The sequence below is a fragment of the Megascapheus bottae genome, chromosome 1 (genome assembly GCF_031878675.1).
Source record: "Megascapheus bottae isolate mThoBot1 chromosome 1, mThoBot2.hap1, whole genome shotgun sequence".
In the NCBI taxonomy this organism is placed as follows: domain Eukaryota; kingdom Metazoa; phylum Chordata; class Mammalia; order Rodentia; family Geomyidae; genus Megascapheus; species Megascapheus bottae.
The window spans coordinates 57,170,385-57,418,986 of NC_143509.1; the positions used below are offsets into that span (position 1 = coordinate 57,170,385).

At 40.1% G+C, this 248,602-nt stretch overlaps 5 protein-coding genes and 1 non-coding gene across 16 annotated transcripts; 1 reads left to right on the forward strand and 5 right to left on the reverse strand.

Moving 5' to 3' along the window:
• Positions 1-27,273: 27,273 nt before the first annotated feature.
• On the reverse strand, positions 27,274-87,341 carry Slc49a4 (solute carrier family 49 member 4). Its single transcript, XM_090345399.1, has 9 exons — positions 86,915-87,341; positions 75,121-75,214; positions 63,884-64,149; positions 59,312-59,441; positions 54,722-54,830; positions 49,104-49,171; positions 45,878-46,005; positions 34,140-34,322; positions 27,274-27,897 (listed from the first exon to the last, which is right to left on the reverse strand). The coding sequence occupies exons 1-9, from the start codon at positions 87,255-87,257 to the stop codon at positions 27,782-27,784; spliced, it is 1,437 nt and encodes a 478-aa protein (XP_090201525.1). The 5' UTR covers positions 87,258-87,341; the 3' UTR covers positions 27,274-27,781.
• A 131-nt stretch (positions 87,342-87,472) lies between these two features.
• Positions 87,473-114,517, forward strand: Hspbap1 (HSPB1 associated protein 1). Of its 6 annotated transcripts, XM_090345388.1 has the most exons (9): positions 88,685-88,737; positions 91,377-91,504; positions 98,108-98,293; positions 101,035-101,237; positions 107,006-107,142; positions 109,097-109,268; positions 112,208-112,291; positions 113,560-113,670; positions 113,929-114,517. In XM_090345388.1, the coding sequence occupies exons 3-9, from the start codon at positions 98,155-98,157 to the stop codon at positions 114,466-114,468; spliced, it is 1,386 nt and encodes a 461-aa protein (XP_090201514.1). In that variant the 5' UTR covers positions 88,685-88,737; positions 91,377-91,504; positions 98,108-98,154; the 3' UTR covers positions 114,469-114,517. The 6 variants fall into 6 exon arrangements, with proteins under 6 accessions (XP_090201503.1, XP_090201511.1, XP_090201506.1 ...); XM_090345377.1 differs by lacking the exon at positions 91,377-91,504 and having other exon boundaries at positions 87,473-88,737; XM_090345385.1 differs by lacking the exon at positions 91,377-91,504 and having other exon boundaries at positions 87,473-88,737; positions 109,151-109,268.
• Positions 114,518-117,785: 3,268 nt separating this feature from the next.
• On the reverse strand, positions 117,786-158,755 carry Parp14 (poly(ADP-ribose) polymerase family member 14). 6 transcript variants are annotated; one of them, XM_090345370.1, is made up of 17 exons: positions 158,554-158,755; positions 154,286-154,416; positions 152,813-152,846; positions 149,171-149,407; positions 146,250-146,486; positions 142,232-144,474; positions 139,163-139,399; positions 138,816-139,037; positions 135,571-135,646; positions 134,317-134,466; positions 133,915-133,977; positions 133,429-133,596; positions 130,932-131,138; positions 130,249-130,848; positions 127,586-127,719; positions 118,471-118,645; positions 117,786-118,163 (listed from the first exon to the last, which is right to left on the reverse strand). In XM_090345370.1, exons 1-17 carry the CDS (start codon positions 158,738-158,740, stop codon positions 117,874-117,876), a joined length of 5,391 nt encoding a protein of 1,796 aa, XP_090201496.1. In that variant the 5' UTR covers positions 158,741-158,755; the 3' UTR covers positions 117,786-117,873. The 6 variants fall into 6 exon arrangements, with proteins under 6 accessions (XP_090201496.1, XP_090201487.1, XP_090201485.1 ...); XM_090345361.1 differs by lacking the exons at positions 154,286-154,416; positions 158,554-158,755 and adding exons at positions 151,726-151,821; positions 153,061-153,099; XM_090345359.1 differs by lacking the exons at positions 154,286-154,416; positions 158,554-158,755 and adding an exon at positions 153,061-153,220.
• A 2,078-nt stretch (positions 158,756-160,833) lies between these two features.
• Positions 160,834-199,366, reverse strand: LOC150069240 (protein mono-ADP-ribosyltransferase PARP14-like). Its single transcript, XM_090345408.1, has 17 exons — positions 199,072-199,366; positions 195,666-195,796; positions 194,680-194,713; positions 190,054-190,296; positions 188,287-188,523; positions 183,664-185,963; positions 180,126-180,362; positions 179,411-179,632; positions 176,747-176,822; positions 171,324-171,473; positions 170,104-170,166; positions 168,572-168,739; positions 167,782-167,991; positions 167,103-167,702; positions 166,288-166,421; positions 163,884-164,058; positions 160,834-163,163 (listed from the first exon to the last, which is right to left on the reverse strand). Exons 1-17 carry the CDS (start codon positions 199,286-199,288, stop codon positions 162,877-162,879), a joined length of 5,484 nt encoding a protein of 1,827 aa, XP_090201534.1. The 5' UTR covers positions 199,289-199,366; the 3' UTR covers positions 160,834-162,876.
• A 5,375-nt stretch (positions 199,367-204,741) lies between these two features.
• On the reverse strand, positions 204,742-204,845 carry LOC150069241 (U6 spliceosomal RNA). Its single transcript, XR_016538385.1, has one exon. It is a non-coding gene; the product is annotated as a U6 spliceosomal RNA (small nuclear RNA).
• Positions 204,846-213,737: 8,892 nt separating this feature from the next.
• LOC150069242 (protein mono-ADP-ribosyltransferase PARP14-like) lies at positions 213,738-232,534 on the reverse strand. The gene is made up of 11 exons (XM_090330736.1): positions 232,424-232,534; positions 230,520-230,756; positions 229,867-230,088; positions 227,846-227,921; positions 224,801-224,950; positions 224,364-224,426; positions 223,880-224,047; positions 218,800-218,985; positions 218,136-218,269; positions 214,666-214,840; positions 213,738-214,029 (listed from the first exon to the last, which is right to left on the reverse strand). Exons 1-11 carry the CDS (start codon positions 232,532-232,534, stop codon positions 213,740-213,742), a joined length of 1,812 nt encoding a protein of 603 aa, XP_090186862.1. The 3' UTR covers positions 213,738-213,739.
• Positions 232,535-248,602: the final 16,068 nt, after the last annotated feature.

Here is a 248,602-nt window from a genome sequence, read left to right on the forward strand (position 1 = left end):
CAATTTTGTGAGATTCCCAGCAGAGTTTAATTGTAGGTAGGCTATAATGCCTATGTGATCCAGGGAGAGGAGGATCTTGGGGAATAGAAGAAGTACTTGGAACCTGAAGGTGCCTAGAAGGGAGGAGGAGAAGGAGGAACAGAACCTGCTCACCTGAGACAACTAAAATGCCAGTGTCCCTAGGCCAAAGTGGAGCCCAGTCCAGAGCTCATGCATGTGAATATTAGCAGTCTGTCTGGGATTCCTGATGGGTTCCCATCAGCTCCCTAAGTCTCAAGCTTATAGAGGCCTATGACATAGACATTCTAAATCCTGGAGTCTCAGAATCCCTTGATCCTGGTAAAGCCAATGAAGGTATGTTTCGAGACACAGTGTCTGCCTCAGCCTTTGATAGGTCATTGGCTATGTCTAAGTGGAAGGATTAGACAGGCCGAAGGCAAGTGGTCGTGGGGAATCCCAGGTAATGGTATCACCAGAAATGAGATCCTTGGGTTCTTAACGTGGCATGCACGCGCGCACACACATCTCCATTTCTAAAATGTGTGGCTTTGGAGGCACAAGCACCTCCAGAATGTATGGGAAATGTCACATGGCACACACAGGAGCAGGCATGGTTGCCAAGGGCTATTTATTGACTACCCCCAGCCCAGAGCTGCTCTTCTGACAAAGAGGGCATAGCGCTTCAGTGAGTGTGGGGAAACTGATGTATGAAAAGTGAGTGGGCTTCCTAACTGCAGCTGGCTTAGTGAGGGTAGGAAAGTTGTGGGAGTGGGAGTTTCAAGCCTCCTTAGACCCTTTTATACTTAATGTGTGTAGGGGGTGTGCACAAGTGGATGTACACATGCACACCAGTGGCCGGGAGTTTGGCCTAGTGGTAGAGTGCTTGCCTAGCATGCACGAAGACCCGGGTTCCATTCCTCGGTACCACATACATAGAAAAAAGCTGGAAGAGGTCCTGAGGCTCAAGTGGTAGCGTGCTAAGCCTTGAGAAAGTCCAAGGACAGTGCTCAGGCCCTGAACCCAAGCCCAGGACTGGCAAAAAAAAAAAAAAAAAAAGAGTAGCACATGCACACCAGTACTGAAACTTGAACTTGGGGCCTAGGCATCATTCTTTAGGTTTTTTTTCACTCAGGCTTGTTCTCTACCACTTGAACCACAGCTCTACTTCCAGTTGTTTGTTTGTTTGTTTGTTGCTGGTTTATTGGACGTAAGAGTCTCATGAATTTTTTCCTGCCTGGGATGGCATTGAACTACAGTCCTCAGAGCTCAGCCTTCTCAGCTAAGATTAAAGACATAAACCACGGGCTCCTGGCTGTGCTTTCTTCTTATTAAAATCATACATACACAGTGCAGAGAATTTAGAAGACAGAAGAAGTAAAACGTCTTATAATCTTACCATGCATTATAATCATGATTATAATGCCATGATTATAAGGCAGAGACCAGGATGGCAGTGTGAAGATAAATGGTCTCCTTTATCTTAAAATCACCCTAAAAGCAAAAGGAATAGAAAACAAAAGCTGTCACTATTTTCAATAAAGCTTCGGGATGTAGCTAAATCCCAGTTCATAGTACAGCTGTGCCTCAGTATTCTTGAGGAATTGGTTGTAGGACCCATTTGCTAACCCCACCTTGTGAATTCCACAGTCTGGATGTTCAAGTCCCTTATATAAAATGAAGTTATATTTGCATGTAAGTTAGGCACATTCTTCTGTTTGCTTTAAACAGTCTCTAAATGCCCTAAAATACTCCGTGAAATGTGGATGCTATGGGAATAGTTATAATGTGTTTTCAAGGGAATAATGACAAGGGGAAAAGTCTCTACATGTTCAGCAGAGATATAATTTTCCTCAAAATATTCTCCATCTCTGGTTGGTTGAGTCTGTAGAGGTGAAATCTACAGCTAGGAAGGACCACTTGTCCATGAAGACATAAAGAGATGAAGGAAAAACAGCCCTGCATGGGTTAAACTTCAACACCCAGGGGGTTTCACAAAGAACCAGAAACTGGAAAACCAGGTGTGCAAAAGGAGGGGCCTAAAAACCCTATGGGTGAGCTTCAGATAACCCTTTTTTGGATTTGTTGGACATTTATTCAGATTTTGTGTGTGTGTGTGTGTGTGTGAAATAAAGCACAGACACAGAGGAATATGCACCTAGGAGTCGGCTCATGCTCACAGCTTTCCTAGATGAGATAAGGTAGCTCCCAATCCCTGCGTACTTACACCTTCAACCTTGAGAACTGCCTTCCGTGGACAGAGGTTCGTAACTTCTGTCCAGTTTATGGTCTGCTAATCTTTTCAGTAAGCATAATGGCATTTAATCCTATAGGGGGCAGGGGACATATGAGAAAATGAGTATTTTACATGAATACATGCATGAGACTAAAACCCAAATAGTATATAATATACAGTAAAAGTAAAATGGAATTATAATATGTATAGATACATAATATAAATGGTAAAACAATTTTTCTCCATTTTTTTTTACAGTACTGGGAAATTGGAACTCAGTTTTGTGCTTGCTACTTGCTAGGCAGATGTTTTTCCACAAAGACACTTCCAGTGCTTTTTCACTGGCTATGTTTAGATTCAGATCTCACTTCCCTTTCGGAGAGCACCTAGACTACTATCTGCCAGTTTTAGGTTTCTTGTAGTTGCTGGATTCACAGATGGACATTCAGGTTCTTTTAGGGAGATGGAGTCTCGAGTGCTTTTCAGCCCTGGTTGGTCTGGAAATGTGATTTTTCCAATTCCAGCCTCCACGTAGCTTTGAATGACAGGGGCCCAGCAATGCATCTAGCTTTGAGTTGGGAAAGGGGTCTTGTGAACTTTTCTGCTCAGGCTGGCTTTGAACCATGATTGACCTAAACTCAGCCTCTCAAACAGCTATGACCCTCTGGTGTCTGGTTTGAGTCTTCTTTTTTTAAAAAATGATTTTTATTGATATGTACAAAGTGTCCATATTTTTGAGGTGCCATGTGGGTTTTTTGATACATGTATAAATCCTGGTAAACACTACAACCTTTTCAAATGTTTATTGTTTCTTTATGGTGACAGTACTCATAGATCCTTTCTTTGGCATATATAACAATCTATATATCACATTATTTTCTCCCATTCTGGATTCCTAACCCCAAGTTTCCATTCCTTGGGACAGCTGGAGTAGATAAGGGAACACTATGCCTACAGGCAAGGTTGCTTCTCCATATATGATGGAATAACAACCTCTAACCACAAGGAAAATTGAAAATATTGTAAGTGAAACATCCAGTTCATATTGCTACCTTACTGAATAGCATAGCTTAGCCTATTTACCTTAAGCATGCATGTAAAACCATCTTTCTAAAGAAGTACTGAGTATCTTACATGAATGGAAGTCTGGAGCTATGGCTTAGTGCCATTGCCAGTATCTTGAGAGTCTCATATTGGTTACTGTAGCCAGGGAAAAGAATCAAAATCCAAAGTATAGCATCTACTGAATCCATATTGCCTAATACCACTGTAAAACTAAAACACTGCCAGTCAAACCACTATTTATTGTGAGCCATCTGTATCTATGTAAATGTGTGCATAGGATTACACAGAGTTTCACTTTGACCTAGATATTTAGTCCCAAATCTGAAAATTGGTCTTTGTTCTCAGCTTTTGGAAGTCCAGATGGCTGAATGCCTACTTCAATGTCATTTATAATTCCCCAAGCTTGGGCCAATCTACAGTCACAGTTATAGAAAGTTACCTTGTATCTATTCAGCACATCAGCATTAGTAACAGGAGCAAGAACATGTTACCTAGATGTATTAATAGATAATGCTCATTATAAATGCCTTGGTAAATCTTGAAATGAAAAATCTTTTATGCTCCATATGTTAACATTCTACCTGTCAATCAAACTACAGATCTATGTTTAGTGTTGTCGTGAAAATACCACAATATGATGATTGTGAAACTAGCTACTTTTAATGCTAAAATGTAATTAAGGCAATAGGTGTCCATGGCACACATTTATAATCCTACCACTCAGAAGGATGAGAGGTCTGAAGATCAAGGTTTGAAACCAGCTGGAGCAGGAAAGTCTCAACTCCAGTTAACCACCAAAAAGCAGGAAGTGGAGCTGTGGCTCAAATGGTAGAGTGCTAGCCTTGAGCACAACACATCAGAGACAGTGCCCAACCCCTGAGTTTAAGCCCTACTACTGGCACAAAACAAAAGAAAAAAACCCCAACTAATTAAGCACTTTCAAATGGCAAGTGAGTTGAGGAAAATAATATTAAGAAAATGTTACCTAGATAACTTCAGAAAGAGCACTACAATCTTTGTGAGCCAATATGTTAAATAATTTTCAATTATCCAAGGCAGAACAATAGTGATTTGATTAAATTATAATTCTAATATTTGTCAACTGATCTGTTGTCTATCTTGCCTTCATTATGTCAAATAAGATAACTTCTAGGAATTACATTTAATTTGGAATGTTTAATTCCATTTAGGTTATGAATCTTTCCAGAATAAATCATATTGGAGAATTCATTTTATGAAAATGAATTTAAAACAGAATATCAGCATTTTTACTTCAACATTTCATAAGCAGAAAACATTAGCAAATCATGTTCAATATCCACGATTAAATCTCTTTTGATCCATCCATCATAAAGAATGTACAAAGAACACAGAACAGAAAGAAACATAGGAGAATGTAATATGCAAGGAACATGAGGCTTTTCCTCCATTCTCAGTGGAAGTGGGGATTTGTTTCTTATGCAGTTGATGGCCACAGAGCTATCTTGCAGCTGACCACACCATGAAATTATGCTGCTGTATAATCATGTCCAACTCAAACTTTCACCCTTAGCAATCTTAATAACAAAAGTATAAGAATAATATAAGAATCAATCAGAATCATTTACCAAATAGGGAAGGGAAGGGGGGGCAAACAAGATGATTGGGAGGGAAAGGAGGACAAAAACATGAGAACAGTAACAATGTATGAGAAGTAATGCACCATCTTCCTGACGAATATAACTGTAACCCCTCTATACATTACCCTGATAATAAAATTAAATAAATAAAAAGAATCATTTACCACTGGGATAAAATTTCAGATTCATTTTTACATTCCAGAACTTTTATTCTGAGATGGTGCTATTTGGCCTCAGCTTTAACCCCATAATGATCTGTGTGTGTGTGTGTGTGTGTGTGTGTGTGTGTGTGTGCATGTGCATCAGGATTGGGGCTTTTACTCAGAGCCTGGGCTGTCTCTTAGTTTTTGTTCAAGGCTGGTGCTCTACCACTTGAGCCACAGCTCTATTTCTAGCTTTTTGCTGGTTAATTGGAGATAAGAGTCTCACAGATTCTCCTGCCCAGGCTGGCTCTGAAACTTATCCTCAGATCTCAGCCTCTTGAGTAGCTAGGATTACAGGCGTGAGTCACTGGTGCCTGGCCATATTTCAAGTTTTGCTAAAGTTGCCCAACTTATTGTCATATCACATTGCATCTTGTAGCTTTACCTTCTTCTTTCAGAGTTTTATCTTTTTTTTTTAAGTGTCAGGGCTGCTCATTCTAGGAAAACAAAAGTAAGTGCCATAAGAAGTGACTTGGTTCCTTCCTATCTAGGAGATGCTTTTATTCCAATCACTATGATCCCAACATGGTTAAACATACCTTGAAGCTCCCATCATCCCTCTGCTTTTACAAACAAACAAACACAAACAAACAAACTTGTTTGTTTTTGGTCTTTGTTCTTTAAAGTACCAATTGGATAGCCTAGATTTTAGCTAAAGTGTGACTAACAAGATTAGGGTACAGACTTAAAGGATCTGACTTTAAGAAGTAAGGGATGCTGGGACTTCTGAGATTTGAGCCTGGGGGATGAGGCAGGTAATTAGGACATGATTCCCAGTTGGAATCCTGGGGTACACAGCCCTCTTTTCTTCCATCCTTTCCCTGTCTCAGGTGTTAGGAAAAGGCCCAGGACTCATGGAATTCCTTTATGATACCCCCTCTGGCTCTCTGCCACCAGCATCTGTGGTCCAAGCAAAGGCATGAGGTCTCTTCTCTTGCTTAAGGCATCTTTTTGGAAAAGGAAATGTCCTGTGCTCTCTTGATCTTCACTTGATATGGGAACATGATCCCTATATAGTGATCCAGAAGTTGCTGTTTCTACTTGATTCATGGGTGGTGTTTAAGATAAGCAAGCATAGGGGGAAGATCAGACTTCTACTCAACTCAGAAGACGGGGTGGGGGGGCGGGTAAGAGGGACTGCTCAGTCAGTTGTCTCATAGTTCCACTTTTCTGAAAGCCTTCCCTCCACCACTGCACGCTCAGCCTTCCTCCACCAAACTAAAATTACGACGTATAAATGAACAAATCTGCCCTGCCATGAATAATGGGACTTTACTCAAAACCCAGTACAAAATTAGCTTTTCTGTGAGATCAGGACTGAAAATGGACAAAGAGGAGAGGGAGAGAGAGAAAGCAACCTATGTTTCTCTTCCAACTTCTTCCTCCATGTAATATCCTGTTCAAGCATAGGGTGCAAGGTTGGCTTAAGCTAAGCTCTTTCCATTTCCTCCTAGGAAGGACTGTGACTCATTTGTGTCTGCCTACTTGAACCCCACGCAGAAAGAAGCAGTCCATGGAGCTAAGATAAAGCCAGCCCACTGCACATCCCGCCTCCTATGGAAGAGGCCTTCAGCTCTCAGCCAGCACCAAAAGTTATTTCTGCTCATTCTTTTATAGGAAGACTGTGCAGCAGAGCAGTGGCTTTTATTATTGTTATTATTATTACATGCTTTTTACCATACATTTTCTGAAAGGATTAAAGAAATCCTTTCAGATTTTGCAGTTATACCCTGCTTTTACGTTGACATCTGAAAATTTTCATCATCGTTTAAAGAGCTGCAAACGATGTAATTTTCGGCATATTGTAAATACTGACATTTAAAAAACAAAATTGTTCTCTTTAAATGCAGCCCATAGAATAGAAAAGGCATGGCACTGAAAAAAATACAGAAAGAGTTCTTTAAACAATTGTAAAAACTAATATTGTTTTGTTCCCTCTGAACTCGTGGATCTTTCTACTTCACCCTCCTGACACAATATGTCCTTAAGTTTCAAGTTCTTTTAGGAAGCAGTAGTAATTTTAATTTTTAGGATTTCCTTTGACTGGAATATTTTAGCTAAGAAATTCATTTGACATTGAGTTATCATGGTTATTACAGACATCAAACACTGTAGAGACGTTTGAACTCTGACAAGTATTAAATAGCAAACCAAATCTGAAAGAGTAGGGATTTAGGATAAATGTTAACTATAACTAGAATGAGAAAAATTAGCCAGAGGTGGAGTGCAGGTAGGAAGAGAGAGAGAGAGGGAGAGCGAACACAGAATTCAAGCGAATCTGAGCACCAATAAAGCTTAGGACTTACAAACCACATGTCAATGATTGTTGCCAAGCGAACTTTTATAGAAGAATTTCTATTGTTCTGCTAGAGCATCGATACTGAAATCTATGGTAGATGTTTTGGGAAGGAGAAACACAGAAGTTAGCAATGATAATTAGGAAAATTTGGCTGGAGGTATGGCTCAGTATAGATGGCTTAACTAAGAGGATTATCTATTATCTATCTTTCTATCAATTTATCATCTATATCAATATAATCTATATCACCTATATATCTATGTCTATCTACCATCTATATCTATGTATATCTACTATCAAGACAGAGACCGAGATACTTGAGAGTCTAAATACAAATATATTTTCATGTATAGTATTTAACCATCTTTGGATAAACTTAAAAATGATAAAATTTTTAGAAGAGAAACAGAGGCAAAAAAATCTTCAAGAGCTTAGTTTGTGGGGCTGGGAGTTTGGCCTAGTGGTAGAATGCTTGCCTAGCATGCATGAAGACCCAGGTTCAATTCCTTGGTAACCACATACATAGAAAAAAGCCAGAAATGGTGCTGTGGCTTAAGTGGTAGAGCTCTTGTCTTGAGAAAGACCAAGGACAGTGCTCAAACCCTGAGTTCAAGCTCCAGGACTGCTGAGCTGGGTGCTGGTGTCCCATGCCTGTAATCCTAGCTACTCAGGAGGCTGAGATCTGAGGATCGCAGTTCAAAGCCAGCTCAGGCACTAAAATGTCCATGAGACTTTTATCTCCAATTAATCACCAGAAAACCAGAAGTGGCGCTGTTGCTCAAGTGGTAGAGCACTAGTGCCCAGGACAGGAGGTCAAGCAAAAGAACTTGCATTTTATCAAAACTGAAAGCTTTTGTTCTTAAGACACTGATAAAAGAGCAAAAAGCCAAGTCATGGGCTAGGAGACATTTGTATATAAAGAACTATTAAAAACTCAAAGGAAAATAAACAAGCCTTTAAAAAAACGAGGGAAAGGTTTGAAGAGAAACTTTTACCAAGGAAGATTTATGATGGCAAATAAATATGTAGAAAGATGATCATCCATTAGTCATTAGGAAAATGCAAATTAAAACCAGAAGACACTACAGTGCACTGTAGTATAGAATTCAAAAGAAGGGCTGAGATTGTAGCTCAGCAGTACCACATAATGGACAGCTTGCATGCACAAGGCAGTAGGTTCAATCCCCAGCAAAACAAAACTAAACAAATAATCAAAACAATAAAAATCTGAATCATACCAATGTTAGTGAGGTTATAGAATCAATGAAATTCTCCTACATTGTGTGTAAAAAAAAAAGTAAAATTTTTATAGATGTTTTGGGCCCCTGGCCTGAACTCCAAAGTTTCATATTGCAAGTCTCCTCATTCCCTGCAAAAGGCAAACAAAAAGACAATGGTGAAGGTGAGACTAAGATTTACTTGATCCAGCACTGTGGGAAGAGGAAATACAGGCATGCATTTCAACTTATCTTCCTCATGCAGGCATTTGCTTTCAATTAAATATGGAGGCGAGAGGGAGAGCATAGGAAAATTGTGAAATGGTCTATATCACAGGGTATCTGATGGTCAGAGGTGGTGGTCTCAAGTGGTCATAGGTGGATTGTGGGGTGTGGTTGTTACAGTCATTACTGCCTTGTTGGGAATAGCTTTGTCTCAGCAAGTTCACCCATCAGTCCTAGATTCCAAGATGGCTGCCAGAGAGAATGGCTCAGAGCAAAGGGTACAGATACAAAATGGAGGAGGGTGGGCAGGGACAGGAAGAGGAGTACATTGCCCCCAAATGTACTTGTTACCTGTCTTATGAACTGGTAACCCTTCTGTCCAGCACTGTAATAATAATCAAAAATTTATATGTAAAAAAGTAGAGGATGAGGGGCCGGAAGCTTGGCCTAGTAGTAGAGTGCTTGCCTAGCATACACCAAGACCTGGGTTCCATTCCTCTGTAGCACTGACATAGAAAAAGCAGGAAGTGGTGCTGGGGCTCAAGTAGTAGAGTGCTAGCCTTGAGAAAGCCCAAGGACAGTGCCCAGGCCCTGAGTTCAAGCCCCCGGACTAGAAAAAAAAAAAAAAAGAAATAGAGGATGGAGTACCAAGCTTTCAATGTGCTTTCTGTTAATTCATAGACTCAAGGAGTCCATTTTTCAGCAAATGCTGTTTAAGTACCTGTCCAAAATTGTTACTAGGGCAAAGATCCAAACTTTAGAGGTCCATCCAAGATGCCAACGATGAAGAAGACGATGGAAAAAACAGGAAGGAAACTCTTTTCAACACAGTGATTCCAGGAAGACCAGAGAGCCAACATCCTCAGTGCTGTCCCTGATGGTCCAGCTTAACTAGAGGAAGAATTGGGGCAGAGACAAGAGGCAAATGTAATGACACAGTCTGGGTTACATTGAGGACTAGCTGATTATTATTAAAGTCTGCAAGGTGGTGGCACCAGAGAAATTGTCACCACTGTGGGGCGCTGACCTAGAGCTGCTGGAATCAGCTCCAGTTTTGGGGTAAGAGCTCCCATAGTGGCCAGTGGGTTTCATCACTGGGTGGTACCTGCAAGGCTTGTTGTCCTGGCAGGTTTTTAAGGCAGAGACTGGAGTGCTGCTCTGGGGTCATAGAGCAGAATACTGCAAAAGCTGGCAGATGGACTGCCTGTTGTTTTATGTTTGTGCACCTGTCGGAAATACCTTAGTTATCTTCTTTTGGCCCTCAGTCTTGAAGAAGGATGAGAGAAGTTAGGTAAATTTAGGACTAATCAACTTTGTATTACCAGTTTTTTGTTTCTTTTATTTTTTCTTATTGTAATTAATAGAAAGATTACAGTTATATTTGCCAAATAGAAGGTGCATTACTTCATACACATTGATACCCCTTCTCATGTTTTTGTCCCCATTTCCCTCCCCCTACTTCCTCCCCTCATTAGTTTTTTTTTGTGGGGGGGGGGTCACGGAGCTTGAACTCCTTTTGGGCACTGTCCCTGAGCTCTTCAGCCCAAGGCCACCATCCTACTCTTGAGACAAATCCCACTTCCCATTTTCTAGAGGTTAATTGGAGATAAAAGTTTCAGGTCCTTTTGTGCCAGGCTGGCTTTGAACCTTGATCCTCAGATCTCAGCCTCCTGAGTAGCTAGGATTACAGGTGTTAGCTGCTTCATCTGGCTTGTATTACCAGTTTTCTTAAACATACACTTCTTAAGTGACTAATATGCCAACATTCAAAACTGAGCAGGATTATGATCCAAAGTTTAAGGTAACCAAGGAGCCAGATAGAAACGAAGGCAGAGATGCTGAGCTCGGATCAGCTCTGAGTTACCTGTGCGCATCTCCACACCATGAGAAGAATTAGCACAGCCTTTGAGTTCCTATTGCAAAATGAAACAACCACTTTGGGAAAAAGCATGGCAATTTCTTGAATAGGTAAGCCTACTCTCCATATAATGGTCAGCCATTCCCCTTCTAGATCCTGTAGGGAAGCTTAAAATTTACTCTTTTTACTCACAAGCTTCATTGTTAAGTATGAAACATAATGGTCAATAGACTAACAAAGGAAAAATAACAAATTTATTAGTATGAAGAAACACAAGAATCAGGCACAAAGTAAAAGGCTGAAAGGAAGCGGGCATGGTGGCACATACTTATAATTCTAGCACTCAGGAGCCTGAGGCAGGAAGATCTTGAGCTGGAGAGTAAACCAGCTGTACACAGCAAGGCCCTGTCTACACACACACACACACACACACACACACACTCACACATGCGGAAAAAAAAACCCTCTAAGTACGAGGGTTATACAGTTGAAGCTTAGATAGAGCAAAGCAAAGGGATAGGTGCTTGGGCTTTTCAAGGGAAGGGAAGGTAAAGGGAAACTGGTGCACAGAGAGCAAGAACTATCATATTCTGACCAAGTCTCCAGGTAACAGCTACCTATGGTAACTTCTGTCTGAGCTAAGTGTCAGAGTCCCCAATATCCTTCTTCTGTGAAAAGATATTTCTTCTGCAGAAAGGAGATGACCAGAGGAAAAAGCTTTTGGAAATAACCTCTGGCTGTGTACTTCAGAAATAGTAGGTTTTCTTATAAAGGTGAATTTCTTCTCTCTCTCTCCCTCTCTCCCCTTCCCTTCTCTATACTGAGGCTTGAATTTAGGGCCTCATGCTCCTGCTTGGCTATTTTGCTCAAGAATGGCACTCTACCACTTGAGTCACACTTGTAGTTCTAGCATTTTGCTGGTTAACTGGAGCCAAGAATCTCATGAACTTGTCTGTTCAGGATGGCTTTGAACTTTGATCCTCAGGTCTCAGCCTCTTAAGTAGCTAGGATTACCTGTATAAGCCACCAGCACCCAGCAATAGGTGTAAATTTCTTATACACAAATGCAGTTTTTCAGAGCTAGGATTGTCTTTAGTTTCTTGAAAAGTGCTAAAGAAATATATGTTCTCAGTTGGAATCCCATAGTATCTAAGATGAAAGTCTGTGTCCACACAAAGACTGTTACACAAAGGTTCACAGCAGTTTTATTGGTAAGAGCCTAAAAATTTTATGTGGTGTAAATATCCATCAACAAGTGAGTGGATAAATAAATTGTGTTACATTCATACAAAGAAATAAACTAAGCAATAAAAAGGAACGAACTACTGATATATGCAGCATCATGAATGGATATAAACATATTTATGTTGAATGAAAGAAGCTAGACAAAAATAAGTAGTCTATACGGTTGGATCCATTTATATCCAATTTCAGAAAATGGGAAGCAATCTGTCGTGACAGAGAGCAAATTATGTTTGCCTGGGATGGAGGATGGAGGCAGGAGAGAAGGGAGAGAGGACCCTTAACAAGACCAATGGGTATGTCCACCATTTTGATGGTGGTGATGGTTTGTGGGTGTGTATGTGTTGTCAAAACTTATTTCACACTTTTAAGTATGTGAGGTTATCTGTATGTCATCTATATTTCACCTCAATAAAGCTGTTAAAAAGTGTGAATTAATGTCCAAGAAAATGCCAAATGCTACTGTACCTCTTACAATGTTTCTTTTATTGGAAAGGGTAGTATTCATTGGTCAGAAGCAAGTGGGAAACCGGGCATTTATGTCTTATACCTGGTATAACTGAGGATGGAGATTTAAAGCCAGCATGAGCAGGAGCGTGCATAAGATTCTTACCTACAATTAATCACCAAAAAGCAGGAAGTGGAGCTGTGACTTAAATGAAAATGCTAAGGGAAAGCACACCCAGGCCAGGAGTTCAAGCCCCAATATCTGTACACATACACATGTACACACATGTGTGCACGTGTGTGTGTGTGCGCGTGCACACACACACACACACAATCTACACAGAATAAATGGGGAAATTCCTGCTCTCCTCCCAGCAGTACCCTACATGACACAGTCCAATATAAAGGAGGAGAAAACTCTTGAAGCTCTTTTTCCCTGAGCATGGTAAAGAAGCACAGAGGATACATTCAAAATTGGCGTGCTTGATTCCAGCCTGGAATGTAGTTAGATACAGGATGCAGTGTGGGCATGGAATAAATGAGTTCCTGCCACCTCCCTTGCTTCTCCCAGTTGTTTTTGCTTAGTTCTTTTGCGACCTTCTCTGAAAGTGTCTGTCTTTCACAGAGGCTGGGGAAAGGGAAAGGGGAGGCTATTAAACAATAATTGCCATCATACCTGCTCCTCCATTCCATGATATGGTTGAATTCTGGACATTTTGACTGGAGTCAAAGAATCCATCCTAGTTTCACATCGCCCATCACAGAAATACTTGTGAGAAAGGAGTAAATAGATACAAAGCCCTATGTTGGACCCATGGGCATGCAGGATGATTTGTGTCAGAACTGGGGCTTGAACTTAGGACCTGGGCATTCTCCCTTAGCTTTTTCCAAAGTTGGTACTCTTCACTTAAGCCACACCTTCAATTCCAGATTTCATGGTGCTTAATTGGAGCTAAAAGCTTCTTGGACTTGCCTGCACAGGATGGCTTCAAACTGAGATAGATCCTCACATCTCAGCCTCCTGAGTAGCCAGGATTCCAGGTATGAACCACTGGTGCCCTTGAGGGTGCATATTTTTAATCATCATTTCCTACTGATTTAGACTGGAGGTTTTAACTAACATCCCAGGGCCTCTACAGTAGTGAGGCTAAGGGTGAGGGACGTGTCTGGTTTGTGAAGTGGGGAAGGGAATGAATGAAGAAGGAAAAGTGAGAAATATAACATTGAGGTCACAGGGACCTCCATGTTAGGAAAGACAATTCTCCATGTTCTCAGATTTCTAAGTCTGTGAACTTCATGTTTCCCCATACATCAACCTAGAAGCCTCAGAGCAGAGAGAGGGAAGGGAACTCCACCCTTACCACTTATTACAGCTGTGCCATGTAACGTGTGGCATGGGAATAGTTGCATTTCCTTCACTGGGCTTTTATGAAGTTGGTGACTCTATCTTCAGTTAACCACCAAAAAGCTGGAAGTGGAGCTATGTCTTAAGTGGTAGAGTGCCACTAGCTTTGGGTGGGGGGAGAAGCAATGTGAGAGCACAAAGCCCTGATTTTAAATACCAGTATTTGCACAAGAAAACAGACAGAGAGAGAGGAGAGAGAGAGAGAGAGAGAGAGAGAGAGAGAGAGAGAGAGAGAGAGAGAGAGAGAGAGAGAGAGAGAGAGGAAAAACAAAGAACAGGAGAAGAGGGAAGAAAAGGAAAGAAGGAAGAAAGGGAAGGAGGGAGGGAGAAAGGAAGAAAATAAGGAACATAAAATTTGTCCTGCCCTTGTTTGACCTACTGTTTTGTAGACTGAACCCTTGATTTCTGTGGCCACACAGCCTAGGCTCTAATCCAGCTCCAGGCCACCACTATTTGACCTTAGGCAGTTTGCTTCTCTTAAGCATAATGGGGTTATTAATAGACTATATCTTGGGTTTGCTGTGAGGACTGAAGCATAGAAAATGCTTAGAACAGTATCAAGCACAGAGCAAGAACCCCAAATGCTCCTCACTATTTCTGAGCTGAGCATCGGAGGCTAGAGCTTGTTTCAGCAATCTGACTCACCAGTATGTCAAATACAGAAAACAGGGTTTGGAGCTTCATAAAAATTGCTTTATTGACAAAATTCCAAAGATGCCCTAGCTTTCTTGGGAGTATGAGGTGGGGGAGGGAGGAAGGAGACAAATGATAGTCACCTAGTAAATTATGCATGCAACATGCAGTCCACGAGTCTCCCTCCCTAGAAGACCTTCCCATCTCTGTGAATTCAAATGAGAATTTTCCTCTTTCCCTGCCCTTTCTGCCTTTCATTGGGTAGAATTCAGAATTGACGAGATATTCAGGAGTGTCAGTTTTAGTGTTTTAATGTTAAAAGAACTAAAAGGTTGAGTTAGGGCCCATCCATGCTGAGGACATGTGGTTTATGAGAAGCAGAGAAAAGAAGAGAAGAGGGAGTGGGTCCCTGAGTTTTCTGTTCCCTGTTTTACCTTCCCCATTGGAGCAAATCTTTGATTTAGGCTTAACTCATTTGCTGGTTGAATCTAATTGGGGTGAACAAAAAAAAATCTGAGGACAGGAGACTGGGAGCGTGGTCTAGTGGTAGAGTACTTGCCTAGCATGGAAGGAGTCCTGGGGTCGATTCTTCAGTACCACATATACAGAAAATGGCTGGAAGTGGTGCTGTGGCTCAAGTGGTAGAGTGCTAGCCTTGATAAAGCCCAGGGATAGTGCCCAGGCCCTGAGTCCTAGCTCCAGGATTGGAAAAAAAAAAATCTGAGTATAGAAGTCAGGAGCTAAAAGCCTTTATATCTGAGCTAAATAACTCTCATTCTAAGTATTCTTTTGTAAGAAAATCTTCAGGAAGTAGGATATGAACAAATATATAATGATAACTTCTCCAGAATATATTTCCTCAGGGGCAATGGGATACCCAGCAATAGAATGTAATGTTTTAAATGAAAAATGTTTCCCTCTGTCTTGGAAAAATGTTTGGGATACAATGGTAAAGGTATTAAGGAAACACAGTATGGCCTATACTATAAAACAATTTACAGCAAGAAGTGATAGTATTTTCCTGTAGTTAAAAAGAAGTCATCAAAGGTTGTGTACTGTTGTAGAATGGAAAAGTTGCTCAGAAAAAATGGAGCAAAAATGTGCTTTATATATAACCTAGGAGAAATGCATTACGTGCTTGTCCAATCAGCACCCATTGAGTAGGTGCTTAACACTGGAGGACCATGGGAACTATGGAAAGGAAGGCCAATACAACCACCTGCCAGAATGTCAGAATTTTCAAGCTGATTTATGTTCGCCACTTTATATACTGTCATCATAGAATCACATGCCACCTACCAAAAACATAGATTGTCCAGAGATAAGGAATTTACTCAAGCGTTAACACCACAGTGGAGAAATGTATGTCATGGTAAAAAAAACTGATGAGTATACTTGAGAAAGCTGAGACAAGGATAAGTGTTCAAAGGCAAAATGAAGAGGATGACCTAAGCTGTTTTGAAACAATTCTTCTATGAGAAATCGACAGCAAAGACTGAACAATCCAATGTTGTACAAACATTCTTGCATCTGTTTTTTTGTGGGTTTTTTTTTTGCCTGTCCTGGCTTGAACTCAGGGCTTGAGTACTAGTTCCTTGGGCTTTCTCAAGGCTACATCACTTGAGCCACTGCACTACTTCTGGCTTTTTCTATGTACATGGTAACCAAGGAATTGAACCCAGGTCTTCATGCCTGCTGGGTAAGCACTCAACCACTAGGCCAAACTCCCGGCCCTGGCAACTGTATTTTTTGTGTTAAGGGCTGGAAGCTTTTGGGAAAAGCTGGTTGTTTTTTTCCCCCCTCATGCTGGGGCTGGAACCCAGGACCTCATACATGCTAGGTGTTACATCACTGACCGAAACTGTCTATCCCCTGGCAGAGACTTCTGCGTTAGCGTGTATTATAAGGCAATAGATGGGAAAGCAGCCCCTTCGTGACCTTCTCTATTCCATTTGTCCGGGTTTGACACAAGTGAGGTCATTTTGATTCTGACAACAGGTGAGGTAACTACAATTATTCCGTGGCTTGATTTTCATTATATATATTTATTTGTATGTAAATATTTATATGAGCATATATACATCCAAAGAATTTCCAAAGAGATACAAGGATTCTGAAGTGTCTGGGTTTGCCAGTGGAGGAGCTAGGCTTGGCCCAGCCTTCTCTGCCTCTTAGCTCATGCTTTTTCCCACCACGTCTTGCTGCTTGAATGCTCAGGGAATGTTGGCTCCACTTCTCCTGCCATTTGGAGTTTGATTAAAAACAAAATGCGGACCACGTTATCACAAGTACTTTCAGTACACATTTATTGCAAAACCACAAGCATGACAACTGTAATGTCAACACGACCATATTTCTTAACCAAATAGGAGATGGTTGTTCTGAAGTGCCACAGAGACCTGTCTGGAAAGTTCTCTCTGTGAGTGATGACTAGAACCCTTATTTTGAACTAGGAGTTCTAAACCATTAAACATTTAATTACCACTTTGGCAAAGCAATGCACATTACCATTCCCACAATGTAACAGCACAGAGATTTTAAATGCATTTTTATTTTTCAGAATCTTCAGTATTCACGATGTGTAAAATGAAGCAGCGTTTTAAATAAAACACGCTGCCAAAACACGGTTTCTTAAAAAGTTGCGATTGAAAGGAAGATTGCACATGAACAATATTTACCAGTGTTTACACTTGATGTCAACTAGCGTTTTCCAAAAGGATAAAAATACTCAAGACTTCAACATTTTCTTACAAAAGTATACTTGGCCATAAAATAAAAATCTATAAAAACCCCAAATATTACAAAAGTAAAATGCAAAAGAAGGATTTTTATTAAAATGTAATACAATCTTTACAAGGTTAGAAATATTTGAAAACTTAGAGAACACTTCCTAAGTTGTGACGCGATATACACACCTATGCTCGATGCCACACAGACCTCCCATGCAGAGCCCGTGCTCACAGGCGCACATTGGTCTCCTGGCATTGAGTCTCTGAGGGGGCAGGGCTTGTGCACCCTCCTTGCACCATTATATTGCACCATGTCTCATGCTTGAAGTCTGCTCAGACAATTGTCACAGCCCCTACCTTCCAGGGTCTTGCACAGAACCCATATCTTGGTGATACCATTGTGACTCTCTGGGACAGTCTTGACCCTCTCTTCCTTACATCATGGAGCTAGGGACTCTATTTACAGCCTGCTGATGTACTGTTTCACAAAAGCAGCAGACTCAGAACCCCAGGACAGGAGGGATCAGGGGAGGGCTGCAGCAGGGTGAGAGACTCAAGGTTCAAGGCAGGCCTCAGACTGGGGGGTAGGATTGGGAAGCCCTTAGGCTTTCTAGTAGAGAATGGCAGTTGCAAGACTGTCACAGGCTCCTTGCCAGCTGGAGCCTCTACTCTGTTTCTGCAGTCATCCTACTCCTATCTGCAGCCTTCGCCTTACCTGCCTCCCCGCCCTGTGTAGTGCAGTGCCATCAAATCCAGAAAAGTAATGGTGTAAGATTACATTAAATACGTTGTGATTTGAGGGCAGGGAAGAAGAACAAATTGACTGAGCTTTGGAGAAGTTTTCAAGGGATGGGGCTTTTGTTGGCTTGTTTCTTGTGATTGAAAGGATGGAGAAAGATGGAAAAGTCAGATGGAGTAAAAGACAAAAAACTTTATTTGGATCTAATCTAACCCTATTACACACCCAATAACTGCACCCGAGAATTGGCACAGAAAGTATATATGGAAGACATGCCTTCAATTATAGAGCATTTCTTTGGAGGGAACTGGAGGGTTACAGACTTTTGAATAAAACAGCCTTTTTCAGGCAAAAGAATGTGCATTGCCACTCAGGGATGGATAACTGGATTCAAACTGTCTTCTCAGAACAGGAGACTCTCCAGTGTCAGGGCATCTGCAGGGACAGGGACCCCAGAAAACTCGTTCCGTCTTCTAGAGTCCCTATGAGACTTGGAGCCAGCTGTTGCCATGTAATTGAAGAAAGTATAAGAGGTGGAGGCGGTTCCCATCTCTGACTCCTCTGACTTCTAGGTTCCTTTACCTCTGATATGTTCCATTTGTCGTCTCTGCCATGGTTTCTTGACCCCTTTCACCCACTCCCATTCTTGGAAAGCAAACATTTCCAAGTGCAAAGGGGAGTGGTTCTGGAATGAATGACAGAGGGAAGCTGTACAATCTCCTTCCCTGGAGAGTTGAAAAAAGCACTTGGCCAGACATGCTGCAGGCAGTTTGTGCTTGGAGGCAGGAGGCTGGGCCAGATGACTCAATGAGAAAGAGCCAATTTCTGGCTCTGTTTCCACTACAACAGTATGTCTCCAAACTTCCTCCTCCACTTTGGCTCAGCAGCCACATGAATGAACAGACCTATCTACAGGACTGGCTTGTGGTTTATATTATTAAGGTAGTGTTGGGGACTGAGCTCAAGAGCTTTGTGTATGCTAAGCATATGCTCTACCACTAAGCTATATGTCCTGCTTTGAGGATGGATAGTTCAATAATTCTTCCATTGGGCGCTCAGGGTGCCCGTCTTGCCCTTGCTAGAAGGCTCTTCTCCTGGCCTTCGTCCCATGCCTGAATGAACACTGGCAGACCTTAAATCTTTGGAAACTTGTTAGTATTCCCTAAAAACCTTTCCACTTATTTTCAAGCCGTCAAAACGATTTCTTTGACTTTCCATTCAAAAATTGTCAAAGGTATTTCTTTTTTTAATTCTAGAAAGGTCACAGAGAGCTATACATTGGTTGGGGAAAAGCTCAAGTTTTTAATGGCTCAAGGAAACAGGATTTTCCCAAGAGATTACAATTCCATACTGAATCCAAGCCTGCTACAGAGATGAGCTGAAAGCTTCCAATAGCTCTTTGTGGGGTGGCCAATGGCTTTGAATTACACTTTTTTTTTCTTTTATTTTTATGAGCAGGCTCACTGGAATGCAAATCCCTGTGAGGACCAGAATACCTGCTTATTGCTGCTTGCATCCTAAGTGTCTAGACCACTGGCCAGCTTATAGAGAATGTCAAACATACTGGCTGAATAACTGGATACAGATTTTTCTATCTAGTTTCTTGCTATTTAAAAAATTCATATAATCTGTTTTCCCAGCATTTAATATTGCTGTGATGAAATCCATGCCTGCCTTTTTTTTTTAGAGTGTTCTATTCTATTTCAATCGTGTTATTGAAGTAGAGGAGAAATAATGACGGTCTGACTTAAGATGAAAGGAGCTGCTTGTGCAAGAACAATGTTTTCTTTTTAAACATCAATTTCAAGACCTATTTAACAAACATTTACTAGTACAGGCTCACAGTGAGTAGGTAAGGATATCTTCATCTAGTTCATTAGCAAGTAACTTTTTCTCCAATTAGATGGAAGGACAATTTCAGATACAGGATACAGGAGTTCCACTGCTTCATGCACGAATCAAGCTTGAATTGAAAGGACAAATACAGAGGAGCTTCACTATTATTAGACAGAAGATGAAACAGAAGGGCTACGATACCATTTTTTTTCTTGGCAAGGATAAGTACTATTACAAAAGGGGAGGGGAAGACTGAGAGTAGGGGTCCTTTGGGTCGGGGAGCAAGGATTCTGGAGTCTGAACTGTAAGGGACAGTGGAGATATGAAGGAGAGGGCCAGCTTCCCTGGAGACATGGGCATTATTTATAGTTTTCCAAGCAACAGCTTCCCGGCCAGGAGGGGGTGCAGTGTAGATTCAGGGAAGGCTTCACTCAGCCTCGAGCGGGTGAAGTGGCCACTCCTCTCACAAGGTTTCTGGCAGGCATGTTCTCTGAGTCACAGACAGAAACCAAACTAGGTAGCTGCATGTGTACCCCAAGGAAGTGAGTTGGTTTGGGACTTGAGGATGTAATTTAGGAGGAGGATGACAGAATTTTCATTTTCACAAGCCTCCAGAAAGTTGTATTTCTAGTGGGTGGGAAATAAATGTACAATTGGGGGCATCCTAGTAAATACAGTCTTCCATGAGAACTAAAACATGCTCTTTAAAAAAAGTTATGTGGATTTGGGCAAAAGGCTCAGGAGGCAGGGCTTCTATCGTCTCTGGCCTCCCAAGCAGTCCTCCTTTGCTGGCATTCTCCATTTCATCATTAGAAATTCTTCTTTTCATTGTTGAGTCTTTGTTCTTTGTTTAACATCCATATTCCCATTAGAAAAAGAAAAAGACTTACAAAGCCTTAACTGTGTATCTGTTTGTTAAACTCTGTCTCAAAGAAATAGGAAAACAACTCAATTCCCCAATCATGGAATGATGGAAAGATTTGGCATTCCTCGAGCCCAAATTAAATCTACCCCCCCAAACAGAGCCAAAGTCTCATCGAAATTAGCTATGGATACATTTCATAATACAAGAAAATATTTGGCTCTTGCTATCTATTATTAAGTATCCAGGAAACTGTCATTGTTTCTTTGTAATTATCATCTCAGTATTTTTTTAAAGCTTCTCTAAAAGGTGGAACCTCTTTTGTTTTCCTGAGTTTCTTCACAGGTATATAGACAAAATTACTCTGTACACCCTTTGTACACAAATAAATAGGAATGAATGGAGTGACAGGAATCTGAATAAGTTTCCATAATTGCCTGACACCTCCAATATACAATAAACAGGGCCTTACAAAAGATTCTGGTTTGGGGCTGGGAGTTTGGCCTAGTGAGAGTGCTTGCCTAGCATGCATGAAGACCGGGTTGAATTCCTCAGTATCGCATACATAGAAAAAGCTGAAAGTGGTGCTGTGACTCAAGTGGTAGAGCTCTAGCCTTGAAAAAGCACAAGGATAGTGAGTTCAAGCCCCAGGACTGACAAAAAAAAAAGTTTCTGGTTTGTTTGAAAAGACAATGTGTACATGGAGTACTGGAAGACAGCTACTGCACCCAGAGGCTATCACCTTCTGTGGTGTGTGATCAACAGGTACTATGTTGACCTAGAATACTACAGCTGAAACAACTACTGCAATGGTGCCTCACATCTTGGAGGCAAGTAAGCATTAGTTCAGAGAGAAAATGCCACTTGCTCCAAGCACCTAAGGTGCCAGGCAGCTGTGCTTAAGGTTAAAGATTTTAACCTATGGGTCTGGATTTCATTTCTCTTGGACAAGTTGAGCGCCTGTAATAGTTACAATGGAGCTGTGTTCACTAATACAGATCCAGATGGTGCTTTGACAGGCCGCCCCTCTGTTATCTCTTGGTAAGATATCTGCACAGCTCTGTTGGAGGTCTCGGCTATGTAGAGACAACATTATTGCCAAGCAACTCAGGGAGCTTTGGTGCCATAACTGTAGATTTAGGTTTAAGAATGAGTTTTACTATCTGATGTGATGGTTTGATTTTAATATCTGCAGGCCCAGACTGCCTCAGGACCAATCAAACCAAACCAAAAGGAAGGTATTGGGCTTGGTCTGACTGCAGTATGTAAATGTAGTTAATTCCCACCAGGCTTCCAGAATGCTATCTCAACATCAGGTGACAGATATTTTTTCTTATTACATTTGATAAATTTAATAAATCTTGCATTTCATATAGAAAATCCTTTGGGAAAGTAAACAGTACCTGTAGCTTATCTCCTACCACAGACACTGAGGGAGTGATTTCTCCTTGCTGAGCTATGCCGCATATTTCATGTGCTCATAGACAGGTGTCATGGATGGGGGATGGGAAGGGTGGAGGGTACTGCCAAACAAACACAAAAGTGCTGGGAACCCCCCAGGCTACAGACTGCAGGTGTTCCGGTCATTTCCTAACATGGAAATAAGCAAGGACTGGAAGTCTGACCAGAAAGAAACCTAAGGGAACATCATTGTGCACTCCTCATTTTAGAGATGTGCGTGAGAAATGAAGGAACCCACTCAAATGTCACATGCTTATGTCACCAGCCTGGGGTGGACCAGGATCTCCGCAGAGTACTTGTTCCCTGTGCCCTCTCTTGTCTAGGCAGTAAGGAAGCCAAGTGTCTGGCTCTCTTTCTACTGCTGGAGGCGTTGGCCTGGATTCATACCTGATTGCTTTTAAGCATGGTCAAAAAGAAGCTGGATGGGTAAGAGGGTAGGAAAGGAAATGAATAAATGAAATTGAATTCTTATTTTGCTATGGTTCATTAAAACTGCTGGTTAGGTGAAAGCTGAACAGAATAAGGACAATATTAAGATTTACTAGAATCTAGATGGGCTATTATTTTTGAAATGTGAAATGGCACAGGTTTCTTCTGTCAGCCTTCTATGTCTCTGCAGAGAGATGGGAGCTAAGCCCACCCTGGTAAGAAAGTCAATGGATTGGGGGGAGGTGTCATTCCCTTTTTCTTTCATAGCTGAGGGACCTTAGGTAATGGTATAATAACAGAAACTATTTCGAACAACAAAACAGAGAAGTGAACATTGGTACTCTCAACCTTCAGAATAGGATAGAACTTGGTTGTGATTAAGCAGCTCTTTGGAAATACCTCATTAACTATTGCTTCTTTTGATGGAGAGAAATAAGGTATCAGGAACTTCTGTATCTGCTAGGTTTATGCCAACATGGTCTGAGAAACAGTTTCCTAGAATTAGATTTAAAATGCCCTGTAAGTTTCTCTGCCTATGGAAATGCACAGGCAACAGGAGAGGAGAAAGGCTCAGGCAGCACATGTTAATCTGAAGTGAACTTCATTCTACATTCCCATCCTGTTTTGGGATAGCTAGGTCCTCACGTACTTCTTGAGTAATTTTCAAAACTTTCAATAAGTGAGTATATTTATGTAAGAGAATTACTTTGGACTAATACACCGATCCTTCATGGAAAGAATGTTGACTCAAGAGTCAAGACATCGGCTAAAACCCAGCTACATCCTTTAATGTAAAAGGATCTGTCTATAAAATGAGATGGCTAGATTAGGGACTAGATTAGAAGGTACTGAAATCATTCCTATGCTGCCATTTTTAGCTACATTTAAAAGTTATAAAATGAATAGACCAGTTGGGGATGGGGTGACACCCGTTCTCTCTTTTGAGAACAGGCTGGGATGGAAAGCTACAGTTTGAGGCCTACCAAGTACACTTAAAGGTGGAACTGTATTTTTCCTGTTTATAAAAACATCTGCTCAAGTTTCTTCATTTAAGTTTTAAGGTGATCACACGTCCCCCTTTTTTTTTTTTGGCCAGTCCTGGGCTTGAGCACTGTCCTTGGACTTTCTCAAAGCTAGCACTCTACCACTTGAGCCTCAGCACCACTTCCGGCTTTTTGCTATGTATGTCGGGTACCGAGGAATCGAACCCGGGTCTTCGTGCATGCTAGGCAAGCACTCTACCACTAGGCCAAACTCCCGGCCCTTTCCCTTCTTTTATCTTTCTTTCTCTTACTTTCCTTCTCGCTCCTTCCCTCCTTTCCTCTCCCACTTCCTTCCAGAGCTGGGGACTGAACCCAGGGCCTCATACACACTAGGAAAGTGCTCTACCATGGAGCTACATCCTAGCCCCATACCACTGCCTTTTGCACTTATTTGGCAATATGGTATTATCATGGTAATTCCTGTAGTTATTTCAGAAACAAATGTGAAATTTTTTAATATTAATTGAAAGCAAATTAGCTATGCATTTTTTTATCGTGAGTTAAAAAAGACTGTATTAAGGGCAGAATGAAATATGAATGCTTGGATTTTGGTAAAAATAAGAGCAAAAAAAAACTAATTAAAAGATAAGTAGATGGGGATTTAATTTCTTCAACTTAAAATCCCTTAGCTTGGATCCCTCATTAGAAGAGCTTCATGAAAACAAGCTGTAAACAAACACTTGCAATAATTAAACATAAATAAATGATCCGTGATATAACTTGGCCCTTAGGCCATACATGTTGAAATATATAAAATTTCATGTGTACTCGATTCCCTCTTGTTCTGTTAGTCCCATCTTTCAGTGAAATGCATTTGTGTAAGTATCTTGTTCCTATTCCTCCGCCATGGATCATATTAAAAAATGCCTCTTCTCATAAACTATGAAGTGTTAATTGATAAGCCACAGGGACATTACACTATTACATGCTCTTACCAATTAATAATGCTGTTGGCTGGGTTTATGAGGACTGAATTATTCATCAGTATCTTTATATAATGTCAATGTAAGCTAAGACTTAAATGGATACTAAAACCATCTACAAGATAACCATTTACTTATACATTTTACTTACAAATCAAACAATCACCTGAGTTTAACACTGTACATCTAATACTCAATAGTGGCAGTTTACTCATATGCCTCATTCATTCTGGCTATGAAGAGTATTGGTGAACATAGCAAGTAGCTAATAAATTAAGCTGCAACTTGGAAGAAGAGGGGAAAAATTAGTTTAGAAGTCGGTGTGGTTCCTGTTCCTACTTTGGGCACTGCAGTTGCCTCCATCCATATCTATACATCCATGGATTCAAGCCACTGATCAAAAATACTTGGGAAAAATTGCATGCAGACTGAACATATTTTTCTTTCTTATTCTTTAAGCAATTATAGTACAACCATTTATACAGCATTTACATTGTACTGGCTATAAGTAATCCACAGATGATTTGAAGTACACCGGAGAATGTGCACTAGCTAATGCAAGTACTAATCCATCTTAAACTAAAGGACCTGAGTGGCTGAGGATTTTTGCATCTATAGTGAGGTTTTGGAACTAATCCCTGTATGTCCTTTCTAGGATTGTTTCTAATAGTTCTGCAATAAGGGCTTGGATTACTGGAGGGTTAACATTTCTTACAGTTGCAAAATTTCTTTTGGGTTCTATAATGTTTCCAAACTATAAACATAAGAGCTATTCTATTTTGCTTCCTGCAAGGAAAAAAACCAAAAATATGATGTTGCAATATTGAAATAAATAATGCATATTCTTTCACCTACTCCTAACTCTTTTGGTTTCCTGCCTATCAAGTTTGGCAATGTAATTCTTTCCATGTAACAGTTGCACATTTGTGATTAGGAGAATTATCTGCTGGAGGGTAACCTGGCACAACTGAGATAGGTGGACTAGTCTCAGGTCTTGTATGCTAAGAGAGTTGGTGCCTGGTATAACATAAGAACTGTTGTTAATTACTACCCACTAGGGATATCTTTGAACTAATTATCTATTTATATACTATTTTTAAGTGTTATTATGTATTTTGTATTTAAAGTAGATTAAACTATTAACATGTTCTCTATCAGAAGTCTTATTACAGCAGGATTTTATTTTTACTGCAATTCCCTGAAATCCAACAGTTGTGACATACAAATAAATTCAGACTTCCCTGTCCTTTCTGTCCCCTCACTGGACAGGAAGGTTCGGTGGCATCTGGGTCATGGCCTACTGGTATCTGCAATGGTTAGCTTTTCAATCATCTTCAAGAAGGTCTTCTTTCTATTTAAGAAGGATGGGAGTTAAATGGCACTAAAATTTTGGCTTTAAAAGATTTCTTCTCTCCTTTCGTAAATTCTTCATTCCATTCTTGTTTGTTTTGTCTTTCCTCTTTTGGTCTAGGAATTGAACCCAGGGCCTGGCACTTGCAACACTCTGCTACACCTTAGCCCTAGTTCTGTTTCTGCTTCTAGGGAAACAATGTGGTTAGAATGGGAGATCATTCAAAGGGGACTAAAGACGCTGGTTTAATTTGAGCACTTTTTCACTTTCCTAGCTTAGAAGAATGTAGGCAGTCCTAGAATCCTTCTTCAGAACTGTGGTAAGTAAATAGCAGCCTTGAGCATGCTAAGACAGAAGACAGTTGCTTGCGTGTAGTGTAGTGGTGTACTAATATAGGCTGCCTGCTCTTCCTAAACATGCTTTGCAGTCTGGGCTGACAGAAATGGAGGCAGTGTATCTAGAAAAAGACAAAGAGAATGGATACTTAGCTGATATAAGTTCCAGTAGGGGGAAAAAGGGTGCCAGGTTGAAAAAAGTAGAAAACACTTAAGTATTACTCTTCATTTTGGGGGAAGGTCTGGTGTCTGAATGAGGTGTATTATATAAATATGAGCAACATATTGTATGTCTTAATGAAACAGAGCTGTCCCATAGGAAGCTGTTACTTTAAAAAAGGGAGGGGGAGGCACTGGTGGGATCACACCTGTAATCCTAGCTACTCAGAAGGCTGAGATCTGAGGATCATGGTTCAAAGCCAGCCCAGGATAATAAAGTCCATGAAATTCTTATCTCCAATAAAGTACAAAAAAAAAAAAAGTTAGACGTGGTGCTGTGCCTAAGTGGTGAAGTGGGAGCCTTCAGCAAAAGCAGCTCAGGCACAGCATCCAGATCCATAGTTCAAGCCCCTAAACCAATGAAGAAGAAGAGGAGGAGGAGGAGGAGGAGGAGGAAGAGGAAGAAGGGAAAAAAGAAAACTAACAGAGAAAGAAAATAGTTACTGGTAAAATGCAACCTTCTTAAACACACTGACTTTATAAAAAAAAATCAAATATTTAACAACCTAAACTCAAGTACAAGGGCACAATTCAGCAGGTTTAAAGGTCTAAATGTGATAAATTATTTTTCAAACAAAGATCATTGAATAATTAAAGCTATCTGCAGTTGGGTTACAGCTGCCACTGGACTTACAGCTCGGGCTAGAACACATGCTGTGTGTGGCTGGTTACCTCACTTTTAACCAAGTGCTGAATCACACTTCCTTCACAGTTTCACATGCATAAGTCAAACACTTAGTCATCCCTGCTGTCTTGACTAAGGTCCAGCAGGTCACAGGGTATTCTCAGTAACAAGGGTGAGTCAGGATCAGACTGGGGCTGTTCTCTGACACCTTGGAAAGCACCTGATCACCATGACAAGAATGGCCAAAGGCTTCCCACCTGGCTCAAAAGAAGGAGTCATATAAGAAATGGCTTTATTAGAAAAACATGTAGTGTGCATGTGGCTAATTTCTATCATCGACACACCATTTGGCTACTTTGGAATTAATCTGATACAGGGTTCAAACTTCTTTAGAAGTTAGTGGCATTTCTTTCTATCCTGTCATGTGACTTTGGGAGGAGTTATCTTCATGTGATGGAGGCTTTTTATTTCCTCCTGTAATTACAGTTAATCAGTAATAGCACTGGCACAGAACAGACAGGACAACTTAGGTAGTGCTTCACCTCCACCCCAGAGTCAGGCACAGGGATGCCCCTTGTAGAGTTTTAAAATCCCCCATAACCTCAAGTCCCACATTATTACCTAGTAGTCATTAAATTAATGTGACAAAAGTAACCTAACAAAACCTCAGAATGAAGTTTCTTTCTTCTTTTTTTTTTCCTGTTAGCAGTGCAATTCCAAGCGAATGTGCAGTGTGCAGTATTGATTTCCAGTCTCCTTTTAAACTCCTTCAAGTCTGTACTATTAAACTGAGACAACCACATCAAGATAGAGTCTGTCATAGGATTCCCTGAAGCACAGAATGAGGAGGAGACTGAGCAAACACGACCCAGGAAGGCACCAGTTGAACCAAGACAACTCTGTAAGACAAAAACATTCAGTTTAAGCATTCACATAGCACCAGCAGAAAACCACCTGTATGCAGGGAGGAGGCTGCTCTGCATTCCCAAGCACTGACAATGAATGTGCCCAGAAGGCTTGGCCTTTTCTCTAAGCAGTAACAGTCTGGACAGCAGGTCATGTGTGTAGTTCATTATGGGGCTTTCCTGAGGAATGCTTTCATACTTTGTTGTAAATCATCTTTTGTCAATTTAATTCACATTGACATTGGCTGCACAATCAATCTACTACGTCAAAGGAAAAAAAAGTCATCATTAAGTGTTGGTTTGTCAATTGGGTTTTCAGTGTCTTCTATCATTATCACTCTCATCTCTGTTTAGAAATGTCTGACAGATACAAAGAGGAATACAAATAGAAATACAAAGAGGAAAACCACTAGAATATCCAGATATCACTTTCTTATTGTCTTTTTAGGCAGAACTATGAATTTACCAGCAAAAATACTAAGAAGCAACAATTACAAAAATCATATTAGCAAATACCTGGGCATATAAAGTGAAACATAAAAATAATCATAATTCTATTTGTAGAGAGAACCCTGTATAGTTCCTTTTAGTCTGTTTTTATACTAGTATGAATGATTACATGACGCCTATTATTGGAAAGCCTATAAAAATCTGCTAAACACAGGCAATTCTGTATCGATGATTTAATGGTACTGAAAATCTACTTCTTTGAAAAGGCTTCCTCATGAATCCGGGGCTCTCTAGTAGGGCATTTGTGGGCCAACTGCTGGCATCCCACCCTACCCAGCCATGACTGCTGCCTGGGGCTCCAGGGACCTGGTGGTGGGCATCTGAACCTGGTCAGCCTCCCTCTGCATAAGCCTACCTGTCAATCCCAAGTTGCTTCTTGGTGCAAAGACATGGTTGTTGCTGTTTCGAGACAGCCTATTCAGTCTCATATTCATTTATCAGTTCCAGTGAAAACAAACAAATGAACAGGGAAACGCATTTCATTTTTCTTGGTTCCACTTCTATAGGCTTCTATCTTCCCTTTGTCCTTCTATAAAATGCTAATACTGTCTTAATCTTCAAAAATCATCCTAAAGATTCCTACACTGCTGCTTTAGTTTAATCCATAATTCATATGGCCTGAAAGAGCAATTTCTGCCTAGGAATGGAAATCAGAAAACCAACCAGCAAGCAAGGCACTGCAGTGCCTTTCTAGAATATGCTCACAAATGCTACCACCTCATTTCTCAATTACTACATTTAAAAAGTCTTATTATTCTGTAAGGTGAAAAAAGATGTATATTTCCAAGACATCTGTATGTAAAGGCCTTTTCTCTCCCTTCCTTGGGTTGTATATAATCTAAATACTCTGGAAAGCAGTGACCTGTGGGCTTTGTCTTCACTCTCATAGTCCCTGAAAAGACACACCAGGTATTTTCTGCTATTATTAACCAGCAAGCCCGGATTTTTTTTTATTATAATATTGCTAAGCAATTTTTTTAAAGTATAAAGATATAGACAAGCATACTGTTTGTACTAAAAAGGATCATTCTATCTTAGCAACATTTATTTATGAGGAGCTGGAGAACACATGTGCTGCAGCCATCAACTTGTCCTTGCTGAGGCATTTGTCAAATGTTGCCAAAGCAGATTGATCACTCCATCTGAGTTGTACAATTATTCCTTCCACCGCCTTATAATTGCTCTGTGGTGTCATAGTTTGCTGATTGTTTTTTTACTATCATCTCTCTGAAAAGCCAAAAATCTCACTTGGCTCAATCAACTGCCTGTGTTCTTTGAAATGACTTGCCTTTTCAGAAAGCAAAAGGTCAATACAGAAAAATGGCAATTCACGTCCACAGCAATCACAGCTTAGGTGCGTTAATAAGCAGGAAGTGGCTTGCTTAAGCATCACTTTGACTTAGAAGTTATAAACTCAAATCACTGACTTTCTGAGCTCTTTGTTACATGACATAACAAACTAACGATCCTGATTCAGTGAAATGTTAGTATTTTGTCTTTTAGACCGAGCAGCTTCCAAGCATTCCTTTCCTTTTGTCTCTCACTAGAAGAAATATAAATCTGTACTTGAAGGCAGGCCTACACACAATTTGTCCCATCCTGCAGCTGGTTCTCTGCAGCCTATGAGACCACAGTCACACAGTGCTGCATTTCCTCAGTGCAGATGGCTCTGTTGCTAGTGTTGATCTGTTTAAGCACCTCTTAACTAACCAAGATTTTTTTTTTGGCTAGTCCTGGGGCTTGAACTCAGGGCTTGAGCATTGTCCTTGGGCTTTCTCAAGGCTAGCACTCTACCACTTGAGTCACAGCACTACTTTCAGCTTTTTCTATGCATGTGGTTCTAAGGAATCAAACCTACGGCTTCCTGTGTGCTAGGCAATCACTCTACAGCTAGGCCATACTCCTGGCCCATGTTGTTCATTTTTTACCTTTTCCTTTTTCTTCCAGAAGCACTGGAAGACTCTGCATCTTGTCTTTCCCTTCAATGATACCATGTTTGCTTGTGTGTGTGTGTGTGTGTGTGTGTGTGTGTGTGTGTGTGTGTGTGTGTGTGTGTGTTGGTCCTGGGGATTGAACTCAGTGCTCAAGGGTAGCACTCTACTACTACTTGAGCCACACCTCCACTTCTAGCTTTTTGGTAGTTTTAGTAGAGATAAGAGTTTCACAGGGGCCGGGAGTTTGGCCTAGTGGTTAAAGTGTTTGCCTAGCATGCATGAAGACCCGGGTTCAATTCCTCGGTACCATATACATAGAAAAAAAAAAAAGCTGGAAGTGGTGCTGAGGCTCAAGTGGTAGAGCTCTAGCCTTGAGAAAGTCCAAGGACAGTGCTCAGGCCCTGAGCTCAAGCCCACGACTGGCAAAAAAAAAAAAAAAAAGTTTCACAGACTTTCCTGCCCAGGCTGACTTAGAACTGAAATCCTCAGAACTCAACCTCTTGATTAGCTAGGATTACAGGTATGGGCCACTGGTCTCTGGCTATGCTACTGGTTTTGACCACCTACATACAAGTGCTTATCTGTTTCCAGCTCTCACCCTACCTATTTTCCTTTACAGTGATCTAAAAAAATCCTCTCATCTTCAAGGTGATAAGCCCAGTTCAATGCCACGTACCCTTCATTCTATATTAATTACCCAGAAGATCTTACTATCACGTTACATTGTTTTACTTTTTAGATATAAAATGACCTTTCTCTAGTCCACATCTTTTGAACCCGCTCTGAATCTCCTGGTAGCCATTAATCAGTGATGTCCACCACAGTAACCCTACATATTTTGAGTAATAGGGTGGTGTCAAGTTCATGGTCAGCCAAATCAAAATCTTTATGGATAAATCCTGCTGCAAAAGTTCATGAACCAAAAACTCAAATACTGCAAACTTCAGAATATGAAACAGAAGACATTTTGAAGAATACCAAGGACATAACACCATTCACAAATTGATTTTGTATGTGAAGTTATTAGAATACATCATCATGGTGCTATCACAACTCATCACTGAGTTGAGTTGTTCAAACACTGAAGAGAGCAACTCATTTTTATAAATATGATTATATTAAGGAATAAGTATCTTTTCCTGTGTTCAAAGCGACCTTAAAAAATTCAAGTCAGAAAACATGCTAAGAAACTTACGACTTGGTTGCAAGTGCCTGAAGTGGAATAGAAACAACTCTATGACCCAGAGCTTCAAATAAGCTTGCCTAGTACTAATGTCCAAGAAAACTATCAGTGGAACCAATATTGTTAGGCAAGGTCTTCTAATGTGTTCATTTTGGATATGGCCCTTGAGAAATGATCTGTTGCAGTTACCTGCCACATGATACGCTGTGCCTGGGAAGCTGAGCATTGTCCTGAGAGGTACCTAAAATGTCACTGATCTTCATGGTGATTATAAATCAAGGTTTCTTCTTGGGGGCAGTGGTGTGTTCACAATTCCAGGCGGAGGCAGGAATATCATTTGAACCACAGTTTGAGACCAGCCTTGATAACAGAATAAGGACCCTATCTCTTAAAAACCAAAACACTAACTGTAAATATGGCTCAAATAGTTGAGTTGTGGATGCAAAAAGCCAAGTAAGAGAGCAAGGATCTGAATTCAAGTCCCAGTACTGACACAAGCAAAACAAACAAAATAAAGGAATGTAAGAAACCTTTTTCTCTTGAAAAAGAGAAATCAAGATTCTAATTATGGGTGAGTTCTTCAAAATTTTATGTTACTGAATTGTAACATTTGAACACTGTATTACTGGAAGAAAATTTATTATACAAATGGCAGAGGGTACTAGTCTGCATAAATACAAGTTATTTTCAGGACATAGTCTCACAAAACTTTCAGGTTTGAAATTTGTGGATCACGTCTCAGTCCATCAAGAATATGGATTTTTAGGGCAGGATCATTTAGTCCTATGTGAAAAATAATTTCAACACAGGTTTCATATTCCTGGTAACCTGAGCCTTGGAGAGATGGAGGGTGTGTTTGTATGTATTCATATTCTCACAAATAGAGAAAAACACTTTTTAAAAAAAATTTTTTTTTGCCAGTCCTGGGCTTGAGCTCAGGGTCTGAGCACTATCCTTGGACTTTCTCAAGGCTAGAACTCTACCACTTGAGCCACAGAACCACTTTCAGCTTTTTTCTATGTATGTGGTACCAAGGAATTGAACCCCGGCCTTCGTGCATGCTAGGCAAGCAATCTACCACTAGGCCAAACTCCCGGCCCCAGAAAAACATTTCTTTAAAACAGAGGTGTATGTATCTCAGCTGGATGTCTAGAAGGAAATGCTCCACTAGTGTGTGCTAGCGATGCCTTGCAACATACACTCTTTCTCATGCCATTTTTACATCAATGATCTAAGGTGCTAAAAGTCACCGAGACCTCTGAAAACCATCTTGATGGGTTAAAATGAATGATTACTTCAGGTTTCATTTAGTTAGAGTGGTCACAGTGTTTAGGAAGAAACCTTTTAACATTACGTACTCATGTGCAGGGACAGGTGATCAAAAACCAACCAAAAAGAGCAAAGCTTTCCTCTCCTACTCAAATAAATCCTTGATTAGATCAGCAGAGTAGGAATTAGCAGAAACAGTGCAGTTTCTTCCACTGCCTTTGCCAAAGAAAACAAAAATATCTGCTACCTTAAGCTGTTCAGTAAGAATGTGTCTGTTATGTTAGAGAGCACAGTGAGAGATTTATTGGAGGATAACATTATCAAGCATTTACTATTATTTTTTAATACCATGAAACCAAAGCTGCTTCTATTTAACAGCCCTCGGGTGGAAAAAGAAACACATTCTGCTGGGCTGCACAGACCATTTAGCAAACCTGTGCTCATCAATTAGAAAACTCTTACGATGCTAGAGGAGTCAGTGCCATCTCTGATGTTTTTTTGAGGCAAAGAGACAATAGCCTTTTAATTTCCATTGGATACACTGAAGTACATTGAGGTCGACATGGAAGAGTCTTAAAATTCTGTTTAGAAAAGTAAATTGAAGGACTTCCTTTTTGGAAACATGCTTCTGGCAAGAGAGTACAGTGAACTTCTGACTACACCAGAATCACTCTTCTTCAGGAAAAACAAGCTCCTCTCAGGTTTATCAGACCTAGAGTCTACTTTACTTCCCTTTCTATTGGGCATAGACAATCTAGTTTGTTGTAAATTACGTTAAGAATTTCATCTATCTTTTGAACACTTTTTGTGGTTAGGAGAGAGTGCTCTTTCTCAAGTTGTTCAACACCCAGGGATGATTCTGTTTCACTGCTTTGGACATTTAAAAATTTTAGTTTCCCAGTCAAAGAGGTTAGCATAGTTATTATTTCAATTATAAGCCTGTCAGAAAGTTCCCCATAAACAATGTGGCCTACTGGAGTACACTTTACAGCTCATACCTGACATTAATTTACCCTCTGTGCTAAGACAATACAGTATATTGAAAAATAATATACCAGTGGTTTTTCAGTGGAAACATGACCAGTAGAATCACTTGGCTAGGTGGTAGGCTAGGGTGACCCTGAAAACTACAAATAATGCACGTCAACCTGGGACAAGGAAGAAATTGTAGAGGGGACACATGGACTAGAATACATCTGAAGAAAAGCAACAGTGGGTACTGTCTTTATTGACATCTAAGTGCTAAATAAATTTGCTAGAGTCAGAATTCTCCAACTAAATTGTCTGAATATCAGTGCCACAACATTCTCTCTTAACACTTAGTAAATAAAAGTTCTTACCTGTATGATAAAATGTGAGAAAAAATAAAAGCACTCCCATGAACATATTACTCAAAAAAGTAACAACTCCACAGGTAATTCCTTCTGGAACTGGGTAGACAGTTTCCACAAAGAGCTCAAAAAATATAGGTACACTGCTATTCAAGAACACTCCCAGGAGAATGCAGGAGGCGTACAATGTCACTGGAAGAAAAACACCAACATTTTAGTTGCACAGGAGCAGCCATGAGTCACATCAGATAGGTCTTTCGGGTGTTCTGTTTCCTAAGTACCAACTCTGGATTCTCATTTTTTCCAGTGGGAGTGACAAACCTTGAAAAAGCATCATATGTTTGTTAGGTCTTTACTCAGATTTTCTGCAATAAGTAATAAAAGGTTTTGTTGCTGGAGGATTACCAGTTTATTAACTTTTTTTTTCTAGTAGACTGTTTCAAGGCACAAAATCAATTTGTCAGTATAATTAAAAAGGGATTCTCCCCTTAGCAGGTAGAAATATTTAAAAAACAGGAATTTAATTCAAAATCTTGTTTCCTTTTTAAATTTTAATAGAGCTTAAAGTCCAAGGACAGTAAGAAATACCAAATGCTATGGAAAATTATATAGAGAGACTGATTAATAATGGCTTTCAAGCACAAATAAACATTTACTATGTACTTCCTAGAAAAATATTTAGAATTAGCTCTGAATTTTGGAATGAGTTTTGTGTCAAGTTTTTTTCCCTCTCTCCCTCCCCCTCTCTCTCTTTCTTTCTGCCTTCTTTTTTTCTTTCCTTCTTTTTTTTTTTTTTTTTTGATGTCCTAGGGCTTGAATTCAGGAACTGGGCTATCTCTGAGCTTTTGAACTGAAGGCTCTACTTCCCATTTTCTGGTAGTTAGTTGGAAAGACTTTCAGGGACTTTCCTGCACAGGCTGGCTTTGAAGTGGGACCCGTAGAGCTCAGCCTCCTGAGCTAGGATTACAGGCTAAGTGTGGTGGTGCATGCCTACAATTTCAGCATAAGGAAAGCAGAGGCAGAAAAATTGAGAGTTGTAAGCTACCTTGGGACCACACATGGAGAGCATGCCTAGGGAAATGAAACACATCCTAAGTAATTTTTATCATTACTACTGTCTGCCAACAAATTTTCACTAATTTTCATTTGAAGGTTAAAAACAGAACCAGTAAGGGAATAATAATCTATTTAGAAATCTAGAATAACTACCTATATCCTAATAAATACATCATATCCCCTGATGAGTAGAATTTATTTATTCTAAGAAAAGTAATTATAATAAAAACATATTGATTCTTTTTTTCTGAGCAGGAACTGCAGAAAGTCAGGAAGTTACACTAAATTTCTTATGTATTATTCATAGGACTTCACCAGAATTTACCGTAACTGATTATGATCATTAACAGACCCTGACATTATCAAAGGAGTGGGAAAAAAATAGTTCTTCTGATTCCTAATAGACTTTCTCTAATCTCACTACTGCTTCCCTCAACAATTACTCTGGCCTCCCAGGATTATCAAGTGGTTAGTATATTCTAGTAATGCAAAGCACTGGTAATTGACTTCCTTTAATTTCCTAGAGTAGTCACAGATAGAAAAGTACAGAACAAAAGAATAACTGCTTGGGGCCAGGAGTTTGGCCTAGTGGTAGAGTGCTTGCCTAGCATGCATGAAGACCCGGGTTCGATTCCTCGGTACCACATACATAGCAAAAAGCTGGGAGTGGTGCTGAGGCTCAAGTGGTAGAGTGCTAGCCTTGAGAAAGTCCAAGGACAGTGCTCAAGCCCTGAGCCCAAGCCCAGGACTGGCAAAAAAAAAAAAAAAAAAAAAAAAAAAAGAATAACTGCTTGTGTAACAGTGACTTAAGTATTTACAGAATTACAGGGAAAGCATTGGATGTTTAGTAAATACCAAGGCACTCATGCACGACATCAAACCAAATATAGCCTGACACCTCACACAATTTTTTTTGGTGGGTCATTGGGGCTTGAACTCTGGGCCTGGGCGCTGTCCCTGAGCTCTTCAGCTCAAGGCTACCATCCTACCCCCTTGAGCCAGAGCTCCACTTCCTGTTTTCTAGTGATTAATTGGAGATAAGAGTCTCTCAAGTCTTTAGTGCCTGGGCTGGCTTTGAACCGTGATCCTCAGATCTTAGTTTCCTGAGTAGCTAGGATTACAGGCGTGAGCCACCTCGCCCAGCAAGTATTATTTCTGAGTAGTCTCACAAACTACTGATACAATTAGCTGTATTTTAGGAACATGGTTAGGGATAGTATTTCTTACATATTTATTTTTGGTGCAGTTTTACATCATCAGGCAACTTAAAATGAAATGACTAAGAGATAAGCACAATGTATATATGCTGGAACTGTGTGAGGCAAAATGATGATGAGTACATATTGAATGAGGACTACTGACAAAGGTTCTTGAACAGAGATTTGATTTTACTGATTTTATTAAGCTTGATACAATAGGAGATAGCTGGGAGTAACTCTATTGAATCTAGGGTTTAAAAAAAAAATCTGTAAATAGTTGTCCAAAGGGCTTCCTTTAACATGTTCATTTATGTGTACAGTGCAATGTCATCCCTGCCTTCATTTCCCTCCTATCTCAAGTTTCTTCTTCCAATTTGACTTATGTGCATTGAGTATTAAGACTGTATTCACCCATTATTCTTCTTTCTATTTGTCTGTTTCCCTCCTTTTGGTCTCTCAGCCAGCCAAAATGTTATATATTCCTGATACTCATTTTGTCAAATTGTTAAATTGGTTTTCTGAGCCAGGTTTACTTAGTTCAATATGATTTTTTCTAGATACATCCATTTTTCCATAAATAACAATTTATTCTTCCTGATGGATAAAATTCTACTGTATGTATGTATGTATGTATGTATGCATGCATGTATGTATGTACGTACGTGTGTATGTTTGTATGTATGTATCTATACATCCACACATCAAATTTTAAAAATTTTAAAATTTTATCAGCTGTAGGGTATCAGGGATATTCCATAACTTGGCTACTGTAAACAGGGCTGTAATGAACACTGTATACTAAAGGTAGGTATGTTTATTGTGTCTGAACTTAGTCTTTTGAATATTCATTTATCTTTTGGAGAAATGCCCACGTCCATTATTGATAGGCCATAAGGTAGTTCTACTTTTAGTTTTTGAGCAATCTCCATACTGGATGTGCCGATTAAATTTGCACTAACAGTGTCCTGCCTTCACCAAATCCTTACTAGTATCTGTTGTTAATCATGTTCTTGATGACTGCCTTTCTGATCGGAATGGTATAGAATCTCAGTGTTGTTTTGATTTGTATTTCATTTACAGCCAGGGATTGTTGAGCATTTTGTTACACATTTATTGGCCATTTATGCTTTTCTTTTTCACTCCCTTGCCTATTAATTGGGTTATAGGTTCTGTAAAAGTTTAGGTTTTCAGGCTCCCTGATATTAAGCCCTGGATATTAAGCCTTTGTCAAATGTTTAGCTGGCAAAGAGCTTTTTAGTGAGGGACTGTTTTGCAAACCCTCAAGACTATGCAGCTTTCCTGGCCCTTATCTCATGCTCCTGAAGAATCTTTGAAATTTGGTTTCCAAGCTATCTGAATCCTGAGAGCAACTTGGAGGGAGGCATTAAATAGTTATCTTTGGAAAGGTAAAAGTTCTCCTGTCAAACGTTACTGGTGAAACTATAAATAGTTTATCTCTTAGTGGTCAATTATGGAATGCTAATCAAAATAAACATATTTTCTGATTCAACAATTCCACTTCTAGGAATTCATCCTATGTAGGCATAGGCATCTAAAGAGCAATCACTGAAATAGTGTGTATAGTAAAAGATTAAAAATAAGCTACTTGTCCACTAACAAAGTGTTGGCTGATTAAAAACTTATGAAACACTGAAAACGGAAGTATACTGTACAACCATTAGACACAATGTATCTCTATCAATACTAATATTAATATCTCATGTATGTAAAAGAAAAAGGTACTGAAAAGAGTGCTATGTTTTAAAGAAAGGCTGTAACACTTGTTTGTAGATGTATAGAATTCTCTGGGAAAATGAAGAAGAAACTGGAAATCAGATTGTTTCTAGAGAGGGAAATAGTGACAGAAGAATAGTAATTTCTTCTGTATATGTTTTCTGCCATTTAGATTTGAGTACTTTTACTACGTGTATGTCTTAGCAAATGCACTGACAGTTGAACTCTACTTCATGTGAGTTTGTTAGCTTACCAACTCAGAAAGAGCTATCATCGAATGAGCTGACCCCAAGGAGCTATCCACATTCAGCAGTTATATAACAGTGCAGAATCCTTGACCTAAATATTCCCACTTCATTCATTAAAATTTCTATAATATGTAGCATAAGTGAATTATTATATATGAGATATATTATATGTAGAATAAATGGAAGATCTAACTTGAGAGGCCCAGTATTGAAAAACCAGGCATTTCTGTTTAGTTGTCTTAGTGTTTGTTTCTTTATTACTATAAAAATGACCAAGAAGGTTCTTTTAAATTTAAAAAACACTGGATAGATAACACTAAAATCACTTATTACACAAGCTAATGAAACAAAATGCTTTCTGTAGGTAGATGGTATACGAGCTCCTTCACAATCAGAATGAAGGAAAGGCAGCCGTGTCAGGATGGATTTAATGTATTTCCCAGTGTTCTGGGGCATGCATAAAGTAGAGGTTGGTTGTTACAAGTCTGAATTTGACTTTCATTCGAATTTTTAGTTTCGAGTCTGATATACCCAGTGGGTGAATGTCATCTATTGAAAATCAGGCAGACAAGATAATTTCTTGCTTGTCAAAGAGGTTCAAGCTTACATGATCATTAAATATTTCTATGACTTTCTGTAATACTGATACTAAAATTATAATAAGCTGCATTTCAATTAAAAACTCAAGGCAATTTAGCAGAACAAACACAACTGAAGTGCTGATGCAGATTTTTTTCAAAGTAATAGAATTGTACACCCATACAATTTAAATCACAAAAACTAAAGTCCTCTTTGTACTATTACAAACCACAGCTATAATGGATGTATTTCAGTCGCTTTATTCTGAAAGTATTTGTCTCTTTAACAAACCAGATTACTAAACTGTAGAGAAGGAAAACTGTGTCTAAATATATTTATTTTTATTTTTATTTTTATTTTTTTGCTAGTCCTAGGCTTCAGCTCAGGGTCTGAGCACTGTCCTTGGACTTTCTCGAGGCTAGAGCTCTACCACTTGAGCCTCAGCACCACTTCTGCCTTTTTTTTTTCTATGTATGTGGTACCAAAGAATCGAACCATTAGGCCAAACTCGCAGCCCTATTTTTTAAAATTTTTATTTATTTATTTTTGTGGGCAATGGGCCTTGAACTCAGCCTGGGTGCTGTTTCTGATCTCTTCACCTTACCCTTGGGCCTGGGCATTGTCCCTGAGCTCTTCAGCTCAAATGAGCCAAGCCTCACTTCCCATTTTCTATAGGTTAATTGGAGATCAGAGTTTCAGGTTCTTTTGTGCCCCGGCTGGCTTTAAACCTTGATCCTCAGATCTCAGCCTCCTGAGTAGCCAGGATTACAGATATGAGCCACCACGCCCGGCTTAAATACATTTTTACAAATAAAAACATTCAAACTCTTAGATAATCAGTAATTAGGAAACAAATCACAAAATTTCAGCTAAAAATAACTATTCTATTCAATCTTGAGATTTTTCAAGTTATTACCAATAATAATAACTATAATTCACATATTTTTTAAAATATTCAAAGCTTCTTTTACATACATTATATATTATCACCATTTGATCATTCTACCAACTCTTAGAGACAGGTAAATTAAGTATTTAATACTTGGAATGACTGTTTTGAAAAAAAATATTCAGTTATCAAGGAAATTCACAGTAAAGGCCTGAAGACTTCAGCATGTTATCTATTAGATTAAAAAACCAAAAGCAACACTGAGTGTATTTTTACTTATTAGTCCTGACACAAATGGAATGCTCACCAAATCTGTATTCAATACAAAAGCTGAAAGTGGCTGTACATGAGACAGATGAGATCCAAAAATAGAGCATCAAAAAGGAACAAAAAGATGAATTTTAATCACGATAAATGCAAAATGGGTATAAAGTTCACTACCTAAGTATACAAGAAAACTTAGCCTAAGCCTTTCTTTGAAACCATTTGTCAGATGCCCATGACATGTAAGCTGCTAAAGGAATGAGACGCAGGCATCTCCTGGCTTAGAAGTCAGGTAATGGGCAGTGTTAAGAAGAACACTACATTCTACTCTTTTAAAAAAACAAAAAAAGCCACATCTAATCATGAGCAGCCACAACCTTCCTGGCTCAGAGTGCTTGATCCAGGAATGCTTACACTCAGGTTGGTTAGTGGTCCAGAATCCACATCTAATGAGGAATTAGACTAAAGGCCAAGGTGAGCTATCACAGACGCCTTCAAATAGTTCAAGGAAGAGGGAGGGAGATGATGTACTCTCTGGAGCTTGCTGCTCTTAATCAGTTAAAACTCACTGAGAAAGACTTTCTAGGACTCAGAGCTTACCAACAAGATAGATAATCTTCCTTTGTAGGATATCTAAGTGGCAGTCAGGTGAACATTTATCTGAGGTGTTATAGAAGAGCCTACTATATCAAATAATGAGTGAAATTCATTTAAGTAGATCAGTAACAAATTTAAAATTACATCACAAGAGTTTAGCCAGACCATAACAACCAAATATGATATTTCTAGAGAAACAAATTTTTTACAATGTTATTAAAAAATAGAAAATAACTGATAGACTTTTATTATGAATTATTTTAAATATTAAAAGAAATTTTCCTAAATGGTAGGCTTAGGACATTAATATACTTTACAGAGAAACTTTTATTATTCATAGTCACTAAACTTTTATTTCATAATAAAGTTAACTGGGAATTATTAGGTTATATATTTTTATTAGAACTATTTCATTTTCTTTTTTTTGGTGCCAGTCCTGGGCTTTAGCTCAGGGCCTGAGCACTGTCCTTAGACTTTCTCTACCACTTGAGCCTCAGCACCGCTTACGGCTTTTTTGCTATGTATGTGGTACTGAGGAATCGAACCCGGGTCTTCATGCATGCTAGGCAAGCACTCTACCACTAGGCCAAACTCCCGGCCCCTAGAACTATTTCATAATCTAAACTTCATATTACAAATGAAATATTTCTTTTTGAAACAGATCTGTAAAGCAAATAAAGAGAAATATTCATGTGAGCTCCATTTTTCCCACAAATCTTCAGCATGTTGGGTGAATATGGAATACATACATGTGCATGCACAAATACACCTGTGCTTCTCTTCCTTGCATCATTTTCTTACCTTCATAATCTACCACTAATTAGTGCATGGAAATAGCTGGTATATTTTAGTCCTATAAAAGCTGACCATTACATTTATAGTGCCTTATGGAGAAAAGATAAAGTAATTATCTTAGAGAAATGAAACACAAACTAATAATCCTTTGTAAGGGAGAGGCCTCTATAGAGCGCAGTCTATGAAATCAGATACTATTGACGAAGGTTTACCAGGAACTTTCCAGCTTCCAAAGAATTACGTATGGTTCTGAAGCGGGCAGTATGCCACTGAATCACTGAACATGGATTGATCAACTAGTCAAGTGCTGTACCTATAGGAAACTCAGCCTTTGCCTGAAGACTGACTTTTCCTCTTGAAAACCTCCATGGATCAACCATTACATGATCTTCCTCAGTAGATCCTTTGAGCATTTCATGATTCTTACATTGAGAGTTTTCACATACTCATTCATCGCTCCTTTTAATCTCTATTTTAATTTCTATTCTCTAACCAACCATGCACACGAATAAGCTACTTTTAATCCATAATACTGTAAAGAGTAATTCAGTCACAATTTAGTTTTCTTTCTTGAAAGCTTAAAACCCGAGACCTCTTCACAAACATGCATGTCTTTAAATGTGTGTGTGTGTGTGTGTGTGTGTGTGTGTGTGTGTGTTTCAGTTGTGGGGACTGAATTCTGGGCCTGGGTGTTATCCCTGAGTTCTTCAACTCAAGGCTATCACTCTACCACTTGAGCCACAGCACCACTTCCAGTTTTCTGGTGGTTAATTGGAGATAAATCTCACGGACTTTCATGCCCAGGCTGACTTTGAACCTCGGTCCTCAGATTTCAGCCTACCGAGCAGCTAGAATTACAGGCATGAGCCACCAGTGCCTGGCTCTAATTATATTTTGTATTCTTACCTTGAATTTTCTAATTTTCTCCACATTTTAATGTATGTGTGTTTATTTCTTTATATGCTGTTAAGTGGAATACAGTTATCTTAATAAAGGCAAAACATGTAAGAAATCAGGAGACTTACTCTCTAGCCTATACATATCACATGCCTTTAAATCCAGTGGAGTACACCAGAAGTCACCTGTGGTCTACTCTCACATCACTCCTAAAAATCTGTTTAATTAGACATCCTTCCTTACTTCTACCCTGTATTTGTTTGATAACATATCTCGCATGGCATTCTAGTAACTTTAGATGAAACAAGATGAATCATCTCTCTTGAGGCAACTTCCATCAAACAGTCAAATTATATTGCTTCAGGAAACTCAACAGCAAAGTGCTACCGTTTTTCAAAATGCCATTTTCCATTTCAGTAAAAAATGACTGTGCATTATGACCAAACAAGGTTAGACATCTCATTCTCAGATAAGGTGAATAATGCGTTTTCATAATTTTGTTTGTAGCATAAGCCTCGTGTTATCTAGTTATGAGGTTATTTATTTACTCTATTGTAAAAACTTCAATTAATGAATGCAACTGTAAATACTGAGTTTCCCCAAAGAAGAGGAAAAGGCATCAAGCTGATACTCTCTAGGAAGGTGTATGTATAGAAGCCAGCACACCTATCAACAGAGTATGCCTCAGCAGAGAATGCAATGACCCAGTTTTTCTTTTGCAGAAATGGCTACAATAGTAATAAGATCAGTGGACTACCAAAAGATAGGAGGATTTGGCACTTATAAACTATATGTAATCAAAATGAACTAACTTTATTATGTCCACATTATTATTGTACATAGTCTCACATTGCTTAATGACATGAACACATTCTGAGAAGCGTGTCATTGGATGATTCTGTACTGGGAACACCAGAGAGTGCATTTATACAAAGCAAGACAGCTAAGAGGACCACTACCATTATAAAGGGTTTTTTTTCTCCCTGAAACATCATTATATGACACATGGCTTCATTTCATATACTTTTCATGGAGATTCTACTGACATAAAAACCTATAAGAGAAATACTAAGAGAAAAAAGACTAGCCACTCTCCTGATAATGATCATTATAAAAGAAACACGAATTGGCCACCATTGACTTTAAATATCAACCCCAAGTGTAGATTTGTGAATAATTAAATTTTGGAGTAAGCTCTTTCATAAAACCTCTTAAAAGGAACTAGGCTCCATTTTTGCAAAGGCAATAAGGATATCTGTGACTATATTTATCCAGATTCTCTATTGTTCCATTAAGATGTACCCTTTTGGGGCCAGGAATTTAGCCTAGCATGCATGAAGACCAGAGTTTGACTCCTTGGTACCACATACATAGAAAAAAACAAGAAGTGGTGCTGTGGCTCCAGTGCTAGCCTTGAGAAAGCTCAAGGACAGTGCTCAGGCCCTGAGTTCAAGGCCAAGGACTGGCGCGCATATATATATATATATATATATATATATATATATATATATATGCCCTTTTCATTGCTATAGCTATTGCTATTTTACTCTGTGTCTAATTATTATCTTGGACAACTGGGCTTCTTAAATAATGCACACACTGAAGAGAGAGAGGACTGCCAGCAGGACAGATAAGGTTTCCAAACTTAGTACCTCAGTCCGTTTTTCATGGTGTTTCCCCCAAGATCAAACGATAGCCAAGCAATTTAATAAATAAATATGCTCTGATGACTTAGTAGCCATTTAAAAGGCCACACCCATAAATGCAAAGAAATATAGTTCTATTTAATTCTTTTTTTTTTTTTTTTTGCCAGTCCTGGGCTTGAGCTTAGGGCCTGAGCACTGTCCTTGGACTTTCTCAAGGCTAGAGCTCTACCACTTGAGCCTCAGCACCACTTCCGGCTTTTTTTCTATGTATGTGGTACCGAGGAATGGAACCCGGGTCTTCATGCATGCTAGGCAAACACTTTAACCACTAGGACAAACTCCCGGCCCTTCTATTTAATTCTTAAATAGCCACAATTTCTTACTAAGACAATATGTACAACTTCTTATATTTGGAATCAGAGTAATTTCCTATTCTGCACTGATTTTTGTATGGTGTTTGCTTTATAACACACCAAACTACTGAGAAACAAACTTTGCAAAGAAAAAGATGATCAAAAGGTGTGTTGACTCTCCTCATAAACTTTACATGTTATTGCAAGAAGCCCCACGGGATCTCTTCAGATTCTTATTTGCTCCTACTCATACATGTTTGCTATGACAAATTAGCACTAAATCTACTTTCATAACAAGTAATCCTATAATTAAGCTCATAATCCAAAAGGTAAATAGACAGTACATGCAAATGGAGTAAGAAATATGAATCTTTAAGCAACTGTTTGTTAAGGAAAGGAAGAAGTAATATCAGTGTTTCCTAGTGTGCACAACAACCTAGCACAGTTATTTAAAAAAAGATCCAGTAGTAGACAGAATATCCTTTCCCCTCAAAGATTCTTATCTTAGTTTCTGAAAATTGTAAATATATTACCTCAGATGGCAAAGGAGATTAAGACTGAAATACAATTAAATTTGCTGATCAGCTGAGTTCAAAATTGAGAGATCAGTCTCGATTATCTCAGAGGGTCCAATGTGGGCATACAATCCTTAAAAAGAAAAGGAAGGCAGAGGAGGAGAGTGCAGAGTGAGACAGGACTGCAGGAGAGAGCTGCAGATGCTGCAGCAGGAAGGAACTGGCCTGCTGTTGATAGCAGTGGACAATGAGCCACAAGCCAAGGAATGGGGGCAGCCCCTGGAAGCAAGAAAAGGTGAGAAAACAGATTCTTCCTTACAGTCTGCCCACAGTTTGATTTTGGACCAGTGACACCCATAGTGGTTCTCAATCTAACTCATAAAAGTACACCATAATCAATTTGTGTTGTTTTATAAGCCACAAAGTTTCTAACTTATTACAAAAGTAACGAATCAATCAGGTACTGAACTGATTAACAATAAAAAGAATAGCAACTATACATGTTTCAGATCACATAGATAGCTAAGTATTCTGTATATATTATAACTGTAAAAGGCATTTTCAATAAATTTCAGTTTTGTATTGATATAATAAAACTAAATATAAAATAAAGCTATAGGTGAAGATTCAAAGAATTTTACTAAAGTCCACTAAGTATAGCCTTACCTTTATCTTCTTTACTGTTTAATAGTGAGTTAATGATTGTAAATAAAATCTTTGTACTATGTTCTGGTATAAATTTTAAATGAATACAAGCATTTCAATCTTAGAAGTTTAAGCCAAAGAACACACTTCTTTTCCATAGGCAAAGTATCAGTTAAAATACTTTTAGTTAATTCCTTGGGGTGGTGATTTGATGATTGGACAGGGAGACTTAACAATTACTGAAGAACAGCACAAATAAGTTCTACTGTCAGAGTATGTATATTTCTATGAACTGAAAATATTTATTCAGAGCTCAAAAGCAGTGCTCACCTGTAGTCAAAGGCAGGTGGGTGACACTGTTCAAACAGGTTAGGGTAAACCATGTGGATGACAGTGTGGCCCCAGAAAACAGAAGGAGAAGAATCAGCTTCAGCATGCCCCGGATAAAATCTGCAAACCTGAGCGGAAACCATTTTCTGTTAATCCTAGCTGCAATGTTAGTTTTTTTTTTTAATTTAGTGACATATTTTCTTTAAACACAATTATTTAAAGGATTCTTCCCCACTTTGATCTGAGAAATTTTCTTGTGTATGTGATAGTACTTTGTAATCTTTTTTAAATCTTACAAAGCACACAAAAGGTCATTTCTGTTTGATGTCTATAATTCACAGGATGAAATTTTACATATTTCTTTTGAATTTTTATACTTTTTAAACATTCTATAATGAATATACATTTTTAGGAAATAGGTTAAACTCGATATCAGCCTGGACTCCTAATTCACCCAGGGAATGCTTTTCAAAGGCTCCCCTGTCTCTGAGGCCTTTGTGCTGTCCTTTCTCTACTCTCCCTATGCCTTGTTCTGCTCCTATTAGACAGAACTGTATTTGTTTCTCATATGGGCCAAGGTTGCTTACCAGCTTTGTAACTGTCTGTGTGCAAAGCTGGTAGCTCCAGACATTTTACATTCCATTCAGAAGTACATATGCCTCAGCTCATTCCCATTCCAGTTCAACATAATCTCCACATTCACTGAAAAAGCCCTATATATGGCTTCTCATTTATGCTGTTTTTCTTTCTTCATAACATTTTTCTCCAATGAAAACTGTCTTGTCTTGTACTTGTTTAATTTTTTGTCTTACTATCATAGCTACTCAGAAGGGTGAAATCTGAGGAACATGGTTCAAAGCCAGCTCAGGTAGAAAAATCCAACTGGACTCTTACGTCCAATTAACCATTAACAAGCAGTAAGTGTGGCTCTGGCTCAAGTGGTACAGGGCCAGCCTTGAGTGACAGAGGCCAGGCCCAGTAACTGGCACAGAAAAAGCAATCAATCAATCAAATAAATGAGACACGTACACAAAGCAAGACAAAACAAACAAAAAAAAAGCCACTAGTGTCTAGAATTCTAAATACCATTCTATAGAGGTTTTTTTTTTTTAGGTTTTACAGTATTTTAAATACTGAAATTACTATTATTTTCCTGAACAGACATGAAACTAAAATGCATGTGGTCCCCCCTTCCCCCACCCCTACCCACTATTTCCAACTGCTTTTATTCGCATGCTGATTGTTGATTGCACACAGGCATAATCCTTTGGAAGTTATCTATATACAATTCACTTCATTCTTTAGAATTATTCCTATTATAGAAAAATCGACCCTATCCCCAATGCAACATTTACTATGTCTTCTCCACTTCGAATTTTTAAAAACATTGTATTCCTATGATAATTCACGTCCTTAAACAGTACTGGAATCCCATCAACACCGTCCTTTGTTCTGTACTTACTAGACATGAACATGTTTTCTAGACAAAAGCAACTTCCTATGAGAGCTGTGCCATCTTTTGGTGGGAGAAATAGATGCACTTTTGTTTACTGACAGATTCGGTCTCCTCTATGAAAGTTTATAATCAGATGTCTATGAACTCTGAGAAAGATTCCACAGATTGATAGAAATGTCTCTCAAGAAAATATAAAACATGCTATTTAATTTCAAGCTTACTAGCTCCTTTCCTGATTTACATTTCTGGTAGGCTGCATATATTTCCTACATCAGTTAGGTACATGAAAAGGTAGGATAGACTAAAATAGCTGTCTGGTTCAAGTAAAAATTGAACTGTAGTAACATTTCAGTTTGCTCACACAAGAACAAAGTGTCCACTGTCTACTGCTCTTGAGGACCCAGTGCTTTTCAAACAGCTTGACACCATCAAGGAATATTATAGAACCAAAGACCTTCAGTAATAGCCTTTAGCAAATCTATGTACAGAAGAAGGCTGTGGGGACAGGAGAGTGGCTTAGTGGTAGAGTACTTACCTAGCATGCCTGACAGTGCCCAGGACCTGAGTTCAAGCCTCAGGACAGGAGGAGGAGGAGGAGGAGGAGGAGGAAGAGGAGGGAGAGGCTGAGACAGGAGGATTACAAGTTGGAGGCCACCCTAGGTTATATTGTGATATCTTGTCTTGAAGTAAGTACAAATGCCCTAACTTTTCCTTTACTTGTATCAATCTACAGTTAAGAACTGAGACATTGTGAAAAGATAAAGGAAAAGAAACATGTGAGATATCATTTCTGATGCACAACAATTCTCTTCAGTCTATTTTAGTGAGCAGAATTGGTTTTGATCAGTGATGACTCACTTTAATTGGCTTGGATGTTTAATTAGAAAACTTTAGTATGCTTCTTATCAAAATGTGGCAGGTCAATCTATTTTGGAATCAGTGATTTGCTATAAAGGGTATTTTTCCATTCTACTTCTTCAGCTTTTAGATTTTTATTCTAATATTTATCTAACTTACAAAAAATCTCAAGTAAAGTGATTTAGAAGTTTCAGTGCCAAATTATCCTTCCATTATTCCAGAAACACTATGCAAACTGTAAGGTCTAGATATAACATTACTCTATGCCAACTGTTTAAGTATTTAGACATTGAGGTGATTTATATATCTTACTTGATCTTCTCAAAGAAGAATTTGATTCTCCCCTTCTTGGTTAATCTGATTTCCTAATTTTGATTTTGATTAGAGTAAAATGACTTAGCAAGTCATAATATGACTTAGCAAGGAATATTACCAGATTGATTTCATATTCATTGACTAAAGAGTATTATTTTCATTCTTTCCCTTTTTAGAAAAAAAAGAATCCATTCTAAAAATATGTTGTCACAATGGGTTAAAATCAAAGAGAGTTTGAAGAAAATGAGAACCTTTTCCCCCCATGAAAATGGGAATCCTAGGAACCTATCTGTGTGTGTGTGTGACAACTCAAAAATAAACACAGGATAATTGGGGAAACAATTCTTCATGGAAACTTCTAGAGATGCTCTGATAATTGATTCTTTCAAACTCTTTCCTATTCTCGTTAATCACTGACTTGCTTTTACTATCACACTACCTTCCTTTGGGTTCTTAGAGATGTTTCTCTAATAAGATGCCATTATTTCTGACATGTGAACATTGTGTGATTTTTGCCTATTTCACTTTTTTCTAAACTTTAATGTTTACCTAGGGAGCCTTGTTACACTCATATGTTTAATTAAAAAAAATTCTCACCTTGCCATAGCTATTCCAACAACACAGCCTCCAACTATGGACCAAAATCCAATCCAGCCAGCATCTACCTGTTAACAAAGTAGCACACACATTTAATGCAGGACTGTCATGTTGCAACTGAGAAGAAATAAAAAAGAAATTCTTTATAATCAACACCTTGACAGTTAAATGGCAACAAATCTAGGGAAATTTATATATGGAAGAGTGTAAAATGATGGGATATATAATAAATACAAAACTATGTTTTGACAATGCTTTACTGGAATATTTACATTAACAAGATCATTGTTTTGTTTTATCTTTTTGTGGGTCATGGGGCTTGAACTCTGCCTGGGTACTGTCCCTCAGCTCTTCAGCTCAAGGCTACCGTCCTACCCTTGAGCCAAGTCCCACTTCCTGTTTTCTAGAAATTAATTGGAGATAAGAGTCTCAGCTCCTTTTGTTCCTGGGCTGGTTTTGAACCTTGATCCTCAGACCTTAGCCTCCTGAGTAGCCAGGATTACAGGTGTGAGCCACCGTGCCCGGCTACGATCATTGTCATTTCACAAATATTTTTAGGTATATGCTACATGCTAGGAATACATAGACAATGGGGACAGCAGAGGGTCACTAACCTCTAAAAGTTTGTTAAATATAACTGATATACACCCAACTGCTAGGAAAAAACAGGTACTTAAACATCAGGCTATATCTAAAAATGAACTGGGAGAAGAGACAGAAGGAGACGAAGGAAAGGAAAAAAATGTAAGGCCAAGTAGAGAAAGAAAGGCTGAGCTAGGTTTTAAATGTACAGGCTATTCCTCTAATTAGAAAATGCTTTTCATCTTGCCATTTACCAGCTTTGTGACCTTGGGCAAATTACATATTTTTCTGTGTAAAATGGATGGAATGTCATAATCTATCATAGGACTTAGGTCAATGGCCACACACAGGAAATGCTCAGCTGACTGAGTTCCCTCTAGTTTATCTTCTTTTTCCTACCTTCACACCCACACTCTTGCAAACAGACTATGTTTCCTCATCACTGACGGACTTTTATCTCTTACTTGCTATCTATCCCAAACACATTGTCTCATTTTCTGCAATAGTAGCATGAAGGTAATAGAGTTTTTTTTAGAGGTTCAATAAGTTAATAAATGTAAAAAATAAGGGTAAAGTGTTCAATATATATTAGTTGGCTGTTGTCATTGAAATTCTATGTGTACCTTTTGATACTGGTATATTTTTCCTCCTTTTTATTCTCACTATAACTATCGTACCAATTTATTAGTTTCTTACTTCTAGACTCCTACAAAAGTTTTTGAAATGATCCTTAGAACCTAGTTTGTCCATTATTGTCAGAACTATTATCCTAATCATTATATTTCTATGCTCAGAAATAGTAAATTGGGTAAAGTCCAGTCTTGACCTGGCAGTGAAGAGTTATCCAAACTAACTGGGGCTTCAATTCAAGGCCCTGTACTTCATTTTTTATTGAAGGCTAGTGCTTTTCCACTTGAGCCACAGCACCACTTCTGGCTTTTTCTGAGTAGTTTATTGGAGGTAAAAATTTCATGGACTTTCCTGTCTGGACTGGCTTCAAACTGTAGTCCTCAGATCTCAGCCTCCTGAGTAGGTGGGATTATAGGCACGAGTCACTGGTATCCAGCTTTTTTAAAATTATTTTTTGATGTATTTTTCATTATACTTGTGACAGGGATTGCCAGCTGTGTGGTACTGAGCAAGATTACATGTCCCCATCTCTGTCTGTACAAGTGACCATGTGACTTAAGTTCTTATTAGAAAAGTGGGCAGAAATAAAGTGTGCTACTTCTGGGAGACAGAGCCTAAGAAATAGCTGCCTGCCTCTTCCACATTCTCTTTTCCCTTTCGATGACCTGTGCTCTAGATGTGGTCACCTACTTGTTACCCATGCATACACTCACAAGATCCTTGGGGGACTGAAGGCCTCCAAAGTAGAAGAAACTTAAGGCTCTAAGTCAGAATGAGGAAAAGAGTTGTTTAAACTATGACCAATGGACCTGGATCATCATGATTATGAACAAGTTCTTCTGAACTCTCAGCAGTTGAGAAGTTAAACTTCTCATTACAGCTTAGTCTAAGTAATCCAGCGACTCTATGCAAGATTTTTGCTCTTACAGTATCTGCTGCCATTTTGGAAAACATAAATGCTGTCTGGGGAAGGGAAATACCCGGAAGTTTGTATTATCTGTAGTTTTTGCATGCCACTGACATTTGGGCTCCGAGGACTCTCTTTTCTGAAAGACTACTCTCACAGCAAGGCACTTACTATCACTAAGACTGCCTGGATGCCAACACCAGGCTTGAGCTCAGGGCCTGAGCCCTATCCTTGGACTTTCTCAAGGCTAGAGCTCTACCTCTTGAGCCTCAGCACCATTTCCGGCTTTTTTTCTATGTATGTGGTACCGAGGAATCGAACCCGGGTCTTCGTGCATGCTAGGCAAGCACTCTACCACTAGGCCAAACTCCCGGCCCCAACTTTCATTTTAAACTTTGTTTTAGTAGCTGGTATGATCCATGGACTCCATATTGCCCAATTTGTTCAGAGAAAGTCCTGGAAGGGCTTGTTAGGGTTTACAGAATAAAGCTCAGACTTGCAAAATCAGCATAATATAAATAGGTAGTGCATTTTTCCTTATCAGAACTGAGCAGATGTGGAATACTTGCTATATAGAAAAGTAGGTCAGAAAAGTAAAGCGAGATTTTCTTCTTAGGTAGCAGTCATGTCTGTGGTCTAATACCAGTGTCCTCTCCAGATTTGTATATTGGAACCTAATCCTCAATGTCATAGTATGGAGATATTTAAGTCATGAGAGCTCTGCCTCCTCAAGAGATTAGTGCCCTTTAAACAAAAGGCTGAGAGAACTACCTTGTTTTTCCTGCCACTGAGGCCAGGTGCTGGTGGCTCACACCTGTAACCTTAGCTACTCAGAGATCAAAGATCTGAGGACTGCAGTTCAAAGCCAGCTCAGGCACAAAAGTTCATGTGACTCTTATCTCCAATTAACCACCCGAAAACCGGAATTGGTGGGTCAAGGGGTAGAGCACTAACTAGCCTTGAACTGAAGAGCTCAGGGACACCACCCAGGCCCTGAGTTCATGTCCCACATCCACCACCACTACCGCCACTACAACCATACCACCAACAACAAAGTAACCAAGAGAAGATGCAAGTAACCATCATCTAAAATGATTTGTCCTTGGAGATGTAATAAAACTACAAGATGATACATACTATTAAATACTTCTCAAAAACCAATTTAAAAAAAAAACTGAGATGAACAAATTTCATACAGGTGTAACTTACCAGAATTAACATAAGAATAAGTTAGAAACATGAATTATTTTGGAACTAATAAAGAAACTGGACCCATATTTAAAAAACACTAGATAGCTTAATCAGAAAATTCTACTCAACATTTAGGGGAAAACAACACTAAAATGACAAATCTTACATTAATTCTTCCAAAATAGAAAAAATTCCCATTACTTTTAAAGATCCTGCTACTTTTTAAACCTTGACACTAAAATTGCGAAAGATAGGACTTGAAAGAAAAATTGGAGTCTACTCTCATTCATAAATTTAAGTGCCAAAAAAGAGACAACTAAAAACAGTGACATGTAGTGTAATGTATCACACTGACAGATGGGATTGGTCCAGGAATGCAAGGTGGCTTAAATAGCCCTTGAAAAGTGGTAATATGAAGAAGTACAACTTTAATTTTATTTCACTGATTTAAATAGTGACAGATAACCAATAGCTGAACAATGTAGTTGTACAACATAATCGGGAAATGTGCTTTTGCACATTTTGATTATTTAGGTAGTTTTTAATTCAGTGCTTTCTTTTTTAAAATAATGTGTCACATTTTCTCATTTGTTCCTTTTTCCCCAAACCAGCATTTGAACCCAGGGCTTTGTGCTTGCTTGAGTGGTACTCTACCACTTGAAGCATTCAGCCCAGCTTTTTGCCGATTACTTAGAGATTGAATCTCATGGACTTTTCTGCCTGGGCTGGCTCTGACCTTTGATGCTTCGGACTCCTGAGTAGCTATGAGTACAGATGTGAGCCACCAGTGCCTGAATCCTGGTTTTGTTTTTCACATGTCTAATGTGTTTTTCAATAATATTATTTGGTACATTATGATGAATTTAAGGATTCTGGGTTTTCTTATTTCTCTAAAATGATTTTTGTTGTTGTTCTAGTTGACAGATTATTTGGCTCTTCATGTTGAATCTGTGTAGGCTTGCTTGGCTCTATTAGGGTAGAATAAAAACAAAGCCTCTCTTACTTGGTAGGGCTCACTCTCCAAACTGCCTCCTCTGCAGACTTCTGTCAGGGCTTGGTGCTTGGTGGTGTGGCTTTGTTTTTGATGGATCTAACTACAGTAGGTCAGGGGGGCAGTCCTGCTTATTGTCTGACCTGTCTGGTGTCTCATCAGTATCCCACAGCATTAATTGCTAATGAGGTGTCAGGACATCGGCTGTGCCAGAGCCTCAAGGCATTGCTTGTCCTCTAATGTCTCTGTTTTGCTTTTAACCCCAGAGCATCTCCCTGTTCAACCTCTAAGCATCTTTGCCCTTTCCATGGCTGCCCCTCTCTCAGCCAAAGACTTACTGGTGTGGGGAACCTCAGGTAGTCCGCTGGGAGCCTCCTTCTGCAGCTCTCTTCTTTACAGATCAGTAAGAAAAAGGCAGCCCAACAGTGAGCTTGAACAGATGTGTCCCCAAAATGATATTCAAATATCCAATTAAGACTTGAAAAGATTCGTGGATGTCACTACAATGGCATACAAGTGCACAACTATCAGCATGTCTAAAATGCACATAATCAAGTGCTGGCGATGGTATAGGACAAATGAGGAATGTCATGCACTGCTGGCAAGATTATAAATGGAGACAACCACTTGGACAAGCTTGGCATTATCTATCAAAGGAGGCATACATTAATAACCATCAATTCAATTTGTAAAAATGTATCCAGTTGCACCATGTAAGAAAGGCCTTAAAAGCCATGTATGACAACATTCATGTGGCACTGTTTATGATATGGTGAAAATGGCAAGAATCCAATGGTTCATCCAAAGCAGAATGGACAAAATTATTATATAACAGAGTATCATACCACACCAGTGTGTTGAATTTCTTCCATTTGACTCTCTAAATTTCTCTCTACCTTTTCTACCATGCTTTCTGAAAGCAAAGAGAAGGAAGCAATGACATCAAGCAGGGTGAAATGGTTATTTTAAAAGAAGTTAGATACCCTTATTCTGAGACCAGAGAGAAACAAATTGATATATGAATAGCAATATATTTGACAATGGGCTCACAAACTCCTTTATAAAAAAGGACAAATGATGAAGTCAAAAAAACTAAGATTTTACTCTCTTGTCTGACAGCCTCATTAACAACACCCAAAGAAACATGAGGTTCATGACTGTCCACAAAAATCAAGCTTTCAGTTGTCTCATAGAATCTTGCTTTTGCAACATTAATGTAGGACATAGTTCTTACAGTTAATGCCAAGAACATATAATAAGTACTCATAAATCAAAAAACTAAAATACTTATAACATATACACATATAAAATACTTACTTGGCTGACATGAACTGGTGTTAAAATTAAGTCGAGAACTCCAGACCAGCCCGCAAATACACCAAGTGGTATAGCATACGCTAATGCAATCATCAAAAACCTCAAATTGCTGTAAAAGAGAAGTAAAAGAAAATAAAAATCTAGAATTAAAATTCATGGTTTTAAAAATTTTAAGTCATTTGGAAACTGTATCCCTACAATCAGAAGTAGAAAAAGTGTCCATTTTTTAATAAATTCAAGCCTCTTTTATTTTTATAAGAATAAGCTTTCTTTTTGTTCATAATACTTAAAATTACCAGAAATCCTGTTTATCTTAAATGTTTATTGAATTACCAATATTATTTCATATAATGAGTGGGCAGTAAAATCAAGTAAAAAAACATTCACTTATCTCAAAGAAAAAAAATTACTATTTCTCTTTACAGCTAATACAAAAGATAAGCAAAGGCAATTAGCTAGTTAGAGAAAATTTAGATTTCTTATGTTAGTTTATATTAATTATGCAAAGGAAGGAGTCATATATATAGTAGCTTTTTAAGTCTGAAACTAGAAACAACAAAATATTGCTCAATAAGTGAATGGCTAAATGAAGAATGGCATGTCCATACTATGGAATACTACTCAACAATACAAAGGCATGAACTACTGATAACATCCAATAACTTAGATGACGACTATCAGAGAATCATATTGAGAATAAAACAACTGAAATATTTTGTACTATAGGATATCATTTACGTAACTTTCTTAAAATGACAAAAACAAAGGCGCAGAGAACAGAGTAGGTTTGAAGAGAATTAAGGGCCATGTGGGAGAGAAGCAGCAAGTGCACCTATTAAAGGGCAAAAAGAAGAATGATTGCAATGACGAAAATGTTGCATATCTTCATCATCAGTGGCCATTTTCTGGTTGTGATAGTCTACTTCTTTTATAATACTCTCATCATGGGTGAAAACTGGTCATTATTTCTCACACTGAATGTATATCTATAATTATCTCAAGATGAAAAGTTTAGTTTTAAAAATAAATTTAATGAAATTAATATCATTCAAAAGCTGAATGAAAAACTACAAAATAACCTAGAAAGATCAGAGACCTCTATGTGGAAAAAGCAATTTTAACATAATTAAAGGCACAGAGACTATCTATGATATTAATTTAACCCAAATTAGGTTAATCTACAAACTCAATGCAATCATAACTTAAGTTTCAGCTGTATTTTTCCTAGAAACTCATGAAATAAGCTCCAAAAATTATATGGAGGGATAAAAGAACTTAAAAAGGCTAAGTTACCCTTAAAGAAAAAAAACAACAACAGTAAAAGCCCTTGCCTTTATGATATTAAGAAAAATGGCATTGCCAAAATAATAATAAGTGTGGCACTAGCTGAAGAACAAAAAGAATGGCTGAGTACCAGTGGCTCATGCATATAATCTTACTCAGGGGGCTGAGATCTGAGGATCATAGTTCAAATCCAGCTCAGTGAGAAAAGCACATGAGACTCATATAGCCAGAATTGGAGCTGTGGTTCAGTGGTAGAGTGCTATCCTTGAGCAAAAGAAGCTCAGGGACTGTACCAGGCCCTGAGGTCAAGCCCCAGACCTGGTGCTTGAGCATGTGCGTGAGCATGTGTGCGTGTACACACACACACACACACACACACACACACACACACACACACACACACACAGGACAATGAAGATGATTAGATAACTAGGACACAGAAATTTAATCTATGAAAAAGAAAACACTACAAATAAAAGTGCTAAGGATGTTTAGTAAATGGTACCAATTCATGTTTTGGAGGGGAAAAAAAACCCGTATCATTAGCATATTTTAAGATAGCTTCTCAGTAGGATGATAATCTAAATATGAAAGATAAAACCAAAAATTAATGTTGAAGCTAGGCACAATGGCTCATGCCTATAATCCTAGCTACTCAGGAGGCTGAGATCTGAGGATCACGGTTCAAAGTCAGCCTGTGCATAAGACTCTTATCTCCAATTAACCACTAAAAAATGAGAAGTGAGACTGTGGCTCATGAGATAGAGTAGTAGCCTTGAGATGAAGAGCTCAGGGACAGTGCCCAGGTCCAGAGTTCAAGCCCCAGGACCCACAAAAAAAAAATTAATGCTTAAGGAAAACACAGACAAAACGGCTAGGCAGTTGATAGATTGAGAGTAAATATTTACATTAAAAAATTTAAAAAGTGGCTAGGAGTTTAGCCTAGTAGTAGAGTGCTTGCCTACCATGCACAAAGACCCAGGTTCGATTCCTTGGTACTACATACATAGAAAAAGCTGGAAGTGGTGCTGTGGCTCAAGTGGTAGAGCTCTAGTCTTGAGAAAGTCTAAGGACAGTGCTCAGGCCCTGAACGCAAGGCCTAGGACTGGCAATAGAGAAGAAGAAGAAGGAGGAGGAGGAGGAGGAGGAGGAGGAGGAAGAGCAGGAGGAAGAGCAGGAGCAGGAGCAGGAGCAGCAGCAGCAGGAATTGGCTCTTCAACAATAACAATGATAAAAGAAAGGAAATGGAAAGAGGATTATTAGACATTTGAGCAAATGTGCAAACTGGAGCCAGATTAAAACACAAAATATTCTGAAAAGAATCTGTGAGACAACAGAAATTGAAATACTTATGTGAAATAAATAATTAAGAAGCTGGAAGGTGGGGCCGGGAGTTTGGCCTAGTGGTTAAAGTGCTTGCCTAGCATGCATGAAGACCCGGGTTCAATTCCTTGGTACCACATACATAGAAAAAAGCCGGAAGTGGTGCTGAGGCTCAAGGGGTAGAGCTCTAGCCTTGAGAAAGTCCAAGGACAGTGCTCAGGCCCTGAGCTCAAGCTCAGGACTGGCAAAAAAAAAACAAAAAAGAAGCTGGAAGGTAAGACACTGACAATATGTTTATGTCTAAAAGAGTTTCTAAGTACACAGAAGATGCACATGAATTTGAGCTGAAAGTAAGACTCTTATGGGGAGAGAGAGAGAGAGAGAGAGAGAGAAAGAGAAATAGCCATTTTTCTTTTTTTTTTCCTTTTCTTTTCTTGGGCACTGTCCCTGAACTCTTCTGCTCAAGGCTAGTATGCTACCCCTAGAGCAACAGTGCCACCTCTGGTTTTCTGGTGGTTAACTGGAGATAATATGCTATACTGAAATATTCCTGGATTAAGATAAAATGCATTTTCCTTTAAAGTCAAAGGACTCTCCATTCAAAATTTGAAAATGCGTTATTTTTCATTTTAAATAGTACAATGTAAAAAGTATCATCCAATGAATACTTTTCAACTTTAACTTTAATGAGAATTAAATATGCTCCAACGATTTCCAGGGAAAATTTAGTGTTCAAATTGAAATGTGCTACAAAGGTATAAGACATTGGTTATCAAACATTTATACAAATATAAGAATGTAAGATACTTGATCACTCATTTTAATACAGACTACATGTTAAGATGTTTTAGGTGTACTATACTGAATAAAATATACCAATAAATGTAATTTGTTTCTTTTCATCTTTCTTAATGAGGCTACTAAAAAGGATTGATTATACACGTAGCTTGAATTTTATTCCTACTGGACAAGATTACCAGAGAATACAAAGACAAAGTACTTTATTATAAGGAATCTGACATCTGGAAGGAAGATAAGAAAATACCAATTAGAAGGAATAATACATAATAACTAAAAGTAATAAAAACATTGCAATTAAGTTGGGAAAAATTCAAAAGATAAGTTCAAGTGATCCAAATGGAAAATATAATCACAGTGATGATTTTATCTATCTCCAAAGAATTAAGTTTAGTACCGGCACTGGAGCTTTTAAAGGTAGAAATTTATCTAATTACACATATATTAAACCAAAAATAATTAAATTTCTCAAAATATGACCCTACTGGAGGTACATGAGGTGATTTCATGCAATATATATTTTACTCAGCTTGTACTGAGTGGCTGTTGTTTATCTTCATGTTCATTAACAAATACACACTAATAAAATAATCTGCATAAACACATGAAACTCCAAATTTTCCAGACACTGTTGTGTGGAAGGTTTCTATATAAAAGAAAATTCTGAAAGGAAAATAGGAGATTCAGTTTTAAAAATATTAAGTAAGGGTCTGGGAGTTTGGCCTGGTGGTAGAGTGCTTGCCTAGCATGCACGGAAACCTGGGTTCGATTCCTTTAGTGCCACATACAAAGAAAAAAAAAGCCAGAAGTGGTGCTGAGGTCAAGTGGTAAAGCTCTAGCCTTGAGAAAGTCCAAAGACAGTGCTCAGGTGCTGAGCTCAAGCCCAGGACTGGCAAAAAAAAAAAGACATTAAGTAAATAATAGTTCAGGTGGCATGTGGATAATACTCTATTTGTGGAAGCTTTAGTTTGGGGTGATTTTTGAAGATAGTTTTCTCATTAGAAGATAGTTTTCTCATTAGAAGATAGTTTTTATCATTAGAACATCAAAATACTTAATTGGTATTTTATCAATTGGATACAGCTTGATTAATGATTAATGAAAATTACTATGTCAAGCTCTTTTAAAAAATGTGAATTATTTTGATTCAAGTCACAACTTTCTAACAAACATATATGTATTTACCTTAATAATCGACAAAAGCTGCGTGGGTAACTCAGCCGCTGGCTTGCTGCAGCAACGCTGGGAGGAAGAGGAGGCCGGGGTGGGAAATAAGCCAGTGTTGCAGAGAATATTAAGCAAACAACTCCAAATTCTGAAATCAAAAGTAACATGTTAACTACTGATAGCAAAAGTTAGTAAAGACACGCTCACTGACATCAGCTAAATCTTACAGTATAAACATATGTATAAACATACAGTATAAACATATAAACATATGCCAGGAGTGTGGCATAGTGGTAGTGTGCTCGCCTAGCATGCAGGAAGCCCCGGGTTCGAGTCCCCAGAGACACATACATCCACAGAAAAAGCTGGAAGTGGCACTGTGGCTCAAGTGACAGAATACTAGCCTTGAGCAAAAAGTGTCCAAAGACAGTGCCCTTGCCCTGATTTCAAGCCCCAGGACTGGCAAAAAAAAACAAAAAACAAAACAACCCCAAACCATATGTAGAAACACTGTACTGAGCCACAGTAGCTTAATCCAGTGAGAAAGGAGGATATGAAGAGGAAGTCAGAGATAGAAGTCATGCTATAGGCAAGGCACAACAAAGACAGAATGAATGAGGAGCCGACAATCATTATTCAGTGTAGAAAACATTAAAATCCAACAGTGCTTTACTGTAAAGGAGACTTTTGAAACAGAGCTAGGAAATAAAGAATAGTACTTAGGAAGAAAGGCTATGAGAGAAAATTGGGTAGAATTTATTTGATCAAGGATAAGATTTCTGAAGCATGGGTAGGATAGATCCAATACAAAAAGCATTATCCAATTTAGAGAGCATTACAGGAAAGTTCAGCAGGACAAGACAATATCCAAAAATTAGCAACCAAGAGACTAGCTAATGTAGAATATTAAACAACCAAAAGAATATGCATGAAGCCCTGCGCTTGATTCCTCAGTACCACATACATAGAAAATGCCAAAAGTAATGTTGTGTTTTAGTGCAAGAACTCTAGCCTTGAGAATAGAGAGGCTCAGGAACAGTGCCCAGGTCCCCAAGACTGGCATAAAAAGAAAAGAAAAAAAGAAAAAAGAGTGTCACAGACATTCTGTACAGGCTGGCTTCAAACTGTGATCCTCAGATCTCAGCCTCCTGAGGAGCTAGGATTACAAGCAGAGCTACCAGTCAGTACCTGGCTTGGTAGATAATTTTATTTACTTCAACTACAAAGTTACAGATTTCTAACTCTGACAGACAAGATTGTTACCTGATAGAATAAGCATTTTTCCCACATGCATACTGGTCATTTACATGTCTTCTGTTTTGCCTTGGTCATGTTCACTAACTACCTTTCTAAAGGCATCTCTGTGAGCAGCTCTATGAAATATGAAAAATAGAAAACGCAATCCTAAGGAATAGCACCGAAATGGTGGGATAAAAATTTTTTAAAAATGCAGCAGAGGTACTCACTAGACATGTTGAAAATGAGCTCTATAACTTGTGGGTAGGGAAAGGATGGAAAGAATGGGCGAGGACAAGGGAGGGCTGACACTGTGCAAAAAGAAAGGTACTTACTACCTGATTTATGTCAGTGTGATCCCTCTGTAAATCACTTTTATAATAAGAATAAAAAATAAAAAATGTAAAAAGCCTCTTAGGCTCCTTTGATAGGTAGCTCTGGATATGATTTCCAATGCTCTCCAATTACAGTATACCACTGTGTATACCTCTCTCTTGGAAGGGGCACTGCACATTTTCTTTCTCTAATGTATTCTGAGTAAGGGGTTGTTATTTTGTCACTCTCATAGTTAAACTAACTTCCATCTTACTAGCAACAAAAAAAAAAGGATGATCTAAATAGTCTGTAACATTTACACCCTTGTGAAACCATTGCCATAATTTTCTGGTCATTTCAAAACAGAAATCAATTACTCTCAAATTTCTCAGTCCTAGACAATCATTATGCAACTTTCAGTCTTCATGGATTGGAATATTAGAACATTTCCAAAAAAATTTTTTTTCTTGCCAGTCTTGGGGCTTGAACTCAAAGCCTGGGTACTGTCCTTGAGCACTTCTGCTTAAGGATAGCACTCTGCCACTTGAGCCACAGCACCACATCTGGCTTTTTCTGCATATGTGGTACCAAGGAATCGAACCCAGTGCTTCATACATGCTAGGCAAGCACTCTATCACCAGGTCACAGTCCTGGCTGAACATTTCAAATTTTATGGAACATCTGGTCTTTCCTGACTGATTTCTTTCACTTACCATAATGTTTGCCCAGGGTCTTCCAGCTGGAGCATGTATCAGTATGCTATTTACTGTTAGTACCATGCTTTGATGTAAGTTTGGAAACTAAAACGCTTTTAAAAAATTATTCTTTTGCAAGACTGTTGCTGTTCTTCCTAACTACAGGGAAGCCATGGTCAGGTGGGTGCAGAGGACCCGTACAGGCCTATTACTACCTTGAAGGGACACAGTTGTCATTTAGATTTTCAATAAGATGACTGATGTGACCAAAATAAAGTTTAAAAGTTAAGCTCTACCTACGTTACTTATTTTTATGTTTCAACTACTTTCTTTAAAAGAACTGAGAGCTGGACACCAGTGGCTCATGCCTGGATTCCTAGCTACTCAGGAGGCTGAGATCTAGGGATCACAGTTCAAAGCCAGCCCAGGCACCAAAGTCCATGAGACTCTCCAACTAACCGGAAGTTGCACTGTGGTTCAAGTGACAGAGTACTAGCCTTGAGCTGAAGAGCTCAGGGACAATGTCCCTGTCCCAGAGCTCAAGCCCCATGACCAACTCCTCCCACCCCCCCAAAAAAAGAACTGAGTTGTCTATATATTTCAAGGGAGTAAGTGCTGCCCCCCTCTTGCTTTGTTTTGTTTCCTCTATACCACTTCTTGAAATACAACTTTCTAACCTTTTCATCTTCTCCAGAGTGGCGAACTTCAGCCCCTCATCCCTGCTCAGGAGATCCACATGGCCTAGCTTCCACTCTGGCTCTACCCATCACTATTCTCACCATATCTAAGACACTCTGAGCTTCAGCTACTTGGATTACCAGGTTCTATCTCTTTATTGAGCTTTTTCTCTGTGTTTCTATTTTATTCTTCTGCCATCTGTTCTTGGCTAAGTTTCCCATCCTCGGGTGTTAAGATGCTTTGTCTCCAAGGAGTTTTGCTTCATAACAAAATCCAGACAAGGTGGTCCGCTAAGGAGCTTTCAGAGCAACCTGAAACTATTAGTATGGCACCTCCGCTTTCTGTGTTAGCACTGTTTTCTTTTTTATAAATCTGTCAGCATACTTCAGGACAGTGTAAGTTGTGTTGGAGCATCTCCATGTCAAGTACAGAAAGCTGAGTATGTTTGTAAGTGAACCAATAACTACTAACATGCAAACACACACATTTACACTACCAGACACATAGGAAATTACAGGTGCTAGACATATTGAGTTCCCTTATACCTTCCTCCTTTTGTACTGACTATTCTCTCAATCCCATGAACATCTGGTGAACTACTGGTAAACTTCTTAGCTTTATTGTTATTACAGTCATGGTGAAGCTTCCTGGTTTGAAGTCAGCCCAGACAGAAAAGTCCATGAGATGCCATCTCCAATTAACCAGCAAAAAGCCAGGAAGGGGGGTTCAAGTGGCAGAGTACCAGTCATGCAAGCTGAACAACTGTGAGGCTCTCAGATCAAACTCTGGTACCAGCAAAAAAAAAAACAAACTCCAAGAAACTGAACAACAACAACCCAAAGTATTCTGTATGAAGATGAAAACAATAAACAGACATACAGGGAGAGGAAGCACACTAAAGAAGATCTGTAGGAAATTGAATATAAGAGCAGACTAGTATCTGACTTCAGAAATTAAAAGAAAAAAGATCCAGGAGAATGTGGAGGGGAAAAAATGTAGACAAAACTGTAGTGATCACTGTTAGGTGAATATGACTAATAATGAGGACATGCCAAGGGAGAAACAATTTTATATAGATATTTCATTTTATGTAATCAGAGTACATTTCAAGAAGATAGAAGAATATGTATTATATACAGTGCTTCATGGAAAAGAGATAGGGCAAAATTAAGAAAGACTGCTATCTGGTAAGATATATTTTAATTTAGTAACTCCCTAGGAAGGATATGTTTTAAATAATTACCTCCATAAAATTTTCAGCTTGATCAAAAAAAAATAATTACCTCCATGTTATACAATAAGAAACTCATGCCAGGTGCTGGTAGCTCATGCTTGTAATCCTAGCTACTCAGGAGGCTTAGATCTGAGGATTGTGGTTCAAAGCCAGCCCAGGCAATTAAGTCTATGAGACTCTTATCTCCAATTAACAACCAGAAAACTGGAAGCAGTGCTATGGCTCAAGTGTTAGAGTGTTAGCCTTGAGCTGAAGAGCTCAGGAACAGCACTAAGGCCCAGAGTTCAAGCCCCACAACTGACGTAAAAAAAGAAAAGAAAGTCATGTTATATGTGCCTGTGTATCTACCTGCTCCCTTAGTGTCTCTGGTGGCAAGATTGTGATAGGAATAAGAAATAATGTATGCCAGGAAAAGAAAAAGCTTCAGATTACCTGTATATAACACAGTCTCGATGCGATCTTTAATATGAGCTCTGCTACTCTCGGCAGCAAGGAGAGGTGCTGTCCCATTGGGTGCTGGGACAACAAGGGGTCCTACTAGAAACGCGCATGCTCCACCAAGGTAACTGAGCATTGATGCAATCGCAGTGGCAGTGGCCCGTTCATCTGCAGAAAACCATGTCGTGGAGAGGAAGGGCGCCGCGTTCATTACAGTTGGACCTGCCAGTCCATTTAACAATTGTCCTGCGTGGATTAATCTGCAATTAGAAAGGTTACAAGGTGGTGAAATATTTGACGTAGTCATTTCCTAAGACAAAAAAAAAAAAAAAGGCTGGGGCCTTTCCTGCCTAAGCTGGCTTTGGACCAGGACCCTCATATCTCAGTCTTCTCAGTAGCTAGGGGTGAGCCACTGGCAAACAGCAGATCTGGATACTTTTTTTTTTTGGCCAGTTTTGAGGCTTGAACTCAGGGCCTGAGCCCAGTCCTTGGGCTTGTTCCTCAAGGCTAGCACTCTGCCACCTGAGCCACAACACCACTTCCAGCTGTTTTTCTATGTATGTGGTACCAAGGAATGGATCTGGGTACTTTTTGAAGAGGAAGACTCAGGCCAGTTGTCCTCTGTGTCTAAGAAAAACAAACCCTACAAATAAAAGGGGTAATGATGTGGCAAACTTCCAAGAAGCCTGTGCCTTCTCAGGTGAATCACTGCAGGGGCTTAGGTGGCTGAAAATACATACATACATACACAAATATATATGCACACATTTATGCATATATGCCTGTGCATATTTAGTTTTTATTGTTCTTATTAAGGAGTTATACAAAAGGGTTGTAGTGTCACTTTTCCTTTCCATTCCTATCTACAAGGTGCATAATTAATTTTTTCACGTAGTATATATTGAATACAATAACTGTATGAAAATTTATATTTTTAAAGAACATGATACACTTAAAAGGCAAGCTGACTTCCCTTCTAAAAGGTCTGGTGACTCTTTGTAAGGGGGATCAAATACACAGTTACCATTTTTTTTCATTTCATAAATATTTACGAAAGCCTCTAGTTATGCTACATACCAAAATATTTCCTATAACCTTTGTTGTATTTAATTTTATAATAGTACCACATTATCCTCATTTACTGAAATTTTATTGAACGATAAAAGGTGAGGCCTGCAAAGATTAAGAAATCTACTGAAGTACTAATAGCAAGTAAAGCTGAAATTTAGACCAATTCTGACTTCAAGTCACATACTATGCAATCACTGTACCATTTGAGCCACATCCTCAGCCCTTTTCCTTTTATTTTATTTTTGAGGTAGAGTCTTCCTAACTTTGCCTTAACTGGCTTCAAACTCATGAACCTCCTGCTTCAGACTCCTAAATTCTAAAATTACTGGTATGCATTACCAAGCCTTGCTAAATTACCCCTATTTATGAAATGAAATCTGAAAATAACATTTTAAAATAAAGTTTTGTTTAACATAAAAAGCCTTATTTTCTTATGTCAAGACAAAATCTGAGATAAGTTTTTCCAGAAAAATGCTGACTCTAAGACATAATAAAATCATATAGCTACTACCAAAAACTCTCTAAAATAGCAATATAAGATGATAAAGTAATCAATATAAGCCTCATTCATTATCTGAATCAACACCACGTGTTAAGTACTCACTGTGTGTTGTTGCAAAGGCACTGTAATAGGCATACATGGAAATGTAAAAATAGGTTAAAGCCCTTGACCTTAAGAGTTAGGGTATAGTTCTAGTGGAAAGGACCTAGCTAGCACTAGGTCCAGTACCACTATCAAAAAATAAAACAAGCCTGAGAATTTCTAAGCATGGATGGAAGGTTACCTATCATCACTTACAGAAACACAGGAACACAATGTGCTTGTTTGTGAGGCCTGGACATGAGGAGTTTCTGCAACTCCTTCTCTTGTAGCTATGCCTGTGACCTGGGAACACAACAGGGATGTAGAGTCCACCCTTAGAAGAACAGATGTTGCAAAGAGGCCTGGTACAGGGATTCCATGGGGTCCAGTGGATACACAAAGAGATGAGCAAAGTGGCACACTTGTGGGCTCTGTGTATTCCTCTGTCTGAAGGAGAGCTAGAGTGGGACATAGGGGGCATGGAGTCCAGGACAGACACCCTGCGGCATCCAGGCAACAATAGTGGTAGAGGAAGGAAGGTGTGGTGTGGTGTGGAGAACTGTTAAGGAAATATAACAAAGTGAGGAGTTGTGCCAAGATAATGCCCCAAAAGTGACTGAATAAATAGTTCTAAGTTGAGATGTAAATGGTAATGATAAACACTGGAGGATGTCAATATTTTAAAAATAGTTACAAGTCTAAAATGATGACGGGACCATTATAGAGGCAGGAAAGAAATTAAAGGTAAAAGAATGGTGTCTTGGGGCCGGGAGTTTGGCCTAGTGGTAGAGTGCTTGCCTAGCATGCACAAAGACACGGGTTCGATTCCTCGGTACAACATACATAGAAAAAAGCCAGAAGTGGTGCTGAGGCTCAAGTGGTAGAGCTCTAGCCTTGAGAAAGTCCAAGGACAGTGCTCAGGCCCTGAGCTCAAGCCCAGGACTGGCACAAAAAAAAAAAAAAAAAAAAAAAAAAAAAAGGTGTCTTTTTAACTAAAAAGGGTTTCAATAACAAAAAGATAGTTGAGAACAATAGAAATTTAAGGGACATGAAGCAGGTTTGTCTTCTGAGTAGCTATCTGGAAGCACAAGGGGTAATGTGAGGGACCTAAACTTGCTTCCGTACCTGAAATCCACATCTGACGACAGGCATGCGTGTGCAGTTAGGGGGCTGCATGTCTCTTGCTTGCAGCCTTTAAGTCTCTCAAGCAGAAGGCTCCCATTTTTCTCACATTCTCCTCTACAAACTTCACTTTCTTCCCTCCTTCTTCATGCCTATCCTTTCCTCTCTTTTCCTCTCCTTACCTAACTTCTATGAGCTTAGTTTACACTACCCCTGCAAGCCAGGTAGAAAAATGGATGAGGGAGGAATTTCCCTAGCAGGGAGAGACACACAGTAGAAGTGTCTAGCAACAACAGAACTGAGATGGTACAATTACTTAACATAACAGTACTGCTGAGGTTGCTAGCTACGCTTCACTTATCGAAGTACTGACCAGGCCGGCTACTGCCATGGGCACTTTTTGCCCTCAACTGGTGCCCTTGCCCACGGGGAAGACAAGGCCTGTGTGGAGAAGAGGGGTGGCATCCTCACATATTATTCAAAGCACTGTAGCTTTTCAAACAAATGCCAATAGCTGAAGTTCAGACTGAAGATCAATTGTTCACATTGTCTGATGTACTTGACGTTTTAGCTAGTATTTAATGCTCTTCTGGTGCCCTTGTCTTTTTGCTCCCTAACATCCTGAAAAAAATACCTGTAATTCCTAAATTATGTCTACTTAGAATAACATGATGTCATCTAATTTGAATTTCTATGGCCACAAGGGCCTTCATAGCCAAACTTTTTCATAGAAACTAATAACACATTTAAAGTCACATTTCTAATTATAACTTTCCATTCTCTAAAATGAACTAGGTGGAGCACCAATCATGTTACTAACTAATGGCTAAGCCAGGACTAAAACTCAAAGTTAGAACTGATGTCACTGGCCCACAAATCTCTCTGCTCTCTCATATGCCTATTAAGCAGGAATAGCCAAAATCAGACTGCTAAGATAACCCAAAGTTTTCGACGCAGAGGCAGATAGTACCTGACACAGTTTTATACTGTGCACAGACCTACTTAATAAGCCTCCAGGGTATCAAAACTAGGATTGAGGCAACATGACAGACATTTTAGAACCTTAGCAGTTACTTCCTCAATGTAAACCTGATGTTCTTAAATTCTGTGCTTTAAGTTATAAAATAATTTAGAATTATGTACAAAACTTAACATACCAACAATTCAGAATTTTCTCCTGTTCATGTCATATCAAAATAGAATTCTTAGATATATGAAATGGCAACAGTGTTAGAAATAGTTTTGCTTCCATTAGCCAAAAAAGACAGGGCAGGATCCCCTAATGTATGAATGACTGAGGCTTTGTAAATTAAGGGACGTTTGTGTGAATAAAGTTATTTGATGGGGTCAAAGAAGCCATATGTGATTGGAAAAAAAAAAAAGACAGGGCAGTAAGCCCTGGGTGCCAGTGGCTCATGCCTATAACCCCAGCTACTCAGGAGACTGCGATTTGAGGATGGTAGTTCAAAGCTAGCCCGGGCCCCGCGTGAGACTCTTATCTCCAATTAACTGCCAGAAAACCAGAAGTGGCACTGTGGCTCAAGTGGCAGAGTGTTAGCCATGAGCTGAAAAAAAGACAGGGCAGCAAAGAGTCACAAATGTTATGGATTCACTATAGGAAAAAGAAGTTAGAAAAAGAGAAATTAAGTGGGCTGGGAGTTTGGCCTAGTGGTAGAGTGCTTGCCTAGCACGCACAAAGACCAAGGTTCGATTCCTCGGTACCACATACATAGAAAAAGCTGAAAATGGTGCTGTGGCTCAAGTGGTGGAGCTCTAGTTTTGAGAAAGCCCAAGGACAGCATTCAGGCCCTGAGTTCAAGCCCTAGGACTGGTGAAAGACAGAAAGAAAGAAAGAAAGAAAGAAAGAAAGAAAGAAAGAAAGAAAGAAAGAAAGAAAGAAAGAAAGAAAGACAGACAGACAGACGATCATGGAAAACTTATGAGCCTTTTATAGATTGTTATGGCTTCAATGTTGTTGTTTGGAAATGTATTATATGTTTTTATATCCTTTAATAATTTTGGCCAATCATAATTCAATTAAAAATATCTTGAGTATCTCTTATATAGTCTCAAGGTACCTGTTGCTAGACACTAAAAGAAATAGAAAGGAGGGCAATTCAGTCCTGGCTCTAAAAAGACATAGTAACTTATCAAGTACAGAAACTTATCAAGAAAGAGCAGAAGAACAGTGAAAGGAATACTGGATTGGGTGATAAGAGAAGAATCAGTGAGTCACTTCACTAACTTGAAAGTGGTAAAATCTTTGGTGAATCCCTTTGATATTTTGGGGGCACTAGAGATGAAACGCAAGGTACTGTTTTGCTACGTAGGCACTCCCACACTGGGTCATGCTCCCAGGCCTTTTCCTCTTCCCTTTGTTTTAATTACTGTGAAGATGTTTGTTTCAATGGATGTTTTACAAGGGCAAATACACGAGTCACTAGCAAGGCACAGGAAGAAAAATGGATTCAGCCTGGCCTGAAAGATATCCAGCTCCTCACCATCTGTCTCACATTTTTTTAGTTTTTCCTTTTATTCGGCCTATTAAAAGAATGTTTAGACAATTTCACACAGAAAATAAATCATCTATACATTTAGCACCTCAACTCAGACCATCATCACTACTACTTTGAGTCTTTACTTCTTTACTTGTTTTCTCTTTCAGTTTTCTTCCCCAGTCCATGTACTAAATCATTTTAGTTTATACCATGAACACTTTAATTTTCCTAATTATAATCATTAATGGTTTGTGACATTGTAGTATAGATATACAAAATATATTAAAAGATTTTCCTAATGTTAGATATTTATTGCCAACAATTTGTTTACTAATATTTTCGGATAGATTAGTACTACTACTAATTTAGCATATTAGTATTTGTTTAGCATATTAGTATTTATTTGCATATTCTATGCAAACAATATTAGCCACTGTCCAAATTACTTATGTAAGTACATGTTCTTAAACTTTGTAAGAATATAATAATATTCTTACAAATATAGAATATGGAATATATTATAGTAATTTGTATTATTATCAGTACTGGTCAACAGTGCCTGTTTAACCAGTTTTCACTACTATTACATGTATCTTGGTGTATTAATTTTCTATTGCTCATATTACAAATTTCAATGAAAGAAAAGTGGCAAAATCTTTTTCCTGGGTTTTCATTGATGCTCTTCAGATAATATATTATAATTAATATACTAAAACTGACAAGAGACAGAACCCCCATTGAAAAGAACTCATCAAAAAAGCTGCTGTTCTCTTCTTGCTTTGAAACTCTAGGAACCGAGATTTAAGAAAACAAGGCTATGGGGCCACTAATCCAGAAGGCTGGGTGGGAAAGAAGCTCAAAAACTTCCAAATGAAATGGACACAAAAAGTTGGCTGAATTCTTGTCCTGAGTGCTATTCAAAAACATACTGTATGTCTATCATTTTCTCTGTGTGTAAGAAGAAGCCTGAGAAAAGTGAACTCTCAAATTTATTGGTTGAAAATATTTATTAGTTGAAATATTTTAACACTTGCATAGATGCTTAAGCCAGGCACTGGTGGTTCAAACTACTCAAGAGGCTGAGATCTGGGGATGAAGTTCAAAATCAGCCTGGGCAGAAAAACACACGAAATATTTATCTCCAAGTGACTACCAAAAAAGCAGCGGAGCTTTGGCTCTAGTAGTAGAGCACTAGCCCTGAATACAAAAGTTATGAGTCAGTGCCCAGGCACTGAGTTGTAGCCCCAGAACTAGCATTCGAGTGCACGCACATGTAAGTATTAAGAATAAAATTGCCTGGGCACAAAATGAAGTGCTATTTCTAGGGGAAATTCAGTTTTGTTTTTGAGGGTTTTTTTTTTCTCTTTTTTTTTGGTGTGTCATGGGGCTTGAACTTACTGTGCCTCAGCTCTTCAGCTCAAGACTACAACCCTAACCTTGAACTAAGCCCCACTTCCACTTTTCTAGAGGTTAACTGGAGATAAGAGACTCAGGTCTTTTTGTGCCTGGGCTGGCTTTGAATCTTGATCCTCAGATCTCAGCCTCCTGAGTGGCTTAGATTACAGGCGTGAGCCACTGAGCACAGCTGGAAATTCTTTTTCCTTTTTTGCCAGTCTTGGGGCTTGAACTCGGCACTGGGCACTGGCCCCTAAGCTTCTTTTGTTCAAGACTAGCGCTTTACCATTTGAGCCACAGTGCCATTTCTGACTTTTTCTGCTTATGTGGTACTGAGGAATTGAACCCAGGGCTTCATGCATGCTAGGCAAGCATTCTATACTACTAAGCCACATTCCCAGCCTGGGGAAATTCTTCTGCATTCTTCACAGGTGAACAAATTAAATATTTATATCATATTTCTACAAAGGATTTCTTGTTCTTTGTTTATATGTCTTTATGAGCTTTATTTCTTTTGCTTACCACCTTCTCCACCACAATGGAGAGTCAACTCCATTCCTAGTGCATTGTTATAACTGAAGAGGATCTAAAGGGATACACAATGGGAGAGAAATAATAGCACAGATGGCTCAAAATAGAATAAAAGCTAATAAAAGCATTAATAGGCATCTTTAAAAGAATGCTTGTTGAATTTAAACTTACATTGAAATTTTTACGTAAAAACAATGTTTTTTTTAAAAGCCCATGGTTTTTTTGAAAATCAAGACTATCTCAAATACAATTATAAAACTCAGAAGGATGAGAAATAACTCTTTCCACAGGAAACATGTGCTATTTTTTACACTTTAAAATGGGAAATACTTAAAACCATAGATTTTCTGGAAAGAACATATTTTGAAATACAAAAGTGAACATTTATTTTGAAACTAGAGAGTTCTGTTCAAAAGGAAAGTCAGCATCCTGTCCTATGCCCACTTCCCCTTCGGGTTGTGTTCCCCATCTCTGCTAAAAGGAATCAATAGTTTTGAAGGTGCCAGAGAGCTGTCTCAATTATCCCACCACCAATCTCTTCTCATATTCTTGCTCCCATCTTCCCGCAGGTAGAGTCATTCTGGATTCCTCTTCCTCCACATTTGGTGCATAGCAAATCCTCCAAAATACCATCGGAATTTCACTACTTCTTACCATCACAGTTACCATGACACCCAAGCCCCCATCATGTCTTCCCCAACTATGACTGTTTTTTTCAACTGGTTTCTTTATTATGTCCGTGACTTCCAGCTTTAGTCTATTCTCAGTGCAGCAGCCTAAAGTCTGGACACTCCTCTGTGAACTTCAGTGGTTGGTTTCCTAAATTTAAAAAATGTTGAAATCTTTATGGAAGCTGTGATGGTCTTGGATCCAGCCCTACACTCCAGTCACCATCTGTAACTGCTCTGACTTCAAGCCCTCTCACATTTCCCACTAAGTCACTCACTTGGTTCTAGCTATCTGGCTTCCCTTACAGCTGTGCTCTTCTCCCTCATACATTTTATCCCTGTGGTTCTCTTTGCTTGTTTGTGCTATCCATTACTTTCTTCAAGTTTCTATAACAAAAGATGGTCTTCCTTCAGCAACTGAAGTTTTTCCTTTCTAGTTCATTCTTTCTCCTATAATATATATTATGTGTTTTTACTTATCCAGTTTATTGCTTAGTTTCCTCAACTGGAATATAAACTCCATGCATGGCAAGGAGTATGGATAGGCTCAGGGTGGGGATGTGCTTGCCTTGCATGCATAAGGACTTAGTTTCTATATCCTGCATTGAAGGTAAGGGAGTGTGGTAATAGTTGGAGTGCAATGATTTTTTTTTGGGGGGGGGTCAGGATAACGTATAGAGGAGTTAGTTACATTCGTCAGGTAGTAGGTTGATTACTTCTCACACACAATAACCCTTCTCATATTTTTGTCCCTATTTCCCTCCTTCCACCCCCTCCCAATTATCTTGTTTCCCCCTTCCCTTTCCTATTCAAATAAACAAATAAACATACCAGGTAACAAAGTCAGACACAGTAACAATATGAAATTAACCATAAGGGCAAAAAAAAAAAGGAGAAGAGAAATAACATAGCATATTGATCTAATACATGAGTAAACAAAAAAGCAAAAGAATGACTCTAGTTTGAGCTCTCAGTCTTGTCTGTTCTGCTACTGTCTACCCCTAAAATCAAGCCTGTACATTCAATCCGTCATTTATCTAACACTGCCTGGATACCACTGCTTTTTTAATTAGGAACCTATGAAGTTCCAAACTGTCCAGTGAGAAAAATATAATTCTTTTTTTTTTTTTTTGCCAGTCCTGGGCTTGAGCTCAGGGCCTGAGCACTGTCCTTGGACTTTCTCAAGGCTAGAGCTCTACCACTTGAGTCACAGCACCACTTCCGGCTTTTTTCTATGTATGTGGTACCAAGGAATCGAACCCGGGTCTTCATGCATGCTAGGCAAGCACTTTAACTACTAGGTCAAACTCCCGGCCCCGAAAAATATAATTCTATAGGATGTATCAAGATCTTCATAATTAGAATACTCCTTTCTATCCATTCTTACACTGTAAACTGCAGTCTAGTACTATCTACACTTTTGTGATTTATGAGGTCCTCTTGAAAAGAAAAAGATTTGTCTGAAGGTTATATCCAAAGATCCCAGTCTGAGAAACATCAATTTAAGAAATTTAAATCCTAGTTAAATCAAAATGCTTTTTTATTGCAGATAATTCTTGGCAAAATAATATCCAGTCTAACCTGAGTGAGAAGTTATACTTTGTGACCTCAGATGATAAATCCACAGGCTGCAGGTATGGAACTCTTGTACACAAATCAAATTAGCTTCTCACTTCAGAAGAGGCCTCAGCTTACCTATCTCCCTTTAGGCCTTCACTCCTGCTTGGAATATTCTTCCCTTGGGGACAGTCCTCAAAATTCAACATAGAATTTGACTATTACAACTATTATGAACTTTTATGAATGCATGTATATGAAGAGATCATGCATTTGCTTTATAATAGCAGTTTTCTGGACACTACTGAGGTCTCCAAGATCTTGTGATCTTGTGATCCATGTGGTCAAAAGTATTTTTATAACAATGCTAAAATGTCAAGAGTCCTTTCCATTCTTTCTCACAATATTGTACAGGATGCCCCCAGATTGAATGTAGAAGCGGGGGGGGGGGAATGGGGAGTATATACTGTCTTCTATGTACCTAGGCCTTAAACAGATTTAAACACTGACGATTCACCAATTTTTGAGGGGTGGTGATAGTAGAAAATCAGGTAGTTTATGCTTATAAGTATTTATGCTAACATAGAATAGTTTATTTTTATGTTTAAACAGTAAATTCGATTGGATTACTTAATGTTAGTTGTTCAATGGTGGTAAATAGCCATATTTAAGAGCATTGTGGTATTTAAATAAAACAGTTCATGTGTACATATGGTACACATCACTGTTAATACATTACTATTCATTATTCCCCTTTGACAAAGGGAAATTTATAAATCTTCCTGCTCCAATGACTCTAGCTTGGTAGTTTGAGTGTGCCTGAGAATGTTAGTAGATATGCCCCACATATCTGAGAAGTTTTAAATTTCATTAGGTGGCTCTGCTCAGCCTCCTGTTCTCCTATTCTAACTTCACAAACAGCTTATCCCAGACAGGAGAATATACTTTAATCTACATAAGCAATTTAACTGAAAGTCCTGACATAGAGTACATAAATCAGAAAGAAATCATTGTTTATTCTCTTTAAGTTAGTAGAATTTTGTTTGCTTGACTGTTACCTTCCAGAATAAACACTAAGGTGTTCACTTTGTTTCAATTTTTTTGCAAATGGAATGCAAAACTCTTCCAATTTGTCCCAGGATTTTTTTCCCCCTGAGTGCTACAGATTTCAACTAATGTACTTCCTTAACACTTGAAGATTCCCACCAGGGGGTCAAAAGTTCTGCCACTCTCAAATGGGTAATTTGGCATCTCTTCAATGGCATGTGCTCTAGTGCATAGTTGCATGAACATTAAAATGTGTGTATATTTATATATATATAGTTATAGTTATATATAGTTATACTTCCACAAGTGTTTTCCAATGGTTATTACCTTTCTTAGATAGAGAAATTAACAACTGATACGGCATCTTTCACATGACAATAAACTGAAGCACTGTGTGCACCAGTAGCTCATGTTCAAAGCCAGCCAGGGCAGAAAAGTCCATGAGACCCTTATCTTCAATATACTACTCAGAAAAAGTTTGTGAGACTCTTATTTCCAATAAACTATTCAGAAAAAGCTGCAAATGGTGCTGTGGCTCAAGTGGTAGAGCGCTAGCCTTGAGTATACAGAGGCTCAGGGACAGAGCCCAGGCCCCAAGTGTAAGCCCCAGCCCCAGCAATCAATCAATTAATCAATCAATGCTTCAATAAATAGAACTCTCTACTGGTCATAAAGATGGATCTGGTTATTAAAAACTTATAATGGAACATATATATTGATAACAAAAGAGAAAACTATGAAGTTAGTTATATGACTTACCTTCTTTTAATCATTAAGTCTGATACAGGTATGCATCTTAGACCAGTTCCCAAAACCATAAGGAAGGATGTCAGAAGCACTGTTACCCGAAGACCTAAAGAACAGAAACAACAACAAAATGTTAATTTCTATGTTCTTTTATTTCTTTTTTTCTTTTTTTTTTGTCAGTCGTGGGACTTGAACTCTGGGCCTGGGCGCTGTCCCTGAGTTCTTCAGCTCAAGGCTACCACCCTATCCCTCTATGTCCTTTAAAATAAATCTGATATTAATTTAAGAATAAACATTTTATTAATCTGCAAAACTGGTATTATATTCTAATATTACACTTTTCTCTGTAATCAACAACATAAAAAATGCTGAAAATGAAATGACTTTAACTTTAATAGAAACTGCAGTGAAAGAATCAAGAATAGAGAAATTCTATTCCATTCTTTAAGCTGAATGTTCAGAATGTTTTGTTCAATTCAGGTATATTAAGATATAGAAAACCGGGCCGGGAGTTTGGCCTAGTGGTTAAAGTGCTTGCCTAGCATGCATGAAGATCGGAGTTCGATTCCTCGGTACCACATACATAGAAAAAAGCCGGAAGTGGTGCTGAGGCTCAAGTGGTAGAGCTCTGGCCTTGAGAAAGTCCAAGGACAGTGCTCAGGCCCTGAGGTCAAGCCCAGGACTGGCAAAAAAAAAAAAAAAATATATAGAAAACTATTTTTGGCAGTACTGAATTTTAAGCTCATAGTCTCATGCTAGCTGGGCAGGCACTCTAGCACTTGAGCCATTCCTGGTTTCTTTTTTGCTTTATTTTTAGGTAGGGTTTTATACACTGAGATAGTCATACTTAAACTTCTGGGTAGCTGGGAAGACAGCTGGAAGACAGATACCAATCAATGGTGGTATACAAATACCACATGCCCAGATTTTTTTGTAAGATGCACATTAACTTTTGCTTGGTTTGGCACAGAAAATAATTTTATAAGCCTAGCTATTATTTTTTTGTTGATTGTGAGGTATCATCTCAGGGCCTTGGCTGTGTCCCTGAGCTCTTTTGCTCAGGACTATCGTTTTACCACTTTGAGCCACGGCCACTTCTGGTTTTTGAGTGGTTAACTGGAGTTAAGAGTCTCAGGGGGACTTTTTCTGCCCAGGCTGATATCAAACCATGATCCTTGGAACTCAACCTCCTGAGTAGCTGAGATTACAGGCATAAGCCACCAGTGCCCAGCATGATTTGCTATTTTTAATCTTATGTAAACAATACAAATAGTTTTAAAATGCAAACTGTCAGTTTTGAAAACCTTTCTGTTGTCCCTAGAAAGCATTTTAAGAAAATAAATTACTATTTTTAAGTTTTCTCAAAAGTAACAACTTACTATCTGTATATTTTCTTATTATGAGGGCAAACTAATTGTTTCAGAGTATTAAGAGTGATATTAAGGACTCTCTGAATCTCAATTCTATAATAATGGTCTATTTTTCTTAGTTTACCAGGGGCCTTTTCAGGTACTGGGATCTGAACTCGGGACCTTGTACTTGGTAGAGGAGAGTGTTTTCTCAACTCTCCCACTAAGTCATCTTTTACACTGATTATTCTTTTGCGATACAGGTCTCACTTCCTGCCTAGGCATGGGCCTGGACTGTGTGATCTTCCTTCCCAACCCCTGCTCCCCCAATATCAGGGATAACAACTGGCTTGTTTTATTGAGATAAAAATCTTTCAGACTTAGCCAGGTGCAGTGGCTCACACCTGTAATCCTACCTACTCAGGAAGCTGAGATCTGAGGATCAAGGTTCAAAGCCAGCCAGGCCACAAAAGGTCCGGAGACTCTTATCTCCAATTAATCTCTAGAAAAAAGGAAGTGGGGCTTGGCCCAAGGGTAGGGTGGTAGCCTTGAGCTGAGGAGCTCTGGGACAACGACCAGGCTGAATTCAAGCCCCATGACCCACCACACACACACACACACACACACAAAAAAAAAAATCTTTCAGACTTTTCTGCCCAGGCTGGCGTGGAATTACAATCCTCCTGTTTTCATCCTCCCATGTAGCTAGGATAACAGGCATGTGCCTTATAGAAGACATTGCTCAAATATGCACACAAGGATCAGTATGTAGTTCACCCCCTGCTTCTCCTTGCTACATGGGAGGACAAGGCCAGCCTAGATAAAAAATGAGACTATATCTGAAAAATAAACTAAAACATAAAGGGTGGGGTCAGGAGTTTGGCCTAGTGGTATAGTGCTTGCCTAGCATGTACAAAGACCCAGGTTCGATTCCTCAGTACTACATACATAGAAAAGCCAGAAGTGGTGCTGTGGCTAAAGAGGTAGAGTACTGGCCTTGAGGAAAAAGCCCAAGGACAGTGCTCAGACCCAGAGTGCAAGCCCCAGGACTGGGGGAAAAAAAAACAAACATAAAGGGTTGAAATAATGGCTCAATGAGTAGAGTGCTTGCCTAGCAAGTACGAAGTCCTGAGTTCAAACTCCAGTACTGCCAAAAAGAGAAAAGCATGGCATCAAATTTCAGAAGACAATGTAGCTCAGGTAAGTTTTTTCTCTGAATTCTAAATATCAGTTATGTTGAAAATGTATGCCAATGGTCATGTTGATAGAATGACAAAATATAAAAATAAAAAATATTCATAAAAATATAAACATACACAATATTAGAACTACATGTTCCAGTACCACAATAAGAGAACTACATGTTTCTATTGTTGGGATGCTGTATCTTTGTTGAAACAGAATAAACCCCTCACTATTTGTGGCAGCCACATCACACATGTGGCTTATACAAACCTTGGACACAGGTGGTCACAATCCTTGATATTTCTTCCAAATACATATTTCCTTGATACCATTTCACAGACAGAACAGACTTGAGTGATTATGCGATGTTTCTTAGTAAAACTTTTTGTTGGTTGGGTCTTGATCCCTGAACTGTCCGTAAGTTTTTTTGCTCAAGGCTAGTTCCCTATCTCTCAGAGCCACAGTTCCACTTCTGGTTTTCAGGTGGTTAACTGGAGATAAGAGGCTCATGAACTTTCCTGCCCAGGCTGGTTTGGAACCACAATCTTCATACCTTAACTTTCTGAGTGGCTAGGATTATAGGCACAAGTCACTGGCACCTGTCTAGAAAAATGTTTTTGGACAGCAGGTAGATAGTTAAATGTTTGGTTTTGCCTTCTCTGCTCAAAGGAAATTGAAAGTCAACAAAACCATAATAATATAGATCAAATAAATATAGCAAGGGAAATATATCTGAGATCTAGATCAGGCACATACATTCTATACTGAGAATACTTTGTGAAATGAACTGAGCTAACTTTATAATATGCTTTTATAATCTGAGTATGATTAATACAATTTGGCAGAAGGAATACCATAGAGAATTGCACTTCTTGGTAACAAGCAATGCATATATACTGCTCATTTATTGCTTCTACTTTAAAACTACATTATACTACATGAGATAGAGTGTAATTAATGAAAAATATACAAAAGATCATAAATATCTTAAAACTGCAAAACTGTTCTTATAAAGTCACTTTGGGTATATCCAATGAGATGCTGAATACAGTATTATAGATTTGGACCTATAGGGTTTACATTGTACATGACACTCCGCTGTTTCCTAAAGATTTTTGTTTATTATTAATGTAAGAGCTAGCAAGGAACCGTGGGGCATTGATTATGGCCATATAGTCAAAGAACCATGTTTCCTATTGCTGCTACCAAAGACTAACATATTTATCTACTTCATTATGCTTTTAATTAAATGTATGGTCATATTACAGCTAATATAGACATTTTTTTATTTTTTATTGTAATTAGTAAAAGGGTTACATGATATTTGCCAGATAGAAGGTGCATTAATTCACATACATTGATACTCTTTCACATGTCTTGGTATCCGTTTCCCTCCCCCCCCCACACCCCCATAATATAGACATTTAAGAATGAGGAAATCCTGAAAAGCTGATCATTAAAGCAATCTTGCTAAGATACATCATGATGGGTACTGTATTTATGAAATGGACTTTTTAATTGTTGCCAAGTGTTGCTTAATCTGTTACAGTTAGATACTCATCTTGAATAAAATGGTTTCTTTACATAATTTATAACTTGACAAGACATATCTCTCTTAATTTATAGAGAAAAAAGCTCTTAACTCCCTCAGGGAGGCAAAGTAATAACAACCCTGGCAAGGATGAACAAATGCAAACATATCACTCAGTAGACACTATGTGGAAAATGAACTATGCAACTTGTGGGCAAGGACAGGAGGGAGAAAATGGGGGAAAGCAAAAGAAGGGGTGACACTGCCCAAAAAGAAACGTACTCATTACCTGACTTAAGAAATGGTGACTCCTCTATACCATACCTTAATCATAACAATAAAACTATGTTAAAACAAAAAAGATCCCAGCAAAACAGATTTAAGAGACATGTAAAAATCTCTCTAGAAATAGACCTCAAAGCTGGGGCATGGTAGCTCATGTGTAATCCTAGCTACTCAGGAGGCTGAGATTTGAGGATCAAGCCTGCCCAGGAACAAGAGGACCTGAGACTCTTATCTCCAATTAACCTCTAGAAAAAGGGAAGTGGGGCTTGGCTCAAGGGTAGGGTGATAGCCTGGAGCTGAAGAGCTCAAGGACAACACCCAGTCCAAAGGGGTAGGGCGGTAGCCTTGAACTGAAGAGCTCTATGACCCACCACAAAAAGAAAGAAAGAAAGAGAGAGAGAGAGGGAGGGAGGGAAGTGAACACAGTAGTAGGATATGAGTATAAAAACCAGTTGATCAAATTTTTAGAATAATTTCAAAAACCAAGAATGACTGGAAAGAAAAATCCACTCCCTTTAAAATTCTAGATACTGTATTATTTTTTCAATTATCTATTGAAAACTTCCTTTCAATGGTTTATTCCTTTAGCTGAGGCCACACAGGGTGTTTAAGGAAATCCACAGCAAGTCTCTAAAGAATCAGAATGCAAAGGCAATTGAGGGACCCATACCAACACACACATACAGTGCAGGAAGGGAAATCAGACGTCAGGATTAACTCTCTGGCAAAACAGTTCTTTTGCAGGGTCTGCTTTCTTTAGCTAGAATAAAGACAAGCTCTGCTTACTCTTTGTAAGACTCCCTTCTTTGCCACAGTAGTCACACCCTTGTCATGCCAACTCACTATCAGGACTATTGACAGTGGGCCTGTCTATTTGCTTTACATTAGACATAGGAGATCTGAAAATCACATGAATTGCATCCCTCAATCTGACTTTGTTTCTGCTACCTCTCCAACTCCAGAAACCTTTTTTTTTCTGCATTTTGTAGAGTGGCATCCTTCCATTCTCAAGTTCTTCTTCAAACAGTCTGTTCTCTAAGGACACACTGCCTCCACTGACAAGTTCTAGGAAGCAGTACTACTCTCTCTGTCTCATTGCTCCCCAGATGGTTTTCTCAAGGTTTTAAGATTTTATTGTTATTGGCATAAACAATATAATTATAAAATCCTTACGTGCCTGCTGTTGGTATTCCTAGATACATGGATCATGGTTACCAAGTTTGGTAATTTTTCTGCTAGTATTTCTTTTTTCAAAGAATGTGAACTTTAGCCAGGTGCAGTGGCTCACACCTGCAATCCTAGCTACTCAAGAGGCTGAGATCTGAGGATCTCGGTTCAAAGACAGCCAGGGCACTAATATCCAAAAGACTCTTACCTCCAGTTAACCACTAGAAAATCAGAAGTGGGGCTGGGCTCAAGGGGTAGGGCGGTAGTCTTGAGCTGAAGAGCTTAGGGACAGCTCCCAGGCCCAGACTTCACGCCCCACAACTGACAAAGAAAAAAAAAAGTGAACTTTTCTGTTATCTAATCTGTTTCTCCCCTTATCTCTTTCTACTTACATGTATAAGAGGTCACTTAAAAATGTCTCACAAGTCACTGATCCTCATGTATTTTATTTATATCTTTTTAATCTCTACTTTCCTGTGCTCCATTCTGGATAGTTTCTATCACTAAATATGCAAATTCACAATGATCTTTTCTTTTTAAGTTCTGTACAAGTTCTTCTTTTCCCCCATCTCTGACACTGATTAAAATTCTCAACTCTAGAAGCTGAGTGTTGGTCTTTTCATGTTTTCTATGTTTCTCCTCAACATATTCAAGCTTGTGTCAAGCTTCTTAAACATATATAGTATACTTATAGAGGGTACTCCATCCTGGCAGGTGAACTATTCTAGTTATATGTGAACTATTCTAGTTATATGTGAATGTTAGAAACTTCCTTCTGATGTTAGAGGCATCCCTTTTTGGTCTTTTCTTTTTTTGGTACTGGGGTTCAAACCCAGGGCATTGCACGAGCTAGGCAAGCACTTTGCCACTGAGCCACAGTCCACCCCTTAGAGGCATCCCTTATAGATTCAGAACTTTGTATGATGGTTCTTCCCCTATGGTACTCTTCTCTGAGTACCATAGGGTCATTTGGATCTGCTTCTTCAACTTAGCTGTCTGGGCTCCCCATCTTTGTGTCTCTGAAGAAATCACAGAGGATCACTGTCTTGTCCTGCCAGATGTCCAAAGTCTGAGAACCATTGTTTCATACATATTTTCTATTTTATATGTTCATACATACCTTGTTCCTTCCCCCTTCACTCCCCACTATTCTGCCTTCTTCCCATTCTTTTTCCTTCTTTCTCCTTTCACTTCTTTCAACTCAGCCCTTTCTGACACTTGCCCAACAAAACAGGCTAAAGGAAAACACAACCACTCTGATGGGTCTCACTTATAGTTAAAAATGAATCACATAGCCAGGCACCCATGGCTCACACCTGTAATCCTACTCAGGATTCTGAGATCTGAGGATCTTGGTTCAAAGCCAGTCCCGACACAAAAGCCCATGAGACTCTTAGTCTCTAATAAACTACTTAAAAATGCTGAAAATGGCATTGTGGCTCAAGTGATAGGGCACTAGCCTTAAGCAAAAGCAGCTCAGGGACAGTACCCAGGACCAGCAAATAATAATAATAATAATAATAATAAATAGATAAAAACAATAATCATAGAAAGCAGGACCCCAGTGCTGCCCAAAGTCCAACTATAAATTTCTAATCCTTGTATTCTTTAGTTTCCTAGAAAATTGCTCCATAAGTTATTTTCTCTCCAAAAAATACTCTCCTGTTCTCATTAAGCAGGTAATAATTTTATTTTCCATTTTCTGAGACTTAGTAACATCTACAAGTTCCCACCAACAACAACCAAATGCATCCCTATCTATACACTCTATCTCCTTTTCTTTAAATCTAAGGTTCTATCCTAAGTCATCCTTAGCTAGTTATTCCTTATCTCTCCAATCTCTAAAGACTAGAATACCCTAGGGCTCAATCTTTTTTATTTTTTACCAGTCCTGAGGCTTGAGCACTGTCCTTGAGCTTTCTCAAGGCTAGAGTTCTACTATTTGAGTCAGGGCACCACTTCTGGCTTTTTCTACACATGTGGTACCAAGGAATCGAACCCTGGTCTTCACCCTGGTCTTCATGCATGCTAGGTAAGCACTCTTACCACTAGGCTAGCCTCGCAGCCCAAGGGCTTGCTCTTTTTCTCTTCTGAAACTACTCTTCCCTCCATCCAGCCCTAAGACCTTAAACACCACAACTGACAACCCCACATTTCTTCAATGGCCTCTGTTGTGAACTTGATTTGAATACCCAACTGACAGTCCTCATGAATTTCCAACAGCCGTTTCAGACCACTGATTACAATGCCATCTATTTCCAACTGCTCTTTCCATAATCTTGAATGCTTTAGCAAAACTCTCTATTCTCTTATTAATACTTAAAAGTTGAGAAACATATTGGAGTTCTCTCTTTATTCAAATCCTACATCTGACCCAAACAACAATACTGAGCCTACTTTCAAGTTATACTTGCAACCTAATCATTCCTTAAATTCTCCACCATTACCAATGGAAGCCACTATGAAAGCTACCATCAGCTCTCATCTAACCTAACAGGTCTTCCAGCGCTGATCCTTTTTCTCAAGACAACAGAAGAGTCATCCCTTACATTCAAAGCCTTTCAATGAAGAACCTTTCCACCTCCATGTTAATAGCCAATGTCCTTACAATGGCTTAGGTGGCCCTACAGAAGCTTGCTCCATCTACCTCTCTGATCTCATTTCCTATCACCGTTTCCCTCACTAGGCTCTACTCTAGCTACACAAACCTTAGGGCTCTTTCTATGATATGTGCAACAAGTTGGGGACCTTTGTCTTTGCCATTCCTTTCTTCAGTCTTGTTCACAATTGTTATGTTAGCCTTCAGGTATGTACTCAAATATAACTTGCAACTGAGGCCTTCTCTTACATGAAGTAATATCTACCTGTACACCTTCCTTTATTTTCTTGCTTATTTTTCTCGAAGGCACTTACTACTTTCTGACCCACTAAACACAGAATTTAAATTTCCCTGTCTTGATCTTTTCATTAGATGTAGATTCTAAGGACTTTATTTTCAGCCCTTATCATTTGGATGCTGTCTTCTTGAGAATTTTTTACCTGGTTTCCAAGGCATTCTTGCCTCTGGTCTTCCTATTATCCTCACTAGCAAGTTCTTTGTTTCCTTATTGTTTAAAGAAAAAGGATGAGAAGTTAACCCACATTAGGAAGATAACAAGTCTTCTAAAACAGGTCTTCTACACTAATCTGGGTAAGATCAGGTTAACTACCTGAAAAGAAAAAGAGTATTTTCTAAAATAATTTCAAATTAATTTTTTTATTCCTGAAATGAATGGAATTGAATACTTCTTCATAAAACCGAGTACTTCTTCATAGGAACTATGAAATAGCTCCCCAAGTAACTGGCATAGGTAGATAGTTTCTGATTTATCTGGCCATATATATAAAATCATAAGAAGGGTGAACATTAACATTCCCCTACCATAAAATAAGGTTTGTGAAATTTCAAGATTTTATACACATACATACATTCATACATACATACATACATACATACATACATACATACATACATACATAGTGGGGTCTGGGCGCTGTCCCTGTGCTCTCCAGCAGGTTATCACCCTATCTCTGGACCTGGTGCTATCCCTGAGGTCTTCAGCTCACGGCTACCGCCCGCCTTACCCCTGAGCTACAGCACCACTTCTGGTTTTCTAGTGGTTAATTGGAGATAAAAGTCTCAGGTCATTTTGTGCCCAAGCTAGTTTTGACCCTTGATCCTCAGATCTTAGCCTCTTGAGTAGCTAGGATTACAGCCGGCTTCAAGAATAATATTTAAAATGCTCCTGATAAAAATAAAAAAACAACTTCTGTAAAAACAAAATAAAACAAAAAAAACAATGATGAAAGGATACTGTTTTGGACTTGGTTCCAGACAGACCTTGCCAAACCAAAATAAAGTTATTCATGCATGCTAAAATCATCTAATTAAAACCTTAATGAGGTAGATGGACACAAAAACAGACTTGTTTTTTTTCTCCCTGAAAAAAGGAAGATTTCAGTCTACTATGTTATATAATAAGGAAATCCCATTTTACTACAAAGTGCTATTAACCAGTCAAGTTTTGTTTTGTTTTTCCAAGAATGCTGTTTTTGTATCTACTTGCAAACCTCACTGCCCTGCTTTGAGAGCTTTCTTTTTATTTTATAGAATGGAGACTGGCAATTTGAAGTATAGTTAAATTGCTTTAACTTTTTGACACTTGTAAATTTGGCCAATTTTTACAGTTTTATCCAGGAATTATCAGATTGGAGGAAACTAAGAAGAAATAATTACTTAATGTCATGCTAAGTTTTAGACTGAATATAAAAATTTTAAAGACCTGGGAAACTGACAAAAATCCAAGTAAAATGTACAGTACAGTTAAGTTTAAAGGCAAACAAAACCTCAAAGAAAATCTCCATTCAGTGTGAGACGTCCTTTTTTGGCATGCTTAGCTTAAGTCCCTGCTGTACTTTGGAGGTTCAACACTGGTCAAAAAAACGCCCTTCCAAGGCTGAACATCTTGTTAGAAGCTTCCTCCTTATATTGCTTGGAACTCCAATCAGTTTTGTTCTTCCTTCTGGAACTACACATATGAAGACTAATTTCTCTTTTTCTGTATGCTGCCTCCTAGTTTCCTTTCAAAGTTCAACACAGGCAATTCCTTTCATCTTACACAGCATGATTTTTGTTACACAACTTTAAAAGTTCTCTAGTTTGGGGCCAAAAGTTTAGCCTAGTGGTAGAGTGCTTGCCTAGCATGCACAAAGACAGGGGTTTGATTCTTTGGTACCATATACATAGAAAAAAGCCAGAAATGGTGCTGTGACTCAAGTGGTAGAGTGCTAGCCTTGAGAAAGCCCAAGGACAGTGCCCTGAGTTCAAGGCCCAGGACTGGCAAAAAAAAAAAAAAAAAAAAAAAGAGTTCTCCAGTTTGTCAAATGACTTACTAACAAAAAAAAATCAATGTTCAGAATGAAATGTTAGTATAGAGTATATCAAAAGACTTCTCTCCTTTTTTGGACACTATGCTCTGTGCCTAAAATTGTTCTCCATTCTATTGTTTTTAGCAACTACATAACACTGTTGATTATAAATGAACTCACAACTAAGAATTCTGTAGTCTTTCCCATATGGACTGCTGAGAAGAAATTGTCAAAATGTGGGAACAGCTGCTAACATCACACAACTACTCTATACTCTCAACAACAAAGTATAAACTACACACCAGACAATTGCAACTGTAGATCAACCAGTGCTAATGTCTGAACGCCTGTGCTTCCCTCAAATCCATATATTAAATCATAATCCACAAAACAATGGAATTAGTAGGTGGGTCCCTTGGGAGATGATTGTTACAGGTCAGAATACTCATGAACAGAGTTAAAGCTCTTTTAAAAGAAACCCCAGAGAGATATCTCACAATTTCTGGTATGAAGGGTGGGAAGAAAATGGCATTGGCTGATGGTAGTAGACCCAGTGGACGGCTTTCCAAATACAACCCAACAATCCAATTCATCAAATAATTCACTTCAACCAAGTCTATAACTGACAAAAACCATACAAAGTAATTCCCAATCCACATCCAATCAATAAATCTAGCCTTGTATAAATCCTCTTGAGGTTAGATTATCAATCTACTGCCAATCAATTCTGTGCCTTGATTCTCAACCCTGCTCAGAGAATCCCCCTGGCAAATGGTAGACCCCTTCTAAAAAAGACAGCCTTCCTTCATCTATTCATAAGCCTCAACCGAGAAAGCCACCTGGACATATACACACATCTTATGCTGCCCATCACCAACCTCCTGGAGATCCAAGCGTCGGAGCAGAGTTTCCCAATAGTTCTTCCATGACTGGAGCCATCTATTACACAAGGCCAACTAATTACTTCCTCACATCTGGACACCGTCGGGCTCTTTCTTGACCTTTCACCCTGAATATCCCCGATGCTTTCAAGTCAAAAAAGGGTTTTTATCAGGTACATGAGAAATAAAATAAAACAACCCCATCAAGTGCGCTGGAAAGCTCCGATGCCCACAATAGGCAAATCTCGAACATGGAAAGACACCTTAACCCAATAGGGCTGTAGAAAGGGGCTACACACACGCCAAGCAGCCTCCCCGCGTTGGGGACAGAGGGTTCCTAAGTTAGGATGGGATGCCAGGGCCACTCGGTCACCTCACACAACCCCCGAGACCCAGCCGAGAAGGGAGCTGCTTTCCGGGGACAGCTCCGGGCGGCGCCCCCTTCCTCCGCCACCGCCTGGCCCTCCGGTCCCCGACCCCTCCGGTCCCCGACCCCTCACCTCTCTTGTCCAGGAGCCACATGAAGGCGAAGCAGGGAAGGAAGCCGATGGGCCCCCACAGCACGAGCAGCGCGATGTCCCAGCTGGAGAAGCCATAGGCCTGGCGCGCCGAGTTCTGGATGGGGCCCCAGCTGTTCCAGACCAGGCCCTGCGCGAACGCCAGCAGCGAGAAGAGCAGCAGCACCAGCCAGCGCCGCCCGTACACCCGCCCGGGGCCCGGCCCCGCCGCGGGCACCGCCGCGGCCGCCGCCTCCCGGCCCCGCCGCGCGCCTCCCGGCGCAGGCCCCGGCCCGGGCCCCAGCAGCGGCTGCCGCTCCTCTTCGCTGCTCCAGCCCGAGCCCATGGCGACGCTGCCCGCCGGTAGTGTCCCGCGCTGCCCGGTGGCTGCCGACCAGCCGCAGCAGACGCGGCCGGAGGAGCCGGAGCTCGAGCCGCGCAGGCCGCCCTCCGCCTCCCGGCCGCGCCTAGTGCGCCTGCGTCACCGAGCCGGCCCGCGAGAGGGGGTTGAAGGCGGGGCGGGGCGGGGCGGGGCGGGGTCCGAGCGCGGGGGCTCTGGGGTCCTCCCGGCCCTCGAGGGGTTAGGGGACAAGACAGCAGCCCGCGGGCCAGAACCCGGGTGTCCTAGTGAGGACCCGGAAGAAAAGAGAGAGGGAGAGAGAGACACACACACACACACGGAGAAATCCTGCGAGGTTCGCGGCTAGGTCTGGGCGGGAGGCGCCCCCGGAGGCTGTAGCCGCGGGGTGGAGCAGGCCACCGGGATTGCTGGAAGAAGTGCCCGGGGTCACACCACGTGGCCAGCTGGCAGCTCGCTGACCTCAGGACTCTTCACCTAAGGCTTGCTTCTATTTTAAGCTTGCCTTTATGTTTATTGGGGCTCTGCCTTCAGGGATTATAGGCCCTACAAGACTGAAGTGTAGGAGGGGCGCCGGGCGTGTGTCGTGAAACTCACTTCTTCTCAGTGTACCCATTCGGTATTTTATTCATTTATCCTTCTGTGTTTTCGATATCCAGTGAGATGACAATGAAGTAGCCATGGTGTATGTGTGAGAGAGACAGACCGACAGAGAGACTCTTTCTGCTCACTTTGCCCACCACTTAGCCGGTAAACTCCCAGACAGTCTTGATGACGGTTAGAAGATGAAGCGACCCAGGCCCATTCTTGTGAGTTCGATAAGACCGAGAGTGACCGGCGAGGGTCTGAGGTCTCCCTGAACCCTGAAACCTGACAGCTGTCAATGACCTTGAAAACCCAAGCCAAACAATTTGGCGTGTTTGGAATGAGGGGTGAGTCACAGGAACGCAGCCGAAGGACACTCGGGTTTGTCTACCCCGGCATCCACAAAAGCAAGACGCCTGCTGCCGGGGGGTGGAAGGATCCCCGGCCGCCCCGGCAGACCCAGGGCGCTGTCCCTGGGATCCCCACAGAAGAGCACAGCATTCGCCCAAAGGCCAACGCAAGTGGGCGGGAGAAGGGCCAGAGAAGCAAGCAGAGGAGACGTGAAGCCAAGAAAAGACTGCGTGGAGGAGGATAAGGTCTGCGCCGGCTGAAGAGCCAAAACCACACCACGTGCTCGGAGCCTTTCAACCACCCCAGACCAAAACAAACGGGCGTGGCCCCGCCCAGCGCCGTCACGTGACCCGAGGGCGGGAGTTCCGGCGTACTGGCTGGGGGAGGCGGGGAGCGGTAGGAACCGCGTAGCTACTTCCGGTCGCTGGCTTCCAATTTACCTGCAGCTCCAACCGCCTCACTGTAGCCATGGCAGCTTGCTCCGAAGCTTGCACTCAGCCAGCCCAAGCCGCTGGAGCTTCAGGCGAGGAAGGTAAGTGTCAGGCCGCCATCAGAACCTAGATACGAACCCAATGCATGTCTGTCCCTCTGGTGTGGCCTTCTCATCATAGGTCTCTCCTGACCTTGCATTTGGCCAGGGATAAAGTGACTTAACTAAGGAAAGAGATATCCCCCCCCCCCACCTCAGTTTATGACTTGTATGTTTTGATGATCCTCCCACCAGGGCACGTAGTCCCACTTTCTGTGATAGGCTGTAGCATGCATCAGGATGTTTTGAATGTGCAAGGGATTAAAATGGAGACATTTGGAGCTTATCCTTGAGATAAATGGAGGTGAGCAGGAATTTCTTTCCTTTGGAAACGGGATTTAACAAATGAGAGAGTTGGAGACCCCTAAGGAGAGATTGTTGTTGCTTGGTGCCTCTGATGCAGTTCCGAATCCTGCCACAGGGATCCGGAAACGTTGTGGAGGGTTATGCTTTGTGCTCTCAGGCTACGTTAACCAGACACGGTGGGTGAGTCATTTCCTGGTTACACTTACACACAGGTTTACGATCTATGCCAGTCAACCTCACCAGGAGGGGGGGTCCAGAGGGGTCCCCATGGAGAAAACAAATACTTCCAAAAAGGGAATCGTTTGAGATGGGTGAGGATGAGATAGTGACAAAGTGACAAGTCTCGTAGTGGTGCTAGGGCCTCTAGGAGACAGGGATAAGGAAAGCACCAGAGGAGGCGGGCGCGGTGGCTCACACCTGTAACCCTAGCCACTGAGGAAGCTGAGACCTGAGGATCAAGGTTCAAAGCCAGCCCAGGCAATACAAAGTTATAAAGCCGAGAGACTCTTATGTCCAGTTAACCTCTAGAAAACGGAAAGTGGGGCTTGGCTCAAGGGTAGGGTGGTAGCCTTGAGCTGAAGAGCTCAGGGACATCGCCCAGGCCGAGTTCAAGCCTCATGAACCAAAAAGAAAGAAAGAAAGAAATGCACCACATGGGTGCATTTGGAGATCGAGGAGGTTGCCTAGAAGGGGAGCTCCCCCTTTCCAGCCACAGAAGCACATTATAAACGTCTGTACTCTGACTACTTTCTACTGCCTTTATTGCTCACTTTTATCTGGCTGCAAGGAGAAACAACACCTCCAGTTCACTAATCTTTGCAGTCTACTGTCGGTCATGCCCCATTACCCAGGTTTGAGTGCATGCCATAGTTTATTATTATACTCCGTCCCTTGAAAAACATTGTTTCCAAAACACGAGAAGGGGTATTAATGTGTGAGAAATAATGCACCTACTACCTGGCTAATGTAACTATAACCCCTCTATACATTATCCCTACAATTAAAAAAATACCTTGTTTCCTTTCTTGCATTTTACTATGGGGGAGGGAAGGAAAGAAAGAGAAAAAACGAACACTTACCTAAGATGAAACCAGTTTTTAGTCTCTTTGTACCTACTGATCTTTGCTGGGGGAAAAAAAAATCCTGGCTAACCCTTGGGTATTTATGCAATAAGAGCCTGAGATCCTTCTGCCAATGTCCTAACGTTCTTCATCGCAAATTCCCTCAAACTTTTGTCGCCTTTCTTCATTTCTCATAAAGTCGATGTCAACTTTGCATCCTGGTTTCAAGCCTCTCAGAAGAACAGAACAAGGCATCATATAAGTGAAGATGTGAGAAAACGATGAGGATGTGGACTTGAGAGTTAAGAGCATTTGGAATGGTTACTGTAGGGCTGTGATAATTAGGAGCCAGTGATGATATCTCAGTGCAGGAAATGGAACTATGGAGCATGAAATTGTGCGATGGATCCTTCTTTGAAGCTTTCCAGATATGCTTATTATGTAAGAGTAGAGAAAACATAGAGTAGAGAAAACATAGATCCATCAGTGGACATTTTGGCTTGCTTTCATTGCTGTGCTATTATGATAGTACTTCTTTTTTTTTCTTTTTAATTTTATTTTTTAATATCGAGTAATGTATAGAGGGGTTACAGTTACATTTGCCAAATAGTGGGTGCATTACTTCTCACACATTGATACCCCTTCTCATGTTTTGGGCCTATTTTCCTACTCTCAAACCCTCCCAATCATCTTGTTTTTCCCCCCTTCCCTTTCCTATTTCATATAAGTAAATAAATGTATATACAATATACCAGATAACAAGGTAAGATACTGTAACAATATGAGACTAACCAAAGGACAAAAAAAGAGAAGAGAAATAACATAGTACATTAAGGACAACAATAAGGACAACAATCATTCAAGTTAAAGCTCTTGTTTCGATATCCTAGAGATCCTTTCATTTAGTCTCATCTTTTTTTTAATATTTTTTATTGTAATTAATAAAAGGGTTACATGATATTTGCCAGATAGAAGGTGCATTAATTCACATATATTGATACCCTTTCACATGTTTGGTACCCTTACCCACCCCCCTTGGGTTTCCCCCCTTCCCTATCAAATTTCAAATAACCAAATAGTACTTCTTGAGACATAGGGGTGCCAGGTACCCATTTGATCACCTACTGTTAGATATTTTAAATGAAAGTAAGACGAAATAATCAGTTTGTTTTGAATTATAGAAAACATAAGAAGCTTAAGTTAGAATATTTTGACAGAAATTTTGAATATAAATTAGCCAGAATATTAGCATTTAAGACACCATTTTTTTTCTAGTGTTACCCTCTGTCGCAACCCACAGTGACCTGGAACAGTAACAGACACCAGACCATGGAATTGAGGTCTGTGGCACCAGGGACCTGTAGTCTTTTCCAGCTTCAGGTGTCCTAGGTCCATCTTACAAGGTATTTATTGAGTAGAGTACAGGTACATACACAGAAAGTGAAGTCACAATTTCCTTCAGGCCACAAGCACCAATAATGTGATACAATCTTAATCTTTGAAGTCACAAGCGCCAATCATGTGGTATAATTTTACTAAAGTGACAAACAACTTTTTTTTTTAATCTTAAGAAGCAGTAGATGACTATCTACTTTCAGGTTCCCAGAAAGTTTGGTGTGGAAATAACCTACACCCAGGAGATAAAACTGATTTTCCTTCAAGCCAGGACTGATTGACGATTCTGGGAAACTTTCAGAGTTCTGGAAGGAGGCATTCCACACCACCAGTCCTTTCCGATCTCACAGCTCAGCTTTTGAGGGATCTCAAAATCCTCATTTAAAAAATAACAACAGATTTCTGGGCCGGGAGTTTGGCTTAGTGGTAGAGTGCTTGACTAGCATGCAGGACGCTCTGGGTTCAGTTCTTTGGTAAAACAGTCGGAAGTGGTGCTGTGGCGCAAGTGATAGAGCGCTGGCCTTGAGGAAAGCCCAAGGACAATGAGCAGGGCCTGAGTTCACCCAGGACTGGCAAAAAAAACAAGTGGATAGGAGGAATCCCAACAGCCTATGGACCCTTGGTAAATATTCAGCCTGTACCTAACCCATGTGCCCAGCCTCAGGATGGGGGTGTTCATGGTACATCAAGCTTGGCAATAATAATTATGTCCCAGCAGCCTTGACATTGACGCTGTGTTTTCTCAGTGGCAGAGGATCACCTTCCAGACCATTCATCATGTTACCTAAGCATTATGCCACTTTCAGAAGAATTTTATAAGTTTGTACTTACAAAACAATGGATGCAAAATGGAAAATTGTATTTGGTATAAATTTATGTTAAACCTTAAGTACAAATAATGTTAGATACGATTCCACCAGTCTTCTGACATCATCACATCATAGCTACTACTCCACTGGTTTTAATATTTTACATACACATGTATATGTGAATATGTAGACATAATAATTTCCATACTAATAAATCATATATTTTCATACACATATATATGTATGTGTGTATATATACATATGTATATATATATGTATATGTGTATTGGAGATAAACTACCTTACCTTGTCAGGACTTAGATTTTTTTTACACTGTATTCCTGTGACATTTCATTGAATTATAATTCATTTCATACCATCTTCTACAAGATTTTGATTTTTTTTTTTTTTTTTGGTTAATCATGGGAATTGAATTCTGGGCCAGGGTACTATCCCTGAACTCTTCAGTTCAAGGATAGCGTTCTACCACTTGAGTCACAGTGCCACTTCCAGTTTTCTGGTGGCAAATTAGAGATAAAGAGTCTCACGGACATTCGAGCCCCGGCAGATCCTCAGATCTCAGCCACCTGAGTAGCTAGGATTACAGGTGTGAGCCATCAGGGCCCATGATTTCCTTTTTTTTTTTTTTTAATTTTGAGCTGGGGCTTGAATTTAAGGGCCTGGACACTGTCTCAGAGCTTTTGTTCTCAAAACAAGCACTCTGTAACAGGAGCTCTAACACCTCTTCTGGGTTTTTGCGGTTAATTAGAGATAAGAGTCTCGTGGATTTTATTGTCTGGGCTGGATTTTAACAGCAATCCTCAAATCTCTGTCTCCTGAGTAGCTAGGAGTACAGATATGAACCACTGGTGTCCAGCTTTCTCTTCCTTCCTTCCTTCCTTCCTACCTTCCCTCCCTCCCTCCCTCCCTCCTTCCCTCCCTCCCTCCCTTCCTTCCTTCCTTCCTTCCTTCCCTCCCTCCCTCCCTCCCTTCCCTTCTTTGATAGAACCTTTGGTTTTTGCCAGTGTAGCCTTCCCTATGGTTCCTGTGTACCTGCAGTGACTGGCATATGACCATCACTGCCCAGCCTATTGGTTTTTCCTTTGTTTTTTTCTTTTTTTTCTTTCTTTTTTTTATTTTTTGGTTGGTTATGGAGCTATGAACTCTGGGCCTGGGTGTTGTCCCTGAGCCCTTCAGCTCAAGGCTAGTTAATACTCTACCACTGGAGCCACAGCGCCATTATAAGCCTATTTGTTGAGATAATGTCTCATCAACTTTTTACCTATGGTTGCCTTCAAACTGTGTTTGACCATCTATAAATTTTCCATTAGTATTATTTCTAACATGAAAGACAATTTGCATTTCAAGATCTTTGTCTTTGATACATTCTATCAGGGTTTTTTGGAAACTTGGTGACTTTCATATTCTTTTATTCTAAATCTCATATATAAATCCATGGTAGGTATTTATTGGCTGAAGCAAGATTGATGGAAAATTCAGAGAAATTATGTTTTCATTTGTGATTTGCATTAATTTTTTGAAAGTCTCTGAGAATCGGGCAATTTGTCTTTGATGTTTTCTTATCTCCAAAGAATAATTATAACCTAGGCTGTAACAAATGGACTGAATGTGCTATATTTGAAGGGAGAAAAAGATTGTGGTGCAACACCTGGATAGTTAATCTTTTTTATAACAATTTCTAAGTCATCTGGTTAGAAATTGCTGCTTGCTGCAGTCTGAGACCTAAACCTACGTATCCTTTAAAGACCATTGAAATTACTTTAGAATTTTTATAGCTCTTTGCAAATATTCTTGGCATGTAATGACTGAATGCATCCCTAGGCTATTTAATTAATCCAGTGTAGCCTTGCATTCTTCTTCAAGGAAAATTATAAGATTTAAACTAGTTAATTTAATGGCCAACTTCATTGTTGATTAAACTATCAGAAACCAAATTAGTTTTATCTCCCAACCAGCTGATTGTTTTATTTCACTGATGGGCTTGAAATTCTGCAATGTATGCTAATTTCCTCTTATGGAGAACATCCTGCTTGCTTTTACACACACTTTATAGCACTTTCCATTTATTTAGCAAATGTTTGGCACTTAATGTGTATCCATTATTAGGCTAGGTGCATTCTCAGCAAATTTTAGTTTTGGAGGCCTCTTGATGTCTGGGATTTTTAGATCAGATCATTAAATACCTTGTTAAATTGATGCATTTTGCTGGAGAAAAAAATTAATTTCCATGAAACTTTTGTTAAAACAATATTCCCATTGGGTATAAGGTGGCTCATACCTGTAATCCTAGCTACTCAGGTGGCTGAGATCTTGAGGCTCAAGATCCAAAATCAACCTGGCCAAGAAAGTCTGTGATATTCTTCAGCTAACCACCAAGAATCTGTGATTCAAGTGGTAGAGTTGCAGCTGTAGGGGGAATACCCAAAGCCATGTGATCTAAGATAAAAATTAGAATAAATAAATGTCTACCCATATTTTAACTAAATGACTTAGAAAATGCTTCTGTCGTTCTCTGCTCTTTAAATTTTTAGAATCAAAATGTTCAAAGGTTGACTATTTTGCTATATTGAAAACTGAAAGAAATGTTACAAGTGTCAGACCAGCCGTGATTCATCCAACCTAAGTAGTTTATAGAGTGACAATGGTTGTTCTTCAAATGCTCTTGCTGGAGTAAGTGTGGTGCTTCTCTAATTATGAAAAATAATAGATTCTTGAACATAGTATGTTTTTAATGCAAAGAATTCAGGAGGTAAATGTTGGTGATGTTAGTTTGCTGCCACAAAGATGAACATCTTTGCATTCTTCTGACAACCTTTGCAGTATCTTAGGCTTTCCTTGTATTTTCCAAAATGGCTACTTTCTAAGGCAAAAGGTTGACTCAACAATTTCTAGGTGGATATTTCTGTCCACTCTTGTCCATAAAGAAATCTCAGAAATACAATTTTTCAGCCATTCTTCCCCCAGAGTTCTGCTGATAAGGAAGAACAGGCTAGGTATTAAGTAGGCAGACAACTACCAGTATCTCCTGCAGGCAAAACAGGCTCCCTCATCCCTCAAATTTAATCTCTCTCGCCAGACCACACATGGATTGTTATCTATGAATTGACTTAGATTTCCTGACCATAGTGATCTTTTCAGGTCATACTCTTTCCAGAATGTTCAACCCTCAGTAGGATTGTACAATAGGAAGAGCAGTGGACTTGGAATCTGGAAACCTGATGTCTAGTTCCCGTTTATCTAACCTCAGAGCTTCCGTTTTATCCTATGGATAATGGAAATAAAATATTTTCTCAGTCAGCATTTTATAAGCTTTTTAAAGGAAAAGATGAGCACAGTAAATAGATATTAGTATGATGATCATGTTCAAAATCAAATAAGGCATATTCTAATGAGAACAAACTGTTGCACTTGACTTATGTCATTTAGCAAATTACGGTCTTGAAACTTCTGGTTTTGTTTTGACTGTATCTACCACTCACCCACGTCTCTGGTTGAAATAGTCTTTGATATTATTCTCTTGGTATTTCTTCATCTGTGTTTTCTGTTTTTCCTGACTTCCTCAATGACAGCCTTGATATTTTTTTAAGGACCTTATTATCCCACTTCTCTCATTGCTATTGCAATAACACTTTAAATCAATTTCAGCCCCTACTCTCTCTTCTCATCCACTCTGTACACTTCTACAATAGCTGCCATGTACAATGTATCATTATTTAGTAAATATATTCATAGCATTAGGTTTTTTACATTTGTTGTTATAATATGATAGTAGATATTTTGTTTCTACTTGTATACTATAATTAATATATATGCATGCTCATAATATGAGTAACTGGGATAATGGATGGGTTTTTGAGGCTTTTGCTTCATTTGGGGGGGGATGATTCAAATTTATGTGTCATGAGCAACAGGGTTTGAATGTATCTCCTGTCCATCTATGCCCCCACATCTTCTTCTTTCCATCCCTCCTTTCTTCCTTCCCAGTGCTGGGACTGGGGATTAAATCTAGGTCCTTGATCATGCTAGGCAAGTACTCTATAGCAAAGTACACTCGCAACTCTATCAAATCTTTACATAGCAGGAGGAATTAAAATATGGCATTTTGATATGTTGATTACTTGAGGTTAAAGGCACTTGGAAAACAGGAATGCCAGAAACCATTTTGACTTCCTTTGAGATAAAACTGGCAAAGGTACTTTCCTGTAACAGGAGGAAGTTACTCTTCTAACCAGAGCTGCTTAGAAGAGTGAAAAATCTGCATAAACCTTGTTAACTAGCTATTGACTTCTGGTCATGTTTCTTTCATTTCTTGCCCTAGCCCAAGTCTCTTTGTCTTACCATATTTTCAGAGTTTACTGTGGTGTGTAAATATTATGTTGTCACTGTTTGCATTCTTCATTTTTCTTAGGAGGACTCTTATGGACTTCTAAAAAGTTACTAAATAAAGTCTGTATGCTTTTCTCTTGCTATCTTGTCTTATGTCAGTTTTAGTCAGAGACTTTACCTTTCATGTAGCAGACTCACAAACCTTTTAAAAGTATGAAAAATATGACTTGTCCATTTTTATACACATAGAATCCAGGTACTCCATGTCCAGGAAGGCATGTGTATTGCAATCTAGATAACTTGAACTAAGTGCTGGATAAAGCGTTGTACCTTAACACAGCTGGTTGAGGGTCCTTTTACTCTTTGCAGCTAGCAAGCCTAAGAGTGAGCAGCTTCCTAAGTGCTGGATTCCAGAGGCTTATGGGCTGGGTATTCAAACCAGAAGCTTTTTGGCAGCCTACAATCACAGATTCCACATTTTCAGAGTGAGAGACTTAATTGATCTGAACTTCCAAATGTGCAATCTTATTGCTCTAGACCTTGAGAACGAGAGGCTTATGGCTCTAAGGTTTTCGAAGCCAGGGATTTAGGCCGTAGGTGCTCAGGTAGAGGCTAACTGGTATGTGATCCAGCAATGTGTTTCAGTGCCATCTGTCTGGTGTTTGGCTCCTTAGCTTACATCATTTGGAAGATTTCTAGAACTCCATAAAAATAATATTTCTTCTGTAGAGTAGTATTTCCTCTGTTCAAGAAGTATTTTATCACAAATTCATCTTTTTAGATTTAAAGAATTTATCAGGGGGCTTGGAGTTTGGCCTCGTGGTAGGTCTTTGCCTAGCCTGTACAAAGACCTGGGTTGTATTCCTCAGTAGGACATACATAGAAAAAGCCAGAAGTGATGATGTGGCTCAAGTGGTAGAGCAGTAGCCTTGAGAAAGCCCAAGGATGGTGCTCAGCCCCAGGACTGGCACACACACACACACACACACACACACACACACACACACACACACAAAATCAACATTTAAACATTTAGCATTTAATATGAAAGAAATCACTTAAGAATTAATGTTTCTTCTAAAAAAACGGATTAATAGTTCTTTCTGAGGCCAAATATATCTTTTTTTTTTTTTTTTTTGCCAGTCCTGGGCTTGCTCAGGGCCTGAGCACGGTCCTTGGACTTTCTCAAGGCTAGAGCTCTACCACTTGAGCCTCAGCACCACTTTTTTCTATGTATGTGGTACCGAGGAATCCAACCCAGGTCTTCGTACATACTAGGCAAGCACTCTACCGCCAAACTCCAGCCCCATGAGGCCAAATATTTCTATAAACAATAAGAAATGAGTGTAAATGAGGTGTAATTACACTGAATTGCCAAACAGAAACAATATTAACTATTTTTCTTCGTATTAAATGGAATAAATTCTTAGTTACCTATTGTATTTTTCTCCCTAGGTAAACATGTCAAACCTTTTACACCAGAGAAAGCAAAAGAAATTATAATGTCATTACGACAACCTGCAGTTTTCTTTAACATGACTTCTGATTGGCCAGCACAACATTGGACTGCCAATCATGTCTCAAAGCTCCTTCCTAGCAAGCAAATACGGTTCAGAATGGGACTGAAAAGCAAAGATACAGGTAGGGCTAAAAGTCATTATCATCACAATGTCTGTTGACTCACATTCCTTCCCAGCAGGGATTTCTTATTTCTGCAATTTTTTTTAACTTTACTATTCTTTTTCAACATCTACTGAATAGATAGATTTATTTATTTATTTTTCTGTCCCTGTAGCTTGAACTCTGGGCTTTGGGCTGTCCCTGAGCTCCTTCTGCCCAAGGTTAGCACTCTAACCACAGCAACACTTCCTGCTTTTTGTGAACCAAGATAGGAGTGTAGTGGACTTTCCTGCTTCCAGGCTTCCAATTGAGATCCTTAAATCTCAGCCTCCTGAGTAGTAGGATTACATGTGTGAGCCACTGGCAACTCCCCCCGACCCCTTAGGTATGAAAATTTTATTAGAAACTCTGGAAAATAGTTTGGCCTAATATAGCATTCCTTTCTTCCTTCTCTTTCTTTCTTTCCTTCCTTCCTTCTTTCCTTCCTTCCTTCCCTCCCTCCCTCCCCCACCCCCCCGTCTCTCTGTCTCTCTCTCTGTCTCCCTCTCTCTCTCTCTCTCTCTCTCTGTGCCAGTCCTGGAACTAGAACTCAGGGCCTGGGCACTATTCTTGGGCTTTCTCAAGGTTAGCACTCTACCACTTGAGCCACAGTACCATGTCTGGCTTTTTCTGTGTATGGAATCAAACCCAGGGCTTCATACATGTTAGGCAAGCACCCTACTGCTGGGCCACATACCCATCCCACCTTTTTTTTTTTTAAGACAAAAAAAATGAGTTTAATTTCTCATACAAAATGAAAATGTATTTGTTCATGTAGTATGCATGTTGCTAGACATATCATGCTTCAGTGAACATGGAAGACATTTAAGAAATACTTGTTAACATGCTATTATTTATGTTCCCATCTGACTGAAAATTCAATACTACAATACTATAATGATACGTTAATATATAACCTAATAATAATACATGAAATAATCATACTTTTTAAAATTCATTTTCTATGTTTTTTATTACTATTATAAAGGTGAGGTACAAAGGAATTACAGTTACATAAGCTACTTTAAAAATACATTCCCATGAGACTCTTTAACCACTGGAAAACTGGAAGTTTGGCTCAAATGGTAGTGTTAGCCGTGAGCTGAAGAGCTTAGGGACAGCCCCAGGCCCCACAGTTCAAGCCCCACAACTGACCAGAAAACCCCACAAAGTTCAGCTCACTCTGCCTGGTACTCTCATTCATTTTTATTTTATATATTTAAATTCTTAATTGACATAGCATATATATATGTATTATGTATATATATATGTATTTATGTAGCAGGTCTTGTTTTACTGCATGTAATCATCTTATCTAAATCAAATTATCTTTCTCCTTAAACTTCCATCATTTCATTGTGGAGAGAGAATATTTTTAACAACCCACATCCATCTAGTCACTGGAAATTAATCTCCTGTGTATAACTTAGTTTCCACTGACTAGCTTTATCCCATCTCTCCAACCTCTTGAAAACACTCTTCTCCTTAGCTTACATTAATTATTCTTTTTCTTAGATATCATTGATTTCTATTCATCCAAACCAATTTTGAAATGCTGATGGGATTTAAAATGAAAACTCATTAAGCTCTGAAAATGAATTTGAAGAAAATCACACTGTTTTCCTGGTGGGCAAATAATATTTTAGGATCTTTTTATTATGAGAGCTTAAACTGAGCTCAGTTTGTACCAAATCCTGAACTTAGATACACTTTGCAGTAAGTGGGATGAAAGTCCCAGATGCTGAAGTAACTTCAACAGTAAATAAAAGAACATTAATAATAAAAGTAGACAGGAGTAATTCCATTACATAAACTAACCTAAGAAAAACAAGTATGCTACCCAGAGAGAAACTGTCCCGATAATGAAGTCAGACAGCACTTTTGTACTCTTCCTTCGGGTAGACTGTGAAAAGATTCTATTTCGAGATCATTATGTAAATCCAAAAGGTCATTTCTGTCATTTTAATTTCTTATGACAGTAACAATTCTCATGTGTAATTTTTAGATTTTTAGATTTTCATTTTTAACATGTAGATCTTGCTATGATAGAAAATGAAGTCCTATAATGAATCCAGGATCTGGGGGCTTCAGTGTAGACTTGTTTGTGAAAGTGCACCCACACCAAGGGAAGTGGCTTCAGTTAAGGGACTTTCTGTTCAATTGGATGGGTTGGATTGAATTCTGTAGTAATAAACTTACAAAAAAAAGCCTAGACTGGCTTCAAATCATCGTCTTCCTTGCCTCTCCCACATGAGTGGCAGAATTACAGACGTTCACTACCAGACTCAGCTTAGAGTAAAAGAGATTTTTACTTTTATGTTTTACTGTGAATTATGTAAATGGTTCTAATTATATAGCTAGTATAAAATTAATTTTAATTACTGTTAATATAATATTTTGGGGTTTTTGGTGGGGGTTTGAAGTTACTTTTGAGGGGCCACATCTTTATGGTGGCCCACATCTGTAATCCAGCTACGTGGAAGGTAGAGATGAGAGATTCAGGATCTGACATCGGCTCCTAGATAAAAGGCTTGAGACCTATCAGAAAAATAAGTAAAGGCAGAAGGACTGTCTTAAATGGTAGAGAGTATTTCTCAGGCAAGTGCTAGGGCCAACTTCAAACCCCTGTAATCATCAACAACAAAAAATAAGTAAAAAGAAATTACCTTTGTTTAAAAAGTTATCAATATGATTTGAAACTGCTCCTTATAATACCTTTAAAGTTATGTTTTCTTGCATTGTAGTTCCTCAGTTTGAAACAGCATGTAGTTACGTGGAGGCTACACTTGAAGAGTTTCTGATCTGGAATGCTTACCAACCTGATATTTCTGGACCATTTAGAGATTATGATCATTCCAAATTCTGGGCTTATGCTGACTATAAATATTTTATTAGTCTGTTTGAAGACAGGGCAGATGTATTCCAGGTAAGTAATGAATTCCTTTCAGTCTTGGTGAGGATTGACTCACAAGGAAAGATGGTAAATCTACATCTTCCTGGTATCTTATTTCTTTGCTGCTGTTTTCTGCCATCGGTAGTCACTGTATTTGGAAGTTAACCCAATGGAGTGGAAAGGTCTGCCCAGAGACATGACATTTGGTTCACATAGATGAGCAGCCATGTCAGTTTTTTCTGCTGATCTTTTCCTCCACACCCCTCCTTTGCCTTTGAAATGTGCTAGAAACATAGGTGGAATATAAGACTATTTCCTCCTAAACTATACAGAAGTTTCTGTTCCGTGTATAGGTACAAAGCTGATTCTCTGAGATGCATTGTTTGGGCTATTACCAGGCTGTCTCTGCCCCCCTATATGTTGAAGTACAGCTCTTTTTCTTAGATGGTTTATGGCCTGAGGCAGAGAATTCTAGTATTCAATAGTAGATAGACTTCAGAAATATGGGAATGAATTATCTGTAGAAGTGAGAATATGAACATTATTGCCCTGTGTTGACACTGACCACGATTTGTAGTCTGCTATATCCACTTTTCTTTGAAGTCTAGTCTACCTTAAATATCCTGTTTGCCCTCTGGGTGATTTTGAAGACAACCTGTTCTGGTTTTTGCATTGTCCTAAGTATAGGTGAGAAGTGGGAGTAGGAGCTCATTCCCACTGGAATCTGACAGCACTCCAGAGTCCTTCCCCTCCCCTGGTCCTCTGGGGGAGAATACCTTCCACCCCAGCTCCTTTCACTTATCACCACTTCCTTGCCTCTTTCTGCTCACAGTTTCTTTTCTCTATGAGTTAACATGGATTACAGGTGAGACATGTAACATAGTAGTATATATCAAGTGCTTGTCCTGGGTCCTTTTCTAAGTGCCTTATATTTAGAATCCTCCTAGTAACTCAGTGATTTAATACTTATCCCCATTTTAAGAAAAATGAGGGACAAAGATTCTGCAACCAAGAATGAGTTCTTCCTCCAGAGCTGACACTATGCCTTCAGAGCATTCGAGCACATGCCGCTTCCCGGGGCTCTCCCAGCTCAACTGGGTCCCTGCTGCCTCCAGTGCTGTTCCTTTGACCCCATGGGGCAGGCATGTGACCTGGCCATTAAGTGTGGATGTAAAAGACAGCCTTTTTGTATATGTACTGGGATTCCAGTTAAGCCCTTATGAAATCTGGTATTTATAGTCAAATGAGGTTTCTGTCAGCTCCTATTATAGTGATATATTCTGCTACAAACAACAAAGTCCATTGAATTTTATCTTTTATCTTGAAGTTTTCTGGGCACCAACTCTTCTTACATCATAGTTACATAAGTTCTTGTTTTGTTTTCTTTATTATAATTTAGTCAGTTCCCAAATCTAATTTGTTGTTGTGCATATATTGGTATAAAATTGATTAATAAACATTAGACCTTAAAAATGAATTCATGTGGGGCTGAGAGTGTGGCCTAGTGATGGAGTGCTTGCCTAGCATGCATGAAGTCCTGGGTTCAGTACCATATACACAGAAAAAGCTGGAAGTGTTGCTGTGGCACAAGTGGTAGGGCTCTAGCCGTAAGCTGAAGAGCTCAGGGACAGTGCCCAGGCCCAGAGTTCAAGCTCCATGACTGACTAAAAAATAAAAAAATAATAATTAATTTATGTATAATCACATAATAAGCCCATTAAATGTTAAATATAAATGACATAATTTAAAGAATGTAAATATATTTAAAACCTTTTAATGTCATTAAAAGAGTATACTTTTTCATTTTTATGTCTCTTTAAATCTGGTTATTGAAGACAGCCAGATTGTCATATCTGCTTCTCCAGTTAGGCTGTTGAATTTGCTGGTGTGTGTGAGGGATATGAAGAAAACCTTGCCTCACATATATATGCAGCTGAGAAAAGGAGGAACATTTTAATAGACTTTTCAGAATTTTTGCATATCATGTCAAACCTGATATGGGATAGTTTCTTCAAAATTCAGTTGTCACAGTATACAGCCAAGGAGCCCTTTTTACTCTTGTAATAAAATAATAAAATCTTGAATATAATGGATCTTTTTTTTTCTTTTCCCAGTCCTGGGCCTTGAACTTTGGACTTAGGTGTTGTCCCTAAGCTCCTTTTGCTCAAGGCGAGCACTCTACCACTTAAGCTACAGCACTACTTCCAGCTTTTTCTGTGATTAATTGGAGATACGAGTCTCATAGACTTTCCTGCCCTGACTGCCTTCAAACATTTTAATAAATACTATGAAAATAGTTTTGAGCTCTCAGGTCCTTTGAGTCTCCAAAAGTCTCTGGTATGTAATAGCACTTCCACAATAATTCTATCTTAATTCCTCTTCTAATTCAACAACAGTTCCTTATGAAATTAAATATTAAAATATATTAATTATTTTCATTACTTAAAGATTGTGTATGACAGCATTTAGGTACCTCTCTGGTGTCTGAGCCTACCTGTAAGCCCCTATGCAGTCTCCTCACTCATGGCTGGACATTCCACACTACTTGTCACCTCTGGCCTTTGGTCATGCCCTTCTTGGTTTCTGCTTGATAGATTCCACTTTCTAGCACCTAACTCAGACTCAGCCCAGGCTGTTGAACCTCATCCACTTCACATCCATCTCCCTTTGCCTTCTATATGATATCCTCATATGTTTTATTTGAATTGTTACTTAAATAGTTCATCGCATAGAATAGCATGTCTTGTTCCTATATTTTAAGCTCTTGAGGTTGTCTCTAATGCCTTTTTTTTTGGCCAGTCATGGGGCCTGGACACCATCCTTGGGCTTTCTCAAGGCTAGCACTCTACCACTTGAGCACCAGTACCATTTTTGGCTTTTTCTGTGTATGTGGTACTGAAGAATTGAACCCAGGGCTTCATGCATGCTAGGCAAGCATTCTACCACTAGGCAATACTCCTGGTCCCCATCTAATACTTTTTCATTCCCCCAAACTACTAATAATATGCTAAATGTATGACAGATCTGTGGCATGTGTATTTTTCTTCTATTCTTATCATTTATTGCTTTGATATTTCTTTAGTCTTTGATTAATACTTCTGACCTTATTCTTTCCAAATCTAGTTAATCAAGCATAGCACTTGTCAATCTCAATAAGACATTCTTTTTTCTCTGTATTCTTCTACTGGTTTAATGTTTTTACTTACTAATTTTCCTTGCTGTTCCCATCTAACAATAGCTCTTTTGCTCTGTAAATTAATCTATTGTATAACATTAAAATTTAAATATATGAATACATATACTGAAAAATGTATTGATATGGTTGGAAAGTGATGTGGTAATCTCGGCAGCTTAAAATTATGATTTTGACATGTAAGTGATTTTTGTATATCAAAGTAGTTTCATTATTGTTCAGTTATACACCATATCATTGCCTTATCTAAGTAAACCATTTTTGAACACTTTGTCCTCTTTTTCTGGAAGGCACATAATGAGTTTGTGACAGGAACAGTAAGGTTTTTTTTCTTAAACTCTAATTCATTACTCAAGAATGACAAGTTTTACCTTTTTCAGTTATCAATGAATATCCTGTTATTGAGGTAATTAAGAATTAACATATGCAGTGTAGCATGTACAAGACCCAGCAGCAGAAGGGAATTTTCTCCCAAGAATATTTTTCAGGTAGTTTCCATTTTATGTTATTCGGATTGGCTTCAGAGAGTTAGAAATCTTTATTAAAGTTCCACCCGATGCATAATCCTCACATGCAATAAATAGAACAGTAGTTGTAACCTGCTTTGGACTTTATTACATACCTCTGAGGGAATGTTGAATTTAAGCAGGTGGTTTCGTAATGATTAAAAGTCTGATGACCAATAGTGTGTGTGTATGTGTACATATGAGCTTGCACACTACTACTAGGACTTGAACTCAGTTTCTTGCACCCTTTTTTGTTTTGTATTCCTGCTCATAGAGCAGGAGCCTTGTCTCTACTCTGTCATTTTGCTAGTTCTTTGGAGACAGGATCTCATAGACTTCTGCTCAGCCTGGCTTGGAACTTGAAGCTCCCTCAGTAGGTAGGATGACAGGGATGAACCACAGATACTGGCTTCGTGATGATACTGACTTTCTGACAAGTAAATTGCATGTTAGAATTTTGCTTTGTAGCTGGTCTATTGGTGAGTAGAGAATTATTTCTGTTTATATACCCGAAGGGTTTTTTTTGTAAATTTAAAAGACAGCTGGTTACCCGTGGCTCACACTGTAATCCTAGCTACTCAGGAGGCTAAGATCTGAAGATCATGGCTCAAAGGCAGCCAGGGTAGGAAAGTCCATAAGACTCTTTATCTCCAGTTAACTACCAGAAAACTGGAAGTGGTACTGTAGTTTAAGATAGTAGAGCACTAGCCTTGAGCAAACATATTCAGGGACAATGTCCAGGCTCTTAATTAAAGCCCTACCACCAACCAAAAAAAGAGAGAGAGACAAGTATTTGCTAATGTATAATGTCCTTTGAAGGGTTCAAATTTAACCTGAAGTATTTGTCCATATAAGGGACATGGTATAGCAGTGGTTCTTGTATCAAACCTTGTGTGTGGTCTTTATGGACCTGAAATGTAATTTTGCTGTATCTATAATTACCTTCATGTGTAATTTAAAAAAAAAAAAACTACTAGAATGCCCATACCCTAAAGCAAAGGGGATTTAAACAGCTGTGTATTTAATGTGTCACTCATCACTATACTGGAAGATACAGTAAACTTATGAGTACTTACACTCACCTAGGAGGAAAAGATTCTTTCTATATGAAAGCATATTCTACCAAATCCAATATTTTACACTTAACATTTAGAAATAAAGACTTAATACTACACACATATACCTATATATATATAGTATATGTAAATATATATATGAATCATGATAAATCATGAGTTTATGCTCAAAGTAACTCAGTTTTTCAAAACAACTCTTTATAAAACTGCAAAGCACAAAGCATGATCCATTCTTAAGTTATTTAGTACTTTTCTGAAAATTTTAATATATATTAAAACTATACAAAAAATTTTTAATGATATGTGGCATAGCATATGAGCTGTAGCTCATACCTACGAATGCAGAATCTCCAACTGCCATATAGCTTTTGTTGTTGGTTGTGGGGCTTGAACTCTGGACCTGGGCACTGTCTCTGAGCTCTTCAGTTCAAGACTACTGCCCTACCTCGAGCCACAGAGTTCTCGGCTGAGTCTCGTAGGTATGAGCTACTGCTTTGGCAGTAAAGTTTTAAAAGATTGCTAGTCTTTCGGAAAGAAGGCTTTTTTTATGTGGTCCTAAAAATACAGAAGTAATAAGTTGCTTATGCCCACAAATAATGGAACTGCTTCAAGGACCCATGGGCTTCCTGAGGTGAGCTTCGGTCATATTTCCACTGCACTCACTGCCTGAGCCACTATTCCCCATGTGGCTGCAGAACTGTACCTGTTGTTTAGTGTCTACAACAGATGTAAGCTTCATCTGGATTTCTTTTTAATTTTTTTTTTTTGGTCTATTTTGGTCACTGATCAGAAGCCTTCAGAAAAGTTCTTGGCATGAAGTTAAGTAGTTATTGTTTGTTGAGTGACTTCTAATAGTGAGGTTACTTTTTTTTTAATAAAATTTATGGCTTGCCCTGGAAACTTTACCTCCTCTATATGTAGAAGAGGTACCAAATGCCATAGTAGATATACAAGAGAAAATGGTCATCTCTGGCATAACAGAGGACTGGTTGGTTCATGATGGATTGTAATTTTAATTCAAAACAGGACGTGAGATGGTCCGACTTCGGGTTCCCTGGAAGGAATGGACAAGAGAGTACCTTGTGGATTGGCTCCATGGGAGCCCATACCCCTTGTCATCTGGACTCATATGGTTGCAACTTAGTATTCCAGGTACAGGGAAGGTAATGAGTCTGTGTGCAAGTACATGCCTGAGTGTGATGTGAGTAATCAGAGGAAAAATGACAGGACCCTGAGCCCTAGTCACAGCTTCATACTGTACATCTGATGTGGGGCCGAGCATAGCTCTTCCCCCATGTTCTCTTTCGCCCATGTGAACTAAGAAACAGAAGTTTCTTAGCCATGACCAGAATTTCCATGACCAGTTCAGCTGGCCCTAGCTTTCTTGCTTAAGCGTATTTATGTGTGTGCATTGCAAACTTTCCTTCAAAAGCAGGAATGCTCGTAAATAAGAGTTGCATAATATGTTCATGGGAGGCTTTACCATGTTCCTGGGCTCTCAAAGGAATGCCTGGTCCTTCTCAACTCTAAACTGTAGTTTGGGCCCACCAGTAGACCAATGTCATATGTATTGCCATAGACGAGTTTTGGGTGTTTTTGTTTTTTTTTTAATCTTCATCTGTCTATTGTCCCTATGAAATTAAAGGGCTAAAATGTCTGGCAGTATATTGTGTGTGTGCTGGTCCTGGGGCTTGAACTCAGGACCTCACACTCTTACTTGGGTTTTTTTTCCTCCTCACAGCTGGTGTTCTATGTCTTGAACCACTCCCCGCACACCCCCCACCCACTCACTCAGTTCAGCATTTGTGAGTTTTCCTCAACAAGGATCCCTTGAAACCATATTCCTATACACTGTAGAGTTTTTTGGTTGATATTGTCCTGGTTACTTGATTTTTCTTTGAGACATCCTCTTGCTATATAGCTAAGGCTAACCTAGAACTCTCTACATAGCATAGCTCAGATGAGCTTTCAACTCCCAATTCTCATGCCTCAGCCTTCTGATGGCTGTGATTAGAGCACACCCAATGTTAACTAGAAGTTAAAGTTAAACATGGTCAAGTTAATGTCTTCTGAGGCATTGTCAGCAGTACATGGACTTCCTCACATTTAGTTTCATGTTTTTAACAGTTGCTACAAATACATTTTCATGCTTTGATAAGATGAGTTGTTGAAAACCATAGTAAAAAAAAATGTAAACTTGGGGCTGGGAGTTTGGCCTAGTGGTAGAGTGCTTGGCTAGCATACACGAGGACCGGGTTCAATTCCTCGGTACCATATACATAGGGGAAAAAAAAAGCCAGAAGTGGTGCCGAGGCTCAAGTGGTAGAGCTCTATCTTTGAGAAAGTCCAAGGAGAGTGTTCAGACCCTGAGCTCAAGGCCAGGACTGGCAAAATAAATTAATTAAATTAAAAAAATAAATGTATATATACATATATATATATATATAAACTTGGTAAAAAATAATTTTACTCTGTATTATTACAATTGCTATAAGTATTGTCATTGTCATTATTAATCTCTATAGTTCTTGATTATGGACTCAGAGCTTTCATTCTATCGTTTGAGCCATATTTTAGGCCTTTTGGGGCTCCTGTATATTTCTGGGCTGACCTACATTATGATCCTGAGTACATGGGGTGATTTTTAATCTTTAGATAGAAAATTACAACCTGATTTTTTGATTATTTGTTTTGGAACTGAATCAGGAACTTGTACATGCTAGGCAAGCACTTTACCACTGACCTACATCCCTAAGCCACGATTGTCTGATAGACAGACAGACATTTATTACATTCAGAGAAAGAGCAAAACTCAAACCAAAGAGAGAAAACACCTGAAAAGGAAGACTTTGATTTGAGATAGGAATGAGAATTCCCAGCAAAGAAAGAGGCTGGCTCAGAGTCATGAGATACCCATTCGCAGTGAGCCACTTTCAGCTGATGAGTTAGAGGGCATTTCAGCTCTGAACAAGAGGCCCAGGAGACCACTGACCTGGCGCCTGTGTTCCTTGGTTTTGAACTTAAAGGAGTAAAAATGAACATGGATTTGCTACTTTCTTACCTAATTGTTTTAAATGGAGAACACTAGTATCTTTTTTTTTTTTTTTTTGGTATTAGGAAAAAATGGCATCTCTTTCCTCCTGAAGATACACCTTTCCTTTATCCAACCAGAATCCCATATGAAGAATCTAGTGTGTTCAGTAAAGTCAATGTGGTCAATCCTGACTTACAGCATTTCCCTGGATTCCAGCAAGCTCGGAGACATGTGGTCACGCTGAGCCCAGGACAGGTAATGAGTTGTCTGGCACAGGACACCATTGCTATACCCCTGGTGCCTTGTGCTTGCCCCCAGTGCAGACAAGAATGGTTTCCTCCTGCAGTTCTGCTGCTGAAAGAGCTGTCTCAGCAGTGATGGGTGATGGCAACACAGTGCCTCCTGTTGGTGAGGAGAGTAGACACAATTTTCACTCAGGTTAAGAGAAGGTTTCAAAGCACAGGTACTGGAACATTTTTCAAAGTTTGGGAACCCAGACACATAAATGCAGATTGGAATGCTTTTGGATAGTCAGAAAACACAGGCAAAATAAATTGTGAAAAGTTTGCTTTTGATCAAGAATGGATATCTTTCTGAAACATTTCTAAAGATAGTATATGTAAGCCGGGAACAGTGGCTCACAGCGGTAATCCTAGCTACTCAGGAGGCTGAGACCTGAGGATTGCAGTTCAAAGCTAGCCCTGGCAGTAAAGCCTGTGAGCTAAAGAGCTCAGGACCAGTGTCCAGGCCTAGAGTTCATGTCCCACAAGTGACCATTTCATTTATCCATTTCATTCATTCACCAGTTAATCACATTGGGTGCTTTCTATCCTTCATCTGTTATAAATAATGCTGCTATGAATTTTAATGTGTAAACTGTTGGAACAATCATTCATTTCCAGGTAAATAAATATTTAGGAGTGGAATTAATGCCTCATATAGTTTGTGTTTTTCACAGTGACTCTACCATTTTACATTCTTACAAGTAATAGATGAAGGTTCCATTTATTCACATCTTCTCCAATACTTGCTGCTTTTTATTACTATAATTCTTACAGTAATTCTTTCTAGTGGGTATAAACTGGTTTCCAGTACATTTTTTTATTTCATCTTTTTTTGTTTGGCTAGTACTGGGGCTTGAACACAGGGCCTAGGTAATGTCCTTGAGCTTTCTCAAGGCTAGTGCTCTGCCACTTGAGCCACAGCCCTGGCTTTTTCTGTGTATGTGGTACTGAGGAATTGCTAGGCAAGCACTCTAGCACTAGGCCATGATCCTGGTCCCTTTAATAGCCAAATTTAAATGACTGTTTTTTTTTTCTTTAATTTCGTCTTTAATCCACCATACGATGGCTCTTTCTCACCATTTTACTACAGCTGTAGCATATGCTAGGATATTTGTGACTTCTTCATTAATCAGCTGTCACTGTCAGAACAGGAAAAAAAATTACCTCAGAAAATCAATGTAATAAAAAAGAAGTGTCCTTGTGGCTTATGCCTGTAATCCTAGCTACTCAGTAGGCTGCTGTCTAAGAGTCCTAATTTGAAGCCAACTTGGGCAGAGAAGTCTGTAAAGAGTCTTATCTCCAATTAACCAGCAAGAAGTTGGAAGTAAAGGTATGGCTGAAATGGTAGAGCTCCACTTTTTGAGAATACAAGGCCCTGTACTTTTTCACACATACACAAAATACCTACATGATTTTAAAAAGATTTATTTTGGCTCATAGTGTTCAAAAGTTTTGGTGCATGGCCTGTTGCTTTGGGCCCTGGCAGCAGTACATGTGGTGGGAATAGGCCATGTTCCTGAGTGCTCACCTCGTGTTAGCAGGCAACAGAAGAGGTGGGCGTTAGGTCACTGAGGGCTTCTCAGGGAAGAATACTGGAACACAGCCCCTTACTTCCTCCCTCTTCTGTTCCCTGCTGACATGCGACCAAACCTTCAACTCCAGACGAAAACAACATCTTCATCATTAAGTCCATGTCCTTAATGCTCAGCTCTCCATCTCTTACCTCTGTGCCACTAAGTTTCTCATTCCAAAACCTAAAAGCTGCCCATTACCTCCAATGCTTTTCTGTCTAGTGACCCTGTCTATCTAAATCCAAAGCAGTCACTAATTGGACCGAATATTCTTCTGAGACTGTCCTAATGTCACAATTTCAATCACCCTTCTATTCAGAATTTCTTAGCAGAACTTCTGACACGTATAGTTTAAAACCCACCACCCTTCTCTGGATTCAGGGTCCTTCACTGGCCCTCACTTGTTCTCCACTCTTATTGCCAGTTCCTCCTGGGCACGTGTGACACTGACCTTCCTGCTCTCCCTCAGCAATGCCAACTTCTCTGCTGTGTCACTTCTCCTTCCTAACTTGTCCTCATTCTTTTCTTTGTTCAATTTCTGCCCCTGCTCTGATTCAAGTCTCCCTTTATCTGGACCTCCTACTGTAGACCTCCCTAGTTGAGGCCTCCTTTTCTACTTGGCAAGTCTCAAGTTTATTGTTGCTATAATGCCACACACCCATCGTTATCTTCTCACCAGCTGAATCTTTTTAAAATTTCTTTCTTTTCCTTTTTATTGTTGGGATAATGTATCTGGGGGTTACAGTTACATTCGTCAGGTAGTATGTGCATTATTTCTCACACATTGATACCCCTGCTCATGTTTTTGTCCCAGCCAAATCTTGAACTGTGAAAGAACAGAAACAAAGTCCTCTACTTGCACATTTCTCAGAAATTTCTGTCTTTTCTCAGGATTTGGACAACTGTTTTGCAATGAGGAAGACAATTAGAATCTCAAAAGCCTTCACTAAAATGTAAATGTAGACAGAAAGGATTAAGAGGAGCAGAAAAGCTGGCATGTGAACTTGTCAATTACAAAAAAAAAGTGACAAGGGGCTGGGAGTTTGGCCTAGTGGTACAGTGCTTGCCTAGCATGCATGAAGACCAGTGTTCTATTCCTCAGTACCACATACATAGAAAAAAGCTGGAAATAGTGCTGAGGCTCAAAGCTCCAGCCTTGAGAGTCCGAGGACAGTGCTCAGGCCTTGAACTCAAGCCCAGGACTGCCCTCCCCCACCCAAAAAAAAAAATAACCAGGAAGAACAGATTCCCTAGCAACCTCATCAGATCTGACTCTGACATAAAAATGAAATGCCCTGTACTTGTGCTATTTTTGTTGTTGTTGTTGTTTGATTTTCAGGTTCTGTTTGTTCCCAGACACTGGTGGCATTATGTAGAATCCATCGATCCAGTCAGCGTCAGTATAAACTCATGGATTGAGCTGGTACGTTTTTTTGTTGTTCTTTTAAAAATGAAGTCCCTGCTCATAAGATATGAAATTTGGTAATGAATTTGCTGGCCTCTACACCAGGATGAGTTCGTTCCGATTGTTGTGTTTCTGTCCCTGACCCCAAATTTCCTGAGCTATTGTTCCTTGTTTCAAAGCCTCAGAAACTTCTTCCTCCCCTCTTCCCTTCCTCCCTCCCCCAAGATATAACTCTCCAAGATAATGGAAGAGGGGTTGACAAAATGGCTTTTTTCTTAAATATTAGCCTGCCATGCAAAAGAGGAGCAATAGATTCCCTGCACTGGATTTAAGCCTTGAAATCGCTGTGGGCTTATCCATTCACTAGTCATTCCAGTCTATTCTCCAGTCACCTGGCTTACCTGAGGGTCTAGCCCAGGCTTGCCATGTCCACATGGGAGCTTTGGACTGTTTCCTATTTTTTTTTCTGTGTCATCTTTCTATTTTTCTGTAGCTTTTCAGCTGTCTAGTTACCTCTTTTGTGATTTCCTAGGCTTTCTCTTTTTCTCTTTGGGTCATAGTCTCTCCTGACAGTTACTCTGATCCTTCGCATTCATGTAGTCGAATGGAAGGAGCTTTATTCTACCACCTAATCCTGTCCATTCTCTCACTTTATCCGTAGCTATATATCTATATTAATTGTGGATATTACAGGTGTCTGATTGTAGTTCCCTGCTTAGGTGTTTCTGATGAATAAAAGTTGGTGCTTTTGATGTCATTTATCATGAATGCTCCAGTGTATATGTGTAGTGTCTTGGGAAAGTGACATCTGAATGGATTTCCACTTCTTCCTCATATCCCCAGTCATAGGCATCTAACGCAGAGCAAACTCTGCAGTCCTAATCTGCACACCCAACCTGTTCACCTCATTCTTATAGCTTTTCTCTAACCCTCAAATAACTTGCTTTTTTAATTCCATAGGAGGGTGTCTTCTGTGTGATACTTCTTTGAAAATGTTAAACATGTCAAAGAAAGGGGTGGGTGAAGCACACAGGTGGCATATATGACTTAGCAATATACACACTTAAATATGCCTATTGGCCTATTCTGTATCTGTTCCAGATAACATTTGTGAAGACACAAATGTCATGGTTCTCCCATTAGCATACTCTTTCTTTCTGTCACTGAGCTTGAGTTAATGAGAACAGAACACACTGTTAAAAGAGGTTATATTCTCTTTTAGACAAAGAGGTGAGAAGATGAATGCTAACAAGGTCTGTTGTTGTGTTTTTTTTAATCTAACTTAGGAAGAAGACCATCTAGCCCGAGTGGAAGAGGCAATCACCAGGATGCTTGTGTGTGCACTGAAAACTGCAGAGAACCCACACAATACCAGAGCCTGGCTAAACCCCACTGAGGTAGGCGATTCTGGATTTCACTGCGGCTTTGGATTCCTATTGTGAATTAGCCTAGATAATACATTCATTTTTACTTTTCCCATGTGACTTTTGTTGTTGTTGTTAGTCGTGAGGCTTGGACTCTGGTCCTGGGTGCTGTCCCTGAGCTCTCTAGCTCAAGGCTATCACTCTACTACTCTACTACATTGAGCCACTGCACCACTTCCTACTTTTCCTAAGTGTATGCAAACATCCTGAAGGGTTTGTCTCTATCACCAGGTGGAAGAAACATCCCATGAAGTCAATTGCCACTATTTAAATGGAGCTGTTTCTGCCTTTCTTGATCATTATAGAACATCTAAAGTGGGAGAAATTCAAGAACTAGGAACACAGGGGGAGAGCACCAAAAAGGAAGAATTAAAGGTGAGCAGCCCCCTGGAGGTAAAGGACACATACAGCCAGAGTGCAGCCATAACTATGGGACCCACAAAGCGGGAGAGAGCCAGCCCCTTTGGTCCTCATCTAGTGCCTGTGATGCCAAGCTCTGAAGAACTCCCTTCAGAAAGAAGAGGTGCATTTGAAAGGAATGGTGGAGGACTTGTCTACAAAGATGATGAACTCTTTGTAAAACTGTCCTGTGCCACGAGGCAACTGGTGATGAAAAAATGTGAAAATGCTCTGGCAGAGCCAGCTGCCTCCATCAGCACCACAGCTCCTCCCCGAGCACTTGTCTCCACCGACGACTTGCTGGACTGTGTGGTGAACCCACAAGTAACCAAGTTGGTGGCACAACTTTTGATACAAGGGAAAAAATTGTGATTCTACTAGAGGATAACTTTTCTAAATAACAAGAAAAAGCATTTTTTAAGCTCTGGGTGTTCTTTTTGTGGTTTTTATTTTTATTTATTTATTTTTTTAGCAGAATCTTTCTATATGAGACGATGAATTCAAAGGCTGACTTCAAACTCAAAATCTTCCTGTCTCTGGCTCCTGAGGATTAGGATTCTAAGTCTATAATTAAATTTCAGTTTGTAGACAGGCACATCGCTCTTTGAACAGACTGGATTGCTTTCTTAGTAAACTTGCTGTCCTAGGTTCCTTTGCCTTTCATCCTCCATCCCATCCTTCCAGACTACCTTAACTACGAGCTCCCAGTGCTCCTGACAGGAAGCGGCCTCCATCAGCTTCATCCGGGGCCCAGTCTGCTGCTTATTTTCATGAAGTTTTATTAGAAGACCTACTCCATGCTATGCATTTCAGACTGTCTGAAGCAGTTTTAGGAGAGCAGTGGAAGAGCTAAATCATCACAGAGACCACATAGTCTAGAAAACCAAATACACTCACAATCTGTCCCTTTGCAGAAAGTATAAAGCTTTGAGGTACACAGTTTCTAGGACAGAATTTGAATAGAACCCTGTCAGTCTATCTCTAACTCAGGATATTACATCCCCAGTACATTGTATAGTTATTCTTTTTTTTAAAGTATTGTTGTTATAAAGGTAATGTAAAATCAGGTAAAGAATACATTTCTTTTTGGATCATGTCACCCCCTCCCTCATTCTTTCCCAGTTTTTCCCTCCCATTCCCACTTGCAAGTTGTGTAGTTCATTTTCAACATAGTGTCTAGTATCATTTGTTGCATTTGTTCACCTTTTTGTCACTCCATTTTTTGCCTCCTCTTACCCTCCTGGGGCTTGGACTCTGAGCCTGGGCACTGTCCCTGAGCTCTTCAGCTCAAGGCTACTGCCCTTGAGCCAGAGTACCATTAACTGGGGATAAGAGTCTCATAGACTTTAGTGCCTGGGCTGGCTTTGAACCACAATTCTCAAATCTCAGCCTCCTGAGTACCTAGGATTACAGGAGCGAGCCACCGCACCTGGCTGTATAGTTATTCTTAAGAACTAAGTTGGTCCAAGGTCAACCAGAGAACTATACTAGATTGACCACCTGTTTATTTGATGATTGTCTGTATTTCCCAGTCAAAATGTAATAACTGCATAAGGGTTTTTGGTGATACATGTTCACTATTAGACTGAGAAGGTATAATAGAAATCTTTTTTTCAGTACTCCATCAAATGCACTGTGGCAGAGTATGCTGTGGCCAAAGGTAAGAAGAGTACAGAAACCTTTATTACACATGTTCCTATTGTAGAAATGTATCTGTCTTTCCATATAAAGTCTGTTTGCTATGTATGGCCTATAAGTCAAAATCAGTTTAAAAAAAGATAGAACTTCCAAATTATCTGTACATAACTTCAGTGAATTGTAATAGTTATTACAGTGAACTGTAATAAGTTCAGTGAATCTGTACATAAATTCAGTGAATTGAGAGTCGTATTTCCTGAAACTTTTCAGAAAAGTATTCTGTTGTGATAAGTACATGTCATACGGCTTTTTAAAATTATTCTGCATACATACTGGGCCTGATACAAAATGTACTTGGGATAGATGGAAGTAAGAAAAATGCAAGTTCCTCTGAAATAAATCCTTTCATTCCAGTTAGTTTTTGTTTTGTTTTGTTTTGTTTTTGTCAGTTGTGGGCCTTGCCCTCTGGGTCTGGGCGTTATCTCTGAGCTCTTCGGCTCAAGGCTATCACCCTACCCCTTGAGCGACAGTGCCACTTCCAGTTTTCTGGTGGTTAATTGAAGATAAAACTTTAGTGCTGGGGCTGGCTTTGAACTGTGATCCTCAGATCTCAGCCTCCTGAATGGCTAGGATTACAGGCGTGAGCCACCATACCCAGTTTCCACTTAGTTTTTGACCTTCAGAAACCTCCGGAGAAAGTTAGGGCCTTGGTATAAAAGGATTTCTGGTGGGAATAGGTAATGAGAGAGAAATTCCTGATATTGTAGAATTAGAGATTGGAGATACAATAGGCCCTGGCTGTGGGCCACAGGCCTGGTAAGTGTGAGAACAGGACAATGAAAGCCCCAGGACTGGCAAAAAAAAATCCCAACAACAACAAAAACAAAAAAGAGAAGCAAAGGAGTTAAAGAACTCAAGCTCAGCCAAATACATACTACAACTGTCCAATAGTCAACACAATGGCTAGGGCCCATGAAGCTTTTAGGGAGTCTCTAAAAATAATTCTTTTAATATGAGAAAAATTATATGAGCTGACCTAATGAACTTAATGTCCATGTTCATAATAGTGCAGTTACATAGTTTTGTTTTTGTGTCTTGTGTGGTTTGAACACAGAGCCTGCACTGTCCCTTAGCTTTTTTTGGTCAAGGCTAGTGCTATACCACCTGAGACACAGCTCCACGTGTGGCTTTTTTTGTGGTTATTTGGAGGATAAGAGTCTCCACAAACTTTTTGTACCATAATCCTCAGATCTCAACTTCCCAAGTAGCTAAAATTACAGACATGAGCTGATGGCACTGAGCACAAAGTATTCCTTTAACATTATTTATGCACTAAGGTGTCATAAAGGCAGAAGTGTCTGGCAGCCATGAACATCCTGATGAAGGCCTGGGTTTCAAGATCATTAGAATTATATGAGACACTACTGTGGTGCAGATTCTGCATTTGAGACGGGCCAGAACTTGCACTTTGAGCAAATACCTCAGGCAATTTAAATGCTGAAAAAAGAGTCAAGTCATGGGCTCCTAGCAGACGTATTTAAAAGGGGCTGTTCACTGGGGCCAGTCTTCTCCTGGGTCCTCCCCTGTACCTCTTGTACTCTAAGAGACTCTGAGGCTGTTAGGTTTAGTTGTAGCTTTTTAGCAGCAAATGGCCACTGTTTTTCATAAATAGATATATAAAAGCACCTATTCTGTCATTTGCACAATTGAGGTGTTCGGTGAGCGATATCCAAATCTGAAGTTTACCCGAGGAATTAGGTAAAAGAACAGTTTTGCCATTCCATAGATATTGAATTGGCAAAATAGCAGTCTTAACTGCTCAATTCCTGAATTTCTATTCAAGGCTTTAAAATCAAAGCGAGGCTGCCAAGGGAAATAAGTCACTTAAAAACCTTAAAGTTGATTAATCTTAGCAAAGGAGTTCACCTTCCCTGAAGATGTAGCAGGCGTCGTGCACTGGGAAGTGCAGAGGCAGGTAAACTGTGGACATACAATTTTAACTTTTTCTCTCAATATGATTCATTTCCTTTATGAAGAGAAGCTCAGGTAACTGCAGCAACAAAAAGTGATGTTTTAATCTTAGAAAAAGTTCACAGAAAAATGCTCTCTTGAGTTCTTTTGGAAACATACTCCAAAATATTATCGTCTAAAAGTAATAAGGTACTCTGGGTATGCTTGGTAGTCATAAAATACCACAAATAAGTTTGGATCGTGAACATTGTCTACGACCGTGTCGTACAGGTCAGTAGGATTTTGAGGGTTCTTTTCAGGAGGCACAATGTATGACTGTTGTCCACGGGTATAGTCTCCAACAAGTACACGAACATAGTACATGTGCTTTCTCCCGTTTACATCTGGCCTAGAGTATGTGTCCTGGGCAGAATAATTGGCATTGACAGCAAAATAGGTTCCTTTTCCATAGCACACAGCTGTGAAGAGAAAAAAGTATTTTATGATTTCAGTATAGTACACAATTTGCCATGTTGACGTAATATATCAAACAATGTAAAAAGTGTTTAAGCGTTTTATAGGAGTGTTTTTTGGGTTTTTTTGGAATCAAATATTCCACATCTCAGAACCAGACAGGTCCTTTGGGAGGAAACAAAGACCTACATTGAAACTTGGACCAAGAACCGGCCAAGTTTGGGGGAACATAGTGAAAATTCCTAGCCAGCTTGAGTCCCCATGGCTGAAACCCTAATTGGGAGCAGCCAGAGCCCTTAGAGGTTTCCTTACCGTTCTTCCCAGCATAGCTGCGGTTAAAGCCATTTTCATTGACATGTGGCACAGAGTTAATATCTGTCCCATGGAAAAGCAGCCTTTCATTCTTTTGGTGGCCATTCTTGGCATCTATGCTTTTTTTCTTTGCCAGGTAGCTATTCCAAAGACCTAGATTCTGGATTCTTTCAATCTACAAATGAATAAAAAAAAATCCCTAGCGTTTATGATATTACCAAAGTATAGGAAACAAAACACATTCAATAACACTCAACAAATTCAATGCCAGTTGATACAGTTTCCTCTTTTAGAAAGCTTAGATTCAGTAATTTCAAATGAACATTTTTTAAGATATTTTATGCACCACACAAGAATAAGTCCAATATCTTAAGTAGTTGTTATTTGAACTCTGCTGACTCTTCCTCTTCTATCTGTACTTTCTTTTTCCTAGCCCTGGGGCTTGAACTCAGGGCTTGGATGCTGTCCCTGAACTTCTTTTACTTAATGGTAGTACTACTCTACCACTTGAGCCACAGCTCCACTTTTTGCTTTTTTTGGCAGTTTATTGGAGATAAAAGACTTTCCTGCTGGGATGGCTTTGAATCATGATCCTCAGAAATCAGCATCCTGAGTAGCTAGGATTACAGGCATGAACCACTGGCTCCTGGCAAATCTCTACTTTTTCTGTGCATTCCAGTAACTGCTGCTGGTGCTGTCTACCTTTCCGTCACTTTACCTCTTGCCAGTTTCAAAAAGCTGTCCTAGAAAGTATGAAGAGTAGTTAAATGTGGATAGAGTCCTTCATGGAAAAGCAGATGTAAAAGGTTCCAAGCTTTAGAATCTTTCCACTACAGAACTGTCAGGCCTAAGATTATTAGTCAGCCTTCATCTGGTTCTTTCTTCAATTGCTGCATACTTTCCAGGGTTTGGGTTTTTAATTTGATGTTCCCTCTAGTTAAAAGGCCCAACTTTATCATACATTTTGTTGAGCTTCTTTATGATTTAAACATTATTTCCTCTTCACTTTTTACAGCTAAATTTCTAGTTATCCTATGTCCATTTTGTTTCCTGTTAATTTTCTGTATTTAACTTAACTTTTTATACCTTTTCTTTTCTTTAGTAAGTTGTGGGGCCTGAACTCTGAGCCTGGGCCCTGTCCCTGAGCTCTTCAGCTCAAGGCTACCACTCTACCTTTCTAATTTCAGAAATATTTCTTAATTCCTTTGTCTTTCAGTTCTAAACTTTTAAATCTTTTCGTGTGTGTGTGTGTGTGTGTGTGTGTGTGTGTGTGTGTGTATTTTTTTTTTTTACCAGTCCTGGGCTTGAGCTCACTTGGACTTTCTCAAGGCTAGAGCTCGACCACTTGAGTCTCAGCACCACTTCAGGCTTTTTTTTCTTCCTATGTATGTGGTACCAAGGAATCGAACCCGGGTCTTCATGTATGCTAAGCAAGCACTCTATCACTAGGCCAAACTCCTGGCCCCTCATATATGTTTTTAAACTTTACTTACCACATACTTTTTTCAAAGTCTGAGGTGTTATCAGACCAAGTCTAACCAACAAGTATTAGAAGAACTTGGGAGGAAAAGGTCTGTTTGAAAGAAAACAGGAATTTGATGATTCAAGCTCAGAGAAGAAAAGTACAAGATGGAATGCTAAAGTCAGAAGGTAATAGAAAGACTCTTCCAAATGCCTAAAGAAAATAACTGTCAATGAGAATTCTATACCCAGAAAAACTATCCTTCAAAAATTAAAGATTCAAGGGAAGCAAGATGGCAACGAAACAATAGGAACCCAGCCCAGCTCTCTCCCACAAAAAGAGAGAATCAGGGAATCCCATGAGCCAACTATCTTAAGAAATCAACAACTACAAATTCAAGAAGCAATGGAGAAGTACACAAACTGGAAAAGAAATACAGATAAAGCTTATATCCGATATTCTCAAAGAATCCAAAATGCGAGGAGCCCTCCCCCACCCCTGGCCGCTAGTTCCAAGCCAGAAAAACAGCAGTGGAGGGCAATGCAATGCAAGCAAGCAGCGGGATCCAGACACAGGAACCCACACAGACCGAGCGTGGGCAGCACAGATGGCAGCAGAGACCAGAGGGGAGGCGAACCACCCTCCAACACCACGGAGCAACTCATATCAAACTCCAATGAGTAAGTAGTCCAGCGGGTCCCCAAACTCATCAGGAAAGCAGAGCTGAAGGCGAGCTACAGAACTTACCCCAGAACCCTCCAGCCCGCCCAAGAAAGACTGGCAAGTGCAGGGGGGCAAGGAATTCACAATCCTGTCCCTTCCCCCAACAGCCTCCTCCCCAGGCCATTGACTGCAGACTGACAGGCGGGCAGGCGCTAAGACGCAGCACCCCACCAAAGGGGGCAGAGGTGTCCATCTCTGCTGTTCCCACCTGCCCAACAGCCTCCTCTCCCAGGCCACTGAAACTGAAGACTGAGGGGCGCCCGAGACCCTGCCTTCCAACAGCGGGTGGGGCTGTTGGTGAATCTGTTTGCTAGCATCTGACTGAACCAAAACTAAGTGAGGCTCCCTCTTACTGGGAGCCTCTGGCAAGCCAGCACCAGGGGGCCCCCATAGGAGTCACAGAAGACTCTCAGGCAAAACAGCATGGTACTTCCCTGAAACACAAATGGGATCTGAAGGGCAGACCAGCAGGGGCCAAGTTCATACTAGGAGAGCCAGAAAGGCTGGGCCCCACCCTTGGGAACAGGGTAGGAAAACTAGTCATTCCCCAGGCCATCCTATGGCCCACTGTGGAGCCACTGGTTGGGCTGAGAGCTAGCTGTGCAGTGGCCCACAGCCTCTGAGATCAGGCTGACACCCCTGAAAAAGCTGCAAACTCTGAACTAATTTGGCTGAGAACCACAAAGGAACGTATGGGACACAGCAAAGGCAGTACTAAGGGGCAAATTTATCGCACTGGGAGCCCATATTAAAAAGACAGAAGAAGAGCATGTAAATAATCTAAAGAAGAAATTGAATCACCTAGAGAAACAAAAAAAGTTAATTCTAAAACAACTAGAAGGACAGAAATAACAAAAATAAAAATGGAAATATCAGAGATTGAAATAAGACCTACTATACATAAAATTAACAAATCAAAAAGTTGGTTCTTTGAAAGAGTCAACAAAATTGACAGACCCCTGGCAAGATTAATCAAAAAGAAGAGAGGGGAGATGCAAATAAACAAGATTAGAGACCCCATGGGGACAATCATGACCGATATCCAAGAAATTCAGTCTATTATGAATAAGTACTACCAGGACCTATATTCAAAGAAACAGGAAAATCTAGTAGAAATGGATGATTTCTTAAATAAATATGGGTTACCCACATTGAATCAAGAAGAGAGAAGCCAGCTGAACAAACCAATTTCATATAATGAAATTGCGGAAGCAATCAGGGAAATCCAATCCAAAAGAGCCCAGGTCCAGATGGTTTCACTGCGTAATTCTACAAGACTTTTACAGATTGAATAATACCTATACTCTTGAAACTCTTCCGAGAAATAGAAACAGAAGGCGCAATACTAAATTCATTTTATGAAGCTAATATTACACTCATCCCCAAACCAGGGAAAGACCCAACAAAAAAGAACTACAAACCTATCTCTCTAAAGAACACAGACACAAAACTCAATAAAATGCTAGCCAACAGAATCCAGACACAGATTTAAAAAAATTATACACTTCGATCAAGTAGGCTTCATCCCACAGATGCAAGGCTGGTTTAACATTCGCAAATCAATTAATGTAATACATCAATAGAGCTAAGAATAAGAATCATATGATAATTTTTCCAGACACAGAGAAGGCATTTGGCAAAACACAACATCCATTCATGTTGAAAGCACTAAAAAAAAAAAATAGGAATAAGAGGTACATTCCTTAAAATAATTAAAGCCACATATGACAAACTTACAAGTATTACACTAAATGGAGAAAGACTGGAACCATTTACCTTAAAATCAGGAACTAGACAGGGAGCCCACTCTCTCCACTTCTCTTCAGTATAGTACTGGAACGCTTAGCCAAAGCAATAAGGCAAGAGAAAGACATCAAAGGGATCCACATAGGGAAAAAAGAAATTAAACTATCCCTATTCGCAGATGACCTAAGTGACCCAATAAGCTCAACTCCCAAACTCCTAGAATTAATAAACCACTTTAGTAAAGTGGCAGGATACAAAATAAACCTGCAAAAGTCAGTAGCCTTCTTGTATGCCAACAATACACAAACAGAGGCCAAATCAAGAAAATGATTGCAACAGCCCCCAAAAGAATAAAATACTTAGGAATTAACTTAACCAAATATGTAAAGGAATTATTTAATGAAAACTATAAAAGCTTAATGAAAGAAATTAAAGAGGACACCAGGAAATGGAAAGACATGCCATGTTCATGGGTAGGGATAACCAATATAGTGAAAATGGCCATACTGCCAAAATTGATATACAAATTCAATGCAATCCCCATCAAAAGCCCAAAGACATTCTTTACTGAAATAGAAATTGTAATCCAAAGGTTCATATGGAACAACAAAAGACATAGAATAGCCAAAACAATTCTAGGCAAAAAGACCAATGTAGGTGGTATTACAATACCAGACTTCAAACTCTACTATAGAGCCATAATAACAAAAACAACATGGTATTGGCACAAAAATAGACCAAATCAATAAAACAGAATAGAAGATCCAGAAATAAAACCACATACCTATAGTCAGCTTGTATTTGACAAAGGAGCCAAAGACATACAGTGGAACAAACATAGCCTATTCAATTATTGGTGCTGGCAAAACTGGACAGCCACATGCAGAAAACTAAAAATTGACCTAGCACAAGCATTAACTCAAAATGGACCAAAGACCTCAATGTCAGACCGTAAATTTTGAAACTGCTACACGATAGAGTTGGAGAGACACTGGAACTCATAGGCATAGGCAAAAAATTCCTGAACAGAATCCCAGGGTCACAACAGATTGGAGAGAGACTCGATAAATGGGACTACCTAAAATTAAACAGTTTCTGCACAGATAAAAGCATAGCTACTAAAGTAGAAAGACAACCAACCAACTGGGAAAAGATATTTACCAATAATACATCAGACAAATGCTTAATATCCACTATCTACAGGGAACTCAAGAAACTAATCCCCCCAAAACCCAACAAACTAATCACTAAATGGGCAAGGGAACTAAAGAGAGACTTATCAAAAGAAGAGGTTAAAATGGCAGAAAAGCATATGAGAAAATGTTCATCATCCATGGTCATAAAGGAAATGCAAATAAAAGCAAGCCTAAGATACCACCTTACCCCAATAATGGCCAAGATTTTAAACTCAGACAATGACAGATGCTAGCAGGGTTGTGGAGATAAAGGAACTGCTTGTGGGATTGTAAGCAAGTTCAGCCACTCTGGAAAGCAGTGTGGAGATTTCTTAAAGAACTGAAAATTGACCTTACATGTGATCCTGCCATACCACTCCTGGGCATCTATCCTGAATATTATAACCCAGGATATGATAAGGACACCTGCTCAGCTATGTTCATCTCTGCACTATTCACAATAGCCAGGCAATGGAAACAATCCAGATGCCCTACTGCAGATGAATGGATACAGAAAATATGGTATATATATATATATATATATATATATATATATATATACACATATACACACACACAATGGAATTCTACATAGCCAACAGACAAGATAAAATAATGGCATTTGCAGGGAAGTGGATGAATCTAGAGCAAATCATCTTAAGTGAGACAAGACCAAAGGAACAAAAGGTGCATGGTATCCTTAACATGTGGCTATTAGATCCAAACAGTACAAGAGCGAGGACTCATTATTCACTTGGAAATATAAACACAACTACATAGACATAAAAATTTATGACTCTATAGACATAATGTTTTATTACATAGATTAATATGCATCTATGACATACAAACCCTCAGCCTAATTTCAATTATGTACTAAAATCTAAGTGCCAATGATTATATAGAGAGATTTCCTTCTTGAATACTTCTCTGTTAAATATGTCATTTGAAATATGATGTAAAAATCAATGTTAATAAATTCTTTTAATAAACCCCACCCCCAAAAAAAGAAGGGATGAGGGAGAGAGATGTTGTGGTGAATTTGATGGGGACATGTGGGGCACGTCACATCAAGGAAATGAAATGCTGTAAAAGGCCTACCTTGTGGTCCAGTGCTCACTTCCTGGTTTTGGGGCCCAACCTGCCTGTCACCTGGTTAGAAGGCTTGGCTGTGGTTTGTGATGTCTACCTCTGGGATTGGCCCCATACACTTCCACCCTTTCTGATGGCACACGCATTCTACCTGCCCTTCCCACCTTTGTGCTGATTGGCTCCTGCATCCTATTTTAGCCCAATGTAACGAGTTTCTGCCGTGATGGATCTCCCTGGCATGCCTGTTTGTCCTCCTCGTCTTGGTCGGGGCGAGTTCTCTCTGTCCCTTCAGGTCAAGAGGCAAGAAGGACTAAAAACCCTGACATTCTGGCGCCCAAACGTGGTACACGAAAAGAATGCTCATCAGAAGTGGGATTGTCGGTGAGTCGAGCCAAGTGGGTTACGAGGTAAGGGTCTCCCTGAAAAGATGGGGCAAACTCACACCAAGAATGAGAACCCGGCGCTCAAAGCATCTAGAATTAAAAGCAGAGGTTTGGAGAATGCGGATCCTGCGCTCACAGCGTCTAGATTTAAAAGCAGAGGTTTGGAGATCTCAGATCCCCAGGCTGAGAAGGTCTGGGACGCCTTAACACACGCTGCCCGTTAATGGTGGCCAAGCTTTTCAATTGGGCTGCATGGGACTGCGTAGAGTGCCTGGTGAAGAGGAAGATTAACTTGGGAAAAGACCCTCCCCTCAGGGTCTATCCGACTTTGTCTGCCCTTAAGGCCTGCTTCTATCCTGACTCAGTTACATCTAGGGCCAAATTCTGATAACTAGAGCTTTAAGGACTCAAAGGTAATTAGCATATTACCTTTACGTATTAGCATTACATATTAGCGTATTGATTTATATTAGTGTTTCATAAGTCAGGATAAACACAGTTTCTAGAGTAGCCAAAGAATGATTATATAGACCACAATCTATTGGAACAAAATATAGAATAGTAAAATGCTTGACACAAATGACAGCAGGAAATGGAGTAATAGACATTTGTGTTCAATATAAAATAAGGATTAATGTGCAAATTTAAAATCTAAACATCAGTAAACATAGTAAGCCAATCAGGAACTTTAATGAAAAGAAAAACATGTCAAGCGTATGTTATTGTTATGAATCACATCTTAAGAGACTTAGGCATGCAACAGTGGCTCATGCCAGTAATTCTAGCTGCTCAGGAGTCTGAGATTTGAAGATCAAGGTTCAAAGCCAGCCCGCTAGGAAAGCCCACATGTCTAATTAACCCCTAACAAGTTGGAAGTGAAGCTGTGGCTCAAGTGGTAAAGCACTATCTGTTGGGAGCCACAGTGTGGAGTCAGACTGTCCCTTGAATCTGCATCACTGAGTAAGATAACCACACAAAGAAGTGAGCTGTCATGTGTGATGCCATGCCTATACATTTTGAGCTATACTGTCAGTATTGTGAACTTCCTGACTTTATTGAGTTATTGCTTTATCTTTCTGTTGAGACTTGATTTCCATTTGGTACAAATGTGTTACTGCTTTATCACCTTCTGCTTAATTGATCTGAGAGCTGATTACCATTTGGTGCTAACGTAACCCCTGAAAGTTCCCTGGTTTCAAGAAAGTATATAAGACTGAATCTAAAAATAAATGGGGCTTCAGTCTTAAGCTCACAGCCTTCTTGGGCTGCTGACTTGGGCTGTGGCCCTCCTGAACCCCACCTGTTTGTCTCTCTTTTATTTTTTCCTAGTCCCTGCCCCCTATTTCAGGAATCCTGGTTTGCTGCCGGCTGGCCCTGGCAACTATCCATGAGTAAAAAAGCTAAAGTATAGCACCTAGACCCTGAGCTTAAGCCTCAGTTGTAGTGCACACACATCTTAACTCTATAGCCGTAACACCATGAGCTCAGAAGCTAAACAGAATGAGGCCTGCTGAGTACTTGGATGGGAAACAGAACACATACATCTTAAGTATGTAGAGTATGTAGTTAAGATTAAGCTGGTGATTCATGCCTGTTATTCTAACTACACAGGAGATGGAGATTTGAGGATCTCAGTTTAAAATCAGACTGGGAAGGAAAGTCTGAATCTCATCTTCAATTAATCACTAGAAAACTGGAAGTGGAGAGCTCAAATTGGTAGAGCACTAGCTTTGAACAGAAGAGCTTAGTGCCCAGGCCCTAAGTTTAAGCACCATGATCACCCCCCCCAAAAAAAAGATGAAAAGAAATAGCCATAGAGCCAGGTGCTGTCACGCCTATAATCCTAGCTACTCAGGAGGCTGAGATCTGAGGATCGGGGTTCAAGCCAGCCCAGGCATTAAAGTCATTGAGACTCTTATCTCCAACTAACCACCGGAAGTGGAGCTGTGGCTCCAGGGGTAGGCAGAGTTCAAGCCCTAAAAACCAACCAAAAGTGAGAAAGAAAAAGCCATAGGAAAGAAAGTTTCTTCTTTGATATTAATAATAATTTTATGTGTAGCACAGGATAAAATAGGTATCTATTGTTACTTAAGAGCCAAATATCAAATATAGGAAATTAATAAAAATGTCTATGATTTTAGTTGAAAATTTGAACATGAGGTCATGAACTTGTCCTTTGCAGCACACAATTCTTGATTGTATGAGCCCTGGCTTGGGAAGATTAGGCACAAACTTAGAACTTAGAACTTAGAAGACATAGTATTAAATTTTTATTAGTGTGCTTTGCGAAGTAAATATGGCATATTATCTTTTGACATTATAATATCACATGGCCATCTGTTATATTAGAAAACTGACACAAACATCTTCATGTTTCAATAATTCTGGTGACTTGAGTAGAATTTAAAACCTAATTCCCACCAAAGTTGTACTTTTAAATAATGATCACACTAGGAAGGGATTGAACATGTTTATACAGGACTGTGATAACCTTTATTATATCTATCAGAAAATTATGACAGCAGCAGGCTTACCTTTTCTATGAAGAACTTGGAGCAGGTCTCATTAAACTTGTTTGCCACAGTATTGTATTCTGGATCACTAGGCTTCAGCTGGACAACACACAAATTCTGCTGCTTCATATTGCTCCAGTGTGCAGGGATGACAACTGCAAAGTCAGCATTTGAGGATCAGCCCTCACCCAGTCCCCAGCGTACTCCCCACCCTTCACGAAACTGAATCCCACCTGCATTCTAGTGTTATAATCTCCTAATTCTATGTGTTCAAGAAGTTCTTTTTCTTTCTAGGAGAAGGTGTTTCATAATATGGACCATGGTCAACCCAGATAAGCAACTGGAATGCTTTATTTAATAAAAAAAAATTAAAAAAGGCTGGGCCCGTGGCTCACACCTGTAATCCTAGCTACTCAGGAGGCTGAGATCTGAGGATCTCAGTTCTAAGCCAGCCAAGGCACAAAAGGACCTGAGACTCTTATCTCCAATTAACCTCTAGAAAACGAAGTGGGCCTGGGCTCAAGGGTAGGGTGATAGCCTTGAGCTGAAGAGCCTCAGGGATAGTACCCAGAGTACCCAGGCCCAGGGGTAGGGCGGTAGCCTTGAGCTGAAGAGCTCAGGGACATCACCCAGGCCCTGTTCAAGCCCCATGACCCACTAAAAAACAAAAGAGAGGGCAGGAAGTATGGCTAGTGATAGAGCACTTGCCTAGCAGGCAAGAAGCCCTGGCTTTGATTCCTGGGTACCACATATACAGAAAAGCTAGAAGTGAGGCTGTGGCTCAAGTGGTAGATCTCTAGCCTTGAGAAAGCCCAAAGACAGTGCCCAGGCCCTGAGTTCAAGCCCCAGGATTGACAACAAAAGAAAGGATGAGGGGCAGGGAACTGGAGTGTTGCATAGTGGTAGATGGATTGCCTAAGCATGTATAAGAGTCTGTGTCCAGGGCTGAGAATTTGTCCTCGTGGTGAAGTGCTTGCCTAGCATGCACGAAGACCCAGGTTCCATTGCTCGGTACCACAAACATAGGAAAAGCCAGAAGTGGTGCTGCTGTGGCTCAAGTGGTAGAGCTCTAGCCTTGAGAAAGTCCCAGGACAGTGCTCAGGCACCAAGTTCAAGCTCCAGGACTGGCAAAAAAATATATATTTTTTAAAGAGTCTGTATCCAGTTTCCATTAACCCTCCCTCCCTTACCCCCTAAAATAAAGGAAAGCCACAGATGTATTGGATCTAAATTTCAAAAGGTGGAAGTTGTATGTGTGTATTTTGATTGTGTTAAAATGTGGGAACTGCTGGATCAGTACTTACCACATGTTTTTCCATGACAGCCACTACTCTGCCACAATGAAGCAAAAACATTATTTCCTAATCTGATTTAAATATAGTCACTATTTTTGCCTATGCATGGATTTTTGACACAACACCTTACTACCTTACTACCACCATCAGCACAGGATACTCTACATTATCTTTGTCACGCTTTATAACTTTCTTAAGAAGTAGGTTATGGTAACATCTGTCTCCTATTAGATAAGCTGAACACTACACATGACTATCATTGCTCAGAATCTGAGGACTTCATTCATGCTTATCTCACAAGAGATAAACCTATTGTACAGGAAACCAAGTTACATATTGTCAATGTTGTCAATGGTTGGCAGGCAGGAGTGGCTGTCTATACACAACTGGCCTGGAGACCTGATACAAGAAGAGATGTGCAGGCTGTTGGCTCTTCCAAGTACCTGCTGTTCAGGGCAGTGGTGACTTCTGGGAACAGAATCAGGCTCATCCCTGTGTATGTCCTGTGAGGGCCTACTCTTTGGCCAGGCTCTCCTCTCCATTTCTGACCTTTTGGTGCCTTTTGTTCTTAGAAGCCTTGGGCCACTTTTGTTTTTAAGCTTACTGTTTTTCTTTCTCTGAATGAAGCAGCCAGTACTTCCCAGGCAGAATGGCATCAGGAAATATTCTAACTCTAGAGACTGAGAGAAATGCAAGGTCTGGACAAGTAATTCTATTAAGTGTGTCCTCCTAAAGCTATTGGATGCATCCATGCTATGCTTTCTTGACTGTATGTTGATTACTATTATTAATTATTATTATTATTTTGCCAGTCCTTGGTATTGTCCCTGAGCCTCTTTGTGCTCAAGGCACATCACTACTTCTGGCTCTTTCTGAGTGGTTTATTGGAGATTAGAGTCTCAGGGACTTTGCTCTCTGCTCTGGCTTTGAATTGTGATACTCAGCCTCCTGAGTAGCTAGGATTACAGGCATGAATGTATGTTAATTTATTTAAACTCAGAGACCAAGTTTTCTAGTTTTCTATTCCATTAGGGATACATTAATTTTATCTAACTTTAAATCTGATGTATGTATAAAACAAAAGGTATAAAAATTGGCACATGAGGAGGCGGGAGTTTGGTCTAGTGGTAGAGTGCTTGCCTAGCATGCACAAAGATCCGGGTTCGATTCTTTGGTACCACATACATAGAAAAAAAAAGTCAGAAGTGGTGCTGAGGCTCAAGTGGTAGAGCTCTAGCTTTGAGAAAGTCCAAGGACAGTGCTCAGGCCCTGAGCTCAAGCCCAGAACTGGTAAAAAAAAATTGGCACATGAATAAAGGAAAATATGTATAAAAATAATCCCAACAAAGGTATAAAATACTGTATGCAAAGGATGAAACTTGGACTCACCTTCAGGTTTTGTGAAGCGCTGAACTGTTAAGCTATGTCCATTAGGGCCTGTGGCAATGCATGTGCTCAAGTTCACTTTGTAGTCCTGATTATTAATTTTGACAACAGTACTTGCGTCCTTTGCTTTCCTTGCATGCTCCAGTTGCAGATTTGTTATCTTGTCAAAATTATGAAAAGTACTATTATAATTATATTGCCATTGTATAAATTCACTAATAGAGTCTGCCTGCATTTCCTTTTCTTTGGCCAGTCTAAACCTCTTGATTATTTCCTCAATTTCATCTCTAGCCTTCATCACATCTCTGCTAAGTCCTAAAACCTTAATCAGAGGTCTTGTCTGGTCCAGTGAAATGGTGATATTTAACCTTCTCTGCAGCTCATTCAGGTTCTGACCTTCCGTCATACCAAAGTCTCTGATACACTCATCTTCACTGGTGTAATGACACTGCTCATCTTCAATCAGCTTCTGTATCCAGGAGATGGTGTTATCCACACAGCTGGCATCTTTGCCACACACCCGGAAAGTTGTCACTTCTATTTTCCTTTCCAAAATCAGTGGGTTCTGATTTTTGGAAGACTGCTTTGAAAAACCTAAAAGGGCTAAAAGAAAAACAGAAGATTAGGTATTTCCCCTGCAACAGGCAATTTCAAGAATACGCTCTTCATAAATTCCAATAACTCACAGGCAAATTTGGACATCACAGATGGGTGAGGAGGAGCCTGAGACCCTTCTCTGTTTTTCATGTTGTTATAAAATACAACCAATAATTGGGGCAGAAAAATAACAACTTTAACTTTTTTCACAGATTGAACCAATCCTTTCTGGACAAATGCCTCAATGGCATCAATTATGGCTTCAGCAACCGTATCTGGTTTTTGTTTAGCACTTCCTGGAAAAGCAAACAATAAAAATAACATGAGAAAGAAAAGGCCCAACTGATAAAGGCTTAGGAATAAATTATTCTCACTGAATAAATGCCTGCTTCACAGCTTTTCTATCAATGGTAAACTGTTTAACAGTGTGTCCATCACCCAACAGTTTTAAAGTCCTAGCTGCAATGGAAATTTTAGTTTCAAGATATCCATAAACCATCACCCCAGCACAGGACCTAAAATCTAAGTTCTTATTTTGGTATTCATATTGCCTTATTTAGCTGATCCTAGCTTACTACATTCCTCCCTTCCTGTTACAGAATACAGGGAGCCTCTCTTTTTGCCAGACAAGTCTCAAAAGAGCCAAAAAATCTGAAAATGCTAATATACGTGGAAACACTGTCTTCTAGAGAAAAGCATAATTTTTTGGCTCTGTCATCACTTGAATTTATGCATTCTCCAAATATCTGTTGGGACCTGATTTGAACTAAGGTAATTTGGTAAGACACTCAATATAATCTACAGTTCTATGCACATAGGGGCTCCACAGGCTTTTTCTCTCATACTCAGTGAATGTTTAGCTGATCATCAGTGCTCAAGAGAGCTACTAAGCAGATCCACTCCCTTTTTGAACTATTCAAGATTGCATATTTCAGTGAAGTCTACTGCCCAGGTAAGATAATGAAGAGTCTTTTTCCAGTGTCAGAAGTTTTCACACGTGGATGGCAGTTCACAAAGTCACATGAAAAGCAATGTAAAAGACCTCTGAAGCTAGGCACTAGTGGCTCATACCTGTAATCCTAGCTACTCATGAGTCTGAGATCTGAGGATTGAGATTCAAAGCCAGCCTGGGCACTTAAGTCTGTGAGACTCTTATCTCCAATTAACAACCAAATAATCGGAAGTGGTGCTGTGGCTCAAGTGGTAGAGCACTAGCCTTGAGCTTGAAGAGCTCAGGGACAGTGCCCAGGACCAGAGTTCAAGCCCCACAACCACCACCAACAACAACAAAAAATCCACTTGAATTATCCCTTTTGATGGTGTTCACTTCCATTGCAGAAAAATGAGCACAAAATATCCTTAACTTGGCTAGGTAGAAAATTGTGGGAATGTAGATAACCACTGGAAAACATAAACCAAAAAGGTTTATTAAGTTATTCTGTTGTGATGGTTGTTGTTGTTACTCTTTGACCAGGGAAAGAAGGACATTTATTTCAAGGATGGGGTTTCCCCATATTAGGAAGAGTTTAAATGAAAACATTCAGATACTCAGTCTCAATAAACACAAACTGTGTCTCACCATAATCTAGGTAACTAGTCCAGATGGAGATAGACTGGAGAGCTATTGATGGAGGAAGTCCACCAAAATAGTTAAGTAGATGGATAGAAAAATAAATAGATGAAATGTAGGCTCATCTGCTAAAAATAGATAATATAAGAGCAATAAGAATGAGAAGGATTACAAAATATACTTTGGAGACAAGTGTAAGAATTCCATGTAAAGTATTAAATCAGACATAATGTAGAATCATATGGATTTTCAGAAAACAGCAAGTATGCGGCAGAAAACTGAAGGCCCAGAGAGTGACAAGGGAGGCTGAGTATATTGAAACTAAACTTCTGGAGAGGTGGGATGTCAGTTTGAGCAACAGAATGAGGGCATAGTACTACTGGACAGTCTCCTACTTGGCCAGTCTGATCCCTTCCATTAATCATGAGAATGTACATCTCTCTTGACTCATTGTTTTCTGGAAGACCATGCAGAAATTTGCCATCAACATAAGTGACCCTCATTCCTGGGGCAGTGTAAGAAGGGCATTCCTTAGCCCATGACAAACCCAAAGTACTCCATGTAGTACACAATCAAGACAGAGTTAGAGAAAAATAAGAAACTCAAAATTAACAAGTGGACCGGAAAGTTGAGTTTCTGATCCACTCAGCTCTAGAGACTTGATGGCCTTTCTATCTATTCCATCTTTCTCCCTCTCTTATATCTAATATCCCAATATTCTCTTCAGTCTCCTCTTTTTTTTTCCTAAACAATTTGCAGTCTATTGGGCGGGCTGTCATTGAAAGCCTGTGCTCAAGCTACTCCTCCTGCCTTAGCCTTCTGCTCCCTTTCATTTTTTTTTTTACTTAAACTGCCTAAAGATATTGCCCATCCCTTTCAGAGGTGCCCTGGAATGAGGAAACTTTCTGCTCCTATATTGATGTTGTTGTCATCACCACAGTAACACTCAACAAAATCCATGGGGAAGTAAACTCCTTGTGATTGGAATTTAGTTATGACAGTCAGAGGCTACACACCTGTCCCAATGGCTGGGAGGCAAATGGAGGAGTAATTGCATTTCTCACACTCTTTCAACACAAAGGTAACAGATTTCTGGACATCATTTCCACCAATAACATGAATAATTTTCTTGCAGTTCAATAATCCACCTTCTGTAACTATATATCTATTGTTCCCCTGTTGAGCTGGGAATCACAAAAAGATACAAAAATCAAATGTAGAAATTTCTCTTTGCTTAAAGTAAGAAATGTCTGATATAGCAAGAAGCATCTTGTTAACACAAAACTGAAATGCTCTGATGAAATTTTATGCCTTCAATTTTCTCCCTTAAAAGTAAGATTATTTTTGAATTTACTATAATTGAAATTCTTTAGTAAAATGTGTGATTGTAAGATCAATACACTGTTTTCTTGACCCCAATACTTGTTTTTTTCCAAGATTGACATGTTTAGTCTTCTACTTACAATTACAATTTAGGCCCAAATATTAGTATTTTGCCTTACCTAGGCGAGAGCATTCCATTTGCACATCTGGTCCTGCACTTTCTAAAATGGCTTTGGAGACCCCTGTGTGAGAAAATCAAGATGGATGCAAACACAAAAAGAAATATACAGTATGTTTAGATGAGAAAGCTGGTCTTGTAATATTCAAGGAATTCTATACCTGGGTATTGCTGATAACAGAGGAAACAACTCAAAAAACAGCTTTCCATCTCTAGAAAACTGTCAAAATATTCTAAAGTTATTAACTAGGATGATAATTAAATGATTCATATTATTTAATAAAGAAGTAAGTCAACCAATAACTATTCATTAAAATGCATTAACAGTTCAGCTTGAAGATCTTCTTCATAGGACTGACCATGGTGATTTTTTTGCTAGGTCAGAGTCATATAAGAGAAATACCTGCTCGGAGGTTAAATGTATTTGATGTTGAATTTACAATCACATCTGCCACTTCTTTGGTGATGTCCCCAGAGGCTACCTGGAAGAGGATGGGTCCAAGTTTCATTTCATACACTCCCAAATTAGGGCTGGAGACAGCCCCATAGAAACCTGCCAAAAGAAAATAGCAGAGTCAGTCACTAAGACAGCAAGAACAAGAATGAGTGTGACTGCTTCCTGTGTCCCCCACACAGAGCTCTCTTCTCTGGAGGTGGCCTCCAGCTGTTATCCTCTCACTGTCACTGAGCCCCTATAATGGTGTGCTCCCAGAAAAGAAGTAGGAGTATAATATATATCAAACATGATAGCCAGTGGGGCTAGATACAGTTAGTCTGATAGATCCTGCGTGTCCCACAAATAAAACCTTGGGCTAAACCTAAAATTCCTCCACCTAGGAACTCTGAAAAGGTAGCAGATGTAGGTATTTTAGAAACAAAATCGAAGCTTGAAGAAACAACTGGTACAAAGTTTCTCACTTTTTAAAAATGTCTCCTCTTTTCTCCCCTAGTTTTGCCCAATTTGGAGAAGACAGACCTTGTCCCTTCCAAAGCTTCTGTGATCCCCAAATAAGGTAAGAAAAAACAAAAACAAAAAAAAAACAGCACTCTTGACAGGAAAAAACCATCATTAAGTTAACAACAGGATCAAAGTGTGTATTTTGAAAATCTGTAAGATTATTCTTTGAACCAATTCTTGTCATTAATTAAAAATCCATTGTATGTGCCAGTGGCTCATGCCTATTATCCTACGCTACCCAGGAGGCTGAGATTAGAGGATCACAGTTTGAAGCTAGCCCAGGCAGAAAAGTCATTAAGACTCTTCTCTCCAATAAACCACTCAGAAAAATCTGGAAGTGGCACTGGCTCAAGTGGTAGAGTGCTAACCTTGAGCAGAGTCTCTGGGATAGTGCTCAGGCACTCAGTTCAAGCCCCAGAACCAGAAATGTGGGGGAGGGGAGAGGAAGAGAGGAAGGAAGAAAGGAAGGAAGGAAGGAAGGCTCACTGTATGGATTACATAGTTTGGCTCACCTTCTCTTTTGCCCTAGATCACATAAACATGACCAGTATCTTATCTGTTTCGGCCTGTAGAGCATGCTCAAGTATGTTATTTATCACTTAGTCTTCCAGAAACAAACATCACAATCATCCTTTAAATGCCACTGAATAGCTACTTAGCAACTGGAAATCATTTGCTAGTTTAAAAGCTTTACCGAACCTTGTGCAACTTCAGCTTTGGGAACTTTGTCCCTGAGAATTCCATTATTCCTCTTGGAAAATTCATCAGAAAATGCCTGAAATAAAAATACAATTTTCACCATTACACTTCTCATGAAATCAAGAAATTCAATTCATTTGATCTTGCATGCACTTACATATTTAAATGTAAATAATTATTAAATATATTCAATTTATTTTTTCTTTTGCCAATCCTGGGACTTGAACTCAGGGCCTGGGAACTGTCCCGGAGCTTCATTTTCTCTAGGCTAACCAGTTGAGCCACAGTTCTACTTCGGCTTTTTCTGTTTATTTGGTTCTGAGAAACTGAACTCGAGGCTTCATACATTCTAGGCAAACCCTCTTCCACTAAGCCACATTCCCAGTCCTCAATTTCTTAGTAAAGTGTGTGTGTGTGTGTGTGTGTGTGTGTGTGTGTGTGTGTGCGTGTGTTTTAATGGTACTGAGTTTAAACTCGGGGCCTTGTGCCTTTCTTGCTAAACAGGTGCACTCCCATCTATGCTATCACTGCACCACTTAGATTTGTGTGTGTGTGTGTGTGTATGTGTGTATGCATGCACACATGTGCACATGCACACTGCTACTAAGGCTTGAACACAGAAGCTCAAGCTCTCACTTGGCCTTTTTGTTCTACCACTTGAGCTACAGCTCCACATCTGGCTTTTTCCTACTTAATTAGAGATAAGAATCTCTTGGATTTGTCTGCCCAGGCTAGCTTCAAACCTTGATCCTAAAATCTGAGCCTCTCTAAGAACTAGGCTTACAGGCATGAGCTAGTAGCATCCAACTAGATTTTAAAGTTATAAAAACAATATATAGAATCCCCTGTCTACAAATGTCCTCTAAAAGTTATCAGAGATGTGGTAAAAAATATAAATATAAGGAGCACTAGGATTAGTAAAAATGAAAGAAAGAAAATGTAACTGTTGCTTTCGGTGGCAAAGCACTTGCATAGCAAGTGCAATGTCTTGGGTTTGATCCTCAGTACCACAAAGAGACAGAGAAAGTGCAACTAAAAAACAAACAACTAGGCTAGGAGTTTGGCCTAGTGGTGGAGTGCTTGCCTAGCATGCACTCGGTACCACATACAGAGAAAAAGCCGGAAGTGGTGCTGTAGCTCAAGTGGTAGAGCTCTAGCCTTGAGAAAGACCAAGGACAGTGCCCAGGCCCTGAGTTCAAGCCCCAGGACTGGCAGCCACCCGCCCAAACAACAAAAACCAAACAACTAAAATGTCACTGTCTTTCATTGTCCTATGAGAAAAATGTAATTGTTATTGGGTGGCTAATTGAAAACATTTCAAAGCTGTCTATAGAGAATGATCCTTTTTACAAAGTAATTGTTGAGTGCTTTTGGGTATTTAGGAAAGAGGATAAAGACAAGGGTCTTTTGGAAAAGAGTGAGATTTGAAGACTCCAGCTTGTGATAGCACTCACACCAGGGCCACAAAGCCATACATTCTCGAGAGATGGGAGAGGAGATTAAAGAAGGGACGAATGAGGACGAATGAGGATGTGCGGGAGAGAATGCAATCATGATATTCAATTCAGATCCTATGGGACTAAGAAAACTTAGGGGAGAGGCTGGATTGGCAGAGATGGGAAGAATGATGAAAGGGTTGACATTGATCAAGATGCATTTCATTCATAAAATGATTTGTTGAATAGTGTCTCCTTTGTAAAGCTACTTACAGATAACAAAAATATAAAAATATGCTCAACACCTCATTCCTCCGGTTGTTTGCTTTGTATATATAAATCTAAATTCCCAAAGCAATTATACAATATAGATAGGAGAGTGTGTGTTGTATACTGTATTTCATGATCTATTGTGATCATGAAATACCTGGGTATTGTATACTATGATTTCATGATCAAAAAATGGAAGTCAGAGGGAGATTTGTAAAAAACAAAACAAAACAAAACAAAAAAACCTCTTACTGAGTAGAAGTAAAAGGTCAAGTAAATAGACCCCGTACTTGATTCAGGAATGTAGGTTATAATGAGTTTATAAGTGATATGTAAACCAAGGATGGGGACAAGGTGATGGGCAAGCTATGCAAGACATGATAAATCATTTGCTACATGGCTACACAGACATTTTGGTTCTTGTTGGCTTTCTTTTGCTCTCACTGGCTTCTTGGCTATTTGTAGCAATAATTTTATATGGTCTGTGAATGATGTTACAATATCCAAATGAAGCCTGAACCAGGAAAAATGAAACTACAATCCCCAAATCCAGATGGTCCAATAATCTATGCATATCTCTTAGGATTCTGGTTTTAACCTGTTAGATTCTTTCAATATCATAAACCTTTTCAAATATTAAATATAATCTACTTCCCTGGCTTATTAGACAGGAATAAGGACTTAAATGGCCCTCAGAATGACAAGAGACTCTGACTCAGAGGTAATACACAGTAAATGCAAGCTGACCGACAGACTATAACTGAAAATGGTTCTTGTTCCAGGTATTTTTACTCATGTGGGATATCTGATGCAGTCTAACCAACACCATTTACTTCTAATTAATTTCATTTCCAGTAATAGATACAGGAATCACTTCATACTGTCCTGACATTTTCCTATTGATAAAGCCATAATTCTGCTTTTGTATTATGTCTTAATATTCCACATCAAGGTGAAAGAGTTTTAAAGTAGCCATCACCTTCATTACAGTATATGGGCCTTATTTAATTCTGATTCAGACACAAAGCCATTAAAGATAAGCCACTTATGAGATAGTTGGAAATCTGTATATTGACTTTATGACTAAATAAAAGGAACAGGGACAATTTCTTTTTAATATGATACAGTAGCATAGTTTAAAAAAGGACTCCTTTTTTGAAAATTGTTTACAGATAAAATTTGAGATCTGCTTCAAAGTCTTATAAGAGAAAAGGATACAAGCAGGGATAAAGATCAAAGTTATTGGCCATAGTTGAAGCAGAAGAGTAGACTCAATGGGTTGATTAGATTATATAATCTATTTTTCTATGTGCCTAACATATTCCAGAACAAGAAGTTACTTATTTTTCAGTTATTTAGTTAGTTATTTAGCTCAGCTATTTATGCAGTTAATTTTCTTGCAAATTGTCTTGCTACTTTTTTACTTTCCTGTATGTGAATATAGGCAAAAATAAAATCCTGTTAGGCAAGAAGGCATTTGAGAATTTTAGGTTCGAAATACATGTGGCCCAAACCCACCAAAAATGAATAATACTGTACCTGAATATTTTCATGATCTGTTGGGTGCAGCAGAAATTGAACTTCTTGCAAAGTTTTCAGTTGATTATTGCTACTAAAATTCAGCACTTCTGAAATGATTAAATCAGCAAATACAGTTTTAGGAAATCCCAAATTTCCTGTTCCTATTGCTGGAAATCCAATGGATTGCAAAGACAACTTCTCAGTGATCTTCAAACAGTTTCTGATTATGCCTCTCATGATCTGAAAAGCACAAAGCACATCTTTCTACAACTTGCCTAGAAATGCTCCAAATGTGTTATTGGTATATTAAAAGAAGAGTCCAAAGTCTAGCCCATTTTCCTATCAAATTTGATCCTAAGCCTTACCTGTTGTGAAGATATGAGGTCACCTCCCCATTCTGGAGCCACGACATGAAGCACATAATGACAGTCCAGATCACCACCACTGGTTTGGAGAATGGTGCCCACCCTGGCAGTGATCCCTTGTCCAGCAGCCGTCAACTCCTCCTGGAGCTTCAGCCCGCTCTCTTTCAAGAGGGCCTGAGAGAGGGGTCCTCTTCTGAGTACAAGATCTGAGGCAACAGAGTTGACAATGATGTGGGTCTAAAAGACAAACCAAACATTTGTTTCAAATCTCACAGAAGGCTTTCAACAACCATGGCTACATTCGAGCCCTTGGGCTTGGCATAATGGGGTTCAAGTAAGCACTAACTTTTCTATACTGAAGCATAAGTTCAAGTCTAAGTGTTAGTAACTATTTCTCTAGGTCAAAAGACAGCTGACAGGAAAGAACATATAAACTGGGTATCCATGGCTCATACCCATACTCCTAGCTGAGATTCAGAGGATCAGGGTTCAAAGCCAACCTGGGCAGAAAAAGTCATCAAGTCTCCATGCCCAAATGACCAGCAAAAATAAGGGTAAAGGCATGGATTAAGTGGTAGTGCTACAGCTGAGCAACAAGTGAGTAAGTGTGAGTCCCTGAATTCAAGCTCCCCTCCCAAGGTGAAGGACATATAAATGGCACAAGATGACTTGAAGAGTCCTGAATAAGACCCTTTCAATGTCTGGTAAAGATGCTGTGGGCTATGGGAGACCCAAGAAATGTTAATGTTCACAACAAGCACAGAATGACATAGAAGAAGGACCAGTATTTACTTGTGGTGGATTGTGATGCATTGTTCGAACCTGATGCAGAGTTTCTGCCAGCCTGGGTAGACATGATACCCTTGCAGACAGATTGTGGAAGAACCACCTTGAGTGCTAAGTCACACACAGTGAATATGCATGAACGCTTTTTTCCCTAGAGTGCACATGAGCTGATTAGGCTGTGTTAGTGAGGCTAAGAGAAGAGAGGAAGGGGCGCTCTGCCCTCTGTGGGTCTTGCATAGTAAGGCACTACAGTTATTGAAGCAGTGGAAGCTACACAACACTAGGAGGGAGAGGAGTAGACAGAACGTCTTCATATTTATTGTCAAGAGAGAGCAGAAATAGAACTCACTGCCATTCCTGATTCTTTTTTTTTGGGGGGGGGGAGGGCGCGGTTGGTCATGGGTCTTGAACTCTGGGCCTGGGCGCTGTCCCTGAGCTCTTCACCTCAAGGCTACCGCCTTACCCCTGGAGCCACAGCACCACTTCTGGTTTTCTAGTGATTAATTGTAGATAAGAGTCTCACAGACTTAAGTACTCGGGCTGGCTTTGAGCTGCGATCCTCAGATCTGAGCCTCCTGAGTAGCTATGATTACAGGCGTGAGCTGCCATGCCTGGCTGCCATTCCTGATTCTTGATCAAGACAACATTCTGTGCATTTGTTTGGCTTTAAAAATGAGAAGACAAATTACTTTAAATATTCTGAAAATAGGGCAATAGTTAAGAACCTTTTATAATTTCTAATCCTTATTCCACTGGACTGCTAGCTTGGATAAGTAAGTTATTTCACCCCTCTCTCTAAATCTCATTCCTTCATAAGGGAAATGAGAAGAACAGTATTTTAGAATCTACTTCAAGACATTGAATGAGAAAATATGTCAATCACTGAATAAAACCTGTCACAAAATAACATCAACATTGACTGTACTCCTAAGTTTCCTAATAAATAGAAATCCAGTTAATTTTCCTCATTATTTTACACTACTTCTTTAAAAGAAGTAACAACTTGAACTAAATAATAAAATTTGGGCCACATAATAGGAGGAAAATACCATAAGCTTGTACCCAGAAACTTGTACCCAGAACATATAAAACATTAAAAATTCAATAATGAAACAACCACCCCATATAAAAGTAGGGGAAAAAATCCAGATTTTCTCCGGTGATGAACAGATGGCCAAAGAATACAAGAAAAAATGTTCAAGATTATTAGTTATTGGGGAAATGAAAGTACAAGCCACATCTCATTCCCTAGGATCCTATGCAAACATAGACCATGATGATAAGGTTTGACAAAGGTTTGGAGAAACTGGACCCCTCAGCACTGATGACAAGAATATAAACTGCAATAGTTGCTATGGAAAATAGACAGCAGTTCTCAAATAAAACAGAGTTACCATGGGGCCAAGCCATGCCACACCGAGGATGGATACTCAAGTGAATCAAAACAATTATTCATAGATATGCTATAAACAAATGATCACATGACTCATAAAATTTAAAGAGTAGGTACAGGTGTGGCTCAGGTAGAAGAGTATACATCTGGAAGTGTGAGATCCCGAGTTCAATTCTCAATATTGAAACAGAAAAGACAAGGTAAAAAGAATACAAGTTTTCATAGGCTGCTGGAAGTCTAAAAAAATGTACAGACATACAACAGAATGTTACTCAGCCACAAAAATTCAACCAAGTATTGAGAAATATTAGAACATGTATGAACCTTAGAAATACATTTTAGTGAAACAAGTCACTCTTAAAAAGTCACAAATTGGGGATGGGGAGTTTGGCCTAGTGGTAGAGTGCTTGCCTAGCATGCATGAAGACCTGGGTTCGATTCCTCAGTACCACATACATAGAAAAAAAGCCAGAAGTGGTGCTGAGGCTCAAGTGGTAGAGTGCTAGCCTTGAGAAAGTCCAAGGACACTGCTCAGGCCCTGCTCAAGCCCAGGACTGGCAAAAAAGAAGTCACAAATTGCATGATTTTACTTATATCACATTTGGTGGATGGATCCACTGAAAAGTAGAAAAGTAGAGGACAGGACAAGATGGTGGTATTGATCTCAATACCTTTTCAATTCTCATAAACGATGGGCCAGTTTTTATTAGTAAGTGTGATTTGTAAGCAGAGCAATTATTTGAGGAAAGCCATTTCAAGGCAGGGATGTAGAGCACCTGATGCCTCTTGGTTTTCCCTTCCGCACTTATCTTCCTTTGGCCTACTATGGGGAGCCACAGACTAAGAAGCAGCCTGGCACTGCCGTGATATTTCTAAGTAGAGACACTCACCTTGGCATTCTGTACACCTTCACTCACCAGGAGCATTTTGAGGCCTCTTGGTGATACCAGACAGAGCTGTTTCTGTGATACCTTTACAGGTTGGTCTACTGTTGGTAAACGGATGGAAGAGGCTGTATGACGTAGAGACTCTGTTTTGGGATGGGAAGCTGTGTCTTTGAATACAGTTTTCATAGCTTCAACAAAGGCTCCAACAATCTTCTCAGATGGGTCCACAAGGTAAATCTCTTTCAAGGAGCTACCTTTATGATGATATGGGTAAGTGTCTTTGATAGCTGAAACGATGGTCTCCACACAACGGCGTAAGGGAAAGCCAAACATTCCAGAGCTAACAGCTGGGATGGCTATGGATTGGCAATTGTAGTTCTCGGCTAAAAGAAGACTGCAAATCACAGCTGTCTTTAATAGGTGTACACACCTCTGGGCCTTCTCTTCTTTCCACTGAGGCCCTACTGCATGGATCACATGATGGCAAGGAAGCTTCCCTGCTTTTGAGATGGTGGCACTGCCAGGTAGGATCTTGCCCTTTGTCTTCACTATCTGCTCACAGTCTTCTTGAAGCTCAGGGCCAGCTGCTCTGAAAAGAGCAGCAGCAAGCCCACCAATATGTCTGAGGTCCTCATTTGCAGCATTCACCACCACATCCACGGGGAACTGAGTCAAGTCACCCTTCTGTGCAATCAGTGTGACACCAGGACTCAGCTTCCTCTTAAATTTGTGGCACTCCTCCTTCTTTCCTTTGTTCTCTTGGAGTTCAATGAAACAGCCAAACAGTCGTCTGACCTCACTTCTGAAAAACCATGCTTTATCCTGGAAGAATTGCCTGGCTCCTGGCTTATCAATTTGAAAGGTTTTAACACGGATTAAATTCTGAACTTTCTTAATGATGTCTGTGCCTTCCAGGACTTCACTCTTGGTACCAATTAGCAAAATGCCATTTTGTCTGTTGGCAGGCTTGAAAGTTACCTGCACATTGGTCTTCTTTGGCCAGAATTCCTTCTTGTTTGCCCTGAAATAGTCTAAAAGCAATGATGGCTGGACCTCAATGAATCTCTCTGTTCTCATATGTTTTTCTAAGAAGTCAAGAAGCAAGCTATAGATTTCATTGACTTCTCTCACACAGCCTGCAACAATCACCTCAGCTGGAGAGCCTGCAGTTAATTCAGTGATTACCACCATCTTTGTGTGGGAATTGTGTTTCTTTTGCAGATCAGTAATTTTCTTTTTCCACTTATTGCCATTAAGAATTTCCTTGTCCTCAATCTCAATGCTTTTATAACTTAAGCCATTGAGCATTTGTTCCTCAGCTTGTGCCTGATCTTGAGCAGAACAGCTGGTCAAGTCAACAGTTGTATCCTTTAGTTCATATACTGCAAGGATTTTCTGGTCTATAAAAAGAAACTTAGACAATTCTTTACGGTCTACCTGCTGCAAAAAGTAGGAGACCCCAGAAGAAATTTGAAGCCTTTTCTGAACCATAGTAAACAATATTTCCTGAATTTCACACTTTACTTTATACACATCTGCACGAGGCCCTTTGATGCACAGGCAGTGAGCGGATTCATTGTAAGAAAGTTCCATCTCTGGACACTCCATGAATAGATGACTGAGAATACCACTGTGGTGCAAAAGAAAATACTTTGTTGGAGAAATGGCCACTTTTTCCTCCAGACTCTCCTGTTCCTTTCTAATTTTTTGCATAGTGATTTCTATTAACGCCTTAGTTTTCAAGTTAACGTCTTGGACATCTTCTGATTTTCCTGCTAAAATGATCATCTCCTCAGTTGTATCAAACTCAATCAAAATCCTGTCATCTTCTATGTCTTGTCTGATGGAGTCCCATACTCCTGGCTCCACTTGATGTGAGATAACTTCATATTTAGACCTGATGCCAGAGAGTGCTGTGGATGCATCTTTCTGCCAGGTCTTGATGTTTGATCTTTTCTGACTGGCCAGTGTGGCTGCAGGTCTGACGGTAACTGTACTGTTGAGTTGGGACCATGTTAGCTCACAGTGACGACGTCTCATTTCATCATTTATCCCCTGAATCAGATGCCCTTCTTTCTGAAAAAACTTCCATAACTGAGGCTCCAGTGTCTCTTTGAATGGTGCTGGGAGCTTAATCAGAGGCTTCTCTTTACCATACAAGGCTGTGCCCAAACAGCTATAGTAGGGGAAGACTGATATTGGCATCTTATTGAAGTTATGTTTCTTGGCCATGATGTTATCTAACACTTTAAAATAAAAATAAAAAGGTCATCTTCAATGTGATACTAAAACAAGACAAAACTTTTTCTAGTGTGAAAATCATAATGGCTATAGAACTTTGATGTACTATAAAAAGCTACCAGTTATCCCAAAGTGTCCAAAGATAAATTGATATCTATTAACAGTACAGTGGTAGGTCTTCTTTCATAATTACTTTTTACCCAAGATCACAATGTTAAATTCCTATTAATTAAATATTATTCTGTTTCTTTTTATATCATGGAGGCATCCCCATCATCTTAAGAAACAGATGTGAGTTTGGTCACAAGTGTGTGGATAATATTTTCTGTGGTGTAAAGGTTATTTTTTCACTCAGTTTGAAGCCTATTTTAGTATTGAGTTGTTCCTTCTTGGACAGTTACAATGTTCACAGTTGACTCAGATTGCATTAAAAACTTTTCTAGGAGAAGCAAGTAACTGATAGCTTGCCATGTATCAGACACTATTCTAAGTGCACCTAAATATAATTAATTTAATATCTACAACAACCTTGTTGTAGGCACTATTACGACCATCCTGACTGAGGTCAGGAGATGCTAGGTAAATTGAATAAGGTAATAGGGTAAACATCTGAGCTAATATCCAGTGTCTGCCAGCTCCAAAATCCATGATTTCTCCCTCTACCAAAACATCATCCTCAGAGCTATATGAGAGTTCAGCCCAGATTGTGGTTCCATAAAACCTGCTCCTACTAGTTTCACTCCTGTCAATTATACTGGGATCTGTGGTGTGTGTGTGTGTGTGTGTGTGTGTGTGTGTGTGTGTGTGTGTGTGTGCATGTGTGTGTGTGTGCATGTGTGTGTGTGTGTGTGTGTATGTGTTCCTCATTCTCTTTGAGCTTCTTCATTTTCTGTTGCTAGAAGATGTATCTACAAGGAAATGAAAATGAACCTCAAAAACAATGTACAGTAAAATAGTATCTCTGGTGGAAAGATATTAAAAAATAAGGTCAACTTGTGATTGGGGACTAGGGCTCCTGTCAGACATGATGGAAAAAATTCCCTGGGGGATTATTTCATTTAGTCATCACAATATTTCTCTCAGGAAGCAAATTAGCAATGTGATGACCACTTTATGGATGAGAAAACAGTAGATTTGATGGATTATAGTAACTTGCTGAAAAACATAAAGCAGTCATCCCCAAGGTCAGGTACTGAATTTGGATCTGACTTCAATTATCTAAAGTTATACAACTTATATTCTGCATCCTGAGGTCATATGAAACCACACTTAAATGGATTTCTGTGTGACCACACTGAGAGGTAAAACCAAGCAACAGTTACAACTTATAGAATCTGATGTTATTAAAAATGTCTTTGCCAAAACCCATTGAAAATAATTTGAAAATTTATACAGATGGTGTAAACTCATTATTTTAATAAGATGGTACTTAAAGGTTCCAAAAATTGCTATCATATTTTTAGATATTCATAGATGATGACTTATTAGAAAATCTTTTATCTTTTTTCTGTTTTTTTATTTAAAGAATTTAGTAACATTGATTTTTACATCATATTTCAAATGACGTGTTTAACAAACAAGTGAAAATCTTTTATCTTTTAAAAACCTGCTTCTCTATAATCTGAGTCACTGCCCTCAGGAAACACTGTATTTCAGATAAACTGATCATTAACTTAATTTCTGAAGAACATGTATCAAAGTGTATCAGAATTTAAGTAACTGCTAAGACATGCTAAAATGTCTTAGTTTATGTCAGATATCATAAGCTAAAATCTATTACCTTTTCTGTCACAGAATTCAACCAGAGCTGAACTCTCATCTGGAAAACATTCAACACTGACAACTCTTCCTCCACCATTAAAAGGATTCTCAAAGTAAAGTTGTAACTGGTAGTCATCCACTCCAGGGGGTAGGTTTTCAACCCTGACTGTGTTTGTCATTTCAAGAAGTCTTGGAGAAATCTGAAGCTTTTTAATTAGATGGTGCCTGGCACAATGCTCAACAAACTTCATAGTATCTACAAGAGAAAAAAAAAAACAGAAAATCATTATACAGACAAAAAAATGGTCTGGTTATTAATTAAGATGAAAAGAAGAACTGACCTGGCTATGATGATGCAAGCCTATAACCTCAGCTATATGGGAGTCAGAAATAGGAAAATCAAGGCCCTAAATTGACTTTACAAAACAGAACAAGCCAAATCAAAAAGTGTTGGTGATGTGGCTTGACAGGTAGAGAACTGAAGTTCATTTGGACTCCAGTATGGCTAGAAAAAGCAATATGAGGGAAAAGAAATCATTCCAGTTTTGGACATATGATTTTACTACTTCACTGGAATCTGCATGCCTAAAATTTCCAGTCTCTGAACACACATATGGATGTCTTACGTAGTTACAGCCACTGGGCAGTGCCTCTCCAATCAGAGCCTTTGCCAACCTGCAATAGCATCTCCTTTTACTCCTTCCTCATGTCCTTCAAGAGCAGTCTGCCTGGAGGTAGACGCTCACACTCTTTAACCACCTCACAGTGACTCTGGATATTTGATTCCAAGCATCACTTTGGCTCTTTCCTGTCACACATTTTATTTCTCATGTTAGCAGAGAATAAGAAAAGCTTGTCTATTATTTTAAAAATCACCTTGTACATGCCATTTACTGTGTCTGGTATGTCCCTTTCCTTATTTATTTATATTGTTGGTTGGCTATACTGTTCTGGGGATTAAACCCAGGGCTGGTTAGGCAAATTCTCCACCATCAACCCTAGTCCCAACCTCAGCGACTTTATTTTTCAGAATTCATCCTAACTATCTCTTTCAAATTACTAAGGATTGAGGGTGGGTCAAACATATATCAAGCACTGTATTAGGCTCTGGGGACATAGAGATGACTCTAACAAGTCAGCTTGTCGTTCAGGAGGGAGGAGGCCTTTAGAGAACATACATTGTCTCTTGTGAGATTAATATAAGGGAAAAAATAATAGGAATCAGATCTGCAGACGGCATGGTATTTCATCTGGGCTTTGAAACATGAAGAGAGGCTTACCAGATGGACAACATAAAGAGACATGACAAACAGGAAAGCATCTATCTGGAATGGCTTAGCCAATGTGGCTGGAGCACAGTCTTCCCAAATGCAACCCTAATATACCTTGTTTGGGTCTTTCTTCCCATTTCCCACAGCCTGTTGTTCCCAGGTGAGATCACACTTTCTCCTCTTGCACCTTCATTATTCACTTACATGGAAGCTTCTTCCCTGCCCCAGGCTGTGAGTTCCTCCAGAACAGGAACTATGATTTAGTCACCTTTTTGCCTGTAGTATCCACACCAGTATCTAGCACATTGTAAATGCTATATTTTGGATCTAGAAAGATCCCTTAAGGCCCATGCACTGAAGGCTAGGAGATGGCAGAATCTAAGAGGTGGGGCCTAGTGGAAGGTCTTTTGGTCACTTGGGTGGAGAGAAGGGTTTAGGGTGACCCTGCCTCTTTCTCTCTTTTAGCCAGGAGGTAACATGTATGCCACGTGCTACTCCTTAGGTGCTGTCTTTCCAGAGATGCAAAAGCAAAAGGGTCCAATGGACATTGAATGAAGCCTCTATAACTCACCAAATAAGCATCACTCTGTAGAAGCTGACTGTCTCAGGCATTTGTTAAATTAATCAGAAGCTAACTCAGATGGTACAAAAAAGTTTTCATCAGTGAACAAAGATGAGTCCTTTAAGATTTTCCTTTTATCATAATAACACAAACTTAAAACTAGAGCAACTTCTTGTGGTGATTCCTTACCTGTCTTAGGTTCTCTGTTAATTGCTTTTGCAGAATCACCTCATTCGATAATAGTGAACATTAGATAGTTATTATTATCCCTATTTGATAGATGAGAAGAGTGAAGCACAGAGAACACAGCAAGTAGATAAATGGCAGAACTAGAATTTTGACTCCATGACTTGCGCTCTTAATGCAATGGGATAGTAAAGTCTTGAACTGGAAAGTTCCCTTGTTTTAGGTGGAGATGGTTTTTCCTCATGACAATGACCTTAAAGAGCTTGATTTTCTGCATCACATACAGAAAAGTCCTAAGGTAAAAGATGGCAAGATTTAGAAGAGAATAATCAGGTTGTATGCCTGGGTTCAAATCCATTGCTTCCATTTATCAGCATATTGGTGCCTTTGACTGCATCAATTGAGAGGTAATAAGAGTAATTAATTCCATAAGGTTGTTGAAAGAAAGATAAATGAATACCTGTGAAGTGCTTAATAATAGTACCTGGTTTATAGCAAGTACTATGTGTGATTGTTAGTATTATTGCTTTGAGCAAGTCCAGCTTAGAATCAGATCAATACTTACTCATCTCAATGAATAAAAATGCTCACTCCATTTACCTGGAATCATTTTAGTAACTTTAGACTTTAGATTTCTATTTTTCTGTGTGCCTCTTCCTGTCTCTCTATCTCTGTCTCTTTGTGTATGGCTATCTCAGTCTGTCACACACATGAACTCATACAATAAAAGGCAACCTATTAAACATATCAGCATTTAATGTGAAAGCCAACTGGCTTCTCTTCCAAAATTATCATTAATAGGTATTATTAGCACGTAGTCTTTCTTACTGGCTATTGTAAAGAGCTGATTTATCTTTAACTTGGGGTCCCAAATCTCCTGGTAGAAAGGGTATTGGTCATTGAAATGCCCTTGAAGCTCACCTATATGCTTTGGCAAGGTAACCACAGCAACATCAAAGTCTCGGTTTATTTCCTTCTCAAAGTCATCACTGGGCAGGCCACTTATGTTCTCAAGTAATAAGGTCAACATGTCAGTCATGTTTTCCTTAAAATTTTCAAATGCTACCAAAGAGGGAACATATTCACATTTTCTTGGGATGTCTTCCTGTTTTTCTGGTGTACTGAGAGAAAGTTTCGTATACAGGTTTTCTGACACATCTGATTTAGGAGAAACGAACAAAAAAAAAAGCACATGTTACATTTATCTGACATGGCATGCAAAGTGTTACCTAAGATGTAACCCTACTTTTCCAGTCTTTTAGCTAGCTCTTGAATTTTGCTTTAAATGAATTAAAAAATAAAACATACTGTTTGGTTTTCTATTATTATTATTATTGTTATCTTTAATTTAACCAAAATGTTTTGTGCCTTAACGTTCTAAGAAGCCCAGCTTGTCCTCCACAGCACTTAGCTTTTATTTCTATCACTGCACTCCATTACAATGATTGAACTAAGCTTCTCAAAAGCAAGACCCAGGCTTGTTCTTCCTTGTACTGCTGCCCCATGCTAGAGAGCTGAGACTCAGTAAGTGATCACTGAATAAGAGAACTACTGCTTAGCACCCTGGTGGAACACAGAAACATCTGATGATGTGCACATACTTACACAAACTAAATATAGTGGAAGGAGTGAGAAACAACATAACAGTACTGAGTGAGACAGGTATGACTATGTGGGGTGGGTACTGGGCTTGGGATGAGGCTGTGCATTCATTGAATCCCTGCCTGCCACTCTTTAGCTACATGACCTTGGGCCAGGGTCTTAATTATATACAACTAAAAATCCAAAATATTCAACTATGTGAACACAATAGTAAATCTTCTTCCCAGCAATCAGGTTTTATAAACCATGACTAATCAAAGTTTGATCTCAAGAGAAGCATGTCGAGAGTTGGAAGAAGAGACAAAGGGGCTGAGCTACTGCAGAAAGACCTTGGCGAACAGCAGGAAATCTGTGAAGGTCTTGAAAAGTCCATAGAATTAGGTAGAAAAAAAGAGAACTGGAAAGGGAATCCTTGTAACAATCACTAGACAATTTTCAAAAAGTAACTTGATTACTTTGGGGCTCCAAGGAATTTTTTGGGACAGAGATGTAAAAATCAAGGTCAGAAAGGTAAGTTAGATACACAGATTGAGTTCTGGGTTCATTGTGCAGGTGGTGATAAACGTGAGCCAAGGTTTGTGAGTCAACAGTGGAATATTTCAAAACAGTGTATAGGGCCGGTCAGACTGACAGGGAAGAAATTCAGAATAATAGACCAAGCTGAGTGAGTTCCTGCCAGGCTCGATTTGTACAGCAATAAGGGGGCTCATCAGCCAGTGAAAGCTGGATAAGAAACACATGTCACAAAGTGAATAGGTTTCTGTGACCAATAGATACGAGACTAACATAAAGAGAAGCTGGAGGAGGTGAGGTGCAACTTGCTCGTGTACTTTAAAAAAACGTAAGTTAAAAGGGGATCTGGTTTGGGGAGGAGGAAGAGGAAGAGAAGGAGAGGAGGAAGAGGAAGAGGAGGAGGAAGAGGAGGAGGAGGAAGAGAAAGCTTGACTCAGGCTTCCTAATTGGAATATCCAACAGAGTTCTGGAATTTAGAAAGAGGTCCAGAATGGGAATCTAGGTGAGGAAATTCTAGAAGTTTCCCACTCCAAGTAACCAGTATTTCTCTACTTTTGCCCTTTGTCTCTTTTTTAAGACTTTCCAGTTGCTGGTTTTCAACTTTGTGGCCTTAGTTCAACTCAGTGTAGCCCAGCACTGGATACAGACAATACTCATATCCATGACATGTTCCTCTTCTCCACCCACATTTTGCTCAGTGCTTGACTGTCTGCCACCTTTGAATTCAAGAGTTCTAGCTTTAATGCCATTGTCAGGATGCAGTGTGCAACACTGTTATCTCTTTGAGAGTCAATGTTCTTATCCCTTAAACACCATCCGAATTCCACTCTGCTTACAATAACTATTCTGATAGTCTGAACTTGGCAAAAATCTGTTAGAAAATGGGACTGATAGATCTCCAAACAATGAAAAGCCCGTTTGTGGCTATTTTCAAAAAACATCCTTAAGACTAGAGTAGAGTAAATAGAAATGGAGTTGGAACACTTCCCTATGAGGCTCTTGAGAGACTGGTTGGCTCACTCCAAAAACATGCCTAGGGCTTAACAAATCAAGACAGAATGACACTAAATATAAATATAAAACCACAAGATTAAATTTTAGACTGAGGAAAATGGCTAATAGTTAATAATAAATCCAGTTCCTAGGGTAAAAATTGATCTTCACAGTATAACACTTAGATCATCTTTCATGATCTTCCATGATTTAATAAGTCATAATAATAAACATTTAGAGGTAATGAACTGATTTTGAATCTGAATATCTAAACAGACAATATTTTCCTAAGAAACCTGAAAGCAAGAATTAATCTAAATATTCCTATTTCCTAAGCATCTTAAGTTTCTTAAGGAAAACATACTCACCCGATTCTACCGGGAATACTTCCATATTAGGTGAACACAAAGTATAGGTTCCCTAACCAGTCATTTTGCCAAATGAAAACAGTTTTCATTCTAATGCTATTTTCAAAAAAGAGAAAGTTGAAAAACAATACATGTTCACAGCAGTTTCAGCTTGGATGACATTGTTAGCATGCTTTTTACAATGCCTTTTCCCTAAGATTTGGGTATATAGCCCAGTTCATCATGCTACCCTATGTAATAACACACTTAGCCATGAAAACTAGTCATTTATAAGTGACAAAGTATTATCCAGCCACACAGTAAATAGCAGAGTACACAACAGCTACTTGGCTGGGGCTGTTTCCTATCAGGTGAGGTCAGAGCTCCTGACTTTCTGTGCCAATGTGTTGGCTTGCTGTGCCAGTGCTGAGAAGATATCCATTGAGATGCCATAGGGCATACCCTGAAGTCAGTACACACGAAGCAGTGCTAATAGACTCACAGCATCCTCAGACATTTTCTTGTCCTTGTTTCTCATTGGCTAGTGGGTACAAGTGGGCTCTATGTTTTAGTTCACTGTAAGAGTATCTTTCCCACTCCTCACTGAAAACACCTTCCAGTAACGAGAGAACTCTTCCCATCCTTCTAAGTTCAACCCAGAGGAGCTCAGGGTTCATCCTCTGAGTATTCTGCAAACCACTAAGAAAACCGAGTCCAAGGAAGTGCCAAGCCAAGCAGGCCCTGGATCTTAAAAGTTAAGAAGAGGCAGAGGATCCCCCAACATGTCTTGTTTATTTTGCGTGTGTGGGGGGGCAAAGGGGGGGTCATGGGGCTTGAACTCTGGCCTGGGAGCTGTCCCTGAGCTCTTCATCTCAAGGCTACCACCCTACCCTTGAGCCACAGCCCCACTTCCCATTTTCTAGTGATTAACTGGAGATAATTATTTTTTTTTATTGCCCGGGCTGGCTTTGAGCCTTGATCCTCAGATCTCAGCCTCCTGAGTAGCTAGAATTACAGGTATGAGCTACCATGCCCAGCCCAACATGTCTTCTTTAATGCAAACAAAACTGCTTGCTGAATGCTTGAGCTACTGTAACTGAGGTTTTACCTGGTTCTTTGACATCTTCTTTCACCCTTGATTCCTAAAACACAAACAGCAAAGTAGCATTAATAGACTAGTAGTAATTTCTTTACATTAAGAAAACTTCCTTAAAAACAGCAACAAAGAAAAGCCTCTTGTTTCCATATCTTAGCTTCATCTTATATGGTCATATGTACATAGCTATTGAGCTATCATGATCTTCTGCTAGGCCTATCCTAGACATATACTGATTATTACAAATGAGGGTGACTAACCATGAAGTCATGCTTATTTCTTTTTTCTTTCATTTTTCCTCCTTTGGTTTATCCCCTGCTGTCATAGTATTTGATTTGGGTACCCTGTGTTTCATATATACATTTATCTGAATTGGGGAAGAGAAAGGGAACAACAAAATGGTGAGACAAAGGGCAAAGAGTCAACCAATGCACCAGCAATACTCAGAAGACAGTTTGTTGCAAATTATCTTTACATTTTGGGGGGGAAAGAAAGTGGGAGAAAAATGAGGAATAGGGCAACAATGTTTGGAAAGAAATATGCTCATTACCTTACATATTTAACTGTAACTTCTCTGTATATCACCTTGACAATAAAGTTAAATTTTGAAAAAGAAAAGAAAAGAAAACAGACTGAAATTGTGGGGTAAATGGAAATGGTATTGGAACACTTCCCTTGGGGCTCTTGACTGCAATCTAGGGCTACATGTGACAACATATCCATTTGCTAAGGACAGAATCATTGGTGAAAATAAAACCCAACAGAATTTCTAATTTGGCCTGTAGGGAAAATTTATGATTCTTCCTGACTTTCAAACTTAGTATTTGTTTATAACAAGTTTCATACAAGTCATCTCATTTAATACTCACAGTGATCTAACAGTCTATTTTATAATTAGGAAAATAACACAACTAGTGTGGATAGCTATCCTCTAAAACCAGTGCAAAAATACAACACAATTGCAAGCTTCAGGCTATAAAGAGCCAAGACACATAGATCCAGGATTTTATATCCCAAATCAATATTATTAATATGATCATAACTAAATATCGTGACATTTTTCCCTTGGTTGATCATAGGCCTGGGTGCTGTTGCTGAGCTCTGTTCTACCATCTTGAGCCACAGCTCCACTTCAGTTTTCAGGTGGTCAGTTGAAGATAAGAGTCACAGACTTTTCTACCCAGACTCTGGCTTTGAACTGCAATACTCAGATTTCAGGCTGCTAAGTGGTTAGGATGATAGGCCACCAGCTCCTGGCCAAATTTTGACTTTTATGCAATGTCCAAAATCAGAGGAAAGGTAGCTTTCCTCCATTCTGTCATACTGCCTCAACACAGCTCCCAGCACCTAGGTATTTCTCCGCCACTTTTCTCACTCTGGTTTCATCTACACTCCTCATTCCACCACATTTTCATACTGTAATTCCCACCCTTGGGAGCTTGGGAGATCACCCATCCCTCTGAACCCTGGCTCCGGTTGGCTTACCTGTGTTGGAACTTCCCGCTTCGAGACAGGGCCATCATCTGGGGCTGTGGGCAACCGGACAGTGAGCTTGAATGTTCCTGTCCCTGGCCAAAACAACTCATGATTCTGTTTCTCCAGAACCTTCTGACGAACTGCAACGTTAAAAAAAGAAGAAGAAAATGCCAAATGACAGGCAATCTTTATGTCATTCTATGATTTCTATAAATGTCATGCTCATCAGACAATAACACTCAGTTTCTGAAGAGAGGCTCTGTGTAGTCAAAGAGGAGATGCGTAGAAAATAGATATGAATTTGAATTTCATGTTTAAACATCCTTTTGTAAAATATTTAGTGTTACACTGGATCTGTAGCATCCCTGAAGAGTTCACAGGTGACAGACTTACTTACCAGACTGTAATGCTAATAAGTGTGGAGTCTTTAAGAGGTGGGGAACCTCTTGGGAGGCAGTTAGGTGATAGGGCAAGAGGCTCTGCCTTTGCTGGGACAGTGCACCCCAGTTCCTTTCCTCTTCCTCTTTGTCACTTCTGCCTATGAGGTGAAGGCTTCCTCCCCCCAAGTGCACCCACTAAGAAATACTACCTTGCCACAGGCACAGAAGCAATAGGCCAGCTGACTTTCCAAAATTGTTGTCCCAAAATAAAGCTTTCCTCTAACAGAAGGTGTTTTCTCCTGTTTTCATTGTACTGGCACTTTGACTAATACATACAGCATGTTCGTTAATGAGCATTCCTTACAAAGAAGCTTCAATCTCATCTATTAATAAGGTGAATAGATATTGTCTTGTACTAGGACTGGGTACACTTAATTGAAGATGTATTTAAGGTACTTCACCGTACCTGACACTCTTTAGGTATTCAAAAAGCAGCAAGATTATTCTATGCTGAGGTGAAATAATGAAAGTATCCCTCCCCCCCACACTCTCCCCACCACAGACAGCTAGGGAAGCCCAAGTACTGAGAAATGGAAGGATGAAAACCATGTTTTAGGAAGGTAACTCAGCCATGAGCAGAATTAGAAGTATGGTTAGAAAGCCATCTCAGCCAATTCCTCTATCTTATGATAAGGACCTCACATCTGTTAGTAGAGAGAGTAGGAAAGAAGAGATAGCAGAGATTTTGTAGACATAAGCAAATAAAAAGAAAAGCAACAGGTACATTTAACAGATGAGCTATATTGAAAACACTGGTAGTGGATTTAAGAATCCAAAGATCTGGATACCATTTCCAACTCCACAAAATAACGACAAGGAAATATCTCAATTTTTCAAAAGCCTCAGTTTCTCTACTTAACAGTTTATCTCTGAATGTCATTGGTAATATCCTCAAAAGTTAAGTAGATTTAAGTTGTAGATATGTTGCAAACAGAGAGCCAGAGAGTAGGCAAGAGTGGCCAGAGAAAGAAAAAGGCAAGCAGTGTGTCTCAGATCATGAAGGAAATGAAAGGAGTGAGTTTAAAGGAATAGGTGTGGCCAACAGAGTGAGATGGTGTAGACAAAGGACAGAAAGAGTCTTGAGAGCTCCCTAATATTTACAGCTGTGCCTGTGGAATGAATCCTGGGTTACCTGTGCTCTGATAAAACTGAGTCTTTCTTAAAGGGCATGAATACCTATCTCAGTCAATCTGAAACAGGCCTTAGAATCAATCTGAGAAGGAATGCTAAACTCTTAAGTTCTCTCTTTATGGCAGTACTATGCTGGAATAAGGACAGAGGTCTGGGTGGGACCAAAGAGCATTAAATGTGTTCCATTCTATATGTCACAATATCCAAGGTCTTGTGTTACATTCCTTTCCTTCTTTCCCAGACTTTGACAGTCTATCCAGGCACCTGAATATGCCAGCCTCTTCTCAGATCATGTGAAATATTTGTAGATGTGTGCTATTCCAGGAGCGAGATGGTAGTAGTAGGAGTATGAGATCCCGAAAGGAAGTAGGTGAATCTTGGAGGAGGAAGAATAGAAATTGACGTCCTGCTTTCCTCACCCATAAGCATAGCCTTCTTCCTACCCCAACTTCAGGTCTCCACATGTGATTTTATTAAGGAGATAGCTTTCCTTACTGGGCTACTGGGAAATTATCAAAAGTCAAATTATGATGATCAACCATGATTTAAAAAATACACATTTAAACCAAGACTTAAAATGTCTTGTTGGGAGCTGGGAATGTTGCTCAGAATACTTTCTTGGGTTATATGAACTAAAGACCTAAGACAGATTCCCAGCACACACGAAAAAAGAGCTAGAAGTAAATTTATATGCGACTTCTCAAATATCTAATTAACTATAAAAAAGTGAAATCCTGGTTTCTATTTGCTCCTCTGTGCTAAAAAATAAATTTCACTAGAATGTGCTGGTGTATAGGAGTAAATATGCCACCATGTTACATGGTGGCCTGTGCTCACTGAAGCCACTTCCTGTCAATCTCTCCAGAAAAAAAAAAAAAAGATGTATTTCCTAAAACTCACCAGACAGGCCAGGCATTGTTTGGCAATGCTTCTGAGGAAGATGTTCCTCAAATGGGGACCAGATACTAATGGGAATCTTTACACCCTCGGAGTTTTGACCATTAAACAGTTGTGAGTCTTAGTAAGTTTTGAGTTGTCTCTGCTAAGGAGGCAAAACAATGGGACCACTAGAGCAGCCTCTGTGTGTGTGTGTGTGTGTGTGTGTGTGTGTGTGTAGGAAGAGCTAGAGTGGGCTGGGAGCTGGGGAGGAGGAAAGCTTAGAAGAAAGGCGGCGATTGTGTCTGCAATGAAGGCTAAAATTTAGTTCTTATATTGTCACAAAAAATTATGTTCTGTGAGATGGCACGCCTCTGCTGCTGCCATTTTGTATACTGAATTCTATTTCTGTTTGATTCTTATCACTATCAGGGCTCACACCAGGAGCATGGCCTAATGGTCGAGTGCTTTCCTAGTGTGCATGAAGCCCTGGGTTTGATTTCTGGGTAACACCTTCACAGAAAATGCTGGAAGTGGTGCTGTGGCTCAAGTGGTAGAGCACTAACCTTGAGAAAGCCTGAGGACAGTACTCAGGCCCTGAGTTCAAGCCCCAAGACTGGCAAAAATAGAACAAAACTGTCAGGGCTGGTTAAACAAGCAGATTCCTATCCATTTCACACCCACCGCACGGAGCCTTCGGCACTGAGTTGGGAATGTCTCTGGCTAACCTGTCCTCCAGTGTACTAGGATGCAGGCAGTCTGTGCCCCAAAGGTGAGAGCTGCTCCCGAGGACAGTGGGATCTTAGAGAAGGGAGAACCCCTAAGGGCCACTTGATGCTGACGGCTGGAATCAAAGTGGAGGACCCTCCAGGAGAAGGGAAAGCAGAAGGCAAATGGCTGTGGAGTTCTGAGCACTCTGTGGTGGAATTAATCCTTGGATGGAACTGTACTTAAGTTTTCCACAGGGGTCTGAGCCAGGCAGGTCTCTTGTCCCCTTCTTCCTCCCCTGCTGCAATCCTGTCTGTGCCCTTCTCTTTCTTTCTCGTCCAGGTTTCCCTTCCCGGGGGCCCATTTGTGACTTTGCATTGCCCCAAACTTCAGGGCCCCCAGAGCCTCCTTGCCTGTCCTCAAGTCCGGAAGACGACTGCTGTCAATCTCCTGAGGACCACTGGTGGCTGTCACCAGTCTAAGAACTCCCAGGGGAGAGGTGCTGGGCTGGAACGGAAGCTGGGGTCTCCACAGGAGACCTGAGCAAAGCAAGTAACAGGTGTGGCTTGGTCCTGCTTCATGAATCAACAGGCTAGCGTGGGGGACGAGCGTGGGAGCCCTCGGTGACCCGCGGGCCACCAGGACAGAGCCGTCCCCGGGAATCAACTCTCACCTCACGTCGACTGACAATGCCAGCGGTGCTCCCAAAGGGAGGGCAACCGTGACATGGAGGAGGCGCGACAGTGGTGCGGGGACAGGGGCACACAGAGGCCCCCCCCCGTCCCCAACGCAAACCCGGTGACAGCGCCTCTGCCCACTCCCAAGGGACCCCAGAGCCACCGGGAACATCGGACCCGCGAGGAATCCCTGCGCCCCCCCCCCTCCACGTTTCTTAATGGTTCTTTCCTTTTCCTTAGACAGCAGGAGAGGCCAGAGAAGGGTCGGAGGTCGGCAGGCTCTCCCGCCAAGCCCCGTCACGCTCAGAAGCAGCTCGGTGTACACAAGGCACCAAAGCACCCTCGGGTGGGCTCCATGTCCACCCACCCTGCGACGTGCCCTGTGCGCCGCGGGAGACGGCGGCGGGTAACCCGCGCCCGCGCCCCGATCCCAAGCGCCCCTCACCGTCCTCGGGGAAGAAGAGCACCGAGAAGCACGCTGGGTTCCCCGGCTCCTGCCAGACCTCACACTCCCCGCCTCCGGATCTCTCCGGGCTCTGGAAGTACTTCTGCAGCTTGATAATCAAATTCTGAGGGGGGTCGGGGCCCCACGACCCCTCCACCCGCAGCGGGAAGGGGCCGGAGCCAGCCATCCTCCGCCGCCGCGCCTCGGCCCCACTGCCCGCCGCCGCCGCCGCGCTCGGGAAGTCCCTTCGCCCCTTTCGCTTTCGTTTCCAAGAAACTCCTTCTGGCCTTAAGTTTCGGTCTCCAGATTCAGAGGCCAAGGATTCCGCCTTCTCCCCGCCCCAACTCCGCACCTGCACCCCAGGCCCCCCTCCCTCCCCACCTCCCTCCCTCCACCTGTGCGGACCCCCGGGCCTGGGCTGGAACAAACACAGGGTAATTCCGTCTTTTGTGACAAGTCGACTTTGGTTGTCGTTTTAACAAGAGAAATAAAAAGTGACTCTTAAAGGGATCCTGGGGACTTAGGCTCGTAGGGACTTAGGCTCATAGGGACGTCTTTTCAACTATCCACGCATTGCTCAGGATCTTGTACTCCTTCCACCGAGCTGGTTTTCCTGGACGGTGACCTTTAGATGTTTGCAAATACCAGGGAAATGTGACACTCAGGGTTTCGGTGGAACACTTCATTAGGTGCCTTATCCTTGGGATGGATCCACCCACATCCTTGGCTTCCAGGAACTCCTGCAAGGCCAGGGCACAGGGGACAGGGACAGGGCCCCGGGAAGGCTCCTAAAACGAGCGTGTTCAAGCGAGGGGGACTGTGCAAAGTATCAGTGTCAGTGTCATTCGGGGTCTTAGAGATGACCAAGATGACCGTGAGGGCTGGGAAGTGGGAGGGCTCCATGGTTCCTTAGTTTATGGTCCATCTGGTCAGTCGTAGTGGGTCAGGTGGAGTTCCAGAGACTGGTCTAATGACTGGCAGAGGCTAGTGGGTAGCAGGGTGCTGGCTCTGGAGGATGAGGAAATGATGGGATCTAAATTGGTAGCCAGAAGAACGGAAACACGATGTCTCATTACATGCTTACCCATGGGGCACCGAGTGGTGTGGCTGAATAACAGCTGTCAAGATCCCAGGGTGGCCAGATGAGTGGGAGAGAGACTGAAAAACCTGTGTATTCTCCAGTGGCAGAGGGGCTGTATGCTTCCTTCCAGTGTTAAGTACCTTATGTTAGCGGTCCCTGTGTGTTGACATTCTGGAACCTGGCAAGCAAGCCCTGTCTGCTAGGGGTTGGGAAGAAAGTCAGGGGCACCAGCCTGAGGACTAGAGGAGGGAAAGAGGCAGAGGTAGCGGGCACAGGGGCTGTTTTCCAGAAGGGTGGCTGTGTTGGGGGAAGAACGAGGTAGGCAGCAGGTGGGGGGAGGAGGGAGGTGTCACAGGATCAGATGATATTAATTTCGTTTCCTTGATTTAAACGTTTTTAAACTAGGAGGACAGGACCATGTCAGATAGGAGAAGGTGGAAGTCCTGCCTTGGTGGCATTATCCCAAAGAGGATAGTTCCCAAATCATCATGGGCAAGGGGGGGGGGAGAGAGAGAGAGAGAGAGAGAGAGAGAGAGAGAGAGAGAGAGAGAGAGAGAGAGAGAGAGAGAGAGAGAGAGAGAGAGAGAGAGAGAGAGAGAGACAGAGACAGAGACAGAGACAGAGAGACAGAGAGAGAGAGAGGGGAACGGAGAGGGGGGCAACAGGTCATTGTAAACGGCAGTGGGTGACAAGATCTGGAGATGTGGGAGACTGGCCCCATGGATTCTGTAAGAGGGTGAAGTCTTAGAGCATATGTCAGAGCTCCTTTCATCTCTAGACCTGGACTTTGAATTTAATATCTTAATCACACCGAAGTTGAATTTTAAGATGAAGAAAAATCAAATACTGTATAGGCCAAAAACATTTCCTGAGGGTTTTTTTTTGTGTAATGCTGAAGTCTCTTGGCTTCAGTAGTCTACCTGCAGATGGCGCCTGTTATCTGCTCTGGACGGCATGACGGCAGGTGCAGAAAACACAGCAGGCAGATCCCAGCCCTCTGCTAAAATATGGTGATTATCTCAGGGCCTGGTTTCTGTTTCACATCAAACATTTTTTTGGGGGGGGGAGTGAGGGAGGAGAAGATGAATCCGCAATTCTAACCCCTCAGTATTTGGAGGCCCCAAACTGGGAAAGGAGTTTTCATTTTTTCTCACATCAGTTTATAAGAAAAAACGATCAAATTTATTTTTGTCTTTCAAAGTACAATCTTTATTTATGTAAGTTGTAACAACCCATTTCTGGATGGCTTACAAAGATTTATTCAGTGGCTGGGAGCATGGCCTAGTGGTAGAGTGCTCCCCTAGCATGCACAAAGACCCAGGCTCAATTCCTTGGTACCACATACATAGAAAAAGTCAGAAATGGTGCTGTGACTCAAGTGGTAGAACACTAGCCTTAAGAAACTCCAAGGACAGTGCTCAGGCCTTAAGTTCAAGCCCCAGGACTGTCAAAAAAAAAAGATTTCATCAGTAAAGCGGCTTGGCAATGGAGATCTGCTTGATATTGCTGGGTGATGGGACAGGAGCCACCAGGGGATCTGGATGGCAAGTATTAAAATTCACAGAAAGTTCTAGAAGGAAAGTACTGGGTAACAGTCTCAGGAGGTTTCTTTTCTTTTACATTATTCACTTGAACCCACTCCCTCCACCCCTGCAGCATACCCATCCTCATTCGATTCTACTTTATTTCACATCACCCTTCTGAAATTTTTTTCCTTCTTAGAAAGCAAGTACCCCTCCTTCCAGGGAGTAGGGGCCTTGTGGGAGAGGGGCCTTCAGGATCCAAGTGTCTATGATCACATCCTTGTTTCTTGATTCTTCTTCCACGTAACAGCCAATATTTGTACAACAGCTAATATTTGTACAACAACTTATGTCTGCAAGTAAGGCTGAACTTAATTTGGTCTACTCCATCAACATCTCCCCTTTCAGCTTGTCTGCAAACTTCGATAGTCTAGTACAAATCCTTTGTGTACCTTTGCAGAGTCCCTTTATGGGAGGGTGCCTTGACTCAGCTGTTGGAAATACTATTTGCTCAACTTGTTTGGGCCTTGCCCAGAGCCATCTTGCCCAGATCATGCTTTTCCTGGGGCAGTCCCCAGCCAAAGATGGGTTATGGCAGAAGCATAAAGGCTTCGCCTATCCTTACTAGGAAAATACAATTCCTACAGGTTTTTAATACAAGCTGAGCTTGAATGGCATTTCCCTAAGGCTCTTGTCAAGCCTGCATTGACCACTCACCCAAATTCTACTTCCTTTCTCTCCTCCCTTCCTTTCTGCTCATCCCAAGGGAAGTTTCAACTAAACATCCTGCATATTGCATTTCATGTTGCAAGCCAATCCCTGGAGAAGCTAATCTGTAGTGTACATGAGTGTCACCTTTTAACTCTATGGGATGCGTGCAGTTCACTGATTAGGAATAGGTGCTGTCTGCTCAATCTGTGTCTTTCCCAGTTCAGCCATGAGCAATTCCTTGACCCTGTTTGTGATTCCAAGTTCAATATGAAGATATAATATCAATCAATATTGATCAAGTGATTAATAGTAAGTTTAACCCAAAGTGCAGATATGATTTGTTGTACAAATATTAGCTGTGATTGTGAAGTGGAAGAACCAAGAATCAAGATGGTTGATATTATATCTGCCATCAGTCCGAAAGTATATCATAAAATTCTTTGTTCAGTGGAAGAAATTGAACAAATTTTTTCTGTTTCTGTAGGTTAGTGATCACCCTAAATCAAAATACATTCTAGCTTCATCTTACATATAAACTTCTTTCTTAAGTTCCATATTCTGTCAGTTATTTGAAGTCATGAACAAAAATAAATTTTTAGTATTAGTGGTATTGTTATATACCGGGCAATCATGTTTTTCTTTTTTAAAATTGGTATGAATTAAATTGCACAAAGCAAGGGGTTTCTTACTGACATTGCCATATATACATACAGTGTTGTTTGATTACATTTACCTCCTCTATTGCTCTTTAGTGTTTCTCCTCCCCTCCCATCTCCTTCCCTTCACCCTATTATCATGACCTTCCTTCTATTTTGTTTCATTCTCCCTTAGTTTTCACAAGTGAGCAAAAACATGTGGTATTTGTCTTTATAGGACCACCTTACTTCACTTAAAATGATTTGATGATAGAAAAATTTGATAAAAGAGAAAAAAACAACTAAATCTTGTCTTATAACCAGATATCCAGATATGTGCCTGTGAATAGGGTTTTGGGGGAGGGAAAGGTTATCATCTAAAAGTAATGAGGTATTCTGGGTATGCTTGGTAGTCATAAAATACCACAAATAAACTTGGATAGTGAACATTATCTACGACAGTGTCATAGAGCTCAGCAGGTGTATGAGGGCTCTTCGCAGGAGGCACAATGCATGACTGAAATCCACGTGTATAGTCTCCAGTGAGGACGCGTGCATAATACACGTGCTTTTTCCCATTTGCATCCGGTTTGGAGTACATGTCATTGGCAGAATAATTGGCATTGACAGAAAAATAAGTTCCCTTTCCATAATACACAGCTGTGAAGAGAAAAACAAAGCATTTTAAAGAATTCTAGCATGGCATACAATTTGACATGCTTGGTCCAGTTTGTCAAATAATATAAGAAGCATGTTGGGTATTAAGCGTGTGTACTTTAAGAAATGAAGGGACAAAGGGTGAACAAATGCAGCAGTGGTACTCACAGAAAATGAACTATACAACTTGTGGGTATGGATGGAAGGGGTAAACTGGGAGAGAGCAAGGGAAAGGGAGACATTGTCCAAAAAGAAATGTACCCACGGGCTGCAAGTTTGGCCTAGTGGTAGAGTGCTTGCATAGCATACACAAAGACCTGGGTTTGATTCTTCGGTACCGACTACTTATTAAAAAAGTTGTAGCTGGCGCTGTGGCTCAAGTGGTAGAGCTCTAGCCTTGAGAAAGCTCAAGGACAGTGCTCAGGCCCTGAGTTCAAGGCCCGGGACTGGCAAAACAAACAACCCAAAAAGAAATGTACCTATTATCTGACTTTATGATATTGTAACCCCTCTATGCATCACATTTATAATAGCAATTTTTAAAAAATCAAAATTTCTAACTCACAGGGTGAGTCAGGCCCTTTGGGAGGAAATACAGTGAGACTAATCCTGAACCTTGGATTTCAAACTGGTCAGCTGGTACAGGGAACACAGTGAAACAATACTGTCCCCAGACAGCTTTGTGTCAGGTCATTCAGCACAGCCAGATTCCTACTTCCTTACCATTTTTGCCAGCATAGCTTCGGTTAAAGCCATTTTTATTGACATGAGGCACAAAGCCAGCTTCTGTCCCATGGAAGAGCAGCCTCTCATTCTGTTTGTGGCCATTCTTGTCATCCATGGCTTTTTTCTTTAGCTGGTAGCTATTCCAGATATCTGGATTCTGGATCCTTTCAATCTACAAGTTAATATAGAAAATATTCTGCTAAGGCCACAAATACTTGCCAAAGTATATGAAGCAAAACATGTTTACTTCGTTTTTTAAAAAATGCTGTACTCAACAACGAATCCAATGCAGATAACAACACAGTACATTTAGACATACTTTTAGATCCAGTGTTTCATAAACACAGGCATTGGAACAAGTGTTGGTTTAATTTTTAATATCTTTTATGCACCACATGAGAGCAAACATGTCTAGGATCCTAAGTAGTTGACATATATATATATATATATATATATATATATATTTTAAGTTGTTGCTTACCCTGCCTCTATAATGCTTGCTTTTAATGTACACTACAGTAACTTGCTACTGGCACTGTTTCTCTCTGTCACTACCTCTCTGCCTCTTGCTATCTCTGTCCTCCTGAGATAGTGGTTGACCTACTCATGTTCTAATCTTGAGAGAAGTGCCAGAATATCCAGACAAGAGGAAAGTCCTGAATGGAAAGGTAGTTCTCGTCAACTGTGGAGTGGGGCATGAGTCCTGATGGGAAGGGATCTAGCTGTAGACATAGAAGCCATGCTTTGAGCATACTCATTGGTTGGCCAGTGGCCTTCTGGGCTGTGGTAGAACATGGTTGGGTCCCTGATTACAAAGCATTTTCAAAATCCTCTAGTCAACCAATATAGCAGTTTCATAGACATATCCTGGGAGAAGTGGATAGGTCAAGCGGGCTATGGTACTTCATGGGAAGGTACAAAGAAAAGATGCCATGCTGGTTTTTATTTTTCCCATTCAGGAGAACCCTTGGATATACTACTGTTGCCTGTCTATAGCTGAATTTTCTGTCATTACTGTTCAGATTTGAGTTTGCTAATTAAGATATAATTTGCAGGGCCTGGTGGTAGAGTGCTTGCCTAGCATGCATGAAGCCCTGGGTTCAACTCCTCCATACCACACACAAAGAAAAAGCTGGAATTGGTGCTGTAGCTCAAGTGGTAGAGTGCTAGCCTTGAGTAAGCTCAAGAACAGTGCCCTAGCCCCTGAGTTCAAGCCTCAGAACACACACACACACACACACACACACACACACACACACACACACAATTTTCCCTCTAGTTCAAAGTGAACATGAGCACCCATTTACTGATCTGACTTACAGTAATTTTTGTCTGATATTCTTGACATCAAATTTCCATTTTTCAAACTATTTCTATCTTGTTTCCACTTAAATTTTTATTTAACTCACTTAAATATTTTTCTTTGCATTTAGAAATCATTCTCAACTTGTGAGTTTTTTGTTTTTTGCCAGTCCTGGGTCTTGAGCTCAGGGCCTGAGCACCATCCTTGGGTTTTCTCAAGGCCAGCCCTCTACCGCTTCAGCCACAGCATCACTTCAGTTATATGGTATCAGGGGAATTGAACCCAAGGCTTTGTGCGTGCTAGGCAAGCACTTTACCACTAGACTACATTCGCAGACCTTCAAATTGCTAATTTCTTAATTCTAAAATTGCTCTTCAGCTCAAGGCTACTGCCCTACCCCTGGCACCACAGCCCCATTTCCCCTTCTCTAGTGGTTAATTGGAGATAAGAATTTCCTGGTCTTTAGTGCCCTGGCTGGCTTTGAACCACAATCTTCAGATCTCAGCCTCCTGAGTAGCTAGGGTTACAGGTTTGAGCCACCCTGCCTGGCTTCTGAAGCCATTCTTTAAAGTTACTTTGCTTCACTAGACTTATGTGATGTGTCTCTAATATTCTAACAATATATTGCCATGCCATGTTCTACAGGTTCTATTACATTGCCATAACTGACAAAGAGCTTTTTTTTTTTTTTTGGTCATGTCATAGGGCTTGAACTCAGGGCTTGGATGCTATCCCTAAGCTTTTTTTTCTCAAGGCTAGTGCTCTATCACTTTGAGCCATAGCTCTACTTCCAGTTTTCTGGTGATCAATTAGAGATAAGAGTCTCTTAGACTTTCCAGCCTTTTGGCTGGCTTTAAACTATGGTCTCAGTCTCCTGTGTAGCTAGGATTGCAGGCATGAGCACTGGCACCTGGCAAAAGAAGCTTAATGCCTCAGTAATTATGGTGACTTAAGTAGAATTAAAATTACAACCCAATTACCATTGAAGTACTAATTCTGGATAAAAGTGTGCTAGGAGGTGAAAGAAAATATATTCAGAGTGTTATGTGTGTCTCCTGTTTTCACCATCAGGAAAGATCACATCATCAGTGGTCTTACCTTCTCTATGGCAAAATGTGAGCAGGTCTCATTAAACTTGTTTGCCACAGTGTTGTATTCTGGATCACCAGGTTGCAGCTTGATCACACACAAATTCTGCTTCTTCATGTCACCCCAGTGTGTAGGCATTTCAGCTGCAAGACAGATATTTGAGAATCCCCTGAATACCATCTGTGTTCCTGTGTTACAAACTCCTCATTCTACATGTTCAAGAAGTTCCTTAGCTTTCTAGGAGAATGTTTGTCAAAATGGGGACTTGTGGGAATAGCCGGGTATTTATGACAGGCATTTTTTTTTTCCTGAGGACCTAACCCAGTCGATATCCCCAGCTTGCTTCTTGATATGTGTGTCCTGCCACTCAAGCCAGAGGTGACCTCTAGCAATAGCATCAGGAGTCTTGTTTACTGATCACACACAGAGAAAGGGCCACAATGTCTAAGCAGTCTGTTCTTTTTGTTTCCATCCCTTTGTAGCAGTGTTCTAAAACAAGCTAACAAAAAGACCTCTTCTGATGGGCGTGGCCAATATCTTCCCAGGAGCACTGTTTCAGAAGCTTCTAAACTGTAGCTATGGGAGCAAATGCAAGGATTTCCCATGGTCCTACTAAGAAAGTCCTTTTCTGGCTGTTGGCCAGCCCCAGGCTGTTTGTCTGACCATTATGTGAATTATTTAAATCCAAAGACCAAGTTTTTCTAGTTTATTTCATTAAAGTGACTTGAACTTTAAGTACTATAAAATTTGATCTATACACACAATAATGGTAAGCCCAATGTATGTATAAAATAGTGGATGCCAAGTATAAAGCTTGGACTCACCTTTGTGATTTATGAGGCGCTGAACTGTTAAGCTGTTTCCATTTGGACCTGTGGCGGTGCATGTGCTCAAGTTCACTGTGTAGTCCTGGTTATTAATTTTGACAACGATATTCCTTTCCTTGTCTCTCCTGGCAAGCTCCAAATATAGATTCGTTATTTTGTCAAAGTCATGAAAAGTGAGATTGTCACTATATTGCCATTGTATAAAGTCACTCATAGAGTCTGCTTGGATTTCCTTTTCTTTAGTCAATCTAAAACTCTTGATCATTTCCTCAATTACATCTCTAGCCTGCATTACATCTCTGCTAAGTCCTGAAACCGTAATCAGAGGTCTTGTCTGGTCCAGGGCTATAGTAACAGTTAACCTTCTCTGCAGGTCATTCAGTTTCTGAACTTCCTTTATAGCGAAGTCTTTGATACACTCATCTTCACTGGTGTAATGACACTGCTCATCTTCAATTAGCTTCTGTATCCAAGAAATGGTGTTGTCCACACAGCTGACATCTTTGCCACATACCCGAAAAGTTATCACTTCTGTTTTGTTTTCCAAAACCAAGGGATTCTCTTTTGGTGGAGTTGGTCCAGAAAAGCCAAAAAATGCTAGAGAGAGAAAGAAGATTGCCTATTTCCCGTGCTCTACAATGTTAGGAATAAATATTTCATAAAATGAACAACTCACAGGCAATTCTTGACATCAGAGATGGCGGGGCGGGGGAAGCCTGAGGTCCTTCTCTTTTTTTCATGTTGGCATAAAACACATTCATTATGTGGGGCAGAATGATAGTAACTTTAACTTTTTTCACAGACTGAACCAATCCTTTCCGGATAAATGCTTCAACAGCATCAATTATGTCCTCAGCAACCTTGTCTGGGTCTTGTTCAGCATTTCCTGGAAAGGTAAATAATTCAAAAAACATGAGGAATAAAATATTCAACTGAAAAATTGAAAAAAACAGCCTTAGGAATAAATTATATAGATCCCAGTTCTCACAGAATAAATGCTTGCTACCTAATTCTTACCCACATCAATTTTCTAATAATATATTAACAACTATTTTTGAAGTCCTTGATACAGTGGGAAGTTTTTATTCCAAAACATCCACAGGCCAGCATCCCAGCACAAGACGTTGAAACCTAACTTTTGGTTTGTAACTTTTGTATCTCTCTTGTTCAGCTTACTGTGTTCCTCCTTTCTTGTAATGAAAGTTACACAGGTAACTTTTCTTCTTGGCTACTGGTATCCTCAAAAGATCCATAAATGGGCTGAGAGTGTGGCATAGTGGTAGAGTGCTCGCCTTGTAAGCATGAAGCCCTGGGTTTGATTCCTCCATACCACATATGTGAAGTATACACAGGTGCTGCTCCTTCTCTCAGCGGTACTATGGGGTGAGGCACTCAGCCTCGGTGTCCATCAACCATAGTCCCTTACAACCAAACCGATGGGAAAGTGGTCTCCTGGGGTTACAAACCTGTCCCAATGGCTGGGAGGCAAACAGATGAGTAATTCCGTTTTTCACACTCTTGTAACACAAAGGAAACAGATCTCTTGACATTATTTGCACCGTCAACATGGATAATATTCTTACACTTCAATGATCCACCTCCAGTAATTATATAATCCTTCTTGCCCTGTCGACCTGGGAAACACAAACAAATCGATTTTTAAAGTTAGATGGTTAACATCTAGGACTTTCGCAGCAGAGGATTACAATAGCTCAACATCTAGATCTTCTCAGTAGATGATTGGATCCAGAAGATGTGGTATTTACAGACAATGGAATTCTATGCTGCTGTCAGAAAGAATGCTATTGCCCCATTTGTTAGGAAATGGAAAGACTTAGAAAAAAATCATATTAAGTGAAGTAAGCCAGACCCAAAGGAACATAGGCTCAATGGTTTCCCTCATTTGTCATAATTAATACAAACCTAGGACTCTCCTAACAGAGGATTACAATAGTGCAAAACCTAGGTACATAAGGTCATATAGAATGAGGCTAAGTGAAAGGATCTCCAGGATTTGGAAACTAGAGTTTTATCTTGTGTGATTGTTCTTAATATACTATGTTATTTCTCTTTTCTCTCTCCCCCACCCCTCTCTCTCTCTGCCAGGCCTGGGCTTGAGCTCAGGGCCTGAGCACTGTCCTTGGACTTTCTCAAGGCTAGAACTCTACCATTTGAGCCTCAGCACAACTTCTGGCTTTTTTCTATGTATGTGGTACCAAGGAGTCGAACCTGGGTCATTGTGCATGCTAGGCAAGCACTCTACCACTAAGCCAAACTTCCAGCCCCCTCTTCTCTTTTTTTGCCCTTTGGTTAATCTCATATTGTTACTGTTTTTGACTTTGGCACCTGGTATATTATATATATATATGTTTATCTGTTTATTTGAAATAGGAAAGGGAAGGGGAAAAAGAAGATGATTGGAGCGGATGGGGTAGGAAAATGGGGACAAAAACATGAGAAGGGGTATCAATGTGTGAGAAGTAATGCACCTACTACCTGGCAAATGTAACTGAAACCCCTCTATACGTTACCCTGACAATAAAAATAAAATAAAATGAAAAGGAAAAAAAGTAGATGGTTAGCCTACTCTTTGTTTAAAAGAACTGTTGTAGCAAGGAAGCATTTTTGGAATGAGAAACTCCTAAAATCCTATCATGGTAACATGTTGTGACAAAATTTCTCTTTCTAATTGTATGGTTTTGTGTAATTGGAAAACTTAAATAAAATGCATGATTTTAAGACTATTCTTCCCCAACCCAAGATTCTCCTTGGTCTATCCATGGCTTCCCACAGTTTTCCTTTTTTTTTTTTAATGGGTATATTACTTTTTTTATTGTAATGTATAGAGGGGTTACAGTTATATTCACCAGATAGTAGGCACATTACTTCTCACACATTGATACCCTTCTCATGTTTTTATCCCCATTCCCCTCCCCAACCCCTCTTCCCACAGTTTTCTACTTACAATTTAGGTCCAAATACTAATATTTTGTCTTACCTAGGCGAGAGCATTCCATTTCCACACTCTGACCTGCACTTTCTAAGATGACTTTGGAGACCCCTGTGTGAGAAAATCAAGATGGTAACAACCACAAGGAGAAATCTGCAGAATATTTGGATCCAAAAGATTGTCTTACTGTCATCAAAGTAGTCCTGTATTGAATCTTATGGGTTAAAAAAGAAAACTTTATAAAATCATTTGCCAATTACAATTGACTCCCAAATTGATAGAAAGCCATTAATTAATACGAACAAGTTGAAGTGATTAAATGCAGTTTGGCTATAGAAACTGCTCTACCAGGTGAATTACTACGCTAGTCTAAATCACACAAATGAAATGCCTCTTTTGTTGTGGAAACAGACCAGATACCCTACAATAGATGAGTGGATCAAAAAAAATGTGGTACCTATACACAATGGAATTTTACACAGCCATTAGAAAGAATAATATCATGTCATTTGCAGGAAAATAGTTGTCTCTAAAACAAATGTTAAGTAAGGCAAACCATGCTCAGAGACACAAAAGGTGCATGTTTTCTCTCATATGTAGAAACTAGATCTAAAATACACTAGGACATAATAAATTATAGGGTTCTAGGCATTCACACACAGTGAGACCAGAGGATACTCTTTTTTTGTTTTGTTTTGTTTTGTCACTTGTGGGGCTTGAACTCTGGGGCCTGAGCGTTGTCCCTGAGCTCTTCAGCTGAAAGCTGCACCATAGCCCCACTTCCTGTTTTCTAGTGATCGGAGTTAAGCGTCTTTTGGTCTTTAGTGCCTGGGCTGGCTTTGAGATCCTCAGATCTCAGCTTCCTGAGTAGCTAGGATTACAGGTGTGAGCCACTTGCAACCAGCTCCCAAAGAAGGATACTCTTAAAGGAGGAACAAAAACGCACAACATCTACATGCATATGGGCATATAAAATAATGTTTATCAAAATGCAATCCAAGAAATGGAAACAAGATTTTTTCTTCGTTGCTAATTTTCTTCTTGTTTTGTTTGTTCATTTATCTGTCTTTGGGTGGGTCACGGAGGATACAAAAGAAAAACGACTATGAACTATATAACTTGTAGGTGGGGGTGGAAGGAAAAAACTGGTGAAGGGAAGAGATGGCATTATCCAAAACAATATACTTTTTTATCTGACATATAACTGTAACCCCTCTACATCACCTTTATAATAACAGTAAAAAAAAAGTTTTTTTTTAGAGAAATACCTCCTTTGTGATCAAATGTATTTGATGTTGAATTTACTATCACATCTACCTCTTCTTTGGTGATGTCTCCAAAGGCCACCTGGAAGAGGATGGGGCCAATTTTCATCTCATACATTCCTGTATTAGGGCTGGAAACAACCCCATACAAATCTGCCAAGAACAAAATAAAAAGTAAAATTTGTTAGGAAACTGAGGCACTAGTGTAAAGAAAGATGAGAAACCAATCCCAACAGACCGGTTAAACTTTCACGGAAGACTGAAGAAGGCTGCAAGATAACCTGCGGAGAGTGAGGAGACAGGGCGCATGGCAGGGGTAAAGGGTGCTGGGTGAAGGTGGCTGGAGGGCACAAAAAGTTTGGAGGAGGGGAGAAGGAGGATGGCACCCAAATACTAGGGACTGAGCCTACCTCTCTCCCACAAAAATAAAAGAGAGTTGGGGAGGGGCGTCCCAGGAGCTAACTCCCCTAAGAATTTGACAACTACAAAACTAGGAAAGAACAGAGAACTATACAAACTGGAAAAGAAAAACCAAAAGAAGTTCAAGACCAACGCACTCACAGACAGCGGCTAGGACTGGAGGGGAGACACACAGACCAGGAAGGAGCCTTCAACAACGGGAACAGACCACAGCTAGACTCGGATCAGTGAGTAGCCCACCGGGATTCTCCCACCCCTTTGGAAGAGCAGTGCTACAGAACCTAACCCAGACCACTCTCACCCCTGCCCAAGAAAGAACAGCAAACACTGGGGAGACAAGGAGCCCAGAGTCCTCCCCCACCCCCACAGTTCCCTTTCCCTAGCCACTGAGATTGGAGACTGACAGATGGGTGCCAAGACCCTGCATCCCTATAGCACTGACTATCGTGTGTGTGTGTGTGTGTGTGTGTGTGTGTGTGTGTGTGTGTACCCCCTCCCCCACAGCAAAGGCCTCACACTCTGACCCAGAATCCGGGGTGAACTCCACCCTGCTGCAGAATACCCCAAAGCACACACTTAATTGGGCCCTGCTGCTGGACACTGGGTGGGCAAGCCAGCAACAGTGGTGTTATCTAGCTGAATCTCAGGTATTCACACTGTGTGCCACTACTGGGAAACAGTGGGCACGCCTCCTGCTAGAAACTAGCTGTACAACCCTCCTGACTTTGGAAATACCAAAAGTGCACATCCACACCTGGATCCCGCACCCAGAGACCAGCTAGCAAGCCAGTAACAGAAGTACTATATCTGGCTGAGAGCCATGCACACATATGCAGATAACCAGAGAAAACCACCAGCTCAAGACCAAGTAAAGACCGCCACCTATTGGCCCACCAACAGACCAAACTAATAGCAATAATTGGCAAGACCCAATGGGGAAGACATAAAGACAAATCACAACATTTATAAACAAACAATCAAGATCTCACTCAAACTCCAAAAGGAAACAAAAGTTGAAGAGATGGGAGACAGGACGCTATTTAAAAAGATGAGACCAGACCTGACCAATGAAATAAAAAGAGAATTCCAAAAACAATTCCAGGAATATAAACAGGAAATTGCCAAGGAACTTCTTGATGTTAAAAGAGAAATTGAGAAAAAACTAGACAAAGTTTACACTTCTTTATTTGAAAAGAACACCTTCATATCATACATAGAAATATTGTAAACCACAGTAGAAACTATAGGTAATAGAATAACTGAGATAGAAAATAGAGCATCAGAAACAGAAGATTAAAGTTTGGGGGAATTTGTAAGGAAACTGAAAGACTTGGAAAAAATCATATTAAGTGAAATAAGCCAGTCCCAGAGAAACATAGGCTCCATGATTTCCCTCATTTGTAACAATTAGTGTATATTTGGGATTCTCCTAACAGAGGACCACAATAGCTCAAAAGCTATGTACATATGTCCATATAGGATGAGGCTAAACTAAATGCATTCCAGGATATGGAAACAGGAGGTTTTTCTTTGTGATTGTTGTTTTTAATGTGCTATGTGAAACTATTTCTTTTTTTCTTTTCCTCTTAAGGTTTATCTCATGTTGTTACTATATTTTACTTTGGTACCTGTATATTGTATATACATTTATCTGTGTATTTGAAAATGGGAAAGTAAGGGCAAAACAAGATGATTGGGAGGGGGTGGGGAAGGGAAAATGGGAAAAAAATATGGAAAGGGATAACAATGTTCAAGAAGTTAATGTAACCACTACCTGATGAATGTAACTACAACCCCTCTGTACATCACCCCAACAATTAAATAAAAATTAAAATTAAAAAAATCTTGCTTTCTGCACACAGTATTTTTAACATTATTGACTTGCAATTGTTTTTTATTTCTGTAAGTATTTAACTTTTTATTTTATTATCAGTTCCTAACACTGACTTTTTTTTTCCTCTGCTGGTAGAAATAGAACCCAGAGCCTTATGCCTACTAAGCAAGTACTTTAACACTGAGCTAAACCCCAACCCTATGGTGTCTTGTTACTGTATCTGACTTTGGTACCTGTTATATTGTATATACATTTATTTGTTTATCTGAAATAGAAAAAGGAAGGAGAAAAACAAGATGATTGGGAGGGGGTACAGGGAGGAAAAGTGAGAGAAAAACACAGAAAGGGGTATCAATGTTCAAGAAGTAATATAACCACTACCTGATGCATGTAACGGTAACCCCTCTATATATCTCACCCTGACAATAAAATACAATTTAAAAAAGTTTGAGGAAGGGCTTTGCAAGTTTGTGGTTTCTGGCTGAAGTAATTTGCAAAGGCTTGGTTTCATTTCCTGTTATTGATGTACAATATTAATTGTACAAAGGAGTGCCACCATGTTGTTTCACACACATATATGTTGTGTTTTAATTGGACTAACCCTCTTTATTGCTCTCTCTCTTTCTCCATACTCTGTTAACAACTCTCAGTGGATTTCCTTATGACACCTTCATAATAGACATAATGTTATGACCTAAAGCCACCTGTACACCCATGTTTACTGCTGCACTGGGCACAAAAGCCAAGCCATGGAAGCAGCCTAGATGCTCTACAACTTATAAGTGTGGTATATATACACAATGGAGAATTATTCAACCCTAATTAAGAATAAATTTAGCCACTGTCAGAAAAATGAAACTAGCCATCATCATGTTAAGTGAAGTTAATTAAGTTCAGAAGTATAAAGATGACACATTTTCTCTCATATGCAGAATTTAGACCTAAAAGATCTACATATAGACATACCTGTAGTTATACACATAAACATGCACACAGATACACATATAGAACGTGTATGTAAGTGTGGCACTTATAAGGAACAAAGGCAGAGAAGAAAAGTGAATCAAGGGTGAATAATGTTGAAATACATTGCATCTATAATAAAGTTCAACTTGTACAGCTAATATATGAAAATAAAAATGTGACGAGGGCCGGGAGTTTGGCCTAGTGGTTAAAGTGCTTGCCTAGCATGCATGAAGACCCGGGTTCGATTCCTTGGTACCACATACATAGAAAAAAGCCGGAAGTGGTGCTGAGGCTCAAGTGGTAGAGCTCTAGCCTTGAGAAAGTCCAAGGACAGTGCTCAGGCCCTGAGCTCAAGCCCAGGACTGGCAAAAAAAAAAAATGTGACGAAATAAAACCAGGGAAAGGAGTGTGGCCTAATGTACTTGACTACCATGCATTCCTAGATACCACATACACAGAAAAAGTCAGAAGCGGTGCTGTGGCTCAAATGATAGAGCACTAGCCTTGAGAAAGACCAAGGACAGTGCCCAGGCCCTGAGTTCAAGTCCCAGGACTGGCAAAAACATAAATAAATAAATAAATAAATAGTGAATAAAACCACTGCCTGGGAATCTATAGTTATCTCAATATAATTTTCAATTTTACAAAGCACTAGAATTGGGGTAAGGGTAGCTCATTGTTGGAGCAGGTGCTTTTCATGAAGAAGGCTCTGGACTCAAACCCCACCACTAAAACAGTAACAAAAGAATCATTAGATAAAAAGACCTGAGGCATGCAGAATACATGTGTGTGTTTTAAACATTCATATATTTATCCCCACTTTTTTTCTCTCTCCATTTCACTCAAGGACATCCCTGATAATGGATGAATGAGGCAACACCACCAGCAGCTTGAACTTTCACAGATCCCTAGCTCTGTTGCCACACGGCCTGGAAATAAGCTCTCCAAGCCAGAGAGTAGATGGCCATCTTAGTAATTCTACACATGAATGGCGATAAGTGTTGAGTCCCCCCATCACTGCACATGTGTGAATGAGGCCCTAAGCAGAGCCAAGTCTTCCACAACTGAAATAATCTTAGGACTCTGCCTACTTAGAAAGTGAGGACATTGCAGAATGAACTTAAATTTCTGCCTGCTAAGCAAATAAGAACACTATCATTTGCAATCCAAGTCGTACTAGGTAGTATGAAAATGTTCAGCATATATTTGCATATACATAAGTATATGTATATGCATAAGTATACATATGCATAGTATATAGACACATATGTATATACATATAATATACATATGTATGCATATATATGTTCAAGATTGCTTGCCACATACAGAGCCAGGAAAAATGACTGAACATTTTTTTCATTAACAGTGACTTATGAGGTTGGTGCAAACACACCTGAATGAATATAAATTACTTTGAATGAATGAAAAGACAGGAGCTCTTTAAAGAGAAATAGGAACTAAACAAATGGACACAAAAGCACATTTTAGAGCTTAAAAAAGTGCCATCTGAAATTAAAAACAAATTCCCTGAGTGAGTGCAATAGCATAATGGACAGAGAAAAGACTCAGTGAACTTGAAGGCAGGTATGTACACCTTATTCAGCCTGAAGAATAGAGAGAAAAAAGATTGAGAGGAGTAAGAACAGCCCTCAGATGCTTATCTGTATATGTAATAATGGAAAAGTCCCAATTTGATAAAAAGACATATCTCTTTTTAATTCAAGAAGGTTTGGTAAAGCCAGGCGTGGTTAGATAAGCCTGTAGTACCAGCTATTTGAGACACTGAAGTAGAGAGATTGCTTTCAGTTCCTGAACTCAAGGAAGGCAACTCCACATTAAAACAAAACAAAACAAAACAAAACAAAAACCACAAAAAGAATGCCTCAGAATCAATTCAAAACCCACAGCTTCAATATGACACAAGAGACGCATTTTATCTCTCCACTTGCATATTTTGGATATACAAGTCATACTATCACTTGCTACTTAAAAACCCATTGTATTGATAATATAATTTGGCCCATCTTCTCTTTTGCCCTAGCTCACTTAATCATGTCAAATATCTTACCTGTTTGAATTTATAGGACATTAGTATTTTGTCACTCAATTTTTCAGAAAAATAATCATGATCATCCTTTACTTGTCACTGAAGAGTTACTTAGCAACTAGAAAACATTTGTCAATAGAAAAAACTATACTGAACCTTGTGTATTTTCAACCATGGGAACTTCGTCACTAGAAAGTCCATTGTTCCGTCTGGAAAATTCATCAGAAAATCCCTGCAATGCAAACACAGTTTTCACTATTACATGCTTGGGTTCATCAAGGAATTCGTTCTTCATATTTAGAGGTACACTATTATTTTTTTTAAATCCAGTATCTTAATAGGCTTTTTTTGTGGTACTGGATTTAAACATCTGAGTTTTAAATTTCATTTTTCTCTAGTGTTATTATAAAGGCAGTATATATAGTTTTGTTAGTTAGGTAGTAAGTACATTTCTTTTTTGGACCATGTTATCCTTTCCTTCATTCTGTCCAAGTTTTTCCAACTTCTTAACTATATTACATTGATAATGAATCTATGACTTTCTTTTTTGTTTGTTTTTTTAACCTCGCAGTGACACTGCAAAATCATTATTCTTTTTTTTTGCTTAAAGAAAGCTTTATTTACTAAATACATCCTAAAAAAATGTATTCTAAATGGAGCAAGATCTAAAAAGTGTTTCCATTACAAAGCAGCTATAGATAACTAATCTACGAGCACAAAAAATCATCATTCTTTTCCCTCCTTAGAAACAAGCAGTAGGAATTCTGTTAGGAAAAGATAAGTAATATCTGGATACACATATAGTGATGAGGTAGGGTACGGAGACACTTCTAAGTGAAGGTATCAGATTCACAGGCCCCCAAGGCACAGGCAGATCAAGTACACAAGTACCAGTGGACTGACTTAAGGCTGGAAAGCTTGTGAGGCCCGCTAATCAGCCGCAGCAAATTCTTCAAAGCAAGAATCCTTGTCCAGTGCACTAGACATTCTGAAGTCTTCAGTCACATTGGTTTTGTACATCTGGAGTTTTATGTAATTTGTTTTTCAATTTTTAAATACTAGCCAGTAATTCAAATGTTTTAAAAAATATACCTTGAACAAAGCACATCTAGAGTTTGTCAAGGCCATGGGGTATCATTTTGTATCCTCTGCTACAATCTCCATTTAAAAACACTTCAGTAAGTTTCCCTCCGTCTTTAAAACATTGTAAAAGTGTGTGACAATCACGTATGAAGAACCAATAACATTTCCAGTGCTATAAAGGGTGTCTGTAGAACTAATCCTTTTTAGAGTACTTACCCACTACTTGGGGTGTTGAGGAAAAAAGATAAAGGTTGAGGTTCCCCAGACAAGATCTGAAGGCTCAGTTCCTTGTCACAGTGTTCATACCCAGGCCATGCAAAACTGCTCAACACCTCACATCTTTAGTCAAGGGTGCTTCCCAAGGTGGTTTGTAGGAGGGAAAGCAGTACTACATGCTGTGCTCTATCACTCACAGCACCTCATAAAATTTCAGAGAGAGATTGTTTGACACTTTGTATAGAACTAACTGAAATTACACAGGCAGAGTAAATGGGTCACATTCTTTTTTATAAATTAATTTTTATTGTCTTTTATTGTTGGGATAATGTATAGAGGAGTTATAGTTACATTTGTCAGGTAGTGGGTACATTACTTTGACCACATTCTTTATTAGGGTGGTTTGGCAGCCTAATTAGAATGGAACTTGCTTCCAAATAATTTATAGTGTCTTGATCTAGTGAAAAGGATGCAATGACCTAAAAATTCAGATGGTCCAATAACCAATCCACAGTCATCTTTTGCTTCCTGACTTTCATTGGTTTGTCAAGTTCTGGAATTTTTCATCTACCCTTCTAGAGGATAAAGACAGGAAGAACATGCATAAAGGCTTTCATAATTCAGATTCTTCTATGATCTGAGAGGCCTTCACCTAAGATTCACATTGAGTAAATAGGAACTGGCTGACAAACTATGAGTAGATTTGGTTCTTATGTTTGTAGTCCCAACTCTATGACCCAAATGAGATATATATATTTTTACCAATACTCATATTGCATTTCCAGAAAAAAGAACAGAAATAATTATTTATGGCCAATCCTAATCTTTTACTATTGGTTTTTCAACCGGTGTGCTTTCGGTATTATGCATTGACATACCTAGATCCACATGTAAGTAAATTATATTGTTTAAAATAGTCTTAAGGGCTTTTTGTTCATTCTAATTCAAACAAACTGACTATCTGAACACTGACATAACAATCGATCAAATGAAAGGAATGATTGCTATATTTATTTTAGATATGATATAATACTATAATTATGTCATTTTGTTGAAATGTTTTGTTTGAAACACATTTCTAGATGTAGAGGGAAATATAGCTCAAATAGTTTGATTCCAGTTACTACAATTTTATTTGATTAAAAGCTGAAGTGAAATAAAGTACTATCTCTAGGCATAAATTTTGTATAGTTAGGATTCACTTCAAAATATGAGAGAAGAAGAACGAAGAGGGTTAGCTTTCAAACAAATTGTTTCATGATAGATACAAGGAACCTATAAGATTGTTTAATCTATCTTTATATTTAAAAAAATTTCTTAACTAAAGTCAATACATAATCAAGTAAAAAATATCAATAAGTTTTCTTGAAACTTGTCATTTTAAAACAGGTCAATTACTCTCTCAATTCCTATATGTCAAATACATGAAGGAAATATCCTTTAGCTCAAGAAGAAATTTGAGAACATTAAGTCCCAAACAGAAGTTACCAAACTAATAAAAAAAATTAAAGAAGACTATACCTGAATATTTTCATGATCTGTTGGATGCAACAGAAATTGAACCTCCTGTAAGGTTTTCAGTTGATTATTGATACAAAATTTCCATACTTCTGAAATTATAAAATTAGGAAATATAGTTTTAGGAATCCCCAAATTTCCTGTTCCTATTGCTGGAAATCCAATGGTTTGTAAAGACAACTTCTCAGTGATCTCCAAACACTCTCTGATTATGTCTCTCATGATCTGAAAAACACAAACATGGCCTTACACATCTTGCCTAGAAATGGGAGTTGGACCCAAAGGAATTACAATTCAGCAACTTTGGCTGTGACCTCTGTCACATTATTTTGCTCTCAACAATCGTTAACACAAAGAATGTTATACACAGGAAAAGAGAAAGGGAAAATAAGTTCCAAATGAACACCACCATGATGATTGAAGAAAAGCACTGAGTAAACAGTCAGCTCTTCATGGCCCTCTATTGTCAGGCCTCACCTCCATTTTCTCACTAAATAGGATTATCTTCAATAACCGCACACACACCCTGCCCCACTGAATAGTTATCAAACTCTACAGTGATTTATATTATTAACTAGTCCCCTAAAGAAGTCAGTCACAGCTGAAATTATTTCCGTAATTATGTGATGCTGTAATAGACAAAATGTAAGGCAGACCCTACATTATTTCGAGTCCCAAAGCTAGCTCAATTCCTGCAGAATTTCAAACTGAATCCTACCAGAAGTGAATCCATGCTGTTTCTTCTCCACTTGGGAGCCACCACATGAAGCACACAGCGACAGTCCAGATCACCACCACTAGTTTGGAGAATGGTGCCCACGCTGACAGCCACCCCTTGTCCAGCAGTCTTCAATTCCTCCTGGAGCTTTGGCCCAGCCTTTTCCAAGAATGCTTGAGAAAGGGGTCCTCTACCAAGTACAAGATCCTTGGAAATGGAGTTGACAATGACTTGGGTCTTAAAGACAAGATCAGAAATTGTTTTAAGTTCTCAGAGAAGGCATTCGGCAACCATAACTTTATGTGAGTCCCTGGGCTTAGCACAATAAGGAAAAAGTAAGATGATTAAGGTTTTTAGAGACCGAAGTAACAATTCAAGATAAAGGGTAATTAGATGCTTATTTAAGTGACTCTCCAGGACAAAAGAGGGCTGTCAAACATAAATGACACAGGATAACTTAACAGGTCTTGAAAAAGACCCCTCCGTGGCTGACAAATATGGCATGGGCTAATATAGGATCTGCGAAATGGGAATGGTTGCATGAGACAGAGGGCAAGGGGAAACAGCCTGCATTTACTTGTGGTGGACTATGAGCCGGGGAAAGTTGGTTGACTTGATGAAGAGCTTCTGCTCGCCAGGGGCAGAAGGAATAGGGCACAGCATTCATGGCAGCAGTGAAAGTCAGGGAAGGGACTTGGGAATGAAAAGAATGGAGAGATCTTTTTTCAGAGGAAGCGTCAATGTTCCTTAACAGAACTCATTCCCATTCCAGACTCTTGTTCACTAGAACATTTTGCTTATTTATTTTTACAAAATGAGAAACCAAATTATAGTCAATAATGTTAAATAGCGCACGTTAAGAAACTGAATAAATCCCATTCTTTGCTTTACTTGATTGTTAGCTGTGGAAATTGTGCTACTTCCTTCACTCCAAATTTCATTCTCTACTCTGTGATCTGAGAGGAATATACTCCTACAATTCACCTCAGAGCATTGAGTGAGAAAATTCATGTCAAGTACTTAGGGTGACATCTGACATGAAGTGACCCTCACTTGGTGCTGGCTGTGACTTTTTTGTTTATTAGCTTACTGTAGCTAGAGATCAATCAAATGAATCTCCCAATCCCTCTTTCTCTCTCTTTCTTTCTTTTCTTTCTTTCCTTTCTTTCTTTCTTTCTTTCTTTCTTTCTTTCTTTCTTTCTTTCTTTCTCTTTCTTTCTTTTTCTCTTTCTTTCTTTCTTTTTCTCTTTCTTTCTTTTTCTCTTTCTTTCTTTCTTTCTTTCTTTCTTTCTTTCTTTCTTTCTTTCTTTCTTTCTTTCTTTCTTTCTCTGTCTCTCTCTGACCCCCTTTCCCTCTTTCTCTCCCTTCCTCTCTCCTCTCTCTCTGTCTCTCTCTGCCACCCTCTTTCCCTCCCTCCCTCCCTCTCTCTCTCATTCTCTCTCTCTCTCTCTGTCTCTCTCTCTGTCTCTCTCTGTCTCTCTCTCTCTCTCTCTCTCTCTCTCTCTCTCTCTCTCTCTCTCTCTCTCTCTCTCTCTCTCTCTCTCTCTCCCCAAAAAAGATATACTAGTCAGGTGCAGTGACTCATGCCTGTAATCCTAGCTACTGAGGAGATATGAGGATTGTGGTTCAAAGCCAAGACCAACACTAAAATGTCCGTGAGACTCTTATCTCCAATTAATCACCAGAAAATCGCAAGTGGCACCGTGGCTCAAGGGATAGGGTGGTAGCCTTGAGCTGAAGAGCCAGGGACAACACCCAGGTCCAAAGTTCAAGTCCTATGACAAACAACAACAACAACAAAAATATACAAATGGCCAAAGGCATATGTAAAGATATTTGACAACATTGGTATGATATGACTTTCCACTCACTAAAAGGACTTTGATAAGAAAGTCAAATAGGGGCCGGGAGTTTGGCCTAGTGGTTAGTTAAAGTGCTTGCCTAGCATGCACAAAGACCCGGGTTCGATTCCTTGGTACCACATACATACAAAAAAGCCGGAAGTGGTGCTGAGGCTCAAGTGGTAGAGCTCTAGCCTTGAGAAAGTCCAAGGACAGTGCTCAGGCCCTGAGCTCAAGCCCAGGACTGGCAAAAAAAAAAAAGAAAGACAAATAATAATCATGGTTGCCAAAGGTCAGAAATTGAATCTCTTAACCTTGCTGACAGGAATGTAAAGTGATAGTTACTTTGTGACATTGCCCACTAATTCTTCAGGTCAATTCTGAAATTAGGATATGGCCCAGCTATGTCGTTTCTATGTATATGCTCAAGAGAATATAAAACAATCATTTTGTAAATAAATATTCACAGAAACAGCTCTCCTGAAATTCAAAGAAACAATGCAAGTGTTTATCAGCTGACGAATGGGTAAACAATATAGATATATATGTATATATACATACACATATATACATATGCATAGCCATACAATGAAGTATTATTCAGCTATAAAAGTTAGAACATTGATGAACCCTAAAAATATTCCTCTCTGGGCATAGCTCTAATGGGGAAGTGCCTGTCTCACGTACACGAGGACCTGTATTCAAACCTAATACAGTACTATCAAAAAGAAAAAAAATACTCCCCAGTAAAACAAACCAGTGGGCCAGATGCCAGTTGCTCATGCCATAAACCTCGTTACCTGGAGGTGAAGACCCGAGAATCACAGTTCAAAAGCCAGTCCAGGCAGGAAAGTTCACGAGACACTCCTCTCCAATTAACCACCAGGAAACTAGAAGTGGGGCTATGGCTCAAAGTGGTAAAGCACTAACTAACCTTGAGCAAAAAAGCTCAGGGACAGCAAGCCCTGAGTTCAAGCCCCATACTGACAAAAGAAGTAATAGAAAACTGCAAAGAGTATGATTTCATTGTATTTCCTGAGTAAGTGAATCTATACTAAAGTAGAGTAATGAATGCCTAGGAGGGTAGAGAGGTGGAGTGGGGCGGCAGATGAAATGGGAGTTGCTGCTACAGAGCACAAGGATTCTTAGTGATGTAAATGTTCTCTGATGGTCTGTCACATTCCATTGGTCACTCCTTTGGATGCATTCCTAGAGATACTCTTTCTTGTAAGCAGTCTAAAGCAAAACACTAATTAAATCTACTTGATTTCATTTCATATCATGTAAACCATATCCAGTTGTGTGTGTGTGTGTGTGTGTGTGTGTGTGTTTTGCCAGTCCTGAGGCTTGAACTCAGGGCCTGAGCACTGTCCTTGGGCTTTCTCAAGGCTAGCATTCTACTACTTGAGTACCACTTCTGGCTTTTTTCCCCCCGTCTATGTGGTACCCAGGAATCAAATATAAGTCTTTGAGCGAGATAGGCAAGCACTCTACCACTAGGCCACCTCCCTGACTCCAACTGTGTACTTTTTAAAGGTAACGAGGACATATGACATTCGAGCTTGATTAAAAATTTCACTGTGTTGGGATGCCAGTATGCTTTATCAGTCTTATCTTCCTCTGACTCTCCAGGGGAGAACCACAGATTCAGTGGCATCATAGCATCTTGGTAGTGTTATATAAGTAATAAGACTCACCTTAGCCTCCTGCACACATCTTTTTACCAATAGCATCCTCAGGCCTCCTGGAGCTACCAGACATGGAGGCTTCTGCGCTCTCTGTACAGTTGGGAGTGCCGCTGTGAAACCAAGGTGGGAGGCTCTATCAGGCAAGAATTCTGAGTTGGGCAGGGAATCAGTGTCAGTCAGGGAATCAGTCTCAGCCTGGCAAGCTGTCCTAGGTTGTGTGTCTTTAAGTATATTTTTCATAGCTTCTACAAAGGTCTCAGCAGTCTTTTCAGACAGGTCCACAAGGTAAATCTCTTTCAAGGAGCCATCTGCCTGCTTCTGTTGACAGTAGTCCTTGATGGCTAAAACAATGGTCTGTACACTCTGGTATAGAGGAAAGATCCCAGAGCTGATAGCTGGAATGGCTATGGATCGGCACTTGTGTCGCTCAGCTAAACGAAGGCTGGTTACCACAGCTTGCTTTAACAGGAGTGCACGCTTCCGCCCATCATCTTTCCACTGAGGCCCTACTGCATGGATCACATGATGGCAAGGAAGCTTCCCCGCTTTTGAGATGGTGGCACTGCCAGGTAGGATCTTGCCCTTTGTCTTCACTATCTGCTCACAGTCTTCTTGAAGCTCAGGGCCAGCTGCTCTGAAAAGAGCAGCTGCAAGCCCACCAATAGGCCTGAGAGTCTCATTTGCAGCATTCACCACCACATCCACGGGGAACTGAGTCAAGTCACCTTTCTGTGCAATCAGCATGACACCAGGACTCAGCTTCCTCTTAAAGAGGCACTTCTGTAACTCTCCACTACCCACCTCCTTCTTTCCTTTGTTCTCTTGGAGTTCAATGAAACAGCCAAACAGTCGTCTGACCTCACTTCTGAAAAACCATGCTTTATCCTGGAAGAATTGCCTGGCTCCTGGCTTATCAATTTGAAAGGTTTTAACACAGATTAAATTCTGAACTTTCTCAATGATGTCTGTGCCTTCCAGGACTTCACTCTTGGTACCAATTAGCAAAATGCCATTTTGTCTGTTGGCAGGCTTGAAAGTTACCTGCACATTGGTCTTCTTTGGCCAGAATTCTTTCTTGTTTGCCCTGAAATAGTCTAAAAGCAAAGATGGGTGGACTTCAATGAATCTCTCTATTCTCATATGTTTTTCTAAGAAGTCAAGAAGCAAGCTATAGATTTCATTGACTTCTCTCACACAGCCTGCAACAATCACCTCAGCTGGAGAGCCTGCAGTTAATTCAGTGATTACCACCATCTTTGTGTGGGAATTGTGTTTCTTTTGCAGATCAGTAATTTTCTTTTTCCAATTATCATCATTAAGAATTTCCTTGTCCTCAATTTCAATGCTTTTATAATTTAAGCCATTGAGCATTTGTTCCTCAGCTTGTGCCTGATCTTGAGCAGAACAGCTGGTCAAGTCAACAGTTGTATCCTTTAGTTCATATACTGCAAGGATTTTCTGGTCTATAAAAAGAAACTTAGACAATTCTTTACAGTCTACCTGCTGCAAAAAGTAGGAGACCGCAGAAGAAATTTGAAGCGTTTTCTGTACAATGGCAAACATCATTGCCAAGACTTCACTCTTCACTTTATCCACATTTGCACGAGGCCCTTTGATGCACAGGCAGTGAGCGGATTCATTGTAAGAAAGTTCCATCTCTGGACACTCCATGAATAGATGACTGAGAATACCACTGTGGTGCAAAAGAAAATACTTTGTTGGAGAAATGGCCACTTTTTCCTCCAGACTCTCCTGTTCCTTTCTAATTTTTTGCATAGTGATTTCTATTAACGCCTTAGTTTTCAAGTTAACGTCTTGGACATCTTCTGATTTTCCTGCTAAAATGATCATCTCCTCAGTTGTATCAAACTCAATCAAAATCCTGTCATCTTCTATGTCTTGTCTGATGGAGTCCCATACTCCTGGCTCCACTTGATGTGAGATAACTTCATATTTAGACCTGATGCCAGAGAGTGCTGTGGATGCATCTTTCTGCCAGGTCTTGATGTTTGATCTTTTCTGACTGGCCAGTGTGGCTGCAGGTCTGACGGTAACTGTACTGTTGAGTTGGGACCATGTTAGCTCACAGTGATGACGTCTCATTTCATCATTTATCCCCTGAATCAGATGCCCTTCTTTCTGAAAAAACTTCCATAACTGAGGCTCCAGTGTCTCTTTGAATGGTGCTGGGAACTTGATCAGAGGCTTTTCTTTACCATACAAGGCTGTGCCCAAACAGCTATAGTAGGGAAATACTGATATTGGCATCTTATTGAAGTTATGTTTCTTGGCCATGATGGTTTCTAACACTTTTAAGGAAAAGGAATAAGAATAATGTTATCTCAATGTGACACATTTCACATAAACACAAATTAAGACAAAATTTTTAATTTCTAGAAGAAAATAAACCCTAATGTTTTTAGAATATTGATGTGAAAATTTAAGGCAGCAGTATCCCAAAGATGTCCAATTATAAATTGGTATGTACTAACAGTGACAGACAGGCCTTATTTAATGCAACAAGAACTTTCTACCCAAGCTCAGTCTATGTTGATAAATATTAATTAACCAGCATTATTTTCTTGTCCACATATGAGGGATACATTCCTACCATATCAAGTAATGGATATGAACTTGTTTACAAACATGAGGTTGATATTTGTTCAATCTACTATATTGTTCCTCAAAGGTCAGCTCATCTAAGTAGCATGTTATTTGTTCTATTCCATACAGTCACAGAATTTTAACCTTCACAGGTGACTTAGATTCTATTACTCACCTTAGAGAGGAACAATAACAACGATTTATAGCTTATCATGTCAGACACTTTTGCATGTGCGTGTCAGTCCTGGGGCTTGAACTCAAGGCCTGGATGCTGTCCTTGAGCTTTTGTACTCAAGGCTAGTCCTCTACCACTTGAGCCACACACTTCTAACATTTTTTTCGTGGTTAGTTGGAGATAAGACTCTCACAGACTTTTCTGCCGGGACTGGCTTTGAACCTTGATCCTCCAATCTCAGCCTCTTGAACAGCTAGGATTACAGGCATGAGCCTTCAGCACCCAGCCATCAGATATTTTTAAAGTGTTTTATGTAGATCCTTGCAACATCCCTTTGAGGGAGAGACATTATTACTATCATCCCTATTTTAAAATAATAAGACTGAGGCTGGGAAAAGTTAGGTAACTTAGGTAAACATCTGAATTAATATCCAGCATCTGTAAGTCCCAAAGCCTCTGATCTTTCATTCTTACCAACCAAAATCATTTTCAGTCATTTGAGAGCCCAGCCCAGAGACTATAATTCAGAAACTCATATCTCCTTCTGCTCATGACACATTTCCCTCCTAGCCATTGTACAAAGACAGTCTCCCTCTCTCTCTCTTTCTCTCTCTCTCCCATCTCTCTTCCTCTATTTTTCTCTCTCTCCTATCTCTTCATCTTCCCCCCCCTCCTTCATCTCTCTGTTTCTCTGTCTTGCTATCCCCAATCTGTTCTTATTAGCCTCCCAGACCTTCCCGATTTTTGTGGAGTTGATAAGCAAGTTAAAAAAAAATCCCTAAATTCCAGTAATAACTTGGATTTTAACTGCATCTATGGTGGAAAGATGTTAAAATATATTTTCATCCTATTTGTTTTGTGACCAAGGACTCCTGCCAGGCTTGACAGAAAGATGAAGGCCTCTAAAGCCCAAAAATATAAGCCAGAGGGGCCAGGAGCATGGCCTAGTGGTAGAGTGCTTACCTAGCATGCACAAAAACCCAGGTTCGATTTCTTGGTACTACATACATAGAAAAAGCCGGAAGTGGTGCTGTGGCTCAAGTGAGCTCTAGCCTTGAGAAAGCCCAAGGACAGTGTTCAGGCCTTGATTTCAAGCCATAAGACTGGCAATACACACACACACACACACACACACACACACACACACACACACACACACACACACATATATATTCAGAAATCCTACCATAGTCCCATACAGGCTCTATACCAGTGTTCATGGGCACTAGCAGGTACTGAGCTCTGCATTATGCCAGGCACTCTGCAAGTTGACTTCATAAAATCATCACAACAGTCCTCTCAGCAAATTACTACTGTCATACCTATTTTACCTCAAGTAACTTGTCAAAGATCACAAAGCCAGTAAGCATCAGAGCCAGGATTTGAACTCAGGCGTGTCTGCTGTGACAACCATCTAAGATGTCACCTTAATATGCTTTATAATCTCCATCCTGAGCTCACTTGAAACCATCCCTATTAATTCCTGAGTGATGACACTTACAGAAAAGATGGAAATTGTATTATGCTAATATGCCTTTACCTAGACTTGGCTTAAATTAATTTGAGAATTTCTATGGACGGATAAACACAGATTATCTTTCTAAAATATAACACATCAAAAGTTCCAAGAATGATTTGTTTTGTCACTTATAGGTGGAGGTGCATGAGGTGGAAGTTAAAAACTTGGAACTGATTTTCTAAAGTTTTAATCACTGCCCTCATGAAGTATCATATCCCAAGTGAACATAGAGTTAAAATTTTAAACAAGTAAAATGTGTGAGAATGTAACTAACTGCTAGGACCTGTTTAAATGGCCTAGATCATTCCAAATACCACAGGCTATGAAATACTACCTTTTCTGTCACAGAATTCAACCAGAGCCGAACTCTCATCCGGAAAACATTCAACACTGACAACTCTTCCTCCACCATTAAAAGGATTTTCAAAGTAAAGTTGTAACTGGTAGTCATCCACTCCAGGGGGCAGGTTTTCAACCCTGATTGTGTTTGTCATTTCCAGAAGTCTTGGAGAAATCTGAAGTCTTTTAATGGAATAGTGCCTGGCACAATCATTAACAAATTTGATGGCAACTACAAAAGAAAAAATTAGAATATTATTATTTCATCTCTAAAGTACATAGAAGATAATGGCCTGAATAGTAATCGAGTTAAAAGGAAGAAGCAAGCACTCCAGTTTAAGACAGGATTTTTGCTACCTACTTGAGACTATGAATGCATAAAACCTTGTCTCTGAATGATGCATTTTTGAACATGTCACATCATGACTGCACTGAACTGGGTTTCTCTAGTCAAAGTCCTTATCAACCTACAATGGCGTCTTCTCATTTCACTCCTCTCTCTCCAGTCCTTCACTGGTGCCCTGGCTGCAGATCAAAGCTCACACTCCTTAACCAGCTTATAGTGATCTTAGCCATTTCCAAGCAGCTCTTCCCTGCAATTTATTTTCCATTGCCACAAAAATTAGCCATTGTTTGAAAAAAATAAACAAAACCTTTGTTTTCCTTTGCCATTGCATATACAATTTTCTGTGTCATAAATACCCTTCTCCAATTTTATTATTGTTTTTGCTTTCTTTTTTTGTTCTGTGTTAAGGAGCAAACTAGTACATACCCCACCACCACCAAGCTAAAATGGCAACCCTATGTAATTTTTTTTTTAATATTTATTTGTTGCCAATCCTGGGCTTGCGCTCAGGGCCTGAGCACTGTCCTTGGACTTTCTCAAGGCTAGAGCTCTACCACTTGAGCCTCAGCAACACTTCTGGCTTTTTTTTTCTATGTATGTGGTACTGAGGAATTGAACCAGGGTCTTCGTGCATGCCAGGCAAGCACTCTACCACTAGGCCAAACTCTCGGCCCTGTAATTTATTTTTTAAAATTATTTTGGTCACGATCATCCTCCATGAATCAGCCTACCTTTTCTCAATTAGTAAGAACTGCCTGGGGAGCCACAATATGCTAAGCACTGTGATACCATCTGGGGACACAGATGTGAATATAATACAGCTTTGTCAGGTCTGTCATTTAGGAGAGAAGGGGCCTTGAAAGAAGATATATTGTCTTCTGGGGGAATCAAATAAGGGGAAAAAAATCATACCTTAGTCTTGAATCTGAGTTTTTCACAGGGATGGAGATAGAGACATGTCAGTCAGAGGTTTCAGCAGTAGCATAAAACAGCTTACTCAGTGTAGTGCAGGCAGAATCAAATGGTATGACTGCAATATAGACTTGACAAGCACAACGCGGATGCCATGTTTGTATCTCCTCTCTTCCCATTTCCCATAGCTTCTCCATTCGCATCTTGGTTATCTACTTCCATGGGAGCTTCCTACCTGCTCCCAGACTGTGAATTCCTCCAGAACACACGTGGAGTACCTAGCAGATGCTATAATATAGATCTACACTGTCTCCCAGAGGCCCATGTATTAAACCCTTTGGCCTTAGTTTGGTGCTCTAGGAGGAAGAAGAACCCTAAGTGGTGAGGCCTAGTGGGAGGTTTTCTGGTCCCTGGGTGGGAGAAACACACACACACACACACACACACTCAAAGGTAAAAATAAGAAAACAGAAGAACTGCAAATGAAATGTCCCTTGAGCTCACTTTTATGCTGTGGAAAAGCAACGACAGCCACATCGAAGTCTCGGATGACTTCCATCTGAAAGTGATCACTGGACAGCCCACTTATGTTCTCCACTAGTAAGGTCAGCAGCATGTCAGTCACATTTGCCTTAAGATTTGCAAGAGCCACCAAACAGGAAACGTTTTCACATCTTCTTGGGATGTCTTCCTGTTTCTCTGGTGTACTGCTGAGAGCAAGTTTTGTATCCAGCTCTTCTGACACATCTGATTTGGGGGAAACAGAAGTTCTATTATATGGATCTGCCATAGTCTTAGCACAGTTACTTATCCTAACATATGAATATTTTCTTTTTCAGGTGCTATTTGAAAGCTTTCCTTGCTTTTTTCTTTGATGAGTTAAAAAATATAATGTAAGAGACGGAAAGAAGTGGTGGCATACTCACAGGTAAATGCCTTACCTCCTCCACCAAACAGAGATGTAGGCTCTAAGGACACATTTGGCAACAAGAAGCCTACTCCGACAGCCAAAAGAGAAGGAAACAATACGAAACCAGCATGTTGGACCCCTGCTGGACAGCATCAGCCACACTGCTGGCAAGCCACCTCGGGGCTCCTGCTACCCCAAGAAAAACGGTGAACCCCAACCAAACTCACCCGGACACCGTCGAGCTGCTCCTGCCATCGCCGGGTCCTACCCTGTGGGCATGAGGCTGCATCCACTGAGGCCACAGGACTTGCCACAGCAACAGCCAGCCCTTTGCCACCACAGCCCTTTCCATGCCCTCCTGGGCCACAAGTGGCTCTGTCCCAGACCCCAACCACCCAGTGCGCCAGACCCAGGCAGGCCTCCTTCTTCTACAGTGACCCCCCAGGACATTATCTGTACCACCTCACCAGCTCCCACAAAGTGGTAGAGTGCTCACCTAGCATGCACAATGCCCTAGTTTCAATTCCTTGGTATCACATACTCAGAAAAAGCCAGAAGTGGTGCTCAAGTGGCAGAGCACTAGCCTTGAGCGAAAGAGTGCAAGGATAGTGTCCAGGCCCTGAGTTTAAGCCCCAGGACTGGAAAAAAAAAGAGTAAGAGAAATGCAAATCAAAACAACTTTGAGATTCTACCTCACTCCAGTTTGAATGGCCATTAGCAAGAATCTAATAACAACAGATGCTGGCAGGGATGTGGTCAGGAGGGATCGCTACCACTACACAGTTAGTGGGAGTGCAAACTTGTTCAGCCACTCTGGAAAGCAGTGTCATGGTTCCTCAAAAGAGTAAGCATAGAGCTGTCCTATGACCCAGCAATCTCACTCCTGGGCATTTACACAAATGTACAGAAACAAGGGCATACTAAACCTACCAGCACAACCATGTTCATTGTAACATTATTTACCATAGCTAAAATAGGGAACCAACCCAGATGCCCCTCAGTAGATGAATGGATCATCTGGAAGTACAGCTGTGGCTCAAGTAGCAAGTGGTAGAGCTCTGCCTTAAGCACAAAAGCTCCCAGGCCTGAGTTCAAGTCCCAGGACCAGTATATGTGTGTTTGTGTGTGTGTGTCTGTGTGTTTTCAGCTTAATTAAATTACATTCTTTTCTGCCTTATCCCTCTGAGAGGCCCACCTTGTCTTTCATAGCACTCCATTACAATGACAGAACTAAACTGTTCAAAAGCAAGACCCAGGCTTTTTCTCCCTTGTGTTGCTGGCCCATGGTGGATAGCTGAGACTCAGTAAGTGATCACTGAATAGAAGAACTATTGCACCCTGATGGAATGCAAGGACATGTGATGATGTGCTTACATTGACTACAGAGTAAGGAGAAACAACATAACAGCATTGAATGAAACAGGTATAACCATATAGAATAGGTACAGAGCTAGGGATGAAGCTGTATGCATTCAATCCCTGACTACCACCCTTTAACTTTGGGCAAGGAGCTTAATTTTTAAATAAGAGCACCGGATTAAGTAACAGAGCTTTCTGTTTTTCCTCTAATACTGGGGTTGAACTCAGAGCCTCACACTTGGTAAACTGACATTCTACCATTTGAGTTACACTCCAGCCCCATTTTTTGCAGGCTATTTTGAAGGTAGAGTCAAGTGATTTTTTTTTTGCCCAGTCTGGCTTTGAACTTCAGTCCTACAGATCTCAGCCTCCTCAATAGGTATCAGCTATCAGGTCCAGGTCCAAAAATCATTTTATAACATGACTCTTAGAAGCTTCAACATAAAAGAAGCAGGTCAAGAGTTTGAAAAACAGATCAAGGGGCTTGGCTGGTATAGAAAGGCCTCAGAGAACTGGAGGTATCTGTGAGGGTAATGAAAGGTGCATAGAATCAGGCACAGAAAAGAAATGTAAAGGGTATTGTGAGCAATAATCACCAGACAATTTAGAAAAAGGCAACGTGACTGATATATGTCCGTAAAGGACTACTCTGGGGCAGATATATGAATAACTAGTTTAGAAAAACAGGTAAGACTCAGAATGTGCTCTAAACTTCACCTTGCAGGTGATGATAGAGGTGAGAAAGGGTTTCTGTGAATGGATGATGAAATATTTTTTTTAAAGTATAGAGTTCAGAAATGGAGACCAAGCTATGAGTTCCCTCCATGATAGATTTGTAAGTAACAGGAGTGATTAGCAATGAAAGAAGGATGGATGATAAAGACTTTTTAAAAACTAGTAGACCAATGTTTATAAAATTTGAGAGGAGAGATCCTTTATTTCCCATAAGGTTAGGAGAAAACTGGCTGAGAACTTTAAAAGGAAATGCAAACATAATAAATCCTAAAGAAAACTGGTTTGAGGCCAGGAGTTTGGCCTAGTGATAGAGTGCTTGCCTAGCATGCATGAAGACCACATACATAGAAAAATAAAAAGCTGAAAGTGGTGCTGTGGCTCAAGTGGTAGAGCACTAGCCTTGAGGGAAACCCAAGGACAATGCTCAGGCCCTGAGTTCAAGCCTTAGGACTGGCAAAAAAGAAAAAAAGAAAACTGGTTTGGTGAATGAAAGGATACAAATGGCTTTAGTAGATTGGCTCTGAATTCTCGATTAGGAACATCCAACAGAGAAATGAAATCTCAAAAGAATTCCAGACTGGAGATATGAATGAAGAAGTTCCAGAATTTTCCCAACCCAAGTAACCAGTATTTCTCTGCCCTTGTCCTTGATTTTTCTCCAAGACATTCCAGATACTGGTTTCCAATGTTCTGTCCAGCTCAACTAATCATGACCTGGCATAAGACACTGGCTTTAATCACAGACCAGATATTAGTCATGTGCAATGTGCCAGGCTCTAGGCTATTAACTCCTGTAAACTTACTAGTTTTAACTTTCTGCGTAAGTTTCAGGTACACCTATCACATGCCCATTCATAGCGCAATAGCCTCTGCTTCTTGAGCTTTGAGATTTAGGATTTGTTAGGCAAATCTCCTCTGAACTAAAAAGGCCTACTCATTTTAAGTCATTTCAAGAGTTCTAGCCTAGAGTCACTGTCAGCATTCAGTGTACAGCAATAATTGACAATAAAATTGTTAAAAGCACAAGAAACATCTTGATGGAAGTTTAGATTTTATCCTGTTTTAACTTATTGCAAATTTGTTTAATCCCTAGGCTTATTCTTAGAGAGCACTTGCTATGTAACTCCTCTCTGCCAATAAACCTTTCATGGGATATGTTTAGACTTACTTTGAATGTCTTTCCCTAAGATTTGGGTACATATATCCCTATTTCACTCTTGTTTAGTTCGTTCAGCGTGGTTCATCATTTCCTACCCTGTGTAACAATATGCATAGCCATGAAAACTAGTAGTTTCTTTATAAGTGTCAGGCCAATGTCCAGCCACATTTTAAGTAACAGAATCTAGGACAGCTATTTAACTCCTGGCTGATTCTGACATCAGGTGAGGTAAGAAGAGTGGCTGCCTTTGGTATCACTGCATCCACTTTTGCTATTCACCATTATGGTTCATCTTGCTATGGTTGCATAGAACATCTGTGCATATCAAGTGTTCACAAAGCTGTGCTAACTGATGCAGTCACACATGGCATCCACGGATAGACTTCTCCTGTCCTTTCTTTTTTCTGTTTTTCTTGTTTTTTTTTTTTTTCTTCTAGTCCTGAGGCTTGAACTCAGGGCCTGGGCACCATCCCTGAGCTTCCTTTGCTCAAAGCTAGCACTCCACCACTTGAACCAATGCCACCTTCTGCTTTGGATGAGTGGTTCATTGGAACTAAAAGTTTTACAGATTTTTCTTGTCTTTCCTACCCATTCTGGAAGATCCTTAGATCTCAGCCTTCTGAGTAGCCAGCATAATAGCCATGAGACACCAGAACCTGGCTCTGTTTTTGTTTCTTACTGGATACCTGAGCACAGATGGGCTCAACCATTCAGCTTTTTGCTACTCCCCAGCGATTTCTTTCCCTCTTCTCAATTACAGACATATCCTAGGCCTCAAAGAACTATCCCCATCTGTGTGACCTGAGCCTAAGGAACCGCTCAGTGTCTGCTCTCTGAGAAGCTGACACAGGATGTGAGGATGCCCAGCGCCACACTGAGTAGACCCTGTGATGTGATCCCCAGGTGACTTCTATAAGGCCGCAAAACTGCTTAGCGAATGGCAGAGCTGCTTCAACTGAAGTTTTACCTAGTTCTTTAACATCTTCATTCACCCTGGATTCCTGAAATCAAAACAATAAAGTAGCATTAATCTACTAGTAGTCGTTACTTTACATTAAAAAAAAAATCTCTAAGACCAGGATGGAGTTGTACGGTAAATAGAAGTGATCATGGAATACTCTAGCAATGATGCTTTTGAGTACTCCTGAGGCCACATGTCACAGAGTAGCCATTGGTCATTGGTAAAAATGAGATGCAACGTAATTCCTAATTCCCGCTAAGTGTTCAGTGTATATGCTAATTCTGAGTCAGAGAAACAGCTGAGCTCATGATTTCTCTGGACTCAGCAGTTATTCTTGAGTACTCCCTATCATAACAAGCTTCTGAGATGTCACCTCATTTACCCCCACAGTAATCTGACAAGCAACCCATTTTTCAATTGGGGAAATAACACATAGTATGGATACCTGTCTTCTAAAAACAATGTAAGCTTCAGGCTATTGAAAGCCAGGAGACACAAACCCAGCATTTTATTTATTTTTTGTTTGTTTTTTTGTTTTTGCCAGTCCTGGGCTTGAGCTCAGGGCCTGAGCACTGTCCTTGGACTTTCTCAAAGCTAGAGCTCTACCACTTGAGCCTCAGCACCACTTCCGGCTTTTTTGTATGTATGTGGTACCAAGGAATCGAACCCGGGTCTTCATGCATGCTAGGCAAGCACTTAACCACTAGGCCAAACTCTCGGCCCAAACCCAGCATTTTAAATCCCAAACTAATATTGTTGTAACAACAAATCTTGACTTTCACAAAGTATCTAAAACCAAAGGAAAGATACCTTTCCTCCATTCTGTCATACTGCCTCAACACAGCTCCCAGCACCTAGGTATTTCTCCACCACTTTTCTCACTCTGGTTTCATCTACACTCCTCATTCCACCACATTTTCATACTGTAATTCCCACCCTTGGGAGCTTGGGAGATCACCCATCCCTCTGAACCCTGGCTCCGGTTGGCTTACCTGTGTTGGAACTTCCCGCTTCGAGACAGGGCCATCATTTGGGGCTGTGGGCAACCGGACAGTGAGCTTGAATGTTCCTGTCCCTGGCCAATCCAACTCATGATTCTGTTTCTCCAGAACCTTCTGACGAACTGCAATGTCAAGAAAGGAAAACATCCAAATGACATTCTTCATTTTATAATTATTCTATGATTTTTATATCCCTTCCATAGCTTACTCAGTTTCTAAGGAGAGGTTCTGTGTAGTTAAAAGAGGAAAAGTTTAGTAAATAGATGTGAGCTTGAATTTCATCTTTAAATATGCTTTAGCACAATAGTTTGGGTCTGTACTTTCCTATCAGGGCCTATGTATTAAAGGGTTAGTTGCCACTAATAGGAGGTGATGGGGCATTGAGAAGCATAATCTAGTGGAAGAAAGTGAGGCGATGTCTGCTGTTTCCGGGGATATTGGGACCCATCCCTTTTTCTCCTTCTCTTTTTTACTTTTAGTCATGAACTAATGGAATTCTCATATGTATTTATCTTGCCAAAAAGCAACAGGTCAACCGACTGTAAACGCAAATCTCTAAGATTGCTGAGTCAAAATGAACCTTTGTGTTAGGCATTTTATCACAGTACTGGAAAGATGACTAACACATTTAGCAAGCTCCTTAATAAGTATTACTTATGAAGCACAAGTCTAGTTATTAATGAGGTTAATAAAGACTGTTTTTTTTTAAATCAGTGTTGGCTGCATTAAAGTGAAGACACATTAAAAAGAACTTAGTATAGGACCTGATGCTAGGTAGGTATTCCAAAAAAGCAGCACTGAGATGTAATAATGAAAACATCGCTCATGGAGAGCCAGGGAAGCCTGGGTTTGGGGCCTGACATGGTGAAAGCTGTATTTAGGAAGGTGGCCAGGAGCCTAGTCAGAAAGTCAAGTCAACCAATTTCTTAGCCTGTCATGATGGGAGCTTCATATCTGGTAGTAACGGTTGTATGAAAGAGAAGATTGAGGGGGCCTGGATTTTGGCCTAGGAGTAGAGTGCTTGACTAGCATGCAGGAAGACCTGAGTTCGATTCCTTGGTACCACATACATAGAAAAAGCTGGAAGTGGTGCTGTGGCTCACATGGTAGAATGCCAACTTTGAGGAAAGCCCAAGGACAGTGCTCAAGCCCTGAGTTCAAACCCCAGGACTGGCCAAAAAAAAAAAGATGCAGAAAGAAAGAAGAGATGGAAAATATTTTGCAAAAATAAACAAGTAGAGGATTCATATATCAAGCAGCTGTGATGGAGTATAAAAACTGAAAGTAGACATAGAGGCCAGAGATCTGGATATGACGTTAACCCTGCCAATAACCAGCTGAATGGCTGTAAAGAAATCCAGCTTAACTTCTTGGATGTTTCTGTTTGCCTGCTTAACAGATTGTCTGTGAATGCTTTTTCCTCAAATGTAATTGCAGATATGGAAATTACTGACTCACATCATAGAGAAAGAGCAAGTTTTTTTTTTTTAAAGGAAGGGGTATGGCCAACAATAAGATGTTTCTGAGGTAAGGCAGAAAAGAATCTTGAGAGCCTTGCTAGTTGTGATTATGGCTATGGCATGAATGCTGGATTACTGTGTTATAATCTGATGTAAGTGGTCAGAGGAACTGAATCTTTCTTTCCCCTTTTTCCTCCCTCCCCCAACCTTGTTTTGTACTGGTACTAGGCTTCAACTCAAGGCCTCATGCTCTCACTTAGCTTTCTCAAACAAGGCTGGTACTCTAGCAGTTGTGCCATACTTCAGACTTTTGGGTGGTTATTTGGACATAACAGTCTCATAGCTCTCAGCCTCCTGAGTAGCTAGGAATGACAAGTGTGAGCCACTTATGCCTGACTCAAAGTCTTGAGGCAGTATGGGGGATTTCCAGCCAACATAAAGGCTCACTTGGAAACTAGCATTAGAATGGTAGCCTCCACTTGTACTTTTTTTTTTTTTTTTTGCCAGTCCTGGACTTGAGTTCAGGGTCTGAGGTTTGCCCTTGGGATTTCTCAAGGCTAGAGTTCTACCACTTGAGCCTCAGCACCACTTCAGGCTTTTTTCTATGTATGGGGTACTGAGGAATCAAACCCGGGTCTTTATGCATGCTAGGCAAGCACTCTATCACTAGGCCAAACTCCCAGCCTCCATTTCTACTTTTTATGAAGAGGGAAATGGAGTCTATCCAGACCTCTCAGGGGATGCGATGAGCTGCAGTGAGGACTGACTACTGGGTGTAACTTCTAGAAGCCAAGAACAGGCTGTGATCCAATTTAGCTGATGTCATCCATCTCTGTTACATTTCCACCTTTCTTTCCTGGACTTCAGTAAAGTCCATCCGGGCATCACCATATGCCAGCTCCTTCTCATGTGCAATATGTCTGGACACAGGTATTTCAGGGGATGAATGGTAGTATTATCAGTAATGTGATCTCAGTAAGGAGAGGAATTTGGGAGAAAGAAGAGTGGGAAATCTCATGTCCAGCTTCCCTCACCTACAAGGACAGTATCCTTCCTGAATCAACCTCAGAACATCTACATTTAGTTTCATTTAAGGAAATGGATTCTCTTAGTTCCAGAACACTTGGATTCTTGGACAATGTTAGGGTCTAATTTATGACAAGGAGTCTTGATAACATGCTTAAATATGGTTTAAAAGTTATGAAAGCAGTCTGTGACATCCCCCGCCCCCCCAGCACTGAGCCTCCGGCACTGAGTTGGGAATGTCTCTGGCTAACCTGTCCTCCAATGTACTAGGACGCAGGCAGTCTGTGCCCCAAAGGTGAGAGCTGCTCCCGAGGACAGTGGGATCTTAGAGAAGGAAGAACCCCTAAGGGCCACTTGATGCTGACGGCTGGAATCAAAGTGGAGGACCCTCCAGGAGAAGGGAAAGCAGAAGGCAAATGGCTGTGGAGTTCTTCTGAGCACTCTGTGGTGGAATTAATCCTTGGATAGAACTGTACTTAAGTTTTCCACAGGGGTCTGAGCCAGGCAGGTCTCTTGTCCCCTTCTTCCTCCCCTGCTGCAATCCTGTCTGTGCCCTTCTCTTTCTTTCTCGTCCAGGTTTCCCTTCCTGGGGCCCATTTGTGACTTTGCATTGCCCCAAACTTCAGAGCCCCCAGAGCCTCCTTGTCTGTCCTCAAGCCCAAAGACCGGAAGACGACTGCTGTCAATCTCCTGAGGACCACTGGTGGCTGTCACCAGTCTAAGAACTCCCAGGGGAGAGGTGACATTCTGGGAGTCATCGGTTTGGAGTTTCCAGGAGAAACCCGAGAAAGCTGATAATAGGTGGCCCTTGACCCCCTTTGGAGGAGAAGACAGGAGGTGGGGACCAAGGCAATTTTAAGATGTTCAGCGGCAGCAGCCAGCAGCCCCCCACTTTCCTTCGCGCCCCTCACCGTCCTCCAGGAAGAAGAGCACCCGGAAGCGTGGCGGGTTCCCCGGCTCCCTGCGGACCTCACACTCGCCGCCTCCGGAGCTCTTCGGGCTCTGGAAGTACTTCTGCAGCTTCGTGCTCAAGTTCCTCGGGGGGTCGGGGCCCCAGGACCCCTCCACCAGCAGCGGGAAGGGGCCTGCCCGCTCCGCCATCCCTGGTGACGGCGGAAGGGCTTGCATGGCCTTTTTTGCTTTCGTTTTCGGGAAATTCCTCCTGACCTTTGGTTCTTAGCTTCTGTCCAGCTGGACAGGAGCAGAGGCTCCGGGTGCCTAAACCCACTTCCCAGCCTTCCCCCAACAGAGAGCCCAGGGCAGCAGAGGGGTCCTGTAGCTGAGCCACACCCTGCCAAGGCTTTGAGCCACTCTTTGCACAAACACAAACACAGGTCCACTTTTTTTTTTTTTTTTTTTAAAGTTTTTGAATCAGTCCTACCTTTGTCAAGGAAAGAAAATGGCTCATCAGGCTAAATGAAAGGACCTCCAGGATATGGAAACAAGAGCCATATAATGTGTGATGGTTATTCTTAATGTTATTTCTCATCGCTTTTGTTGTCCCTTGGTTATTCTCATATTGTTACAGTATCTCACCTCGTTATCTGGTATATTGTATATACATTTATTTGTTTCTTTGAAATAGGAAAGGGAAAGGGGAAAACAAGATGAGGGGAGGGGCGGGGGAAGGGAAATGGGGCAAAAACATGACAAAGTATCAATGTATGTGAAGTAATGCACCTTTTATCTGGCAGATATAACTAATTAATTACACTAAAAATGTTTTAAATAAAAAAAAAAGAAAACGACTCATCATCTGCGATTTTCTTAGAACTTTTGCTGGCTCTGTGAGGAAGCCTATCAATTATCAGCAGACTAGCTGGAATTCTTCAGGGCTTTCCTTTGAGTTATATCTCATGATCGGAGAATAATATCTGGGAGAAATGATCTACTTAACTATTTTTTCTGAAAAGTTTCATGGGTACATGGAGATGGATTTAATAAAGGACCACAGTTCCAGCCTTCACCACTGTCCGCAGTGGAGAGAAGAAAGGAGTTAGAGCCACGGAATGAAAGCTCTGGGAAGGAAACCACAGATCTTCCCGGTATGTACAAGGAAGGGATCCCAAGCATGTGGAGTCTGGGGACTACGATGTATCTCTTGAAGTCTAGAGATGACTATAAAGGGCTGGGAATCAGGCAGACTCTGTGGTCTGAATTGCTTATACAGGACTAGTCTGCTGCTGACAGGAGAGTGACTGAGTAGAGTGCTGACAGACCAGTGATTGCCTAAATGCCCCAGGCCAATGGAAGCTGCCTGGGACTAGGGTCCTGGCAGGGAGAATGGAGAAGTGTGGGTTCTAAATTGGATAGAGCCAGGACACACAGGAAAGCTAAAGATGACCCCATCTTCATCCATGTGTAGACCAAGCCAAGCGGCTGAAGAATCATTGCATCAATAACGTAGGTAAAAGGAAGGGCTGCCAGAGAGGTGGGAGAGAGAGCAGCTGGGAATCTGTATATCCTCTACCCATGGGATCAGGGCAGGTCACTGACTAGGTACAGGTACTGCCTGCTCAATTTCTGTTTTTCCCAGTCCAGCCATGAGCATCACCTTGAATAAATCAGTAATGTCCTTCCTCTTACTGTCTCAGTTCAGAGTATTTGCATGTAATATTTATTATCAGTGAGAAAATAAGTTTTAGAAATCTTTGCTTTGTAGATGAGATTCGGAAAATCCTTTGCGCTTCCATAGGTCAGTGATTTAACTGAATTAAAACAAATGAAATCTCCATATGGACTTCTTTCTTGGGCCTTCTGCAAGCTCTGCAATCCCTTCTCTTCATCCCTTTCCCCACCCCTCTCTTTTCATCTTCTTTTGGCCAGTCCCGAGGCTTGAACTCTGGCCGTGGGTGCTGTCCCTGAGCTTCTTTTTGCTCAAGTGAGCACTCTACCACTTGAGCCACAGCACCATTTCTGGCTTTTTTGAGTAGTTTGTTGGAGATAAGAGTTTTACGAAGTTTCCTGCCTAGGCTGGCTTCAAACCACGATCCTCAAACCTCAACCTCCTGAGTAGCTAGGATTACAGGTGGGAGTCATTGGTACCCAGCTTCTCTTCTCTTTCTACAAGGATTAAACAATCTTCTCTTTAAACTCATTCTTAATTCTAAAGCACAGCCTTACCTAAGCAATTAAGAATAATATTCCTTTCAATTTACAAAACCCTGAACATCTGGTGACCTTTGCAACATTCTTTCACAGTTCTATGTTAATTTCTGTGAGGTTTAGGTTTTATGGAAGAAATAAAAAATACCTACAGGAGAAAACACCAGGAAGTCAAGCTGCATGACAATGCAGCTTGCAAAGCTGGGCTTTGGCAGGGCTTTGGGAATAGTTCCTTATTACAGTGCTTGCCTAGCATACGGAATGCCCCTGGTGCAGTCCCAGTACCACACACACACACACACACACACACACACACACACACACACACACACACACACCACAGAGAGACATATATTCTAGTGACAAAGATCTTGCTCAGCATATAACTTTGTATCTTCCTTTTCCTCTCCATCATCCCCTCTGCTTTCCCTGATATCCCTAAGATGAAATTGGAAGATGAGTCTTTTTCATTTTCAGTACTTCCATCCTTTGAACAACCCTTAAGCTCTCTTACAAACTGTCACCCAAATGATTGATTTGCAAGCATCATTTTTTCCAAGCATCATTCTTTTGCTGTTCAATTTTTATACATTATAACTATTTCAATATATTATAGTGATTGTTCCTTGTCTTATGAATAGCAAGCAAAAATTGTCTCCCATTCTGTCAGCTGTCTCTTCATTCTGGTGCAGAAGCTTTTAATTTTGATCTCCTTTTTTCTTTTTCAGTTCTGGTTCTTATAGCTAATGCCATCATGATGGCAAACAACACAACTCTGGAGACTAACAACAGCACATCAAGAAAGAAACAGGCCCAACACCTCCACACACACCCCCACCTGACATCTCATATGTGGAAACGCATGCCAATGGACTTTCTTTTATTGAAAATATTTTTCCCACTCCCCACTCCCACTAAGAACTGTACTTTCTGTGCCGTGTTCAGGTTGTCTGGAAAACTTCATCCACCTTACTTCCCTTTTGCAAAGGCTCCCATCGCATTAGCTGTAAATTGGCACTGAGTTCAGGTAGCTGGATTTCAGGAACATGACCACAAAACTAGAGGGCAAAGGAGGGAGATGAGTTTGGGTTGGGATGCAGTAAAGGCTCTGGTGTGAGAGAACTGACCTGGAAGGGAGAGCTGGTGTGGCACTCAGTCCAGACACAGTCATTGTTCCAATGGGAGGAAATGAATTCCCCAAAGGAAAACCTGTGAGGTACTGCTACAGTTTGTTGAGTATTCTTTCATTCAAAGGCTCAGGCTTAGTTCCCCAGCTTGTGGAACCTTTAAGAGGTAGGGTTTGAGTTAGCCTTGGGTCACTGAAGATGAACCCTCAGAGGATTGTGGGAACCAAATCTCCTTTCATGTCCTGAACCTTGGGACCGTTTTGTTTCTCCATATACATGGTCCTGATATGCTGCCTACCACAGGCCCAATTCCCCAGGGCCAATTAGTTATGGACTTGAATCTCCAAAACAATGAGATAAAATAAATCTTTTATCTTTATAAGTTGATTTATCACGGGTACTTGTCATTGAACCCCCAAAAGCAGACCAACATAGGCATCAAACATAAAATAAAGAAGAAAGGTGGATGGACGAGACTTGGCAGCTTGGAACCAATCGATGGCTATTTCTGTGATTCATGTCCCTTTCTCTGACTTCAAAAAGACTCAGCATTGTCTTCACTGGGCCTGAGACTAAGACTCAGAGCATCCAGATCAGAGTGTTAGGTCCTTGAGAAGCTGTAACCTAGTTCCAATGGTTGTCAAGGAAACAGAAGCACATACTTCATACCCTTCCAGAACATTAGAGATCAATTTGCCAACAATCTTTTTCTAAAGGACATGGACTGTTACTTTGAACTTAAATAACACCCTGAGGTAGTTTTGTAATGTCCTGGAGATCATGCAGCTGAAAAAAAAAAAAGAAACAAACACATAGTACAAAAATTACTGGAAGTCATACTTTGATTGCTGAGAAGCGAAACAGCTGACATGGGAGAAAGCTAGGCGAGGCCCAGCGTTCTTCCATCTGCTGGTTTTTTCTCACAGAGACAGTGACAGACTCAACTCCTTTATAATCAGAATTCCTTAACTCAAGAAATACATGGTTGAATATTTGTTTGATATTCAAAATACTCTTTCTTCTTTAATCCTCTTAATTCCTATAAAACTGAAGACTGATGGTAACTGGATTTTCTTTTAGGCAGATTACCATTGTCACTGCAAACCTAGATAATGAAATTCCTGTTTGGCCATGTTGCTATTGGAGAAAGGAAGCCACCCTACCTTTACTGATGTCCTGAGGCCCAAACTTAAAGTTTGGTTGTTGTTTTCTCTAAAGTCAGTCGTGTCTTCATTGGTATAAATTTGATCCTATTTCAAGCAATATGTTCTGTGGCATGGAGGAACCATCGTTTCTTGCTCAGACCTCCAAAAGTTCAACACATGAACGTTACCAGAGCCATGTAAGACACTGTCCTTTGAAATTAAAATGCTTGGAAGAGGGCAAAAGAAGAGGAAGAGGTCGATGTCTGCCAGCTCCACCCTTGTTGGGAGCCCCTAGTACTTAGGAACTCTACCAGTCCTCCCACCACGTGGAGCGCATTCTCCCTTCCCAGACGACCACCTGCAGCCTTTCCAGCTTCACCATGCTGCAATAAAGCTCAGGGTTCTTTATGACTGCCTGGTGAATAGTATGTGCAATGTACATTGAATGGATATTTCAATGTAGAATTAACATACATAAAGAATTAATTTATATCTGTAAGTTCCACAACATTGAACAACTGAGAAAACTAAAAATGTCTATTTCTATGGTCTATCTTACCTCTTTTGTTTAAAATTCAATGCTTTAATTACTTACCATAGGTAAGATATGGAACCAACCAGATGCCCTTTAGTAGATGAATGAGTCGAGAAGATGTGGTATTTTACACAATGGAATTCTATGCTGCCATCAGAAAGAATGACATAAGTCCATTTGTAAGGAAATGGAAAGACTTGGAAAGAATCATACTAAGTGAAGTAAGCCAGACCCAAAGAAACGTAGGTTTCATAGTTTCTGTCATTTGCAATAATTAGTACACATCTAGGAGTCTCCTAGCAGAGGACCAATAAGCTGAAAAGGTATGTACATATGGCCATATAGGATGAGGCTAAGCAAAGTGAACTCCAGGATATCGAAACAAGAGGTTTATATTTGTGATTGTTCTTCTTTTTAAATATGTTTTTATTGTAATTAATAGAAGTGTTACATTATATTTGCCAGATAGAAGGCGCATCACTTAACAAACGTTGCTATCCCTTCTCATGTTTTTGTCCCACTTTCCCTCCCTCCATCCCCTCCCCTCATCTTGTTTCTCCCCTTCCCTATCCAATTTCAAATAAACAAATAAACATATATACAATATAGCAGATAACAAGGTAATACTGTAACAATATGAGATAACCAAGGGACAGCAAAAGAGATGAGAAAAATATGGAACGCTTCACGAATTTGCGTGTCATCCTTGCGCAGGGGCCATGCGAATCTCTGTATCATTCCAATTTTAGTATATGTGCTGCTGAAGCGAGCACTGTGATTGTTCTTAACCTACCATGTGAGGTTATTTCTTTTTGTTCTCTTTTTTTTCTCCTTATGATTTATCTCATGTTGTAACTGTATCTGACTTTGGTACCTGGTATATTGTACATAAGGTTATTTGTTTATTTGAAATAGAGACGGGCAGGAGAATTATTGGGAGGGGTAGGGTGAAGGGAAAGTGGGAGAAAAACATGGGAAGGAATATCAATGTTCAAGAAGTATTTGTAGGGGCGTTTGGCCTAGTAGTAGAGTGCTTGCCTAGCATGCACAAAAACCTGGGTTCCATTCCTTTGTTCCATATATATAGAAAAAAAGCCAGAACTGGTGCTGTGGCTCAAGTGGTAGAGCACTAACCTTGAGGAAAGCCCAAGGACAGTGCTCAGGCCCTAAGTTCAGTCCCCAGGACTGACAAAAAAAAAAAAAGTGTTGTACCCACTACCTGGAAAATGTAACTGTAAGGCCTCCAAACATTACCCCAACAATGAAATACAATTATTCATAAAAAATTCTATAGCTTGAAATGTGAATAAAACTTTTAGAAAATACGTAAAAACTCCAATGCTTTATACTGCATACAAATACATTGGTATAAGCATACATGAGTGTTAGTTGTAAGCACACATATGTAAGGAGAACATGCTCAAATGTGTGATATCAATGCTTGTAATCATTTTAGAGAAAATCTAGAAAAAAGGGGTTGACTTTCATTCCTGAGTGAGTATAAAATACAAAAGAGCTAGAGGAAGGGAGATATAAATGCCAACTGAGTAAAAAAATTAAAAAGTGGGGCTGGGAGTTTAGCCTAAGTGGTAGGGTGCTGAGTGAGGCCTTGGGGGAGGGGAGGATAGTATAATTCAACCGTACTTCCTCTTTTATTCTCTGAAGCCAACTGGCCTTTAGCATTATAAAAAGTTCTCAGGGGGCCAGGAGCGTGGCCTAGTGGTAGAGCACTCACCTAGCATGCACGAAGCTTCAGGTTCGATTCCTTGATACCACATACATAGAAAAAAGCCAGAAGTGGTGCTGAGGCTCAAGTGGTAGAGCTCTAGCCTTGAGAAAGTCCAAGGACAGTGCTCAGGCCCTGAGCTCAAGCCCAGGACTGGCAAAAAAAAAGTTCCCAGATAAGTTATAAATATGGAAATATGTCAACAATGCTCTTAAATAGTAAGAGCCAGATTATATGGTCATGGGTTTGTTATGCCAATCCAATATTCTTGAACAAATGAGGAAACAGCTCACAGAAATTGGAGTATTAAATTTAGACATGGTGATAATAAGTAGAGTATCTGTGTTTAAATCCTGAACATGAACTAAGTCATGTTGGGAGAGTCTCTAATGTCTATTGGATTGTTCTGTTTGGAAACAGTATGGACAGCCTTCATTTAAGCATTACCTGGTCAGACTGTATTGTTTTCTTCATAACTACTTATTCAGGTTCTTTTGTACAAGTTAGTCTGATGCTCCAGAAAGAGATAAATGACATCAGACAAGAGAAGGGAGGGGAATCTGTTGTACTTCATGTGGTGGCCTAGAATAATGAGGCAGGACTTTGTTGACAGTTCAAACTCTAACAAAATCGGAACCCCAAAGATTTTACTTCTATAATTTAGTGTTTTAAGGCTCTTTACTTTTCTTGGCCAGTCCTGGGCTTGAGCACTGTCCTTGGACTTTCTCAAGGCTAGAGCTCTACCACTTGAGCCTCAGCACCACTTCTGGCTTTTTTCTATATATGTAGTACCGAGGAATTGAACCTGCAGCTTCGTGCATGCTAGGTGAGTGCTCTACCACTAGGCCACGCTCCTGGGCCTCTGGGAACTTTTTATGATGCTAAAGTCCAGTTGGCTTCAGTGAATAAAAGAGGAAGTACGGGTGAATTATACTATCCTCCCCTCCCCCAAGGCCTCACTCAGCGATTGACAGGAATTGGTATAAAACTCCTCAATCTTGGGGGGCCGGGAGTTTGGCCTAGTAGTAGAGTTCTGGCCCCACGAGTTCAAGCCCCACGACTGGCAAAAACAAAAAACAAAAACAAAACTCCCAATCTTGTCAGATACACTCATGGTGACTCATGCAAGTGAGTCATCCTATTTAAAGTACTTGCACTTGAATCCTCTCTGAAGGTCTTATGGGAGAACCCAAAGAAAGGAAGGTGTTTCTCTGAGTAACTACAGTTGCATTTTCATTATTTGTAAATTATAGAATTTAAGGATTTAAAAAGTTGCCAAAAATCATCCAGTATAGGGCTAGGAGCGTGGCCTAGCATGTGGGAAGACCTGGGTTCAATTTCTCAGTACTACATACTCAGAAAAAGCCGGAAGTGGTGCTGTGGCTCAATGGTAGAGCCCTAGCTTTGAGAATCCCCAAGAACAGTGCCCACACTCTGAGTTCAAATCCCAGAACTGGCAAAAAAAATCATCCAGTATAAAAACTCCATCCTTCTCAGAAAACTTAAGCAGATACAATAGGACTGACATAATCCCATGCATTCTATCAGACCACAGTGGAGTCAGACTAATCCTGAACAATGCAGTCAAAGTCAAAAAACATACAATCACTTGGAAGCTGAAAAACACACTTCTGAATAACTCCTGGGTAACAGATCAGATCAGAAATGAAATTAAAAACTTCCTTCGACGTAATGACAATCAAGGAACATCACAAAGGAACTTATGGGACACAGCAAAGGCAGTTCTAAGAGGCAAATTTATCACACTAGGAGCGCATATTAAAAAGACAGAAGAAGAGCATGTAAATAACCTAAAAAAACCCTGAAACACCTAAAGGAGCAAGAAAAAGTTAATTCTAAAACAACTAGAAGGAAAGAAATAACAAAAATAAAATCAGAAATATCAGAGATTGAAATAAGATCTACTATACACAAAACTGATGAATCAAAAAGTTGGTTCTTTGAAAGAGTCAAGAAAATAGACAGACCTCTGGCAAGGTTAATCAAAAAAAGGAAAGGGGAGACTCAAATAAACAAGATTAGAGACCCCAAGGGAACAATCACAAGTGATTCCCAAGAAATCCAGTCCATAATGAATAGGTACTACCAGGGCCTATATTCAAAGAAACAAGAAAATCTAGTAGAAATGGATGATTTCTTAAATAAATACAGGCTACCCACACTGAACAATGATGAAGTAAACAAATTGAACAAACCAATCTCTTACAATGAAATTGTGGACGCAATCAGGGAAATGCCAACCAAAAAGAGCTCAGGTCCAGATGGTTTCACTGCGGAATTCTACAAGATGTTTAAAGATGAAATAACACCTATACTCTTGAAACTCTTCCGAGAAATAGAAACAGAAGGAGCAATACCAAGCTCATTTTATGAAGCTAATATTACTCTCATCCCCAAACCAGGGAAAGACCCGACAAAAAAAGAAAACTACAGAACTATCCCTCTAATGAACACAGACGCAAAACTCCTCAATAAAATATTAGCCAACAGAATCCAGAAGCAAATTTAAAAAATCATACACTACGCTCAAGTAGGCTTCATCCCACAGATGCAAGGCTGGTTTAACATTCGCAAATCAATCAGTGTAATACATCACATCAGTAGAGCTAAGGATAAGAATCATATGATAATTTCTCTGGACGCGGAGAAGGCATTTGACAAAATACAACATCCGTTCATGTTGAAAGCACTAGAAAAAATAGGGAATAAGAAACTCCATCCTTCTGAAAAGTGAACCCTCTTTCAGAGGGAAAGGATGTCACTTGCTTAGTTATTGAAGGAGACAATGTGAATGTGGTATTCTCTCTGTATGGAATCAGAGTTGGACTACTTGCTGGTTGTCTCCACAAGTATGAGGAAATGGAAACACAGCCTATGTTACCTCTCTCTCCTACAATGGTAGCGACATTGCTAGTAGGTATGAGTACAATGGACCCAGATAAAGCCTAAGAATCTTCACAGAACCCCATGCAAAATCTACCCTTTGGTTAGGAGTAATGCATGAAAAAAGCCATTTTCCATGCTAAATCTATTTCAAAAGATGATTTTTTTTTGCTTAGAACAGCCAAGGAATATCATATTATCCTCTCCCTGTGACAAATAGAAAACTAAAGGAGTGGGAAGCCACTTGCTAAGCCATTTTATTCTTCCCTTTATACTCTGGTTGAACGAGTACTTTACAAATAGAGGGAACAAGGAAATTTTTAGGTAGTGAGTCTATTCAATATGTCATTACTGTAGTAGACACAGTACCTTATGCATTTGTTTCAAATGCACTAAGAAATATATAACACAACACATACACTGTAAGGTAAGCTATGATTTTAGTTAATAAGATGCACCAGCTTCTCTTCTTAGGGCCCGGAGTTTGGCACAGTGGTAGAGTGCTTGCCTAGAGTGCACAAAGACCTGGGTTCGATTCCTCGCTACCACATACATAGAAAAAAGTTGGAAGTGGTGCGGTAGCTCAAGGGTAGAGCTCTAGCCTTGAGGAAAGTCTAAGGATAGTGGTCAGGCCCTGAGTTCAAGCCCCACAACTGGCAAAAAAAAAATGTCTTTCTAAGATGCACCAGTATTGGTTCATACTTCATATCAATACCATATAGATGGACAATGTTAGTAGCAGGGGTCATCAGGAAAGGACAATTTGAGAAATTTCTATCTTCTGCTTTAAAAATAAAGTCACCTCATTAGAAGATAATAATAAACCTAAAAACTATTATAGTAGAAACACAATAATTAAAAACAAGCATCACTTCAGACATTGTGTTTAGTGTTAGGTGACACAGTTTCCAAAAATATTATAAAAAATAGATCTGTTTATTCAAGGAAAACTGAGGCTGCCACACAAGGAATTAAAAAAGGAGCTGAGCATAGCTAATGTGGAGAAGTAGAGCTATGGATAGGGACGGTACAGGACAGGACACAGAAGTTGTCCTTTACCACTTGAAGGTCTGCTGTACAAAGGAAGAACAAAGATGAATAAGGAGAATGAAGAAGCATATATTTGAGCTTAATATTAAGCCAAATTTTACATAATTAGAACTCCCCTAAGATAATATAGCTAATGTGGAAGTTGGACTACTGTTTGGGTGGTCTGATTTTGCATCTGACATTTGTTTTTGCTTTTTTTCATTTTTTGTTTTTGCTTTTCTTCCATCATCTCTCTCTTTTTTTTTTGCCAGTCCTGGGCTTGAGCTCAGGGCCTGAGCACTGTCTTTGGACTTTCTCAAAGCTAGAGCTCTACCACTTGAGCCTCAGCACCACTTCCGGCTTTTTTCTATGTATGTGGTGCCAAGGAATCGAACCCGGGTCTTCATGCATGCTAGGTAAGCACTTTTAACCGGTAGGCCAAACTCCTGGCCCTCATATCTCTTTTCATTGAATTTATGAACCTATTTCCTAGTATATATTGCTGGTAAAATTCACTTATCAGAATACCTTTATATCACAGGTAATAACAATATGAAGATGAAAGATATAGAAACATTTGAACATTATTGATAATGGTATATCTATTGAGACATATAGCTGTTTCAAGCACAACTCATATCTGTCATTTCTTTTCAACTCAATAGTGTATATTTCTTATCAACTCAATAGTGTATATTTTAATAATTGCAATAACTTTGTTCATTAAATACCTGCTATATGTCAAGCATTTTGCAAATATGATCTCATTTCATTTAATCCTCATCATGAGTATATACAGATACCCGGTCCATAAATACTTTTTAAGTGAAGGAACAGAATCATAAGGTATCCAGCTAGTTAGTTCTAGAAGGATTTAAATGCATACGCCTTAGATTCTAAAGTATTTGTGTGTGTGTGTGTGTGTGTGTGTGTGTGTGTGTGTATACGTGTGTAAATTTTGTATACAGAAGATTTAGAGGTGGCTGGGCATGGTGGCTCACGCCTGTAATCCCAGCTACTCAGGAGGCTGAGATCTGAGGATCAAGGTTCAAAGCCAGCCTGGGCACAAAAGGACCTGAGACTCTTATCTCCAATTAACCTCTAGAAAATGGGAAGTGGGGCTTGGCTCAGGGTAGGGCGCTAACCTTGAGCTGAAGAGCCCAAGGACAATGCCGAGGCCCAGACGTAGGAAAGTACCCTTGAGCTGAAGAGCTCAGGGACAGTTCAAGCCCCATGACGCACAAAAAAAAAAAAAAAAGACTTAAAAGTGATAAGCAAAGAATGGGAGTGAAAAAGGGAACTTGTCTTAAAACAATATTTTCTTGGGCTGTGAGTTTGGCCTAGTGGTAGAATGCTTGCCCAGTATGTGCGAAGACCAGGGTTTGATATCTCAGTACCACATGCATAGAAAAAGCCAAGAGTTGTACTGTGTCTCAAGTGGCAGAGTGCTAACTTTGAGGCAAAAGCCCACAGACAGTGCTCAAGCCCTGAGTTCAAGCCCCAGAACCAGCAAAAAAAAAAAATTGTATTTTCTTTTGGGCACTGATGGCTCACATCTGTTATCTTAGCTACTCAGCAGGCTGAAATCTGAAGATCAGAGTTCGAAGCCAGCTCTGGTAATAGAGTAATCTCCAATAAACTACTTAGTAAAAGGACACAAGTAGTTCCGTGGCTCAAGTGGTAGAGTACTGACCTTGAACATAAAGAGGCTCAGAGACAATGCCCAGGCCCTGAGTTCAGTCCCCAGGACCAGCAAAACTAAATATATATAATATAAAATAAAGTTGTATTTTCTTGAAACATATATGTAAGATCTGTGAATGATCCCTAACTCTTGGCAAGCACATCTTCTCGTCTCTCCTTTTTTCTTGCATTGTAGTGGTTGGAAGGGAGCCCTCATTTTCCACTTGAGCACTCTTAATGATTAAGTATGCCATCTGTATTTGCCCAACATCAGATTCAGCTTCACGGCCTACAGATGTCCCAACAAAGACATGCGATGGAAACCAAGCCAGAGACAAAAGCCATGAAGGAACAGAGGTGTTCCACACAGTATCAAGAGATATTCCTGAAGCAATGGCATCAATGTGAAGGCCAGGTTCCCTAGTGACAGGAGTGGCATCACAGTGGCAAGACTCAGCAGCTGGCTGTGAGGAGTCCTGCCCAGGTGATCTCAAGCAAGGGAGTCTCCAGTACTGTGTGGATGTACTTCTCATTTCATAGGAACAAAATCATAACTGAAAGCACATCTAATACTGCTTAATTGAAAGTGCTTGTATGAGAAATTTGTCTGGGGAATTAAGGAAAAGGACAACTTTCCATGAAAACATATGAAGCAACAGCAACAATACAACTGATTGATTCAGTTATACACAAGGCTTTAAAATAATCAAATTATGCTGGTTAATAACTCTCAACCTTTTCATGTCAACACAGTAGAAAGGCTTCCACTGAAGACTAGGCAGACAACTTCCTATGGTTTTCACTGGGCAGGGGAAAGACCAGTACGTAGATGTCACAAAGGATATTGATTCAACAGTAGAAAGGATTTCCAGGCAATCAGGGCAAGGCCTTCTGTGCTGCACTGCTCACTCAAAACACAGGGTGCAGAGCTAGGAGCGTGGCCTAGTGGTAGAGTGCTTTCCTAGCATGCACAAAGCCCTGGGTTCGATTCCTTGGTACCACATTCACAGGAAAAGCTGGAAGTGGTGCTGTGACTCAAGGGTACAGTGCTAGCCCTAATAAAGCTCAAGGACTGTGCCCAGGCCCTGAGTTCAAGTCCAGGAATGACAAGAAAACAAACCAAACCAACAACAACAAAAAACAGGCTACCAGCCATTACCCACTTTGTGCAGGGAGAAAGTGCACTGCAGCTGTCCATCCCACATGGCGTAGGCCACTGATGAGGAATGAAGACTCCTGCTCAGGAATCTGTCTATTGAGGCAACATTACAGAAAGTCAGGGCATTGAAGGGATCTTTCCTACTTTGAGTAGGAGCTTGACTATGAAACATCTATTGTGTTTCTCAAATATTTATGAAACATCCATGTCTGACAGGCTCAGACCTTAATCACGAATAAAAATGTGGGGGCCGGGAGTTGGCCTAGTGGTAGAGTGTCTGCCTAGCACGCACGAAGACCCGGGTTCGATTCCTCGGTACCACATACATAAAAAAAAGCTGCAAGTGGTGCTGAGGCTCAAGTGGTAGAGCTCTAGCCTTGAGAAATCCCAAGGACAGTGCTTAGGCCCTGAGCTCAAGCCCAGGACTGGCAAAAAAAAAAAAGCATAAAAATATGAATAAGGCACTTTCCTCATCCTTAACCAAGATTCTAGTCTGTCCACTTAGTAATATTGGGCTCCACATACTCCTTGGCATGCTTCCAGTTGCATTCTCTAAATCTGTAAGACAGCTATTCTTTCTTCCTGGAAATATACACTGGTTCCTTCTTTGTTGCTTGATACTCCAGATTTTTAACTGCCTAAACTTGCTAGGCAAATATTCTATCCTATGAGCCATATCTCCCACTCATTAGCTTTAGATTATTTTTCTCATATCTCTGACAATTTTTGTCTAGATACGCTTTGGATCATGATCCTTCTTCATACTCTTCCTCTACAGCTGGGTGTTTACCACAATGTCCAGTTTGTTGGTTGATATAGAATCTTGCTAGTTTTCCCCCCAGGCTGACCTTGAATTTTGATCTTCTCTCTCACCCTGCCAAGCAGCTGAGTTTACAGATGTGAGTCACTGGGCCCAGCTCAAACATGTTCTCTCCCACACCCTAGATTTCATATCTATGTTAAGAGATTTAAATTCTCAGAGTCATTTGTCCTCAGGATCATTTCCATTAAAAAAGAAGAAGATGAAGCGATCCTGGTTTCTATCTTAGTAAAATTACCTTTCTATCTTAGTAAAATAACTTGAGAAAATAAGCTAAAATATGTCTAACAACCACAATGTATTTTATTGAATGATTAGTGAATCATTCTTTCCGGAAGACAAAATGCTATTTTCTGAAAGTAATTAGATACTCTGGGTATGCATGGTAGTCATGAAATATCACAAATAAACTTGGATTTTGAACATTATCTACAACACTGTCATAAAGGTCAGTGGGATTTTGAGGGCTCTTTGCAGGAGGCACAATGTATGACTGATTTCCACGCGTATACTCTCCAGTGAGGACGCGAACATAGTACATGTGCTTTTTCCCATTTACATCTGGTTTGGAGTATGTGTCTTGGGCAGAATAATCAGCTGTGACAGCAAAATAGGTTCCTTTTCCATAAAGTGCAGCTGTGAAGAGAAAAACAACACATTTTTAGGCATTTCAATGTAGTATGCAACTTGACATGTCAAGTAATAGAAAATGTTCAAGCTGAGTATTGGTTGTGCCAATGGCACCGTGTTTGTAGTGCTAGCTATTCGGGGGGCTGATATTAGGGAATCACAGTTTAGAGTCAGCTGAGGAAGAAAAGTTCATGCGATTCCATTTCAAAAGTCTCAGTCAAAGCAGGAGTAAAGACATGGGCCAAGTGGAAGAGCAGCAGCACAAGCAAGCAGCGTGAGAACACAAGGCTCTGAGTGCAAGCCCCAGAACTGATCCCCCAAAATGTTCAGTTAAATATTTTAACCTCTAGAAAATGGGAAGTGGGGCTGTGGCTCAATGTTAGGGTGGTAGCCTTGAGCTGAAGAGCTCAGGGACAGCACCAGGCTGAGATCAAGCCCCATGACCCACAAAAAAAAAATTAGAATCAAATATTCTACATCTCAGGTCCAGTCAGGCCTTTGGGAAGAAATACAATACAATGAGTCATCATACCCTGAAACTTGGACTCAATATGGCCATCAAACGTGGGGAGGACACAATGAATCCATACAGTCCCCTGTGGTGACATCCCACTATAGCAGCCAGACTCCTCATTTCCTTACCATTCTTCCCAGCATAACTGCGGTTAAAGCCATGTGTATTGACATGAGGCACAGAGTCAGCTTCTGTCCCGTGGAAGAGCAGCTTCTCATTCCGTTCATGGCCATACTTTTCATCTATGCTGCATTTCTTCGTCTGGTAGCTATTCCAGAGATCTTTATTCTGGATCCTTTCAATCTACAGATTAATAATGATTAAAAAACATTCTGCTAGTACCTAGAACACTTGCCAAGATACACCAAACAAAACATGATCACTGTTTTTTAACTATACGTTTCATTCAACAGCTAATTCATTGCCAGATGGTAAATTTTTCACTCAGAAATAGTTTTAGAGCCATCTTTTCGTGAACATAGACATTGGGGCAAATGTTGGTTTAATATAGCTAACAACAGTTGAGTGTTATATACAGATTAATATGCATGTACACACAAACTGCTTTGTTAAGTGACAAAAAATTCAATATGTAATCTGAAATTCAGATAAATAAGGGAAGGGATGGGTTGGAGGTGGGAATGCTTAAAGGGGTGACATTGATTAAGATGTAACTGTATTCATAAACTGCTTCAGGGAAAGGCAGCTTTCCTATACAATAAAAATATTCAAAAAGTAAAAAGTGGGTGTCATAATTTTCAAATAATTTTATGTATAGTATAAAAACAATTACATCACAGTGAAAATAATTATATCAAAAGGCGCACATGCATACATACACACAAACACATATACTTTAAGACATTAAGAGAAATGTTATTCAGGTGGGAGAAAAAAACATGGGAAGAGGTAACAATGTTCAAGAAATAATGCACCAGAGCCTGGTTTGGCCTAATGGTAGAGTGCTTGCCTACCATGTACAAAGACCTGGGGTTGATTCCTCAGTACCACATACATAGAAAAAGCCAGAAATAATGCTGTAGCACTCTAGTCTTGAAAAATGCCCAAGGACAGTGCTCAAGCCCCAGGACTGGCAAAGAAGGAGGAGGAGGAGGAGGAGGAGGAGGAGGAGGAGGAGGAGGAGGAGGAGGAGGAGGAATAATGTACTCACTACCCAAAGAATGTAACTGTACCCCCTCTGTATATCACCCCAACAATAAAAGAAAGAAAAATGTTAGTCAGGGGCAGTGCATCAAACGCGCTCCTAACTACTTGGGAGACAGGTTAGGAGGATTCTGGTTCATGGCCAGCCCAGGAGAAACATGTGTGAGACTACATCTCATCCAATAACTGGGCACGGAGGTTCAACCTTGTCATCACAGCTCTGGGAGGATTTGGGCTGGGAGTAGCCCAAATAAAGATTTGTGGTCCAGAACTACACAGGCATCAAGAGAGACCCTCGGTGGTGACAGGAGGGAAAAACTTGGAGAGAACAAAGGAAGGCAGGGTGGGGACATTATCCAAAAAGAAAAGTACTCTTTACTTGACTTATGGAACTGTAACTCCTGTGCCTATCACCTTTATAATAATAAAATATTTCTATATAAAAAAGAAACCCTATCTCAAAAAAAAAAAAACCAAATCTTGGAGCATCTACCTAGTGTGAGGTCATGAATTTAGCCCTTAGTACTGACAAAAATTTTATTTTTATTTATTTATTTATTTATTTTGCCAGTGCTGGGCTTGAGCTCAGGGCCTGAGCACTGTCCTTGGACTTTCTCAAGGCTAGAGCTCTACCACTTGAGCCTCAGCACCACTTCCAACTTTTTTCTATGTATGTGATATTGAGGAATCGAACCGGGTCTTCGTGCATGCTAGGCAAGCACTCTACCACTAGGCCAAAAATCCCGGCCCCTGCCAAAAATTTTAAAAAGCACAATATTAAATATTTGTTTAAAACACAAATATAAGCCCATGATTTTCTTATGTTCAGCCATGAAAGAATCTGGAAGCAAAAAGCTGCCTCTGTGGCAATGAGCACATTCAGATCCCCATTCTTGGTTGTGAGAGTCCTGGCTGGGAAGGTCAAGTATAAGATGTGACTTCCGGTGTAGACACTCCTCCCCAGGGCCCACTTCAGAGCTTGATTTAGTTTCTGTACAACCTGAACATGCAGCTCATCTCAATGAGCTGTCAGCCAGGTAGAATTGTCTGTAGTTGGTGTCGAAACTGAAACCTCTTTGCTGTCTTAGAACTAGATCATCAAGCAGCCATGTGCTTGAATCCCATTGCTTAGAGCCTCATAGTCTTATTCCCATTCAGACATTCAGGTATCAACTTTTTTCAATTTGTTTGCATCAAGGATGTTTTATTTAAAACAACAACAACAACCAAACAAACGAAAACCACTATAAAGCCAGGCACCAGTGGCTTTACAATCCCATAATCCCAATTCCTCAGGAGGCTGAGATCTGAGGATTATAGTTTGAAGCCATTCCAGGCAGGGAAGTCTGTAAGATTCTTATCACCAACTAACCACCAAAAAGCTGGAAGTAGACCTATGGTTCAAGTGCTAGAGCACCAGCCTTGGGTGAAAGAAAGAAGCCTTGAGTTCAAGCTCCAGTACTAGCGCACTCAAAGAAATAACCTTATATAAGTTTGCAGGTACGGAAAATGATCAAGGATATTCCCTGGAATTTGGTAAATAGAAATAATTTCTCAGGAGTGTGAAGAATGGTGTCTCCTCATCAAGTACTTAGCTTTTTATTATGATTCGGAGTCCTATGTCAGTTTCTATTTCTTTTCTTTGTCTAGGAAGCTCAACGACAATGTACAACTGTCAGGACTGGGACTGTAGCCTAGTGGTTGAGTGCTTACCTAGCATGCATGAAGACTGAGTTTGATTCCTTGGTACCACATACATAGAAAAGCCGGAAATAATGCTGTAACTGGCAGGGTGCTCACCTTCAGAAAAAAAAGCCCAAGGATGGTGCTCAGGCCCTGAGGTCAAGCCCCAGGAGTGGCAAAAAATTAAAACAATAAAACAAAAAAAAGCCAGGCTGGAGGCATGGATTAAGCAGTAGAGCACCAGCCTGACAAGCACAAGGCCCTAAATTCAATCCTTAGTGGGGGGGAGGGGCGGAGAGAGACAGACAGAAAGACAGAGACAGAGAGGGCCAAACAGAGACAGAGAGGAAATAAATTGTATTTCCACAGAAACCAATGAAGAATATAATTTCAAAGAGCAATGTTAATAATATTGAAATTTGGAAGATAAAAAAATAATTGAGGCAAACAAGGAAAGAGTCATTGGAACTTATCAGTACTTATGCACTTTTGGCTTGTGCAAAAGGGAGAGGAGGTTATAAGATTTATTGAAACGCTTCCATATATTGTTTGGTAGAATTTCTAACACCCTATTGCGATGTCCTAGTACACTGTAATACAAACACAATGTCTCAGAACGTGAGCAGAATCTACAATGTAATTATATCAAAGTTTCTCCCTGGATAAAAGCATGCTGGAAAATGTAGTCCCAGAATGCCATGATATCACTTGTTTTCCCCATCGGGACACTCCAAGTCAGCAGCAGTCTTACCTTCTCTATGGCAAAGTGTGAGCAGGTCTCATTAAACTTGTTTGCCACAGTGTTGTATTCTGGATCACCAAGTTGCAGCTCGACCACACACAAATTCTGCTTCTTCATGTCACCCCAGTGTACAGGGATTTTAGCTGTAACACAGATGTTTGAGGATCCCAAGACCATTGTTAATATGCTTTGAAAATACCATTGTATAATTAATTGATGGTAATAAAAATATAACACGAAACCAAACAAAACCCCAGAAAAACTAAAAGGCTGCTCATGTAACTCAGTGGTAGATCACTAATCTAGTCTTTGAAAGACCCTGGATTTAGTCCCCAGAACAATCTTTTCCAGTGAGAGGAGGAACAGGAGGAGGAAGAGAAGGAGCAGGACGAGGAGGAGGAGGAGGAGGAAGAGGAAGAGGAGGAGGAGATAGAAAACCCCAGATTTGTTAAATCAGAATTTCATTTTGGATCATGCTGAGATGTGAGGACTGCCTTGACAGTACAATTCATCTGTATTTCTTTCCAGAATACCCTGTGACATAAGAAAAACAAAACTTAATTGGCAGAATTCCTTGAAAAGGCCCCCAAAATGACTAAAGAGAAAAAGAATAGTCATTTTTCATGCAAAAGCAATGTTATTAACATACATTTCATAAAAATGAACAACTCACATATAGTTCCAGACGTCGGAGACCCTTCTCTTTTCTTCATGTTGACATAAAACACATTAAGTATTTGGGGAAAAAAGACAACAACTTTAACTCTTTTCACAGACCAGATTGATTTTTGCCTGATAAATTCTTCAATGGCATCCATTATGGCTTCTGAAACTTTACTTGGGTCTTGTCTAGCATTACCTGGAAAAAAAAATACTAAATAAAAATAACTGGAGGGGAAAAAAGATGCTAGTGGTTAGGAACTAGGAATAAATTAGAGATTTACAATTCTTACAGAATAAATACCTGCCTTAAATTCTACCATAAACTGTAAGCTTTTCTAACCATGATCTGGTAACACCTAGATGCAAGGTATTCTAAATTGTTCTAAATTGTGTACTAGTCAATATCTCAGCACTAACCCTGAAACTTAACTTTTCGTTTCTGATATCTCCTTCTGCCCTATTCAGCTGATCCTAGCTCTCTGTATTCCTCCCTTCCTGTTAAAGAATGCCAAGTAACCTTTCTTCTTGGATCAGTACAGTCCTCAAAAGATTTAAAAAAACAAACTAGGAGGTGGGAGTATGTGTAGAAACAACATACTCATTAGATAGAAATGCATAACATTTGACTCCTTCATCATTTGACTGTATGCACGCATCCATATTCTCTCAAGATATTTTGGAGGATCTGATTTAAAACAAAACAGTTCTGTAACATACCCAGAACTAGAAATCACTTGTTACAATCCATTATATTGTTCTTTGCACATAAGTCATCCAGAGTTTCCACGAAGTCTTTTGTCCCACATCTCAGTGAGCATTCACCTGACCAGAAAGGCTCAAGGATACACTGAGCAGTTTCATTGCTGTGTCAGCCTGTTCTTTACCATATTGCCCAAGCTATGAAAGCCACTGCCTAGTTAAGATCTTGAAAGCCCCCTTGTCAGCGAAAGAGCATAAACAACAGCTCACAAAGTCACATGGTAGACAATGGAAGAAGTTAGTCTGCTGGCCAAGGTACTTTTGCAGACGAAGTACCCACTTGCATTATCCCTGTTGAAGATGCTCGGGTGTATTTCAAGACTGTGGTTTTCTTTTCCAATATTATTTGGGACAGTTTCAAGGGAAACACACAGATGCATTCAGATGCTCAATATCGCTCTCATTCCATCAGGGACTAGAAATTTATCTCTCCACTTATTGGAACAGCATGATTTAAATAAGTGAAATACAGGAAACTGAAAGACCAGGCCATGTAGAATTGTGTCATAAGCTTGAAAAGAATCATATTAAGTGAAGTAAGCCAGACCCAAAGAAACATAGGCTCCATAGTTTCCCTCATTTGTAATAATTGGTATATGTGGAGTTTCCTAGCAGAGGATCACAAGAGATCAAAAGCTAAGTGCATATGGCCATATAGGTTGAGGTTAAGTGAAATGAACTCCAGGATATGGAAACAAGAGGTTTATCTTAGTGCTTGTTGGGGTTTTTTTCTTTGTTTTATTTTATTTTTTTTGCCCGTCCTAGGCTTGAGCTCAGGCCCTGAGCACTGTCCTTGGATTTTTCTCAAGGCTAGAGCTCTACCACTTTAGCCTTAGCACCATTTCTGGATTTTTTTCTATGTATGTGGTACAGAGGAATCGAACCCAGGCCTTTATACATACTAGACAAGCACTCTACCACTAGGCCAAACTCCTGGCCCCTGTGCTTGTTGTTTTTAATGTACCATGTGAAGTTAATTCTTTTCTCTATTTTCCCTTATACTTTATCCCCTGCTGTTACCATATGTGACTTTGGTACCTGATATATAAATATACATTTATTTGTGTATTTGAAATAGGGAAAGGAAGAAGAAAAACAAGATGAATAGGAGAGAGTGGGGTAGGGAAAGGAGTAGAAAAGCATGGGAAGGGGTATCAATATTCAAGAAGTAATGTATCCACTACCTGATGAATGTAACTGTAACCCTTCTATACATAATCCTGACAGTAAAAAAAGAAATAGACATTCACTATTTTGTAGTATATGCACACACAGTACAACAAATATACGTATACATGTATACAATATCATCCTCCCCAATCTCAAGTCAGTATAAATAATTTAATGTGTTTCTGTTTTTTACATCACATTCTTGTAAAACAAATTCCCTAGATACTAAATTATGAATATTATTTCATACAACAGATATCATTCTGCAACATTAAAAATTAAAACCTTGGGGAAAAAAGAATTGTGTCACAGGCATGATATATTTAGAATGACATGGAAAGAGAAACCATTTAAGGTTTGGGAAAAAAGAAATCTGGAGAGGTAGAGACGTAGAAAATCTGACTCTAGCAAAGAAATGAAAAAAGGGACTGGGAGTTTGGCCTAGTGGTAGAGAGCTTCCCTAGCATGCATGAAGACCTGGGTTCGATTCCTCAGTACCACATACACAGAAAAAAAGTCGTAAATGGTGATGTCACTCAAGTGGTAGAGCTCTAGCCTTGCTTGAGAAAGCCCAAGGATAGTGCTCAGGCCCTGAATTCAAGCACCAGGACTGGCGAAAGAAAGAAAGAAAGAAAGAAAGAAAGAAAGAAAGAAAGAAAGAAAGAAAGAAAGAAAGAAAGAAAGAAAGAAAGAAAGAAAGAAAGAAAGAAAGAAAGGAAGGAAGGAAGGAAGGAAGGAAGAAAGAAAAAGAAAGAAAGAAAGAAAGAAAGAAAGAAAGAAAGAAAGAAAGGAAGGAAGGAAGAAAGAGAAATTAGAACAAAGGCATTTTCTAAACAAAAACACAAAGCTGGATTAAAGACTTAGCTGTCAGGACTGGGAAGCCATTTACAATGTAAAGTCAGAGGACCTATTGATCAACCCAGTTTATCTTGGACTCTTCACTCCTGCTCTTTGTCCTCCCACCTATCCTCACTGTGTAATGGACCTGCTAGGTGGCAGTTGTTCACTTACATGCCTCTCTGTTAATGTAAGTGTTCCCTGTGGACTTTCTTATCATCTTTCTATTCCCTAGGCCTAAGCACATCATAAATATGTAATCATACCAAGGAATGAGTTCATGAACACAGGGGTAATAAAAAGAAGGGAGGGTCAAAGAATTTATATGGAAGGTAATATTGTGTGGTTCAAAAATCAAGAGGAAGTACAGCTCTGTTGTATGGGAAGGGGACATTGTCAATGTGAGTTTGGGGTTGTACTGAACTTGCAGTGCTTGTAAGTTCAGGGCTTTCCCATCCATTTCCTTTCCTTGGGCATGTGTCTATTAAGAATCTGAAGAAGAGCCGGGCACGATGGCTTGCACCTGTAATCCTAGCTACTCAGGAGGCTGAGATCTGAGGATCAAGGTCGATAGCCCTGGGCCAAAAGGACCTGAGACTCTTATCTCCAATTAACTTCTAGAATATGGGAAATGGGGCTTGTCTCCAGGGTAGGGCAGTAGTCTTGAGCTGAAGAGCTCAGAGACAGCACCCAGGCCAAGTTCAAACCCCACAACCCACACACACACACACACACAAAAGAATCTGAAGAAGATGTCCTTTACTGATATAGGCTCCCTTGGTCACAGTTGCAAATCAGCTTAAAATCAGCAAATAAGGGGTCAGATGGTGGTGAAGACAGCTAAAGAGGACAAGCACAGAGAACCTGCTAACTTGATTCTTTTTGTGCAGACAAATGCACAACTGGCTCAGTGGATGAGGTAATAAGCTAGCAGCAACCCAAGAATCCTCAAAAATGTGTACATATTTATACAAAGTGAAAGCTAATTTAATTCTCTATTTTTTGTTTTGACTCCATCTAGGGACTACCCTAGAAAGATCTGTACCTCTCTCTGGCTTCTGCTTTCTTAACCTAAAGTATTTTGAGGTAAAAACACAGAATTATATTTAATAGGAAAAAAAAACAACCTAAGGAGAAAGAGAGAGAAGCCATGGATAACCAGAAAAACATGGGTAATTAGAGAGATGACAGATAAACGATAGGTAGATTAGATAGACAGACAGACAGGTAGACAAACAGAGATGATAGATGGAATGTTGGCTAATCTAGCCAACACAAATCCTTCAGCAGTTCACATGAACCAATTCCTGAGCCACAGCTGGGAGGGCATCACCTCAACAAATGATAAACCCAACACTATCATTTTATGCGAACTCACACACTTATCATATAGTTTAAGGAAGATAAGAAATTTGAAATTAGCAAGGGGGAGGCCTTGAAAAGAAGGTGGAAAGTTGAATTTTTGATCCACTTAGTTCTGGAGATTTGAGAGAGGTCTGAGCAAGCTATTGAGTTGAGAACTAGAAATGCTCATGTGCCCCAGAGAAAGAACCGCATCCACTTGTAGAAGGGAATTCTCCTGTGCCTTCTAAAACCTGCTGAAACAATTCTATGGGAAAAGACCACCCGGGGGAGACCGTGGGAGAGACCAGGGCATACATCCGAGTAAGAGGGGAGAAGCAGGGCAGTAAAACTACGGAGGAAGGGCAGGACAGTTTTGTTTTTTGTTTTTAAGAAGGGAATGTTCATCTGGTAGTCAATATGTTCCAGGTGGAAGTGGACGCCCTGATATTCAGCATCGCGAGAGAAGAGAGGAGCAGAGAGAGAAGAGAGGGATGGAGTGGAAGTAATGTAGGAAATTGTAATAGTGAGAATAGATTTAAAAAAAAAAAAGAACCAGAGGGATGGCCTTTCTTTCCACTCCCTTCCTTTTCTTCCCCTACCTTCCTTTCCTTTGCCTTTTTATTCTCAGTCTAATATGGCAACACTCTCTTCAGTTTCCTCCAGTTTGTTTATTGAGACAAGCTCTTATAGTTGCTCAAGCTGTCCTTGAACCTGTGAAAAAGTCACCTCTTGCCTCAGCTTTCTCAGTAACTGGGCCAATAGGCACTTGTGTCACTAGGCCTATTCTTTTTCGTATTCTTCTACTTAAAACACCCAAAGGCATTGCTCATGCCATCATAGATTGGGAAAGGGGTGCAATCCTACATCAGATATCTCTTTCCTCACTCAGGCTCAGTGTGTGTCAACCACACTGACTCAGCACAAATCCAAGGGAAAGGGTACATCTCAGGATTGACCCTCGATGTCCAAGGCCTACAAACCTGTTCCAATGGCCGGGAGGCAAATAGATGAGTAATTTCGGGTTTCACACTCCTGCAACACACAGGAAACAGATCTCTTGACATCCGTGTCACCAGCAACATGGATAATACTCTTGCACTTCAGTGATCCACCACTAGTAATTATATATCCATTGTGATTCTGTTGGCCTGGGAAACACAGGCAAATAGACACAAATGAGCTTTGAACATTGAACCTACTATGTTGGTTTAGAAAGCAAAACGACTCACATGGCAAGAAAGCATTTTGTGCATAAGAAACTCTCAACATGCTCTCTGTGATGAAATTTTATGACAGAATTTATCTTCTTGGATGTGGGATTATTTTCCACATCTCTTTCTTTGTCATTGGAATCTTTCAATAAAACATAGAATTTCAAGACAAATGTTCTGTCTTCCCAACCCCAAAACTTTCTTTGATCTCTTCACACCAGTCTTCCTTTTCAATTTTCGACCTAGTACTTACCACGCAAGAAACATTCTTGTTCCACATGTTTTCCTGCACCTTCTAAAATGGCTTTGGAGACACCTACAAGAGAAAATCAAGGTAGTAACAATCATAAAAGTAAATCCCTGCAGGGTATTTGGGTCTGCAATAGGGTCTTATTGCCAACAAAATAAGATATAGGCATATGTACAGGCATGAATGTTTGCATGTACACAAAATGTACATATAGTTTACATATTTAAATTATTCATATGTATATGTGTTTTATATATGCTTTTATGTATATATACTTATATGTAATAGCTTAGAAACTATCAAAAAAACTATCAAAATATTTTTAAATCATTACTCTAAATAAGCCAAAATGATCAAGTCCAGTTTGGTTAGAGAAACATTCTTCGGTAGGATCTATCCTGATAATTATTGTGCTAGTCCAAAGCATATAAGTGAAGTACCTGCTTTGAGATTAAATGTATTTGTGGTTGAATTTACTATTACATCTGCTTCTTCTTTGGCGATGTCTCCAGAAGCCACCTGGAAGAGGACAGGGCCAATCTTCATTTCATACATTCCTGCTTTAGGGTTGGAAACGGGCCCATACAAACCTGCCAAGAGTAAACGTAGAGCCAGTTTCTAAATCAGCAAGGAGAAGAACCCCAATCAGAATCCCAGCAGAATCTGCTGGGCCCATACACCTCCTGTCAGGGCCTCCCTGGCTCTCTGAGATCTTTAGCCTTTACCACAGTCCTGACCCTGGACTCCCTTTCTGTTTCCAGACAGGGAATAGAAAATTTAGGGTCTATTATGATAGTGCATATCAAACATGGTTCCTTGACTGGTTGAGGTGAAGTGAGTCAGTCCCCAAAGTCTCTCTCAGTTAACCAGAGAAAAAAAAAAGAAAACAAAACCTCAGGAAACATACAGAAGTAAAAACCACCAAGTAAGAACCCTGAAAAGTAAATAGCTGGGTGCCATTGGTTCATGCCTGTAATGTTAGTTACTCAAGCAGGCGGAGATCTGAGGACTGCAGCTCGAAACCAGCCAGGGGAGGGAAGCCCATGAGACTATTCTTCAATTCAGAAAACTAGATGTGGTGTTGTGGCTCAATGTGGTAGAGCACTAGGCTTGAATGTGCCAGGCCTTAAGTTCAAGCCCCCACCTTCCTCAACAACAAAAATTTAAATAGTATGTTAAGGGAAAGGAATCAAAATATAAAGACACACATGTGTGAAAGGTTTCCTTTGGTTTTGTTTTTAATTTCTTCTCTTTTTTTCTCCCTAAGTTGTGACCCTCACAAAACTCAGACATGCTGTCTTTGTAGCTGAAAGATTAGGAAGAGTCCCTGTGGACTGAATATGCTTGGAGGGAAAACGTGCTGTTGCACACACATATATATTCACACAGGCTTTGTTTTTGTGGGTGACAGAGCCTTGCACTTCCTAAGCAAGCAAACTAACCACTTGAGTTACACTGGTGCAGCACTATTAGCCAGATAGTTCTTGAATTAGGATTTTGCTAAATTTTCCTGGGTTGGTATCCATCTTATGATCTTCCTGGTTAGCTTCCTAAATAGCTAGGATTACAAATATGTTCCACCACACACATAGTTTTATTTCAGACTTTTGACCAAAAAGAATGCAATTTCACAACTACACATAGGCACCATGAAGAACAAAAACTGAGGCACATATTCTCTATTTTTGGCCAGAGAATCTGAGGAAAGTAACTTATAATCTGAGTGGTGTACATGTGTTTTTATGAAACATTCCTGTAGTTCTTTCCCACATCCTTTCTCTCTTCAGCCATCACACCAAGGTGGATACAAGGGCAAAGAATAAGAGTCCACCTGAACTCTGATGGATCTCCATCTCTGAAGCCTCACCAGCAAGAAACTAGGAAAGGGAATCTTACAAAGATAAAAGCTGGAGCAGAGACAGGCCCACTCCACCCCCTTTCTACATAGGAACTGAAGAAGAACCAGGAAAACTGACTAACACTTGACTATTAGAACAACAATGCATGCCAGCCCCCAAAACCAGCCAGATGTTGAAATGATCAGACTTGAAAGCATCCGCTGTAGCAATGATCCAGGTCAGAGTGAGCACTTCTTTTGGTAGAACAAAGGTTTAAACTCAAGGATGGCTAGTCAGTGACTCGTCCACTTAGACAGGTTATCCCTTCCTGTCTGAGCCACCATGGTCTGTGATCCTCATATTTGTGTTTGTCTGCGTTGGCTTCAAGTCAGTCTCCCTAATCTTTACTTCTGGAGTAGGTGGGTGAGTAAATATTTGAAGAAATGAACATGATTTGAAATGACTAAATATATAAAACAGAAACAGTGAGCACTCTAGAAGTTAAAAAGTAGTGTTTGACACTGTAAAACATCCCTGGATCACTTCAATAGCATGAATAGTGAGCAACAACAACGAAAGACTGGGTAAACTTGAAGGTAAATTGATTCAACTAAATTAGTATAGATCATCTAAAGTTAAAGAGAGAAAAGAAGATTGGGAGATGGGGAAGAACATTGGAGACATATTTGCTGGATTAAGAATTTAAAAATCTCTAAGTTTGTGTGGATTGAACTCAGCCTGGGCGCTGTCCCTGAGCTCTTCAGCTCAAGGCTACCACCCTACCCTGGAGCCAAGCCCCCCTTCTCGGTTTCTAGAGGTTAATAAAAGTCTCAGGTCCTTTTGTGCCCGGGCTGGCTTTGAACCTTGATCTTCAAATCTCAGCCTCCTAAGATCACAGGCATGAGCCACTGCACCCTGTAAAAGTGTACATTTTTAACTTAAGGAAGGTATAGTGAAGCTAGGCATAGTTGCACAAGCCTATAGTTCCAGCAACTTGGGAGGCTGAGGCAGGAGGGTCACTTGAACCCAGAAGTCCAGGGTCAACTTGGTCACCATGATGAAATCTTGTTTCAAAGAAAACAAAAGCCTCAATTCTTTAGTGAATCCAAAACAAGTTAAACTCAAAACAGTAAATACAAATTGACAGAGGAGAAGCCTTTGGTTGGCAGTATCATTCCATGTGCTTGTTTTTGAAAAGTACATGCCATAATATCCTTCGAAAGTAGTAATCTAGTCTCTAACTTCTGGAGCTTGAACTCAGGGCCTGGGTTTTGTCCCTTAACTTTTTGCTCAAGACTTGAGTCACAGCTCTACTTCTAGCTTTTTTGAGGTGAATTAGCGATGACAATCTTATGGACTTTTCCTGCCCAGACTGGATTTGAACCAGTGGTTCTGAGATTTCTGTCTCCTGATTATAAGGCGTGATCCACCAGCTCCTGGTTTAGTGACTAATTTCTTTAAAATCTGTTAAATAGATTGTATAACTTGGCCCTTATCTTGCATTCTGAAGTTTATGGGGCATAATTTTTATATGTTATTTATCATTCAAGTAGTTTTTAGAAGAAAAATTATTCCCATTTTTTAGCTGCCACCCACTAGTTACTCGGTAATTAGAAAACCATTGGCCTACTTAAAGGCTTACTCAACCTTGTGTATCTTGAGCCTTGGGAATTCTGTCAGCAGAAATTTCATTATTCCTTCTGGAAAATTCATCATAAAATACCTGAAACACAAACATAGTTTTCACCATTACACTCCTCAGTTTATCATTAGCTCTTCTGATCCTGCACATATCATATACATACTTTAAAAACATAATTCATGAATAGTATTAATTTCTTATAGAGTTTAAAGTTACTGAACAATACATGTAATTCCTTTTCTACAAATATGCACAACAACTCCCACCCCCAATTTAGCTTTCTTTGCATGTGTAAATCAAGGTTCCCGAAGTAGGATTTGTCATTGGGAATGTATCACCTACATCCTGTGTTCCACGTGTCCTCAAACAATACAAATCATTAGTTTGTATGTTTGTTTGTTTTTGTCAATTATGAGACTTGAACTCTGGGCCTGGGCGTGGTCTCTGAGCATTTCAGCTCAAGGCTACTGCCCTACCCCTTGAGCCACAGCACCACTTCCCATAGGTTTAAAAAAAAAAACAACTTTTACTTCTTAGAATACAAGAGCAACCCAGATAACCCATAAATCTGTGATGAAATTAAATTGTTACTAATTAGTCTTTCTTAAAAAAAAAACTCCTCTACTGAATATAAGTAACCAGTTACATGGGCTGAGTAAATGGACCATGTATTTTATTCAGGTTGTTGGGTGTCTGGTTGGAAAGTAGATTACATACGCTTGCTCCCAACAAGATTTACAGGTAATAGCTATATTCAGAAGGAAAAAGAAGTATGACTTAAATTTTCAGATGTTCCAATAATCTGTGTACATCTTTTGGGTTGCTGGTATGTAATCTATTAAGTTCTTGCACTATCATGGAACTTTTCAAGCACTGAATGTCATCTACTCTCCTGGCTTTGATGATAAGGCATAGAGAGCAGGGATAAGGATTTAAATATCTCTCATAACGCCATGCCTACCGGCTCGCTCACAGATGACATTAAACATGAACTGATTAACAGACTGTGACTGGAGATGGTTCCTATTTTAGTTCTCCTATTCACATGGAGATATTCTGGTGTTTTTCTAACCACACCCTTCTCTTATAATTAGTTGCATTTCCAACAAGAGGAAGGGGGATCGTTGATCATTTGTATCCTATCCTCAAATGTCTCTACTGAGAAGGTCACAGCTGAGCTTTGGTATTATGTACTAACATTTCTAGATCCATGTAGAAAGGAATCCCAGTGGCTGAGTAATGTGTTGCCTCCATCATGACCCATGAGCTTTATTTTATTCAGATACAAAGATGAAGCTTCAAAGATAGAGTCAACCATTGATAAGACAGCTAGGCATTGAATAAATAAAAGTAGTTACTACCAAATTTATTTTAGATTTGTTATAGTCATATATTTATATTACTTTTAAAAACTTGAATTCTCGCTTAACACAAATTGCTTATTTTGGGGGGAATAAAATAGCCTATGATTTACTTCGAAATCATTGGAGGAAGGGAAATAAGTGGAGTTTAAGATCATCATTTGCCTAGGGATAAAATCAGATGTTTGGGCAGCTTCAAAATCATATGAGAGGGGGCCAGGAGTTTGGCCTAGTGGTAGAGTGCTTGCCTAGCGTGCATGAAGACACGGGTTCGATCCCTCGGTACCCCACATACATAGCAAAATGCCAGAAGTGGTGCTGAGGCTCGAGTGGTAGAGCTCTAGTCTTGAGAAAGTCCAAGGACAGTGCTCAGACCCTGAGCTCAAGGGCAGGACTGGCCAAAAAAAAAAGAAAAATAAAGAAATAAGCGAAGACAATGATCAAGCATACAGTTAATTATATTACTTAATCTACTTTGACATGAGTTTAAAATTTTCTTACATAAGAAGTTAGAATTTTAATAGTCATAATTATTTTTTAAATGTGCCATATTACAATTGGTCAATATTCTCTTATTTTCTTATATGGAATAATAAGAAAAAGAGTACGTTGTATTAGATTAAGATAATATTGCCAGAATAATCAGAAATTAGTCAAGATGGTACCTGGATATTTTCATGATCGTCTGGGTGCAACAGAAACTGAACCTCTTGTAAGGATGTTGGCTGATAAATGCTGCTGAATTTCAATACTTCTGAAATGATTAATTCAGCAAAAACAGTTTTAGGGAATCCCAAATTGCCTGTTCCTATTGCTGGAAATCCGATTGATTTTAGAGAAAATGCCTCAGCTTTCTTCAAACACTCTTGGATTATGTTTTCCATGATCTGAAAAGCACAAGGCACATCCTTATGTAGCTTACCTAGAAATGACAGAACCTAAGGAACAAGAATTCAACAGCTTTGACTGTGATCTCTGTCTCCTCCATGTCAATATCCACAGATTGAAGGTAGTCAGAAGAGAAAAGAAAAACACAGGAAAAGAGGAGAAGGAAAAGAAAGTGAGACCCTCTACAGTAATTCAAACTCATCCAACATGAAAAAAGAAGAAAAGCATAGAGGTCCCACCTCCTTTTTCTTCCCAAAGCAAGATAATATAACTAAGCACTGCAATGGATTTATCTGAGTTACAAGTGATGCAATCTTCCCTGAATGTGGTATTATCACATAAGAGATATGGAACAGGTCTAATCTATAGTATGTTCAAGAAGGAGAACAAAGGCTAGCCCATTGCCAGGACAATTGAAACATGGTCCTACCTTTCGTGCAGAATAGCTGCTATTTTGCCAACTTGGAGCCACCACGTGAAACACCCTGTGGCATGGCAGATTACAACCACTGGTTGAGACAACAGTGCCCACAGCAACGGTTTCCTTTTGCGCAGCAGTCTTCAACTCCTTCTGGAGACTGGGCCCGGCCTTTTCCACGAGGGCCTTGGAAAGGGGCCCTAAACCAAGTGTAAGGTCCAAGGGAACTGAGTTGACAATCACTTGAGTCTTCAAGACAAAACCAAAGATTTGCTTCAAATCCTCACAGGAGACATTTATCAATCACATCTACTTTTGAGAGTGTAATATGGGAAAAGTAAGACAGTTATGGGTTTTGGAGTTTTAAATACTAATTGAAGACAAAGTGCTAAAATTATGTATTGGTGTAAATCTCTTGAACTAAAGAGAAGCTATCCAGAAAGAACATGGAAATGACATGGATAAGCCCTGAAAAAGGCAGTTCTGTGAAGATACCCCGTGGGCAATGTGGGGCCTGAGAAATGGGAATGGATACATGAGACAAAGACCAATAGGGAATGGCTTGAATTTACTCGGGGTAGACTGGGAACCAAGAAAGGCTTGGTCTGACCTGATGGCCAATGTAGAATGGTACATAAGGGTAGATGGTGGAAGAACCAAGGCGAAGCCCAAACCACACACAGTGAGTCACAGAGATTTTTTTCATGGCGCTATTTCATTATATTATTGTACAATGGATAAATTATAATCTTCACTCTGCTCTGTTGCTAGCTGTGAGACTTCAGTAAATTATTACTTCATCCCTCAAAATCACATTCCCTTATTTGTGAAGTGAGAAACCTTGTACGTTATGGTAAATTTTTCAGGGAATGAAAATTATGCAGGGTAAACATTTAGCTCAGTGATTTATTTATTTATTCAGTAATTAATTTTTGCCAGTCTTGGGGCTTGAATTCAGGGCCTGGGCACTGCCATGAGCTTCTTTTGCTCAAGGCTAGCCAAAGTACCACTTTCAGCCTTTTCTGTTTAGGTGGTACTGAGGACTAGAACCCAGGCCTTCAGACATGATAGGCAAGCACTCTGTCACTAAGTCACATTCCCAGCCCATAGCTCAATGCTTTGATGTTAGCTTAATGTTAGCTGTGATGTACTACTTACAGTAAGCAAAATTGAATAACTCTTCCTGTTCATTATGTTAAACTAAGCTAATATATAATGTGTGTGTGTGTGTGTGTGTGTGTGTGTGTGTGTGTGTGTGTGTGTTTGACACCTCACTGTTTAGTGGTGGCTCAGAAGTATAATCCTAACTACTCAGGAGGTAGAGATGAGAAAGATCAGGATTTAAGCCTAGTTCAGTTTATACATGTATCTATCTCAAAGAATAATTGAATGAAGTGGCATTTGTCTGTAATCCTTGCTCTAGGGAGGATAAACAGTTCTAAATGGCTGGGCATATATGCAAGGCCCCAATTTGAAAAATAAAAAGGGACAATGGGTTAGGGGTGTGAATGGAGAGGTATATCATCTACTCAGCAAGCACAAGGCCTGGTTTTACCCCTATATAAATCTACCAAAATATGCCAGATGTAAAGACATTGAAAATTCATAGAAGCCACATAATATCACTTTGGATTTTTACATTTACTGGAACTTAGTGATCTATTCTCAATACTCTTTCAATTCTCACAAATAATGGCTCAGTCTCTATTAGTGACTTGGCAAGGAACTCAGTTATCTAAGAGAATCTCTTTCAAGGCAGAAGTGCAAAGTAACTGATATCTTTTTGGTTCTCCAGTCTCCATCCCTGTCATTGTTTGGCCCTGAACTTCCTTAGACAAAGAAGCATCATAGTATCATAGTACGTTGGTAGTTTTTGTTTTAGTTTTTGTTCTTGTTTTTAAAATAGGAGCACTTACCGTAGCATTTTGCACAGCAGTTCTTACCAACAGCATTCTTAGCCCTTCTGGGGACACTAGACATGACTGATTCTTCGAAAATGGAATTGCTTTTGTTAAGTGGGAGGACATTTCGTGGTGTGCTTTGAAACTGATGCTTCCCCGTGTATTTACTGTAGTTTCCAAACAGGATTTAACAGTCTTCTCAAGTGGGTCCACAGAGGAAATCTTATTCCAGGCATATTCATTCTTCTTATTGAAGTCATTACCACTTATTTCCACATACTTCCCTAATAGAAAGAAACCACTTTATCTAAAGGTTATTTTACTTCACAGAAATCAAGATAAATAAAAAGCCACCATTTCTTTCTCTTCACCTATGTTCCAGTGTTCTACTTTCCAATGCTGTGTTATACATATATCATAAAACTTTTGCTCACCTTCTACCTTGAGAATCTACATAAAATGTTTCTTACCAGTGAATTCAAGAGGCTGGAAAGTGAGAACTAGGTGATAAGCTGAAGTTTTTTCTTTTCCATTAAAATCATCCTCAAACCATTCAGAAAGAGAAGTTTTGGTGGGCCAGCCAAGAGATGATACTGATCCTCTATCATGAAGTAAAATCACTAGCTAGGAAACTGCTTAAAGCTTGGCTCCTAGTTTCTCTAAGTCTTCCTCTCTCCCTTCCCCGTCTCATAATGGCCTTGGGACTTATTTTAAGATTGACTCAATCAAGATCTCCTTTCAAACTTCCGCCTTAGAAAATGAGAGCATCCTATAAGAGCTACAACTCATGATTCAAAGGATTCTTTTACATACCACTATATTCCGGCTCCTCATCAGGAGACAAAGAGACAGTAAATGTGAGTAGTCCTTTCCCCGGCAACAGAAGTTCATGATCCTCATTCTCCAGAATCTTCAGCCATACTAAAAATATCAAAATAAATCAAAAACTTAATATCCAAATATACAAACTATAGTCATTTATATAATTAAATCATAATTTCTAGTATCATCATTCTATGGATTTCATCATCAGCCACCAGTAGTTCAGTTGGTTTCTCAAGAGAAGCTCTATGCAGTAAAAGGAGGACAAAATTAATAAATGTATGCAGCCTTCCTCTTTAATTCAACTTTGTACTACTTAGTGCTCCAGTTCTGATCTCAAGAGTCTATAAGGCTTACTTGTAGAACGAGGTACTAATGGACCCTAGCGGGAGGAAGTTAGGACATTGGGAGTGTATGGAGGATATTGGGGAACCTAAAACTGAGAATTCATATATCAGAAAAAGAGTGAACAATAGACATCAGAGTTCAAAAGATTTGGATTTGACCTCCAACCAGGCTATGAATAGAGAAATCCAGCTTTACTTTGGTGGAACCTCACTTTCCTCACTTGCCATCTTGTCTGCAAATGCTCTGTCACACTCTCAAGGAGACAGAGCAAAGGTTACTCAGTTGTGCCTCAGATCATAGAGTACATCGAGTTTAAAGGAGGGGGAGTGGCCCGTACTGTGAGATGGTGAAGAGATCAGAAAGAAAGGAGCCTAATGTTCAGGGCTGTTGTATACATGCTGTGTTACTGGCTGGCTTATGCTCTGATATGACTGGCTCAGAGTCTTTAGTAAATGGAAGTATGATGGTTTTCCCCATTCCATCCTGCCATGAAGGGTTAGGCCAAGCAGGGCCTTTCCTGGAAGCCAATGTGGAAACAGACCTTAACACAGATCTGAGGACAAATTGCCACCCTGTAATTCCATTGTTAGTGAGGAAGCAAGATGTTTCTACACATACTCCTGAGGGCTGTGCTGAGCTAAAGTGAAGACTGAATGGGAGCTCTGAGGGCAGAGTACAAGCTGTTTTGTAAGCTGGTGGTCCAGTGTTAGTCACGCTTGTGTTCTGTTCCTAGCCATGGACATCTGGATGGTGTCAGTTTCTTCTCAGAGTGTGTGCTCCCAATGTGTGAACCACCGAGAGAATGTGGAGAGACAACAGCGGGCCCTGGACACAGGTACACCACTGTAAGCTGTTTTATCCCCAGCATGCCACACCCAAAAGAGTAACAAGGCTTCTGCACCCACTCCAAGGGACTGCAGGACCCCAAGAATCTCCGTCCCACACAGAATCCCCCTGTCTCTTAACTCTTTCCTTCCCCCACTTAAATAATAATAGCAAGGTAAGATAGAAGGGAATCAGAAGACTCATGGACTTAGAGTCCAGCTGCTTCCTCTAAACCAAGATAGAAAACATGCAGAAGCTGGTAGGGTACCCGGTAGCCCAGACATCCTCTGAGTCCATTCTGCTCCTCCCCCCAGCCTCCCTGGTCACTGCAGACAAGTGTTCCCTACAGAAGGACTCACAGCCCCTCCTCACCCCTTCCCTTGCTCCCTCACCGTCCTCTTGGTCCAAGAGAACCAGGAAGCACTGAGAATTTCCAAGTTCCTGGAAGATCTGGCATTTGCCACCTGGTGAATTCCGCTTCTGGAAATATGTAAACAGCACGCTGTGGAAGTCCTTCTGTAGATCCTCACTAACAAAATCGTGGAGCAGGAGCTGGAGCCTGTACAAATCAGGCGCTGCTCCTGCCATCTTCACCTTCCTCAACACCCAGGGCACCCAGGGCTGCCCTGACTCAAGAAAGTCAATTGCTGCTTTTGCTTTCATTTCAGCAAACCCCGCCTAGCCCAGAGTTTATTTTCAGCTCAGGAGTCCCAGGATTGAAATAATATCTCCTTACACAATACACACACACACACACACACACACACACACACCCCTCCCCCAATCCACAGCAAAGAAGGATGAACTAGTCCAACTGCACAGACATCTCTCTCCATGGGCAGAATTGTCCCCTTGCCATATGTCCAAGCCACATCTGACCCTGGGTAAACACACAAAGTTTTACTTTTGCACATGTCATCTTTTGCATAAGAAGAAAATGGCTTGCAAGTGGAGAGCTTCTTAGGACAGTCAGTGCCCACTTTGGAACAACTTTCAACCATCAGTAGATTTATCAGAATTATTATATTCTGCCTTTGAGTTCTATTTTCTGGTCTGTGGATACTATGCATCTACAAATATTGGCAAAAGTGTATACTCTCCTTTTAGTGAGTGTGTTAATAGGTATCACATGACTCCAGTTAGATTCAACCAAGGAACATAGTTCCTGCTTGCACTATGGGAGTGCAAGGCTACAATCGAGGAACAAGAGCTCTGGGAAAGCTAGACAGCAGTGGCACCTGCCTACAATCTTAGATACTCAGAAGAGTGAGATGTGAGGATAGCCCAGGCAGCAAAGTATTTGAGACCCTTATCTCCAATTAACCATCAAAAAGCTGGAAATGAAAGCATGGTTCAATTGTTAGAGTACCAACCTTGAGCAAGAAAACAGCCTGAGGGATAGTGCCCAGGCCCTGCATTCAAGTTCCAGTATGAACACACACACACACACACACACACACACACACACACACACACACACACACACACACACACACACACAGAAAGAAAATACAGAATTTCCTGAAAAAATGAGGAATTTTGGTCACAGTGTGGGAGCTGGGCTTATAGAGAGGTTGCCTCAGACTTAAGGATGATTTTTAAAGCCCTGGTGAGAGGGAAGGGCTCTTGTGTGATTTACTGGCACAGGACCATTCCTACTGTAGTGAGATGGCTAGAGTAGAGTTAGGGAGCTTAGTCAAGTGACTAATGAAATGCCCCAGGTGAACAGAGGCTGAGATCCAGGTGCTGGCAGAGGAGGAGGTCACATTCCAAATGGATATGGAATACTGAGCATAATGAAGGATGTAAGGAGAGAATGAAAAGCTCAGGATAACTCCATTATCAGCCATGGCAGTCCTAGCAAGTAGCTGGATGGTAGTTATATCTGTGAGCTGGGTGAACCAGAGTGGACAGACAGTGGAAGAGAACCTGGGAATATGAAAGATCTTCCAGTCACCTGAAAGCATTGCACTTCCAGTGCCAGAGTTAACAGAGAACTGTTTCTATTGACTCTCCAGATGCTTCTATCTCTTTAGAAAGGAAAGAGCAGAGAAAAGGGCAGTGACTACAATCGAAAGGAGCTAAGGAAGCGGGTGCAGTAAACACAGTCTGCCCCCGAAGGTAAAGAGGAAGAAAGGGTCAGTAACTAGGGGACCGTAGGATCAGGGAGTTGTTACTTTTGCTTACTAGATTTAAACTTCTTCAAGATAAGCAAGGCTTAGGCGTGCGTAATTTCTGGTAGAAAGAAGGAACTGGTAGTGGGAAAAGTGGGAGGCTTCCTGCTGACAGTAGCTTTAGGAGGAAGACACTCCCTGGTCACCAGCAGCAAGGAATGGACAGATCACAGCACCATGCCATTGCACTTGAATGCTGGTGGAAGATTTGGAGTTCTCACTCCCAGGATTCTGGGTAAGGTCCCTTACAGCCTGCCAAATCCAGAGTTGCTATCTTTCTCCATGCTGGACCTTCCATATTATCGCTTAATGTCAGTAAGGTTGAATTTCAGGATTAAAGAAACAGAGATCAACCAAAACGCATTGGGTAGGATTTTTATTCCTTATTAAAAATCAAGCTAGCATATCCAGATATGTTTCTCCTATCTTCAGCTTTCTACCTACAAAGGATGCTTATGTCCTCGCAGCCACTCTAGATCCCGGGAGAGCAAGTGTAGAGGCCACAGCATGGTGGGTCACAGGTGTCCCCCTATAGTGGTGACTGCCTCCCCAAACCAAGGTAAAAATCAGCAATCCTCCTCCATCCCGCTCCTCCCAGTATTTGAAGCTTGTCAGCTTGTCAGAAATAAAATCAGAGCAAAACCTTTGTTTGGAGTAGGCTGACTTGGTCATGTTGAAATGTTCCTTCCTTGGGTTTCTCTACCGCACAGCCATCAGTAACATTAGTATAACAACCCATGCCTACATTTTAGGGTTGAAATTCCTTTGGCCTATTTCACCTGCATTACATCTTTCAGCTCCTCTGCTGTTCAAAAGCTTGGCATTGAGATCCTTGTGAAGGGTTTAATAATTTTTTGTCTTTTAATCTTATTTCTTTTATATGTCACTGGGGATTCGAACTCAGGGCTTCATGCATGGTATCTAGGCAAGAACTCTACCACTAAGCCACATTCCCAATCTCCCATGTGTATTATTTATAATCAACTGTTACTTTAGGTGATTCTAATATACCCAAACCCTACGTGCCTGCGATGATAGCAGTGGGGAGACATTCAATAAAACTGTAACATTTCTTCTTTCTGTAAGCAGTAGCATATAGATAAAATGAATAAATAAAACAGTGCCATTTAGACAATCCTGCAATTTGAAACTTGGCCCGCATCTATTGGTGCTGATTGAAGAGTGGATTTGTACATATGAGATGCACTTTTTTAAGGAAATAAATCTATTTAATGTCATTAATACTAAGAAAGAAGAAACAGCTAAGAAATCCAAATCTTTTATTTTTGTTAATGACATATACTTAGTGTCTTAAATGTTTTTAATTTTACCTCAAAGGTAGAAGCTAAATCAATGTAGAACAGATTCCTGTGTGATACTGGTTTTTGCTGGCTCCTTTGTGTGTTTAATGTATTTGTGTTCCCCAATTCTATTAGCCTTCCAATGCAGAGCTCAGAAGAGCAGTTTACCAAGGTGATATCTTCCTGACAAACAATGCTAGTTGCTATCATTTTCAGGCTGTGTTCATGAGCTCCTGACGACATCTTGAATACCAACCTTTAAGCAAAGATGGACCTACCCAGATACTGTCTGTGCACGCCAAGTAGTACCACTCTAACAATCTAAAGTATTGCTCCTGACCATCCAGAAAATATCTCTATAAACAAGTAAATGTACATTATTTGGCTCTTCTCCTTAATTCTTTTAGTAAAACAAAATTAAGTGGAAATTAATATCCGTTATTCACTCTGCCGTGGCTAGGCCTCTACATTTCTCTAGTGGCAATCCACACAAAGTCAAATCTCTTTATTAAACTGAATAATTTTGCTTTCCCTATGCATCTTGCTTATATAGTTCCTCCCTCAACAGTGTTAACACCTTGTAAGCATTTCAGTCATAAGCTCTGTGTCAGTGACCACTCCTTTGGGAGTTGTCCCGGGCAAAGTTACATTCAGTTCTTTTCCTTTTACCTTTCCTTTTACCTCCTTCCTTTTCCTTTTTTTCTTGTTAAAAAAACCACTTCCTTTCTACTCTGCATTCTAAATTATAAAGTATAGCCACACGAAAGTGGTTGTGTTAACTGCTAAGTAATTGTTCTTCAGATTCAGAATCCAGAACATATGATAACTTTTATAATGTTCTACCTTAGTTCTTAGTTATGGGCACCAGTGAACACAAAGCACGTAAATCACTATGAAATGTAACCTGCAGAAAAGTGAAGTGTCTAAAAACCACTGTAGGAAGCAACATTGCAGTATTGAGGAGAAGCAGGAAAAAAAAGGTAAGATTTAGGTGGTACTCTGTCATATTCAAGATCCTTCATCTTTTGTGCATGAGAAAAACAAATTTAATTGTTGATTTGTATTTCTCCTTTTATGGATATAGAATATACATAGATATAGAGTATATAAACTAGGCCTATAAAACACACATTATAATTTTTTCCTGCTTTTACCTTCTCCTTGCCTGCAGGTGGCGCTCGTGATCTGCTCTAAAGCATCCTAGACCCTTAGAGGAAAAGTGAACATTCTAAGTTGAGTTATAACCATCAATCAACCCAGTTCCCTGCCCAGAGCGAGCTAATCCCAAAAACACACCAAGGATTTTTAAAAAGCAAAAGAAAGAAGAAGGAATGAGAGAAATAGATGCGAAGAAAGAGAAACATGCTCCGGATTGTAACTTTATTTATTTATTTATTTTAATATTTTTTATTGTAATTAATAAAAGGGTTACATGATATTTGCCATATCGAAGGTGCATTAATTCACATACATTGATACCCTTTCACATGTCTTGGTACCCTTTACCCTCCCCCCTACCACCCGTCCCCCGCCCCCCCTTGGTTTTCCCCCCTTCCCTATCAAATTTCAAATAATCAAATACAAATAAATTCAATATATCAGATAACAAAGTGAGATACTGTAACAATATGAGATACCCAAGGGACAGCAAAGGAGATGAGAGATAACATAGTACATTAAGGAAAACAATCATTCGTTATAAGGCTTTTGTTTCAATATCCTGGAGGTCCTTTCAATTAGCTTCATACTATATGGCCTTATGTATTAAGGTTTTGCTCTATTGAAGTTCTCTGCTAGTAGAGCCCAAGGTTTCTACTGATTATGACAAATGAGGGAAACCATTGAGCCTAAGTTCCTTTGAGTCTGGCTTACTTCACTTAACATGATTTTTTCTAAGTCTTTCCATTTCCTAACAAATGGGTCGGTGTCGTTTTTTCTGACAGCAGCATAGAATTCCATTGTGTACAAATACCACAACTTGTTGATCCACTCATCAACTGAGGGACATCTAGGTTGGTTCCATATCTTTGCTATGGTGAATAGTGCTGCAATGAACATTGTTGTGCTAGTGGATTTAATATGTCCTTGTTTCTGGATGGTTGGGTAAATGCCAAGTAGTGGAATTGCTGGGTCATAGGGGAGTTCTATGTTTAGCCTTTTGAGGCCCTGCCATACTGCTTTCCATAGTGGTTGCATGAGTTTGCACTCCCACCAACAGTGTAGTAGTGATCCCTCCTGACCACATCCCCTCCAGCATCTGTTATTATTCGTTTTCCTGATCCTGGCCATTCTAACTGGAGTGAGGTGGAATCTTAGAGTTGTTTTGATTTGCATTTCTTTTATGACCAGAGATGAGCATTTCTTCATGTGTCTATAGGCCATTTTTGTTTCTTCTTCAGAGAAGACTCTCTGTAAGTCTTTGGCCCATCTTTTAATGGGATGGTTGTTACTTTGGAGATTAGTTTTGGAGTGATTCAATTTTTTGAGTTGTTGATACATTTTAGATATGAAGCCTTTGTCCGTTGTTTGGTTGGTGAAGATCTTCTCCCACTCTGTAGGCTTCCTAAATAATTTACTAGCTATGGCCTTTGCCATACAAAAGCTCCGCAGTTTAATGCAGTCCCACTTATCCAGCCTTTCTCTGATTTATTGTGATTTTTGGTCCTTATTAAGAAAGTTTCAACCTGTGCCAAGGAGGCCTAGTGTATCTCCTATTCCTTCTTGTAAAGTTTTCAGTGTGTCAGTTTTTACCTCCAGGTCTTTGATCCATTTGGAGTTAATTCTAATGGAGGGTGACAAAGAAGGATCCAACTTTAGTTTTCTGCAGGTGCTTAACCCGTTCTGCCAGCATAACTTCTTGAAGAGGCTGTCTTTCTTCCATTCTATTTTTTTGGCTCCCTTGTCAAAGATTAGGTGGCCATAGGTCTGTGGTTTAATATCTGGGTCCTCAATTCTATTCCATTGGTCTTCAGGCCTGTTCTTGTGCCAGTACCAAGCTGTTTTGAGAATTATAGCCCTGTAATAGAGTCTAAAGTTTGGAATTGAAATTCCTCCAGTGCTGTTCTTTCTGATGAGAAGTGTTTTTGCTATACGGGGTCTTTTATTATTCCATATGAAATTTTGAATTGCCTCTTCTATTTCTTTAAAGAGTGTCATTGGAATATTCATGGGTATTGCGTTGAATTTGTAGATAGCCCTAGGCAAGACTGTCATTTTCACAATGTTGATTCTTCCAATCCAGGAGCATGGGAGGTTTTTCCATTTCCTTAGCTCTGCTTTAATTTCCTTTTTCAGGGTTTTAAAGTTTTCATCAAAAAGGTCCTTTACATTCTTAGTTAAGCTAATTCCTAGGTACTTTATTTTCTTTGAGGCTATTGTGAAAGGAGTTGTTTTCCTGATTATTGCCTTGTTCCTCTCACTGTTGGCGTAAAGGAAGGCAGTTGATTTTTGAGGGTTAATTTTATAGCCTGCTACTCTTCCAAAGTTTTGAATCAGCTCAAGGAGCTTGGGAGTAGAGTCTATAGGATTCTTTAAATACAGAATCATGTCATCTGCAAAGAGGGATAGTTTTATTTCCTCTTTCCCTACTTGGATCCCCTTTATGCTTGCTTCTTGCCTTATTGCACTGGCTAGGAATTCTAGTACTATGTTAAAGAGTAGTGGAGAGAGTGGGCATCCTTGTCTCATTCCTGATTTTAGAGGGAATGGCTTTAGATTTTCACCATTAAGTGTAATACTAGCAGTGGGTTTGTCATACACAGCCTTTATTATATTGAGTAATGTTCCATGGATTCATAGTTTCTCCAGAGCTTTTAACATAAAGGGGTGTTGGATCTTGTCAAATGCCTTTTATGCATCTATTGAGACAATCATGTGATTATTATCCTTGATCCTGTTGATGTGTTGAATTATATTAATTGATTTGTGAATGTTGAACCAGTTTTGCATCCCTGTGATGAATCCTGTTTGATCATAGAGTATAATTTTTTTTGATGAGTTGCTGAAGATGGTTGGCCAGTATTTTGTTTAGAAGTTTTGCATCAATATTCTTCAAAAAAATGGGTCTATAGTTCTGTTTCTTTGATGAATCTCTGTCTGGTTTTTGGATGAGGGTTATAGTGGTTTGTAGAATGAGTTTGGCAAACAGCCTTCATTTTCAATTTCGTTGAGGAGCTTGAGGAGTATTAGTGTGAGCTCTGCTTTGAAGACCTTATAGAATTCAGCTGTGAATCCATCTGGCCCTGGGCTTTTCTTGGGTGGAAGTTCTCTAATTGCCATTTCTATTTCAGAGCTTGAAATAGGCCTGTTGAGTTGGGTTAGTTCTTCTGGGTTCAATGTGGGTATGTTAATATTGTCTAGGAATTCATCCATTTCTTCTAGATTCTCAAATTTGTTGGCATAAAGGTTTTAGAAGTATTCCCTCATGATATTCTGGATCTTGGTAATTTCTGTTGTGATATTACCATTTTCGTCTGCGATTTTGTTTATTTCGATATGCTCCCTTCTTTTTCTGGTAAGATTTGCTAAGGATTTGTCAATTTTGTTAATTCTTTCAAAGAACCAACTCCTTGTTTTGTTGATTCTTTCTATAGTTTTTTTGGATTCTAAATCATTTAATTCTGCTTTGATTTTAATAATTTGCTTTCTTCTACTGGGATTAGGGTTGGTTTGTTGCTCTTTTTCCAGGAGCTTAAGGTGAGACATTAACTTGTTGGTTTGCGATTTTTCCAACTTGTTGTAGGCACTCAGAGCTATAAATTTTCCTCTGAGTACTGCCTTTGCTGTGTCCCAAAGGAGTTGGTATTTTGTGTGCTCCTTATTGTTAAATTTCATAAACTGTTGTATTTCTGTTCTGATCTCCTCGATGACCCATTGGTGATTCAACAATGTGTTGTTCAGTCTCCATGAGTTACAGGGTTTTCGTTGGTGGAGATGTGTGTTCAGTTCCAATTTGATGCCTTTGTGGTCTGAGAGCATGCATGGAATAATTTCAGTGTTTCTGAATCTGTCCAGGTTTGTTTTATGGCCTAAGATGTGGTCTATTTTGGAAAATATTCCATGTGCTGCTGAGAAAAACGTATATTGTGTTGTTGCTGGGTGGAATATTCTGCAGATGTCTGTTAGATCTAGTTGGTCTATATAGTTGTTAAATTCTAAGGTTTCTCTGTTGAGTTTTTGCCTTGTTGATCTGTCCATAGGTGAGAGTGGTGTGTTAAAGTCACCGACAATCACTGTGTTTCGATCTATGTATGGTTTCAGTGTAAGTAAAGTTTGCTTGATGAAGTTCGGAGCTCCGGGATTGGGTGTGTAAATATTTAGAATCGTTATCTCTTCCTGGAGGAAAGATCCTTTTAGTAGTATGTAGTAACCTTCTTTGTCTTTTCTTACTAATTTTAGTTTGAAGTCTATTTTATCTGATATGAGGATGGCAACTCCAGCCTGTTTATGGGGGCCGTTAGCTTGATAGAGTTTATTCCAACCTCTCACTTTCAAAAGATGATTGTTTTTTGGGGTAAAATGTGTCTCTTGAAGAGAGCAGAATGATGGCTCTTGCTTTTTGATCCAATTAGACAGTCTATGCCGTTTAATTGGAGAGTTAAGTCCATTGATATTGAGAGTTAGGATTGAGAGATATTTATTAGTTCCTACCATTTTTAAAAGCTTTTATTAGGGCCTGTGTCTTGACAGTTCTTGTGGTCCTTAGATGGTATGCTGTTTAGGTGCCATTTCTTTCCCTATATTGCATTTATTTTGGTTTTCTATGTATAGAACATCTTTGAGAATTCTCTGTAGTGTTGGTTTTGTTGCGACATATTGTTGCAGCTTTTCCCTGGAATGGAATGTTTTTATTGTTCCCTCAGTTATGAATGAGAGCTTAGCTGGGTACAGTATACTTGGTTGGTAGTTATTTGACTTCAGGGCATGACATATATGCTTCCAGTCACTTCTTGCTTGCATGGTCTCTGCTGAGAAATCTGGGGTTATTCTTATTTGTTTGCCTTTATAGGTTATTGATCCCTTTTCCCTGGCTGCCTTTAGGATCCTTTCTTTGGTTTCTATTGATCCAGTTCGGATTACGATGTGGCGGTGGGATGTTCTTTTCTGGTCAGGTCTATTTGGGGTTCTAAAAGCTTCTTGTATCTGGATGGGCCTGCCCTTCTGGATATTTGGGAAATTCTCTGAGATGATTCCCTGAAGTATATTTCTAATACCATTGACCTCTTTCTCCAGACCTTCCTCAATACCAATTAGCCTTAAATTAGGCTTCCTAATTGTATCTTGGAACTCCTGAAGCGCTCTCTCATATTTCCTAGATTTGGATTGACTCATTTTCTGTTCTTTCTCTATAATAACTAAATTATCTTCAGCCAAGGAAATTCTCTCCTCTGCATTGTCTAACCTGCTATCAAAGCTATCTACTTTATTTTTCATCTCCCTTGCTTCTAATTGCTCATTTTTGATGCCTTGCATCTCTTCTTTTAGATCATGTATGGATTTCTTTAGCTCCTTGATTTCCATTTTAGTGGTTAGCTCAGTAGCTTTATTTTTTTTGGACATTTCCTGGAGTTTGGTCACCTTTTTATTTGTGGGTTCTATGAATTCATCCATCTTTCTTTGAAAAACCTTTATTATGGCCTCCTTTATGGCTTCTTTTTCACTTATCACCTTGTTTATGGTTTCCTCTTGTTTAGCTATGGCTTCCTCCCTTATCTCTTTCTTTATATTTTCACATTTTTCATTAATGATGTTTATCAATTGCATTTGTATAGCACTTGGAAGACTCTCCTCTAGGTTTGCCAGTGACTGTTCCATTGTCTGTTTACATTAGGTGGGGGATGTTTTTTTTTTATTGTAACTAGTAAAAGGGTTACATGATATTTGCCAGATAGAAGGTGCATTAATTCACATACATTGATACCCTTTCACATGTCTTGGTACCCATTTCCCTCCCCCCCACACCCCCGATGTTGTTTCTTGATTTGACATTTTTCTTGAGTTTCTTGTTCTGCCCATTTGAAAATGGGAGCAAGATTAATACTAAACACGATTATAGTTTTTCAGATATAACCAACCTAGACCTCTGTAGCTGGCAGACACTACATGTTCACAATTTTTGATTGGTGTTATCACTCTTTCTTTTTGTGCACTTACAGACCAGTCTAATACAACCACTGATAAGCGACTTATACCCAAAACAATAAGCCTCTCAATCCAATCTCTATTGTCTTTAAGTCCCTCTGAGCCTACAGAATAATTAAACACCTGGGTATACAATATTGCTCAACAGCCATCAAGTGTAGATCCATGCATTATAAGGGTTGAAAGATGAACAGAGGACCAGAGATAGAAAAATAGAATGAGAGAGGTCAGGGGAGGTATAAGAGGATTAACTAGGAGTGTAAGAATATTGTAGTACTGAAGAAAAGGTATAGCATAAGGATAACTGACCTAAGTTGGTAAGCAGATAGCATATTTGAGTACAAAGTTTGGAAAGTATTAGAATAAAACTTATGTGTTGCTGCACGACTAGCTCTTAGCCCAACCAGTGGCCTCACAGTGGACCATGGGATGGATATGCGAGCTTCAGTCTGAGCATGCTGGGTAGACCTTTTCCTGTGCTGCTTCCAGGGGCGGCCCCCAGCCAAGGGTCTGGGGTTTGAGAGTTTCCAGGGGCTCTCAGCAGGACCAGCAGGAGACCCCTCTGTTCCCAGGGGCCCAGATGAGGATGTGGGCTCCAAGGGCGGAGCCGTGCCTTTCTGATTCTCAGAAGGCGAGCATGGCTGCTGGTCGGCCCTTCAGATCCCTGCTGTGTTTCCACTACTTTGTCAGAGAGTCTGTGACTGTGGGGGTCCCCTCGGTGCTGTCTTGCTCAGGATTCCCAGCTGGAGGATGCCCTGCTCAAGAATTGAGGGGGGGCAGATGCTGGCTCCTATTTTCCCGCACCCCCTACCCACTGTTGTAAGGCAGGGTCTCAGCGCCCCCCACTCTCCAGTTCCAGTGGCCTGGGAGAGGAGCCTGGTGGGCGGGTGGAAGCTGGGACAGCTCCGCCTCCCCTGGTGGGGTGCTGAGTCTTAGGGTCCGCCCGCTTGTCAGTCTCTGGTCAGAGGGCTGGGGGTTGAGCCCGTTGGGCGGGTGGGAGTTGGGACAGCCCCAGCTCCCTTGGTGGGGTGCTGGGTCTTAGGTAGCCCACCTGTCAATCTCCAGTCAATGGCCTGAGGGAGGGGGCTGTTGAGGGGAGGGACAGGATTCTACATTCCTTGCCCCCCTGCTCCTGCCAGTCTTTCTCGGACGGGGTGTTGGGGTCTGAGTTAAGTTCTATTGCTTGGCACCCGCTCCGCTTTCCCTATGTGTTTGGGGATGCGCTGTATTACTCACGCCTCTGTGTCCGTCTGCGGGTGCTCCACGGTGGTGGGGAGTCTTTCACTCTCCTCGGGTCTCCTCCGCAGCCTGTGGTCCGCGTCTGGGTTCCGCTGCTTTCTGTTCTGGTTCCACGTCTGGGTTCCGCTGCTTCCGCGGCTTGCTGGCCCGGTCCTGTGCTGGTTTCTGCAGCGGTCTGGCTGCCCGGCCAGGCGGCCTCAGCTGCCACTTTTCTCGGCTTGGGGCCAGCAGAGAGAGGTGGGGGAGGGGTCCTCGCGTTCCGAATTCTTTGAGAAAGTTGGATGTGAGCTTTATCTGGATTTCTTTTCTGGTTTGAGTCCTTCTCCATTGCTTTTTGAATTTGTTGTTGTGGATTTCTTAAGGTAATTGGCTCGTGGGACTCCCTGGTTCTCTCTTTTTGTGAGAGAAAGCTAGGCAGCGTCCCTATTGTCTCGGCGCCATCTTCTTTCCCCCTGGATTGTAACTTTTTCGTATATAACCTTTCTGTCTCACTTCCTCTTTTTTATTGTCGGCTAGTGTATAGAGGGGTTATAGTTCCTCAGGTAGTAGGTGCACTACTTCTCACACATTTCACTTCCTCTTTTATAAACCAAATCTCATCTTTACCAACTCTCATCTCTCAGCTCTTGGTTTTCCAGTAATGATCAATCTGAAGTCAGAGATAAACTGAGTCATTTCAAGGTCAATAATCAACTGAGTCACTCTGCCATACACACACACACACACACACACACACACACACACACACACACGAGCAGTTTTGAAAAGTATAACTAATGTCTAACTCTGCCAGAAAAATATTACCCCAAAGTACAAGAAAAGAAAAATTGTTTCTATAAAAACAAAATGATGTTTGTCATAGGCAATCCCTTAAAGAGAATGCAAAGTCAGGCAAAGTCTCACCTCCATTTCAGGTGAGAAGACTTGCATTGCCATTTGGCACCACACAGTGTAACAGTCTAAATTCACTGTGCAATCAAAGTGGTCATGTACCTTAACAACTGCCTTGATTAAAAGGCAAAAGTCTCTTATTTCTCCATCAGGGAGGTATGGCTTAGACCCAGATAATAAAAGATGTCAGATGTTAACTTCTTGCTCTATCAAGGAAATTGGGTGTTGGGGTGCCATCTTTAAATTTATGGGTCCAATGTCTATCAGCAAACATTCCTAGAATATAAATCTGCAAGCATTTATTAAAATATTTGTAAATGTTTTTATTCATCTGCAAGGAACAGAGAATCAATGAACAAATTATAAGTACTTGAAAATTGAAAGCAGAGAATGCTTTCTCAGGTGCTTCAGTCTCTCTCTCTCTTTTTTTTTTACCTACATACTGTAAGCTTTATTGTGATGGCCTTAAATTGGAAATTACCCATGTGTTCTTAAACAAAAGGCGATATGTTCACATTATAGAATATTTTTCAGAAGTATGAAAGAATTCACCAGGAATAATATAGCATTCTTTTCTCTGGGAATTATATTGAATCAAAAAAGTGCCTGTCTTGGGGAAAAAAATCACATATGATACAACTTTAAATGACAATTACTTAAAGAAACAATTAGAGAGTCAGGTTGGGCTGGATGGAAACAGGTAAGTGGATTTATAAATTGGTAGCCAGTTGTGATGTTTATGGTGATGGGATAGTTCAGTTTGCTGGATGTGGTACTGAAGCCACATCCACATGACACAGCAACACAGAGCATGTTACACTTTGGTTTAACATGTGACTCTTTACATTGAGAGGTGTTTTCTTAAGATGTATCCTTCTAAAGAATCTGGCTGAGGAATATGTGGTTTCTCTCTGGACTGATTTTCTAAATTCTTACAAATGTGTTTTCATTCTTGTAGAAAGGTCTTCTGAGATGTCCTGCAAAAAAAAAATTTCTAGTTTCTCAGCTTCCTGGAAGTTTTGTGTTATTGTGGCACTGAGCTGTTCTCTGTGTTTGCATCAAGTTTTCTTACTTACGAAGTAACATCTTTAATAAGATAAAACTAAGTAATATCAAAAAAGTGGTTTGCTTACCAGAATGTACAAAGTTCAAAAATGATAGGTTCACTCTCCTCTTGACAATTATCATCAGAGCCCACAGTGGTTCCCCACTTCACGAACAGCATGGACCCCACTGTGCACGCAAGGGAGCAGAGCATGTGCCATGGGCCTCAACACTTATTTCTGTATTTGTTTAAGTATTTGCTATATTATTATTATACTGAAAGAAGTCAAAGGTATTATTGAAGCCTTTAAGCATTTCTTTTTTTGCTTTTTTTAATTATAATTAATAGAAGGGTTACATTATATTCACCAATAGAAGGAGCATTACTTCACAAACATTGATACCCTTTC

Bases quoted from the DNA above. Each gene is read 5' to 3' on its own strand.
- LOC150069242 (XM_090330736.1), bottom strand. From the start codon at position 232,534: ATGTCCTCCCACTTAACAAAAGCAATTCCATTTTCGAAGAATCAGTCA. The intron at 218,270-218,799 runs GTGAGTTGTTCA...TCTGTGTTACAG, and splicing joins TCCGACGTCTGGAACTATAT to CTAAAATCCCTGTACACTGG. The intron at 214,841-218,135 runs GTAAGACTGCTG...ATTAATCTGTAG, and splicing joins CACACTTTGCCATAGAGAAG to ATTGAAAGGATCCAGAATAA.
- Parp14 (XM_090345370.1), bottom strand. From the start codon at position 158,740: ATGGCTGGCTCCGGCCCCTTCCCGCTGCGGGTGGAGGGGTCGTGGGGC. The intron at 154,417-158,553 runs GTGAGGGGCGCT...TTAACGTTGCAG, and splicing joins GCTCTTCTTCCCCGAGGACG to TTCGTCAGAAGGTTCTGGAG. The intron at 146,487-149,170 runs GTGAGCTTCAAG...TTTCTCTTGTAG, and splicing joins TACCTTGCCAAAGCATATAG to ATACTATGAAGTTTGTTGAG.
- Hspbap1 (XM_090345377.1), top strand. From the start codon at position 88,674: ATGGCAGCTTGCTCCGAAGCTTGCACTCAGCCAGCCCAAGCCGCTGGA. The intron at 88,738-98,107 runs GTAAGTGTCAGG...TTTTCTCCCTAG, and splicing joins TGGAGCTTCAGGCGAGGAAG to GTAAACATGTCAAACCTTTT. The intron at 101,238-107,005 runs GTAAGTAATGAA...AATTCAAAACAG, and splicing joins ACAGGGCAGATGTATTCCAG to GACGTGAGATGGTCCGACTT.
- Slc49a4 (XM_090345399.1), bottom strand. From the start codon at position 87,257: ATGGGCTCGGGCTGGAGCAGCGAAGAGGAGCGGCAGCCGCTGCTGGGG. The intron at 46,006-49,103 runs GTGAGAATTTTT...GTTTCCGCTCAG, and splicing joins GTTGGAATAGCTATGGCAAG to GTTTGCAGATTTTATCCGGG. The intron at 27,898-34,139 runs GTAAGAACTTTT...TTTGTCTTACAG, and splicing joins TCTCACATTTTATCATACAG to AGTTGTCTTGGTTCAACTGG.
- LOC150069240 (XM_090345408.1), bottom strand. From the start codon at position 199,288: ATGCAAGCCCTTCCGCCGTCACCAGGGATGGCGGAGCGGGCAGGCCCC. The intron at 188,524-190,053 runs GTGAGCTCAAGG...TTTCTTTTGTAG, and splicing joins TGCTTTTCCACAGCATAAAA to TTGCCATCAAATTTGTTAAT. The intron at 185,964-188,286 runs GTAGTATTTCAT...TTTCCTTAAAAG, and splicing joins TGAATTCTGTGACAGAAAAG to TGTTAGAAACCATCATGGCC.